The sequence below is a fragment of the Leuciscus leuciscus genome (genome assembly GCF_965113295.1).
Source record: "Leuciscus leuciscus genome assembly, chromosome: 6".
Taxonomy (NCBI): domain Eukaryota; kingdom Metazoa; phylum Chordata; class Actinopteri; order Cypriniformes; family Leuciscidae; genus Leuciscus; species Leuciscus leuciscus.
The window spans coordinates 24,901,294-25,189,651 of record NC_138730.1 but is presented as its reverse complement, the minus strand read 5'-3'; the positions used below and the strand labels follow the sequence as shown (position 1 = coordinate 25,189,651).

At 38.6% G+C, this 288,358-nt stretch overlaps 12 protein-coding genes and 2 long non-coding RNA genes across 32 annotated transcripts in view; 5 read left to right on the top strand and 9 right to left on the bottom strand.

Annotated features, from left to right (window-relative positions):
• The window catches only part of map4l (microtubule associated protein 4 like), a 38,735-nt gene extending 33,445 nt beyond the window's left edge, over nucleotides 1-5,290 (bottom strand). For all 9 annotated transcript variants that reach the window (XM_082172511.1, XM_082172512.1, XM_082172514.1 and 6 more), the window contains exon 1: nucleotides 5,191-5,290. The gene's annotated coding sequence lies outside the window, so the exon portion shown is untranslated. The remainder of the gene's footprint in view (nucleotides 1-5,190) is intronic.
• A 1,063-nt stretch (nucleotides 5,291-6,353) lies between these two features.
• kcnh2a (potassium voltage-gated channel, subfamily H (eag-related), member 2a) lies at nucleotides 6,354-62,567 on the bottom strand. 2 transcript variants are annotated; one of them, XM_082172509.1, is made up of 15 exons: nucleotides 62,416-62,567; nucleotides 61,593-61,823; nucleotides 50,972-51,139; nucleotides 49,463-49,897; nucleotides 49,049-49,257; nucleotides 14,368-14,790; nucleotides 13,698-14,094; nucleotides 12,998-13,197; nucleotides 12,606-12,858; nucleotides 11,731-11,924; nucleotides 11,511-11,631; nucleotides 11,175-11,432; nucleotides 8,110-8,305; nucleotides 7,823-8,015; nucleotides 6,354-7,721 (listed from the first exon to the last, which is right to left on the bottom strand). In XM_082172509.1, the coding sequence occupies exons 1-15, from the start codon at nucleotides 62,489-62,491 to the stop codon at nucleotides 7,320-7,322; spliced, it is 3,756 nt and encodes a 1,251-aa protein (XP_082028635.1). In that variant the 5' UTR covers nucleotides 62,492-62,567; the 3' UTR covers nucleotides 6,354-7,319. The 2 variants fall into 2 exon arrangements, with proteins under 2 accessions (XP_082028635.1, XP_082028636.1); XM_082172510.1 differs by having other exon boundaries at nucleotides 11,175-11,429.
• Nucleotides 62,568-72,251: 9,684 nt separating this feature from the next.
• On the top strand, nucleotides 72,252-100,585 carry slc12a7a (solute carrier family 12 member 7a). 4 transcript variants are annotated; one of them, XM_082174391.1, is made up of 26 exons: nucleotides 72,253-72,668; nucleotides 79,507-79,592; nucleotides 79,992-80,123; nucleotides 80,270-80,416; nucleotides 81,626-81,680; nucleotides 81,774-81,904; nucleotides 82,113-82,342; nucleotides 88,259-88,464; nucleotides 88,664-88,837; nucleotides 90,016-90,114; nucleotides 90,233-90,290; nucleotides 90,448-90,622; nucleotides 90,804-90,922; nucleotides 92,362-92,460; nucleotides 92,702-92,821; nucleotides 92,925-93,029; nucleotides 93,119-93,287; nucleotides 94,026-94,221; nucleotides 94,529-94,698; nucleotides 94,793-94,924; nucleotides 95,098-95,205; nucleotides 95,436-95,543; nucleotides 97,690-97,859; nucleotides 97,974-97,988; nucleotides 99,408-99,541; nucleotides 99,740-100,585. In XM_082174391.1, exons 1-26 carry the CDS (start codon nucleotides 72,545-72,547, stop codon nucleotides 99,829-99,831), a joined length of 3,354 nt encoding a protein of 1,117 aa, XP_082030517.1. In that variant the 5' UTR covers nucleotides 72,253-72,544; the 3' UTR covers nucleotides 99,832-100,585. The 4 variants fall into 4 exon arrangements, with proteins under 4 accessions (XP_082030518.1, XP_082030517.1, XP_082030520.1 ...); XM_082174393.1 differs by lacking the exon at nucleotides 72,253-72,668 and adding an exon at nucleotides 78,401-78,573; XM_082174392.1 differs by lacking the exon at nucleotides 97,974-97,988 and having other exon boundaries at nucleotides 72,252-72,668.
• Nucleotides 96,202-97,683, bottom strand: LOC309502134. The gene is made up of 2 exons (XR_014207171.1): nucleotides 96,833-97,683; nucleotides 96,202-96,391 (listed from the first exon to the last, which is right to left on the bottom strand). It is a non-coding gene; the product is annotated as an uncharacterized lncRNA (long non-coding RNA).
• A 9,138-nt stretch (nucleotides 100,586-109,723) lies between the features above and the next one.
• col15a1b (collagen, type XV, alpha 1b) lies at nucleotides 109,724-157,090 on the top strand. Of its 5 annotated transcripts, none has more exons than XM_082172505.1 (43): nucleotides 109,724-109,915; nucleotides 110,005-110,075; nucleotides 126,107-126,654; nucleotides 129,937-130,011; nucleotides 130,207-130,305; nucleotides 136,333-136,441; nucleotides 137,231-137,271; nucleotides 138,360-138,533; nucleotides 138,750-138,776; nucleotides 139,896-139,949; nucleotides 140,078-140,164; nucleotides 140,346-140,408; nucleotides 140,523-140,654; nucleotides 140,951-141,064; nucleotides 144,216-144,269; nucleotides 144,391-144,426; nucleotides 144,829-144,966; nucleotides 145,613-145,675; nucleotides 145,876-145,911; nucleotides 146,812-146,853; nucleotides 146,982-147,044; nucleotides 147,230-147,265; nucleotides 147,462-147,545; nucleotides 147,632-147,697; nucleotides 147,812-147,847; nucleotides 149,887-149,940; nucleotides 150,036-150,125; nucleotides 150,204-150,239; nucleotides 150,321-150,374; nucleotides 150,463-150,519; nucleotides 150,612-150,671; nucleotides 150,797-150,838; nucleotides 151,369-151,393; nucleotides 152,292-152,317; nucleotides 152,646-152,744; nucleotides 152,903-153,023; nucleotides 153,228-153,292; nucleotides 153,394-153,522; nucleotides 153,625-153,726; nucleotides 155,231-155,293; nucleotides 155,385-155,582; nucleotides 155,705-155,820; nucleotides 155,966-157,090. In XM_082172505.1, the coding sequence occupies exons 1-43, from the start codon at nucleotides 109,884-109,886 to the stop codon at nucleotides 156,180-156,182; spliced, it is 3,834 nt and encodes a 1,277-aa protein (XP_082028631.1). In that variant the 5' UTR covers nucleotides 109,724-109,883; the 3' UTR covers nucleotides 156,183-157,090. The 5 variants fall into 5 exon arrangements, with proteins under 5 accessions (XP_082028631.1, XP_082028630.1, XP_082028629.1 ...); XM_082172504.1 differs by having other exon boundaries at nucleotides 109,726-109,915; nucleotides 140,954-141,052; nucleotides 152,903-153,047; XM_082172503.1 differs by having other exon boundaries at nucleotides 109,726-109,915; nucleotides 140,951-141,052; nucleotides 152,903-153,047.
• A 1,550-nt stretch (nucleotides 157,091-158,640) lies between these two features.
• Nucleotides 158,641-202,354, top strand: tgfbr1a (transforming growth factor, beta receptor 1 a). Its single transcript, XM_082172525.1, has 9 exons — nucleotides 158,641-158,796; nucleotides 181,564-181,797; nucleotides 185,218-185,457; nucleotides 186,102-186,332; nucleotides 188,326-188,493; nucleotides 192,093-192,249; nucleotides 196,592-196,716; nucleotides 197,508-197,638; nucleotides 199,436-202,354. Exons 1-9 carry the CDS (start codon nucleotides 158,673-158,675, stop codon nucleotides 199,559-199,561), a joined length of 1,536 nt encoding a protein of 511 aa, XP_082028651.1. The 5' UTR covers nucleotides 158,641-158,672; the 3' UTR covers nucleotides 199,562-202,354.
• On the bottom strand, nucleotides 200,026-209,015 carry vopp1a (VOPP1 WW domain binding protein a). Its single transcript, XM_082172527.1, has 6 exons — nucleotides 208,427-209,015; nucleotides 207,754-207,812; nucleotides 206,705-206,782; nucleotides 206,340-206,437; nucleotides 203,919-206,271; nucleotides 200,026-203,739 (listed from the first exon to the last, which is right to left on the bottom strand). Exons 1-5 carry the CDS (start codon nucleotides 208,469-208,471, stop codon nucleotides 206,099-206,101), a joined length of 453 nt encoding a protein of 150 aa, XP_082028653.1. The 5' UTR covers nucleotides 208,472-209,015; the 3' UTR covers nucleotides 200,026-203,739; nucleotides 203,919-206,098.
• A 2,104-nt stretch (nucleotides 209,016-211,119) lies between these two features.
• Nucleotides 211,120-218,011, bottom strand: gorasp1a (golgi reassembly stacking protein 1a). Its single transcript, XM_082172526.1, has 9 exons — nucleotides 217,826-218,011; nucleotides 217,059-217,139; nucleotides 216,062-216,265; nucleotides 215,885-215,971; nucleotides 214,194-214,324; nucleotides 213,954-214,095; nucleotides 213,306-213,393; nucleotides 213,072-213,212; nucleotides 211,120-212,977 (listed from the first exon to the last, which is right to left on the bottom strand). The coding sequence occupies exons 1-9, from the start codon at nucleotides 217,886-217,888 to the stop codon at nucleotides 212,490-212,492; spliced, it is 1,425 nt and encodes a 474-aa protein (XP_082028652.1). The 5' UTR covers nucleotides 217,889-218,011; the 3' UTR covers nucleotides 211,120-212,489.
• A 1,491-nt stretch (nucleotides 218,012-219,502) lies between these two features.
• Nucleotides 219,503-225,895, bottom strand: csrnp1a (cysteine-serine-rich nuclear protein 1a). The gene is made up of 5 exons (XM_082172524.1): nucleotides 225,734-225,895; nucleotides 223,221-223,407; nucleotides 222,247-222,509; nucleotides 221,745-222,041; nucleotides 219,503-220,986 (listed from the first exon to the last, which is right to left on the bottom strand). The coding sequence occupies exons 1-5, from the start codon at nucleotides 225,776-225,778 to the stop codon at nucleotides 220,171-220,173; spliced, it is 1,608 nt and encodes a 535-aa protein (XP_082028650.1). The 5' UTR covers nucleotides 225,779-225,895; the 3' UTR covers nucleotides 219,503-220,170.
• A 9,735-nt stretch (nucleotides 225,896-235,630) lies between these two features.
• Nucleotides 235,631-258,369, top strand: xirp1 (xin actin binding repeat containing 1). The gene is made up of 9 exons (XM_082172501.1): nucleotides 235,631-235,785; nucleotides 236,521-236,642; nucleotides 236,728-236,782; nucleotides 236,865-237,194; nucleotides 246,769-246,853; nucleotides 252,131-252,291; nucleotides 252,518-252,574; nucleotides 253,327-257,796; nucleotides 258,230-258,369. Exons 2-9 carry the CDS (start codon nucleotides 236,521-236,523, stop codon nucleotides 258,230-258,232), a joined length of 5,283 nt encoding a protein of 1,760 aa, XP_082028627.1. The 5' UTR covers nucleotides 235,631-235,785; the 3' UTR covers nucleotides 258,233-258,369.
• On the bottom strand, nucleotides 252,703-253,325 carry LOC309500795. The gene is made up of 2 exons (XR_014206692.1): nucleotides 253,035-253,325; nucleotides 252,703-252,987 (listed from the first exon to the last, which is right to left on the bottom strand). It is a non-coding gene; the product is annotated as an uncharacterized lncRNA (long non-coding RNA).
• A 1,922-nt stretch (nucleotides 258,370-260,291) lies between the features above and the next one.
• LOC309500788 (uncharacterized protein) lies at nucleotides 260,292-264,779 on the top strand. Its single transcript, XM_082172520.1, has 2 exons — nucleotides 260,292-260,820; nucleotides 261,080-264,779. The coding sequence occupies exons 1-2, from the start codon at nucleotides 260,711-260,713 to the stop codon at nucleotides 264,189-264,191; spliced, it is 3,222 nt and encodes a 1,073-aa protein (XP_082028646.1). The 5' UTR covers nucleotides 260,292-260,710; the 3' UTR covers nucleotides 264,192-264,779.
• On the bottom strand, nucleotides 264,766-269,629 carry slc22a13a (solute carrier family 22 member 13a). Of its 3 annotated transcripts, XM_082172522.1 has the most exons (10): nucleotides 268,034-269,615; nucleotides 267,754-267,857; nucleotides 266,885-267,039; nucleotides 266,466-266,634; nucleotides 266,262-266,382; nucleotides 266,065-266,159; nucleotides 265,744-265,958; nucleotides 265,559-265,667; nucleotides 265,263-265,469; nucleotides 264,766-265,023 (listed from the first exon to the last, which is right to left on the bottom strand). In XM_082172522.1, the coding sequence occupies exons 1-10, from the start codon at nucleotides 268,406-268,408 to the stop codon at nucleotides 264,960-264,962; spliced, it is 1,614 nt and encodes a 537-aa protein (XP_082028648.1). In that variant the 5' UTR covers nucleotides 268,409-269,615; the 3' UTR covers nucleotides 264,766-264,959. The 3 variants fall into 3 exon arrangements, with proteins under 3 accessions (XP_082028648.1, XP_082028647.1, XP_082028649.1); XM_082172521.1 differs by having other exon boundaries at nucleotides 264,766-265,469; nucleotides 268,034-269,620; XM_082172523.1 differs by lacking the exon at nucleotides 264,766-265,023 and having other exon boundaries at nucleotides 265,272-265,465; nucleotides 268,034-269,629.
• A 630-nt stretch (nucleotides 269,630-270,259) lies between these two features.
• Nucleotides 270,260-283,619, bottom strand: oxsr1a (oxidative stress responsive kinase 1a). Its single transcript, XM_082171877.1, has 18 exons — nucleotides 283,362-283,619; nucleotides 282,446-282,558; nucleotides 279,450-279,558; nucleotides 279,192-279,333; nucleotides 279,025-279,080; nucleotides 278,648-278,757; nucleotides 278,447-278,548; nucleotides 277,567-277,700; nucleotides 277,416-277,464; nucleotides 276,818-276,883; nucleotides 276,592-276,714; nucleotides 276,453-276,491; nucleotides 276,257-276,370; nucleotides 276,062-276,132; nucleotides 273,818-273,870; nucleotides 273,630-273,698; nucleotides 273,466-273,530; nucleotides 270,260-273,366 (listed from the first exon to the last, which is right to left on the bottom strand). The coding sequence occupies exons 1-18, from the start codon at nucleotides 283,429-283,431 to the stop codon at nucleotides 273,292-273,294; spliced, it is 1,560 nt and encodes a 519-aa protein (XP_082028003.1). The 5' UTR covers nucleotides 283,432-283,619; the 3' UTR covers nucleotides 270,260-273,291.
• Between the last annotated feature and the right edge of the window lie 4,739 nt (nucleotides 283,620-288,358).

Here is a 288,358-nt window from a genome sequence, read left to right as displayed (position 1 = left end):
CACAGGTACATCCCTGCACTTTTACCGCTCTGACTCTGACACGGCCCTGTGTCCTGCTGTGATTCAGCAGTTTTTCTTTGCGCCTTGGATGATGTCACCAGCCCTGGCACAGAGTGGCATCTCACAGAGTGCCATCACTTTCTGTTTAGGAGAGACACTCTTGTTCACTTATTCATTCATTTGAGTCGAGAGTCCTGAACACTGTGAGTGGGTATAAATGTGTATGTTAAGCACAGTTGGGTCCAAAAGTCTGAGACTATTGAACATCTGTGATGCAATAATAAAAAATAAAAAAAAATGTTAATACATTTAATAAATAAAAATGAGGAAGAAATATGAAAGATTCTGCACTATTTTAGGTCACTGATCATGTGACTCTTTGTATAGACAGTCACATTCTCTTCTTCCACTGAAGTTCAAGTATCATGCTGGAGAACACAATCATCAGGTTTGACACAAATCAACGCAAACTCTGAATCAACATGCACCAATGCTAAATTTTTCTAAACGCCATAATAATTTGTTAACAAACAAGTATTCATTACTTCAATGAGCTCATTGTTTCTGCCTTAAATTATTACATTGTTTAAAATTAATCAATTTTTAGCTAACTGTGATTATATGTCCATTTCTGAAATACATAACTTAGTAACTTTAATAACAGATCACTCTAAATTGTAATGTAGACTCATGCATTTTCAGTAATGCTGCTTTAAAACGATGTGTATTGTGAAAGGCGCTATACAAATAAATGTGAACTGAACTGAACTGAACAACGGAAACCCAGCAAGCAATTTTGCGTTTAAAAGACGTCTAATAATCATCCAAACACAGCCCTGACGTCTAGGCTAAAAAAGAAAAAATGTTGGCTGTCAGTGAAAATTTAGACGTCTAACCATAGCCCAAGAATAGACGCACAGGCTCCGCATAGAACATGTCAAAGAAATTAAACCAAACAACTTGTAATCACTGTTGACGTTGCTTACATGATGGAATATCATACTAGCAAGTTATTTGGGCAAAACAACACGTAACCAAATTCAAGGTTATTTTGGCTAGAAGTGGGTTACTCATGGCCAGACTATATCGGGTGGGGTCTATACTTAAGCGAGATGGTGAAATGACAGCTATTTCTTGCTGGGAAGGAATAGGGCTACTGCACCCAAAAATACAAATTCTGTCATAATTTTTTCACCTTCATGTCGTTCCAGACCTGTATGACTTTCTTTCTTCTGTGGAACATAAAGAATATATTTGGAGAAATTTCTCTGGTTTTGTCCATAAAATAAGAGGGTCAATGGGTTTCAGTTGTCTTTGGTTCACAACGTTCTTCAAAATATCCTATTTTGTGCTCAACAGAAGAAAGAAATGCATACCTTTTTTGAACAAACTGCGGGAGAGTATACAGTAATGACGGATTTTTTTGGTGAAGTATAAAAAGAGAGAGAGAGACCAAATACTGAGACATCCTGAAATACATATGGATTTTTAAACTCAAATTGTTTGAGCAAAAATATGTTGAACCACAGAAATTCAACAGTGAACCAGGATACATCTCTTCAAATGTCACTCAATGGTCCAAAATCGAAACAGATTCTGACAGAAGCACACGCTGTCCTCGTGCGGTTTAAAGGAGAATGGCGAGCTCACAAGAGTTTTTAAGCAGAGACCGGGCTGCTATTTGGCAACCATTTGTGTTGCTGTGTAAACTCTGTATTCCAAACATTCCTGTATGAATGCACACAGAACGTGGGATGAGGGTCTGGCTCAATGTGTTCCATTGTGTGCCAAAGCCACTGAGCATGCGGCTACTTGCTGCCACTCATTGTGACTGGGTTTATGTATCTGCGGCACTACCAATCTCTGTCTATCTCTTATTCTGAGTAAAAATGAGGCATCCAAAAATAAAGCACCTTCAACTATCAAACTGATGTCAGTCAGACTGGAGTATCAGGTAACCTTAGTCTACTGGAGCCATCAACAATAATGATATATTTTTTCATTTTACTGAATGGTAAAGACAAAGTATGATCTTGTATATTTCTCACCCCAATACTGTAATCAGCTTACATCATCATCCTAAAATGGGGAGAGTGCTATTGGCATGCCCATGGTCACAGCATAACAACGGAGGGGGGGTGTCTGTGCGGATTAGAGTCAGAGGCCATCAGTGAGGGGAATGGGGATTATGTATGACGGGACGCAGGGCATCACAACAGGCCAGCAAGCCCTGACTTGGCACCCCAGAATCACGGCAGTCCAGAAACCGCATGCCATCTTACTGAGCTTCCCTTTCCCTGCGACATATGATGACACTGTGGGTTCACCCCAGTTCATTTACATTTTTTCATTTTACAGGTAAAGGTTTTATATGTTTTATGTTATATTTTATTTCATTCTCTTCTCAGTCGTATGAGAAAATATTTCTGAAGAGTTTAGACAAGAAGACAAGGTCAAACACATCATATGTAAAACAATGCAAAAGTGGGACATTTTTTGTTACATTCACGATGGATCACAGAAAAAAGCTTTGTATACACTTTTTTTTGCGATGACTGAGTGTAAATGTATCATGTATCAAAGAAGTTATATGAGATGATGATACACTTTTGAACAAGGTTAGCCACTGCATTTCACTGTTAAACAGTCAAACATTTTTACTGCACTGTGGAAATAGTTTTTAAAAAGCTTTATTGAAATGTTCATCTATAAATAGTGACAATTCTGTCAAACTAGGTCTGTATCCCTGCTGTAAAATTGCATCACATCTGTTTATGGTGCCCAAGCTGCTCTTTTTTTTTTGGACATGGTAGCTGGTTTGTTACCAGTTTAACATGGTCTACAAGCTCGAACCAGTTTTATCAAGGTCTATCAGCTTAGTCCTAACCTAGCTACAACTAAGCTATCATTCATTAAATATTATCCAGATTTTAAATTTTGCAGTTAAGGTATGATGATTAATGATCAAAATCCATTCAATATGGATTACAATATTGCAATGCACAATAGTTTAGAGTAAGTGATTTTATATTATTTGTAGAGGCTTATGTTTTATATTATTTGTAGAGGCTTATGTTCACCCAAAATTCTGTCAGTAATTACTCACCCTCATGTTGTTCCAACCCCGTAAGCGTTTGTTCATCTTCGGAACACAAATTAAGATATTTTTTGATGAAATCTGAGAGCTGGCTCACTGCTTCATAGGCTGCAAGGTAATTGATATCTGCCAGCCCAGAAAAGTTAGTAAAGACATTGTTAAAATAGTCCAAGTGACTACAGTGGCTCAACCTTAAGTTTATCAAGCGACAAGAATACTTTTTGTGCGCAAAAAACAACAAAAATAACGACTTTATTCAACTACTCATTTTCTTCTGTGTGGGCCTCTGAGTGAGTTCACGTAGTGTAACAGCGCAACGCTTCTGGGTTGTACGTCAGAACGTAGGCTCACTATCGGCCAGCATCACACGCATCCCACACATGACCAGCGTTGACCAATAGTGAGCCTACGTTCTGACGTACAACCCAGAAGCGCTGCGCTGTTACACTACGTCAACAGCTTAGGAGAATGACATGGAAGAGAACAGATGGTTGAATAAAGTCATTATTTTTGTTTGTTTTTTTGCACACAAAAAGTATTCTCGTCGCTCGATAAACTTAAGGTTGAGCCACTGTAGTCACTTGGACTATTTTAACGATGTCTTTACTAACTTTTCTGGGATGGCAGATATCAATTACCTTGCAGCCTATGAAGGAGTGAGCCAGCTCTCAGATTTTATCAAAAATATCTTAATTTGTGTTCCGAAGATGAACAAAAGTCTTACAGGGTTGGAACAACATGAGGGTGAGTAATTACTGACAGAATTTTCATTTTTGGGTTAACTAACCCTTTAAGAACAACATTCTCATTTACCAGTGGATTTTTCATGTGCTTCCTGGGATTATTTACATGATGAAGCATGATCACACCCACTATGAAAACATTTGCTGAATGACAACGACCGTTGCTGCATTAATCACCATTACATTTGATCATCTCCTGATATTTAAAAGCTAATTAATCTTTAAACATATCCGTCTCAGCTTACCTGCCACCACACTTTTACCGGCCTCACCCATACAAAAATAATTAAATACAACAGACAAGAATACAAACCCAAGAGGGACACCTCCTTGTCCTTCACACTTGGTTTAACTGAATAAACACTACTGTGACATTTGTTCATGACCTGTATGCAAAGCAAACAAAGCCAGTCACAGTGCAAAGAAGGAGAAATATATGCATTAACTGAATAAGGAATTATTAAGATTTAAGGGGGGTGTGGTCAAAGTGCTCCTCTGTCCCTCTATAATGCAACCATTCGGAATATCAAATGAGAAAACGTGCACATGAAAGCGTCATGTCTCATTACACAAATTAACCTGTCCCACAATGCCAGGTATCCATACATGACCCTCAATGCGTCAGTTTCGGATCGTGTGTTTAATCTCAATTGAATTTTACAGTATGACGCATGTCCATGAAGCATGTTGAAGAGATGCACTGCAGAGAGCCGAGCACGCGATGCACAGGCACTGAACGCGCTACATTGCCAGTACGGATGAGAACAATGCGATGAGACGCGACGAACTAGAACGCGCCCATTATAATCAAAGCCAGCTTCATTTATTAGAACTGACTCGTTTTGTTTTTTTTCCGCGTCGTTCGTTTGCAGTTTATATGGGGTGTAAAGCTTAAATCGTCCTTTATATGGAACCTTTCACGATTTCATCATTCCAAAATGTTCACATTGTTAAAGCAATATGTGGCACTGCTGAAGTTATGTAACTGTAGTAGCTTTTTATAGAGGTTTGCTGCGGAGGGCACCTGTCCAGAGCATCCTAACTGCGGCAGTGCCTAAACAAAGAAATCTCGGCAGGTCGACATATTTTTTAACGTTTGAAAACGAGAGAGCGATGAGTCATAGCCTCTCTGTCTTTGCATCGCATCATTATCTCGCGTGTGTATAACAATAACTAACGCCTGTCATTCAGGGACTGCGACTGTATCAAAATCTAAGCGTGCACGCCAATTCGTTGTCAATTTTTGTCTCCATTACGGTTAGCCTTTCTTAATGCACATATGCCTTGATTGTATTCCTATAGTGAAGCGGTAAAATGTGAGCACTAATCACAATGTCAAAGTGCACTTACCCGTTGTTGTTGTTGTTTTTAAAATTCAGTACTCTGTAGTGTTGGCCGATGTGCACTGTCAGATCCGCCCTCTCATACAGTGCGCCTCTGTGATCGCAGGCGACGCCCCGCCCCTTATTCTCTTTGACCAATCACAATTCAGGAAAATTGTATTCTATAGTCTAGCCAAAGCAGCACTATGCTGCTCTTGCATCCTGAGCATCCTCTCGTTTCTTACATGCGTAGTTTCCATGCAGGCCTTTATGGGAAGATTCATTTGAAAATCCCCTGAATGTAACTTCATACATGACACCCTTATAAAAATAGGCTGCGAAAAGAGCATAAAGTGTTGTGGAAGTAGGGGATTCCTCTATTGTGCTCTTTATCCGGTTCTGGAACACGATTAAGGAGCGCAGTTGAAGCGTTAATATAAAAAATATATAACAATGATAGGCTTAGTGCAGGCCCTTTTTTTAAGAGGGTGTTTCTCATTCGGCTGGTTTCCCATTACACTGAACCCGTGTTTCCTTTCAGGAGCTACACTTGAATAAACAGTTCAATGAATTGTCCTTTCTACTCTATCTAATAGAGTACTGGTCTTAAAGAAACATTGACAGGTTGAACTGTGTTTTTTGCATTATTGAATTAATGTATTTCTATATTTGCAGCTTTACAGGTTTAGGTGGGTCTTTTCCTGTGGGAAGCGGGAAGGGTTTGTCTACGTTTTGGCTGAAGTATATCCTATTATTTACACAAAGTTATTTGTGTTTGCTTATACTCAGTGTTATTTGATGCTGAAAAGATATTTCAAAGGACGGTTACACTTTCAGTTGAGAGCAAAACAACAAGTATGAGCAGAACGATTCACTTCATTTTTAGACACTCATCAACCTTCTGTTTTAATTAAGCAGTACAATGGAAATTGAGCAGAGCCTGAGCATGACGTGGACTTTCAATTTGCCCTCTAGCTCTATAGATTGAATCCACTGACATAAATATCAGAGCCTTGAAAATGGATTTCACTAGCTTTTGCTGGCAGCAGCATTGCAGAGGTGGTGACATTTGAAAAGAGAAAAGTGTCCTTTTTGACAACAGAGAAACAAGGAAAAGGATGATATTTTTCTTTCTTTCATTCAGTCAGATATGTTCTTTAGTAAACTTTTATAGACTTGTGAATTTTGTGAATTAATTTATTCAATGTGAATATGATTACAAGTTCATAGGAGGTCAAATGTGCACAATAATCAATTTATAGTAAGCTAACAATAAATATTCCTACTTAAGATTGCAATAAATTACATGTTATATTACATTTGAACATTCCAAGCTACACATACCACATTCCCTATAAATATCTTTCTAGCACATTTATATATGTCTTACTACTGGATGTGCTTGGCATAAACCAGCGGCAACTGATTATATATGTATTATATATGTGTATTACTAATTCTATTAGTGATATGGATTATATTCTAAATGGATTTTTCATTATAATCTGTCTAAATCACATTTTAACCCTTTGGCCAAACTGATGATTATATATTAAGAGTGATAAAATATTGTCATGGGAAAATCTGTGCAGTGGATATTTGAAAGAAATAAACACATGCTTTCATGTAAATTACTGGCAAGTTATTCAGCAGGATTCACCAGTGTTCCCTGGATTAACTCACTCAGAGGTATTTGAGCTACTAGAGATTAGCTTGGGGTTCTTCCACCTGAGATACATTTTCTAAATCATACTCTGATGGGCCTTTCCAGTGTATTGCTACAGTATGTCCAAGACCTTTTCTCCAAATAAACAAACAAACAATCCTCAATGCAACACAAAACCGCACTGTTAAAAAAAACTGATATGCAAATCATAATGCATATCATTACATTTACACCTCAAAATAACAAGTGAACACTTTCTTAAAAGACAACGTTTTCACTGAGAGGCTGGTAAAAACAATGAGTGTCGTTAGACCAGCTAACACAAATGTACCAAACTACAGGGACATAAATGATGCCTCTACAATAGACTTTCTGAGGTAATCAATATGAACCTGAAGTAGAAGATCTTCAAAACATCCTGCCATCACTGTGGTGGTCCGTCAGGTTGTATGAATTGTCTTCCACTGAGATGGTGCAAAGAAGTTTCACTCTTAACACCTAGGATCAGAGCCATGTCTTTTTTGGATTGAGGAATAATCCTCTACCTGATGTTGCGCTGGCAATGACAGGCGTCTTGAACACTCGGAGGACTCCAAATCTGACCTCGGACCAGCCTGTGGATGGTGAACAGTTCCAATAGGCTCTGCATCGATAAAACGATAACTACCTTGATCAGCCATGACTGTTTGTTGGCGATCGGTTTGTGCTGTGAGATAACCAGATGCGTTCCCTGCATTGTTGCTCATGGTACGTGGCCATCTCCCTGTATAAGCCCTAGAAGGAGTCTCAAAGGAGGTTTGTAAGGAACAGTCCAGGAGCTGGAGCTCCACTGCACCTGACAGACTTTCACTGGACTTTATGGGACTGCCAACAAAGTCGTGGGGATCAAGTATCTGGGAAAATCAAAGAGGATGAATTAATGATTGGAGTTTGTAGTGCCTATCATTAGATTCAATACAAATTGATGACTGTAATGTGAAAGTTTGTGAAATACCTCAGAGAGAATGGCTGGCGTTTCTGTCTCTAAAGGGTTGACAGGCTGGACCAGTTTCTGGCCTGGTTTGGGTGGATTTGGAGATGCTTCTATAGGGGATGTCACAGAGCTATAGGTTGGTGGAACCAGCACCATCTGCCTCTGAAGCAACTGCATTATGGCCCCAATGTCTGTTGACATACGCTTCTCCAATCTTTGAAAAAAACAAGACAACAAACACAGCTCAAAATATACCTATAATAAGTAAAGGACATCAAGATAACAGCAACCCTGTAGTTTGATCTCACCGCTGGAGTTGTCTATGCATCATTTCCAGTCTGTTCTCTACCTCAGTGCAATGACGATGGGTGACATTGTGCAGGACGGTATTGGAGGGAACCGAAGATGAGGGGAAAGACATGCTGTGGCTGGGTACTTCCTGGTACTGATGTCCAGGACTGTCCCCCCAAAAGCTGAAGGCGTTAGAAACCCCCGAAAGAGCTCCTAATTTAAATTAAGGGTAATGTCAAAATGATGCATTCACTGCAAGGGAAGATTTCACCCAAAAGTGAAAATTCAGACATTATTTATGTTGCTCCAAACCCATAAGACTTTCCTTCATTTCTGAAACAGAAAATGAAGATATTTTGAAGATTTCTGTCAGTCCACTGAATGTACATTCATGTATTCTGAAGAGACACAATCAATTTATGAACATATTTTATTTAGGCTTTGATTCAAATACAAACAACATACATATACAGCACATCAAATATGGCAAACAGAAGCTGAGCAATGAAGTTTGTTCTCACATGTTTGTTCTAAAGCACATTTGAGCTTCTTGTTTACAATATTCAATACGTTTTATGTGTGTTGTTTACAAGTAAATAAAAGCCTTCAAATCTATTCATTATAAGAAGCAATTCATAAAGTGCCTTGTGAAAGTATTCGTACCCATTCATTAATTTCACATTTTGTTATGTTGCAAGCCTTATGTTAAACCGCTTTAAATCACTTTTTCACTTTCAATCTACACTCCATACACCATAACAACAAAGCAAAAAAACTGATTTGTGATAACTGCAAATATATTAAAAATTAAAAACTTAAATAATACCATTGCATAAATATTCATACCCTTAACTCACTACTTAGTTGAAGTACCTTTGGCAAAGATTACAGCCTCAAGTCTTTTTTGGGTATGATGCACCAAGCTTTGCACATCTGCATTTGGGGATTTTCTTCCATTCTTCACCTCAGATCCTCTAAAGCTCTGTCAGGTTGGATGGGAACCATCATCAGTGGACAGAAATTTTCAGGTTTCTCCAGAGATGTTCGATTGGGTTCAAGCCCAGGCTTTGGCTGGGCCACTCAAGGACATTCAGAGTTGTCCATGAGCCACTCTTGCATTGTCTTAGCTGTATGGTTAAGGTCATTGTCCTGTTGGGAGGTGAACCTTCTGCCCAGTCTGAGGTTCTAAATGCTCCAGGGTAGGATTTCATTAAGGCAAACTCAACACTTCGCTGTGTTGAGCTTTCCTTCTACTCTGACGAGTCCCCCAGTGACTGCAGCTGAAAAACACCCTCACAGCATGATGTTTGCTACCACCAGACTAATCGTTTGGCATGGTATTGTGCAGGTGATAAGCAGTGCCTGGTTTCCTCCATACATGATGCTTGGAACTGAGGTTCATCAGACAAGAGAATTGAAGAGAATAAAGAAGTCCTTTAGGTGCTTTTTGGCAAATTCCAAGCGGGTTTATGCAATGTAATTATTGCCGTTTTTTTAATTTTAATACATTTATAAAGTTATCACAAATCTTTTTTATTTCTTTTTTTTTTTTGTAGATTGATGTGGAAAAACATAACAATACTTTAGCTAAGCACTGTACAGTATATGGATTAAACCACTTGATTCATATGAATTTCTTTTGCAATCTCTTTATGAATTTGTTGAACCATAGAATTTTTGGGTGAACGGACTTTCATTGGAGGAACAGAAATGACTCAGGGTTCATTAAAAACATCTTTATTTCTGTTTCGAAGATGAAGGAAAGTCTATTGGGTTCGGAAAAAAGTTTAGGTTAAGTAAATGATGACAGAATTTTCATTTTTCATCTGAACTAACCTTTTAAGGGAAAATTATTCCAATTATATTCAAATAAACATAAATGTTAGGATCTTTGTTATTTAACGTCTTTTTATGTCCACTTTTCTCACCTAGGCAAACTAATACATAATACTTATATAATCAGTCCCCCCAGAAAAACGCGGAGTTTTTTTGTGATTGTTGCGGGCAAAAATCCTTGATTATGCGGCACGTTTTCTTAAAAAATGCGATGGAATATGCGGGATAAAATGCAATTTTATGCGATGAAATTGCGGGAACTTGCAAAAATTGCGGAAACTTGCAAAAACTGCGGTTTGATGAAAAAGAGAAAAAAAAGTGATTCCCCCAACACCAATTACATTAATAGTGTAATAAATGTCTTCATTTTAGTTTGAATGAGAAAGAAGAGGTGTAAGCTATTCACCCTGCTTAGGGGGATGTGATCAAAGCCTGGAGTGGAGCAAAAGCATGTTCCTCTCTCCACTCTAAGCGTTCTGTTATCACTCCGCTCCTGATCCACTCCGGGTTTTCCAGTCCCGCTCACGGAAAAACTGCTCCGTGTTCACTCATTTTTAAGAAAGTTACAGAAAACAACTTCTACAAACAATTTTAATTTGCCAACAGTTAATAATAATTAATAAAAGTGCATGACGTGCAAATCAGATAACAATCAAGTGCAATATAAACATGTTTTGTCAGGGCATCACTCCCGAACCAGCATCAACACTCCATTTTCAACATCTGCTTACTCATTCACACCACAGACACGTCTTTTTGCCTTCTGTGTCTGACGTGATAACTTCTCCCCAGTTGTTCCATGAAAACCTGCAAAGCACGGCCTGCGGCGTAAGATATATACGACCGCGGGGTTTGCACAACTTTGCAGCTTTTCAATGATGTCGCGTAAATACGTCACTTCATAACGTTCCCATGGCAACAGGGGAAATGGCTGCGCTTGTGTGAAGTAAACGCAACATTTGTCAACTTTCTGCTAAGATATATGTGACTTTTTGCAACGAAAATGCGGGGATTATGAAATCATGCAAGCCCGCATATTTTGCACGCGGAAATCTGCAATTTATGCGGCGAAAGTGCGGCGTATTTAAAAAAATGCGTCCCCCGCATAAATATGCGGACTTTGGCTGATTATGCATGGAATCATGCGATCGCATAATCGCGTTTTTCTGGAGGGACTGTATAATACACCTCATGTAAATTCCACAGTAAGCCAGTAATAACAGGAAAGATATTATCAGAATCCTACCTGACAGCACGTTGAAAGAGTTACTGGTGTTGAGGTTCTTGTCCCTTTTAGCATTGCTTATGCTAGTGATATGGCTCTGAGAGCAGTCCACTATTGTAGTGGGCCGTCGAGTCTCTTCTTCTTCATCACTGCTGGACTGGGAAGCAAAGATATCCGGCTCCCGATGAGCGGCATGTCTGTCCTCATGCTGTTTGCTTGGATCCTGTGTTTGGAGAGTCATCCTATTGAGTTTGTCTTCTGTCCACTCTGTATCTGCTACTAAGAGAAATTGCAGTAGTTATTGAAATCCAAGAATGTGGAACAATCTATAAACTATCACACAGTGTTAGCTCTTACCTTGTGCGCTGGAGTTTCTTATGGAATGAAACAACAGCTTTGCTCTTCGTGTGTGATGGTCAAGACAGCCATGGTCAGAATCATCAGGGTCACTGCTCGTTGACCCGGCTTTAGTGTTAGTCTGTTGAGGAGATAACAAATTTTTAAAAGCACACTTATTCTGGCATGTACTATAATGTGTAAACCTATTATCAAGTTACAGAGACATGTGCGAGATTACGTCTCTCAAATTGAAAGTGATCTCCAGGTTGCTCCAGAAGTAATCTGAGAACTCTGGATACATGTCCAAGACTTCCAGTACATCATCTCTGTGGATTTTGTGCAGGTCACAGTACGTCAGTGCTCTCACATCAGAACTTGACTTTCCAGGACGTGCAAATAAGTTAATGGGCTCTCCGAATATGTCATTCTTGCCTGAGGATAAGCAAAGGGAAGCGATATTGACCATAAGCTTTAAAAGAACGCTCAAAATGTGACTAATAATGAATCTTCCCTCAGTTAACAAACACTAAACACTTTGAATTCATAAAAGCATACTACCACACAATTCTCAACATTTTTCCCATATGAACAGTAAGAGTAATATGCTAGTATGTGGTATGCTATTTCAAATTCAGCCTTAGAAAACAGAAACAAATATTTTGCATCAACAACAGATGGCGCTGCATGGCGTTAAAAGAAACATAACAGAAAAAATAGAAACGTCCACAAGGTGGAGCTACGCAACAACAGTTTTCCCCTTTGAATTCTCAGGATGAGTACTTGGACTTTGTCTCTGAGTAAAAGAAAAGAAAAAGAAAAGAAAAAATTACAATAAAAGAAAATAGTTTCACAATTTTATACATCTAAAAGTACTCTAAAGGTGGATAGAAAAAAAGATTGTGTCAATGTAATATAAAGTATATATTTTCCATACATTTATAATATTGTTATTAAATGGGTCTTTAAAGTTGAAAATACATATCTGTCTTTATATTTTAGGAAGGGGTTTCCCTGTCAAAAGGTTTTTTGGGTGTGGTCCATGGAATAAAAAATTTGGAATATGCATAATGATCACAATGTCATTTTTTTGTGACCCAAACTCTCTTCCTTTACCTAAAATAGCCACTACCACATCTCCCTTTAAGATCTCAATGGAGCCACGAGAAATGAAGTATAGCGCTGGAATCACATCGCCAGCATGGACCAAGGTGTCTCCTGGTGGGGCGTGTGTGGTCTTGAACTTCATAGCCAAAGCACGTAAGCAGCCTTTAGTGGAACCCTTGAAAGCTTTACAGTTCTGCAGCAATGTACGATTTAGATGCAAACAGATGTCTGCCTGTAAGCACTCTGGGAACCCCTTCAGCACCTGCAATGAGATAAAACAGGCTAATGTGATAAACGATACAGCGCCTGTCATGCATGTATGCAAGAATAAAGAGAGAGGGGAAAAAATAGAATATGCCCAGGTGTTCACAAGGCATTCTGTATGTGACTCTATGACTCACAGCATTCATGTCAATGCCGTTCGTGTAGGACCAAGCATGCTGAAAGTACTCCTCCAGTTTTTGCCTGAGTGGGTTGGGGATCTGGTGGAAACGGATAAATTCCCGAACCCGCAGCATCTGAGTGTGGTAACGTGCGGTGCCAGAGTACAGCCTCTGGATGATGGCTGACACATTTCCAAATATGCTAGCATACATCAGCGCTGTAAATAAAACAACAACAAAAAACATTTTATTTTAGAGCAAAGCATTTTATTCCCCTCAGATTAACCAAAGATAAATATTTATCCACTTAATCTTCAAAATTCCACCAAATTTCACAAGTCACTAAAGTATGATTAGTTGGGAAGTTTAATACAGTCATTGGTTCTTTATCAGTAGGGCCATGAAAATATTAGAATATTAATGATATTTTTTTTTACATTAATAAGTATAAGTATAAGTATATTATATTATATTATATTATATTATATTATATTATATTAATTATATTATATTATATTATATTATGTTAAATTATATTAGCATATTAGAATGATTTCTGAAGACTGGAAAAATTCAGCTTTGCTATCACAGGAACAAACTATATTTTAAAAATATATTAAAATAGAAAACATTTTGTTTTTGAGTTCTCAAAATAAATGATCCAGTCATAGCGGGTTAAAGCTGTAAATCATACTAACATTCAATAATAAAGACTAACCTCCAATAAGCATGACACAGATAGAAAAGATCTTCTCAGAATTGGTGTTTGGGGAGACGTTTCCAAAGCCCACGCTGGTGAGGCTACTGAAGGTGAAGTAGAGGGCAGTGACATATTTATCTTTAATCGAGGGTCCTGAGCCAGGTATCGACATATTATACGGCTTCCCCAGCTGATCACCCAAAGACTCAAGCCAGCCGATCCGAGAATGACTGTTCCTCTCCACGTTCCCAATAGCATACCAGATGCAGGCCAGCCAGTGGGCGATAAGCGCAAAGGTGCACATGAGGAGAAAAAGCACCGCAGCTCCATACTCAGAGTAGCGATCGAGTTTACGTGCCACACGCACCAATCGCAGCAGTCGAGCAGTCTTCAGTAGGCCAATCAGAGTCGTTGTCTGCCAATACATGAAAACAATCAAAAGGTAATGCCATGGTTGTTAGCATCTATGACAGAATATTAAAGTCACCAAAATCAAAATTTGCAGTATGCAGTATTTATTATAAATGGTTTAGAAATGGAAAAAACAAGTCCCACCCGACATTTTTTCTTGTTCGAGAAGCTGTTTCACTGTTGATATACTGCACGTCACAATAGGGAAGTAAAAGACTATCGCAACTTTCGTTTCATGCCAACTTTTAAAATCAAAATTACCCATAAGCTCACTCACCTCTTCTCCTGAACGATAAATGAGCAAGTCGAAGGGAATGGCAGCCACCATGTCAATGAGGAACCAGCCTTTAAAATAGTAGATGGCTATCCGTCCGGGTTGACTAACCACTTCGTCATTGCTGTTTACGTAGGTTGTGCGAAAGTTAATCACAATGTCTACTACGAACATGATATCCACAATGAGGTCCACCACGTTGAGTGGACTGCAGGAGTAACCGCAGCGTTGCATGGCGGCCTCTTCTTCGTCGCTGAGCAGAAACGAAGCCGAATAAGGTGTGAAGATTGCTGTATAGATGACCAGCAGCAAGATGACCCAGTCCCAGACTGCCTTGAAAGGGCTGTAGTGTAAGATGGTCCATTTGTGGATACGGGGAGCCTGCAGCTTATACTCAGGAAGGACATCTGCACCCAGAGACAGCACCTGAGGAGGAATATACTTCACAATGAGAAGTCTTTTCAGCTCCCTTTCGAAAATGAACTCACACTGCATCAGAACGCTATGGGGAACGCCTCCGCGTGAACCAGTGTCTGAAACACTTATCTAATCATGGTAATCCTATTGGCTGGCGACAGCCTATGATATCATCACTAGTGCGACCCGGAAGTATATAAGGGGAGCCTGGAGAACATGTCAACATCTTTTCGTCTTCAGGTACTGTTTTGTTTCTACGCTTCAACCTGAAACTTCAAAAAGGTAATCATGGCTTGTGAAAAACGCTTCAGGAAGAGTGTGCATCCGTATCTAAGATATTGATACTTGATGACACACAACTTGTGTGTTTATTGTTTGGGCTCAGAGCATGCACGATCAGTTCCTGAGGGATCTGCTTATGCCACTGTGAGTTTTTTCCCTTGAGAAAACTCCACTCTCGTCTGCTTTCTTCTCGGGGGGGAGACAGACATCTGTACCAGGCGATTCAGGTCCCGCTCGCACTGAGCCAGAGCAGAGACTGGAATCTGGGTTTTTTTCAGAGGGAGCTCGCTGAGGAGGTTGAGAGAGTTGTTAATCTCTCACGCCCTTCAGAGACTCGCAAGAGTGAGCTGCAGGATGAGTACGAGATGGCTGATGAGGGTGACGAGGATTTACAACCCAAACCTTCACAGCCACCCTGCACCGCGTATGTTAAGCTGTTGAGTGTTATGGAATGCGCTTCAATAAGGCTTCTGCTGTCATTGGAGCGCGTGAGGGAAGAGACCACTCGTGACAGACTTCACAAATGGTTTCTTTGCAGCCATAAAGCTCCAGCTCTCGTGAGCCTTCCATTCCTGCCGGATGGGCTACACAATGAGATCGGAAAGGCATGGAAGAACCCGTATTCAGCGCGCATTCATCGCCATCAGCGAACTACGCTGATGTTGAGGGGATGCGAGAACACGGGTATGTGTCGATGCCCCAATTGACGAGATGTTTCGCGAACTATCTCACGGCTGGAGAGGCATCGACACTAAGAATGTCCTGCCTATTAAGCCACTAAAATGTGACAGCACGCTTAAATGGCAGGGTATACGCGGTGGCGGGTCTGGCTGGTGATGACTTGCACACAATGACGGTTTTGATGCCAGGCTGATCTGCTGACCTATTATGAGTTATTCCTTCAATTTGGAACCCTCTGGCGTCAGAGGGTAGGTCTGGCGTCAGGTTTGGTAGTAAGTGCGCTCTTTCGTGCTCTTATGGTGATAGGCCTCCATTTTGTGAATGTCGTTTAGGCCATCGCTCTATGGGCAGCAGGTTGAGCTCTGTAGGTCTTCTCCCTTTACGTGAGTTTTTAGTAAGGATGAATGATAGGCCACGGTTCCCTGTTAGGAAGTATTAAGGGGGTGTTAAATATGGTTTTCATGGGATGGTGAAATTAGGGCCCTGAAGTTTTACTTTATATTTGTGTATATACTTTATATTTGTGTGTCTCAATTTTTGGCTTAGGCTTAGTAACTAGGAAATTGGTGTCGGTTTGCTAAGCATTCTCGCCTCGAACCTCTCAGTATCTGAGTGTAGGCTCCTTAGAGCTAGAACCCATCAGGATAATTTCCTCCTGTAAATCTAGTTGTAGTACTGGCCTCTTGTTACTACAAGAGTCGTCTAGCCAAGGCCCGCCCTTTACACTAGGTGTATAAATGCCAGAGGTGTTACAGGGTAGATAGCAGCATAGGTAGCAGGCTATCTTCAAAAAGCCTCCCATGCAGATATCTCATGGGCGTTGTCAGGCCTTTTATCTCTAGAAAGTAAGAAGCAGTATGCTCGGGCCTCCGCCCTTTAGAGCTGAGTATTGTAGCTAGTTTATCCAGCTAGGGCTTAAAATTGAAAAATGTTTTTTTCCACTGAGCCCCTTGAATAAAAAAATTCAAGTCATAAGGTTGAATGTCGTTGACCGCTTATTGTGGCTTCCATTTTCTTGGGTTTAGTAGAGAATGTAAAATATGTCTTGTAAAAATACAAGATAATAGGCCTCGACCCTGATACATTCCTCAGTGTCATGCTGATAGTACTCCCCTTGTTAGGGTCTTTATTTAGAGTACTTTGCTACCCATAGCCTGTATGATATCACCCTTCACCACCCAGGCTCAGGTATAGACAGATTAGTTACTCCCTCCCACTCGGGTTGGTTGAGTATGCTCCCTTAGAGCCGAAGCACTGCCTGGGCTGACGCCCGTGACATTCGGAGCTGTAGGCCTTACAATAGGCCTCCTCGATAGTCCAGTAGCATAAGATTGTACTCCCCTTGCTTTAAAGGGTCGATAGCACTTCTGCTGAGTACACTGCCTGTTGGCAATGTAAACCTTAGAGCTGGAGGCGCTCCCCTTATTAGGGTCCCTTTCAGAGTGCCCAGCCTCCACAGGGCTCTGAAGTACTGTGTAGATCCAGGATCGAGTAGAGTCACTCCCCTCGTTTGCAAGGGTTAGAAAGCGCTATGCTGAGTTCTACTCTCCGGGATGCCTGTCTCTATGATCCGGTCCGTGAGTTATTACTGCCACTTCCTGCAGTCCTCACTATCGGATGCCTCCACAAGTAAGGCAAGTAATACTAGAGACTCTGTTTAAAAAGCACTGCCCGGGCTGACGTCCGTGAAAGTCAATAATACGGTAGCGCAAGATTGTACTCCCCTTGCTTTAAAGGGTCGATAACACTTTTGCTGAGTACCCCACTTAGACCAGGTCAGCCTCCCAGGTGGCATGTCGGGTTGATATCATGTCCCCCTCAGAAAGTGACTGGACGGGACTCCTTTGGACCCCCTGCCTATATTCCCTTAGGAACCCCTTCCACGGAAGTTGTTGGTTCCAAAGCCTTTGAGCAGCCTTGGTAGGCCTTCACTGTATCGGAGGCCTCTTTGTGGCTTATAGCTTGGGCAGTGGCCGTAGGGAATACTGTCACTGACAGCTAAGTATGTGACCCGAACGGGGAGTGTTTTTGGCATTTCAGTGGAACTGCCGTCTTTTTGACGTTTTTATCACAGCCATAATTTGGCATGCACTCCCCTCAGCATGGCAGCGTGGGTAGATCGTTCCCCATAGCGTTCTGACGCAGTGTGAGTTCCCTTTCGAAAGGGAACGTCTAAAGGTTACAACTGTAACCTATGTTCCCTGAGAACAGGGAACGAGACACTGCGTCAGAACGCTATGGGGAACGCCTCCGCGTGAACCGGTGTCTGAAACGCTTATCTAATCACGGCAATTGATTGTGACATGAATTATGACTGAAGTCTCTGTCGAAGTGCTTTTCTCATGACATATTTCAGATTAAAGCACCAGCTGCTGCACATCTGCAGCAAAACCCCTTTTACAGTCACATTATGAACATGACTTTAATGGTGTCCTGCTCTCATTTTAAGTTTTTTTTTTTTTTAAACATGAATTATTTTATTCAGGGAGGAATTCAATTGACAATAAAGATTTACATTCTATTTTAAATAAAGGCTGTTCTTTCGAACTTTATATTCATCAGAGAATCCTAATCCAAATATTTGTGTTGAAATGTTTCTTGAGCATCAAATCAGCATATTATAATGATTTCTGAAGGATCATGTGGCACTGAAGACTGAAGTAATGATGCTGATAATTCAGCTTTGACATCACAGCAATCAAATATATTTTATAATATATTAAAATGGAAAACAGTTATTTTGAATTATAAAATATTTTACTGTCATGTGAATTAAACCATTTTGGTTTATAAACGCAAGGGTGGTTGTATAATCGCAAACGAAGATAATGGCAAAAAGGCAATATTTAATGAATCCACAGAATAATCCACAAGAACAGAGTAACGTACAACACATCCATAAACTGACAACACCGGACAACTAAACTCAAACAGAACTGAACATATATACACGTGATAATGAGTAGATTAATGATGCCCTTGACTGCCACACCACCGTCTGTGATGCACTGAGACAATCACTTGCATGAACTCGCATTAATGAACAGCTGAACATAATGAGTGACTGTGACAACAAATGATAAACTCAGGCAAAAGTCCAAAGTAACAGAACCGTGAAATTTACAATATTAATGTTTTTATTGTACTTTGGTCAAATAAAAATTTTTTTATCAAATTGGTGAGTATAAGAGACTTCTTTCAAAAACATAAAAAAAATCATACTGACCGAAACTTTTAAATGGTAATGTACAATTATATTAATAATTATTCATTTGAAGTAGATATAATATAATTATAAATCACAAATAATTGGTTGGTTCCAATTTATCCTTCGCTAAGATTTAAAAATGTTTCTGATAAATTCTACCTTAACGGCTGTTGCCATCAGCCATTTTCAAGTTTTTGCTGTCTCCACAGTTTTTATATTTCAATGCTGTATAATTGTAAAAAAATTAAAATACAAAAATAATACAAAAAATATTCAAAGAAAAACAGCATATAAATATTTATTTTATACCACTTTATGAGCACATATTCCTAGATGTTCTGTAAAGCTTCTCTGAGTTATCAACAACCTCAATTGTATGTTTCATAGACTAGACAGTTAAACCAAAACATGTTCAGTCCATTCTCCTCATTTAATTGTAGAAACCTTTTACAAAGCTCGCTGTAAGGCAGAAATATTATCATATGTTCCTGACAGGAACTGAGTGGGCTGTAACTCAGTGTGGGTGAAGTAATGAAGCCATGTTTAGTCTCTGAGATATCCACTGAGTACACATCACTGCAGGGAGAACATTAATGCTTCACACTTGTAAACACCCTCTAGGCAGCAAACTTCATCTCATTATTTTTTCTAGGCCCCTAAAGATGTGACCAATGTTTAGTCATTTGCTCAAAGCTCCGGTGAGTTTTTATTACTCTTACTTGTGTTTATTAGAATAATTAAGGCAGTAGATTACAAGAACACACAAATATTATTCACAACATAACTATATAAACCATTCTTTAGCTCAGGTATAATTTTTTTTTTTCATATGTACATTATGATTTATTAAATATAAATACAGGATCAAACAATTTCTTGTTTTAAGACAGCCTTGAACTTATTCTACCAAAGGCCAGTGATGCAGAATCATAATTAATTCATGTTAATCTTTCTCTTGCTCATTATGTACCATTAGAATGAAGAAACATATCCACAGAAGACTGAAAAGCAAGCGAGAGGGGGAAAAAAACATCTTCTAGACTTCATTTGTTTATGGAAATTAAAGTTAGGTAATTTTCATAATCAAAAAACTTCATTACACTGACACTTGTCCTCACAAATAACGCCTGCACTAAACAGCTAATCAAATCAAAATCTAAGTTAGCTTCCAGATTAATTATGTTTAATTCATGCATCTATTTTTATAACTAGGTTAAAAATCTATGAAAAGGCTGATGTAGTTTCCATCCATGACTTGCCTTAGCACTCATTCATTTGTGTGGAACAGCAAAACATAGTCAGACAATAAGTGACCTTCTAAACTACAATAATTCCACATAAAAAATCATTTTAGATTATTCTAGAATAAATTGTCCAAATATATATATATATATAGAAACCTTCTCAACCTTAACGTCTCTGGCCGCTCTTACCTCTCTGCTCTCTTGGCCAAGAATGGGACTTGTCTTGTCACAAAAGTGGAGGCTCAGGGAGCCTTGTTTGCAAGGCATGTGTATCTGAAATGAAGGCTGAGGCTGAACAGGAGAACAGGACTGGAAGACTGGAAGAGCTTGTTCAGTGGCTTCAGCACCAAGGTCAGAATCATGATCCAATAATCTTCTGACTGCCACTGCTCATGGCTCAAGTGGCAGAATCCATGACTCCTCTGTCTGCATGGGGAATGGTGAGCACAGAAGCTGCAGGATCCAGGACCTGTCCAACCCCCAATTCCCAATTCTCTCAGTTTATTTTCTGCTGTCTTCTGGATTTGTCCATTTAGTAGTAGTTCTCCGGGTTCTTGCAGTCCATCTACTCCTAAGTTTTGTGCTACTGCCCTACAACATTTAGCAAGAAAGTTTAAAAGTTCTGAGGTAAAGCCATTTTTAAAACTGAAAGACCTGTTTGTGCTATTGCTCTGATTCAGATGCAAAATAGCTGCCAGTCATTTAAGCATACATACAGAATGAGAAAGAGAGAGAGAGAGAGAGAGAGAGAGAGAGAGAGAGAGAGAGAGAGAGAGAGAGAGAGAGAGAGAGAGAGAGAGAGAGAGAGAGAGAGAGAGAGAGAGAGAGAGAGAGAGAGAGAGAGAGAGACCGACCACAGGAAGAGGGCACACCAAAATCTTGTGATTAAACCGATACTGGGACACATTTTCCCAGAATTCATTACATCCCAGTTAACAAACATTAGACATTCCTTTTAGTACAATAGTTCTCAATCTTTTCAATTTGAATACTGAATAGTTAAACACTATTTTGTGATTTTATATGATTTTAATTCTTGTTTTTCCCCCCCAATTAAAAATAATAGCTATTGAGGAGGGAAATATTTCAGTTTACATCTTTTTTTAGCATTTAAATGAAGTCTTTATAATGTTTTTAATATAATCAAATAATTTTTTAGTCATATTTGGTTGAGAACCACTAATTTAGAAGTATGTTTACATATATTTATACAGATCTTGGAAGATTTGTTATTGACTTACAAAAAAAGTGAACAAATATAAATGATTTGCTGGTGTTGAATGGCAATAGTGCAATGCTATAAGAAAAGTGTTTATTTTATGCAAAAAGGAAATACAAATTGTGGTTTCTTCTCTTTGAAAATCACTTGTTATATTTTTCTTCAAAGATCCTAATTGTATTTCATCTTTAGTAAAAGGCTTCAAAATGTTCTACCTTGATTTATTAATATCCAGAGTGAAGGAGGAGTTACTTTGAGACCTTTTCTGTCACTTCGGATAATAAATTACATCAAAATCCTTCTGTGTTCCTCACACAGATTGATTCACCCTCAGTGCAGATTAAGCAGCATCAACTCACATGAAATTACAAGGCTGCTGCTGGGTCTATATGCATTCATAAATGAGCAAACATAAGATTTCAAATCATGTTTATTCATCCATGTCTCCCAAAATTGGTGATAAACATTTTTGGGTCCTGTGGCATGGTCACACTGTCCTTGTGAATTAGCTGTGTGTGAGCTTGTTGGGGTGAAGGGGTGGGTGGGGACATGTCAGTCCAAGGCCAGTACCACAGCAGGGGTAGGAAAGAGAGAGGACATAAGGGTGAAGGAACCGGCCTTGGGACTGAAAATAGCCTTCTGGGATGGAACTGCATTGAAGCATACTCCAACAAACCATAAAACACTGTTACCCTGACTGGCTCCTTGTTCTCTGACTCACCAGACAATTTACAGATTTGATCTACAGCCAAGACATCTACTACCTTACAGAGCTCTGTACAGTAAAATCTATTTAAACATACTTTTAATTGATCAGATTAGAAGAGCCATGTTGGCAGGGAATCTGCGATCAATAAATAAATACAAAATTGTGGTTCTCAATCTTTCTGACTTCTTACATTGTTCACAAAAATATTCGAAGGCCGCCAAAAACCTGTTTTCTTTTAATTTGATTTACTGGATAAGGATTAAGAATAGGGATTTAATCAAATATAATGCACATGGCACTTTAGGACTTTTAAAATGTATGACTTTTACAGGTCTAGAAATCATACTACCTCATATGTCCAGGTTTTTCAAGTGTGAGTCCTGCCCTATGTACTTATTTTTTTTGTAAGGGTGGTTTTTCAAAGAAAAGAAAAGCAGCTGCTGAGGAATAATTTTAAATAAGAAATATTTTGATTGTAAGCTTTTTTAGCTTATTTGAAATCTTGTTTTTTCCTATTTTAAATCCTTTTGAGGCCCCCGGTGCCTGGTTGAGTACCAGTGATAGAAAGCATAGATTCCTATAAATTCTGAACATACAGCTTAAAGAAAACAAACAAAAAAATGATTATTTTGACATGCGGGACAACCTTTCACTTACATGAGATCACAGCAACAGCAAACCACAACGATCCCAACAATTTTTCGTTTAAGAAGCAGTGTCACTTGGATATTCGTTACAATATGGAAATTTCCATTTCATGCCGACTTCAAATTGTGAATGTATTCCATACATTTTGTTATACATTGTATAAATAATAATAAAAATGTGTATTTAGGATTGGAGAAATCAAATCAACCACCCTTTTAAAAAAAAATCGATATTGGTCAACAACTAATATGTACCACTAATATAAAGTACTGTATTGATCCTCATATTTAAAAAAACAAAAAAGCAAGAACTGGATCTCCTTTGCTCTGGTTGACAGAACATTCACCTATGCTATGTCCATCCCTTGTGTGTTGTTTCAGGCTTATACTGTACATGCTTCAAGGCAAAAACTTTCCTGATGTCCTACCTCGCACCAGCTGTCCACCAATGTCATGACATGGAGTCCTCACACAAAAGACCCCTCCATTAAAAGACTATTAACGAATCTCCCTCGAATCAGTTAACAATGCTTCTCAACTGCCTTCACACAGCAAACAGCCAACATCCAGCACCAGGGTGTCCTTATCTGCCTGTGAAGAAATGAATTCAGGTCCTGGAAACATCACAAGTAGAGAGTTCAGATGAAGGCTGTGAGAAATCTGTCAGTTGAAACATGGAAGTTAATCTCATGGGGAAGCAGTCAGAGAGGGTAACCATGGATCAAGGAAGCGCTACAGCCCATAGGGCACTGCCATTTGCAGCGAGTGATTGTCTCAGTGCCTCACAGACGGTGGTGTGGCAGTCAAGGGCATCCTTGTGTTGAGATGAATGTAGGGTGCTTGACCTGACTGCTGTGACTGTGGTGAGCAGGGCCCAGTTCTGACACCACAACACCAATCTTACATGCCGCCAACGAGAGGCTCTGGGCAGAGACAAATGACAGTATTTCCATCCTGTGCCAGTGTTCATGTCCAGTGGCATCACTTTCATCACATTACATACAAGAACAGGCGCATTCTACTGTAACAATTTAAAGGGATAGTTCACCCTAAAATTACTATTTTCATTTCTGGGTGGTCTCTTAAAATTGCACAATTTGAAAAGCAAAAATACAATCCGGATTTTTCTTTCTATAAATTTTCTGCAGCGAATATAAAAAGTTTCAAATTTGTAACAACCATAATTATGGGAAAACCCTGCTCTCGTGTGCACTGTCCCAGAACAACACCTGAAGTAAATCCTGAAATAATGCTAACACTGATAATACATTTAAATGCAATGCATCATAATTCATCCAGTCTTCAGTGTCACATGATTCCTTCAGAAATAATTCTAATACGCTTATTTGCTCCTCAAGAAACATTTCTTACTATTATCAGTTGTGCAGCTTAATTTTTTTTGTGGAAATCGTGATACTTTGTTCCGCAGGATTCTTTAATGAATAGAAATTTCAAAAGAACAGCATGTTTTTGAAAAAGAAATCTTTTGTAACATTATAAATGTCTTTACTCTCACTTTAGATCAATTTAATGTTTCCTGAATGAAAGTAATTAATTCTTAAAATACATTTTTTTACAGACCCCAAACTTTTGAACAGTACTGTTCAAAAGTATCAAATGCTAAAAACAAAGCATATAGGGAACTCACCTCCTGTGCGACAATACTAGAGATGCGAACAGCCCTCTTGACCCGCGAGTTTCTCCGCTCATTGCTCCCTTGCGCCCCCTCCTGAGGAATGCTGCCTCTGGCACTAAAGGACATGTTTCTACTTCATATAGATAGCTGCCTAGACTATCACTGTTCACCACTGTTCATCTCACCTCACCTACTGCTCACAGGAACAACCAACACTGTCATCCTCTGAGGTGGATCACTTCCGTCAGCGTGAAGGCTTCTCTTTCAGATGTATCTCTTCAGTGGCTTCCAATAAAAGCCTGATTGGTCTTTAAATTTCAGAGCAGTTCGCTCACTTTTTCCACGCTTCAAAGTTGTCCAGTCCAAATTCTGCTCAGCAATAAACATAACAATATGAGTAAACTGCTGATCTTAACATTGGTTTCTCACACAAAAATCCAAAAACGTAATACGATTCTGAACAGGAGCAGCACGGATCCATCGTCACGCTGTCAGTGCAGCTGTTCCACTTTTTCCACGCTTTGCCTTTTAAAGAGAGTAAACTGCCTGTGGTATCCCTCTCCATCCCTCCCTCTCTCGCTTTCAGAAACACTGTGTTTGTGTATGTTCCCCCCTCTCTCTCTCTCTCTCTCTCTCTCTCTCTCTTCTGTGGAAGTCCCACTCGAGAAGAGATGTAATTGCAGCTGGCTGACTGATCCACCTCCTCACTCTCAGTAGCCCAGCAGGGCTTGATGGATATCCTCCATTCTCCTGATAGATACAAACATGCTAAAAAAAAATGCAGTTTTTTTTCTCTCTCTGTGCCCAGCTCCCAGGCGTTTTACAGACCCTAACCTCTCACTCGCTTCTCTTATGATCATTTCACCCACATTAGTTTTAACCATAATTAAATTACATGTATAAAATGAAAGCCAAGCCAGTGTATGCGTTGAATAACCCCTTTCTGCCAAACGTGGGTCATTGCTCACACAATACACATTTCGACATTTGTATGATTATTCTCAATTAAAAGATAATACTTACTGTAATACCTACACTTACTAGCTTCAGTGTGTTAACATCAGGTATCGTGAACTAACAATGAACAACATTTTTACATTTTTAATCTAGGTTAATGATCATTTATAAATATACCATTGTTCATTGTTAATTTATGCTCCTACATAATGCATTAACTTTCGTTAATTTACACAACTTGAAGTGTTAAAAATGTGATTGATATACACTACTGTTCAAAAGTTTGGGGTCTGTAAGATTTTATAATGTTTTTGAAAGAAAGCCCTTATGCTAAGCAAGGCTGCATTTATTTGATCAAAAATACAGTAAAACAGTAATATTGCGAAACTCTCGGAGTGTTTGGCATGGTAATGGATGTGGCTGGATATGACTGATTGATTATATGTTTGGTCTTGGCAGAATAGATCTGTTACGCTGCTGCTGCTGCAGGTTATTGCTGCTGCTGCTGCAGAGCAAGCAAGGGACTTGCTACTGCCAATACATACACAACACGTGAGCAAGTAAGACATGCTGCTGCTGTACAATATAGCGTGCATGAATTACCAATAGCAGATCTATACAGGTGGAGCTGGGAGAGGTGGATGGTTTCTGAAAGCACGCTGCAACTGCTAGAGCAAATGCTGACCAAGTGGTTGAAGGTTGAGCAACGACCTCATTGGCTGCTGCTGATTGAGTGGACAACTCTCATGCCCCTCCCCTAGTGATGTATGTCTCGAGACCGGTCTTGGTCTCGAGACCACTTTTACGTGGTCTCGGTCTTATCACGGCCTTGACGGTCTTTGGTCTTGGTCTTGTCTTGGTCTCGGACTTCTCGGTCTTGTCTAGGTCTCGCTGTCTCAGACCGACATAGTGGTCGGGGAATTTAGTAATACAAAACTACAATATCCACGACGACACAACGTTCGATAATGCAACATTATTATCCGCAACGGAACGGATTGAAGCGCGCGTCCGAGTGAAAGTGCGGCATGTGCGCGAGCCACACCAGAAAACACTTTATCCGCGCCACTGATCGCGGCGGCAACGAGCACTTTGATCACTTGATTTAAAAAACACATATCAGTGACATGATGGGTTTTAACTTCATTCAGGAGATTTTGGGTAACTGCACAACTGACAGATGATTTTGAGCGCACCGCCAACGGCGTGTGTGTGTGTGTGTGTGTGTGTGTGTGTGTGTCACCATAGTGACAAAACGACCAACTTTCGGATCCTGCACTTAAGCCTATAATTTCGTTTTTAAAAATTGAATTATGTATTTAAAAGTTGCAGAATGGATTCACTTGGAGACTCCGAAATCGGCAGAGATAGGCATTAATTTGCTAATTTGTGACTTTGATATCTGTGTGTGTGTGTGTGTGTGTGTGTGTGTGTGTGTGTGTGTGTGTGTGTGTGTTGTTTGATTACAGTATTGTATTTAAGATGGTGTTAGACTAAACATTAGGCCTAATCCAAGTTTATAATTGTGTATCTTTCATTTGATGTTACGATTTCATCTACACATTAAGTATAATTTCAATTGGTTACATATTTCTCATTCTTTAGGCAGTTGTTGGAGGAGCAAGATGGTGTTGGAGGTGTTTGATGTTTTGTCAGATGAACCATCAGTACCAGTCATGTCAGTCCTCAACAGTACACAAAAGTTAAGGGAGTCTCAATCCTCTAATAGTGCAGTAACAGCCGTCATGCAATTGCTACACATAGTTGATCTCACCCAGTCTGCAAAAACATTTACAGTGAGCTCACAGTCACACACATGACATGGTCTGTCTCTGTATTGTTCTGCCTGTGTAGTTGAAGTTATACCATCTAATATGTATTGAATGTAAACTGCGGCTGAACCCACTAGGGACCCAGTGGAACCCACTAAGAACATGCTGCTGTTCTTGAATTCATACAAGTTGCTTAGCTTCAACATTAGTCTGTTTTTTTTCCCCTCCGGTCTCGACTTGGTCTCGGTCTTGGTCTCGACTTGGTCTTGGTCTTGGTCTTGACTTGGTCTGTCTTGGTCTTGGTCTTGGTCTTGTCTTGGTCTCGATACCCTCTGGTCTTGGTAGTGCCTTGGTCTCGGTTTAGGCGGTCTTGACTACAAGTCAACCCTCCCCCACTATCAACGAATACCCTCCCATCGAGATTGTGCTCGTCAGTGCGTGTGCACCAGATTTTCTGTGAACGCGCCCCGTCTCATCAGCATCGATCAACACCATGGAGTACTCGGAGGTATACTGCCCTGTCTAATCTACCCATAGATTGCAATTGCTCACGTCATTTATACTCTAAATGAGCTTATTTGATTTGTTAGTGTTTTGAAAGTGAGATACAAGTCTCGGATGAAGACTATGTCCCCGCGGATGTTTCTACACTCCAGTGGACGGACCAAGGTAATAGCCCGAGGTATGTGATTGTAACGTGCGCGAGGGGGGAGTGGGATCTGTGGCGTGTGAACAACCTGTGATTGACAGTCAGATCTCACACCCCCCTGCGCTGATTGGACCCGATGATCCGGGAGCGGTGGATTTTTGCAAAACAAATAACACGCTCCAGGTGGAGTTAGAAGCTCTGTTTTTTTTTCTAAAACCACCTTATTTATGTTGTTCTGTCGGATTATAGTGTCGATTTCACTGAATATGATCAAAATAAATTAGCCGACGGCAGCTTTAAGGACCTATCAGCGTCCTATAGTTATAGAGTCACAGCATTTTAGAGTTTCATGACAGAACTTTGTATTTACAATTTTTACAAGTTTTCTATTTCATTATATTTTAAAATGAAATATATTCCTGTGATGGAATACATTTTTTTTATTATTATTAATTTTGAAAACAGGTGTGCTGCTTAATGTTTTTTTGTAAAAATAAAATAAAAATGTCAGGATTCTTTGATGAAAAGAAAGTTAAAAAGAACAGCATTTATTTTTATTTATTTTTTATTTTTTTACATTAGTCAATTTAATGTGTCCTTGTTAAAACAAACATCTACACCCTGGTAAATACATCTCTGAATGTTTACAACTCTCATGCCCCTCCCCCACCATCAACGAATACCCTCACTTTTCTGGGGGGGCAAAGTAGGGAACCTAAAATTCTCGGGACAGCAGCATGTGTCTAAAATCTAATCTTAACCGTTCTATTTCATCAGAAACGATCTGTAAACAGGGCTTTAAGTGTAAAATACCGAGCTTGTCCTTTAAGTAATAATTAGAAGCATAATGCATTAATGTATTTATACAAAATGACCATTCAGAAACACATTAGTGGTGAAAAGAGGATAGCACTGCTAATAAAACAACTTAAGTCTCTAAAGTACACAAACTGAGATTGGAAGGTAGTTCAAATAAGATGATGTTGAGGCCTATATAATATATGTTTACTCTGTTTTTTTAATTATATGCCCCATTAGCTATATTTGATCACTCATTTATTATCTGTGTGAAGGTGTATTCAAGTGTACAGCCTGTTATAACCAATATTACACAGAGTCAAAAGCGCTGAAAATTAAATATCAGTGGATTTGTTTCTCTTTTCTTCCCAAAGTTCCTTACGGTCATTCGAAAAACACAATGTATTTGCTTTGACTCCAACAAATTTTGTTGCTCTGTATACTGAGGTCATTAGTATCAAGTACAGACAAAATTACATCTGAAAATCTCTATGATTTAAGTACACTTTAGAGTCAAGACAAATAAGGATAGTAGATCCTCCATGCTGTCTCATTAACTTACAACTCCAAATGGGCCGACTCCACAAAGAGCAAGTTAAAAAAAACGTACCCTCATTATAGAAAAGATTTATGGATGGCACGCATAAATAAATGTGAATATATTGGCCACTATGTGGCCCATGTCCAGAAGAGAAAGCATCATTACTAAAGAGATATTTTCATCTAATGCTTGATAAGCAAATAAACCAATAAAAAATGTAGTTACAAACACAAACATTGTTTCTTTAGTTTCTATAAAATTTGTCTTCAATGTCTTTAAAATTTGGGCTATTTGTCTTCAATAACATGTCTTCTTTCAGACTTGTGGTGAATTTTTTTTCCAAAATGCACATTTAGGTCTTTATTTTACTACACTTTTTCTATTTGCGTCTGTAGATTTATCCTAAATGCAACAAAAATTGGCGTTCTAAATCAACATGCTGCTCTGCTATCGCTGTCTGCACCCTGTCATCACACCGTTGGAAAGTTCTCTTTCTCCTGTACAATGTTGTCGGATCCATATATGGTCACTTCCTTTTTTATCAGCAACCAATCGTGAAAGTACAATGGGGCATTTAACTCTAAAGGCGAAATCTCATTGGCTGATGTCAATTTTAAAGGCCGTTTTCTCAAAATGTGTTTTTTCTCATACTCTGAGCCAGAAATCTCCACTCCAGGAGCACTTACATACCGGTACACCAAACATTCCAGTTGTATTCCTATCTATATTCTTAAGGTTTTTACAGAGGGGTTTGTTCATATATCATTCAGATTCAGATTTATACAACATTTTATACTTAAAAACGGGGCGAAAATGGATTTTGTATGGCTGTTGACAGTTTTTTTCTGATTAATGGAGTGATAAAAAGAGATATCCAAAATCCCCTCTGTAAAAACCTTTGACTCTAATGTGTCAACAAAATGAAACAAGAATTTTTAATCTGGCTTTATCCAATGTTCAGGTTTCTCTTCTGGAAATATATGCAAATTAGCGCATACTTATTGAGATACTACATCATTTGCATATTTAAACATAAATATTCTAAAAACTTGTAATACAAAAGATATTTGTCTTAATGTCAGTAATCAATTGGGGAAGTTTCATGCTGATACCTATTAGTAAATTTTCTTTTCCCCTATTCACCTGGGGTGTCTCCCCTTAAAGCAACACTATGTAACTTTTCAACCTTCATAATATATTTCCAAGATCCTTGTGATGGTACATCGACTTACAATAGGTTGAATGACACGTCTGCCATAGCCTGACAGGGTCTGTATCGCTTTTACTGGCACTATGTAACTTCGGTGTTCGGGTAGTAACCAGAGCACAAAAAGAACTACAAAATTCGACTGCTTTACGGCATACGTCACTTCCCCCACCACTTCGTCAAATTTGGACGTGAGAGGCCAACCAGCGGTTGTTTTCGGCTTTCGTGCGTATGTTTTTGTCATGGGGGTTGATTACACCTGGCCACTTAATGCATTTTCTCAGATCGGATAGCTATCCGATCGTGAAAAGTCCAGGTTTAAATGCCCTCCGAAACGCATTTGAGACGGATTTGAATCCGATCCCTCAAACCACTTCAGGAGGAGATCTGAGACGCATTCCAGATGAAACTGGACAAGTGTAAATGCATATGGTTTTTGAAACCACATATGTAAATTGTACTCCTCCCAAAAAAAAAAAAACAAAAAAAAAAAACAACGTGTGAGAGCGTGTTATAGGCTATATGTTATATCCAGATATGACGACGCGCTGGAACACGCATCACCGCAGATGAGCAACTGCATCAAGCCAACGTGCAAACTATCGCAAATAAAAGTGAAAGTAAGTCGCAGACGCTTAACACACAATCTTCATCATTAAAAGTAAAGAAACGAAATGATCTTACCAGGGCTGTTACTGCTCTCTCTTATTGCGGTCTTTGATTTTGAAATTTTAGCTGATGATCTATAAAATGCAGCTCATGTCTGTTGCTTTCGGTGACGTGCACTCCATTAAATCTGCATATAGCGCGAGAATTGAAGATCGAATTTAAATCTGTTTCGCAAAAATACATTTATGTGACCAGGTGTAAATGGAATCATTTTGATAAATCAGATAGCTATGCCTCACGAATTAGTTTGCCAGCTGAACTCAGGTGTTGTGAGGTGTATTTATCACGTAACGTTAGTCCTGAGGGATATCAGATGACGCTGTTGACGTTGATTCCTGCGATTATCATGAGAGCAGCTTTCAATATCTCACATAATTATCATAAATAAGCCTAACGTAGAGGTTGTAAATAGTGTAAACGAGCACAATGTGCAAACTATTATGATAAATTGCAATAATCATGTCTAATGACATCATAACGGCCAATGTTATGAAATAATGCGACGTACATTTAACTTAATTGATGTTATCTGGCATTTTGTAATGTTTACATTCCAATAAAACAACACAAATTAAATTATACAGTAGGCCTAGACTATAGACTATTTACTTGTGATTTAGCTGCAATCATGTAAAAACGTTATAATATAATATATTTACGACAGTGCAAGTATTCCACAGCGACTCTAGGGGTCGCTGTTTGACAAAAACACAATTTCTACTTAGTGTGGCTTTAATTTAACATATTAATCTACTACAATTATTAATTAAAAAAAACTATGTGATACTTTTTTTTAATTAATTATGCTTTCTTAGCTGAGCTCAACATAATTCCATTTTTTTTCTACCATTGAAGCAAGTACCATCAAAACATTTGTAATTTCTGCAGGCAGCCCCAGCTGTTTCTGCAAGTGTAGGCCTCAGATAACATGAACAAGATAAATGGGAGAGTAGCCATAAAAACCTCAGTGTTTAAACACATATGGGACATCATTTCACATGTTCGAACTGATTCAGGCCACACTGAAAAAAATAAATAAAGTCAGTAATGCATTTCTGACAGAAAACACTTTTATCTGTCTGGATTCCACAGCAGAATCTATAGTATCACACATGAACTAACTCTTACGAGTAACTGAAACAACACACAGTTTTCTGAGTAGCAAGTTGAAAGAGTTATAGGAGAGAAGTCCTCTCTTAAAACATATCAGAGCTAATAGTGTAACGCTGATCCGAAGAAGACGAAGATTAGGAAATAAATGGTTCTGTGAATTCCGGATGACCGCCAGAGGCAGTGCAAAGCACTGGAATTCACAGAACCACAGTTACATACGTAACTAGCGTTCTGTTTAATTCCTACTGACCGCCAGAGTCCCTCGTCACTCGGAATGCGAGTAAGGGTTGATGAGATTTATTACACGCCAACTTTATCATCTCGACAATCCACCTTTGTTTGGACAAAGGTGCATCCTTGCGTACCTCACCATAACAGACAAATAACTGATCTGTCTGTCTGAAAGAAGCTGTAGACTTAACATAGCACTTTAAAGCTCGTACAGGACACAGAAGATGAGACTTCCCCCCATCTGTATCTGAGTGATTGAAAGGCGGCTGAAAAGCAGCCAGAGACTGATTCACAAATTGTGGTAACAAAACTTTAGTGAGAAAGGCTGGATTAGGCCAAAGCATGACCCCAGAATCCTCTGGTAACCAGTGTAAACACAATTCACTCACTGACCAGTAGGGTTGGGTATTGGTTGGGTTTTATCCGATACCAGTACCTACTCGGTATTTTTCAAACGGTTCCGGTGCTTAAACGGTTCTTAAACCGGTACTTAAGAAAACGAAACTGCACACACTTTATCAAAAAAATTATATCTGTGTGTTTTCTGAATTTTTTTTTCTGATTTCTGATTAAATAAAAAATTGTGCTGATGTAGCCGAAAACACTTAAGTTAAGATAAAAATGTTGTCTTCTAATATTATTTATATATATTATATATCAATTATATTACATATTATATATTATAGACTTTTACAAAACAGAGAAATATCTGACACTGAGCAGAAATATTTAACACACAAAGTATAGCCTCATATAAATATACTTGATATAGGCTACTTCATACTTGATATGCAAGATTTGCAGTTAGTATTAAAATACTAGACTTACCCGAAGAGGAACACTGCAGCTGAACTTGAACTTTAGTCAAGAATGTCAGAGGTTTTGGGTTCTAATCCGCATTCGTAGTTTTTTTAAACCGATAATGCTCATCAGTGGTTGTATATCAAGCAGGGACACTTTGTGTGCATTATATGTTGTGATTTCACCAGAACGAATAGATATGAGGCGCCGTCTAGGGCTTAAATCGAACTTCATTCCCGCACACATAAAACGCTTGCATACACATATACTAAGTAGTCACACATGCATGTATACTGCTGAATGCTCCAACTATATGAAATGCACAACGTCACATCTAAAGTCGCTCACGCACACACACACACAAACCGCGCACATACTCATCTGAGACGCGAGCGCACACACACACACACACACACACACACACACACACATAAACTCACGCACATACTCATCTGAGACGCGAGCACACACACACACACACACACACACACACACACACAAACTCGCGCACATGCTCATCTGAGGCGCGAGCACACACACACACACACACACACACACACACACACACACACACACAAACTCGCGCACATACTCATCTGAGACGCGAGCACGCACACACAAACTCTCCAAGCACATAACGTTACTCATATAGACGGCGCCTCATAAATAGATCGATCTCTGCAACGTATTGAAGCGCGCGTCCGAGACGAGTGCGGTGTGCGTGAGCCACAAGAGAAAATAATTTTCAGCGCTAGATCGTCTCTTATTTAACAAACGAACGAAATGAATGCTCTGCTGGTTAACTGGAGATGTTTTGTTATTGGATCATTCGTGCCGCGAGATGTTTTATAGGGGGCGGTGAAAAAAGTCAGGCACCGAAATCAGGCACCGAAAGTTTCGTTCTTATTCGGTCTGGTTACTACCGTTTACGTCGGAACCGGTTCCCTATTGGAACCGGGTTTCGGTACCCAACCCTACTGACCAGGCATGAAGTTCACAAACACGTTTAGTGGAAGAAACGGCCAACAAAAAAGACAGTACAAAGGGACTCTAGAACAAGCTTTAAGTCCCACACAGGAAAAGGAGTAGAACGAACAGGCTTTAAACGCCTCGCTCCCTTCAGAAAACTACAAACAAGGTTATGAGACCCCAGGGAGCACCAGCAACCGGGTCATGATAAGCAGATATGGCAGCAACATAAACTTTTAAAGTGGAGGCCACCCTGTTGTCATCAAATAGATGCTGCAAGAAAGTCAATACTGCCAGCACAGTACAGTGAACTGGGTCAATTCCTCGATCCCCGCACCAAGAAGAAAATATCCTCCAACGAGCAGCATAAAGCTGTCGTGTTGAAGGAGCCCAAGCGTTGCCGATAGTGTTCACTACTGCTGGTTCACAATCCATTAACTGTGATCTGGGCCCAAGGGCCAAACCCAGATCTGAAGACGAGTTGGATCTGGGTGCCAAACACGGCCGTGCGTCTGAGAAAGAAGGTCCGGTCTGATGGAAAGCTGACATGGTTCGCCTTGTAACAGACTCAGAAGGAGAGGAAACCATAGCCTGGCTGGCCATTGAGGTGCCACTAAAAGCACCCTGTGCTTGTATAGGAATATACGGTGTAAGGTTTCCCACAGAAGTGGAAATGGAGGGAACGCATACAACAGGCAACTCGGCCACTCATGGGCTAATGCATCCTGTCCCAATGAGCTGGACGTCTCGGCTCTCGCGAACCACTAGCAGCAATGGAGATAGTCCTCACTGCAGAACACGAAATCCAGTGAGTTTTTCAAGGCGACCGTTATTTAGAACCTGTCACTTTATTGTTTCCATAGTGACGCGTCAAGCCCAAGGGGATCACGGATGTGGCGGCGGCTAACATGCCCGTTAGTTGAAGAAGGACACCATAAGGAAGTTTTGTCCCCTGACCGAAACAAGTCAATAACTGACAAATATTGTCTGTCCGCGCGTGAGACAATGTGGCAGACATTGTGATTGAATTGAGTGTTATTCCTATGAAGGTTATGGTCTGTTCTGGGACCAGATGACTCTTGTCGTTCACAGTAAGGCCCAACCTCTGGATATGCTCCAGCACAATCTTGGTGTTGTGTAACGCATGTCGTCTTTTTGGGGCACAAAGCAGCCAATTGTCTAAGTAGGGCAGAATCCTCATGCCCTTGGACCAAAGAGGAGACAGGGCCACACTCATGCATCTTGTAAAAACACAAGGAGCCAGAGATAGACCGAATGGTAGGACTCTGAACTGATAGGCTTGATTCTGAAAGCTGAATCTTAGGAACTTCCTGTGGTGGGGAGCAATGGGAACATGGAAGTAAGCGTCCTTCAAGTCTACACTCACAAACCAGTCTCCTTTCGTCACAGATCGAAGAACGTCAACTGTGCATAACATTCGGAAAGGAAGAGACTTTAAGAACACATTTAGGCGTCTCAGGTCCAGAACTGGACGAAAACCGCCATCTTTCTTTGGAACAAGGAAGTACGTGGCGTAAAACCCGTCCCTCTGACTGAGGGGAAGAACTTTTTCTATGGCTCCTTTCAGTAACAGTGAATTAATTTCTAAGGAAAGGGCCATTGAACTTGTTACATCCTTGTTACATGTATCCCCTGCTCAGTCGCCAGAACCCAGGGGTCGGACACTGAATTTCCCCAGTAATGTAGATGCTGCACAGTGAAACGACAGACCGCCGGCCCCATAGCTTCAGGGTTTTTGGCCTCTACCTTTAGGACCTGTGGCGCTGACGTGGTCTCCCCTGCTAGTGACGGTGAAAAGGGTGGCATCCTTGGACCTCCTCAGCCCCTCTATGTTGCTGTGGGGCCTGAAGCTGAGAAGTGTTCTGCTGTCGCACTCAATGCTCTGAGCCCGGATAGCTTGGGTGAGCCGGAACCAGTGGCATCCTAAAAGTCAGTTGTCGTGTGGCTTCTGACAACTTCATTCTTTTCTCCAATACCTCAGAAACATTGGGGCCAAAAAGATGTCCTGGTACAATTGGCAGTTCTCTCAGTGTCTTCCTACAATCTTCAGGTAACCTTGCCTGAGCAAGCCATACCTGGCGCCGGGCTGTTAGAAGGGTCGCTGAAAGTTTCCCAAGTTCCCGAGTCACATGACCCATAGTCAACAGAGCCGTCTGTAAGAACTGAGATGTAGAAGCGTCAACGAGCGCTGACACTAATGTGTTACTTACCGTCACGTGTCACTTTCACTTTTACTGCAGGCAAGTAGCAGCTGGCAGATAGTATTCTCTGCTCGAGTTATATAGGCTACCGACTTGTATGCCTTCTTCAAGAAAGTGTCAGTACGTCCACATTGTGCACTCAGCACATTTGCCTCTTAGAGCCTCATCTGGTGATACCACCAACGCTGCAACCGGCTGTTCAATTTCAGGCGCCCGTCCTACCCCAATGGAATCAACCTCAGCCATTGCGGCAAGAGTGAGGCCTGTCTTTGACCTCCTTCTAGGCACATTGGGACTGGTAAGTGCACTAGAGAATTCTGTCACAAAATCCTTACACGGTGGCATTGTGAACACATTACTATCAGCAGCTGATGAACTGAAGAACACATTGGTTTGAATGGGCTGGACAGGTGATTTGTCAAGACCAAAATGAGCCACCGCCATTTGAAGAACAGATAACACATCATCTGGAGAAGATGGGCCTGCGCCCGATGAATGTACTGACCCACCGCTTGAACCACCTGTAGCAGATAGGTTAGAAAAAACATTGTTTGGGAGGGTGGGTTGTATGGCAGGTTCCACCAATTCTTCATCAAGAAAATGAGAATTAGACGCGCTCATTGAGAGAGCGTCAAAATCTATAGCATATGGGGGTTGGAAATCAGTCTCATCCACTGGTGTGTTCTCAGTATGTGGGGCCGACACTGGGGGTTGTAGAGACTGAAGAAGACGTTTCATCTCCATAATTTCTGAAGAGAGAGAAGCTACAGTCTTCGATAACAAGTGTTCTGAACTGCCTTTGTGTGGTACAGATTTCTTCTTGCTCGGCGGAGCACCAGCAGCTGCTAACGCGTGGCGCTTTTGAGTGCTGTTGTGTCGCAACTCAGGTAAGCTGAACGAGACAGCGAGAAAACAAATGACCTATCAAAAGCGAGAAAGCGAAAGAGGCTGGGCACCAAATTTGCTGTGGTTTATATCCTCACGTCTCGGTCTGCGTCATGACGTGACTTTGTTGTTATATTCTTCTCGATTCTATCTAGCTGGCGCAGCGATTATCCACTAGTGCTTTGCACAGCCTCTGGTGGTCAGTAGGAATGAAACAGAACAGGATTTACTAAAGAACTCAGAATAGGCAGGCAATGAACAATCCAAATGATGAAAGACAGTGTGCTACGCATATAAAATACAGGAAAATAAGTGATACAAACAGAGGAACCGAGATAATGAACTAAATGATAAGCAGCTGTGATTATTAATCAGAGTCCATAGAAACTAATGACTGGCTGGAAACTAAAACAAAGGAGAACATGCAACTGAAAAAACAAACTAAAAGTCCATGAAAATGAAACTAAGATGAAAACAGTGTCCAAACAGAACAGAACTGTGACAAATAGCAACTAATCACCGGGTTTCCCCATAAAAATCTCACTACGCATTCCAAACAAGGTAATTAAAGCAGCGTGTAATCTTCAGCCATTGTCTACGTGGTTAGGACACTGGGAATGTCAAGTCCCTAAGATAGAAATAGAGTGTGCTGTAAATACGCTCCATTTCTGCTTTTCAATTTGATTATCTATGTATATACATGTTATATACACTTTCCTTTAAAGGGGACCTATAATGCCCCTTTTCACAAGATGTAATATAAGTCTCTGGTGTCCCCAGAATGTGTCTGTGAAGTTTCAGCTCAAAATACCTCACATATTATTTATTATAGCTTGTCAAATTTACCCTTATTTGGGTGTGAGCAAAAACACGCCATCTTTGTGTGTGTCCCTTTAAATGCAAATGAGCTGCTGCTCCCCACCCCCATTCCAGAAGAGAGTGGAGTCTTTACAGCGCATGCCTTGGATACTCTGGCAACAACAAAACTGGATGTCATGCAGCCAAAAAGTCAGAAATGGTCATTATCTGTGTTCAGCCTTATATGTTTGAACCGGAGTCGGACACTGATGGAGAGACTGAGGAAGAAGTTACAACTTTTAGAATGCAACTGGACGTTTCTAAAGGGTTAGTGGATACATTTATGTAGTTGTTGTGGAGTTAAGGTGACTCAACTCATCCCCTAGCATGTACCATCATGTTAATCTAAAAAATCTTTCAGAAACAACTTTTGTGCTAATCCAGCATTTAACTGCCCCTCCTTCATAAATGAAATTCAACCAGGGTGTCCTCAGTGGCTCAGATGCCGGGAGTCTATGGGGACTTATGTTCATTGGAACATCCAATAACAGAACATTTGTAATGTTTTCTGCCGCAGCCATTGTATATCTCCAGCTACTACACTGAGGAAACAGAAATAGCGGACTGTTGCGGCCCACTCAGTGCGGTATCTATGCTAATAGGGCAGATTGTCACTAGTCATGGGCGGGGCTTCCCCCAACTCTTGTAATCTGGAACCGCTCATTTGGAGAGAAGGTTTCACTGTTTTTTCATTCACTGTTTTTTCAGCATCTCTCTTCATGAGCACTGCAATAAGGCACTGTGTCAAGTTAAAAGTGGTTCAGAATCAGACTTTAAAATGTCTTTTTAAAACTGTTCAGTCCATTTTGCTTCCTCTAGTTGTTTTTAAATGCAAAAACGCATCCTGCGAAAAGCTCATAATGGGGAGCCATTTCAGTCACAACTTCACCTGAGGTGGCTCAGTGGCTTCATTAGCTATTTTCCATTTGCATGATCTCTGAATGAATCTCTATCAGCATCACTTCAGGATTAGCCATATGGTTAGTGGAGGCTAAGGAGATTGTAATGTCATCAGCACATTTTCAGTGAGTAGAAGGGATGAGAAATGTGTGCATGCGAAAGTGCACGCAAAGGACTGCAGGGCAATCTCTCATGATTTTTGTCTACGATCAAATACTGCTCGATCGGCACAGTAGCATTTCCATACTGCATAATTCATTAACTAAATAAACAGTTTTTGTCGTTCTACCCAACAATTCCACCCACCCACCCACACAAAAAATGAGAAATAATGAAGAGTTTCTGATGGAAAGAGAATAGGCTTGTTGTTTAGGGTAGTGGTTCCAGCAGGTCAGGTGAGAGCTCAGGCCTCCTATGAGTGTGCCATTGTGATTAATGAGCTAATGACACTTTAATTGGGTTGGAGCTCTGGAGAGAAGCACCAGAGGAGTGCCACTTCTACGATAGGACAGACAGAGGAAGAGGAAGGGGATGAGGTATCCCTCTATTTCCCTTCAGCATTACATTAATCAAAATAACACATAATTTCCTGTTAAGGATAGTCAGAAGTTCCCTTGGCAAAAATACAAGCAAATTCACAACTTCAGCACCTGCGAGTCACCTGTGCAAAACACAACTCTGTGAAAACACCTCCCTTACAAGAAACAAAAACACTGTGTCTGCACTGAAAAAAGCTTAATGAATCGGTTTTATTCAAGTAAAACATTTAAATAATTAATATAAATACACCGCAGTTCAAAAGTTTGGTTTTGGTAAGATTTAATGTTTTTTTTTTAAATGCTCCCCAATGTTGTATTTATTTGTCAAAAATACAGTAAAAAGCAGTAATATTGTAAAATATTATTACAATATACAATAACTGTTTTCTATTTTAATGTATTTTCAAATATTATTTATTCCTGTGATGGTGAAACTGAATTTTCAGCATTATTACGTCAGTGTTCAGTGTCACATGATCCTTCAGAAATCATTCTAATATGCTGATTTGTTGCTCAAGAAGCAGTTGTTATTATTATCAATATTGAAAACAGTTGTGCTGTTTAACATTTTTGTGGAAACCACCTTTTATAGGATTCTTTGATGAATAGAAAGTTCAAAGGAACAGCATTTATTTGAAATTGAAATCTTTTGCAACATTATAATGTAAATCTTTACTATCCCTTTTGATTAATTTAATGCATCCTTGCTGAATAAAAGTATTACTTTAAAAAGAAAAAATCTGATATGCAAGACTTATTTATTAGAATATACAAACTAAAAAGCTTGTGATAAAAATGTGATTGAAAAAAATTAAATACTAATATGAAAAACACTTTTTAAAATAATATTTAGATAATTATTTTTTTTTTTATTATAATTTTATAATGGGTGAATGAACTTCAATTAAATTAAATCTACTCCTAAATAGTGATAATACTGATTATGTCAACAGGGCACTGGTCTAAACAGAGACAAATGACTAAGCATCTCTGAACACACACTCACATGAGTGCTAATGGCTGCTCAGTTGAGGAGATATAGATCTTTCTGTCATGGGGCATCCAGATAACTCAGCTGAAAATGGAAGGACACCTCGCGGCATGTGCCATGTGACCCTTGGCATGACCTCATTCTCCCACTTTGCTCTGTTGTAATGCCCTTCAAAAGGGAATGCAGGGCAAGTGTCTGTTCAGCCAGCCGTGTGCAGCGGTCTATATGACTGACAAGGATGCTACATTAATACCAGGTATGAGATATTCCAGTGGAACAATTATAAAAGACAGTACGAGTGAACTGCATATATATGCATTATCAATTTTTTTTTATTTTTTTTATTTTTTTTTTTACATTGCTTTGGAGAATTCCCTGAGACCACAGTTTAAATTCTCTGTAACACTTTGCCTGAAGCATTTATATATAATGCATTAATTATGCCTTGTTAAGCACCTTATATGCTTTGTATGGTCTCATGAATAATTGTAACCACAGTAACCTCATAACATACCTTATGAAAGTATAATGCATTAAATCACATGGCAAACGGACATTTTCAGATGTAACAAGGAATCAGCAAATATTATAATGCATTTTAACATTGGCTACAATTATTTATGAAAACATAATGCATTATATTATGAATACCATTATAATGCATTATACAGAAAGGCTTTAAGTGTTACCAAAATCCTAAAAATTCACTGCTACATGCACATGTATTCCATAAAGCTGTTTCTACTGCCACCAACTGGATAGAAAAAAAACTGGTGATAGGCCTATATATATCAGTCAGACCAATTTATATCTGTATGTATGGGATAATCTGGGTTCTCTTACGAGAGGTTCTCTCGTATTGCGTAAGTTAGCTTACGCTACGGGAAAGTCATCTTTTCTCGAGATCTGAAGCCAAAAAATTATCCTTAATTTTTATAATTTTGTCAACGCAGTGCAGCAGCACGCAGACCTAGGGCAGGCTTACTAGCGTGCCCATTGGCTGCCCTGCGGCAACTGCTTGGCGCGCCTCATGCGTCACAGCCCGCGAAAGAGGGGGTGTGGCTTAGCGTATACAAGCGAGGCTCAGAGGCTGCTTCACTGATTTCTGTCTCTTCAGCGACGCTCTCCGCATCGCTGGACTCTGAGGAAGCCGCCGCCGTTGAAACAAGCGACCAGCACGCCGAGGATATCAGCCTGAGGAAGCCGGCCGTCTTCGCCGCCTTCAGCCTTCCCTGCCTGCTCCGCTATCCGGCGGATTATATCCTTCTTTGCTCTGTGTTGTGTGTGTTTGTGTGTTCGCCCCGCGACACACTGCATCTAAAAGAGCGCGAGGCGTTGTTGCAAATGCCTCGCTCCCCCTCCGAGGAGATGCCGATGTCGACCCTGCGGGCTCGACTCGCCTTGTTGGACCCTCCTCCTGCCCCCGGATGCAGTAGCTGAGCGCTCGCCGGAGCCCCTCCCGCGAGCCTCGCTATCTCCTTCTCCCCCCCCACCTCCCGACGCGCAGCGGCCGGCTTTCGCCCGCACTGCCGTCGCCTCAGGGGATGAAGCAGACAACGCTGCTATCATAGACAGCTGCTTACCCCCCCTCTGTCAAGCCGCGCAAACGGCGCCGCTCACAAGGGATGTCAGAAACGGACGGTCTCGGGCTATAGCTTCCTTTACGTTACAAGAAAGCTATTTCTCAGTCCCCTCCTAAGCTCAGGCGACTGGAAATACATATATTGCAGTAAACGAGCCTGTTTTTTATACACGCACGCCTGCAAACAAACGCTGACGCAAAACATAATGACGCTCGCTCCTTCCCGCGCTCTCCCTCTCTGTTCGAGCCGCGCAAACAGGCGCCGCTCACAAGGGATGTCAGAAGTGGACGGTCACGGGCTAGCTTCCTTTACGTTATAAGAAAGCTACCCCGCGTCTCGGTCGCGCGCGTCACTCACCTCCATGTCTTACACATTTCTCAGTCCCCTCCTAAGCTCAGGCGACTAGAAATATCAATATTGCAGTAAACGAGCCTGTTTTTAATACACGCACGCCTGCAAACAAACGATGTCACAGCACATGATGACATCTTCCCGCTCTCTCTCCCTTTGTTCGAGCCGCGCAACTGCGCCGTTCTCAAGGGATATCAGAGCGGACGTCACGAGCGACGCTCTGTCATATGCTCGCGCTAACAGAAAGCTTACGTGTGCCCCTGTGGCTCAGTGGCAGAACATTAGACTATCGCGCCAGACACCCGAGTTCGAATCCGGCCTTGGCGGCAGATACATTTATTTATTTTTTTTCTGTTTGCTTCTCCGAGCTCGCGGCCAGCTTTCTTACATACAGAAAGCGAACCCGCATTTCGCACCCTCCCGCTCACAAGGATGGTGCTTGAGTATTTATGAGCCATCAAAGCGCCCAGCTCTGTCAGTCCCCTTACAAGAGGCTACTGCAGCAGTTTACATCGCAGCCAACGAGCCAGTAACACAACTCGCTCGCCTGCACACAAACGCCGTTTTTAAGGCGGCCCAGATAAATCTCATAAAGAGTATAAATTCGGGATGTCCGGCTCACGCCGAAGGTGTCATAAGTGTAGAAAATGTGCCCACACCCTCGTGCTCACTGCTACACACACACACGGTTCCCCTGGTAACGCGCTCAGAGTGCACTCTCATAAAGCGGGCGCGCGCCGCTCGAGTGATAAGCGTAGAGAATGTGTCCACGACTCTGTGCCCACACCTACCCACTGCCCGCTCTGCCACACAGTTACCCCGGGTTGCAGACCCTCTAAAGCGCTCAAACACTGGCCGTGTGACAAATGTAAGCCCTGCGCCCGCTCACGAGTGCGCGCACTTACTAACAAACACGATACCCCTCATGCCGCTCTCGCGACACGGGTTTTTAACAGCGAAATGTGCCCCATCCATAAAGATCGAGCTGTCATACGCTGTACAGCCAGTCACTACTGTCTACCAGCCCCCGTGTTCAAGCACTGGCGGCGCGCGCGCCGCCCCATCTTCTCTGATACAGGTTCCCCATCTCGCGCAGTGCGGCGATCTGAACCCAGAGACCATTCGACCCCTAGCTATGCGTGCAGAAGCATGGGAAGCTATCCAGGGCATGTCAGAATGGGTGCTGAACACTATAGAACATGGCTATTCGCTTCAATTCGCTCGCCGTCCCCCGCGCTTTTTAGCACGGACGGAGACAAGAGTGAATTCAGAAGCAGCGCATCTGCTTTATGCAGAAAATAGCAAAGCTGCTGCACAAAGGGGCTATAGAACAGGTCCATCCTTCTCTGAGCGAGTCGGGCTTTACAGCCGTTGCTTCCTCGTACCCAAGAAGGACGGAGCGCTAAGACCTATTTTAGATCTGAGACATTTGAACAAAGCCCTCATGAGACGGCCGTTCAAAATTATCACAACCAGACAAATCCTCGCGCAAATTCGCCCAGGAGACTGGTTTATCTCTCTCGATCTGAAGGACGCGTACTTTCAGATCCAGATAACACCCCGTCACAGGCCATTCTTGAGATTCGCCTTCGACGGTCGGGTATATCAATACACAGTCCTGCCGTTTGGCCTGTCTTTGGCACCCCGTAGATTACGAAGTGCATGGACACGGCTCTCGCTCCCCTCAGAGGACGAGGAATGCGTATACTAAACTATCTGGACGACTGGCTTATTCTGGCGCAGTCAGAGACAGGGCTTGTGTCTCACAGAACAGTGCTTCTCAGCCACTTGGAAAACCTGGGTCTCTCGGTTAACTGGACCAAGAGCTCATTATCGCCCCGCCAGTCAATCTCCTTCTTGGGATAGAACTGGACTCGGTGGCTATGACGGCCAGATTATCGGAGCAGCGCGCGCGCCGCATCCGTCATCTCGCCGCATCCTTCCAGGTTGGCAGCCAGGCTCCGCTGAGGACATTCCAGCGAATCCTGGGGCATATGGCCTCAGCTGCAGCAGTGCGCATGCGCCCGCTTCAACGCTGGCTGAAAGCGCGCGTGCCTCACCGAGCCTGGGCGGCCGGCTGGCAGCCGAATGGTATCGCACGGGAGTGACGATGGAAGCGATCTCGCACCGGAAGGTTGTCTCGACAGACGCTTCCAACCAAGGTTGGGGAGCGCTCTTCGAAGGCAGACCGGTCTATGGCCGCTGGTCAGACCAGGAGAATCTCCTTCACATAAACTGTCTAGAGATGCTCGCGGTCGAGAAAGCGCTCAGGCACTTCCTCCCAGTCCTCCAAGGTCACCATGTTCTAGTCCGCACGGACAATACATCAGTAGTGGCCTACGTGAACCGCCAGGGCGGCGTCAGATCCAAAATGCTCTGCACCCTGGCGGAACGCCTCCTCGTGTGGGCTCAGCACTCACTGCGCTCGCTGAGAGCCGCGCATGTGCCTGGGCACCTGAACGAGGGTCCCGACAGACTGTCCAGGGACAATGTTCCCCCTGGGGAGTGGTCCTTGCATCCCCAAACAGTCCAGTCACTGTGGCGCCGTTTCGGCAAAGCGAAAGTCGACCTCTTTGCGTCAAAAGACAATGCTCACTGCCCAAAGTTCTTTACGAAGAACGAGGACGCGCTGGCCCAGACCTGGCCCAGCGGCCCACTATATGCCTTCCCGCCGGTCTCTCTGTTGCCACAAGTCATCAGGAGAATCAGGGAAGCGCGCCACACGGTGCTCCTCATAGCCCCGTACTGGGAGAACCAGACTTGGTTCCCGGAGCTAATACAGCTGGCAGACACAGTCCCCTGGCCGATTCCGGCGGGAAGAGACCTTCTCTCTCAAGGCCGCGCCTCGATCTGGCATCCCCATCCAGAGCGCTGGTCTCTGCATGCATGGAGACTCAACGGATACCCGTTGACCTGCCAGAAGGGGTTGTGAACACGATCACCCAGTCTAGAGCCCCCTCTACGAGGCGGTTCTACACGTCTAAATGGTCTGTGTTTTAAAAGTGGTGCACTGCCAAGGGGCTGGATCCACAAGCATGTGGGGTATCGCAGGTATTGGTTTTCCTTCAAGAGCTGCTGGACACGGGCAGGTCCCCTTCCACGCTCAAAGTCTATGTTGCGGCCATCTCAGCTTTTGCCGGTTCGGCGCTGGGCCGCGCATTAGGAAGGAACGAGTTCGTCACCCGCTTCCTTAGGGGAGCCAGGAGGATGAACCCCCCGCGACCCCCCTCGGTTCCTATGTGGGATCTTTCGCTGGTCCTAGAGGCCCTGAAAGCGCATCCCTTTGAACCCATAGAAACTGTGGATATGAAATACCTCACGCTCAAAACCGTTTTTCTGATAGCTCTGTCTTCAGTCAAACGTGTGGGAGACCTTCACGCGTTATCCGTTAACGCCGTGTGCCTCGAGTTCGGACCTAATGACTCGAAAGTCATTCTTAAACCGAGGCATGGTTACGTCCCCAAAATATTGGGCACTCCCTTCAGAGCACAGGTCATTTCTCTCTCAGCCCTGCCGCCTTCCGGCAGCGAGGTCGATGGTAATCTCCTCTGCCCGGTCAGAGCGCTGAGAAATTACGTCACACGCTCCGCCGCTATCAGGCGCTCGGAGCAGCTTGTCGTTTCGTTTGGTGGGCGCACCAAAGGTCTCGCCGCCTCGAAACACAGCCTGTCCAGTTGGATTGTGGACGCTATCGCAGCTGCTTATGCGTCTAAAAACCTGCAGTGCCCTCTGGCCATGCCTCACTCCACCAGAGGCATGGCCTCTTCGTGGGCTTGGTCCAGCGGAATTTCCATTCATGACATTTGTACGGTGGCGGGCTGGGCCTCCCCCTCGACATTTGTTAGGTTTTACAACCTGGAAGTTCCTGCCTTGCAGGCGAAAGTTTTATCAGTCTAAGTCACGCATAGGCCGGCCCACTGTCTGTGTGCGGGCTACTGCGGTTGATTTAGCTCTCCTGGTTGAGCTGCATTATACAAGGGTTTATCAGCTCAGACCGGCCGTGCCGCTCTGAGCGCCCTAGTGTGTGCTTATGTACTGCGCTAGCCATTCTATTGGCCGCCCGGTTCCCACTCATCGTGTTCCCCGGACTTCCCCTGGGACTCATTTAGTGGATGCTGGGCGCGCACGGCGTTGACAAGGGAGTTCCCGTAGCGTAAGCTAACTTACGCAATACGAGAGAACCTCTCGTAAGAGAACGTAATCGGTTACTAACGTAACCTCGGTTCTCTCTAGAAGAGGGAACGAGTATTGCGTAACCCGCCGTGCTCGCGCCACGAGCTCATTCGCTTCAGCGACAGAAACCAGTGAAGCAGCCTCTGAGCCTCGCTTGTATACGCTAAGCCACACCCCCTCTTTCGCGGGCTGTGACGCATGAGGCGCGCCAAGCGCGCTCATTGGACGTGACGTCACGTCTAAGGCTCAGCGATAGGCTGCTGCAGTTTCCGCAGGGCAGCCAATGGGCACGCTAGTAAGCCTGCCCTAGGTCTGCGTGCTGCTGCACTGCGTTGACAAAATTATAAAAATTAAGGATAATTTTTTGGCTTCAGATCTCGAGAAAAGATGACTTTCCCGTAGCGTAAGCTAACTTACGCAATACTCGTTCCCTCTTCTAGAGAGAACCGAGGTTACGTTAGTAACCGATTACGTTTGTTTCTGTGTTGGGTGGGTTCGTCACATGTTTTAGTTCTGTGTCCTAGGCTGTGTCCGAAATCGTCCCCTACACACTCATTCACTATTCCCTATATTAGTCCACTAATATAGTTCACTTGAGGGAGTGAATGAAAACGAGTGAGTTAATTCGGACACGGAGTGTGCCAGAAGTTTGTGCTTGCTGTTTAATAATTATTTGAAATTTATCAAACTGGCAGCTCCAGTAGTAAGATAAACAGGTTTATCTTGAACTCTGTCACAGTGCATTATGGGTATTTTCTCTTGCCGTTGAGCGTACATCGGTTGTACATTCGCTATTGCAGTTCATTGTGGGATTGAATGATAACATCCACTATGGTTTCAGACACCACTACAAATGGCTGTTCCCTCAAATAATGCCCTATTTAAGGGTATAAGGGGTGATTTCGGACACAGCCCTAGCTTTCAGTTCGTTTCTATGGTTTTTCATGCTTTGATTAATGTGTACCTGTTATTCATTTGGTTGATTGGTTTGTCTGTGTATTTAAGCTCTAGATTTCTTTCTGTCCGTTGTCTGTTCTCGTTGCGCTTTAATCGATTGTTCTGATTCCTAGTTTTCTAGTGTTCTGCGGGTTTTGTTTTATATAACTGCTGCATTTAGATCCGTTTCCTCCTCATTTGCAACCGAAAGCTGAAAGTAGCAGTTCTGCTTGATATATTATTGCTGTACTTTTGAACTTTCTGGTCATCAAAGAATCCTGAAAAAATGCATAACAGTTTCTACAAAAAAAATATTAAGAAGCACAAATGTTTTCAACAGTGATAGTTATCAGAAACATTTGGGCTACTGAGCACCTAATCAGCATATTAGAATGATTTTTGAAGTATCATGTAAAACTGAAGACTGGAGTATTGAATGCAGCTTTGTCATTGCAGGAAAAAATTACATTTTAAAATATATTAAAATGAAATAAGCAGTTATTTTAAATCATAATAATATTTCACAATATTATGGTTTTACTGTATTTTTGATTATATGAAATGCAGTCTTGGTGAGCATAAGGGTTTTCTTTCAAAAATATTATAGAATCTTACCGACCCCAGACTTTTAAACGGTAGTGTAGACAACAGCCATTGAAAACCCCAAAATATCTGGCTGCGTTTACACTTGGCATTAACATGCGATCACCGTGATCCGATCAAACAGATCGGATCATAAGCCAATCAGGACATGGTGCGTTTACACCTGTCCACATCAAGTGCCTTCTGTATCTGGATATTAGATTGGATCTCGTATTCCCAAAAAAAATAAAAAAAATAAAGGATGGCTCCGGTGCAAAGTCTACCTGAAATGGTGGGGTTCTGCAACTTTCAGGTGCGAAGGCAAACATTTTAGTACATTTGCGATGTACTTCGCACTCGACTGTATCGCAAAACCACACAGCTACGTGCAGCAATTCCTGGAGAGAGGAGGGGGAATAATGACAGTGGCTGGGTTTTGTGTGACGTCCACCTGTGACTGCAGACATGCTGTCTGGATTACGTTTACATTACACTGAGATCCGATCACAATGCGTCCTCGACTACCTCCGAACCTGGACACACTGATTGGATAACATTCCGATCAGAAGCGCGTTTACACTTGTCTTTTCAATGCGTATGTGGACAACATCCGGATACAGGTCGCATGTTAATGTCAAGTGTAAACGCAGCCTCAGTAAAACAGAAGTTAAAACAGCCTCAGTAAAATACTCAGAACAGAAGTTCATACCACAGAGAATTGTTGTGCTCTACATCTGATATTTTCAGGATTAAAGATCATTATTTAACATTCCTGCAAATTCCCTATTTTGTCATTGAGCAGTTTTAAAACATCACATTCTCAATGATTCTCAATAAAACATTCTTAATAAGTCACAATGCTTTTTGCTCACAATAGACTTCCATCCTGCAACCGTATGAGTGAAAAACCTCACCTGAGTGACCTTCTCTGTCACATTATGGGTCCGGTCTATTAGTTTGCAGGGGGCGATGATGTCAATCTCACTGGGCGGAACAGCAATTAAGGGGTCCGGCTTCATATCTAAGTTGTGTGATATCTGAGGACCCCGAACTGAGGTCCGGAGCCGAATGAGATCTGAGTCAGAAGTAGCATTCTGTAAGCTGGCTTTGCGGTGCATGGCGCCTAGAAGGAAAAAATTAACAAAGGTCTAAATAATCTCATCAACTAATGTTGCATGTATTTGTTTTCAATAAATACATGGCTCTCTGGAATACTAGTACAATGACTGTTATACTGTTAATTGGACTGTACATGTTGGACTGTCGGTGCTGCTATCTTATATCACTACATGGTCTTTGGCTAATTGGCCAATTGGTTTTATCATCACCTGTGCTACTAGGTCTGACGGGCAGCTTCCTGTCCCAGTTGAAGTCAGTGGTGGAGGGTGAGGGGCGCATGCCGCACAAGCTCTCACAGGAGCGGCTGTGGGCCATACTGCAGCTGGACGGACAGGCCTCTGAGGTGAGGTTGTGCAGACGCGGGGAGGACTGGGAGAAGCCCTGAGGCAGGGGAGGGGACACTTCTGATGGCCTTGGCTCACTTTCAGGCTCATTTTGAGCCTTATCTTCCCACAACAACAGCTGAGATCCCCCGAGTGCAGAGCGTTCAGGCAGGGAGAGCAGTTTGTCCAGGGCTACAGACTCATGGCCCATATGGGGCATCGGCTGCATGTAGCCTTTTTCAGAATCTTCATGCAGAGACTGTTTACTGCCACTCAGGGAGCGCAGCAGGGGCAAAGGCAGCCTGAGTCTGTGTCTTCTTGCTGAGGACATAGGAAGTTAAGTATTTGATCAGATCATCATTACATTGCATAATTCAAACACAATAATGGTAGCTCATGAATTGGGGTCCCATACTTGCTATAGCGATGCTGTAACCATCCTGCTGTCTAAATACATCTTCATTGATGGCCATTTAAAAATAGGTGTGTATTGTGTCACCATAAAATGTTTTGCAAGCAGCATATAAATATGCCATTATATTAGATATAGATGTTTTGCCAGAAAAAACATGAAATTATAATTTAAATGGATTATGACAATAGTCTAACAAGTCTACCAATAAATACCACCATTTAGTGATTGTGATAAAGTATATCTTAATCTTATCTTAATCTTAGTGGGTCTCTAAAGAAAAGCAGGAAACAACGTGTTCACAGGACAAGAAACTTGTTAACATAATTTACTCAACATATTCAGTAAGAGCCAGATAGGCAGACTACGGAAGCTTGTTTCTGCCACAGAATAAAAAATAACAAAGGTAATTGCAACTTTTTATCAATTTATTGCAGTTTACAACACGCAATTCTGACTTTATAACATGCAATTGCGAGTTTATTATGCAATTCGCAATTCTGAGAAAAAAGTGAGATAAAATGTTGCAATTATCTTTTCAAATGTTTTATTCAATGGTGGAAATGAAGATACAGTAGATAGATAGATAGATAGATAGATAGATCTATCTATCTGTTTTTTTATTACTCAAATATTCATGCATCTTCATAAGACTTATAATATTTATAATGCCTGTTTTTTATTGTTGTATTGTATTGGAAAAAAAAAAAAAAAAAAAAACTGTATTTTGGTTATCGGAGATGTAAACGTAAAGAAACAATTTCATTGATCATTAAAAAAATGATGATCATCTCGAATTTAAACTTACAATCCTTTAAGTTACAAGGAACTACTACTAAAGTGCATCACTTAATTGAACAATACAAAATATTCCTGAACATAATTGTCACACATTCTTTACAAACGTGAGGAAGCAACACCAAATCTGAAATTCAAATACAATATAATGTAATGAATTAAATCTGTCAGTCCGATCTGAGTACCTTTAGAGAGCCAGGAGATGGTGTGTTTGTGGTTGATGTCTCTGCCCGGTGAGCTGTCGATGGGTCTGTCCGGCTGACCTGCCAGCTCAAAGTTCAGGATGAACATGATGACTAAACCATCCTCATTCTTAACTGGAACCACATCCACAAGGCACGGCAAACACACACCTGCGTTGAGAGGGGGAAATCTGAACATTTGCAATAATGGCCACACATTCAGAGACTCATTCAGAAATTCTGGGGTCACTTGACATCAGTACAGAAAAATCTCTTCATATGTTTGTCACCACTAGAGGACAGCATACAACAATAGATTCCAAACACAGATGATTCAAACAGATGACAAGTATTTAAGTGGATTTATTATTTTTCACAACACGTTTACCACAAAAGCCATCACAATCTATGAGTGCGTAGAAGGTCTGTGTTAAGGTCTGTGATGACCAGCTTGGCAGAAGTCCTGAGCCCTGACTGTTCACTGTGGCAACTGATAGCCGTCCCACATTGGCACTGTGGTTCATGCTCTCTCACACTGCCAAACCAATCAGCCCCTCTCTGTGCCAGTCTGATGGGCCAGCATTGATAGCCAGGAGTGGTTCACAACAGAGATGAACTCAAGGGCAGGCAGGACAACAATGGAACCGGGAACATGGTGCCATCTCTCAGGGATTAAAGAGTGAAACACTTCTCTATTCCTCTGTAAATCATTTAATTCATACCAGCAGCATCTGCTACTGTAAAACACAGACACAGAGAGCATAACCATCTGCTGCTTAAGACCAGCATCTTCTGCGTCATAATCTTCACAGTGTATAAGATACCAGACCAATACAGGTAAGAACAAATGCTGATGTGTTATTATACAGGTTAAGTGCTCCATAAATACATTTTATATTGAAATGTCGCAAGATACAACATTGCAGGTGAAAAACAAAAGGGTGTGACCAGGTCAATGTGCCTAATTTGCAAGTTGAGATGCTCACACACATTCTCAAGATTAACTCGTGCTTTAATTTGCAAATGTCAAGGTATGTCTGTTGACATCCATGAAAAAAAAGACAAGCTTTCATTTGCAAACCTTACAAACTAAATCGGATTTTGGCTTTTTCAGTACCAAGGACAGAGGCTATTAGGACGAGGGAGGTTAATGCCACCAGAGGAAATTGTATTGTTTTCATAAGAACATAAGCACCATAGAAAACTGAAATTAATAATGGGATTTAGTGGCTCTAAAGCCTGACACACGCCCTCATCTTGCTCCTCCTCTCCACCACATCCTCTTGTCTGTCATGAGGATTCAGTTTTAGATGCACTGTATCATTTTCATTAGGGATGCACCGAATATTCGGCCACCGAACATTTTCGGCCGAAAATGGCCCAAAAGTGCATTTTCGGTTTTCGGCCGAAAGACTTTTATCACCGAAACAATACGGCCGAAATGTTGTGATGACGCAAACAGCAGATACCGCGACCAGCACGTGCTTGTCTGAAGCAACATATCTGCGGTGTGGACGTATTTCAATATATCCGAGAGTGACCCACGGACAGCGATTTTCAAAACACAGACATCCCAAGTCTTCCGGAAGTTCCGGGAGTCTCCCGCGTATTGATAGCGGCTCCCTGATGCCCGCAAATTAGTTTAAATCTCCCGGAATCGCGAATGAGCATGAGCGCGCATACGTAGCGCGCGCGCGGCAGAGAGAGGGAGCGAGAGACCTTAGTTGCGTGTACCAGAGTAGCCGTCATTTCTCAGAGGTGTGTGTGTTTACCTTAGCTGTTTATGGTTTTTGCAACTCACGTCCATGAGCATAGCTGCAGATATTATTATGGGCTATGGCAGTATTGGCCTAAATGCACTTTGTTTTTATGAGAGAACATTTAATTTTTAAACCTTTCTGCAGGCCAGTAGGCTTTTACATTATTATTTAATGTACACATGAGTGGGGTCAAGTTAAACATTTAATTTTATATACTTTGCAATGTGCTAAATAAATATTTGCATACAATTTTAATTGATTTATTATTTGAAACTTTTATATTAATTTATGCAATTGCAATGCCTTGATTTTAGTAAAGTTAGTACACAGTCATAGCCATAAATGCAATGGTACTAATAATTGGCATAATTTCTTTCGGTGTTTCGGTTTTCGGCCTTGGTTTCCTCTTTTTCGGTTTTCGGTTTCGGCCAAGAATTTTCATTTCGGTGCATCCCTAATTTTCATCCTGTGCTTTCAGCTAGATATTCCAGAAAACCAGCCATTACAATTAGAAAACCACATGGCCTTTTGGAAGTGGTGGTTATAGAGAGAAAAGAATAATTGATCAGTTTAAAATGCTTTTTGTGACCTTTCTATCACTAAGGTTCATCATTTGCAGATTAACAAGGCATTTAGGCCCAATCCCGATTCTATTTTATACCCCTTCGCCTACCCTTGCCCCTTGAAACAGAGTGTCAAGGCGTAGGGGTGAAAATATTTCCCTAAGAAATGGGACACCACTACTACACCGTTACATGTCATTATACATCGTCGCTAGCGCCTACGTCACAGGAGATGCGCCAATGTTTATTACAAACTTCCAAGATGCCGTCGTCAGCTGTAGTCTTGCGTGAGTTACAGCTATTTTTTGTATTTTTCTTCTGAAGTTTGCAGAAAATAACGAAGATGACGATATCTTCGACGCCTAAAAGCTGCGTTCACACCAAACGCGAATAGAGCGTCTGGCGCGAGTGATTTCAATGTTAAAAGACGCGTTTACACGCGTCTGGAGGTCTTGCGGCGCGAATGAGGCGTTTAGTGCGGCGCGGTGGACGCGAATTCGCCTCATTCACGCGTCCACTTCGCTTCAAACTTTTGCTTTTTACACGCGTCATATTGTTAACGAACTTTAACGATTTTTTTGCAACTGTTTCTTTGAAGAACATGACCGTAAATATGAACACAAGATTGAATGTGACAAAGAAAATGATTATTGGCAGTCATGTTGCCTCTGTAGCCGGTGTATGCAGGTACATTTCTCATACCCCTTCGTTTGAAGTGTGGTCCCGAAAAATCTTCCTTTCAAGGGCTATCTGGCCCTTCCCCTTACCCCTACCCCTACCCCTCCAACCAAAAGAGAATTGAGACAGCCCTACCCCTTCACGTGCACACGCAAAACAGAGGGGAAGGGGTAAGTGAAGGGGTAAGGGGTAGAATTGGGATTGGCCCTTAGTGTCCTGATAATGTTATGTTATTTTTTGTTTGTTGTTTTTTCATTCCATGTAGAGGCCTACATAGAATCTGTCACAGCCTTTAGTGAACCAACATATGACTCACTCACTGAACTACACGTTCCATGTCAATGAATCATTACTTTGTTTTCCATTAGGCCACTTTTACTTGCTGCAAAAGAAGAAAGCCAAGAAAGCAAAAATATATTCTATCTTTACCTGTATACATTACATCAATGTCACATCTATGCAAGTATTATCAAATTAGCTAGGAAACGTAATAAAAAAATACACATTGGCCAAGGGATTTATGCAACTTCATGAACGAGTTGCATATAAATTCTGCAGAAATTTGCAGAACTCTACAATCATAGATCTCATGCAACTTTTCTACTTGCATGTTGGACAACTATTTATTATTCTGAATACCTGCTGCAATAACATAAAGAAAGCGAGATGTAGCAGGCAGCTCTGTATCGCCAGTCCTTGTGCTTGCTTATCCTCTCGATTTACTCGTAGGATTTGAATATCATAATAAAACAAATTGCATGCAAATTTAGATAATAGCCTGAGGTTTAAGTTAAACTGCTGCCATATACATGATTCCTTTCAGAAAAACAGCAACTACAAGCCTGCCAAAGTATACTGGCAGCTCTGAAAATACCTCGGAATTTGACATGTGAAACTAATTTTGAACAGTTGGCACATCGAAGCAAACACAACGTAATCAATAAATCAAAGTGCCAAAAAAAAGCTTTAAATACAATGCTTTACAATAAAATAATAATAATAAAAAAAAAATATATTATTATTTTATTTTATTTCAATAGTTTATATATATATATATATATATATATACACACACATATACATATTTTATAACTAAACTGTACACAACACAAAAACAGAATTAGACTACAGTATGATATTACAACAACATATAGCTACAACGTATAATATTTGATCATTTTCACTTACAAAGCATTCAGAAAGTTTGACTAACTTTGATCCTATGGTTATATTAACTGCAAGATCAGGTTAGCAACAAGCAAACAAAAAAAAGTCAATAAAATCTATCAGCATCTTTTAAGTAAGAAACTCCAGACTCAGCTGAATGCTGAAGAGGGCTTTCTGATAGACTCTCCTATGAGAGCTCAGGGATGAAGAACGGACATTTAAATAATTAACTCCTAGAGATGGTTTCAGTCATTACTCTGTCTAATTATAGCAGAGGAGGCCATTACCAGAATATGAAGACTGATGAGCAGGGTCATCCTCTGTCTTATGCGTTGAACGGAGGTTTTCCATTGGACCTCTCCTTGTTACACTCATAAATGGGTCATGTTTTAGAATGTTTGATTATTCAGCAGTTCTGCGTTATTATAATAAATGTGGTTGTTACTGCTCATGTTATAATATTTAGATTATCTTTTATAAAGCGATGTTTCACATTTCATGCCTCCACACTAGGGTTTAACACATTTGCACATTTGGCTTAAACCTTGTCTACTGCACAACATACAACATTAGGCTTAAATTCAGATAAATAAAGTTTGGTACTACACCAGCAACACAACTATCTATAATGCTTAAGACTTTAAACTCATCATCGATTCCCATTTTCTCTGCAATTCCTTGCCACAGACACACTGGTCTCTGTCCATCATGGCCTCCTAATCATCCCCATATATATATACTAATTGGCTTCATCACTCTGTCTCCTCTCCACCAATAAGTTGGTGTGATGCTGCACATTGGTGGTGGTTGAGGAGATTACCCCTTCCATATGTATTCTCGCTTTAAGTGCAGAGAAAAGCGCTATATAAATGTAATGAATTATTATTATTAAGACGTGGTAGTTCAGCGCATCGGCTACATATTGTCATGTTGTAAATAAGGCAACATCTGTATTGCAAACCCCTCCACGTTTCTGTTGTTGTTTTTGCCGTATACCTACGAACACAACGTCATTGCCATAGAAACCAATGCAGATATTCTGGAAAACGAGCACCTGGGGACACAGAAATCTGATCTGAACAGTTGCGATACAGTGTGAACAGTCAATAATTTCGATTATTTGGATACACAAATATTCAGATTTGGACAGACAGTGTGATCATAGCCTGACATGCTCCAAAAAGGATAAAAAGCAAAGCATCATAAAAAAAGTGGTCCATATGACTTATGCAGCACTTTTTTAGAATGTTCTGAAGTCATATTTTTGTGTGTGTGTGAAGAACAGATGAAAATGTTGCCCTTGCTTGACATACATGCACCATTAGACCATTAGGTTTGATTAAGAAAAAGCAGCTTGGTTATTCTACTATAAATAACTCATCATGAAGGCATGCAACAAATAAATGACAGAATTTTCACTTTAGTGAAGTATTACTTGAAGTAAAAAGAATAATACCATTATTTTTTATCAAATATAAAAGAAAAAAATTTAAGCAAAGATTGAAATGGGGAGTTCTTATTAAAAGTCGCCCCCAGATCATTTACTGCAAGAGCACAAACTGCCCCAGGGGTCATTATTAAGGGATAATCTGCTATGCTTTATACAGTTCACAGTCATTTTCTTCACAGTTAAACCTCATAGGGCCAACACACTTTAAAAAGGGATTCACTAATTGAGTCGACTTTGGAATTGCTCTTTTGTGTTAAAGGATTACTTGTGCAACCACCATTAGTTCCACGCTCATGCTTTCAACGTCCTTCCCAAGAACTGTCTTCAGAGGCAAGGATCTTTGTGGCAACAAGAGTACCTTTACGGGAAAACGGACGTTTATGCACTGGGTAACAAAACTGTTATTTATGCTGATTAAACTAGTTTTATCCTTAGAAGGTTTTGAATATTTCCCCATGGCCTTTCGGTGTATTGCAGCTTTTCGCTGAAGCATCATTATCCTTCAAAGTTCCCTCGGAGGAGCTTTTCGTGTGTCCTTCCAGCAGGTAATTTGTGTAGAAACTTCCAGTAGTCCTCTCCAGACTGTAGGACGTTATTACTGACCATGACACCTTCATTACCTCACATTAGTTTGCAGTAATAAATGATCCTCTGGACTATAGCCATCTACACATTTATAACACGTCAACATCTTCTTGTATTTATGCTTTAGAGTATCTAAAAAATCTTAGTGCAAAGTCTTTCTGCTGATTAATTTTTAAGGTTTTTTTTTGACTCGCACACAAAACCACATCATAATTTATATTTAATGTTGAAGGCTATTGAAGAAGGCTGCTGAGAAAAGTTCTTTGTGTTTTATTTGCATGCAATATCTTTTGAAGTGCAGTATTTAGGTGGTTTTCCTGACTAATTAAAGGGGTCATGAACTGAGAATTAAAATTTTCCTTGATCTTTTGACAATTAAACGTTTGTTTTTGAGCACAAAAAGTATTCTCATCGCTTGATAAACTTAAGGTTGAGCCACTGTAGTCACTTGGACTATTTTAACGATGTCTTTACTAACTTTTCTGGGCTGGCAGATATCAATTAACTTGCAGCCTATGAAGGAGTGAGACAGCTCTCAGATTTCATCAAAAATATCTTAATTTGTGTTCCGAAGATGAACGAAAGTCTTACGGGGTTGGAACAACATGAGGGTGAGTGATTACTGACAGAATTTTCATTTTTGGGTGAACTAACCCTTTAAACCTTCAAACATGGCATCTGAACCCTAACAATAGTTTATATTTATATGGCTATTGACAGAGGCGAACCATGTGTATGTGTATTTTATATATGTTTTATATATAATATATATGATTTTTTGTTAATATATCATCATTACCTAAAGATATTATTATACAAAATTCAAAAAGTAGTCAAAACACAGAACATCTAACAGAACATAAGTTGTTTAATTTTTACAACATTATGTGCTTGTTTTTTTAATTAACGAAATGTCAATCTTCATCTTTATAACAGAAGATACAATACAACAATCTTCAAGATAGGCTACAATAAATCTTCAAATGTGTAACAGATTGTCACCTTAAAAACAGTCATTTGCGTGGTGGAACAAGCAAGAAATATATAGTTAGCATCTTAATTTAATCTTTGGTTTATCATTTTATTAGTTCATTAACTAATTGTTAACTCAACTGATTTGATGTAAAGAGCTGGATACTTATTACTAATTAAATAATGTAAACTATAGTAAATGTATTGATTAGAGTTGCCATAGACTAAAGATTTTTATAGTGACTAGTAGTCATTCATTTAAGCAATTATAGTCGACTAATCGCACGTTTATATTAATTTCTGCTTAAATACAGGGTGCATTGAGGAATATAGTATTCTGCACTCAAACGCATGCATAAATCTGGCAGTAAAAGCAGGCTAATGATAATAAATATGTCTTAAAAAATAACGGCATTTTAATTGTTTATTAATAAACTAGTGTTTTCTAAATCAGTGTCGGCTACAAACATATCTCCATACATCTCACCTGTAAAGTGGATTCGCCTTTAGAAAGAAATGCATCTTTCATACGGATTACATAATCAGACGGTTTTTGCTTTCGATTCGAATTTTTTCGTTTTAAAAGTGGACATTTCAAGCTTTATATAGATTTCTCATGTATGTGAGGCTAGTATACGCTGTGTTTCGGTTTATTTTTGAGACCATGAAAGCGCGCCCTGATTGTTTTATTTTATTTGACAAAAGCACAACGTTTTCTTGTTATTGTGAGTTTACACAAATAAAAGTAGTTGCGACTGATGTATTATTCTTTTCTGTATGGCCAGAAATTATGGAGTATTTTAAGTTGTTTCCACTGTTTATAGGAAAATGCAAGTAATTGCGCCTGCGCCTCCATGTCATGCGCTCCACACTCCGCACAAACACTTGTATATGCACCTAATAATAGCGAACATTTATCAATATTAACGTTAGAGCGAGTGGCCATGCCAGGCGGATAAGTCCTTTTCATGTTTAACAAATCAAATCATGCATTTTCTATATACTGCGAGTAAGCGCTGCTCCAGTTTGAAAAAGGCTGCTGAGGCAAGGCGGTAAAAGCATAACCAGCGTAACGAGAGAGGGGCCCCACTATGGGGGAATGCGGAGACGTTGCTGCGTCTTTATATTAACATTCCTGATTGTTTGAATGATCAGCCTTCGGGGGCCCCCTTAAAACGCGAGGCCCCAGGCAATTGCCTGGCTTGCCTGACCTATTGCAACGCCTCTGGGCTGGCTATTGATTCCAATACGCATACTGAACATGACGTCCAATCTTGGTAGGTGCAGGGTGATGGATTTTACATACAGGTTTATATACTGTTACAGTACCACAGACATGATTGTACACATATATATCCTAAAGTTTACTGTTACCAATGACATACTGTAATGAGATTTAGACGACAATGTAAGAAAGTCAGAAAACAGAGAGGTCTCATATTTCGGAACAACTAAATGTAGCCTGAGCACACCTGAGAAATGTAGAGTGGTTAGGTTGCAGGGTCACATTGGGAAGTATTTCTAACATCCAGATCAGTGGAAAAATACCCTGCTGGGACATTCTAAACCTTAGGATGGATTATGAATTATGTTAATCAGCTCTCAGTGGCGGCTGGTGCTAAAAAAAAATGTTTTGGGGGGGCGCAAACAAACTGAATTATTAATGCAGGACTGATAGGCTAATTGTTAAATAACCATTTAACAGTGATAATAATGTATCATTAGCCTACTGCTTAGCTAAAAATGGAAAATTCAGCATTTAAAGCATGCCATGAGTTATAGGGTTGGGCAATAGCCAATTGCCAAAGAAATCTGAATTTTTGGGCTAAATGGCAATGTATGGTATAATCTCAGCATTTACCTTTTTTTTTTTCTATAAAAAAAAAAAAAAAAAAACTGTATTTAAAAATATATATATATATTTCATATCATATAGTCTACCTTGCAGTCTATCTGAAAAAAAGGGGTCAAATCACATTACATTCTAACATTGCAACATTACAACCTAAAAACTAAATAATGTTTTTTAAAGAAGTAGTTAAATTTACTAAACTTAAAAAGAAAATAAATAAAAACAAAACTGATAACAAAAATACACTTGTAGGTTTGAAATTCTTTAGCACCAACAAATATTTTAGCTAAATATATTTATTTTAGTGTTAACATATATTTTAGGCAGAATTATTGCGCTCCTATTCTATTGCCCTCCGTCTGTCGCACCCGGCGCTCCTTCACGGAAGTTTAGCTTACAGAAGCTCGTCCACTCATGACAGCAAAATGGAAATATTTGCTTGACTTTCTAACATTAACAGATGGCGAATATGTCTGTGAAATGTAAGTTATGTACTGAGGAAATTATTGGATGTCACTTCAGCTTAAAGATTATTAATAGAGGTATATTTGTTTCCACCAATCGCTGCATAAGTGAAGTTTCCGTATGATGATGAAAGCACGTTAGTGCGAGCCCTCCCAGAACCCATAGAGAGTGCATTGCAGTCCCTGCAGTTCGAAAAAAAAAAATCTTTGTATTTTGTACTTTGGAAGTCTACGGGCACACTCTGGGCAATTCTCGGCCAGAGTGAAATCGCCCAAAAAGAGGCGGTACTCCACAGAACGTGACTTGACGCTGATTGGACTATATCCAGAGGCAGAACAACAGTGACTGCTAGCGTAACACACTTTGGTGGTGCGACGCCCAATCGCCCTAATGAAGAAACCGCCCCTGTCAGCTCTGTTAACATTTTAGCATATTCTCTAAAGTCATATAGGAGCATTTCTATATAGGAGGTCATGGATGTTGTAATGTTACTAACTTGTAAATCCCTACTGCATTGCCCTCTGTCCTGAGCACCACAAGAGGACACAATGTTGTGATGCCCTTATGCAACCATTATACATTTGGATAGAACTGGGAATTGATCTGGATAGTGAGAAATTGTCCTTTGCAATTATGTCTTCTATGTCTATTGTTCCTATTCTCAAACTCCCAGCTGTCCTGGAAATCAATACATCATCCAGAAATGATGTCTTTAAATAGGAGAGGACAGAAATAGAAATAATTAGAATAGCACTTTCAGTAAGTTGAGCATCTACAATAAAGGATGCTATACTCAAAGATCAATTTTCATGGGACACATCAAATGTCAGAAGGATTCAGCTAAATTAAATAATGTAATGTTCAGGGAATGAGTAGTAGTGGGTCCAACAAAACACTCTGAATGCAGGTTGCAATTCATAGACAAAACTATGAAACTAAATGAATGCAAGTGCATAAATTCGCTTTCTTATCAACTTGTGGTCAAAGGAACTTATTGCCTGTTGTCATAGCATGAAAGGCCTACTATATTCTAGCCATTTTTTGTTGCCATTTTTTAGTGTCACTGTAATGACTTCAACAAAATGAATGTTTAAATATGCAAATTAAAGAAACACCCCCCACATAAACGTACCATCTTTTCTGTATAGGCAGATCTCTACTTTCCTTTCTTCAGAGCCCAGTAAGGCTTTGGCCATCTGGGCCATCGCTGGTCGTCCAGTATGCGGCCCATACAGAAAACTGCACGTACACGGCTTTTGCATGACCTCTGCTCGTGTGTAGCCGCACATGCTGCAAAAGCCATCATTGCAGAAGATAATGGCACAGTTTTCAACTCGAGCATTGGCAATGATGAATTTGCGATCTGTTGAGGGACATTAAAAATAAGAGATTCATTAATCACATCCATGTAAAAAAAAAGAAGAAAAAAAAAGCCGCCATTCTGGATGAAAGGATGTCTGTTTTATCTTGACTTGCTGAAAGAGTGATATACTAGGCTATATGACATTTTGTTGTGGTTTAACTTGCAGTAAATGAACCAAATAAAAAAAAACTCACATATTTGAGACAAGAATGCTCAAAAGTTAATATATATAGGGCATATATATATATATACACACACACATATATACACATATATATACACTCACACACACACACACACACACACACACATATATATATATATATATATATGTGTGTGTGTGTGTGTGTGTGTGTATATATGTATAAATTACCTATTATATATATATATATAGAGAGAGAGAGAGAGAGAGAATCCTAAAAAGTTAACGTTTCAAAATATTAAACCTTTAACAATACAGCTATTCTGACACTTTTAAAAAAATCGTAATAATCTACAAATCCTAAAAACAATCATTTAAAAAATCATCGTCGTCAATCATCATCATTCAGTGCACTTTTGACAATAAATAAATAAACATGTCTTCACTTACTCTGCCCCTCGAATTTGCGAATGATGGTGTCCAGAAAGGTGTTCTGAGGCGCAACGTGTCCCCGTCGAACAGGCATTATGTCCTATTTCGGTGGGGCCAAAAAGTTCTGCAAGTTCTTCCTCAGCTTGTGCTTATCTATATAAGCGCGATATATCGACTCTACCGCCAGGTCTCATACATGCACACAAGCTTTTCGTGTACACCTCATCGACGTAAAAGCAACACGAGCGCGCGCCTCTTTGAAAGTCTCACAGTAATTTCGCATTGAATCTGTCAGTGCGCGAGTCCTCGCGCTCAGTAAATCATCTGTCTGTCCAATTACCTCACGTCACCTGCTTCCTTTTTTGCAAATTGATGCAAATCAACTTTCTGTCCCAGTTTCCCAATCACTTGCTCCTACGCGCTGTGAAACAGTTCCTCTGTTTGGGAGCGCTTACAAATAAAATTGACTAGTAGATAGTGAATATGGAGGCTGGAGAGGCAAGTGAGATGATGGATGGGGAGGGGGAAGGAGTCAAGGGTGTGGAGGACCGCATGATTCATTCATCCTGATGTTACCTTTTAGTGTGCCGATGTTCAGCGAGCACAAATCCGATTTAGAGTGTCATTCCGCGATTGTAAGTTAGACCAGGTTGAGAGCAAACTATAATACTCACAGACTGTCACAGTGGTAGCAGAATAGATATGAAAATGTTTTAGTACTGTGTTTGGCTAATATGGACAGTGACCTCTAGATGATTTTCATGTATTTGCAAATGACCTATAAAGTAGGTATAAATTCAACATAAAGATAATATGCTTGATATAGGCTTATGCTATAATATAGGCTTGTTTGTTTGGAACCAGTGTTTTAACTCGGGGTCCACAGACCCCTGGGGATCCAAGGAGTAGATTTAAAAAAGTTTTCTAAATGTACAAATGTATATTATGTGGATATAGAAAATGTGAATTTTAAAAGACACAATAGGCAGCTTGTATTGTCAATATTCAATATTCTAAAAATAACACTTTTTTTAGCATATTAACAATACTAGTATGAATATTCAAATATATGTATTATCTATTAGCATATTAACAAAAAAAATTAACCATCATTATTTGCTTTTGTTATTATTAAAAGTTATTAGATAGGCTAATGTAAAATATATCATTTTAATAGGTTTAGGCCAGGCTGTCTGACAATCTGGTTGGGGGTTCCTGTCATGTTTGGTTTTGGTATCACGTTTAAGTTTCATGTTTTTTATTTTGTATTGCCACAGTCATGTTTTCTGGTTCCTTGTCAAGTATTTCCTTTTCTACCAGAAAGACTCGGGAGAATAGATATTGTAATAATCATGCATTTATTAGTGACCCAGCAAGCAATATATGCAATAAAGTATTTGGCGTAGACCCCGTCCGTAACTCGCAATCCGAGGGTATGGATTCAGCATTTCCTGCCTGAAGATGAAGGCAGGGGCGCAGCTGACCCCCCGTGATGTATTGGAAGGGACCATCCTGCGGTGGTAGAGAAGATGGAGGGAAGAAGCCATCTTGTTGGTGGAGGGAAGAAACCATCTTGGTGGTGGTGGGGTGGATGGTGGTGAGTGAAAGCGTTCAGCATCTGCGAAGTACGTGTAAGTGTAAGTACGGGTCCTTTATACTTCTAGTATTAGAATGTAATTGGATAGATGAGAAGGTAACAATTGAGTCTTCCCGGCAGAACTTACGCTAAAGCTTTCATTTCCCTCATGTGATCATGTAATGTCAGGGGCGTAATTTGTGGGGGGGTTGGGGGGGAGATAACCCCCCCAATATTTAAATATATGCATTACAACCCTCCCAATATTTATACCATGATCACATGAAAAATATGCAGAATAATTTTTCAACCCCCCCAATGTTCAAACCAAATCTACGCCCTTGTGTAATGTGCTTCCTTTGTCTAATGTGTCATGTTCTGATTGGTTGTTTTGGTCATGTGTTTCATGGCAGCATTCACACGTACATCTACATTAATCCAGATATATTTGAAAACCTTGTTTTCATTTTTAAAAAGCTCTCCGTCCACACTAGTGTTTTTAGGCGTTTCCCAAAAGTTTCTCATCCACACTGAAACGTCGGAAAACGCTAAATTCACCTTACTGTGCATATGTAAAACCTCACAAAAGTCACTGTATGTTTGGTCTAAAATGTATTGCCGCAGGACAGCAAATGTGAGTACATTTTCTGTCATCTTTGCAGGACTGTGATATGAAGAGTGTGCAAAGTCACATATTTTAGCAACAATGTGAAAGTGAATAGCACATAAATGGCACAATACCAGTATAAACATGAATATCTATTGGTACAATATGTGTCACGTGACTAAATGTACGTCATCGTTTTCAAACACTCCAATGCGAAAACGGCGTTTTCAAATGTATCCACTTTGGAGAGCATTTTCAAAAATGTTCGTTTTCATTAATAAAAAGGCTGTCTCAGTGTGGACGGCAGGCCGAAACGGAGAGAAAAAGATGCGTTTTCAAGCGAAAACATATTAGTGTGGACAAGGCCTTAGGGTTTGTTCACACTTGGCATGTTGGTTTCAGGCTACGTTTGCACGTGGCCGGCTATTTTCATAAACGGACATTTCACCCACTCCGTTTTCAAAAATAACATCGTGCACTTTTCAGAAAAGTGTTCGTTTACACCAGGGTTTCTCAAACTCGGTCCTGAAGGGCCACTGTCCTGCACACCACAGTTTAGCTCCAACCCTGATCAAACACACTTAGCTGTGAGTTTCTAGGCTGTGTTCCAGTCCAAAGTTGTCATGCCCTTCACTTGCTAACTTCCCTCCGTCTCGTTCACTCGGATGTACGTCATTGCGAGTGCCCACTACTGGCGGAAACTGCAATGGGCTGAATTGGAACGTCCTAAGCCCTTGATCACTTGGAATCAGCTATGTAGTTGATTTATTATTTAAAAAAAAATTTCCTTTAAGAATTTGTTTCATGCAGCATCCAAATGTTATATGTGTGTTTGGGTTGTTTTAAATAAAATAAAATAAAATATATAATATATCATAGAGTTGTCTGTTGTGGTGGTGATTAAACGAGATATGTGGTGACGTCACAATCGTACTGCATTGTGGGACATATAGGTGCCTGAAGTGTACATATGAAGTAGACTCGCTCCCTCGGTCAAAATCGAGGGAACGAGGGTCTGTCCATCTAAACTTCCCTCGTCCACTTGACGAAGTGGAACGCACTTCAAAATGGCGGCAGGGATTCCCCGAGGGGAAGTGCTTAGGGAAGTTCGCAAGTGCGTGTCTAAAAGTGGACTGGAACGCAGTAGTAGTGATCCTGAAGACTTTGATTAGCTTGCTCAGGTGTGTTTGATCAGTGTTGGAGCTAAACTGTGCAGGACAGTGGCCCTTCAGGACCGAGTTTGAGAAACCCTGGTTTACACGAACCCGTGTATATATGCCGTCAAGGGCTTGCCAAACCTGTAGATGGCAGTGTAACGAGAAGCTCAAGCCCAGGTTAGCCAATCAGAATCCCAAAAATAGCAACAACAGCAACAAATCACTTCCTCTTTCTCTTTTGAACAAAGATTTAACCAAATGAAAATGTAAACATAGGTCGCACTTTTGACGCAGGTCGCAGGTGCAAGTTCTGTCGCATACTGTGACGTCGGCTGCCTAAAACAAAATTTTTCTCAGTTTACATGCAAACGTGCAAACAGAGTTTTCCAAAATCTCCACTCTGGCCGGAGTTTTTAGAAAGAATCGTTTTCAGAGGCGAATTCTCCGTTTGCGTGTAAACGAAGGGAAATGTCTCAGTTTTTCAAAATAACCCTGGTGTGATTGCTCTGTTAGTGCAGTTCTTTTGAATAAATGTGAAAGCTGCCGACCGAACTCTGTGGCCTGTTGCACGAAGCTATCTGAACATACTCTGAGTATCAGAGTAGCTTAAGAGTTGACAAATCCAGGTAAATCCAACCTGGTTTACATCAGGTTCAGCGGTCTCACAAACCTCGGTATAAACATTCTCTGTCAACTCAGGTTTGATCCAGTTTGCAGTTTGCTCATTAACTCTGAGCGCATGCACCTGAAAGTGTGACACGTGCGGCAAACAGCCAATCACACGGGGCATGGAGAGCTTGATTCACTTCACGGGGCAACTGAGCTTGTCAGTTTGATTCACTTCTCGCACAAGAGTAGCGCAATTTATTTCTCTTCTGAAGATTAAGAGATCATTTTAAAAATGATCATGAAATTAAAAGCGTTTACAAGGTAGGAATATACACTGCTGCTGCAGCGAAAGTTTGAGAAGGCAGTTGAAAGAAAATGTCTGACTATATCAATGCATGATGTGAATCAAAGAAATAGGCCTAATAATTATAGATTCACAAAGAGCTCAAATGAATACATGTTGTCTAACAGCACTATATATGAATACATTGCATTTATATTAATTTAAAAGCAAAGTTTAATATTACTTGTCAAATAATAGACTATAGTTATATGAATATTATATTAATTAAAAGTAATTAAAATTCATATAGTCTAATTAGCAAAAGATGAGCAATTGTGTCTATAAAGTTTTTCACTATAAGGTTGTGTTCGGGTCATTTTGACCCGGACAAGATTTTCTTTTTCCCGAAAATACTAGTTAATGTCATCCCTTTGGACTGAAACTTAGTGACTCCCTTCACAAAGGGTATAACTACTTCTCAAATGTTTTTTGAAAATGTTCATACTTTTTTAGGGAGGGTTTTGTCACCTTGTTACACTTGTTGTGTTCCCGGTCAAAAATGACAAAAAATTGCTTATAAATATCTCATTATACTATGTGTGTTGATACTAGATGTGTTTGATGACCTCTGACTGCTTCTGGGCGGCGGAGAACTGTTGGGCGTAGTAGCTCTCCACCGCGTTGCCGAAGAGGCCACCCTGGGAAATCGGGGAGTTCAGGAACCTACTCTTGACCGACTCCCTCATATCGGCCAGGGTGAGCCACAGGTGTCGCTCCTGGACCACGAGTGTGGACATCGCCCGGCCCAGGGAACGTGCGGTGACTTTCGTCGCCCGGGGGGCGAGGTCCGTCGCCGTATGCAGCTCTTTGAGCACCCCTGGGTCGGTACCACCCTCCTGCATGTCACTGAGCGCCTTGGCCTGGTGGACCTGGAGAAGCGCCATGGCATGCAGGGCAGAAACAGCTTCTACACATGCACTGTAAGCCTTACCGGTCAGACCGGAAGAGAACCTACATGCGCGGGAGGGGAGCGTGGGGTTACCCCGCCAGGTGGACGCAGTCTTGGGACACAACTGCATCGCCACGGATCGTTCCACTGGGGGGATGCCCTCGTATCCCTTCACAGCCCCGCCATCGAGAGTGGTGAGGGAGGAGGAGGGAGCTGATATGTGTCTGGCCGCCAGAGGGGCCGTCCGCGATCTCGTCACCTCATCATGCACCTCCGGAAAGAAAGGAACCGGGGCGGCGCGCTGAGAACTAGCACGGCCCGCCCCTAGATAGCAATCGTCGAGCCGCGAGGGTTCGGGACACGATGGAGGGTTCCACACGAGCCCGACACTCGCGGCCGCCTGGGCAAGCATAGCGGCCATTTCCGGGTCCGGTTCGAACAACGTTGCCACACCCAAAGGGGGCAACGTAGCCGGATCGTCATCCCCAGAAGATGGCCGCTCTCCCTCCGATGCAGCGATCGACAACTGGTCCTCTGGCGGAGCTCAGAAGGAAACAACTGGGGCCACACGAGATGGCCCAGCAGTCTCCTGCGGAGGCTCTAATGGCAGCAATGCAGAGGAGCGAGGAGCCCGTGGGGGTCTTTCACCCGGCGGGTCATTCCTCACTGTGATCCTCAGACCACCAATGGGATTAGCCGAAGTAGCCTTCTTTTGGAGTGAACCAGAAGAAGAACTAGATCGGGGAATCTCCAAAGGGACTCCCCCTCGTTTGAGGGTTCTCAGTCTTGGTCTTAGCATCGCGATGGTCATGTTCCCGCAGTGGGACTGATTCACAAACACTGCCTCAGCGTGAGCGAGGCCCAAACACGAGAGGCAGCGATCATGACCATCAACCGGTGGCAGATATTGACCACATCCAGAAACACACGGGTGAAACGTCATCCTGAAAAGGACGCGATCTTCACTCGTGTTGCTCTTTCAAAAAAAAACGAAACTGCAAGCCCGCTGTGAGCACTCAACCAGATACCAGCTGTGACAACAGCTCTTTGAAAGAGGAGATTGCGTGAAGTAACAGCCGTTACCCGGGAGACACTCGAAGTTCACTGAAGCGCCGTAACACCAACACAGAGAGGTCTCGAAACAGCAGATTTGTTGAGCTTGTAGAATCACTAACCCAAACGCTAATTTACTCAGAGGACACAACCGGTCGGCTCCGAAGCAGAAAGCGATTTGTGTATGCTCGCGCTTCCGCTTTATACCCGCACTGGCAGGCGGGGCGCGGAATGCAAATCCTGCATGCCAATGTTAATTGGCTCATTTTAGTTTAACTTGAAGGCAAATGGTCTCCCTAGCGTGATCCCAATTCGTTGGTAACTCCTACCGAAGTGACGTAGGAGTTACCGAACGAAAGGGAACAGAGCAATTTTTCTTCATATTTTATTTAATATTGTGAAAATTATTCATAAATAATGCTTTTTTACTCAAAAAATGAGATGCCTACTCTCAGATAAATGAGGCCTACGATTAATCAGATGCAAATAGAAATATAAAACCAGTCCTAACTGAAAGAGAACAAGTTGACAAAAAGATTGAATCCAATTTTGGGTGATAATATAGCATAACAAGTGATTTATAAGCAATTTTTTGTAGGCCGGGGAACACCACAAGTGTGACTATGTGCCATTTTGTACAAAATAAAAGTTTTCAAAACAAACTTCCTTGTGAAAAATTAAAGTAGACTAGTGTGATCAACAGTGCCAATTTTTTTCATATTTTATTTAATATTTCCAAAATTATTCAAAATTATTCAAAAATAATGCTTTTTTTTACAAAAAAAAATCTGATGCAAATAGAAATATAAAACCAGTCCTGATTGAAAGAGAACAAGTTGACAAAAAGATTGAATCCAATATTGGGTGATAATATAGCATAACAAGTGATTTATAAGCTATTTTTTTATAGGCCGGTCATTTTTGACCGGGAACAAAAAAAGTGTTATAGGGTTTTGAACACAACCTGAGGGTTAAGCGAGAGATACAGAGGGAGTGGCTTTATTGGATCAGACTGGTCCAGTTTGGGTTTGCGATCTCTAACCCAGAATAAAACCCGCTCCGGAGCAGATTAGCCGTGTAGCCTAAATTACCGTGACGATGAACATGGCTAAAAACCAATCAACATTCTTGAGCCTGAAAAACCATAGTTTGTTCCAAATAATCTCAAAGTTACCTGGGTAAACTGAAACCAAACCAGTTTTGTGCAACAGGCCATGGTTTGCACCAAACTTCCAATCGAACTCGGGTGCGGTTCGAATGAAATATAAACTCAACACGGACCAAGACATGTAAACGAAACAAAAATGGGATCGATGTGCCTATGCACATACAACGAGCGCATTTTGTCTCGCACACATCGTTAATAAAGATGTTTGGTAAGTTGCGTCACGAAAAACACGTAATAAAAGCCAACCAATCAGTAGGCTACTAAACATTGTTTGTTTTTTTTAAACCGCTAAGCAGACCAAATATTTTTTTGGTCCAGATCAAACGAACCAAACATGAGTGAACACAGCCGGATCCCCAGACTGTAAGCAAAACCACATGCAATACCACACTATTACCTGCCATTCATTTGCATACATGTAATGCTTTAACGGTTGGTGACATATCTGCGGAAAAACTCCTGAGATCTAATGCCAGTAATTAGCTAATGCCATGCCAGTGCATTGCCATTTCACTCACGTTGGATGCGTCATCGTCACATTTGCATAGGCCGTATTATTTGAATTCATGATTGGTTGACTGCCAAATTAAAATATTAAACAGAACGATAAACTAACATTATGAACTGGTTAAAGGTAATTTCAAATAAGCGTTTCTGTTCAGCACGATTCAACTTGATTTTCAGTGTTTGTTTAGAGCCAATCTTATCACAGTGAAGGTCAAGGTGTTTAACTATGTGCAATGTAGGCCTACAGCTTATAATACTCCATATAGGACAGAGACAGACTGAACTGAAAACTCCCGTTTATATTTTATTCAGTGTCTTTAAACAAAGCACATTCTAGTAGTTTATATGTTTACTTTATTCTTTTTACCAATCTGTTTTATTTCACCTTCATTGGAGTTGGTTCTGTAGGGTTTTTTTTGTTTGTTTGTTTGTTTTTTTGGAAACTTCTTCAAGAGCCCAAAAACTGTATCTGCTGCCACCTGCTGGTTGCACAGTCAATCACATAAACAGACAGGGTACTATAGTCTTTCAACCCACAGAGGGCAGCCTATGTAAGCATGAAAAAAACCCAGTTTTCACTGAAAAAGTATTATAGTCTGTTGCTAACAACAAAATATTTTCCATATCCATAGTTGTGATCATGTGCTGGACCCCACAGAACAAACTTAGTTTGTAGTCACAACAGGTTTCACCATAGCTGAATAGCTGCAATGCAGGTTGTTCCTGTCAATTCAGCAAAATTCCACTGTTGAGACCCTTATCAGCCACAAGCATACCGTGCCACACGACTGATAAATACACGCTGACAACACGTCCATCAGTCATGTGTCACGGTATGCTTGTGCACACACTCTTGAAACAGAAAACAGAACAAGTCATAGTCAAGGCATATTTTAAATAAATGCACACACACATACTTTCAGAAGAATCTGATTGATCGGCATTCAAATTTGTTGTGCAAAGGGATAGTGTCCACCCAAAAATTCATGCAGTTCTGAAATCCTGAAAAAATTCTGTCAGTAATTACTCACCCTCATGTTGTTCCAACCCCGTAAGACTTTCGTTCATCTTCGGAACACAAATGAAGATATTTTTGATGAAATCTGAGAGCTGTCTCACTCCTCCATAGGCTTCCATGGGATCGAAACTTGCAAACCCAGAAAGTTAGTAAAGACATCGTGAAAATAGTCCAAGTGACTACAGTGGCTCAACTTTAAGTTTATCAAGCGACGAGAATACTTTTTGTGCGCAAAAAACAACAACAAAAAAACAACTTTATTCAACTATTCATTTTCGTCTGTGTGGGCCTGAATGAATTCACGTAGTGTAACAGCGCAGCGCTTCTGTGTTCACACGCATCACACACATGACCAGCGTCGGCCAATAGTGAGCCTACGTTCTGACGTACAACACAGAAGCGCTGCGCTGTTACGTGAATTCATTCAGGCCCACACAGACGAAAATTAATAGTTGAATAAAGTCGTTATTTTGGGGGGGTTTTGCACGCAAAAAGTATTCTCGTCGCTTGATAAACTTAAGGTTGAACCACTGTAGTCACTTGGACTATTTTAACAAGGTCCTTAATAACTTTTCTGGGCCGGCAAGTTTTGATCCCATAGAAGCCTATGGAGGACTGAGCCAGCTCTCAGATTTCATCAAAAATATCTTCATTTGTGTTCTGAAGATGAACCAAAGCCTTACGGCGTTGGAACAACATGAGGGTGAGTAATTACTGACAGAATTTTCATTTTTGGGTGAACTATCCCTTTAACTCCTCTCCAGTCCAAATGGTTCTTGAGTGGAGTGATTGTTGCACGTTTCCTTTGAGGCTAGGAACGTCAGGAGGGGGTGGGGCAGGGAATTGGGCTGGGGTTGAGGAATGCCACATTGTGTTAAGCCTTTTGTTCCCATCACTTTGTGCAGTCTCAGATTACTCTGACACGGCAAACAATCACCTCCCTCCCAGCCTTCACGGGTACAATGAGAAGGGCAGTTAACACAAAACAGGAAACACCAGCTCAGAGCTATGTGGCAGGACAGAACGGCCCGTCGCCCAGAGGGAGGAGTTGTGTAATGCTCCTTATTTGGTGGAAAGAGATCACATGGGCTGACGCGTCTGAACAACAGTTGTAAAGAAGTCAGAGAACTTCGAACTCTGCCGAGCCCAGGAGACTTGGGGTGAGACAGAGAGAAAAAGACTCAAAAAACAAAACACAGAGCACATGGTGTGAGGAGAAAATGCCCACCAACTTTACAGTGGTGCCGGTGGAGGACACCCCATTATCAGATGCAGACTATGATGGAGAGATACTGAAAGAAGAGGACAAGGAGGAGCCAGATATGGTAGAAGAACCCTACTCAGGTGAGAGCTTTCTGGGGGGGAAAAAAATCCTGCCTAGACATGTGCAAACAGAAGAGCAGGACTTTTAAAGGCTTCCTGTTAAAGGCTTGGTTTTTTAAACACAAGTGTATTTGTAAATGCATCCTCAAAAGCAAATGAGAGTCTTGTTTGCTGACATGTGTTTGTGAAATCATATCCTCATGGAGTGTAAACAAGTGCCAGTTTCCTGTTGCCCCTTTTCCACTTTCCTGTTTCTCTCTTACTCTGACGTCTTTTCAGTGTTTATCTTTAGATAAATTGTAACACACTGTTCCACCACTTTTTTTGTGCATAACAAAAGAGACCTTAAAGCCATGTTGTACTACAATAGAGTATTCTTCTATTCTGGATATTCTGAACTTCTTTGTTTTGTGGATTACATTCAAAGTTAAAGAGATAGAAAGTTCTGTCATAATTTATTCACCCTCGTGTCGTTCCTCATGTTGGAGCACAAAAAAAAGATATTTTAAGAATGTTGGTAACCTAACCGTTTTGGTGAGAACTGACTTTGATTGTATGGACAAAAATAAATTAATAAATAACCTTGAGACATAGTGAAAATTATATTTTATGTTCCACAGAAGAAAGTGAGACGGGTTTGATGAGGGTGCAAATGATGACAGAATGTAAATCAGAGCTAAATGAGAGTCAGTTTATTCATAAGGTATTTTAAGTCGCATCCGGTTTCTCATTGTTGCGGTGTTGTATCATTATTTACATTAAAAGTTTTGGTCTGGTGCCAACAGCCCAGGTCAATGATCCTTTATATTCTGTTTTTGGCACACAATTGGAACAGGCGTAATCATCTTAAAGTTTATAGTTATCCATTTACATTCACATAAGAATTCCATAATCCAGATGTTTTCTTTTATGTGTGTACATAGGCGTGTAGCAGAGCTTGTGGCTCATCATTATGGAATTTGACCTCTTCCTTTAAATTGGCCTATTTAAAACATTCCATGACAAAAATAAGTTTAATTGCGCCATTCCCTTTTTGAAATGAAACGGAGCTTGGCGAAAATACTTCTCATGGTTGTGAAGGCGTTTTGTATAGATTGCGTTATCAGTTGATAAATCCCCTCATTAACCCTATAAAGCCTACTGTATACATTTTTTTTATCAAATATTTGACTTTATCATATCTTAGAAAAAAAGATTCAATGGGGTTCTAGACTCAGTGATAAAGAACCCTTTATGCCAAAAAAGGCTCTGTATAAGGAGCAAATGTCTTAAATGACCACATAATACTTTCATGTTTAATTTCCTCTAGTGATATAGTATGTTTACAAGCTGTTTAATTCATAAAATTGAATCAAAATAAAACATTTATTAAAACTAAATTATTTAATTAAAACTAAATCCATCAAATAATCTCATTATTAAAGGTTCTGTATATGAGGATTTCTTCTGGTGCAGTACATGAATTTTTAAGGCAATATCATCAACATGGACATAACATTGCTGAAAAACCTGTTGCACACAATCTTCTACATGCTCTGATTGAAAGTGCATATGTTTTTAACATGTAAAAGGCCTTTTAACACAATAGTAAAAATGTTCACCTTCAGGTCATTGTAGCGTGTATGTTCTGTTTCTGTTCAGTTTCTGGTTCTGTTTGCCGATGTTCTGGGTCATTAGTTCACTAGTTAGTCTCCTAGGTGGTTACTTGTTAAGCTGCACCAGTGCGTCGGCGCACTGAAGCATTTTTTTATTTATTTAGTTCAAAGTTACTATCAGATTAAATGTTTTACCTTGACAAACTATACATCATTAAAAAGATATAAGATTCAAGTTTCAGTATTTGACAACTATTGTATTCTGAGAAACTTATAGTGACAGTTATGTCTTAATTTGTGTCAGGAGTTATGAAATGAAAAAATGCGTTGATCCCTTTAATATGAATTATGACCGTCAGCTGGTCCATTCAGAAAAAAAAACTCCGTGCTGTTGTCATGACAGTGCTATACAAAACAACGTCCCTCGGGGCTTTTAGCTCAAAAAATGTGCAGACTTGGAGAAATATTGATATATTCTCATAGATTTACATCATATTTCTATAGACAGGAATACTATTTCTTGAATTTATACCCAAATGCGTCGATGTAATCATTATGAGCGCTTCTTACTGAGATGTGCTGTGTTTTCAATTCATACCAATAGCCTGAGGGCGCTATATGCACAAAAATACTCCATATATGGAACATGAAGAAGAGACATAATCATGTGACCTTCAAGGACCGGACGTCACTGATAGCAGCTACACACAAAGCTAACACAGAGATCGCTGTAATATGCAGATATAGACGTTTAGAAGACAATAAACATGATTGCAAATGATATTTGAGTGTTCTTCAAGCAATGCCAGGTATTTTTATAATAATAGATTATATTTATAATGTAATGCTAATCGATATAGACTTTATCATCGTGCATACTATAAATAATATATTTTCTTTCTGATTTTTTTTTTATCTGAAGCCAAATTAGATCACAGAAGATTATTTAAAACACTCGACTTGAGTTATGAAATAAGTTTGAAGCACAAACATAGTTTTAATCTCATAAATGGTCGTGTATTGATGGTGTGCTAAGCTAACATGCTAGCTAGCTCAGGTGCACCTGTCACCTAGAAGTTATTCTTTTATGGGTTTTTTTCTAAATAGTAATGCTTTTCTGAAATGTTTTAGTGCATTTGATAGAGTTTCAAATATAAATAAATTAGGACTGAAACCCTATGAATAGCCTGTGAATAGCCAGTCGTTAGTAACTATAATGCAGACAAAAGATATGCATATTTAGATCCATAACCAGGCTGGAGAGGTGTGTGAATGTGTACTGGGGAGACTGAGACTGAATGGGGCTCGTTTGCACCACAAAACAATAGAGACAATAGACTGAATAGATGACTTAGATGATGACTAAACATCAGTAGCATTTTTAGAGTCTAATCAAAATAAAATCATTTGACATGATCTTGAAAAACATTTAACTAAATACAGAGTTTTAGACTTATCATTTTCAGATTTTAAATATAACATGGTCACACATATGGCTTTAGCTGCAGTGCATTTCTAGATTGCTACAGGGCCAACTTCAATTTTATTTTCATGAAGATGTTTCATAAAAATAAATTTCTAATAACTTTACAAAACTTTGAAGCTATTTAAAAAAATTATTTTCATTATGACAATAATTAATTCTACATTTACAATAAACTACCAGGTGTCAGCTTTCAAATGAGATCATACTTGTGCTTTTAGTGCAAAGGGTTCATGAACTGTATGTGTTTCAGTTTGGGTATGTCATTTCTGGGGATTTTTCAAAAGTGGCGTTGCAGCTTAACAGGTTAATTAGTTCCCCGCACCGGTTCTGTTTTTGATTACCCAGTTTGTATAGAAGCCCTGAGTTCTCCTTAGTTCTTTGTCCTGCATGTGTCGTCTGTGAGTTAAGTGGTTGTGTTATTCTCCTGTCATTTCCTAAGTGTGATATTAAATACAGTTGTTATAGTATTTCCTACATCATGTGCTTCTTTATACCAGCCATACTGGACTGAAGCAACTTTTGAAGCAAGGTTTATGTGACTGTCCATTCAATATTTTTTAGAAACATCATGTTAAAATGTATGTATAAAAAATATGACACATAAGGCTTTTGAGGAACGTTCATTTGTACATTTCTCAATCATCATTGTATTGCAAAAATGATCATTGTATTTGCATTGTATTCTAAAAATAGTGCCAACTGATACTTACATTACAAGCAATCAGAATTTCATCTTACCTTTGGCAATAAAAATAACATCAGCACCAAATTGCACATTTTTGCTCAGTTTGGGCCTCTGAATAAAACTATTGTTTTTGTCCTCCTCGAGTGTGAGCATATTCTCACTGTATATACAATATGAACCATAAAAGCCTAATGTATCAAATGTGATACAAAACATAAAACCCACATGCAAACGTTTTTGTGTATTCCTTCTTAAGGTTCAATGAACCGTTCCATTAAAAAATATATATATATTCTGACTATTATTTCATATTTCAGACTTTGCAGGGTTAAAGATAGGATGGAATCAGTAAGATTATTTTTTAAAGAAATTGATACTTTAATTCAGCAAGGATTCATTAAATTGATCAAAAGTGACAGTATTCATGATGTTACAAAAATGCTGAAAGTATATCAAGATTTCCACAAAATTAAGCAGCACAACTATCAACGTTGATAATAATAAGAAATGTTTCTTAAACATGAAATCAGCATATCAGAATGATTTCTGAAGGTTTGTGTGACACTGAAGACTGCATAATTATGCTGAAAATTCAGCTTTGCTATTGCAGGAATAAAATACATTTATAATATATATATAAAAAAATAGAAAACGGTTATTTTAAATTATAACAATATTTCACAATATTACGGTTTTCACGGTATTGATCAAAATACATGCAGCCTTGTTAAGAAACATTTCAAAATCTTACCGACCCCAAACTGAATTGGCTGAATCTGTTATACGTTTCAATCCCAGTCTTGATAAATATATGAGCTTTTCCAAAACATCACAAATTAGTCCCTTTGGGATTTCATCATTCATATACAAAACAAGCTGCGCAGAGGATTATAAACACAACTTACAAGCCACACGGAAGGAATTCACAGGAAAAGGATATAAGCCTTGAAAGCCTTTGATGAACCTTCGCTGTTATTGTTCTGTTCTCACTGTGGAAAAAGATGTGAAAATAGAATACTGAAATTAAATACTGTTGGATATTTCCCAGTTGACTTTTTTTAAATCTGCTTTCTTAAACTAGGCTACTGAATATAAATATTTTATACAGCTTGTTTTTAATTAAATAGAGATCTTTAAATGCTCATCAATCAAATCTTTAAATGTTGAGACACTTGAGACTCTTCCTCTCATTCCACAAATGTTTCTGGAATAACACAAATGATATAGTAGGGCTGCACAATATATCGAAATGATCGAAATATCGCAAATGTATCGCGATATGCATATCGCAACGGCTTGCGACTGGGGTCATGAATGAAAGAAAGAGAAAATCACTCACTGCTCTTGGCTGAATAACTTTTGTAGCTTTAATAAGTATATTCAGTATATATTTAATTCATACAGTGAAAACTAAGCACTGTTTTATTTTTACATTTGATTATTCAGTTTCTGTTGTTAAATAAATCTAATGTAGGCCTATAGCCTGAAACCCTAAACCCCGTGGTTTACACTTATGTTAAAATAACACTACTTATGCTACAGTAAAACACTGCAGCAAAACAAAAATGAAACAAGTATGTAGGTTATATCATTTTAAATATACTTTAAAGTTAATTTAAGTTTATTTTACTCACTTTAAGCATTATCGTATCGCATATCGAAAATCGCATTAAATAATGAGTAATCATATCGCAAGTTAAGCTTATAGTTATAAGAATTGCGCTCAGTGCCACCAGTCAGTCTGCTATAAACCTCAAAAAAGGACAAAACAAACTGGAGGGCAGGGAGAGGATGATGTCTCCATACAGCATGTAGCCTACTAGAGCCAAAAAATGAGCAAAGAAGAGAGAGAGTGTGAGACAATCCGATACGAGAAGTACAAGACTTGGACAACTGCTGGAACACAGATCCCACTCAGACGGTCCAACCTCCTTCTAGCAGTGCATCGAAATTCAAATGAGATCAGCTGCGGTAGTAGTGCTGTTCAAAAGACAGCTTTGCATCAGAGGAGACTGTACGGATTTTTGCTGAGGCATAGTGTCTCCTGTTTTAATCAAACTACAGACTAGGTAAAAAGGTCACTAGTCCATCAAACACATTCACGCCTTTGTCTCCCTCTCAGCATGGATGGTGAATCAGAGTTGAAAGCAGAGACGATAGGTGAGTTTAAATCTCATTGATATGGATCATCAAAAGATCACTAAAATGGCACGAATAAGTTTAAAATTTTAAATCAACTTTGCATTAAGTGTTTTGTTGAGCGTTTGGAATTTTATATAGTGGAAAAACGTTTCAATCGATTTCATTTTTACAGCCACATTATGTTTCTTACCTTCAGGCAGAGGTATTCATATGTGCGGTAGACGTGTACAGCTCACAGATTTGCTGCTGCATGTGAGGGTTTAGGTTTAGATATAAACAAATTAAAATATATTAAAAGAGTTATGCGTGATCATACAGTTGTTAAACATATCAACTGCATCTAGTAAATTAAAGGTTTTAATTTTATTTCTTGACTAAAAACAGATAAGGAGATATGTGAAATATGCTAGTTTTGTAATGTTTTTTTCCAAGACAAGAATAAACATGTCTTGTCAAATACAGTTAACACTTTCGGTTTTATTGTTTTGTTTTTTGTACTTATAGGCCTACATTTCATGTCTTTTGCCCAGATTTTTGCTTTTGCAGTCTAAATGAGTGAGTCGAATTTAGTTGCTGAAAGTCAGAGCAAGTTTTTGGCCAGTTGGAGTTGACAGATTTCAGAGAAAATCACATAGTTCTATGATGGGCACAGAGTTGGGTTTTTTAAGCTTCAGAAACATGTCTGATATTTTTTGATTTTAGAACACTTATTGTTTTAATCTGTTATGCATCTAGAAGTGAGGAATGTGTTTATGTGAGTTTGGTGTTTTTTAGAACAACTTGAAAGTCTGGTAGTGTGATCCTCATATGATCGCCAGTTTTCAGCGAGTGCATTCTGCCTAATTTTAAAATCTCTTCATCGGTTATGCTAGTGTTATAGCATATTCTAGCCTTTACGCTGAAAATCAAACTCTCTCAAAACTAAAATATATGTTTCCTGTCATTTGCCAGGTGAGGATACTCCCAGGGAAACCAGCTCCTTAATCAGTACAGATCATGATGACAGCATCTATGGCAAGAATATGGCTCTTTATGAGGTAACAAACTGCTTGAAACCCATACACCTCTGTCACTGTTGGAGTACTTTATATTCAAATTAAATGCGACTTATGAGATTAATTTATATTTGAAGACTTCAGATGCAAAAGCCTCTAAGTGCCATCTGAAATTTTCTTCTAAAATTAGCATTTTTATCAAGCTCGTATATTTAGGTTCAGTAATTTCACTTTAATAACAATTAATAGGTAATTTGCATTGCCATTCAAGTGAAATAACTCCAGCATAAACATACCAGCTTGATAAAAAGGATCATTCTAGAAGAAAATATCAGATGGCACTTAGAGGCTTTTGCATCTGAAGTCTTCATTTTGTCATTAAGTTACAACACACTGCTGTATGTATTAAACTATTTAGCTCCTCCATGTCTTTACTCACAGGATGAGATGGACAGCACTCCAATGGTGTCATCCCTCCTCAACAAACTTGCCAACTACACCAACATAACCCAGGGGGTCATCGAGCATGAGGAGGCTGAGAGTCAGGATGGGATTCAGAGAGTCACCGTGAAGGTGAGTCTCCAACCAGACTCACACTGAGATGATTATAGGAGACTCAAACACACATTGAATTCAGCTTCAACAGACATTTTGCTAGAATTTCAGTTTGCCTACATGGCTTAATTTTTTTTTTGCTTTGTGTGTCAATCTGTTTGAAGGGCCCTCAGATGGGCACATTTATAGGAGTGTTCCTGCCCTGCATGCAGAACATTCTGGGTGTGATTCTGTTCCTGCGGCTCACGTGGATAGTGGGTACCGCGGGAATCTTGGAGGCCCTTGCTGTCATCTTTATGTGCTGTTCTTGTGTGAGTTTTTCCCATTGACAATTTAAAAGATCTTTTTTTGAACTCACTAACCTGGTTTACCTAGATCAGGGGTTTTCAAAGTTCAAAGTGTGGGGTGGACCTCCACAGGGGGGCGCGAGACGATGGCATGTCAGGGGAGGCGTGGAGGAGTAGGGCTATACAACCTGGCGATAAGTGTTAATTGATGGCTGTATGTAAATCTATCTACCCAGCGCAGGACTGCTTAAAGTTACTGGCACGTTAGATTTAAAAAGAAATGAATGAGAAAATAAATGAGCGGAACATGCTTAAGTTATTAAAAGCGCAAATAAACTGCGCAAGAGAACTGCATGAAGGCATTTCTTCAATCATTGCTTTAATGCCATTTTGTCTCACACACACACAAAAAAACGTGACATAGCCCAAAGTATGTCAACACTTCCTCCTCAAGTGAAGACACATCTTGATTCTATAGAACACACACATTCTACAGAACTACACTATGTGCTTCAAACATTGTGGCAATAGTTTCAGCATGACTCAAATCCAGATCTAGATTGATATGGCTAACAGGGTCTGGTGTGTGGAAGAATTTTACTGGCCTGCTCAAAGCCTGGTGTTGGGTTTTTAAAATTGAAGATTAACATGACAGTGATAAACTCAAGCTAATTTTATAAAATATAAATGATCACAAATTGATTTCATTTGCGTTTTTGTCTATGCCTGGTATCCTATAAAACGTAATTAATAATTAAGACTTAATTAAATAATTGCAACTCGTCTGCATTAAAGCTATACTATGTCACTTTTTTTATAAAAATGAACAAAATTGTATTAATGTGAGTGAAAAAATATACATCTTTAATCATGTATTTACCTAAATAAACTTTGATAAAACTATAATAATCTAATAATCTAACAATGTTCTTCTGCAAGATGAAGTTTTTTTTTTAACCACTAGAGTGAAAAGTTACATAGGATAGCAATAACATTAGACCCTGCTGAAAAATGTACTTACATTAACTTAACATTAGCCCTAAAATACTAAAACAAAAACTGAAACTAGAAAGCCCTGAAACAATTTAAACTGACGATGATAGTGAAACCTAACAACAATTAAACCAAATTGTGAGTAAAATAGAAAATAAAAACTAAACTAAAAAGTATAATTACCCTGCAAGCAAGCATATATAAGTTTTGTTTTACATCAGTCTTTTTCTTCATCCATAGACCATGCTGACTGCAATTTCAATGAGTGCCATTGCAACTAATGGTGTAGTGCCTGGTATGATTTCAATCTGTTATGTCACTCTTGTATATATTATTTTTATTTGCTCCATATTTGTTTCAAGTCAACTTGATTCTCTTCCCACTTTAGCTGGTGGCTCATACTACATGATCTCCAGAGCATTAGGTCCAGAGTTTGGAGGAGCAGTGGGTCTGTGTTTCTACCTGGGCACCACATTTGCAGGTTCTATGTACATATTAGGAACCATGGAAATTTTTTTGGTGAGTCAAAACTTATGCACCAACACTAACAATTTCTTGTGAGCAAATACAGTGCTCATTTGGCACCGCAGAAGAGTTTGTGTCAGCACTGAGCTAACTCGAGTCAGCAGATTTGATCAACTTACCCTTTCATTGCCCTAGTCACATAACCTCAAAAATCAGATTAACTTAAAAACTTTTCTCTCTTTCCTTTTATACCCTGCTACAGACATACATCATGCCCACTGCCAATGTGTTTAAAGAACAGGAGTCACATTGGATGCAAAATAACATGCGTATTTATGGCACATGCTGTTTAGCTATCATGACCCTGGTAGTGTTTGTTGGAGTGAAATATGTCAACAAACTGGCCTTGATCTTCCTGTCCTGTGTGGTGCTGTCAATTATGGCAATTTACGCAGGCGCCATCCAAAGCGCAATCAAGCCTCCCAATTTTCAGTGAGTAATGCAGTGATTTTTTTACATGGACATTTAAACACAATGGTGGAAAACGTTATGTTGTCTTCAAGTACAAATTATGTCTCACATTCAAGCCAGAAATATTACATAGAAATAGAAACAAAACTACATAGAAATAGTTTTTTTTTTTTATGTTGAACAATAAACCCAAATAACTACATCTAAAATCAAAATGATGAAAAATATCAATTTCTAGCATTTATGTTATCACAATAAGCAAACGGTGAAAGAAGACCATTTGCTATAGACTTGCTTTGCACACACTCTCTAAATATAAAGAGATTACATTTGATATTATCAAAATAGATTAGTGTTTCCATCCGGTCTCAAATCGGTAAACCCATATCAACGTCCCAACTTGGCAAATTGTGCATCATCGAATTCTGTAGTCTGGCTATCACCAGACCAAGCTCAATCTTTTAAGATTGAATATTGGTCTGGGTAGTCTGCTCTGTATTTTCTACTGCACAAGAGGCGTGATCAACAGGCATAGTTCAAATGACACTGTACGCAATTGGATAGTTCTTCAACCAATCAGACCAACGATCCGGGTGACGTACTTTGCAGAGCTACGCGAAATCTCCAGGCAGGAAATGTGTAAACAAACGTGTTGATCAGCGGTTTGCAGAAGCAGCAATGGAATCGAGTGATTTTTGCAGGTTATGCACAAAAAAACATGAAAGTTTGTGGTATTTACACCCACTCGAGCAATTCATTTGCTAAAAAGAAGCCATTGAGCATCGTCAAGAGGTTAAAAGGAATTGACAGAGCCGTAACGGCTCTGGAATTGGATTGGAATCAACCCGCCAATAGCGCGCCAGGTGGATAAGCCCGTTTGTGATTGGTTCCCCCAAATATGTAAAGGAAGCAGCAGAGATAAATTTACAGGTTACATACCAGCCTGAGGCTGAGCTGCAGGGCGAAATCAAATAGCCGGCAGACCAGGCTGGGTTTACCCAGTCTAAGAATTCTGAGTTTCCCGCTCATTAATATGACTTCGCTTCGTCATTATGTTCTTGGAACGCGCAATTTTAATATTTCCGACTCCCACTTGAAGTGCACATTAGTTGTTGATTGTAGGATTTCAGTCTTTGGTGTTGTTTACACAAGGAACGCGTTCTTCCTTTAAAACCCCGAGACACATGCCCGCAGCACAGCTGAATGGTAAATATGAACAGTCTCCAGAGGCGTTTTAGACGTATACGTTTGTCTAGCGTATATTTACATCGAAAATAAATAATAAAAGCTGCGCAGTGGAAAGCAAAATTGTTATGTTGTGTCCAGGGCCGGCGCGTGCACTTCTGCCGCTCTAGGCGAAAAACATTTGTGCCGCCCCTAGGGCTGGTCCGAATACCATTTTTGAGCTTCGAAGCTGCGGTAGTAATGAACATCGAATATTCAAAGCTTCGAGAGGGTGCTGAACATATTTTTCTCTCTAATAAAGGCAGGAATCTCTATGTGTCTATGTCCGTTTGCATTTTGATTATTTCGAGAACCGTTCATCCAATCGACTTCACAAGGGAGTGCAGTGTAGCATTTGGTGGTGCAATATAGATGGACACGCGAGACACGACACGTTCAGAATTAATAAACTTTTAGTAAACTACAGAACACCTCGAGCGGGAAGCGACGCACCTCAAGCGGGCAGGGCTTATACTTGATGCACGCTGCACTAGCAATATAAAACGCACACACACGTCTGTTAAATTAAGCAATACTTTAAGGTAGTCTATATTTTTCTGACTAAGGGACCGTTCGGTATTTATGGAAGGGGCCACCGGAGGAAAATAGGGGAGGGTCTATATAAAATAGGGGAGGGATTACTAAAACAAAATATGTTTTAGTAATTCTTCTATAAATTACACTGTGCAAACCAAAAGATATATACCCACCGGATGAATAAAGATCGGCCTCCACAGAACATAAAATATTATTTTTATTTTATTTTTCGTGTTCGCATTTATGTGAAAAAACCCCCCCAAAAAACAATGTTCGTGACAGTTCTCCATTACGGACATGACTGCTCTGAAAGCGACTTAAAAAAATTCACAGAGACCTCAAACAGAAAGCACAAAGCCTTTCTTTAAAGTGAATTTCGTTTTTTTATTAATTGTATCTTAATTTTAATCAATGTTTCATCTGGATTTAATAAATAAGAAGTAAATATAGTAGAAAATAGATAATCACGGAGGCGCGGGCGAGTGAACTGGACTCTTGTCTCATAAATGAACCGAAACTCAGCGTAAGGTATGCTACTTGCCTCACAGACCTGAGAAATATATAGAAAGCTTGAAATGTCTACTTTTAAACAGAACAATTAAAAAAACAGACTGCTTTCTGCTTATGAAATGTGCATTTCTCTCTGGCGCGTTCTGAGAAGATCGCGACGCATCGTCAACTTCATCTTTGTAGTCGACACAGAAAACACTTGTTTATTAATAAACAATTAAAATGTTTCCTTGCTATATTTGACATATTAATAATCATTACTTTTGCTGGTTCTTTGTGACAGCTTTTAGATGCTTTATTGGCAGCGCCACCCACATGTTCACCATCAGCACCGAAAACATGATTTTTTTCAAATCTAAAATCAAAAATCGTGATACGAACCGAATCGTAGGTTTGGTCTATCGTTACAGCCCTAGTAAGATGAGAAAGCAAGAGTTTATGGTTTAAAAAAAACAAACAAAAAAAACAACAATGGCTATCTGAACATCTTTGCCAAGCGCAAACCAGTACAGAAGTAGGCTAATCAATAAATTATCGGGGAGGGTCATGCCTTTTTTCACAAACATTTTGGAGGGTCATAGAAAAATGTATTGCTGGCGAAGGTCATGTCTTTTTTGACAACAGATCTCAAAACTCCTCCGGTGGCCCCTTAAATAAAAAACGAACAGTCCCTAACAAATTACTGACACAGTAAAGGGTAGATTTAAATTAAGAAAAACAAAATTTCAATAAAGAAAAACAAAATTTAAATAAAGAAAAAAACTAAATGTAAAATTTAAATAAAGAAAAAACGAAATTTAAATAAAGAAAAAAAAACATTTAAATAAAGAAAAAACAAAATTTCAAATTTAAATAAAGAAAAAACGACATTTAAATAAAGTAAAACGAAATTTAAATAAAGAAAAACGAAATTTACATAAAGAAAAACGAAATTTACATAAAGAAAAACGAAATTTACATAAAGAAAAACGAAATTAATTTAGATTGATAATAATGGGTAAAAAGGCTAATAGCCTATATTTTGTTTCTATTGTTATATTTTCCACAATGTCAAAGCAACGCAGCTTAACCCAAAACACAAGCTCAGGCATGCACTTCTGTCCATACAAACTCCGCTGTTCTGCGCTCTAGCCAGAGAACACTCCCGTTGCAGGAACACTTTAGGCCAAGAGGAAGCAAATATATACATATAGCCTACTATATGCGTAGGTGGATGTGATCGGGGATTTTGGCTGTGTAACATTTAAAGCCACTTAAATTAACGAAATGACTCAAATAAAGATTCGTTCATTTTTATGAACGAGATCGAACAAGAGAGTCAGTAAAATTATCCGAACTTCCCATCACTCAGTCATGAGTCATGACTCGTGAGAGCAGGGGGCGGGGCGGCGCAGCGGCAGCTCAGCAAATCATATAGCCTATTTTTGTGAATTGCTCATTCCCGATTGGTACACATTTTGCCGCCCTTACAAAAGTGCCGCTCTAGGCAATTGCCTAGTTCGCCTATATGGACGCGCCGGCCCTGGTTGTGTCCTAACCAAAAGTGACGCGAATAAGCGATAAGTGGACAAGCAATCTGTCCATCTCCACTGAGAGCGACGCAACGCAATCAATCACAAAACAGCCAATCAGAGCAGTTCTTGCCGTTTGTGCGCGCTCTCTTGCACAGGAGCCTCAGTGTATGGCAAGCCGTATTAGCTTAAATTGTACCCAACGTTACTCGTCGTAATTGCATTTTTACTAGTAAGAATTCAATTAGAGAGTTCTACAATTCAATTCTTACTAGTAGCAATTACAATTAGAGAGCTCTCTTATTCAATTATTACTAGTAAGAATTACAATTACAAAGCTTTCTAATTCAATTCTTACTAGTAACAATTCCAATAGGCGGATCTTTTGTGACGTCATTGTTTATGTTTGTCGCGTTGCATCATGGGAATCGTGTGGCAGGAAACACCGCTAGATACCTCTAGATACCTGTAATTTGATTGTTTTGCACGTTTGGAGGAGGATTTAGAGAAGAGGATGGTTCACTCTTGCTGTGTGGTCGAGTACGGCTCGTTGGGGGCCTGATAAAAAGTTTTTTCGAATTCCCTCCGAAAAGGATCGCGAAAAACGAAAGAAATGGTTGCGTGCAATTAGGCGATTGAACCTGGACGCTCCGAAGAAAGCCTGGATTCCTGCAGCTAACGTTACTGATCGAGTTTGTGAGGCTCATTTTGTTCATGGTAGGCCTAAGTCTTAGTGACTATGTATTTATAGAAGATTGAATAAAAAAATAAATAAAACTGAGTCAAATCAACCGAGTCATATGTTTTCGCGTTCTGATTCAGGTGTCCCAAACCGCGATCCACAGCACCCAGACTATGTTCCCCACATCAAAATGGGCTATTCTGGATCGCAAAACTTAAAAGCAAAAGAAAAGGCTGTTCTAACCTCTGCTTTTAGCACGATCACTGCTTTCTGTTTGGCAGAAAAGATCGGCCCAACTTTTCGAAAAAACAAAATAATCTTTTGAAAGCCTTTAATCTTTCATGAGTGAAGGGTCCAGGGGTTTCTATTAAATAAGAATAAATGTCTCCCCAGCAGATTGGTGGCCAAGACACGGGCGAGTCGGACCAACGTTTTTTGTCATCCCAGATCTCATATGGGCTTTGAATAACTTCGATTTTGTCACCAATACAAATTTTGAGCTTCTCTCCAAACCTCCTCCGGTCTTCAGATGTTAAAGTGCTTATATATTGTGGATTTCGCCCGCTAACTCTCTTGAAAATGCTCGTCGCGTCTTTACTGCCCGCAATACTGTTTGTTTTGTTGCCACACAACCACTCGCGCATGCGTACAAAGATGTCAACAAAGATCCTCCTATTAGAGAGCTCTACAAATGAATTTTTACTATAGTCATATGTCTCCACTGACTTCCATTCATTTTTAATTACGGAGCTCTACAATTGAATTGTTACTAGTAAGAATTCCAATTAGATAGCTCTCTATTTCAATTGTTACTACTAAGAATGCAATTGCAGAGCTCTCGAATTCAATTCTTACTAGTAACAATTCAGTTGTAGAGCTCCGTAATTAAAAATAAATGGAAGTCAATGGAGACATATGACTAGTAAAAATTAATTTGTAGAGCTCTCTAATTGGAATTGTTACTAGTAAGAATTGAATTAGAGAGCTCTGTAAATGTAATTCTTACTAGTAATAATTGAATTAGAGAGCTCTCTAATTGTAATTTTTACTAGTAATAACTGAATTAGAGAGCTCTCAAATTTACGCTGGGTACACAAACACTGGGTACAATTTAAGCTAAAACGGCTTGCCATATCAGTGGTGCTGTTGAAAAGTGTAAAAACAAAACTAAGAACACATACCTCGTATTCTCGTGACGTCCCTGAGGCTTGACTGGACTTCCACATTCATTCTCTCGACGTCCATGTTTGATGTTGGTATACACGATCGTCATTGAGGGCAGGGCTACCTGGCGTGACGTTACAACAAAAACCTAACCCAAAAAAACGAAATAAAAACTAGAAATGCCTATGCCTTAGTATTTGATTGAAATATGATGAAAGGGTTTACAATTTTAAGATAGCCTATATGAGATGTTATGGAGCATTTTTTATTACACAATTAATTTGCCCATGCTCTCTTGTGCATCAACAGAATCTGTCTACTAGGCAACCGCACCTTGAAACATTTTGACAAGTGTCTAAAGACGGAGGTAATCGACAACGTAACCAGCCCTACCAAACTGTGGAAGCATTTTTGCAAAGGTGACTTAGGAAATGCAACCTGTGATGAGTACTTCACCCTTAACAATTTGACAGAGATTCGGGCTGTTCCTGGCTTGCTCAGCGGGGCCATATCAGGTAAATTCTCAAATACAAATACACAGAAAACCATACACATCTTATTTTACTCAAACAAGTAGTTATACACCACCCCATTTAATGATAATAAAATTAAGCAAAGTCAGCTGATTTGTTTTATCAGATGATGCATTTTCTCAAACATAAGACAGTGGTAATCAAGTTTTATTTGCTAAGTATTACTGTTTCTCCTTCCTAGAAAACATGTGGGGACACTATGGACAATACATGGCGATAGTGGAGAAGAAGGAACAGAATTCAGAATGTGCTTCAGATAACAAGATGGACAAGGACATTTCAATGCCTTATGTCTTCAATGACATCGCCACCTTCTTTACCCTTCTGGTTGGAATCTACTTCCCCTCAGTTACAGGTATAGTTTACAACAACAAAAAAAGGAGAAATGTATTTAACGTAACGTAAATGTATTTTATTTACTCACCTTTACCACGTCATTCCAAGCCTTTATGACTTTCTTCTGTAGAAAGGCACATTTTTGTAGTACTGGCCATTTTCAGTATAATGCATGTGGACTATGATTTTCAATTTCCAAAAAGCCCCATAATAGTGGTGACCACAGATCTTTTCTATAAATCAGTTCAGTTGACCTGGTTCAACGAATTATACGGTCACATGGAGCATGGGAAAGTGACCAGAGGGCCTATGTGACTCAAAATTGTTTTGCTACACTTGGAAAAAAGAAAGTAATATGTGTTTGAATGATGAACTTTCATTTTGGGGTTATTTTTTATCTAATACATGTTTTTGTATAGGTAGAAATATCTTAAATGTGTAATCTTCATGTCTCAAAACATCTCTGGTTACAAATGTAACCTTGGTTCCCTGAGAAAGGGAACGAGACACTGCGTCCTGCGTGCTTCAGACACCAGTCATTCTGAGGCATTCCCCAGTAGCGTCTTAGGAGGCAGTGCGAGTTCCCATTTGAAAGGGAACACAGCTTTGTACTTGTGCTTTTTGGGGATTTTTAGTGTTTTTATACTCTATTGGCTGCAAATCACATTTACCTGCAGCTCAGAGTTGCCCTCAAAGTGTATGCAGGTGTTAAACATAACAAAGATCTTCACCGCTTACAAACGATAGGATGCATCTGTAGTTTTGGTTTCAAAGGATTGTGGGTAAATATCCAGTTCATCTAGCACTCTATCTGTTTCAAAATTAGAACTTTTCACAGAGTTAGAAACCATTCCAAATGATTCAGTATATGAGTGATCTATAAAGATTCAGACTGAATTGCAAACTTATTTCAAGATTCCTTGGCTGATCGTTTGAAAGGAAGTGATTCATTAGTTGGGCATCTCTGGCAGGAATTGCTGAAATATTGTCAAGGAATAAACGTGACTACTAACTGGCTACCTAAAATAAGTCAAATAGCTTTGCTACTTAAAATACTATGTGGAATAAAAACTATGTGGTTTAAAAACCCTACTGAAAAAATGTAGTTAAATTAATGGCTTCACCATTTGTGATTGTGGAAAAGGTGTTTTAAAAGTATTATGAAACATATAAAATGTTTTTCTCTGATTTTCACAGGAATCATGGCTGGATCGAACAGGTCTGGAGATCTTAGAGACCCTCAGAGGTCCATTCCCACTGGCACCATTCTGGCTATTATAACCACCTCCTTAATCTGTATCTTTTTGCTGCAAAAAAATAAAGCCTCTAGGGAAACCATTTTAAATGGTCCATTCTATAAACAATTTTATAATTTACTATTTAACAAGATTAACCCCTTAATTATTCTAAACAGACATTTCCTGTGTAGTGTTATTTGGAGCATGTATTGAAGGTGTGGTGTTGCGAGACAAGTAAGTGCTATTTGGTAATGATAATAATAATATGTAATAACAGTGGGTTACAAAAATGCTTTATAAATCCATTCAGATAAGACCTGCAGTCACAGTTTTCGCGTGTAATACATTCTTCTTGTTTTTTCATGTTTTTGCATGCTTGCTTTTGTAATAGGTATGGACGTTCAGTTAAGAACACTCTAGTTGTTTCAACACTAGCTTGGCCTTCTTCATGGGTGATTGTGATTGGCTCATTTTTCTCATGTTGTGGGGCGGGCCTACAGAGCCTCACTGGTGCTCCCAGGATCCTTCAGGCTATAGCTCGAGATGGCATCATGCCATTCTTACAGGTAACAACATGCCCTGGCTTTCCTTTTGTGATGTTGTATTAGTTGAACGCACCTTTACGTGTCTTGAGGCACAGGTGTTTGTTTGAAATGTTCTTGCTCAAGTGTGCAACACAGTTGAGAGAATAGTCTTCTTGACTATAATCTTGTGATGTAACTTACATGACCTATGTCTCACTGGCAGGTGTTTGGTCATAGTAAAGCTAATGGTGAGCCAACCTGGGCCTTACTCCTAACTGCAGCCATCTGTGAGATTGGGATCCTCATCGCTTCCCTAGATGATGTTGCTCCCATCCTGTCAATGTGAGTGTGTTCCTCTTGCTTTCACCTTTTACTTGTGATATAGCTAGGGTGGAATATTATATTATTGGCGGAATCTGTATGTGTGTTTGTGTTATTATAATTATAATTATTTTAAATTTGTACTGATTTTGGCTGGAAATTTTATATATTTTTGTTAAGTGTAAAAAAAGACTATAGTTATGTGTAGGGCTCGACAAGTACTGCCCGATGGCCCGGGGCCAGCGTAAAAGACAGTTCCGTCAACTGTCCCGATCGGGCCAGTGCTGTATCGTCACGAAAGTTTATCATTTGCATGTGTTTTTAAGTCTTGTAAGCCATTTTATATATTCAAACACAAGAAGGACACGAAAGAGAACTCAATTCGGTACTCGCTGTGTGAGAAGTTTTGTGCGCAACACACATCCAAAGCTCTTGCCCATGAAGCTGCCTCTCAGCACGTGAATACTGAATTGAGTTCTCTTTTATGTCTTTGTGCACTTGAATGGACATATTCACACAAAAATATGTCAACATGCCCATATTGGTGAGTATCCTCGTAACATTGTCGGTTATGTCTTAAGTGAACATAAACAGTTGAGAAGTAAAACGCATGTGTAACAGTATATTACAGTATATAACAGGATTAATCTATATTTAATTTATTCAGTGAAGACTGCTGTGTTATTTTACATTTGATTATTCAATTTCTCTACCTTAAAACTATTGTTAGACCTACCTGAAAAACCTGAAAAGCACTGTTTATCTCATTTGTATATTTGTTCTATTGTACTTATTTGTGCTGTTGGTCGTAATTTGATTATTACTTTATATAACTTTTTTTGTGGTAGTGCTAGTACATTTTTGGCAGGTCAAGTAAAAATTGTGACCACTGGCCCGACCAGGCCAGAAGAAAAAAATCCTTAGAGTTGAGCCATCACACAAATATCATTTTAGCTTTTAGGCAAATAGAAATTTGTGTCAAAATTATGTTTGATGACTCACCATTACTTTTAAGTGATTTTTATTTTAAAGTGTATCATTTAATATATTTTATAAATATTTATAATTTTTATGAATAATTATAAAAATGTGTGTCAGTGAAATTCTGTACAGTAATTGTGCCTGCACTCTAAATGTGGCCATTACATGCAGTTTTGCTACTCAGTTTGTGAATTTCGTGTTTTAGTATCATTGAGAAACGTTTTCATTTAAATTTTTGTCCACCATGTTATTCTTTTAATGTCTATATAGTTTATAGTTTTCATGAATTTTGATTTTAGTTTTGGTTGTTTTAGTACAAGTTATACAAAATGAAAATAAGAAATGTTTCCTTGGCAACTAGCTGAAATAAAATACGTGTTTTTAATTTAATTTCAGCTAATAGTTATTTTAATTCAAGTTTTTTATGGTTTTAGTTTTATCTTACTATAATAACCTTGGTTTCAATGTCTACTTTATAGGTTTTTCTTGATGTGTTACCTCTTTGTAAACCTGGCCTGTGCTGTCCAAACACTTCTACGCACCCCAAATTGGAGGCCAAGATTCAAGTTCTACCACTGGCAAGTCACACTTAATGATTTCCAAAGGAACAATGAACAGCTTTGTTAGAAGTGCACATTCTGTTTTCCTACATGCTAACAATGTCATGCTGTTACATGGACATGGGTTTTTCATTAACCAAATAGGTGTAGTGTAATGGTTATTAGCTCCATCTACATGTGAATTGAGGTATACTGGAGCAGTCAGAGTTAATGTTTGCTTGTATTAACTACCATTAAATGCACCATTGGATGTCTGCAGGTCCCTCTCTTTCCTTGGGATGAGCCTGAGTCTCTCCCTCATGTTTGTCTCATCTTGGTTCTATGCTTTGTTTGTCATACTGATTGCTGGATGCATCTACAAGTACATTGAATACAGAGGGTAAGCAAGTGTCCATCAGACTCACTGTTTTTTTTTAGGTTAAATGTTCTAAATTAACTCAAGAGATGATTGATGACTATGTCATTTCCCCAACACCCCTCAGGGCAGAGAAGGAATGGGGAGATGGGATTCGAGGATTGTCCCTTAACGCAGCTCGTTATGCCTTAATAAAACTGGAGGAGGCACCACCTCACACAAAGAACTGGAGGCAAGCATTCCCAGCACATCTCCAGTGCTTTATAAACATCCACAAACTTGAAAAAATCTAAGGCAAATATCATTTAACTCATATTCCAGACCTCAGCTGCTGGTGCTCCTAAAGTTGGACTCTGACTTGGGGGTAAAGCATCCACGTCTGCTTTCCTTTACCTCACAGCTGAAGGCTGGGAAAGGCCTGACTATCGTCTGCTCAGTGCTGGAGGGCACCTACATGGCTCGTGGGGCAGATGCTAAGCTCTCTGAACAGGTGAAGGCAGAAGCTTAAAGCCAAATCTCTGCATTTGACAACTATCCAGAGATGATTGTCAAATACAGAGATGATTCTGTCGTCCAATGAAGTGTGTAATTTCTGTACCACTATTGTCAGCAAATAGGGGAAAATAAAAGAATTCTTACATTCTTCTAATTTTCTGCATGTCAGGGCTTTCCTAGATAACTACATTTGTCCATTAAAAAATGCTGACAATATTATATGTTGTAAAAAAATTCACCAATTTACTATCACGTCAAAGATTAACACAGTTTATGGAACATTTTAATACTCAGTGCTGGTTACCAGAAGGTTGCTGTCTCAAACTCTGCAAGAAGCAAGCCATGACCATTGTGCCCTTGAGCAAGACATTTCGCCTAACCTAACCCACTGCAGATTGCACAAGAGTGAAAGTCCTTGTAATAAGTTTATGGCTTATGGTGACATTGCATGACAGTCACAAAAACAAATTCCCCTTTAGAATCCTGACCTTCAAGTCATTTTTAATCTACCTGTAGTCAATGTTGTCTTTATGTTAAACAAAGTTCTGGAGATTAGTAGTATAATTAAACTAGACATATGCTTATGCATATGCCTTTCTGACAGCATATGCTCTCAGTCAGCTCCCATTTTTGGTAGTCAGTACATTTTATTGAATTCACATTTTGTATTCAAATTTATTACACATTGAGTTTTATTAACATATATCCATGTTTTTGTTTTTGTACTTCACAGAATATCAAAGCAGCCATGGCAAAAGATAAAACTAAGGGTTTCTGTCATGTGGTGGTGTCCTCTAACCAGCGGGATGGTTTCTCTCACCTGATCCAGTCCGCAGGCCTGGGTGGCATGAAACATAATGCTGTGCTGGTGGCCTGGCCCGCCAACTGGAAACAGTCAGAGAGCTCCCTCTCCTGGAAGAACTTCATTGGTGTGCACTTGACATTTTCTGAAACTAAGCTGCTAGAAAGTCAGATAATCAGCTTAAGGCAATGAGGTCAGGGATTATTGATGATGATTATAAGAGTTGAGACGGTAGCTGAGCTTTATTATGAGCGAACTGTTGAAGGCTTTAGGTCTCAAAGTACCGAGAAAAAAAAAGCTATATAATAATTCCAGATCAGTTTGTGAAATATTATGTTGTTCACAATGGTGTGAAAACATTGCATGAAATATCAATCAGTTTGACAAAATAGTAAAAATTATTTAATTTTTTACTTTTTTACCCCCCCCAAAAGAAACCATCAGAGAGACAACAGCTGCCCACCAGGCCCTGTTAGTGGCGAAAAACATTGATACATTTCCCACAAACCAGGACCGGTTAGCTGAGGGTACCATTGATGTCTGGTGGATTGTCCATGATGGTGGTCTGCTCATGCTTCTTCCGTTCCTGCTCCGCCAGCACAAGGTAGAAGGCGACAGAATGTCTGATACAGCAGCGCTGCTCTTTTATTCAACTAGAGATTTCACACAGTGCCTTTCCCTGCCCTGAAATCATGTAGGTTTGGAGAAAGTGTAAGATGAGGATCTTCACAGTGGCTCAGATGGATGACAACAGCATCCAGATGAAGAAAGACCTGCAGACGTTCTTGTACCACCTGCGTCTTGAAGCAAAGGTGGAAGTTGTGGAAATGGTGGGATACAATTTTGACCCATTATCATGTTTTAATAAAGTTTTAATTATTATATTATATTATATTATATTATATTATATTATATTATATTATATTATATTATAATGATGGAATGTTTGCAAGATACTGGAATGGGTATGACTTCACTGGCCACTATGTCATTATCTCTGTAGCATGCAGGCGATATCTCGGCCTTCACCTATGAGAAGACCCTTGTGATGGAACAACGCTCTCAGATGCTGAAGCAGATGCAGCTTTCTAAGACGGAGCGGGAGAGAGAGGTAATATTTCTTTAGCAATCTGTTCTTTTGGCATTGTTGTCAGGTTATTATGGGACTATGCGGGGCATAAATCAGTATGGTTGCAGTCAATACACTTTACACAGAATCATACGTTTTAGATGCAGTTTTAAGGCATTACTTGCATTAGAGTAAGTTAGAGTACTGTTTTACATAAAGCCTCTTCATCCTACTTAACAATTTTGGATTGTTTGCTCTGTGGCGACTGCCAGATTCAAAGCATCTCAGATGAATCCCGGAATTCCATCAGGAGGAAGCCCTGCGGCCAGAAAACATCTCACAAGAATAAGTTACATGTGCCAACTGTAATTCTGGATGAGGTATAGCTCGGGGGTTTACCTCTTACTGATCACCTATTTTCACTCTCTGTCAAGGCTTCTACCATTAGATAACCATCCTGTATAACTCTGCTGAACTGCCCCATCCAAACCTCCTCTTTTCTACTGGGGCTGGTGCCTGAGCTCGAGCCGGTGCTTGACTATGGTTGGTACTTGCGCAGAAATTACTTGTGTTTCCACCGATTTGGGAGCTGTGGAATTTCTGCCCACTGACATCACAGGTTCTCTTGTTCGAGAGACTAGGATTTGTACATCAGGGTTTTTTTGTGTGTAAAAGCGCAGCTCTGTTCCAGATTGGGCAATGGCTCTGGCACCAGCCCCAGTTGAAAAGTGGTAAACCATTTACATTGTGAGACATGACAGAGCCACAGCTTTCATCAAGAGCTGCCTTTTGCAACTATAATTCTGCTATGGTTTTCACCTCATATGTTTGAAAATTCCTTATTATTTAGCAATAAGCAAAGCAGGGCAATGAAAATGACTGTGGCCCTGAAAATGTCAAGATTTTATTTGTTTACAGCATGTCTGCATGTCATTATAGAGCATGAGTTAAGAGAGTCTATCGTCTTCTGAATTTTGAGTGAAAACATGCAGCTCCACTAATTATACTGCTTTTTTATAAGATTGTTTATTTAATCGAACTACACTACCATTCAAAAGTTTGGGGTCGGATAGATATTTTAAAAGTTTTTGAAAGAAGTCGTTCTTCAACATTTATTTGATCAAAAATACAGTAAAACAGTAATATTGTAAAATATACTTACAATTTAAAATAACTGTTTTCTATTTGAACATATTTTAAAATGTGATTTATCCCTGTGATAGCAAAGCTGAATACGCTGATTTCACGCAGCCGTTATTTTGAAATCGAAAGCGAGGCTCCGGTGGGAAGAAAACCGGAAGTGTCGCCTTTAATCACAGGAGAGTCGTGAATGCGATGGCGTATTGTTGTGTTTAATGATGTTGTGTCAATTCTAAAAATGTACATACATTTCTTTCATACTTTAGACTATATACAGTGAAATTCATTTATAAAGAAAATATTTTTTTTATATATAATTCAGAATGTAAAAAAAGAAGCAGGAATGAACTATATATATATCCTATATTGAATAGTAACATCCAATAGTGTAAATCGCGGCAGCAGCTTCAGGTTGGTAATCCAAGGCATTGTTGTTTATCTTTACTTCCGGGGTTCTTCCCACCGGAGCCTCACTTTCGATTTCAAAATGGCGGCTGCGTGAAATCAGCGTATTGCCCGCAGCCAGTACTCTAGTCTTCAAATATGCTGATTTGCTGCTCAAGAAACATTTCTTGTTATTACAGTTGTGCTGCTTAATATTTTTGTGGAAACTGTGAACTTTTTTATTTATTCTTTGATTAATAGTAAGTTCAAAAGAACAGCATTTATTTGAAAGACTTTTAAATGTTTTTACTGTCATTTCTGATCAGTTAAATGCATCCTTGTCAAATAAAAGTATTAATTTCTTTCAAATAAATCATACTGACCCCAAAACTGTTGATTAGTTGTGTATACATTTATTTAATTGTATATTATGTACTGTAGAGCAGTGGTTCTCAACTCCAGTCCTCGGGACCCACTGCTCTGCACATTTTGTATGTCTCTCTTATCTGACACACTCAGTTCAGTTCATGGAGTCTCTCCTAATGAGCTAATGATCTGGTTCAGGTGTGTTAAATAAGGGAGACATACAAAATGTGCAGAGCAGTGGGTCCCGAGGACTGGAGTTGAGAACCACTGCTGTAGAGTGTTTGGTCTTGACTGTCAGTGACTCTTAGTCTGATTACTAATCCATAACTTGTGTTTGTGGGTATCGCAACCTTCCTGCAACACTCATTCCCCTGCTGAAAAGATCAGCACAACTGGTTTTAAATACTGATTGCTTATTGAGCAAAACTTACTTACTTTCAACCACCGTGATCTGCAACCAGCATAAACCAGCCTGGACTACCATGGAAATTCACACTGGCCCAAGCTGATCTTTTCAGCACAGTCTTTTAACAAAGTTTGTCTATCTTAGGTCCTGTCAACCTGCTTTCCAGCAGCATTTTCACCTAATGTTAATGCAGTTTATTGTTGTAAGCAGTGTGTGTCTTGCTCTTTCAGCCTCAGCTGATTCATGACAGGAACACTAAGTCACATGCCGTTCAGAACGACAAGCCCACGCCCACGTCCGACCGGGTCCACATGACCTGGACCAAAGAGAAGCTGATTAGTGAGCGCAACCGCCTTCGGGAGGCCAACATGACTGTGCGGGACATCTTCAATATGAAACCGTGAGTTCATAGATCAAGTCCATTTTTGCAGTTTATCTGAACGGTTTTTATCATGTTTCATAATTAAATGGTTTAGTTTTTTTCACACCAAGATATTTTGTTTTGTCCTTCCAGAGAGTGGGAGAATCTGTAAGTTCCTTTGACTCTTATGCAAGTGGTTGATGTACTTAAAGGGTCTGCATTAATTGTGTGGTCTGTGTTACTGTAGTAGATGTAAACAGGATGTGTTGCATGTGTGTCACACTAAACATGCAGCATGAGTTGGTGTGTGTCTCTGTGTGTGGCCTGCTTAAGTCAGTGTGAGTCATAGTCACGGCATGTGTCAGCATGAAGAATTGTGACAGAGATGTTTCTGTCTGCATGTGTGTCAACAATAACTTTGTGCTTACTAGAGATAACGTCTACAGTTTGTCAGCTATCATTGTGGTATTAATTCTTTTTAGTGCTAAGTCCATTTCATTTTATTAATGATAAGAATAACCCATTTTTATGTTTGTTTGTTTTTTTGTCATTGAGATGTTTTTGGTTATTAATTCATGTTTAATATTAACATGTAGATGGATTGTACATTTATTTTACATTTCACTCATTTAGGAGAAGATGGTTGTTTCATATATTCCTTTGCAAAAACTGGCCTTTGATAATTCTGAAGTCTAATACTTCTTCACATCTCTATCAATGAGGTTATCAATAATTCCTAGCACTGGATCCCCATCATATTTCAAACCATTTTTAAGGAAATACAACAAAATATACTCACTGATATCATTAACAAACAAGTATGAATTTCTGCTAAAGTAACTTTACCAATGAATTCTTCAGACATACTCCACTAACTACAAACATACACTAAAACTCTAAACTTTGGGGTCAGTAGGATTAATAGTACTATTTTTAAGATATTAATACTTTTATTCAACAAGGATGAATTGAATTGATAAAAAGTAACAACACTTTTATAATGTGGCAAAAAAATATATTTTTCAAATAAATGCTGTTCTTTTTAACTTTCGATTAATCAAAGAATCCTGAAGAATAAAATCACCAGCTTCCACAACAAATATTAAGCAGCACAACTATTGATAATAAGAAGAAATGTTTCTTGAGCAGCAAATCGGCATATTAGATTTATATCTGAAGGATCATGTGACACTGAAGTGGACCGCTTTGCCATCACAGGAATCAATAAAATGTTCAAATATACTAAAATAGAAAACAGTTATTTTAAATTGTAATAATATTTCACAATATTACGGTTTTCACTGTATTGTTGATCAAATAAATGTTGGTTTGGTGAACATAAGACACTTCTTATTTCTTCATAAGAAAATCTTACTGACCCTAAACTTTTGAATGATAGTGCTTGTAAAAATATTTAAATGACATACCAATATTTTCTTTCTTTCTTTTATTTATTTGCATTTTTAGTTGTTTTTGGTCTTTTCATATATAATGTACAATTTATATGCGATTTCTCATATTTATCAAAGTGTGAAGTCTTAAAAACTAAGTTTTGATGCTAAATGTGAATGACTGAACTTTTCACAGGGATCAGACTAATGTGAGAAGAATGCACACTGCAGTGAAACTGAATGAGGTTGTAGTTAACAAATCCCAGGGAGCCCAACTGGTGCTGCTGAACATGCCAGGACCACCCAAAAACCAGGGCGGGGATGAGAACTGTATCCTTTCATCAGCTGAAATGCAGACAGTGGCACATCTACTTAAAGGGGCTGTTATGTAGCTGAAGGGTAATGGAGAGAATCATGATAACATAGTCTCTCATTTTCTTTCAGACTGAGAGTTATTCTTTAAATGTCACCTTCATATACAGCAGAGCAGTTGCAGTTCTCCACACTTTTCCTTCACTCTGAGGTCAGACATGGAGTTCCTGGAGGTGCTCACAGAGGGATTGGAGCGGGTGCTGCTGGTCCGAGGTGGCGGCAGGGAGGTCATCACCATTTACTCGTAGCATCATGCAGGAACATACACTGAGGAGAGCATTTCTGTAAGGAGAAGCTGTCCAGAGCTGCGCAGATACTGTACAAATGGGCTCAAGACAGGAAGTCCCACTCCAGCTGCAGGCCAGCACAGCACATTTGAGGATTCTTCTCATTTCCTTCTCATTTAGCGTTGTCCACTTGTGATCAGATCGATGAAAACACATTTTAATACCAGGTGTAAACAGAGCCCTTGGATGTGGTCCATATTAATCATTTAAATAGAGACAGGCCAAAGACCTAGATTTATCCAATAAGACTTGAAGAGAGTGGCATCAGCTGTCTTATTGCTGAGATATGTAACTCTAAGGGACAGTGTTTGAATCATTAAAGTGTTTGTATTTGTAATTTTAAATGTGTTAAATATGTATTTTTTCATCTCATCGCATTCCTCTGCTGAGCTTTATGTAATGTGTGATGTTAGTTTGATATCAATGTTGCTCACAGTGCAGTAAAACTGATTTTATCATCAGCCAAACCTTAAATCTGTCAGTATTGAATATTTCATATTGAATATTTCACTTTTTTCCCCTAAAATGTTTGCTATTCTTTTCATGACACTGGCTATATTTGCAAATATGTATAATTTATATGAATGTTTTTTTTAACATATTTTATATTAAAAAGGCTTTCACAAGTGTCCGTCGTAAAGGTAAAGTTAATGTACTCTCTTAAATGATTACACTCCTTGTTGGAAAAAGTGTAAATACATTTAAAAAATGATGTTGGCTATGTGTTGCTGAATAATTTTTGTTAATGTTTTTTTTTATCAAGAAACATGGACCTTACAATCAACTCTTGCAGACAGGCCTGATGTACAATGCACACCCTCCTCTCCAGTAGAGGGGGATGAACACAAACCATTAAACATTCCCATTGTGATGCACTGTTTTGACAGTGACATCTCAGCTGTCAGTACAACTGAAATACTTGATGTTTTATATTTAGTTTTCTGTAGGTGCAGTCCTAGACACTGTATCAAAGATTTATTGTAACCACAAAATATTGTCTACACTTACCAAAGAATACTGACCATGGAAGAATATACTTTTAGGGAATAACTAATCCCTTTACCCTGTAAAACCGTAACTTCTTGCTTGACATGCTTCTTGTGTTTCACACGAGGCTCTATTTTCAGTTAATTCCCTTGGCAAGTTTTCTTGTCATGTGGTTTGAAATGACTAATTTCAACAGCTTGCAGGGATAGTGATAGTCCTAATGCACCCCAGTACAAAAAGACACAGTATCCCAAGCTATCCGTATATCTCACTGTGCCTTCATGTAGGGGTAGTTATATCTTTAACATGAACTTTACCAATAGAGCTTTCTACTTAATTCATGTGGTATTCAGCAAGAACATGCAAAATGTTCAAAATTTCAAAATAATTAAGTTAAATGGTGATAAGGTTACTCAATTAATACAATAAATTTTCACAACTTTTGTGCCATTAATTGATATTTTGAAAAGATTAAAAACATTCATCCAGAATTCCGCATCCACTTTTTCAGTCATATTCCACATACCATGTGCGCTCAACACAATGGGTTTTTCTGTTCACAGCACTAAAGGATACAAGTGTTTTAAGATGGTTCCTTGTGCCAAAGCCTCTCTAGCTTTTCATCTTCAACATTCAAAATGATTTAATGATCATGCCACATAGTTTTATCTATATCATATAATATTAATATTCTGCAACATAATTCATAATGTTAAAGAAAGAAAGAAAGAAAGAAAGAAAGAAAGAAAGAAAGAAAGAAAGAAAGAAAGAAAGAAAGAAAGAAAGAAAGAAAGAAAGGAAAAGAAAGAAAGGGGAATCTTAGCACATTTCCTGTGCCTTTCCCCTCGTTTCTTTGATCTTCTTGAGAATGTGCAAAGTTATTGTATAGGTGTCAAATGAATGTCACACTGAAGATCCTAGATTTGACCAGGGTCAACACACTAGCTGTGGCATGAATGTCTTTTTCTTCCTAGTCCACAAAGTCAGAACATAATAACAATCCGTCTCTTTCAAGCTAGGGTAAAATGTAGGTGGAGTAGTCTTAAAAATAAAAGATCTAAATAGAGCTAAAGAGTGTTTCACAACTGATGCCATAGGCATCACTTTGTCCCGTAATGAACTTTTTATTCTCTAGGGTTTTTTGTTTGTTTGTTTGTTTGTTTATTTTGCCTTAGTCCATTATACTTTTGAACAAGGTTCTATTACAACAAAGACCTCATAAGTACTCTAAAATTCTGTCTACTGAGATAAAAAAGGTTTAAATGCCTCATGAAATCATTAGCTTTTCTGATTTTAAATATATTTGCGCTAATCACCCGAACTGTAAAGGCCATGGCTGCATCCGAAATCACATACTTCCCTATATAGTAGAAAAACAGTATGTGACAAAAGTATGTCTGAATTCACAGTACTCATAAAAGAGTAGGCAAAAGGTACCCGGATGACCTACTTCCGGCGAGATTCTGAAGTGTGCATACGATGGACACTTTACTATCCCATGAGGCCACGGGAGAGGATTTGTGAATGGCAGTGAAGCGACATAAGTGACGCTGGTAGGTCACATGATAATGACAACATGGGAAATGTAGTATGTCCGGATTGCACTCATACTACACAGACACACTAATGCTATATATAAAACATACTTTTTTAGTTTTTTGCGGTTGTGAAGTAATTACTTATTCAAAATAAGTACTTAATCATGAGAGCCTATGCGATTTCGGACGCAGCCCATGTCACTAATCACTCGGACTAAGAAATGACTTCATCGAGAAACTGATGCCGCCACAAGAAGCGCTTCCCTATTGTGACGTACGTATATCCCAGTGAAACGGCTTCTCGAACAACTTTACAACAAAAAACATTTACATTCTTTGGTATGTTATATTCTTCAACAGCTCTGATTCAATCAGTGAACAACATTCCCCAATTCACTAGGATGTCTTGACTTAATTTCCATTTTATATTTTTTAATTAAGACCACTCTTTCAGATCAATCCACAGTAAGACACAAGGTCTCCTCTGTGATTATAGACTACATTTTGGGCTTGACTGCGGTAATAAATGGTGCATGCTGAAAAGCGTGAGGTCAGTATTTTGTGTAATTGACATCCTCACCATAGCTCGTGTTGCCCCACACAGCCCTCATGCAGCCAATACAGTCACATCCCACGAAATGAAATTCCTCTCGAGTCACACTGTCAGAGCTTCCAGCCCTGTGAATGCAGAGTCTGTTCCCTCTTCTGAACTTATGATATTATTTTGTTACTATAGCAGTAAACAGTGCAAGGTACACAACATCTCTTAATGTTCAGATACAATGCTGAAAAAAGAGAATCAGCTTAGAGGGCCAGAAGGGTTTGTGCTGGTTTGGCGCTGCTGATGGACTAGATTTGGTTCTCCAACAAAGCCTATCGCTAGTTGACCATGCTGCTCTTTATGCTAGTTAAGCTAGTTAAACAGCCTGGTGCACCATTGGGACATCCCAGTGTTTCTAAAGGCTTCCTAGTTACGCATCAGCAGAGCAGTTCTGGAGCATGAAAATAAAATGACTTGGTAACACTTTACAATAAGGTTCATTAATTAACATTAGTTAATGTTCAACCAAGGGAAAAAGGCTTCTGGGGGGGGGGGGGGGGGGGGCTTTGGCTCGAGGTCATGGTGCAAAGGACCCTAGGTTGATTTTACTCCGAACCATCCCTTTAACTAACAATGAGCAATACATTTGTTACTGTATTTATTATTCTTTGATAACATTACTTAATAAAAATACAGCTGTTCTTTGTTTGTTCGTGTTAGTTCACAGTGCATTAACTAATGTTTACAAGATTTTAATTAAGTATTAGTAAATTATGAAATGAACATTAACAAAGATGAATAAATGCTGTGTAAGTGCTGTTTCCATTAGAGTCCGTTAGTATGAATAGTAACTGACTTTACACTTCTGCTCAAAAGTTTGGGGTCGGTAAGATTTTTTAATGTTTTTGAAAGAAGTGTCTTATTCACCAAGGCTGCATTTACGTGATCAAATATACTGTAAATAAACATAAATATTGTGAAACATTTTTATAATTTAAAATAACTGTCATATTCCTGTAAAGTCAAAGCTGAATTTTTAGCATCATTACTCCAGTCTTCAGTGTCACATGATCCTTCAGAAATCATTCTAATATACTGATTTGGTGCTCAAGAAACATTTATTATTATTATCAATGTTGATAACAGTTGTACTGCTTTATATTTTTGTGGAAACCGTGATACATTTTTCATTTTTGGTAAATTGTATGCATCCTTGTAGAAAATCTATGACAAAAAATCTTACCGACCTTAAACTTTCGTGCGGTATTGTGTATCTAAAGAATAACAGACACCTCAAATAATGAGAGTCCAATTTAACATTATAATTAATCTTTTGTGTCTGTCAGATTTTGACAGAAATCATACTGTGTTCTTCATAAAAATAAAAAAACAGCCCTATAAAGGCACGAAATTATGTCTTATTAAACAAACATTTAGCGTTAAAGGTTAATAATTAGAATTTGTGAGGGTGTGTATGTGTGTGCTTGTTTATATGATTTATAAGGACACAAATATTATTTGTATAATGACATGGCTATTAGACTGGTATTACAATGTAAACGTGGTTTGTGAGGACATTTCCTGAGTCCTCAAACATACTAAATGTTTAATTAAACATGTCAAAATGTAGAAGTTTTTTTGTAATTGGTAGGTTGTGGTTTAATGTAGTAGGGGGACAGAATATACAGTTTGTACAGTATAAAAACCATTACACCTATGGAATGTCCTCATAATGATGCACCAACGTACATGTGTGTTAAGAGTATGAAAGTATATAATGTCAACACTGAATGCCTACCCCTGGTGTCCATTTATGAGATTTAAGTTTGAATTCATTTCTGAAGCTGATGAATTTAAATGAAAACCATGTCAAAGCTTTCAATAGCTAGTTAGTCACTAGAGACTTATGAGAACAAGGAAAGCATCCGTTTCCCATGTTTAGATGAGAGACACTGACTTTGAAGATGTGGAAGTTGATCAGAGAACATATCAACAAAAATATACAATCTATTGTTAGTCTCATCAAACATATTGAGTCATCAGGAGGCTGGGAAACACATCCATCAGTATTTGTTTGTAAACATTAACAAAAATGAGTTTTCTATAACAAATCCAGGAACTGACTGCTCTGAGACCAGACTTCCACATTTTGTTCCACTAATCTACATAACTTCGGAAAATAGAAATTTGGGTAAAAAGATATAATATTGTGGATTAACTGTTCCCCTCAATACTGATCTGATGACTGAAAGATTATGCTAAAATCTTGTTCTCACTCTCACAAGTATACTGGATGCTTTGGTGTTGCACATTAACATCTTTTGGTGAGCCTGCACAAGGTACTGGTATATGTTGCAAGACTTAAACTGAGTTAGTTCATCTAAACTTGGCGTCTGTGTACTAGTGCTGAGGTCATCTGACCTTGTCAACAACACATTACTGTATGTTTGAGTTCTGGCAGAGATTAACCTAGGTACAATTTACACACATTAATCAAACTGGTCATGGGTCACACATTTGTACAATATTTCTTCACAGATATCATTAGATGCATTATAAATTTAAGATCCCAAAGCTTATTAATTTTAATAAATTCAAAATGGCTGGGTTAACAAACCAAAGCACTAGGAAAATGTTGGACATACACATTCTAGGTTAAACCGTGTTGAAATTAAGAACTATAAAATAATGAATAATTGTTTATGCATTCAAGTTCTTGAAAGACAATACTCACAAAAAAAAAAAAAAAAGAAGCAAGTGAAACATGGATGGACTATTTTTCTTGTAAAACATTCCAATAATCTTAGTATACTATATTTACCATATTGTCTAAATGCAAAACACTGCTCTTTACAGTTTGTTGTCAGATGGTAAATCCTCCAGCTTCACAAAAAAAAAATATATATATATATATGGTGTTACAAAGAGAAAGTTCCAAAGATGAAGAAGAGTCAACTGGTTTTAATAAACTCAGTTAAATCCAGAAGGCTTAACAGAGTGCACATAACACAAACCACCACCAACACCTGAAGAGTAAAACAGAGCAACTTAAATACAGGGCAAATTATTCGTTATTATTCGTTACATTTATATAGCGCTTTTCTGGGTACTCAAAGCACTTCACATATGGAAGAGGGGAATCTCCTCAACCTCCACCAATGTGCAGCCTCCACTTGGATGATGCAGCCATATTGCGCCAGAACGCCCACCACACACCAGCTTATCGGTTGATAGGAGACAGTGATGAAGCTAATCAGTATGTATCGGGATGATTAGGAGGCCATGATGGACAGAGGCCAATGGGAAAATTTGGCCAGGATGCCGGGGTTTCACCCCTACTCTATTTCGAAGGACGACGAAACCCCGGCTGCGAAGATTGAACATGCCCGCTGACGCAGACCCAGAGCATGGCAGAGACGACAGCCCACTACGGAATCGAGGGTGGGAGGATCCAAGGTGTAGATGGGGCCGACGACGTCCGTGCGAAGACCGACAGAGAAGGCTGGTGGTTGCACGAACTGAAGCTTCACGTCGCAGAAAGGCGTTCCCGGGGAAGACAAAGGGCTGCAGGCATCCATCAGAGGTGGGGCTGGAAGACTGGAGGAGCTTTGCTGTAAGGGTGACAGAGTTGGTGGCCAGTTCCCAACAGGTCAACGAAACAGTGTCAGTGCCGTCTTGAAAAAGCGATGATTCAAAACACACAGAAAATACCGGGTGGGAGGCAGTACCTCCGTGTCAAAATCCATCAGCCAGTCCTCGTTGTCCAATTCCACTGATGTCCAGTGTTGGGGAAAGTTACTTTGAAAGTAATGCATTACTCCCTTAAAAGTAAATTGCGTTAGTTATTTAGAAAAGTAATGCTTTACGTTATTTATGCATTACTTTTTCCCACCTGGGCTGGGCTTGTTTTTTTTTTTATAACAAAAGGTTATATTTTTTGGCAAATGTAAAGACCCTTTCACCCTCAGGCGGAAGTAAATGCAAATTCACGCATGTACAGTAGAGGGTGCAGCTCAAGCAAACCTTTCAGCTTTGCTGCCATGGATAACGGAAGAATAGGATGCAGGAGAAGAAAAAAAAAAAGTTTAACACTCACTTTACCAATAAAAACAAAACAACCAGTCATTTAGTAAGTAAGTAATCTGATTACTATACAAGTTACTTGTAATGAGTTACCCCCAAAACTGTAAGTGTAACTGGCTCACACTCCTGGTCAGACTCACTCTGGGGCTGGGGTTCCGGGGCGATGGTCGGCGCTGTCCCTTCCTCTTCTGGCTCTGGCTCACTCATCACAGCGGGTGGTCGTTCTCCATCTGTGGGGCGCTCTCTGCGACAGAGGGTGGTGGTAGGCTGCGCTTTGGATCTGGCTGTGTCCTAGATCGTGGACAGATGCTCTCCAGACACCTGATGGTCGTTTGGATAGTGGTAGTTCACCCCTATCCAGAACAATGATTTCAGGGTCTCATCGTTGCAGAAATATTCCATGAAATCCAGTAAATTGTGGCTCACATGAGCCATGGCAGCAAACGTTGTTGCATATTCTATTATAAGGTTGGTTGTTCTGTTACACAGATAAAGGTCCAAAGATGAAGAGTCAATTGGTTCTAATACAATTGATTAAACAATTAAATAAACTCAGGTAAATCCAGAAGGTGTAACAGAGTGCATATAACACAAACAATAACCAACAACTGAAGAGTAGAACAGAGCAACTTAAATACAGGGCAAATAAGGGAACTAATGATTAACACCTGTGAAGATTAATGAATGTCCATGACAACAAATGAGAAGCGGGAAACTGAAACAAAGGAAGACAGGAACTACTGAATACAAACTAAAAGTCCATGAAAACGAAACTATAAGAACAAACATAACTGAATATGTATAACACAGGAATTGTTCATTCTCCGAGCATGAGTTCTCCAATTAGTGCTGGGTCATGTCAGGTCATCTGCATTCTCCAGGATATCAAAGGCTTTCCCACAAAACCATTATCATTTCAAGACTAATTGCAGGTTTTTGACAATAATCACCCATTAATTTATCACCTTAACAAAACGCTTTATCGTGTAGACTTTTGTGGGCTGAAATGTGAGAGCTTAACCGTACCGGGATGAGGACTCTTGTGATGATAACAGAAAGAGTGTGCTGGTGAAGAATAGGAAGGTCTCTTGTGGAGCAGGATCTTTTGTTCGGGACCAAGGACTTCCAAAGATGTTTTGTCTGACACCGGATCTGTGTCCCTGATTTCTTGCATTGCAGAGAGAGGTATGAGGTAGCTCTGCAAGTCTCTGAGGGGACAGTATGGGGTTTAAAATCCCCTGGTGAAAGTCAAAAAAAAAAAAAAGCTTTTGCTTCCCGGGTGGTCCTTCATGGACGTTATCTGCAGTTTTTTAAGTAGGTCTCTCAGCAGTTTGCTCATTATGGTACATGGATTCCCTGAGCATGTACTCTTGTCTTTAAAGCATACACCAGCCAGGGAATAAAGAGGAAATCATTTTAACTTTTGTTAAACTCTTGTTTGATAAATCAATAGATAGTTGTTCTTGCATGTTAATAGGAAATATTAACTATAGGCCAATAACTCCGAATATTAACTTTTGTAACTTACACATTTTGAAATGTGGAAGATGAATACAAAAATTAAGGCTTCTAAATTCAATCTGTCCCAAATGTCACATCTATCACAAGAATCTGCAGTCCTTAAACCCGGAAGTGAATTAGCATTTTCGAGCCAGGGAATTTCCAATGGGTTTTTGGAATAGCAGTTTTATTTGTGAGTAAAATAAATAAAACTCCATTTGTCATTGTTCGATTCTCATGGAATGCATGAACTGAAATAAGTTTATTTTAAGTTAAGTTGTTATAAGTATCTGCCAAATGCAATTAGGTCTATTGTTCATGTAAACATACACTACTGTTCAAACTGTTTTAGAAAGAAAGTAATACTTTTATTCAGCAAGGAGGATGCATTAAATCATTGGCCAAAAGGGACAGTAAAGGCCTACATCTATAATTTCTATTTCAAATAAATGTTATTTTGAACTTTCTATTCATAAAAGAATCCTAAAAAGTAGGCTACATATCACAGTAGACTATATATATAATATTAAGCAGCCCAACTGTTTTCAGCATTGACAATAATAATAAAAAAATCGTAAGCACAAAATCAGCATTGATTGATATCTGAAAGTGAAGGATCATGTGACACTGAAGACTGGAAGTGATAATGATGAAAATTCAGCTTTGCCTTTGCAGAAAATCTACAGACTCCAAACTTTTGAACGGTATAGTGTAAATATTGCCTATTACAACTAGGTCACAAGGAATTGCGTTTAACTACTAGACTGATTAGACAACATTAGCAACTTATTATCAGCTTAAAGGCCTAAAAAAAACTTTCTTTCCGGTTTGGCGTTGATATTGAACGTCATTTTTTGAACGGCGTTGAATTGTTTCCCTAAAATACTATTATTATTGTAGATATTTATTATAGATGTGAGCATTTCGTCGATAATCACCTCGTAGGCTCAATAAACTCCGTCTGACCAATTTTTCCTAAAAAAAACCCTACACATTTAATGTTTTCCTCAGCGGTGCCACATGAGAAAATTCGTGAGCAACACCGACGCGTGTTCTGACAGCCAAGGATGATTGGAAGAAAAGAAAAACATATTTGTAAAGGGATTGAACAGCCGAGCTGTTTATGGGGTCACTGCACTAAAACGGATTTGAAAGAGTGGAGACCGTCGCTTCTCGGAGAATTTTCGGGGTCGGATTTCAGCAGTCCGTAGCGCTGTATAGTGCGGAGACTGAGGCAGTCTTTGTTCAGCCAGTCTGAAGTGAGAGACTGGAGAGTCAGTCAGGAGGAGAGAGTGAGATAGAGAGAGAGAGAGTGGGTGACAACACTCTGGAAGTGTTGATATCCACGTTTTTGCGCTAATATTATGCTCATTCTTCTGAAGAAAATGAATCTTCGGTAAGTTGATGGGATGAAAATATAATTCATCATGCAAACAGATATGGATATGTACTGTATTTGCGTTTAACATCACTGCATTCGTTTAGCCTCCTGTCGTGGCTCGTTGGTGCGCATCTCGCCTTGAGTTGTCTCTCATCTGCGCTTCATGTGATGGAAGGTAGGTTAATGCTTTTAAATATATATATAAAAAAATAAATAATAATAATTTAAGTGCACATTTATCATGTAGGTCACAGCGTTGAACTTTTTCAGCATTTTGTCTGTAAAAAGTAAATAGCCTACAGTACAGTTATAGCTAAACTAAACTATTTCTACCTGATATGAGCCTTAAAATAACTTTGAATGATGTTGTACAATATATATTTTGGTTGATTTAGTCATATTAGATCATATTTGACTTAAATCAAACATGAAGTATATGTAGCCTACTTTTAGGTTTTTGACAAAGTTTTACAGTGTGTTAATGGAAAATCAGACTTTACAGAAAAACTGGCAAATCCAACACCTGTAGGCCTTTATGTGATGTAAAGAACATGGCAGAGTTGTTGACAGTTAAGATGATAACCGAGGTCACCATGCATACTTGATATGATTTATTTATTTTACCTATAATCTTTAATGATGATTTAGACTAGATAAAATCAAATGAAACTAGCCATGCTTAAGCTTTAATGAATGTGTGTGTGCGTGTGTTTTTGTGTGTATTTGTACAACTATCTTTGTGAGGACCGGTTTGAGTTTTGGACCATCGGAGTGAAGACAAAGAGAGTAAAGTGAGGACATTTTGGCTGGTGTGTGTGTGTGTGTCTGTGTGAGTGAGTGAGAGAGAAAGAGATGCTACATTAGTTAGTTCTTATGATCACTTGGCAAAATTCTAATCAGAAAATCCTAGCAGATCAATACATTTATTGAATTCCTGGACATGCATGTGATTTTAAATCTAGATAGATGTCTCTTTCAGGAATATTTTTACAGTGTTGTATTTGTATTTTAAAGCAAATGCTTCTGTTATTTTATTTGTGGTATGCAGGTTTTGTTCTCCAGGCCTAGACATTGTGATTACACAAATTTTTTTTTTTTTTTTTTTTTTTTGTACTGTAAATATTTAAGTTAAAAGAAACTTTGTATGTGTCTTATGGAAGCACTTGTACAGGTTATAGTGCATATTAGGCAGACAGATTGCACGTGCCCAGGGAACTAGACCAGAGGGGGGCCCAGACGAGCTAAGATGAGAAATCAGAGCTCCGCTAGCTAAACACGTACGCAACAAGAAATCGGAGCGCCGCACCACACCGCATCTCCCTACCCCATAACTTCAAAAAAATCATCGGAACGCCAGGGAGCCTTTAGACAGGTCCGTTACGACAGCATCATAATCTGTCCCAGCATATCGGTCCAGTGCCCCGCCAACCATTTAACAGCATATTTCGTATAGAGAACAAAGTGTGTCTGCTTGTCATCAGGTTTTATGTGGCCGCCTGTGGAAACCCGAATTAAGTGACATGCACATAGGTAAACATTGTGTTATCTGATGCCAGTTTCTGATAGCACCTATAGAACTGTTCGTAGAAGGCAGGTGACCTCTCTTTTATGGAGATATTTTTGCATATGCTTCCATCGCTGTCCAAAGCTTGGAATCACAGCCTACTTTTTTCAACACAATTATGTGCTCAGACATCTAGAGTGGCCAAAAATTGAGGGATAAACTATCAGAATAAAGTAAATCCTTCATATCCTCTCTGTGCAGGTTAGTTAAAGAGCTCACTGTCCTCAAAAGGCAATCATCCAAACAGCCATGTAACTTTAGATGCTCTCCACTGTCCTGAAGAACCTCATCAGTCTGATTTTTTTTATCTCTTATATCTCTGCTAGCATTTTTAAAATCCTTAGTAATTTTAAGTAATAAATGTCTAAACATTTTTTCAGCACTTTTTTAATAAGGTTTTACTTGTTAATGTTAGTTATTGCATTAAGTATCATGAATTCACAATACCATTTTTGAACAGCATTTATTAGTCCTGTTAATGTTATTGCTCATTGTTAGATCATATAACTTCTTTCAGACTGTGTGTAGTTTAAGTCCAACTGACAATGCGTGACGCAGAGTGAACGAATAACAAGCAACTTTTAATGAACAAGAAGATATATCAGAAGCTACACATTCAACACAACATTAATTCGAACTGAGGATTTAAATACACAAAGCAAGATCATTAACAGAACAGGGAGCAGGTGTGCACTCATCAGAAAACATGACGACTAATAAGGAACAGGCAAAACAGAGAGTACGCTTACATGTTTTTTAAATTAAAAATGGAAAAGGTTTTTTGTTTGTGTTTTTCACGTACAGACGACAACGTTGTCAAAAGGATGCCTGTTCACATGTTGTAAAAAAGTAAAATGCTGTATTATGCATGACAACGCATGATGTCACCGTTTTCACAAATTCACGTTTTTGTAGTTTACACGGAGACAATAACGGTATCCTTTTCAAAAACCTGCAGTTTAAAAAGTTTTCAAAAGTTTGTTTTCAGATCCCCAAATGCCATTGTTGTGTAAATGAATGGCTAACGCATAAAAAGTTTTCTGTTTTTAGTTAAAAATGGTGTCGTGTAAACGGCTCAAGAGACAAAGAAAACCATAACTAGAAACTAAACAAGACAATGAAACTAGACATGACCGTGACAACTTCATTACTTCAACTGATTGCAATATTCGCAATTGTAAAAAACAAAACAAACAAACAATTGTATTGGCTACTATTCAAAGTTTGGGGTCGTTAAGGTTTGTGATGTTTTTGAAAGAAGTCTCTTATGGTCACCAAGACGGCATTTATTTGATTAAAAAAAAACTGTAAGGACAGTAATATTGTGAAAAGTTATTATTTAAGATAGTTGTTTTCTATTTGAATGTATTTTAAAATATAATTTATTTCTGTGATGGCAAAGCTGTCCACTCCAGTCTTCAGCGTCACATGATCCTTCAGAAATCATTCTAATATGCTGATTTGATGCTCAAGAAACATTTCTTATCAATGTTGAAAACAGTTGTGCTGCTTAATATTTTTGTGGAAACCTTGATATGCATTTTTAGGATTTTTTGATAAATAGAAAGTTAAGAAGAACAGCATTTATTTGAATAGAAATAGTTTTTAACATTATAAATGTCTTGACTATCGCATTTGATCAGTTTAAGGAGTCCTTGCAAAATAAAAGTATTAATAAAAAATAAAAATAATAATAATCTTACTGTCCCCAAATTTTGTACTGTATAGTGTATGTAGAATTAAACATTAACAAGTTTAATAAATACTGTAAAAAAAAAGTTTTGTGTCACTTTTGTGTTAAATAATGTTAACATAGAAGTATTGCGATGGCAATATGTGGCTTTCAAGTATGGATGAAACAAAAATAGATTGTAAATTGCATTTGATGCTGCAAAAATTTTTTTTGCTCTTTCATATCATAGATTAAATCCTCAGATGAAAAGGACAAAAATTAATTAGAGAGAAAATTAGCAATTTTAAACCAGCAGCTGAACATCTGTTTAATATTTGTTGGAAGTAAGTGAACACTGAGAGAAAGAGAGTGTGAGATGCTCATTCTGTTCATTATTTTAGGAAGCTAATTGTAATTTCTCCTCCAATCTGGTTATATTTAATATTATTTATATGTTTAATTTTCTGGGTGCCTTTAATACACACACTAATCGAAAAATATTTAGTTCTTACTGGTTCAAAAACTTTTAATATTAAGTTTGTTATATCGTACATAGGTTGATCTCTCCCATTCACCTTATAATGAAGGTAAGGGTTAAAAGTATTAGTATAGTAGTGACAGAATATTTGTATAGAGTACATAATAATATAGAATATCTGTGTCATTTGTCTCGGATTGTCTAACTACTAACTTGGTTAAGAGAACATTCACTAACTTGTGGCCAAATACTTATCGTTTTCCTGTGATATCCCATGAAGATGAGTTGAGTTGTTTCATATTCTGTGTTTGTGGAATTTGAGCCAATAAAAGAAAGGCTTTTGAATATTGTGTTTTAAGATCCGCTTCAGCAGTGAAGCTGTCTGAGGAGAGATCAGACACTCTTTTTTTAGCCACTATTCCACTAGTAAAACGGCCTCTTGACATTTTCTCACTGGTCCACATATTCTTTTCAGCGTGACTTAAATTTCATACAGAGATTGTTGAAGTGAAGGCTGGTGCTGCTGCTGCAGTTTGATTCATTTCTGCACTGTGCATGTTATACATGGCTTTGTCCTCTACCTGATGTAGTCAGTTGTGTAAAGATAGTTATCTGTATGTTTTTACCCTGGCTTTGTTTTGGATTTGATGGCATCATTTATAGCATCATATTTGTTGGGGGTCGTCACTGTATTTCTGAATTCTTCACATTGAGAGGAAGGAACCCCCTGAAACCAGCATTAAGCATTAATCAAATTCACAACTCACAATACACACTCACAATTCTTTAGTGGAGAATCTTTGTTCTCTTTCCTGCTATGATAACACCTGCCGGGGAAGTCCTCTAAATATAGCATAGAATGTGTCATTTTTAGCCAAGTGATTAGAGAAATATAAAATATAATGCTTTTGTCTGTTTTGCACCGTTTTTAACCATGTGGTCATTGTAGTCTGTTGCTTATACTTGTCACACTTTGCTCTGTTGAGTTTAAATGGCCCTGTTCATGGATCTTTCTGGCCACAACACTGCAGGAGACGGATCACCTTAGAAGAGTTAATTGCATCTTTCCTTTGTTTCCTTCAAATGAGTCAAATACTGTAATTTGTAATAGATACAGATACTGTATACTGTAATACGCTGAAAAAGCATATTGACCTTAAAAGTGACATCATCATTTTACAAGGAAGTTCCGCTCTGCAGTTTTTCTGATATACAATACATCCATTTAGCCCTTACAGTGATATATTACACACATCGGAAAATACACAGCATGGAAAAAACACATCACCCCTCCAGCCCCCCACGCCATCAAACTCATCTTTCTTGAAATTTGCTTTTCTTACTTAGTATTTTTTGTCTTGTTTCCAGTCCAAATATCCAAATAATTCTTAAATCAAGATGCATTTACTAAAGTAGTAAAATGCCATAAGATATTTTGTCTTGTTTTCTGGGGAAATAAATAAAAATTAAGTGAGTTTTTGCTTAAAACAAGCAGAATTATCTGTCCATGGGGTAAGAAAAATAATCTTGTTTCTGTTTGAATTAGGATTCTTTTTCTTGCCCCATGGACATATAAGTTTGCTTGTTTTAAGCAAAAACTCACTTAATTTTGATTAATTCCCCCGGAAAACAAGACATAATATCTTATCTAATTTTACTTATCTAGTAAATGCATCTTGATTTACATTTTTTTTTGATATTTTGACTGGAAACCAGACAAAAATACTAAGTAAGAAAAGCACTTTTTGCAGTGCAGGGAAGTCTGGGTAAGGGTCAGACTGAGTTTGAGAATGGTCTGAATGGATAGCCGTTGCCCACTGTTGTGCTTTCTTCCTTGTCTACAGTGTGCTGGTTTACATAATTACCTAATTTCTACAGACACCGTATAATAATCCTGGAAATAAAGGTATGCATGTTAGTCTGAGTTTGCTATTGTGTTTGTATGAAATCACAATGCGGAGTAGAATCGTTATGACCAAATAAATAAATGATTTTACTTTATATAATAATAATGAGTCTAAAAAAAAGTGTGAAGAGACTCATTCGGCACGTGTGCCCTATCTAGTGGACCTTTTCAAAGAGATCAAGTAATTGGCTGCGTCCAAAATCACATACTCTCTTGCATAAAATAGGTATTTTTTAAAAAGTAGTAATTACTTCACGACCACTAAAAAAGTATGTTCTATATAGTATGAGTGTGTGTAATATGAATGTAATCTGGACATACTACATTCGCCATGTTGTCATTATCATGTGACCTACCAGCGTCATTTCACTGCCATTCATAATTCCTCTCCTGTGGCCTCATGGGATAGTAAAGTGTCCATCGTATGCACACTTTAGACTCTAATGTTAACTTAGCATTTTGATATTAACACCCTGTAATTAACATCCGTCTCGGTTGATCCAGTCACAAACCCCATTTCCCAGAATTAATTTCAACATGAAGCATCACATAAAATTGCTCCACTTCACATCTGTCCTCCCACAGAGGAACTTTCAAAGAAGAACGAAAGAAAGAATAATAAACCAAATATAGATCAAGACATTATGTCCATTCAGTATGAAAACATGGAAGCTGTTTATTTATGTAATATATTTTAAATCAGTGACCACCCCAAAAAAACTTTTGAGGGCCGCCTTTTCTCTCTCTGTGAATATTCTTTGCCTTGCTTTCCTTCTCCATGCAGGTTTGTAATTACTTTTGGGGAGCCTCCTCCTCTATTGTCAATCAACTGTGACCTCCAGGTGGGTGATTGAAAGATTTAGGTTGGACAGAACGTGGGGACCTGGACATTCCTATCATTCTCTGCCCAGGAGTTGAGCCTATCACTGACCATTAGGAACTCTGCATTACAAATAGCATGGTAAACTCCCTTAAAACAATACCTGCTGAGTGCAGACTTCACTGGTACTCAATCATAAGAGGGAGTTATAATGTATAAAATGTCCTGCTGTTGCCACATTCATGCTGAACTCCTGTTTATATTTGTATAACAAGGTGTAACTTTCTGATGCTACACCATCCATGTATGGCAAACAGTTAGTGGTTCAATGTTATTTGAAATGTTTCATAGTTTAATAAGGAAAGTTAAGCAGTAGGAATGGATTGGTCACTGTAAACACGCATAAAACTGAACATTTCCTGCTCTCAACAAGCTGTGCTTACTTGCATATGTACAACAAGAAAAAAGCGGGTGGGGACTGTTGCCGTAAAGGAAATATTACACAGAAGCAGCATTGAGTTTGAGCTTCTTTCTACTCTTATAGGTGTGTGAGGAGGTTATAATGACCTGAGTCAGAGTTAAGAACACTAGGCCACTGTCTGCTCGGACACAGTTCCTCCCTCCCACCCAGAAGCTCAATCTGATTGGTTAAAAAAAACGGACTTTCTGTGATGTCACGCTGTGCCTTATGTCATGGTATCAAAGAAAACACCCACAAATACATATTGCTGCAAGCTAAAGATTGGCTTGACTACCGAATTATTTGGCAAGATCTCACTTTAGTGAGGAGGTGCCCGTTTTGACGGTGTCCAAATATATGTGTACCTGGTAAAGGATTCATCTCATGGCACATTATTTAAGTGAAAGTTCTTTCTCTTAAATAAGTTCAGAGTAAAGGGCAGTGTTTACACTGGCTATGAGGAGGAATTTACTGTTACTGTTCTAGGTGGGTGGATGCATTAGCTACTTATTTCTGATTCAGTTCATGCTTGAATTTGCCTGTGTTATAAAACAGCTCAACTGAAGTAGCTTTTTTTTTATTATTATTATTTTTTAATGTATTTTAGTGTTTTTAGTATTTCTTTCATTTATTAAAGAATGAGTACAAAAGTACACTTTCAAAGCACTTTACAAACAGGAGTTTTTTGAGAGAACAAAAATTAAACCAAAGATAGATTTTTGGGGGATTTGGTTACTCTGTTAGGACACCTGTGTGAAACTGAGAGGAACTGACTTAATATATTCACCTTGAAACCAGTTGCTTATAAGTCATTGCAAAAAAGGCTCAGAAAGTGAAGTTAATTGCGAGAAAAGCTCATTTGTCATTTGTTTGCAGTTGTCACTTGGTATTTATATGCAATGACATTCAGACATTAAGTGTATAGGATATAAAGATATCCCTTTTAATACCTAATTCAGTACCTCACAAACAGCCAGTGCCCATTGATTGTTTCCCCAGGTTATAACTGTGCACTGTAAAAATAATAAAATAATAATAAAACATTTAAATAAATATATATAGATGCGTTAAATTTACAGTAAAGATATTTCAACAAAAATACATCAAATGAGAAATGTCACGGAGGGAATTGTGGTACAATAATTTCTTACAGTGTGTGGTTTCTACTCTTAAACAGTTGGAGATGAAGATGTAAACAACTAATCAGACAACAGGCCACAAAATACTGTCTGACATCAGTATGCTACTGCCCTTGAGTAACAGCCCATGGAGTCACTAAAAAACAGACAAGTGCAGATTTTACTGAAAAGCCTCTGGAGTGTGATTTTGATTTAATGTGGCTAAGCACTGTTTTTGTTCACCCACAAAGCCTCCTTCATTTTGCTAATTGATTACTGAAGCCCGACTACTGTCAGCTCCTGTTCTCTCACTAGTGCTGATGCTAATCCCTCAGTACTAAGACCCTAACATGCACTTACGACCAATCAGTCGACATGACGGACCACCACACTGATGCTTCAAAGTATGGAGTATGTGTGTTTCTACATCGAAATATGTTTTGATGTAAAATGAGTGACACATCTTTAGCATTGTTTATGTCTTCATACGATTTGCATTATTTATACATATCTGTGGGATTTCCTGACACATTTTGTGTCATTTCAGTAAGTCTGTTTGAGTTACTTGTTAGATCTTTAGTGGTGAGTTTCTGTAATTCACCACTAGGGAGAGCTGGATGATCACTGTTTGTGATCTTACAAGGTTTCTGACGCTTGCTAGTCAGTTTGATTGTTGAAAGGTTTCGTTCCATTCCATTTACAGAACCTTCACAATATGTGATATAATCTGTAGTGCCTGAATACCACAATAAGTGCTTTGCGAGGTTGAATTTTGCAGTAATTGGCTATTAGAATATATTTTCTCTGTATAAATACTGGCTTTTTCAGTAAGAGAAATGTGATGCAATTAAGGTGTCTAGGACTTAATTTGTGTCTAGCTCTTAATTCAGGCTCTGGCATTTAGAGGACGGTACTGTCTAATTGCTCTATTAGGCATAATGCCCTTGAGCGGAGGCCACGGCTGCTAATTGAGACTTTTCTATAGACAAGAAATTCACAGTATTGCACAGCTGATGGCTTTTGACAATAAACCAATTACTGAATGTTATTGGGGTACAGGAAAGGGTAGTGTGGTTGGTTGGATGGGAACATCATCTCTCCTGCTTAACCTTTGGGTCTCAAATAAAGGCTAATAGTTTGAGTTCCTTCATGTTCACATGATGGGACGCTATGGCAAGCTGACCCTCTGCCTTTCTTATTATTGACCTTTACACTCCAAAATCTCTTTTTTTTTCAGGGTACATTAAGAGTTATGCTTTCAAGCACCCAGAGTCAGGATTTGACACACAGCAGGGTGTATACTGGGATGAACAGGAATGTAGAGAGTAGAGACGCATCAGATTGGTAAATGTCATCGGATATATTTAGTGGATTTAAAGGTTGAAGGGCATTAAGGCAAGTAACTGTTATTAAAATCTGACTAGTTTATTTTTTTCAGCTCAGAGTTGTCCGCTCTTTAATGTTTTACTGTAAAAATAAAAGTCTTAAAGTCTCAATGCCCATTCACACCAAGAACGATAACCATAAAGATAACTATAACAATATATTAGCGTCCACACCATTGGACAATAGCGTTCTGTCTATTCTAAGCGCGTTCTGCAGTTTTGTCGTGTTACGCCTTAAATGCCTTAGCTCAGATTCTGATTGGCTGTCAATGTTTTATCATTCATCAGCTGAAAAAAAAAAAATCTGAAAGTGATTCCAATGATGTCGTTTCACTATATGCTTGTTATCATTATAGTTTTATAGTTTAAGTAGGAATGTCCCCATTGGGCCTTCAGGTCTACATGAAGATGAATCCATTTCTTCTCCCAACAACCCGATTGTAACCTTAACAATCTGCAACAATCTCAAGCACACACTGTCACTCTATGGATCAGAACAGACTCTCTTTGTCACTGTATTGATGTGCTGTGATCACTGAGCTGTGGAGACTTGGCTGATGAATTTGGCTCAATATTTCCATGCCCTGGTTTTTTCCTGTGCTTGCAGAATACAAACTCCTAGTTTTCCCATGTTCCTGGACATAGAGGCCTTCCAGAATATGACTGGCCTTCTGATAGCTGCCTGATGGCTAAAGTTTTTTTTAATCATTATTAGAAAATCTGACTTTTTCCGTGTTTAAGTGCTATAATCGGGTTCCTGTGCATCTACCAACCCAGAAAACGTGAAAAGTCACAACCCATTAACTTTGTTTTGATAAGCCTTTCTCTGCAAGCATGTAAAAATATCCATCATATTCCGCTCTCCTTCTTGTAGGAAGGGGATCTTTTTATTATTTTACCGCCCCTTAATCTGCACGTTTCCACTCACGGCGACGCCATTTGGTTTACAACAGTGTAACAGATCTAACGCAATGGCAAAAGTTCGAGCAAAACATGCAAACTGTTCTGTTGTTGGCTGCACAGACAAGCACAGAAGACTATTTAGAGTCCAGCCTCAGATGAGAAGAGAGCAGTGGATTAATTTTATTTTCAACGGAAATCCCACAGAAACAGATGAATCAATGGAACTCCACAACAACTACATAAATGTATCCTCTAACCATTCAGAAACGTCCAGGTGCAGTCTAAAAGTGGCAACCTCTTCCTGAGTCTCCCTGTAAGGCTGCACTCCGCTACTGGTTATTTCTGAGATTTTGTATGAGTGAGATTATTTGCGTGTTTTGTTATCGTATCCGAAGCGCATGTAAAGAATCGGCCGTCTTCTGAACAGATGCGGGGAGCAGCAGCTCATTTGCATTTAAAGAGACACACACAAAAATGGAGCGTTTTTGCTCACACCCAAAAAGGGGCAAATTTGTCGAGCTAAAATAATTTACCTGGGGGGTATTTTGAGCTGAAATTTCACAGACACATTCTGGGGACACCATTGATTTATATTACATCTTGTGAAAAGGGGCATAAGATGTCACCTTTAAATTGATAAAAAAAATGGCAATTAAGACATCTATAGTGTTAAAAACTATTTTTATATAAAAAAAATGCTGTTCTTTTAAACTTTTTATTCATCAAAGAATCCTGAAATAAATGTATTACAATTAAAAAATAATAATAATAATTAAGCACCACAACTGTTTTCTATGGAGCTCTGTCTGTATATTTTTATTTTTGCAAAGGTCCCTATAGGGCTCGTAGTTTTCAACATTGATAATAATAAATGTTTTATGAGCATTAAATCAGCATATTAGAATGATTTCTGAAGGATCATGTGACACTGAAGACTGGAGTAATGATGCTGAAAATTCAGCTTTCCCATCACAGGAATAAATTACATTTTAAATATATTCAAATAGAAAACAATTATTTTAAATTGACATTGTCACAATATTATTGTTTTACTGTATTTCTGATCAAATACATGCTGGCTTGGTGAGCATAAGAGACTTAAGTAAAAATTGTACTGACCCATGTCTTTAGTGTCTCAAGAAACATGTTTTCTTATCAATGTTGAAAACAATTTTTTAAAACATGATAGTTTTTCCAGGATTCTTTGATGAATAGAAAGCATTTATTAGAAATAGAAGTCTTTACTGTCACTTTTGATCAATTTAATGAATCCTTGCATTGCTGCTCTGTTTTATTACTTTCTTTACTTTCCTGAACTTTTACTAGAACTGAATCCTAGTGGCACTGAACATTCATCCAGCATGTCTTCTTATGGAAGTGTGCTGCTCCCTGTATTCAGTGTGACATTGCTTGCACTATATCTTTATAAGATGAAGAAAAACATTTAGCAAGCTTTAAAGCTCTCCATAGCTGCACACTGTTGTGAAATCCTCCATTTTTTGTAAGCAAACTTCATTGCCATGGGCTGAATGTTGTCAGAGGTGGTAATAGGTGGAGGGGGTTTAAGGAGGGGGCCGAGGTGGGGGTCAAAGGCTGTGCATTCTCCCTGTGTGTGTGTTCAACAATCCCATTATGATGGCGTAGAGAATCGGACATTTGGCTGCCCTGCTGAATACCAAAGTCTGCGTGGTGCACTGGGGTACCGAGGGGGTTCCTAGGGGGTACAGAGAGCAGTCGTGCGGGAGGAGCGACATAGCACGTTCTGGCTGTTTTGCAACAGCGGTCGACGCACGCTCATCTACCTCGCTCGGCCAAGCAGCATGGCGGTCCCGGTGCTGCCGCTGACCTGTCTGGTGCTCCTGAGCCTGGTCAGTGTCTCCTCTCAAATCCAGTGGTTCAGGTTTCGATGGGTCTCAGAGACGATCTCACCCACTCCTGCTGTCACCACACCTGCACCCATCACTATGGCACCAGAGGAGAGCATAGCCCTCCCAATCTCCCCTCCTCAGCCCACAGAGGGATCCGGCAAAGCCAGAGCTAAGAAAACTCTCAGAATGTGGAGTGGTGAGTGTCGGTGCGCTTTATAAAATGTTTGTAATTTTTACAGAAAAATACTGTAAAATGCTACGATAAAACCTGTTGATTGGTTAATTGTACATCAGCCTACCATATATGGTGAAAAACTTTACAGAGTTTATTGCATAATATTTAATTTATTTGTAAAATACTGTAAAATTTTTGTTTTTGCAAGTAAAAACAAAAAAAAATGTATGGTGAAAAACAGTAAAAGGACATTCCCAGAAGACCCTGCGTTTCGCAATATGATTGTATTTAAATAATTAATAATTTATTACTAAATAATTTGGTTTCTTCTTATTTTTGTTATCAGTAATGTATATTAGTATGTTTTGTGTACCATTTTATGTTGTTAAGTTAATGTTCGTTGCATTATTTTAGTGTTGTGTGTTACCCTGATGGTGTTTTATCTTTGGATGTGTGTGTTTAGTGGACAGGCCATTTACAGTGAACTCTGATTCATCTTGTGGCTTTCTGTATTGTTGTGGTTATCGGTACATTTTAAGGTAAAAAGGCAGATTTTGATAGTTCAAGTAGGTAGGTATATTAAAATGATATCACTTAATGAAATGTGTGGTTATAAATTGTCAAATATACAGGCATCCTGTAAGTTTAGAAACATTGTCACAGTATTTTTTCAGTGAATTTCTGGCAACCACAGCTGACAGTTTTTTACCGTAAATTTAACTAGATGTTTTTTTACTGTGTGGGAATGGGAGATGAAGGGAAGTGGTAAGTTGTGAAACATGTTAGTGAAAGGCCATTTTCAATGTTAACCCAAAGACTCAAAGATCCTCGTTGACTAAATGTAATTAGTTTTATTGAGGATTTCATCATATATTTTGTTATAAACCAACTGGAGAGATTTGCATACGCAAGGTGTTATTGTGTATCATTACTGTCTTGTTAGTTTAACTTATTCAAATGTAATTTGGATTTTACTGTGCAGTTGAATCATTACTGAGATAATGTTTCACCCATGAGGCTAACAGATAAGCCCAACTTTACTCTAAACTCCATCTCTAAAATGTTTCTAATTGTGCCACGCCGTTGTGTGAGAGAGATCCGCCTGGTGTTTGATGAGCTCGCTTTTCTCAAAGAATAACGCTAAATCCCTATCACATGATATTACAATAATAGGATTAGCAGCAGGAGGTTTTCTGAAAATTGGGGTCGCTGGTGGCGTCTGTTACAGGTCCACCTGCTGATTACAGGCATAGAGGAAGATTATGAAATTAACCCTGGGGTCCAGACGTGTTCCTTAATTAAGATCTCATTTATTCCTTAAGATTTGTGCATCTTAAGCACTGTCTGGGACTGTTCACTGTTCATATATCACTCCACTTGTCTCTGCACGTTCTGGGATATATCCAGCTGTAGAACCACTGTGCCAGCAGTTTCAGAACAGAAGCGCCAGACAAGCAGCCACAGAATAGAGTTGCACTATATACGCCGCTACCTATAGGCTACACATTGTTTATAAGATATGAGCTTTTTATGATACTTAGTGAATAATTTTATAGATTCTCATTTGCTTCATAAATCTACAACATTTTAAAAAAAAGATATATATATTTGATCAAATTAACGCAGAGGATCAGCGTCAAGAATCAGACCAATTTCCACGTGCATCATCAAATCTAACAATTTCACAACTCTTATATGAGCTCCGGCAGCCAGTGTGACTGATTACCTACGGCTGATATATGCATATATAAAGAGGATCCTCTCTCTGTTCTGAGTTCTGAAACTCTTTACTATCAGTCAGATAGAGCATTTGCTAGAAGCCCTGCAGCCCTGTAGAGCTGTTTATTTGCCATTGTACCTCATTATTATTGAAACAGCAGTTATTTCTTAATGTCAGTTTGAGGAGTCTTTAGCTTTGACAATGCCATAAACTAATGAGAATGTTTTACTGTCTATATAATGTGTTCATAATAATAATAATAATAATAATGTGAAACAGTAGACAAAGGATTTAGGATTTAGTCAAAGGATGTTGTCAAAATCGGTGTGAAAAGTCAAGAGCAGTGAGATATTTTCTCTTTTTCTTTTGTTGTTTGATTAACATTAAAATCACAGACGGCAGAAGGAATAATATGTTGCTGTCACTTTAAGACATATATATAATCCAATATATTGATACTGTACACATTCTCAACTGTTTACATTCATTTAAGACATAACCAATCATGTTTTGCTATGATACCTGCCAAGACGGTGATGTTGACATAATTTAGTGTGAATTTGTCTAAGTGCAAGAAGACGTACAAGAGAATTCAATTCAGTATGTCCGAATTAGCAATGAGTGGTTGTTTGTGCACAGAAGGCAAGGTGTGCTTTCTTGGTCTCATGTGCGCCTGTGCGCTATCAACACCCGGGTAATGATGCCGTAAATAATTAGTCATAATAGATGTACATTGCAAATGGCACTCACAATGGTCCTTTTTTATTGGACCATCTCTGTTGTAATGTATTGGGAAGCCAGTTCCCAGACAGGATATTTATGATTTATGCGGCAGCTCTATCAGCTCTCTATCTGTCTCCTTCGCTTGCCATGCTGAACTGTGTGCAACACACCAAAATGTGAGGAACTGTGATGTCAGCAACAGATTTACATACTAATAATTGATTGGACAGCAACTCTCATGTGAAACACATGCAGAGTTTATCCATTGTCAGAAACATACATTAGCAGAACTCTCTGTGCATTTGAGATTGCATACTGTTTGAGTAGGTACTTTGAATTTTAAATGTAAATGCAATTGAAATGTAAAAAAAAAAAATTCTAAATAGTAAGAATATGGCTAGTATGAATGAAATTCGGACGTACTAAATTCGCCATTTTGTTACTGTCACATGAGCTACCTGCGTCAGTTGCGTTGCTTCACTGCCATTCATAAATCCTCTCCCGTGGCCTTATGGGATAGTAAAGTGTCTAATGTGCGCTTCAGAATCTCGGCGGAAGTAGTAGGTCATTCGGGTAGTAGAACCATGGGTTGAGAATGGTGCGTTTTTTTTTTTTTTTTTGAGAACTGTTACACCCCTATTACAAAAACTTGCATGATTTTTCAATAAAAATTATGTATTTGAAAAACCATACAGTTTTTTTTATTGAAAATTCTCTCATTAAAACACTTCAATGCACTTCAGTTCAATGGAAACAGAATTTTTGAAGATTCATTTCCATGCTCTGTTTCATGCAATTACAATGAATGAGGGCTAAATCTTTAAAGCTTTAAAATCTTTTAAAAAATGAAGCAAAAGCAGCATATGAAAAATTTGTCAAAGCTTTTTATGCAACTCGTATGCCGCATTCATAAATCTTTTGAATCTATGCTTTTGAATCTAGTTTTAAAATTATTTTTAAGTTGTCAGTCATTGAACGTTAACATCTTCTCTAGTTCTCCTCGGTGTAATCATGGAGGATTAAATGTACTCACTAGTTGTACTTTCAATCTTTTCAATAATTCAGTTGATCATAAATATTAAAAAAATCAGTTCATGAGCTCAAATGTTTAACAGCTCACAGGAGGGTAAAAAATACCAGGAAAACAGAAAATACCTTCTCACAAAAAGAAGATTTTAAACAAGTTAAAAAATGTTGGGTGAACTTTTCCTTTAATAAACATGAAATATTGTTTAAAAAAACAATGGAATTTATATATGTGTGTTTAGGGCCTTCTAGTCTTCATTGTAACACTTTTTTTAGACTGTTTATTTATTAGGAGACATATTTTCAAAATTGTGAGAAGGAATATTATGACTGTGTATATTGTCCTTCATTTTAATCATTCCCCTTGTTACTGGGTGATTTCTTTCAGAGCGAGGTTCCAAGGGTCATCTAGTGCTCACTGAGCTAGTTGGCGTCCCTCTTCCTCCTTCTGTGTCCTTCATCACTGGCTACGAGGGTTTCCCTGCCTACAGTTTTGGGCCTAATGCTAATGTAGGTCGACTGACCCAGTCCTTTGTACCTGAGCCCTTCTTCATGGACTTTGCCATTATTGTCACCCTCAAGCCCTCCAGCTCTCGAGGAGGGGTCCTGTTTGCCATCACAGATCCCTCCCAGAAGATCGTACACCTGGGCTTGGCCCTGACGCCCGTGGAGGACAAGACCCAGAGGATTGTACTGTATTACAGCGAGCCAGGGTTTGCTGCCACCGTGGAGGTGGCTTCCTTTAAAGTGCCTGACATGACACAGCAGTGGAACCGCTTCACGCTGACTGTCGAGCATGAGGAAGTTCGGCTCTATATGGACTGTGAGCAGTTCCACAGCGCACCCCTGAAGAGAAGCCAGCAGCCCCTCAGCTTTAAGCCGGGCTCAGGCATCTTTGTGGCAAATGCGGGCAGTACTGGCCTGGAGAGATTTGTGGTATGTCACCATCTACATTTTCACAAAACTAAGAAATGTTATTTAGGAAATACTGTTTAAACACCTCACAAATCATAATTGATGATAAAAGATGAGCTGAAAGTCAAATTTGTAATTTTTATATTCATATTTACCTTGTTTTTTGCTTTTAAAGGGATAGTTCACTTTGAAATAAATTTTTGTTATGTTTTAGCTTACCTCAAGGGCATCCAAGATGTAGGTGTCTTTTTTTCCGCAGTAGTTTCAATTTTGATATTTTTAGGTCAAACCGTTCTTGTCTGTCAGTCATATAATGCAGGTCGATGGTCACTGTCTCAAAGAGCATGCACAGAGTCCAAATTAAAACAATTCCCCGTCGTCCAAATTAAACAATTCCCCATCGTAAGTACACATTGATGGCCTAAGACACGAAACGAGCGGTTTGTGTGAGAAAACGAACAGTATTTATATCGTTTTTACCGCTTATACACAGCCATGTCGAAGTGATCTGATCTGACGTGTACGCAGACTGGTGCATAGATATATACACAATAGATGTCGCCTTGTCTACGGCAGTTCATTGGAACGAATGTCTTTAAGGCGACATCTAGTGTATATATCTATGCACCAGTCTGCGTACACGTCAGATCAGATCACTTGGACGTGGCTGTGTATAAGAGGTAAAAACGATATAAATACTGTTCGTTTTCTCACACAAACCGCTCGTTCCGTGTCTTAGGCCATCAATGTGTACTTACGATGGGGAATTGTTTAATTTGGACGACGGGGAATTGTTTTAATTTGGACTCTGTGCATGCTCTTTGAGACAGTGACCATCGACCTGCATTATATGACTGACAGACAAGAACGGTTTGACCTAAAAATATCAAAATTGAAACTACTGCGGAAAAAAAGACACCTACATCTTGGATGCCCTTGAGGTAAGCTAAAACATACCAAAAATTAATTTCAAAGTGAACTATCCCTTTAAGTCTCGTACTTTATTGTGTTTTGATTTTGACTGGGGATATCATGTGCATATCATGTGCCTTTAGTAAATTGACTGGGGCACAATGACATTCACATTCACCTTGACAGTTTTTCATCTATCACTGATCCATGATCAAAAAGGTGCTCGAGATTATTCACAGCCACTTACAAACTTAAAAATAAAGGTTCTTTATCGGCATCAATAGTTCCATGAAGAACCTTTAGCATCCATGGAGCCTTTCCATTGCACAAAACGCTCAACATATTGGAGCCTTCAGAGGAAAAAGGTTCTTCTGATTATTAAAATGTTCTTAAGAAAAAATGGTTTGTGGCGAGCAGGGCAAGGCCGAGGGCCGTGAGAGATCGGCGCGAGGCTGGTGGCGTGATTCGTATCTCTCACGGCCCTCTGCCACGTCCTGCTCGCCACATGGTTATTTTAGGGACTTAGGGAACTTAGGGAAACCTAAAATGGTTCTTCAATGGCATCACTGCGAAAACCTCTTTTTGGAACTTTTATTATTAAAAGTGTAGAGCAACATGAGGGTGTATAGGCAGGCTGTATAGTAAGAACTGTTCAAAGAGGCAGTGTTCTGTCATTTGTTTGAGTGATGATGTTTAACTGTGATTATAATCTGAAATGGGATGGGGCATTTTAATTTATTGTTATCAGTTGATATTGGATTAATTGTGCATGCTCATTTTCCCTTTGCCATCATCTAACACTCAAAGTAGCAAATCTCAAATTGAATATCCATTTCTCATACTGTACATTATAATGTTGTGATGCCTAACTCAGATTTTAGTTTTAGTGTTTTATTTTGTATATTTAAACGAAATAGTACAGAATTTAAATATTATTTATCTATCTGTTTTCTAAGGAAGCCTATTTCCGCCACATTAAAAATACATGCTTTCATAAATCATTATTATGACATGAAAAGTTTAAATCATGTGTTAAAAAGTTGAAATGATTAAACAACAAAAGTCATTATGAAATAAAAATCATAATTATGACAAAAAGTTCAAAAATACCTAAAAATTCAACATTATGAGACAAAAAGTCATAATTATGACATAAAAACCTGTTTATGTCATAACTTGGATTTCTTTTAAGCTTTAAAAGTTGTTGTTTTTTTGCCCATTATCGCCCAGACTTTTAATATTGGTGCATACTGTATACCTGTTTGGAGCTTTCAGGAGAATCATTTAGTAATTTGATAATTTAATATTTTTGACTTGTTGGTATTGTTGATTGCATTTTTTTATTAAATTTTTTCAAAATATTTTTATAACACTTAACATAATAATGAAACATTTAAAAATATTACTTTACAAAATCATTAGTTGACTATAAATAAAAAAACATTCCCTAATTTATTCACATTCTAATTCTACCACACCGACCATATCAAACATGATTTCAAAAAGTTCTCAGAAGTTTTGTCCTCTGCCCCATATGATTTGAACTATTCCAGATGAGGAGCTTTTGTCCCATGAGTTGGTGTGTTATTGTGTTTAGGGGGGCTTGTTGGCATGGAGAAGACTTCGGGAAGGTAGAATCCTTTGTGTTGAATGGTATAATGCTATGGGCCTCCCTCGGGAAAAGAAGACCAAGACGAACAATGAAACTCTCACATACACTCCTACAGTTGCAGGCAGAAATGATGACACTTTTAAACATGGCTATACCCCAAAATGTCTCCGGTTCAAACTTCTAGAGAGTTGTAATTGCTGTTGTGCCCTCTTGGAAAATTACTTTTGTGGTTTGTCAGTTTTGTTGTTGAGCTTTTGTTATTTCACATTTCCTATCGGAAGTAATACTAATGAAAGTTATTGTGTTATCTGTAATGGCTATAATTGAATAAGTCATTGTCATTGTTTCATGGTTGTTTGGACCATGACATTTCATAATGCCTTTAATAATGAAAGTAGCTGATGGCCATCATAATTCTCTGCTGTATTTCAATGAATGTGCATGGCTAAAAGAACCCATTAAATCCTAATGAGTAAAGCAGGAGGTGCTTCATCTGAAAGCCTGCTGATAACTGTACAAAATTGATTACCTTCCCTTAAGCGCTGCTGGCACATCTCCAAGTGCTGTTAGAATGAAAATAAGAGAACAGATTTCATTCTGACAGGAGCTCTTACAGCTCCAGGCAGCGCTTACGTATGGACATGATTGCCGTGTGAGTAACCACTTGGCATTCTGCAAATGTACACAGCAATCTTTTACACAAGCAACTTGATTTTGTTTTAAATGGCTGAACAACTAACCCCCACATTTGTCTCTTTCTTTCTCTCCTGTTCTGTCAGGGCTCTATCCAGCAGCTGGTGATAAAACCGGACCCCAGGGCAGCAGAAGAGCAATGCGAGGAGGATGACCCCAGCGTGAGCGCATTTTCGTTACTCTCTGTCTCTTTATTCTTATTCATCTCAGAATGAAATTACACTTTCTTGGACCATTTTTAGACAGGCAAATTTCTAATAGTAGATTGAAAGGGGATGATTCTTGAGCTGGCACTCCCTCTTGTGGTGGAGTTGTTCGTGATGTGCACAGCAGACTCACTGCTGAATGTTTTGCAGGGGGACAGAAGTGGTGATGGTGATTATGATGATGAAGAAGAGCATGGGAGACGTAAAGAAACCTTTGGTCGGACAAATGAGAAAGAAGATAAAGAAAAGGTTCGACAGAAGCACCTCATTACACACATTACAACGTATTATCTATTAACCAGATTCAATTAAATATTAATTAATTAATTTCTAGATTTTTTTTTTTTTGAAAAACAAATAAATTATATTAATCCAATTACCTAGTTTTGTCATGAAAAAATGTGTTCCCATCACTAGCACTTACTGTGTACTTTCCCCCCCAAAAAATGTAGGTGTAATGTATTAAATCCATACTTTATCCTGCACCATAATACCATAAACAATGAATTGATTTGATTTGTTATTAGGCATTAATTTACCCTACTGTTAAAAAGTTTGGGGTCAGTAAGTTAAAAAGAGAGAAATTAATCATTTTATTCAGCAGGATGCATTTAAATTGATCACAAGTTACTGTGAATACATATTGTTGCAAAAAATTGATTTATTTCAAATTAAAGCTGTTTTTGAACTTTCTGTTCATCAAAGAATCCTGAAAAACAATTATCGCCTGTTTCACAATAATATTAAGCAGCACACAATGCCGGTCCGTAGACACCGGGACGAATACACTTCTGGGGGCCCTAAGCAAAATGTTGTAAGGGGTCCCCTGTCAATGCGTTCATAAAAGCCCACAAATGACCCCCAACCCCTTAATCTGTTCTTTCAGAGCAATTTCACTGTCAACAAAAAACAGTGAGTTGAAACAGTCTGTAATACCATTAAAAAAATTACAATCAATAGGACAAATACAATAGAAAAAAGGATACAAATTAAATAAACAAAATAAACATTCGGAGGAATAATTGTTGTATTTATTTATTTATTTTATTTTAATGTGTGTTTTTAGTCAATGTAATTATTTATTTGCACAAATTTTGCTTTATTTATCTTTGCCAAACAGGAAACAAAGAGGTTAATTCTCCCTCCAGGGGGTTAAGTTTTGTTACAATTTTCAGAGACATTAAAAGGGTTTAAATCTTCGGTTCTCTCCCAAATCATGAGAGAAAGAGAATAAGTATCCATCGGGGTTGAGCCAAAAGTGTTGCAGTTTTATTTTCTTTGCACACTTTGTAAAGTGTGCCATTCTTTCTAATGCTGAAGGGATAGTTCACCCAAAATAAAAAACTAAATAAAAAAAACTCATGTTGTTTCAAAATATATGTTATTGGCTTTCCATGTTTTATGAGGATTTTCCATAGACACTTTTATACTGTACAAACTGTTTTTTTTTTTTTTTTTTCTGTCCCCTAACTCTACCCCTAAACACAACCCTCACCGAAAACTTTCTGCATTTACATATTCGGTAACAGTTTATAATAACTGCAAATGTAACTGATGATCTTACTAATAAAATGTAGTGACTATAACTTATTTTAAATAAGTTTGTTGACCTTACTTAGTTTAACTAAGTAGCAACAACTTTTTAGCATGGAAAATTATTAAACTTAATAGATTGAATTATCCTCTACTTAAAATAATGAGTATTGTGAAATTTTCGAATGGTCAATACGCAGTTCTACATGTAGGTGGAGTCAATTCACAATGGATTCTGAGGGGTAGAAGCACATGGAAAGGTGAGTTGGTGCTTGTTTGTCAGTTTTTTTATTTCTGAATTGCCTAATATACATTAATGGATCGTGTAGAAGTCAGATTAAATGACTTAGCATTACATGGTGATTTTGTATGTGATGTTATTTTATTGAAATTGTTGGACTGTGCTAATCGAAATTAGCAGTCTAGCATTTGCAAGTCACTGATATTTGGCTGCATGTATTCAGTAAAGAAACTTTTTTTTTATGTTTTAGATGTTTTTATTGTGTGTACAATTTAGACTGAGGAACATTTTTATTCTGATTGTAGAGCTGTTGGATGTTTAGATGTGTTGAACAGGGATGTTATTTTATATTATTTCATTTTTGGGGATTTCTTTAGATTAAAATGTTTGAACACTACACAGTGATGCGTAGTTAAAAAATATATAAATCTTTATAGTAAGAATTTAGTAGGTTTATATTATTTTCTTAAATTGCAGAGCTTGTTTTGTGGAATGAGACATGTAGATTAATATTATTTTCTTAATTTGCAGGAATTTTTTTATGGAATGAGATATACAATGGAAATGTGAGTATTGTGGTTGTTTTTGTGGCAGTGTCGCTTAAAACATGGAAGCTGCACCAGAACTAGTCCAATTCCATGCCTTTACACAAACTGTTTGTGTTCCTTCAAGTTATTTAATGCATTAAAGATGAATTTAACAAGAAATCATTCCCAACATGTTGATGCAAACCAAACAATTATCCCTTTAACACATTAACCAAAAGCCCAATGTATATTTAACTTTTTTTTTCTTTCACAGATCAATGCAGAGTTTAATCGCATCACAATCAAAAGCCTCAAACAAGAATTCTTCTCAGCGCTTGATCAACATGCTGCTCGAAACAAAAAAAGTGGCAGTTGAAAAGAGACTTTCTGAGTTTCTTGCACAAATTAAATATATGGTAAGCTTGTCAATGCTTCTTTCTTACATTTCTGGTACTGTTTTAGCTCAGTTTTTCTCATTTCATTCTATGTTGTAACATATTTATCAGAGTGCTGACATCATTGAATTCTTTTGTTACTATATTTTTGAGCTAATTTAATATTCCATTTTAAACTTTTTTTTTTCAGAGCATCATCACTGCTATGTGCACAGTTCTTCATGGCCTTCCTCTCATTCTTGGAAAAGAAACCTTTTTTTATTTTATTTTTTTTACAAATGTTTAGAGGTAATTTTCTCTGTATATTTCATTAAAAACTTTGATTCCCCACACATACATTACATATAGGCATTCAATATGCTTCATTCAACTCTCTTAGATCAGACATGCAAACTCTGCATCTGTTTCATTTATTTTTATTATAATTATTTTCATTTATTATTAGTTCCAACATTTTGTCGAATGCAAGTTCTTAATTATTATACTGTTGTTATTTTTATTTATTTATTTATTTTTTGTCTGTTTCAGACAGTACTTAAACAACCATAATTAATCTCTGCTAGTTGTATGTAGACCCGATACTTTGTCATGTGTATTTTGGATATGGATTTTCATTTGTAATGTAACCAGAATTTTAATATTGCTGTTCCTGTTTTTATTAAGACTGTGATTGACACCCAAAACTTCTTTAATCAGGATTCTGACCGTGACAAGGGAAGACAGCCAGGATTCTCCCTCCACAAGCACTACCGGTATTTGGAGTCTTCTTGCACAGCATTATTCTAGACGGAGCCATAGTCATGGATGATCTTGAAAACTTTCCAGGTGCCATGTTGATTTATGCGCTAAATTCTGAGGTTTTCTTTCCCTTGGACACAAATCTCTAAAACCAAACCTACATTCACTTAGAAACCTTCTGTTGATGTAAGCGAAGGCTGTTTGGGATTGTGTTTAAGGTATTGTTCACCTAAAAATGTAAATTCTGTCATCAGTTTGTCACTCATGTTATTCCAAACCCATAAGACTTTGGTTAGTCTTTGACACACACGTTTAGATATTTTTAAAGAAAACCAGAGAGGTTTCTGACCCTCCATTAAAAGTCCAGGTAACCAAAACTTAAAAGATCCAAGAAGGTCATTAATATGTTAAAATCAAATGGATTAATTTTACAATGCCTTTTATAACCTTTTTGGATCTTTCAAGTTTTGTTTACCTGGACTTTCAATGGAGGGACAGAAATCTCCTAGATTTCTTAAAAAAATATCTTAATTTGTGTTTCAAAGTCTAACCAAAGTCTTATGGGTTTGGAACGTCATGAGGGAGAGTAAATGATTAAATAATTTACATTTTTGGGTGAACTAACCCTTAAAGCTTGTTGTTGCACTAAAGTCAACATTCTTTTTAATTAAAGTGTTAAATTGTCACCCGTCAACCTTAGGTGAATTTTTTTTTTTTTTTTTTTTTTTAAACAGCACCGTTTTACTTATTTCTGTTAAATATGTTTTAATTATTTATTATTTATTTATGTTATTAAGCAAACATTGATTTTTTTTTTTTTACAGGGTCAGCTATTCAGTTTCATGTCAAAAGATTGTCAGTATTATTTGTTTATTCATCAGTCATGATTTGTTGTAATGCATATTGTTACATTAATGAAAAATGTTTTGAATGTGGGGTGCCAGAATGGCATTGTTTGGTACATTTTAATGCCTGAAGAAAATGTATGAGTAATAAATAATGTTTTACCAAAGATCTGTTGCTTTTTGTCTTAACATATAATTTTTTTTTAGTTCAGTTTACTTGAAAACGTTAAGGCAAACGGTTTCCTAAGATTTTCCTAGTAATGTGAACACTAATAATAAATTAACACAACTAATGATTTTGAGTTAACAGTACTTGACCAACAAGTTTTCTTTACTAAATTAAATACATTTTGCCAACTAAAAATGAATACACTACTGTACTTAGAAATTTTAAGGCAGCAGTTTCCTCACTTTTTCTAAGTAAAGTCAACTTATTACATTTGACAGTTAATCATTAGTTAAGCATTAGTAAACCTTCATAGTTAATTCAGCATTTATAAAGCATTAATAGACATTAATAAGCAGTTTAGAAATACAGCTATAAATGCTTTGTTCTTGATTTATAAGCAATAATTGTATTTTCATACTTTATTAATAATCATTTCTAAATGAAGTTTTGCATTATTTACTAACCAGTTATTTATGAGTTGTCAGTGGTTCATAAGATCACTTAGAAAGTGCAAGTAAATTATTAATAAACTATTTAAATGTACATTCATACATCTTATTATTCAGACATAGTAGTTACTTAGTGTGTTACTAAATGCTTTATTACTGTAATTTATGGTTAATTCAGGTAGTTATAAAGCATTTAGTAGTGGTCAGTTTACTATTTAAGTGAGCTCATCTGAAGTGAGGACTATTTATGCCTCATTAAGCTTTTACAAAGGAGATGTAAAGGCTCAGTTATCTTCTAAACAGAAAAAGGAAACAAACAACACAGTGATACAGAACATAGAAACATTTAAGATGTATGAATGTACATTTAAGTAGTTTATTAATCATTTACTTACACTTTCTAAGTGATCTTATGAATCAACGACAACTCATAAATAACTGGTTTGTAAATAAAGCAATACTTCACTTAGTTATTAATATAAAGTTATTAATTGATCGTTAATAAAGTATGAAAATACAATTATTAAACACATTATATATATGCTTATAAACAAAGAATAAAGCATTTATAGTTGTATTTATAAACATCTTTTTAATGTCTATTAATGCTTTATAAATGATGAATTAACTGTTTATTAATGCTTAGCTAATGAGTAATAGTGTGCAGTTATTATAAAGTGTTACCTTACATTCTTTTGTTTTACATTTTACATTCAGAAAAACACAATTTAGTATGATTTATTAGCTGTTTTTCTGATAGGGACCAAAAAATATGTCCTCACAAGATCAAATAACACTATAAATTTTGTTCAATCCAAGTCTTCTGAAGCAATATGATTGCTTTAAATTCACATACTGTACATTCAAATATGGCACTCCAGAACAGATAATGGCAGGGGTAAAAGCTGACTTCAACAAGAGACATGAAAACCAGTGGCAAACCTGCTGTGATGTAATGCATTGCAATGCATGACGAGAGAATTAACCTGCTATTCCTTTTCGTTTTTAATCAATGAGTTTGACAGCATCTGGCAGAGACTTCTCTTACTGTTATTACGTTTTTTCAAGTTGGCTAGTGCCATGCTGGTGTTTCATAGCCAGTGTTTAGGGCTGGGATACTTGTTTGTTCAAACGATGGAAGACGGGGATCAGATGGGGTGGTAGGAGTGTTTAGAAACCTGCAATTCCAAGTGGTACCACTACTGATGAAAAAATTACACACTTGACCTTTAAATACTTTTATGAAATACAATTTTTTTTTTTTACCACACAAAAAAACTATAATCATTAAAAATAGATTCAGATGTGTAGTTTACATATATTATGGCCAGTTTATGTTGTAAGAGTGTATGTATCAGTTGGTGTATTATTGCATACAGATACATAGACCCACCTCTCCTGTGCAAGCCCCGCCCACTGTGTCACCTGAGGAGGAAGAGGGGGAGTTCTCAGGACATGTGACCCCTAAATACGAAGGGCTGCTTAGAGGTGAGAGTACACTCTTTAAATAAGATAAACAATTAGCTTTGTTTTGCCTCTTTTGCGAGTGTTCATATTGATTATTTTCTAGATATTAGTACACTACTGGTCAAAAGTTTTTTTTTTTTTTTTTTTATGTTTTTGAAAGAAGTCTCACCAAGACCGCATTTATTTATCAGTATAAACTACAATTCATTATGACATGATCCTTCTGATATGTTGATTTGGTTCTCAAGAAATATTTCTTATTATTATTAATACTGAAAACATTGTTTTTGCTGCTTAATATATGTGAGGAAACTGTTATACTTCATCATTCACAAATTTGGAGTAAGAAAGTTTATTAATTAATACTTTTATTCAGAAAGGACACTGAAGTGATTAAAAGTGACAGGAAATACATTTATAATGTTACAAAAGATTTATTTTTCAAATAAATGCTGTTCTTTTGAAATGTCTATTTATCAAAGAATTCTAAGTAATATGTATGGTTTCCGCAAAAATATTAAGCGGCTCAACTGTTTTATTGATAATAATAAGAAACGTTTCTCAAGAACCAAAAATATATTCCAATGATTTCTGAAGGATCATGTGACACTGAAGACTGGCGTAACGATGCTGAAAATTCAACTTTGCCATCACAGGATAATTTACTTTTTAAAATATATTTAAATAGACAGCCTTGGTGTGCATAAGAGACTTGTTTCATAAATATTACAAAATCTTTATTCCAAACTAATTAAATATTAAAATGGTCTCTATCTGATTATGTAAAATGCTTGTTATTAATTCTTTCAGGGACTTACCACACAGATGGAACGGGGGAGAGTACAGGGGATGTAAGTGATACACTTAAGGTTGTAATCAGGGTTTGAAATGAACACCCGCCAAATGCGGGTAAAAATCAACTGTGCCGGGTAACGCTGTCAAATCAGTAGCCAATTTGAAGTGTTACTTATTATGTTTACTCACTTTGCTGGGGAAGTACGTGTAAGCCAAATCTGCGCAGACTAACTCGTGGATCATCATGATATATTAAATACAGCGTATTGCGCAGAATCTGTGCATATCTGGCTTACTTAACCATGTAAACACTACGTAACAAATAACGGCACGCTTGTTCATTTGCATTGAAGCAATAGCAAAGATTACAAAGCATTTGGTTGACAGAAAAGACATGGGCTGAATTTGAAATCTCCCCCCCAAACCCTCAATCACTACTCCCTACGTTAGTTCACTAATACAATTCACTTGAAGAGGTGAATGAAAACGAGTGAGCGAATTCGGACAGCCATTGAGTGTTCATCGGTTATACACTCGTTATTGTGGTGCAATGTGGGAAAGAATGAGTGCACTCGATAATGTCCAGTATGGTTTCGGACACCACTACAAATGGCTGTCAGTCTTTTATGTATGTATTTTTTTATGTTCTTTGTACTGAAAATTTTCATTTCAAACCCTGGTTGTAATAGCAAAAAGGATATTTACTTTTGAATACAAGTAATGCTCTTAAAGGTGCTCTAAGTGATGTTGGGTGACCTCACTTCTTGTTGACGATCGAAGTATTGTCAAACAAAACGGAGGCTAGCTAGACCCTCCCTCCTCCTCATCCGCGCACTAACCCCCCAAACCCCAGCCCAAATCCTTCTTGTCGGTTATTGGCTGGAACAGTTTGTTATGTTTCGTGGTGCGGGTTAGCCCAGTTTGTTTTTCTTGCCATTTGTATAGCCTGGGGTGTCTACAGAGACCACGTTTTTTTACAGTGTGTTCAGGGGACAGGCAGCTAGCGGATGGTGAGGAGATGTTTGCTGTATGTGCCAAAAAAAAAAATTTGCCTAAAAAACGCGTGACATCGCTTAGAGCACCTTTAAAATTATGCAATAATCCTGCATGTTCAAGTACAGTGTTTCCTCTTGAAACGTCTCAGGGTTCAGGCCAGGGACAAAAAGGAGAGCGTGGAGCACCTGGACCTGCAGGCCCCCCCGGACCCCCTGGACCATCTCTTCCACCGAGACATTCAGGTCAGCCTGGACAGAGAGGCCCACAAGGACCAATGGGTCGACCAGGAGGACAAGGCAGAACAGGGAAAGATGGGCAACCTGTATGATTATTTCCTGTATTTTTTCCTCTATGATAATGAGACTTTATTGAATATGCACTGATTACACTTTTGCTACTTTTCTTTGTGAGACTAGGATATGATAATGATGTCTAAACTTTTATCTGTAAACATAGTATTATAAAACATTTCATATCCCAGTAGTGTACAGCAGATTGAGTGAGCTAACAGTTTATTAATCTCTTGCCTGTTTTACAGGGAAGCAAAGGTGAAGAAGGAAAACCAGTGAGTAACAATTTGCTTAGATACAGAGAGTATTAGACTGGTATGTACTGAATGTAGACATGAAGGACATCCATTCAGTCCAGTATGTTGAATTAATATATTGACATTATCGTGCACATTATTATTGTTAATTGAACAAATCCTTTCTGGTAGAACTCAATATATGAGAACTATTTGATTCTTTAGAAACATTAGAACAAAGAAAACTACCTTAGCATTGCTCTGAGATGACCAGTGTCACGATACAGTGTGTTGAATGAAGCGCACTACAGGAATAGTCCAAGGTAATAGTATTTAATGATCAAATTCAAACACAGGAGAACACAACTATGTAAAACATAGATGAAAACGAACAGTGATAAAAGGAGAACTCCGGGTTTAAATACATGGTACAAACGGGGTACAAAAATTTACTAAAGGAGGGGATGAACATGGACAGAGAGCATACATCTTACAACCAGATGACATTCAAATTGAGCACATGAATTCTCTTTTGGTCTTCTTAGCATTACAGAGAAGAAAAGTATCATTTGATTCCTACAATTTACAAACCAAATAAAATGAAAAAAAAGAGTAAAAATATTTCGTATTGAGTCCCTCGATAGTTTCATATCCTGTGATTTATACTCATATTTATTTAGTTTAAAACATTGTTTGCTTGCATAAATATTTACTAATTTGCAGAGTTTTAATCGAGAAAAAAAAAAAGAGAGAGAATTAAAGAGAGAATTTAATCCATCTTATTTTTAATGTTAGAGCAGGCGCTACCATTTTTAACTTGAATGTGCTTCCGGTGTCAGCTGCTTGATGTTGCTAACTGTTTTTTTATTATCATATTATTTTATTATCGTAATCATAAACACGCTGTTTTATAATGCTTTACTGCACTTTATTAGTCTTTAGTTAATGGCTAATAAATCAGAAGTCTCTTTATGTGGATATTTGCAATATATAGTGCTGACAGTATTTGTTCCTTTTAATAAAAAATAAAAAAAAAATGAATAAGAAGTCTTATACATTCACAGGAATTATTTCCACGTTGAAAAATAAAGTGGATAGAATGTAATGTGAAGTTTCATGGATTCATGTTTACATCTGTTTTCGCTTATCTTAATACAGGGACCACCAGGACTTCCAGGATTACCTGGAGAATCTGGAGTTAAAGGAGAAAAGGTGAGGGATAATGCAGTTGAGTTGCCTCCCAAACATGTGATTATCCAAAATGTAGAAAGCACTTCCTGCTATGCCCTGTTGTGTTTCTTAAGCTTGAAAATAAAATCCTGTATTTCTATCTTTTTTAGGGTGATCCTGGGATGGGTCAACCTGGATTGCCTGGTCCACCAGGGCTTCCCGGACAACCAGGGCCATCCAACCCAATTAAAGTTTCAGTGAGTACATTGAACAAAATGTGTGGTGGTATTTCTTCATATTGGGGGAAAAACTGAATTTGTTGCTAAAGCATGCATATTTCAAAACAACATCTTTGGCTACTTTAAATCTGATGTACATAATTCTGTGCACATACTGTGATTCTTGTTTATTAAAATGTATAAAAATTTTTACTGACAGTATGGATTTGATGCTCTCGGCTCTGGATTTGGAGATGTTGACATTGATTCCGAACGTCTTAGAGTGAGTAAAATCTGACCATGTTTTGAAGACATTGTTACATAATGTATTTAATGGCAATTAACAGTAAGGATTGTCAATGTTTATCCATCTCTCTATGATTATGTCATATTCTAGGGTCCACCTGGGCCTCCAGGCCCTCCTGGGAAACCTGGCCCACCTGGTCCCAACAGGGGGTTTGGGGGTTTGGTCCCTGGACCTCCAGGTGCCTCTGGCAAGGATGGCAGAGATGGGCAACCTGGACTTCCTGTGAGTTTTTTCTCTCTTTGTTTAAATCAGCTGCTGAAGAAAGTCTCAGTTTACATTTTGTTAGAATTCATATCCCATCTACGTACTTATGTTGTGCCTGTCATCTCAAGTTACCTCTGATGGTTAATGCACTCAGACAACTTAAAATGAAGCTACGTAAAATAGTAATTCAGGCCAGCAGATAAATAATTCATTCCCCATCAAGCACTTCTCAAGACCTAGAGCTGCTTAATGATGGTTGAACCACAGTCCTTAGCTGATTTATGTTGTCTTCTTTCCTTCTCTCGATAACCCAGCAGTTTGAGGACTGGTTTAGTGGGTCTGGCACTGACTCTGGGTTTGACTCAGGGTTTGGCTCGGGTTTTGGTAAAGGACAGGCAGTGCCCTGGTTCGTTCAGGTCTCTGAACTAGTAGGTTGGAAAAGGCAGCATTTTCTCTCCAACAATTTCTGCTTTTCCTCATTTGCCTAAATGCAATCTGAGATTTGGATTAGGTTACAGTGTTGTATTTATGCATGTATTTTCTCCGTTACCCAGGCAAAAACTCACCATGGCTTTCCGTCACATGTTAACCTTTTTATATCTTCCAATTCTGTCTTTATTTCTCACAATTGACCTTTCGCCGAGCCCCGCCCCCCTTAGTTACTGTTGCTACGTCCGACAAACAAATGGTCAAACACGAGCAGCGCGACAGATTGCCATGACGGAAAGAGGTATACCCGTGCGTGTCAGTGACCATTTTTGGAGCAATACCTCCACGATATCCTCCAGATCGAGGCAAAAGGGGTTACAGAGTGCAGTGGAGGGATATATTCAAAATATAAAAATACGCAATGAAGGAGACACGACTACTATCTACGTCTCTATCGAGGCTAATGCTTACCGGTGTTCACACATCAGGAGGGGCCGGCGAAAGGTCAGTTGTAATTTTATATCTCGCAATTGACCTTTCGCCGGCCCCTCCCCCAAAACGGCCATTGTCCAATCACACATCATAGCAACCGTTACTATGTGAGCAGGTCCGACAAACATTATCAAGATGGTGAAGCGTGCGCCCATGGCGTTTGTAAATCGGACACTAGATACCCCGAGAGATTGTCTGGAGGAGTTGTGTTCTTTCCATTCCCAAAGCCGAAAACACAAACAGTGTGGACGGCCCCACTCCCAGTTAAATGTGTTTAACATTACGAAGCATAAATACGTCTGCTGGCTGTGGTATCGATGGCTAACGTTACTTAATTATTATTTTATTTTTTTCTGATCTGAAAAACTATCCTATCTGTAACTCAAAAAAAACATAATATTGTCTGAACCGCGATTTTTATGATCCGTTGCCCCACTAATAAATATTATGGTCTCAACCGCGATTTTTGTGATCCGTTGCCCCCCTAATAAATATTATGGTAAGTGCATTTTGAAAGACAATCAAGGAAAGTTATTTAGATGCAAATTAAGGCTATGTCTGGTTAAACAGTTATTGTGTGATTTCGTTTATTGTGCTTTGTCAACTTGAAGCATGAATTTGAGAAAGAAAATCATTTTTGGAAGAAAATGCACCACATACATACTTTTGTCAATTATATAAGTTATAGCTAAAGGATTGTAAAAGCTTTCAGTTCTCCCTGCCTAATTGTAGTTGAAAAGTCAAATTAAGCTTGATTAATGATAGTGACTGATCAAATAAACTACAGCATCGGGAATATAACTCCCATGTGTTTTGCAGCATTTAAAATTTCAGTCATTGTGTTATGCGAAAAAACACACATACGAAATTATTGCTGACAGCACTTTTATTTTCAGAGAGTTTTTTCTTTCACACAAAAACACAACAGTAAGTGTCTTTCAATGCTTTTAAACACTTGATTCCTCGTTCTTTGTCATATCACAAATGATGTGTGAACACCGGTAAGCATTAGCCTCGATAGAGACGTAGATAGTAGTCGTGTCTTCTTCATTGCGTATTTTTATATTTTGAATATATCCCTCCACTGCACTCTGTAACCCCTTTTGCCTCGATCTGGAGGATATCGCGGAGGTATTGCTCCAAAAATGGTCACTGACACGCACGGGTATACCTCTTTCCGTCATGGCAATCTGTCGCGCTGGTCGTGTTTGACCATTTGTTTGTCGGACGTAGCAACAGTAACTAAGGGGGGCGGGGCTCGGCGAAAGGTCAATTCTGAGTAGATTTTTTTTGTTTTGTTTTTTGCAATTCCAATGATCTAACTTGCAAATTTGAGTTTTTTTCACAGAATTGTGAGATGATATAAACTAGATCTTAAATTGCAATTAAAAAAGGTAATTGCGACTTTTTATCTCACAGTGGCAAAAAATGTTCTTCTATCTAACTAAGTTATAATGTATGAATTGTGAGATATAAACTCAAAATTGTGAGAAAAAAATTCAGAATTGTTAGAAAATAATCACAATTAATAAAGGTAATTGCAACTTTTTTTCTCACAATTGTGAGTTTATATAAAAAATGTCAGAATTGTGAGATAATATATAAATGTCACAATTATCTGTTTTATTTTTTATTCTGTGGCGGAGACAAGCTCATAGCTGTTAGATGTTCTAGAAGTTGTCAGATATATTTATCAGGGGTTTTAGTTTATGTGGTCCATGCAAGGTTGCATTTCAAGACAGCTTGAAACTGTGCTGCCTTTTTCTGAATGTTGGAGAAAATCTGTCTTTTTAATTTTGAACTGCTTGTACTAACAGCAATGGCAACTTAAAACATTATGTTGAAACAACGTAATCAAATTTGTCATATAAAGACACAATTAAATTCAAATCACATTTATTTGTATAGCGCTTTTCACAATACACATTGTTTCAAAGCAGCTTTATAGAAAATGCATTACAATTTAGAGTGATCTGTTATCAGAGGTAACTGTTGAAATTATATATTTCAGAAATGTGCATACAAAATGATATACACAGTTACCTAAAAATGTATTCATTTAAACAATGTAATAATTAAAGGCAGAAACAATGAGCTCATTGAAGTAATGAATACTTGTATCCAACAAAAAAAGTATACTATATTTAATTCGTACTTGCTGCAAATTTTTTTTAATGCAGTGTATGTGTATAGACCAGGGGTCCGTTCATGGATTACACAGTTATCTGGATTTTACTGTTGATGATTTGATATGATCCAGGATTGTTAGGTTCTTCGAAGCTCATCCCAGAGTTGCTGTCATAGCAACAGGTCCGTAATTTCATGTAAATGCTCTTGACTCTTAAGAAACTTTATTAATGCGAATACAAAATCGAATACGAAAGGTACGAAAAACGGACCCCAGGGGTGTCAAAGACGCTCCTGGAAAGCCACTGTCCTGCAGAGTTGTTCTTGCCTCAACACACCTGCCTGAAAGTTTCCAGTATGCCTTGTGAGATGTTCAGGTGAGTCTAATTGGGGTTAGAGCTAAACTTTGCTGGACAGTGGCCCTCCAGGAGCAGGACTGGACATCCCATGTATAGATACTGACTTTTATAATGTTTTATTGATGTTAAGTCATGTCATAAGCTGGCGATTTGATCTGTTTCACCTTTAAAGGGTGTTCCTGGTCAGAAGGGCTTAAATGGACAACAGGGTCTGAAAGGAGCAAAGGTATGAAAATGACCCAATCTTGAAGAAAGAACTCACTCAATGTCATATAAAACTGAAAATAAAAATAAAAATCCAGAAAAGTTCCAGTTTGAGCTCTACACTTCATGACTTTCTTTCATAGGGTGAACAAGGAATAAGAGGGCCCCCTGGACTTAAGGTATAATGTTTATGATATACAATATATGATTCATAAAGGTATGGTCACATTTACCGCTGTTCAGGCAATGTTTCATGGATGAAATCCAGTAATTTTATTTGGAATCCACGTGATTGGGAATTCCACATGAGGGCGAAAGATTTCCCCATGCAGATAGGTTCAAGTTGGTCATGCAGGTTCGCTGCGTTGATCAGCAGAAGCTGTTTGGTTTTAAATTGACTTCTGTGTGAGCTGTGCTTCATACATTGCTACACTATTGACCATAGCCAATGGACCTTTTTTTTGCTTGTGAAATTTTGCCAAAATGTGACTGAACCTTAAGACTGCATATAATTGAAACAACCATTATGATTCATTTTATTTCTCATTGTATTGTTTGTTTCATTCCTACTTTTCCTAAAGGGTGAAAAGGGTGACTCTGGCCTGAGAGGTCCACCTGGCCCTAATGGACATATGGGGCCGATGGGTGTACCTGGACCACCTGGCCCTCCTGGCCCACCAGGGCCCTCGAGCAACAATTTAATGGTGGATACTTTGAAGGTATGAAAATCTACTAGCAATTAATTTAACAATAGATATCCCAGAAGTCCTTTTTGGTCTTTTAGAGGCAGATTTGTGATTAACCACCTTTTTGGAATTTCACATTCTAAATTCAGGACATCACAGTCAACAACAGACTACTGTTTTGAAATGATCCTGTTGAAATACTTTGATATTCATTCATATTCATTATTGTGATAAGAGTACAGAGATAATCAGATCTTCAAATGTTTCTTTTATAAATACTGGTCAAGAGACTTAGCCTCAGTGGGTTATGTGCTCAGTGCATGATTTAGTGGAAAACAAACATGTCGCAGGCCAGAGTCTAAAGCATAAAAGCTTTCAATAGCTACATTCACGTGACATGAACAGGATAATTCAAGGGTCACATCTGGTCGAATTTTTCCTTCATTTTTAAAATTTTTGTTTTAGCATTTTAGTTTAAAATGTGAATGAATCCCTTAAAAGAGAGCTGTATTGCTTTTAACATAATAGCAGTTATTTGAGGTTGAAATTCTTCAAACGTCACTTTTCACGGCCAGAACACCATTTAGTCAATTCAAAACCTTAATTATTAATTTTGAGGCTTTTGGGTTGGCCTGGCTTTTATAGTCAGTCTAAGTATAGGAAGTGTTTTTTCTGACAGGATTTGGAGGGTTCTGGGGAAAGCGGATTGTTTCTCGGTGCCGGAATTTCAAAAGACTATCAAGTGAGTGTACAAAACCATTACAACTATTATGACCTTCTCAAATGCTATTCACATATTAAGGTCTTTCATCAACCTTGGATGCATCATCGCATGCCACATTTTCCTTGTGCACTCAAAAGCTATTTGTTGAATGGACCTATTCTGAGTTTTTTTTTTTTCATATTTCTCCTTTTTTCTCCTCTCCTCTCCTACAATTTAAGGGGCCTCCTGGTTTTCCTGGCCCACCAGGATCTCAGGTCTTTTTATCTTTAGAAATATTAAATATGAATTATATATATATATATATATATATATAGTGCTATGCATAAGTTTAGACACCCATGCTAAAGTTGACTAAAAATAGGAATAAAAAATCATCTTTTGGAAATTGAACTTAATGCCTTAATTAAAAAATTTTGGAAAAATCCAATTTTCTTTGTGAATGAATTATGTATCGTAAATAAGTAAATGTTCTTCCTTAAAATACAGAGTGCATAAGTCTGGACACCCTTATGTTAAATTCCCATAGAGGCAGGCAGATTTTTATTTTTAAAGGCCAGTTACTTCATGGATCCAGGATACTATACATCCTGATAAAGTTCCCTTGGCTTTTGGAATTGAAATAGCCCCACATCATCACATAGCCTTCACCATACCTAGAGACTGGCATGGTTTTATTTCAGTTAGCCTAATAGCTGGTTTGATTTGCAATGAGAGATGATCTTATGGAAAGTACTCCATGCCAATCTCTAGGTATGGTGAAGGCTATGTGATGATGTGGGGCTATTTTAATTCCAAAGGCCAAGGGAACTTTATCAGGATGCATAGTATCCTGGATCCATGAAGTAACTGGCCTTTAAAAATAAAAATCTGCCTGCCTCTATGGGAATTTAACATAGGGGTGTCCAGACTTATGCACCCTGTATTTTAAGGAAGAACATTTATTTATTTACGATACATCATTCATTCACAAAGAAAATTGGTGTCCTTAAAGGTTGGATTTTTCCTAATTTTTTTCATTAAGGCATTAAGTTCAATTTCCAAAAGATGATTTTTTATTCCTCTTTTTAGTCAACTTTAGCATGGGTGTCTAAACTTATGCATAGCACTGTATATATATATAGTATTAATATTCATATCCTGTGTTCTCCCTGTAGGGACTTCCTGGAGCTGACGGAGCCCCCGGTTTGTCTGTAAAGGTCTGTCAAACTCCACTATAGTCACTACATACAGTATAAACACTATAAATACCTCAAAATCAAATGAGTTTGATTCATTTCACAATGTCATGAGTGTGTTTCCCGACCCCTGTCTCTTCTCTATCCAGGGTGAACCTGGGTCCCCTGGACCTGATGGAAAACCCGGATTAGCTGGTTTACCAGGAGCCAGGGTCAGTTCTCTGTTTCTTGCATTCTTGTAGTACTCTGAAAAAATAATAATATAATAATTTACTAAATAAGTATTGTAGCAGTGATAAGTGATCGGTTAGTTTATACATAGTGAGCAAATGATACAAATGGCACAATATAATGTGTAATGTTTTTTGCTGTTGTTTTTGCCCCTTGCTGTAAACAGGGGCCAAAGGGAGACAAAGGCAGTCCAGGAGAGAAGGTATTAAATTGTTTATCTGAGAATATTTTGAGCAGTTATGTGACATGATGATGTGACCTTTGGCCCACATTATTCACACCAGATATTGAATAATACATGATGATATTCACCCCAAGCCAAGTGCACACTGTGGGATTTTTGCAGTCTGAGAAGAAATTCAGTTTGTGTGTAATTTGCTGTATTAATTGTTACTCAGGGTGAGCAAGGTCGTGATGGGCTGAGCATCACAGGGCCTCCTGGCCCCCCTGGCCCTCCTGGACCAATCATTAACTTCAAGGATGTAAGTACTGTATGAAGTGTGATTACATGCTTTGCTACAATATTATGTCAGAGTTCCTAAAAAAATAATGATTTCCCCCCCTCTAGCTCGTTTTTAATGATACAGCAGCCAAATTAAACCTCACAAAGATCCAAGGATCGCCAGGCCCTATGGTACGTAAAGCAGCTCACTGTTTCCCCATCAAATGCTTTTTAAGATGCAGCATGTTTAACTCATGTTCGCTAATGTTTTTTCGCTTGCGTCTGTGTGTGTGGTGCATGTTGCAGGGCCCTGAAGGCTTGCCTGGCAGAGCAGGATTCCCTGTAAGAATGTCCTTCATCTTTCTTAATACTATTTTAAGATGATATACTGTGGCGATAAAAGGATGCAACTAAGGGTGTGTTCACACTTGTTGTTCAGTTCTCTTGGTTCTTTTGTTCAGACCAAAAAAGAAAATTATACATTTGGTCCTGGTTTGCTTAGTGTTCACACTTTAGTGACATATATTTTGCGATGGAACTTACCAACATCCAAAACAAATGCTGTGTGCAGGGCTAAATGCACTCTTTGTATGTTCAAACATGATGGTATTCAGCTGAGAACTTACAAAGAGCTTAGAAAATTTCTAAAGGAGTCAAAACAGCGATAGGAATTTCTTCTTTACACACAAGCAAAGATCTGCTGCAAGAAAACGCGATTCCGACGCCTTTACCGAACTGTAATGGGCAATAGAGTGCTTGAGCATTCTGCCCTTTTTAGGGTCACATCTTGTGACATCACATCCTGTTTTTGGTTCGTTTAGATGTCTTTGGTCCGTGTTGCATTCATATTTCAGTATTTCAGAACTGCACCAGAGTTTGTTTGTAAGCGGACCGAGACCCATCTTTTCAGTGGGAACGCATGTTTGGTGCACACCAAATTTCGGATGGCAGCGTTCACACTTCTGCACTAACAGATCAATCGCACCAGAGTTTTAATTGAACCAAACCTGCCAAATGTGAACACCCTTGAGCAACAGATCCCATGGGTTAATCCATCTCAACTGGTCCAATGGAGTTTGCTTGACCATTATTTTATTTTAAATACAGATGCTGTGGTTAAACCAAGTAAAATTAAATACAAAATAAAAACATGGGGGTTTTGCAGTACAGGAAGTTGTATAATCATTTTTAAAAAAAGGTCAAGCAACCAACTTTACTTGAGATGGATTGATCCGTCATCATAGTGCATGTATTTACCAGTTTCAGTCTTATCATATGATATATCTGTGTTTGATTTTGCCAGTTTACCCCATTTTCCTAAAATGGTCATAATTTGGTGGTTGTGACATTTTTCTCACCTTAAAATTGTGTGGTACAAACCACTACTAAAGGAAGATTCTGGTTTCAATAAAAGTACAATTTAAAAAAGAAAGAAAGAAGAAAAAAAAGAAATGAAGGTTACATAGAGGCACTTACAATAAAAGGAAATGGGGACAGTTTTTGGACTATTAAAAAGCAAAAAGCTTTTTTTTTTTTATTAAAAAATAATTAAATTATTATTATTATTATTTTATAGCAAATCTTCTGTTCAGACTTATGTATAAAGTATTCATTCTGTTGTAACGTGTGCTGAGAGACGAGGCAGAGAGAGAAGCATACACGACTTTAATAGCAAAAGGCAAGACCATCAATAATCCAAACCAGAAAACTATGAAAATAGTCCACATGAAAAGACAGGAACATCCAGGAACTCCTGACCCAAAACACAAAGACGATCCAACAATGACTAGCAAAACACAACTGAAAAGCAAAAGCTTAAATACACAGAGAAATAAGTGATAATTAAAAACAGGTGTAACTAATGATGGTAACTATAGAAACTACCAAGTAAACAAGGAGAAACTGAAACCAAACACTGGTAGGGAGTACAGAAACAATGAGAACAGAGAATACATTTCAAAATAAATGTCCATACAAAACAAAAGACACAGAACCGGGATCGTGACATCTGTATTATTTGAGTTTTAAATGTTTAAATCTTCATTTTTAAGGGTTTACAGTGTTACGTTGTAATGGTAATGAAAACTGGATATAACTTAACACACTAAAATTGTTATAATGCATATCTTTTATGTCTTTTGGCGATACTATTGAAACAGTGAGTATTTTCATGTTTACAAATTGGCCCCATTTACTTCCATTGGAAGTTCCTCACTGTAACTTATATTTGTTGCTGCTTTTACAGAATAGGAGAAACATGTCTAAATAATTTTTTGTGGTAATCAAAATGATGTGTGCTTACTCTGGTTTTTGGGGTTATAAACTTTTAAATAAAACATTATACTGGTGGAAATAACTTGCATGAATGTTGTCATGCTCAGGGCCCAAGGGGACCAAAAGGTGAAATTGGGTTTCCTGGACCTCTAGGACTGAAGGTATGGGTTTAAAATGTGATTAGAAGTGACCTGCTGTACCATAATGAAGCACAAACTCAATTAAACTACCATCAATGTATTGTATTGTCTGAAAGGGAGAAAAGGGGGAGCCAGGCATATCTATAGCTGCTGATGGCTCACTAATAACAGGCATGAGAGGACCCAGAGGACCGAAAGGAATCAAGGTTGAAACTATTTACTTTTGACCTTGATCTTTTTGTTGTTCCTCAGTGGTCTGACAATGATGTCATTGTACTTTGCAGGGAGATATCGGTCCCATTGGACAGCCTGGGATTGTGGTGAGATGCATCTCTCACACCAAACTAAAAGCATTATATATATATATATACTACTAAGAATATATATGTTTTTATCTTTAGGGGCCGATTGGACCAACGGGACTAAAAGGAGGATATGGAATTCCTGGTCGACCAGTTAGTTTTATTCATTTTTATCTGTTTATTTATAGTTTTACATTTCATAAATGCTTATTTCTACTCACTCCCTAAAAATTTATTTTAGGGTCGGCCTGGAGTAGTTGGAAGGAAAGGGGACAAGGGAGATGCTAGTGGTCCCCCTGTAAGTTACTTCTTTTTTTCTTTTCTTTTTCTGCTACCATTATGTTTACATTTTTTTATCTAATTATTTATAACAACTTACCTGTATTCAAGGGTCCACCTGGTCCACCTGGATCTCCAGGGCCACCAGGACGAGTGATTGGCCTCAATGGAGTAAGTTTGATCCTCTTAGCAGATTTGCAGAATATCAAAATTAAATTGAGCACCACAGTGTGGTTTATCCTAAAATGTGCAATTTTCACAAAAGTTATGAAATGATTATGCTCTGAATCTTGAAGACAGTTTTCCCAGTTCCTCCTAGACCACACTGCAAAATACCAGTAAGTTAATGAGTGAAATTCTCCAATCGGTGGTTTGGCTTTGGGTGTGGCGCATGTCATTCTGGCTCGGCTCCTCCCCCTAATACACTAGCCCTGCCTACTTTGCTCTCTAAGGTGCATGGGCCTTCAAAACAGTAACAGGCTTAATTTACAAAACAGATTTTATTTTATTCAAGGTCAATTATTTTATTTTTTTTACTGAATTATGCCTGCCTTATGCTGTCATTTACAAATTCAGGAATGTCTCTCTATGGTCCTTTAACCCAGTATCTCATCTCATCTCATCTGATGTGCTCTCCTAAGCTCACCAAAGCATGTTGCATGAGCTCTAACATTTGTTGGGCTCAGCAGTGATTCCATGGTATTGTAGGATCTGGTGTGCTGTGTACATTTTAAAATGTCACACTAACACAACTGTTCACTCCTGAATATGCTGACATTAGCTGGCATGGGTTCATATTCATTTTATTATTTATCATTTCATAATCATTTCTATTCTGTCCAAAATTGTCAAAATGTTTGTCTTATAGGTCAACAACAACAATTCACAACAAGGTATGTGTAGCAGATCTTATATGTAGCAGCTTTTTCAAAAATGTGTTTTTAATAGTTAATGAATAAATAACTTTTGAGGTTAAAATGTTAAATATCAAAATTTCTCTGTTTGTAATGAATTTCTTGAATAAATGTCTCATTTACAGCAGATAGTAGGCCTATAGATAGCAGTTATGATATTTGCAGCTTTAAAGCAAAATATTGTATAAAGTGGTACAACTATACGTGACGGGATTTGACTGGAGTGCCGAACTGTAGAGATTGTACATAATCCACATCGATATCCACATGATCAGATGCTTTCTTTACTGCTGTTTTCTCACCGCTGTCATTTCTGTTGTTTGTTTTGTTATTGAGTGGAAAGCACACAGCAAATATTTACATGTTCATCTAAACTCTTAGCAGTTCACTAATGGTATACCAGTGCAAAGGTATTTCAAACTTCTTTTTACCCCTAAGCAAAGAACGAAAAATATCTTAAATAAATCTTTGCTTATAAATGTATAAATCTCAGTTTCTCCACACTCCCTTTCAATTTCTTCTCCTTCTTTGTTCTTAACTTGGATGTTTAGTCTGCATTTATGTATAAGGTTCACAACTTCATTAAATCAATATTTTTTAACTCCATAACCTGCTTAGACCTATTGAATATTTCACAGGTTCTTGAACCAGCATATCACAAAGGGCATTCTGCATTGAGCGAGTGGCCCTGAGCGTACCAAGTGAGCGGAGTGCAGTCTTCAGAAAGGCGCTCCCCGCTCTGCTCACATGGGCTACTCTGTATAGCACACATTAATTGGCAGACAGTCCAATGACTAGACATTAACCATTTTTGACTACTGTATATAGTAGTCAACTCTATCTGTTGAATTGATCTTTATGTTTTCTTTCTTTACAGGGCCTATGTTTCCTCAGGATTATGTGGTAAGTACTTGTTCAATATCTCACATATCCCATGAAAAATATGTTTTTTTTAGCATTTGCATATAGAAGCACACTAAATACTTAAAATGGGCAAACTTTTGCACACAAAATGTGTAAGGTAGGTCAGGAGTTTTCAAACCGGGGGCCAGGGATGCCCAAGGGGCCTCAAGAGCGTTGCGGTAAAATTCAGAGAAAAAAAAAAAAAAATATATATATATATATAACATTTAAAAATTCAAGTAGTAAGAAAAACGTTTTTGAAAAAGTTCTTTTTTCTTGTTTTTTTGAGTATGTATGATTTTTGTGATTTTGAGTATGTGTCTCTAAGGGTGCTAAAGGTGAGAATGGCTACAAAGGACAAAAAGGAGAGAAAGGGGATCCAGGTTTGCCTGGCCCTCCAGGGATCCCTGGAAGAGCAGGCCTTGTGGTAAGTCTACAATAACTAATCAATTCAAAACAAATACTAAAAAATAAATCTCACTATTCAACTAGGTCTCTAATTGAAAAAAAACCATGAACTAAGTCTGTCCTTTTTTAATAAGATAAAGATTAAGCCCTAATTTGACACGCGTTTTTGCATTTCAGGGACCTAAAGGGGACTCTATTGTTGGCCCTCCTGGGGTCACTGGTGCCCCAGGCCTGCCAGGACTGCCTGGTTATGGAAGTTCAGGACCACCTGGGCCACCAGGACCACCTGGGCCAGCAGGTACCCCATCGGTATATGGCTCAGGTGACAACAAATATCTATCATGACTTCAAATAGTGAACTTTTCCAAACTTTTTAGACGATTAGCTTGAGCGCATTCTTAAACAGATTTCTCTCCAAAGTTATTTTGAGTGACTTTATCGAGGCAAATAACTTTTTATCTACAACTTAGGCATCAAACTTCTGCTTTACTTTCTTTCTCAGCTGCGAGTCTCCCTGGACCTCCAGGTCCTCCAGGGCCGCCCGGCGCTTCTGGCCATGGAAACCCTGTAAGTCAGATGGCACAGAACTCAGTTGTAGGGGAGCAAGCTCATAAAGAATAAAATGTGCCTTGGTTTTTTTATTGTGACTGCTTACTTTGCCTTTCCAGGTGAGGACATACAAAAACATTCAGACCATGATAAGAGAGACCAGTCAAGCTGCAGAAGGGACACTGGGATTTGTTATAGACAAGAGTGAACTGTACATCAGGGTACAAGGGGGCTGGAAGAAAGTTGAGGTATTTACTTATGTTCACATTTTCCTTCAAAACAAACGTAAATAGAGTTAGATGTCTTGTCTTCTTATTCTAATGTTTTCTGATGTGAAACTGTGTTTTTAGCTAGGAGAGCTTATCCCAGTTCCCCAAGACAGTTCCTCATCTGCTTTGTCACAAGGCCTGAGCAGACCCAGCGACCGCAGTGTACCCAGACTTCACAGCCAGGTGCGTCATACATTTGCAGTTGTCTAGGGATGCACAGATATTAAAATTGTGTGCAATTCTAATAAACTGATATTTTTTCTGAAAAAATTCTATGCTGTTTTGTCTAAATAAATAAAAATTACAATCAATGATTTTAAATGTTACAGGTGAATTTAGGCATCACAATATTATTATGTAGTTTGAAAAATGAATATTCATTTTGAGATCAGTGTTATTTATTTATCAGTATCTATATACTATAGTACTATGGTATTTATTAATATTTTTCATTTAAATATATTTTCAGTTATTTAAATTTTTGTTTAAGTTTTAGTGATCTTTGTCATGTGATTTTTTTTATTATTATTATTTATTATTATTTAAAAATATTTCTATTTAGCTCAAATTTTTTATTTCAATTTTAGTTTAAGTTTACATTTTTCATGTAATGTTTATATTGTATTTTATTTAAACTTTTTTTCAGTTACCAAAAGCTATTTTAATAGTTTTTAATTTTAGTTACCACTATTTGAGATATGCTAAAGATTACATTCAACAATGTTATTAAAGGGATAGTTCACTTTGAAATTAATTTTTGGTATGTTTTAGCTTACCTCAAGGGCATCCAAGATGTAGGTGTCTTTTTTTCCGCAGTAGTTTCAATTTTGATATTTTTAGGTCAAACCGTTCTTGTCTGTCAGTCATATAATGCAGGTCGATGGTCACATGTCCAAGTGATCTGATCTGACGTGTACGCAGACTGGTGCATAGATATATACACACTAGATGTCGCCTTGTCTACGGCAGTTCATTGGAACGAATGTCTTTAAGGCGACATCTAGTGTATATATCTATGCACCAGTCTGCGTACACGTCAGATCAGATCACTTGGACATGGCTGCGTATAAGAGGTAAAAACGATATAAATACTGTTCGTTTTCTCACACAAACCGCTCGTTTCGTGTCTTAGGCCATCAATGTGTACTTACGATGGGGAAATGTTTAATTTGGACGATGGGGAATTGTTTTAATTTGGACTCTGTGCATGCTCTTTGAGACAGTGACCATAGACCTGCATTATATGACTGACAGACAAGAACGGTTTGACCTAAAAATATCAAAATTGAAACTACTGCGGAAAAAAAGACACCTACATCTTGGATGCCCTTGAGGTAAGCTAAAACATACCAAAAATTAATTTCAAAGTGAACTATCCCTTTAAATTAACTTTTGAAAGCTCAAAATAAGAGATTGTTAGATTATGGTAAAGGTAAACTAAATGTAAAAATAGGGGAAATTAAAGGCTGAAAAATTAAATATCCAATATCGTATAGTTAAATAATAAAATACCTAACATCCGACGAAAACAGATGGCCTTAGTATGGCGTTAGGACCATTGTTTGTCTACTACCATTTATTAGATCTAGAGAAATGTTAAAATATTCTGGAATCAAATGTTCATTTCAGTAATAATGGTATATACTGTACCTTAGTGTCTGATGTGAACATCTAATGTTATTTGCAGGAGTTAAAGAGCTTCCTGCCAGACTACAATGTTCTTCCACACACTGCACACTCGATGCCCTCGGTAAGGATTGCTTAAACCTTGTTGCATGTTTTAATGTTTGATGTGAAATGGTGTGCACTTTGACATGACCTCTGACCTTTGAACTTCTCAGTTGCACCTGGTGGCACTCAATGCCCCATTTTCAGGAGACATGCACGGAATCCGAGGGGCAGATTATCAGTGTTACCAGCAAGCCCGTGCCAGGGGCCTGACATCAACTTACAGAGCTTTCCTCTCCTCTCACCTACAAGACCTCTCCACCATCGTCAAGAAAGGGGACCGCTTCAACTTGCCAGTGGTGAACCTCAAAGTATGTAAAGGAGCATATTTGCACGATAGATTGCAATCAAGATTTTTTTATCAATGTGTTCTTATATGTAGTTTGCCTAAGTTTAGCCTGTCTAAATTAAGCTTCTTGTGCATCCTCTCTAGGGAGAAGTGCTATTCGGCAGCTGGATGGCTATGTTCTCCGGCAACGGGGCTGTTTTTGATCCACTTACTCCGATTTACTCCTTCGATGGACGAAATGTCATGACAGATCAGGCTTGGTAAACAGCTTTTTCCTTTTGAATTTTTTAGACATGTGAACTGAATCCTAACAGTTTGAATAATGCTAATAAAAATACAATCTAAATTAATATTATTTCATATATTATGAACAAACATAAATGAATAAATTGTATATGTTACTAGGCCTCAGAAACTGGTGTGGCACGGCTCGAGTACGGTGGGCATCCGAATGACAACTAACTACTGTGAGGCATGGCGGACGGGTGACATGGCGGTGACCGGACAGGCATCTCTTCTGCAGACCGGCAGATTGCTCGGACAGCACACGCGTAGCTGCTCAAACCACTTCATTGTGCTTTGCATTGAGAACAGTTACATCCAGGACCCTGGAAGGAATTAGAAAGCTGACCATTTTAAAGTAAAGTAATGCAGATGTAGGGAGCAGCAGGAGCTGGCCTGCTAGGGGAAATATCCAATCTACTCTATTTTTAGAGAGAGAGTTCCTGTGAGAAGTGACAAGCCAGGGAAAATGGCACTGCAATCATGTTTCAGTACTTCTCTGAGCATGATGTAAATATGTATAAATCACCCACTGAAATTGTTCAATCGACGACCCACGACATTTATTCAACTATTAGAATACCAAAGAATACCTCAGCCAGACATCGAGCAAGTGTAGATCCATTGTTTGAATTCACTGCATTACTGTGTGTCTTCTCAGATGGTCTTAGTCCCTCCCTTACAATGACTAATACAGAGTTCTGTGCGTGTAATATTAACTACAAATTTAAAACCATAAACATAGATACACACAAGATAATTTTTTTTAATCAGATTAAATACCAATATTTAGATATCAGTGTTTGGATATAATCAAACCACAGAGTTTTGGAAGTTGTTTAAATGCACTGTAATAATAATTTCTAATAATAATATCTTTGTTTTGTTTTTTTGTTTAGAGGTTTTTTTCACACCCATGAAGCTACTTTCTGTGAACTTGCATCTAAACTAGTATTTAATGGCAATATGTCTAATGTATAATGTAAAAGCACATAGAACTAAAACCCAGTGCCAAGTACATACTTAAATAGGCATTAATTTCAAAAGTTGACAGTGGCCACAACCACGTTATAAGTCTTCACTGTGTTTAATCTTTCTATGACATTTAGAAAGACAAACTAGAAAATAAATGACATTGTTTATCTTCTAGAAGTCAGATATGAGTATGAAACCATCATAGAGAGAGCCCTCCCCCTTTGTTTTTTCATATTTCAATGGTGCTGAGTGAATAAATGTTTTGTTTTATAAGTCTGTTGTTTCTCTAAGTTGTGGCAGGTTTAGAAACAATACACAGACATTGTACGAGGAAAATAAAGATATGATGAATCTGATGTCTCGTCAAGGGCAAATGTGACTATGTACACTCCCGTTCAAATGTTTGGGGTCTGAAATTTTCAGAATCATTACTCCTGTCTTCCGTGTCACATCGGATCATTCTAATATGCTGAATATTTTATAAGTGGAAACATGCATTTCTTCAGGATTCTTTGGTGAATAAAAAGTTCAGAAGAACAGCATTTTTTTCTACTGCCACGTTTGATCAATTAATGCATCCTTGCTGAATAAAAGTATTAATTTATTTTATGAAAAATATTACAGACCCCAAACTTTTGAACAGTAGTGTATATCAGGTCACAAGGGGGCAGAGTGGAGACAAAAAGCAGGAAGTAATCATCAAAAAAGCACATAGTTTGATTCACTGTATGTGTATAATATGACTTTAATATGATTTTGCGCTAAGCTTGGCACACATAATATTTTAGTTACTCTTTGCAAAGCTGAACCTTGCTGATGCCAAGTTTTCTCTAAAATGTATCTAAAATGTTTTAGCTGAGTCTTAATAACCAATCATCATTGGCCTCATTCTATTGCATTCCATCATGTCATTGCCTGTTTTGTATGTCCGCCAAAGAGACTAGTTTACTGAGCAGTCAGACAAATAGAAATGCTCTGTCAGCCTGATTTAAATGGTTCAGTTCTACCAACAGGAAGAGGAGTTTGCTATAGAGCACTAACCACAGATAATAGCTGCTCTTCAATCTCTGCCTTCAGGCTGTCTGTCTGCCCTGGCTTTTCATTCTCAGGACATATAGTTATGTCATTTCTGGCCACATACAGCCTCATTTCGTTCACAGTAATGATTAAAAATCTTTCTCTTTCTTATGTCTTTACACTGCTCCACCAAAGATGCATCCGAAGCAGCATAAGTATCACAAAAAGGTGCATTTAAAGTGTTTAAACTGTTTAATTCTGCATAGAGGCATCATATACATTTGCATGTTATGGCATTAATGATGTAAATGTATTATTTATTTTATTACATAATAATTATATGTATTATATAGCCTACTAATATAGAAATAATGTTATATATGTATATGTTATATATATATATATATAATTGCATTGTTATTACTTATTAGACTATTTAATACATTATAATAGAATGGGAGACCAGTATATACTAAATATAAACCAGCTAAGGCCAGCAAACCATCTTCGGTTGCTAAAAGATGTTCTTTCAGTGTGTTATCTTATTTTTATGTTAAAAAGAGGGAGAGAAAGAAAGAAAAATGACATGATTATCTGATTACGGTTAGATTGACTTAAGTATTTTGAATCCCTGATCATGAAAGCTGCACGCGGGATGATCAGATCATTTTTGTAACAACATTCACAGGACATGTTCGCAGTAGTTTTGAGATACAGCTGAACTCCCCGGCTAAACTGAGGCAGGGTAACGACGAGTGATCAATGTGGGCGGAGCATATTCATCCGTGCTGACCAATCAGAGCGCTCCCTTTCTCAAAGCAGAGACTCGACTACTTGAATGTGTGAGGAAAAAACTGACCAGTCTTTAAGAATGGTCTATACCACGATGGACGCGGGAACGTTACTTTGCCGCTCATTGCTGCTGGCTGTACTTGTATTCTCGGTGACCCAAGAGGCGCGAGGTAAGTGCGTGGGGCTGCAACACTTCTTAGTTTCCCCTCGTCTACATTTCTCAAGTTTTATCCGCGCGCGTTTCTTTTTTTCACAATACTACCTAGGGGTGTTCAAATATGGCGCAGATCTTAGAAAGCCGCGCTGGCATGAACGTTTATTGTTTTTTCTGTGCCGTGACATCAGTTTGCGAGAGTGTGCGTTTTTCGGACGGGGAGATGGAGTGACTCGCGCATGCAATCGGAGCACCGCGCGAGGTTTGGATATCGCGACCCAGTATTTATTTACCATACTTCAAAGCTCCTGTTAATTTATAACAACCTCTAGATCAAATGTTGAGTCATCTGAAACTGTTGACAAGATTTGCTTTCATGAGCGAGATGAACAGCAGTTTACTTTCAGTCTGTTTCTATTTCACGCCTGTTCCGCATGTGTTTTGTGATGATGGACATTTTTTTCTTTCATTTGACGACATTTAAAAACTCTATCGTAAAATGCCAGATTCCTTCTTGGTTTTAGGACATATCCTAGACCGATATACCCGCACGAGTGACATCGAATGCTTCATGTCTAGGCATCTAAGTTATGTGGAGATTGTGGACTGACAGAAACCCTGTTTTACATGTTTACGTGAGTTGTAATAACAGATCGGACTATTTCTGTACGTTACAAAATATCATAGGCTATTCTTAACAGATGGCGCACAGAATACCAGCTGATATTTTCCATCCATTATTTTTAGTTAAGTAAATTTAATATGACTGAACGTCAATGGATGCAACAGTTTGTTTGTTCCGAGGCGTTTTCTCGTGTCCCACAACAACACACGCGAGGATACAAATGACACTTACGTTTCAAACCTTTCACGAATGCTTTTGTGTAGAACACATGCCATTCAAATGTTTTTGTGTGTTTTTTTATGTGTATTTATTATTATAACATGACGAGGCTAGTTTGTATTCAGACTGTTCGATTAAATGCTCTGCGTTCCTTCACGCAAACAAATGCCTTTTACTTCAACCTGTTGTTTTTCATTCATTCAAAGCATGAAGGAGTTTTAACTAAAGCAAATTCAACATAAAACATATTTTATTCCTGCATCCAACATTAACAAGGGATATGATAAGATAGGGATTAACCTAACAGAAGAAGAAGGGAGGAAAATGGGAGATGGGTATACAAGCAATGATGAAAACATGTTAACAAATAATGTCAAACATGGTATTCTAGGTGTTTTGATTTCTTATTCATAGACGTTGAGATTGTAATTATGTGTGCATTTACATTTATGAAAGTAAATGTAAAACTTCCCAAAACGCATAAAGGTTCAATTGTTCTTGTGTTACCTGTGCGATGCATGCATGTAACTGAGATGTCCTCTATTCACATACTGTGATAGGCAGAGAGGAAACATCCTATATTTACTCCAGCTCTCCCTTCCTCTCCCATCACTGAGCTTCCTCTGACACAAAGATTTATTGTTAATAATACAGTCTCTTCCTGAAATATCAGAAGGAAAATAGTTTCAGTTTGTGTTTGCGGAGTTGTGTGAACGGTGGTTTTAAATTACAGGTAGTGTTTGTCTTTTGTCTGAATCTTTTACCTGCTTCCATTCATGTAGATTTTTTTTCTTGTGCAGATTCGCAAAAACAGATTGAAAGTCAAAAGAGAAGAAATGGATCTTCTTACGTGGCAGTATCACCTGGCCCGATATATGGCAAAATTTGAGCTTGATCTATAGAAATTGGTGTACAATATTTTAAACATAATAATAGGGATGTAAATGCTCAGAATTTAAGTTCATCTTTAAAAACGCACATAATTCAATAACCCATATTAAATGTAATATTTAGCAAATCTCAGAATGAATATCTATTTTTCAATAGTTCTGTGCATTATGTTGTGCTGCCTAAACTGTAGCATTTTATTTGGTTGATTTTAGTATTTAGGCTAGTGTTTTATTTAACACCAATTTCCACAAAATAGTATATAGGCTAATTTTAATATCAGCCATTTGTTAGTTATTGACCACAACATGAAAATATCAGCCAAACTTTTAATATTGTTAGTACGCTTTTGTACTTATAAAATGCCAAATGCATATATTTTGGCCTCCCCTTTGTAAGCTGTGGGCCTACATCTGTTTTAGAGGTTGACCACAGTAGTTTTTACTGATAATGATAAGGTTGGACCGCACTGCCAGATAACGATTAACCAACTGATAGTTTTTTACTGAATGACAACAAAATACTCCAAAGGGCTTTTCAAACTTGAAATAGTTAACCTGGGTCATTCTAAACCCCGGCAAAACCAATCAATCGGTCGACTTCTAATCTGTACGATAAAAATTAAAATATACTAAAGTTTTTGTCTACTTGTTTTTGTGTCTTGTGTAATTGTAAAGCATAAAGTACTTGCCGTACAACATCATGCATCTCTAAAGATTTGTCTTTGTGAGAGACCTAGTTTTGAAAGCTTCCTCTGGAAGATTGCGTTCTAACAGCGCTACAAGGATGGGGTTTGATTCCTCAAACCACATTCGAAGGTAGTCCAAAACACATGGGACCACATTGCTGTTCTGTTGCATCTCAATTATATTTGAGAGCAACAGTGAGTATTATTATAATTTTTTTCTATTTTCATCTGCTTAAGCATTCAGATATACACTGATGTAATAAGTCATGAATTCCCCTTAATGAAATCCAATCACAAGTGTTCAAAGAAGATGCATCTGAGACTCAGCATGTGTAAACAATAATGTCTTTTGGCTGGCCAGATCAAATCACCCAGTGGGCCCCATGTATAAAGATTTCATTTAAAGGTATGCATATGCACAAGTGGCAGATTTTGCATATACTTACAAATGTTTTCAGATTTATAAAAATATACATATGCCATAACTTGCACAAAAATAGTAGCCTACACTTTATAAATCCCAGCTGGAGATTATACATACATGCACAAGCTTTATTTTTTACTCTGAATTCATCGAAATGACCCTATATGGAGCTTACGACACCTCTTTCACATCTTTATTATGCATAATCTCATCTGCATATAATTTTCATATGCAAATTGCCACCCAGACACATGATACTGGTACTAAAAATTGTTATTTATATTAATTTTGTTTTAAATATATTTTATATTTTTTTTTCCAGTAAATTATCTGAATATCCTTTTAAAAGGAGGCAAAATTGTATAATATATTAAGACTTGTTTTCAGAGAATGTATCTTGATTAGTTCTATTATTCTCACACCACTAGCAGATTGTTTTAACTTTATTGTAAATTATTTCTTGCAGTATTAAAAACAAGTCTTTTTAGACTTTTAAGCTTTTGAATTTTTACAAATGAAATGTGCACATTCTGCACAACATACTGTTTCCTTCGTATTTGACTTTACAGGGGTTAACATTGCAAACAGGGTTCAGTGGGACACTCCCCCTATTTTTACCCATTTTTCTGTGCATTCCTGTGTGGTTCTGCTCATTCCACCCCATAGCACACCTGTGTGGGACAGAACCGTACACAGACATCAGATGAATCCAGGCCGCCATTCACAAACTAATGGTCCGTTTGACTACCAGATGTGTCTGGCAGTGGCAGTTTCATTATACAGTCTGATAAAAAACAATTATTTTCAACCTTCATTCTGACCCTCTGTCAGGAATGATCCATTTTTAAGGGGCGGCTCATTGATTGGCTAACATCAGTGCATAGGAAACTATCAACGCCCACTCGCTATTGCACGTCAGTAAGTGTAGTGAAATAATTTACTTAAGGTTTGTGATGCAGGCGCTGTCCGATCCAATAAACCCCTTTCACACAGAGCGTTGATCCCAGAAAATTGCCATAAAATTGCTACAGTGTCTTCTGTGTGAACAGAAACACATCACGGGATTGATCCCGGGATAAATCCCAGGCTGCGGACCTAATAACATTGCCGGGATCAGTCCCGGAGCACGCCGAAGGCAGGACCAATGCCGAAAGGGGTGTGTCGTAGTGATGACGCTGAAGCTGAGATAGTTCGTCAGCTTAGTGGAACGGTACGCAATGCGATGCTAGTTTATGATCGAATCAGAAAAAAAATGCACAAGTGTGGTTTGAGAGAGAGAGAAATCGCAGAACATAAGCAAACTTTGACGCTGTGGAGAGTCGAGACATTACACGTCACATCCTGATTTCATGTGTCTTTATGGGATCTTTACGGGATGTGTGAGAACGCACGCACAGATTCCAGAAAATCACTGGCAGTGTGAATGAACCAAAATCAAACGATCCCGGGACAAATTTCAGGACACTTTATCAGTGTATTTTCCAGGATCTCTGTGTAAAAAGGGGCTACAGTTGGGTGCTTCATCTTTCAACAAATGTTTCTTTGCGAACTCTCCATTACACTGCGCCTCGCTGACAAAACGTCTCGGGTTACGACTGTAACCCTCGTTCCCTGAGAAGGGAACGAGACGCTGCGTCGAAATCGACACATTGGGGAACGCCTTCAGCGTGACGCGTCTGAAGCCTGTATGGAACTAGTCCAATCTTGATTGGTGTTGCGTGATGACGTCACCCGTGACGTCGCTAGTGACGGTGAGCGGAAGCTATAAAAAGGACACCGGAACATAACAGCGTCAGCTTTCAATTGGTCGAAGCAAGTCGTTCTCAGGAGCGCGAAAAGTGTGGCCGAGGGACGCAGCGTCTCGTTCCCTTCTCAGGGAACGAGGGTTACAGTCGTAACCCGAGACGTTCCCTTTCGAGGGAACTCGCGCTGCGTCGAAATCGACACATTGGGGAACGAAATGCCCACTGCGCCACACTGAGAGAATACGCCCTAGTATGAAGCAATCTGGCATACTCAAGATGAGAGAACCCGTGAACCCGGTGTAGAGGGCAGATCCAAACTGTAGTGTTTTATAAAAGTGTGAGGGGAAGCCCAGCCTGCAGCATCACAGACCTCTTGGAGGGAAACTCCTGCTAGCAGAGCCTTAGAGGAAGCCACTCCTCTAGTGGAGTGGGCTTTTAACGCTAGAGGTGAAGACAAACCGCGCACCTCGTAAGCTGAAGAAATTGTTTCCACTATCCATCTGCTAATAGTTTGTTTTGAAGCAGGTGACCCCTTCTTTGGGGACCCAAAGCACACAAGTAGTTGATCCGATTTCCTCCATCCCGAAGTCCTTTGAACATAGATTTCCAGGGCTCGGATCGGGCATAGTAGATGTAATTTAGCTTGCTCATCCGACACATGCGGTGGAGGATGAAAGGCCCTAGAGAATTATAGACCGTGCCACACTTGACGGCACCTTAGGCACATAGCCAGGTCTAGGGTGAAGAATGGCCATTACTCTGCCGGGAGCGAACTCGAGGCAGGAAGGAGCGACAGATAGAGCCTGCAGGTCCCCGACTCTCTTTAGGGATGTGATGGCGAGCAGGAACGCTACTTTAACCGACATAAATTTCTCAGTCACCTCATCCAAAGGTTCGAAGGGTGCCAGGGATAACCCCTCAAGAACTACTGCCAGGTCCCACGTGGGGACCCTGGACTGGATGACAGGCCTCATCCTCCTAACTCCACGAAGGAAACGTACTATAAGTGGGTGTCTCCCCAAAGTGCCCACCCCTAAAGGCGTGTGGAAGGCAGCTAAGGCCGCCACATAGACCTTAAGCGTGGACGGGGAGAGCCCGTCAGAGAAGCGACTCTGGAGGAACTCCAGCACTGAAGCCACCGGGCAGTTAACTGGGTCCACTTGATGTTCTCTGCACCATAAAGTGAATACATTCCATTTCAACGCATACAGTTTCCTCGTGGAGGGGGCTCTAGAGTTTAAAATGGTCTCGACAACCTCAGTTGAGAGACCGACATTTAAGAGTTGGTCCCCCTCAGGGGCCAGACCCACAGCTTCCATAGCTCTGGTTGAGGGTGGAATATTGTGCCCTCGGCCTGAGACAGAAGGTCCCTCCTGATCGGAATTTGCCACGGAGGACCTGCTAGGAGAACCATAATGTCCGAAAACCACACCCGGGCCGGCCAGTACGGGGCTACTAGGAGTAGGCTGATCCCGTACCGCCGGACTCTCTCTAGAACCCCTGGGAGCAGAGCGATCGGGGGAAAAGCGTACAGACGTAGCCTCGGCCACGTCTGCACCATGGCATCCAGTCCCAGAGGAGCTGGATGCGTGAGGGAGTACCAGAGCGGACAGTGGGTGTTCTCTTGAGAGGCAAACAGGTCCACTTCCGCCTGACCAAACTCCCTCCATATTAACCCCACCACCTCGGGGTGGAGTCTCCATTGCCCGGGCCTCAGCCCCTGCCTCGACAGGATGTCTGCCCCCACATTGCTGTCCCCAGGGATAAACATTGCTCTGAGTGAAAGAAGTTTTCCCTGGGCCCATAGGAGAACCTGATGCGCCAGTCTGCACAGAGGGCGCGATCTCAGGCCCCCCTGTCGATTTATATATGAAACCACCAACGTATTGTCTGTTCGCACTAGAACATGATGGCCTCTGAGGTCCGGAAGGAAATGTCTGAGGACCAGACACACTGCCATCATCTCCAAGCAATTGATGTGCCAAGAAAGATGATGGTCCTTCCAAGTACCCCTGGTGTAGCGGCCTTCCATAACCGCACCCCAGCCTGTGAGGGAAGCATCCGTGGTTAGAATCTTTCTCTGACACGGTGCCCCCAACACAGGGCCTAGGGACAGGAACCCTGGTTTCTTCCACATGACCAAAGAACGAAGGCATCTGCGCGTTACTTTGATCGTGCGAAAAGGGTTGCCCCTCGGGGAAAACCCTCTGATCCTGAGCCACCACTGCAGGGCCCTCATGTACAGCAGGCCAAAAGGAATCACGTTGGACGCTGCTGCCATAAGGCCCAGCACCCTCTGAAAGTGTTTGACAGTGATGGCCTGGCCTAGCTTGAGACTCGTTACTGTGTTCAAGATGGTATCTACCCGAGCGGGAGACAACTGTGCCCGCATCGAGATAGAATCCCACACTACCCCCAGGAAAGTGGTCCTCTGTAGAGGAATTAAGGAACTCTTCTTGACATTGAGTCTTAAACCTAAGCACCTTAGATGGTTCAGAACAACATCTCGATGTTGAACCGCCATCTCTACCGACTGTGCCAAAATGAGCCAGTCGTCGATATAATTGAGGATGCGAATGCCTTGAAGACTCAGAGGAGCAAGGGCCGCATCCATGCATTTTGTGAAGGTGCGAGGAGACAGTGCTAGGCCGAATGGAAGAACCCTGTACTGATACGCCTTTCCCCCGAAAGCGAATCTTAGGAACTTCCTGTGTTGGGGAAGGATGGAAATATGGAAGTAAGCATCTTTCAGATCTATTGTGACAAACCAGTCCTCGGACCTGATCTGACTCACGATAAGATGTATGGTCAACATTTTGAACCTGTATCTCCTCAGAGACCGGTTCAATACCCTTAGATCTATTATAGGTCGTAACCCCCCATCCTTTTTGGGAACTATGAAGTACCGACTGTAGAACCCGGCTTCCCTTTCCTGAGGAGGAACCTGCTCTATGGCTTCCTTTGCTAAGAGGGACTGAACCTCTTGCTCCATAACCTGACCCTGCTGTGGACTGACCAGTGTGTGAACCACCCCACTGAATCTTGGCGGACGATATTCGAACTGAATTCTGTACCCCTTTTCCACTGTGCGCAGGACCCACTGAGATATATTTCGAAGACCCTTCCAGGTGTCTAGATAATCTACTAGGGGGATCAGTCTCTCGAGACTGACCTCTGGTGTTGTAATTGAAATATCGGTGGCCTGAAGCACTTGATTGGCAGGAACTAACCGACTTAATTTTATTGCAGGCCTCGTGAGAGGGAACGCAATCGACAGGGCCGCAACGTTTTCGGGCAGACACTGCGATTTGCGTTCGTCAAAAACCGATGTGTCCCGAAGCGCACGTAGCGGCGGGAAGCACACATCGATTTCCTGAGGGCTCCGTGGAGGAGCTTGATGTTGTTGCTCGATCACAGGGGGGACCACCCTCAGAGGCCTGCGCAACGCGTCAGGGCCCCTTAGCCGAAGCCTTCCTCGCCTGATTGACAGTCCTCAGATCTGTCCTAGGTCCAGACGACTTCGGCTGAGAGTGTTGCCCTCGGCCCCAGGTCTTTTTCGGGGGGGCACGAGAAGCAACACTCTCCTTCTGCTGCTGCAGGTGTGAGGAGCTGGCGGCTGCCTCATGGGACTGCCCCCTGGCAGCAGACCCATGAGACTTGGAACGACGGCGGGGGATAAGGTGTTTCAGTGCGGCTGACTGTCGTTTCGTCTCCTGAAACCTCTCGACGACAGTGTTGACTGCGTCGCCGAAGAGACCAGAAGATGAAATCGGGGCATCAAGGAGGAAAGCCCTGTCCTTCTCCCCGATGCCCGACAGATTCAGCCACAGGTGTCTCTCCGTGGCTACCAGTGCTGCCATAGAGCGGCCAATGGCGCGGGCCGTCTCTTTGGTAGCATGGAGAGACAGGTCGACCGCTCGACGCATTTCCCGAATGTCGTCGAACGCGACCTCCCCGCTGTCGTCCACCTCTTTGAGGAGGTCGGCCTGGTACGCCTGCAGAAGCCCCATAGTGTGCAGGCATGCACCAGCCCGACCTGCCGCCATATATGCTTTCCCAACAAGCGCCGAAGTGGTACGGCAGGGCTTGGAGGGAAGCGCCGGAGCTCTCAGGGACGATGCAGCATCGGGCGAGAGATGAGATGCAAAATTCTCTTCAACCCGAGGCATCGTCCCATAGCCCTTCTCTTTCGACCCCATTATACTAGAATATATATGCACATTGGGGCTGGAGAGTCGAGAAGAGAAGGGCTTATTCCACGATCTCGACACCTCGGTGTGGAGATCGGGAAAAAACGGGAGATTCCGGCGCGAAGGTTGTGGCCGGGCTTGCAGGAAGCGCTCATCAAGCATACTTTTTTTCGTCGCTTCCTGCTTATCTGGGGGCCATTCGATATTTAATTTACCCACAGCCCGGGTCACAAATTCCAGCAACTCCTCAAAGGCAGGGGAATGTGTTGATGGAGCTTCACATTCTCCTGCCTCGATGTTCAAACTATCTGACCCCTCAGAGCCAGACAGTTCGAACATCGGGTCCTCTTCGCGGGCGGAAGAAGCCGCTGGGCGGGCTTCCACCTCGCGAGCGGGACCGCGAGAACTGGCCGATGAATGTTGGGAAAGGGCCGAGGCCGTCTCAACATTATCAGCCAGATCCTTTTGCGATCCCCATGAATGCAAGCGTCTGTCGTGCTGCCTCGACAGACGTGGGACCTGATCCATGGGGAGCGCGTGCCTGGCCTGATTCATCGAACAGACCGAGGCGGGAGCGGAGCGTTCTAAGGGGCATTAGATCACAGTTTGCACAGACAGCGCCCTCGAGCGCTGCCCGTGCATTAGTGGTGGGAGAAAAAAATCGATCCATCGATGCATCGCGATTCTCTCTCCAACGATTCTGGATCGATTCTGAGAATTTCAGAATCGATTCTGAGCTTAGTTTTTTACCAGATGTGCGATGACGCTGAGTTTGCTTTAGAAACACCCGTCTTCTGCTTGCTAACCACTCCTCACACACGCACACAACTCGAACCTTCCGTAAAATAATCTTTCATAAAGTTCGGAAAGGTTGAAGCGAATTACAAGGACATTCACAGGCTTCATTGCACAGGATGCACTGTGAGAGACGCGCGCTTGTTTTGATGTTACACTTAAAGTGTGCTGTCTCGCCCGTCTGTATTTTCCTTACAAATGCTCTACGAAGTCATCATTTATGTGGTTTGGAATGCAGTGGACTTATATATTTAAAATATGAATCTCACTAACAGAAGGCTGCTTTCAATTTTAAATGCTGACGCACGCTTTGTTTGTGTACGAGACTGCTCGCGCAAGCGGCTGTGCGACTCTGTGTAAGTGGTTTAATATACTTGTGCAAAATGAACGTAAACACAGCCAGTTATGTCTTAAGGGATTAAACGGACAGGACAAACCACATTACTTCTTATATTTCAAAAGAGATCCGAGCGTGAATGCAGCTTAATAGATCTCCCGCAGTCTATGTCATAGTAAAATACAAAAGTACGATGAAGAAAAATCACTCACAGTTCTTGAATGGAAAATGTTCAGATAATCTTAAATACTGAAAGCACTCTTTGTTTGTTGTTTGCCATGTTTCTTTGCTCCTCTTTATTATTTGCTACTTGCTTGTATGGTTTGAAGTTATATAAGTTTAAAATTCTTAAAATACAACTGTTTTAATGATTTTTTTTAATTTGTAATTATTTTTTAAAAAGTACTTAATTACTTATGTAAACTAATGAATTAATAAGGGGGGAAAAGTAGATAAAGAATCGATCTGGAATCGGATCGTGACCTCCAGAATCGGAATCGGATCGGATCGTGAGGTGACTAAAGATTCCCACCTCTACCGTGCATGCTCCACTCCAAGACAAACAACACAGAGCACGTGTGTGTCACCCTCGCACAAATAACGCGGGCAAGGGGACGCACACTGTCTGAACTGCTTCTCTTTCTCCATCACTATACCTTTACCGAACAAACAACACCAAATAAGACACACAGTCACATATAACGCTTGCTGAAGAACAGAAAGCTGACGCTGTTATGTTCCGGTGTCCTTTTTATAGCTTCCGCTCACCGTCACATGCGACGTCACGGATGACGTCATCACGCAACACCAATCAAGATTGGACTAGTTCCATACAGGCTTCAGAAGCGTCACGCTGAAGGCGTTCCCCAATGTGTCGATTTCGACGCAGCGCGAGTTCCCTCGAAAGGGAACAAAATGCTCCGAACAAACATATAATCCTTCAGCGTGATCCGGGATGCCATTAAATTACAATAGACCTATGTTTTAAATAAAATAGTTTCTCATCATGGCTTCGAAAACGGTCAGGGATTACTGGAATCACTCGATAAAGTAGATGAAAGTACAGTTAAGTGCAAGATGTGTAATGCCAATCTATCATATACAAAACATTATAATGAGAACACTATAGAATGTTGTGAATTCTTTGTAATTGAATTTCAGCGCATTGTTACGGGAAGAGTGCATTCACAACGGGAGTTTCTGGCTAGCATGTAGGCCTAACTTGTTCAAGTTCACTTAATTTTGCATCCTTTTAGTGCAGATACAAGTTGTAATGGTATGTTTATGTTGTCCATCTAAGACATCTGATTAATCTCATATGTGTGTCATATAGAACGGGCTTCAGTTTACCTTTTAATTCACTCTTCAGCTTCACTTTATGCAGCTATTTTTCAAAAACATTGCGTTATTGAAAATCTAGCAGTTCTTCTAGTCATATTTTCATAACAGTGTCTCAATTAAAAATATTTTCATTATCGCCATGACTGATACTGAGTACTCGAGTACTCATTTTTGAGATCTATCAGTACTCGAAATGAAAAATTTACAAAGATGCCCATCCATACTCATATGTGAATTGGGTATTCATCTGGTATTGACCAAATAGTCTATCATGGAATGTGCGCTAAAATTTCACTAATTTATAATTCATAATTTGTGTAATCCTACTGATCATGGCAATGCAGTTTGTGATGTTAATAGCTGAGCGAAAAATGCCAGTGTTAGGACAGTTATAATGTTATAACAGGTTTTAATTGGGCTGAAGATGTTTGCTCTGACAGAAAGCCTCACAAAAAAATGTGGAACAGCAGCACATATACTGATATTTTCTGAGACTCTTTTCTTAGATTGGAACATTTCTGAGTCAACTCAACTTGTGTCCTCCTTACTCTGTAAAATATGACCATGATTTCCTTTAAAAAAATACAAATAAAATTAAGACACTCCCTCTAGGGTAGAAATTCTTGAGCTAAAAACACACCCCAGTTAACATCAAATCCAGTGATTAATGAGTAACCTCCATGGACACTGTCACTGATGGACCGATATGAACCTTTGCTAAGAAAAATCTATAGAGAGCGGAGGTGGTTTGTGGTTAACAGAGAGATTCGTGCATGCCTGAGCATATTCTCTCATGTAGAAATAGCAGCGGAGGGTCAACATGAATGTTTACGGAGCAGGTTATTGACTTGCACCATGCTTCAGACAACAGCAAATAAACTGAAATTGAATTCTCAGAAAGCCTTTCATTCAACAAATTAAAAGCCAATGATTGTTCTTCCATTCAGTCAGCAAATATGCCTTTTCAGACTGAGGTTACACTGGTTGAAAAGATAGTCATTGGTGGGCCAGAATTGGGGTAGGATCAATTCTAGACTTCAAAGTAGTGTTTTGTTTATTTCCCTCGACATTGTTTTGGTCATATGGTTAAGGATCGAGTGTCAGTTTGTTGTAGTAATCTGGATTAAGTTGGTGGCGTTGGGCTGCTGTCTTTCTGACTGTGACTCACAGCAGGCGACTGATTTGGCCCCGTAATGTTCTCCAAACTTGGCAGCTTAGGAGGTCTGACTCCTTCCTCCAGACAAGCTGAATGTGCGAATGACTAAGGAGGATATGTGTTCTCTGATACAACATAACACAATTTAATGTCTTTTCCGCCCCTTGAAGTATTTTTATTATCTCTGTCACAATATTAGCAGAACATATGTCAGAGTTGGAAGTTTGAATAATAAAAACTTTACTTGCGCGCCCTGCTGAAAAAAAAGACATGCTGAAACTATAGCCTGACCAGCTGAAAAGTGTATGAAACCCTTCCAAAACCAGGCAATAGAGCAGCCTGTCCAGGCTGGGAGATCAAATTAAACCAGGAAACCATCATAGGCTGGTTCAAGATGTTTTTCAGCAGTATAATAATAATACCTCACTTCAGAAAACCCAGACCATGCGTCAAAGCGATTGAACACTCCCAAACACTAGAGTTTAACAGTTTGAGGTCAGTAAGATTTTTAATGTTTTTGAAACGAGTGCTTTCTTTTCACCAAGACTGCATTTATTTGATCAGAAATACAGTAAAACAGTAATATGGTGAAATATTAAAATAACTGTTTTCTGTTTTAATATATTTTAAAATGTAGTGTATTCCTACAGCTGATTTTTTTTGTAAGTTGCTAAATAAGAACAATTTCTAATTATTATCAATGTTGAAAACAGCTGTGCTATTTCAGGGGAACAGGTTTCTTTTCAAGATTCTTTGAAAGCTCAAAGGATCAGAGTTTATTTGAAATAAAAATCTTTTGTAACATTATAAATGTCTTTACTTGCACTTTTGATCAATTAACGCATCCCTCCTGAGTAAAAGTATATATATATATGTTTTAAATCCAACTAATCCCAGACAGTAGTGTATGAGAATAAGTGTTTGTCAGGTGAGGTTCCTTTATCTTGGTTATGTGGAGACTGTCTGTGTAGTGACTAGTGAGGCAAACCAATTGGAGTGGAAAAGGGAAATGAAATGCTGTACAAAAAGTTGATGCAAAATCCAAAACGTTTTTTTGGAAGGTGCTAAAATATTTACAGCGCAGGAGAAAACAAAAATAAATAAAAACTGTACAAAAAGAAAACAAAACAGCAACAATGTGCTAATTTTGCCTAAACCAAATGTTCTTCTTCTTCTTCTTCATATGTTTTTATTGGTGGTTGGATTCCTTTCAGCCAGCAAACCTATTTATAGGCTGAAGCCCCACCTACAGGGCATACCAGCAACTGGAGCAAACAGCAAACTAAAAAGTTTATAACGATCAAATTAAATAATATAAACACCCAACACAACACTTAAACCTTCCAAACCTTCATTAACAGAGAAAGAGTTTAACAACAAATTAAATGGCAAAAACAACTGTTTCTAAATCCTCCCCCCCTCTGACATCACACCAAAAAGGTAGCTTCCACAGGAAGTGATGTGGCTGTTTAACCAGATTATGGGTTTGGTTGTACAGAGTATGAACTGGGAAGTTTAACTGCAATAAGATTAGTGGGGAAAGTAAAGGTATTTCTGATAAAAGGTGTTCTGGAATTCTGTTCTTTAAAAAAAAATAATGACAAACTTTAAGAAAAACTCTGAAGAGTTGAAAACTATTAACAAAACACAGCAGAAACAAACTTTAGACTGAACAAAACAAAACCTCCATAACACCTTCCTGATGTGTATACAGATGCACAGTACCAGTGAAATGGGTGTATGTTTGTTAGTCCAAGTTTATAGAGTCAGCAGGTTAACCTGTGACAGTCTGATTCAGATCTGCATGTCTGTGTTGTGTTTTGTTTTGTTTTGTTTACCATCTTATATATTTCCTGTGCTATTAAAAGAATGTGATTTTTCCTTTCCAGTCACCCGGCATGGAAACCTGCTTTAATTTAGTGTTTAGTACTAATGGAAATGCCAGCACACTCAGTTATTAGTCATTACATTGGCATGGCTGTCTGGACACGCCCACTTCTTCTTTTTCTAGCCTGATGCATTTTCAATCCTATCGCAGTAAGTGAGAGAATGCCCAGCCATAACATGAGCTCTTTATCTTGTTTAGTCTACATTTGAACAAACATCATCATTCATCCAATGTTAACCCTTGTGTTGTGTTCAAAACCCATAACACTTGTGATGTTCCCGTTCAAAAATGACTGGCTTATAAAAACCCTAACCCTAGCTTATAAATCACTTGTTATGCTATATTATCACCCAATATTAGATGAATTATTTTTGGCAACTTGTTTTCTTTCAATTAGGACTAGTTTTATATTTATATTTGCATCTGATTAATCGTAGGCCTCATTTATCTGAAAGTAGGCTTCTCATTTTTTATTTTTTTGTAAAAAATATATTATTTTTGAATAATTTTGGAAATATTAAATAAAATATCAAAACAATTTGCACTGGTGATTACACTAGTCTACCTAAATGTTTCACTAAGAAGTTTGTTTTGAAAAACTTTTATTTTGTAAAAAAAAAAATGGCACAGAGTCACACTTGTGAAAACAAGAAAAGTTTAAAGAAAACAAGTTGACAAAAAGATTGAATCCAATATTGGGTGATAATATAATGAGCGATTTATAAGCTATTTTTTGTAAGCCGTTATTGTCAAAAAACAATAACTGGAAATTTGCAAAAAACATTTAAGAAGCAGTTATATCCTTTGTGAACAAAGTCACTAAGTTTTAGTCCAATGCAATAACATTTAGCCTACTAGTAATTTCGGGAAAAATAAAATCTTCTGGTCAAAATGACCCAAACGCAACATGAGGGTTAAATGAAAAAACACCTTGAATAAAGACAATTTAAAAGCGAGAGTGAAAATATAGGGCATATAAGATATTACAATGTGCCCTTTTTTTAAAACAAACAAAAATGTTAATACATGACATACCTGCATTAATATTTTACCATGTTTTATAAGCATTGCTGCAGTGGTGAGGTGAGGTGAATATTATTAGAGTGATTAATAGGATTTTTAAAGGTAACTGAATGCAATGGGTTTAGCATGTGCTGCTACAGTTGCTAAGCGACAAAAGTCATTGATTCTTTTTTTTCTTTCTTTTTTTCGTTGCATTGTAAGTATGGAGATGGACAAAAAAAAAACAAAAAAAAAAAACAATTGTGTCATGGGCTTTCCATCAGAAAACAGATTAACAATGTAAACCTAAACCAATCCTTTAGTTAGCTAGGTTGTTTGCTGAAAAGAATTCACCATTTGTTTTGTTCTTTAGGTGCGTGTTATTTAAAATTGAATCAATAATACATAATGTGTTGTATAAAGGTGCCTACCAATTCCTATCCATTAACTAATGCAGAAAACTGCAGAGGCCTCCATAGTGTATTATGGCAATTATTAATGGCAGCTTTTGATTAAACCTTTTGAAATCGGTTAGTCAGAATCTCTCAACTGAACTTACAGCTTCATTTAGATGAGTGACTGTGACAGCCCACTGCATATATTGCATACATAATGACCCCAGTGAGTGCAGAGTGAGACTTTGTTCGACTTTTCTGCTCCTTTTCTCTTTTCTCAGGGAATCACTTAATTGGAACATTGTGTGATGTAAAATCTCTCACCTATAATCAATTAATGTAGAAGTTGGCAACATGACAGGGTTTTTTTCCAGTCGGGCCAACAAAACTGTTCAAAGGAGGTGATTTAAATTTGTATTTTTAAAAAGGTAAAATGGTACATACTTGTGAAATTCTTGAGTGTCAGAGTGATGTCCGATATACAAATGATTATTAAATTTTTTCTGGGTCATATTCACAAAAGTCCAGTTACAAAAAAATCCTTATTTGTTACTTGAAAATGAAATTAACATGAACTTAAATAAAATCAAATATAAAAAATGTATTTTTTTTTTTTTTTTTTTTTTTTTTACAAATTATAAAGACATTTACAAACATTAAATAATACAAATTGGCAAAAAAAATATTCAAATGAAAATGGAAAATATTAATAAAAGTGATACTAAAATAACAACTTTTAACTTTATCAAACATTTAAAATGACTTTTCTTGAGAATGTTTGTATGACTTGCTGGTGATAAAAAGGCAATGCAGCTGTTTCTCTGTTTGATGCATTATCTTCTCAGAACGTAAAGTTCAAGTCTTAAAAGAAATATCTTAATAGAACTAGCCTATTTAATTATTAATTATTCTGACTGTTTGAGTTAGGACTCTTCTCATATTAAAATGAATAGTGTTAACATTAACATGCATAGTTATAATTGTATTGAGGGAAATAATATCACAATAGTTAACGTTTTGTCTCCCAGCCCTAATTTTATTTACTTACATGGAGTTATTAAACATTTCTTCTGTGGAATACAAAAGGAGATATTTTGAAGAATATCCTCTTCCCAATAATGAAAGTGAAAAAAGGACAAAAGCTCCAAAAGGACAAATGCATTAATGACTCATGCGCTAAATACGATAGATTTGTGTGAGGAACAGACTTAAATTTAAGTAAGTATTAGAGATGCACTGAAATTTTGGCTACCGATAATTTCCAGCCGAAACAACAATTTTTGGTTTCGGGTTGAAATTGTTTTGAAGGGCCGAAATCATTGACCGAAACATTGACATTAAATTAGCGCTTCTCCAATGCTGTATTTTGACTGTTCAGAGTCTAATTCGTGCACACAAAGTGGATAAACTGCAAGTTAATGTCAGCTGTGTGGACTCTAGGGCCGGGGTGACAATATCAATTCCTCGATTTTAAATCTCAAGATTGAAATAAAAATTCACTAAACATTACCTGCCATCCAATAATCGCAATAAGATTTGTGCTTTTCTACTTTTAATATGAAACAGTTTTACAGACTTTATCACGAAATTCAATGAATAAATGTCATTTTGGCACTCTTTAATACGGCGTGACAGATCACTCGCAGTAGACACATCAGTTCAAGCGGCAGCACGGATCAAGCGCACATTATAGCACTAAATAAACTTCAGAACAGTATGTTGAAAGATTTAGAATGACTTAGTGAAATGTATAATGACTCATGTATCCTAATCCCTATCACATCAATCTGAGGATTTTTTCAGTTTATGTAAAATTCATGAAATTCATTTAAAAGTCTTATATTAATACAGTTATACAAAACGGTTTGCATCACTACTAAATATCTTGACGTATTGTATGATTCATGAATTAATCTTTCTTTTGAGTCTTTTCTGCAACGGTTTAACAGCAAAAGGAAGATTGTCAGAGAATAACAACTTAAACGTTTCTGTGTTCATTCCGCAAAGCTATGGAAGTCATGAGCTATATGAACCACATTTATGATATTTTGATGGTTGTTTTGTGTCCTTTTTGAAGTTTGAAAGCTACAGTTCTGATTTGTTGCAGTGAAATGCAAAAGAGCAACCAGCACATTATTCGAAATATCTCCTTTTGTGTTCCACAGAAGAAAGTCGTAGAGGTTTAAAAGTAATAAGTTAAATAATGACGGAATTTGTTGGGTTTTTTTTGCCTCTTTTAAATGCCAGTCATTTTACCACATGCATCCTCCTTACAGTGAATTTCTCATAGTGGTAAATGAAGTGCTGTTGTGAAGCTTTGTCTCTTTTTCCATTTCATGAAATGTTGGTCCAATTAAGTATGATTTATTTAATTATTTTCTTCCTGCTGTTTTTCTTTCTAAACAGGCTATTATCTACATCATGAGTCTATGACTGAATCTATGATTATTTCCTGTGGCATGTTAGCAAGCAAAAGAGAATCACTTACCCAATAAAAAATGTGCACTGTAATTAAGCCAAAAATAGAGGTTTATAAGCAATACAGAAAACAAGTGCAGGACACTCCCAAAAACATTGAGAACACAACATTCTCAAAAGTGATCTTTGTCATTTACAGGTAGACATTATAAAATATAATATCTTACAAGGGCTAATTACTATGAGTTAATGTAACATGAGTGTCAGGGTTATTTTTTTTTTTTTTATCTGTTTCCCTGTTTCCCTCATGTCTGAGTTTCACTTTTTTTCAGTTTCCATGGTTAACATTATTAGTTCATTGGTTTCAGCTGTGTCATTTATTAGCTTGTTTCAGTTTGTTATTTAAGCCTCACCCTTGCCTTCACTCTTTGTCCAGTCTCTGTTATGTTGAGATGTGTTTGCTTGCTTTCTGAGTAAGAATTAAACGTACTAGTGTTTTCTGAGTCTTCAGCTTCCCTGCATGCATCGTTACAATGAGTATTTAATAGAAGTAATTTCAACATCCTGCTGGTGCTCCAGAGACCACGTTTATCATAATGCTGAGCGTCATATCAAATACACCAAAGAAGAATGTTCATTCTACATTCTTGATAAAACCACAACAGAAGTCAAAGATGGCACTAGATGTTTATACGGTATGCACAGCCTGTGCGAAAAACGTAACCATTTTGAACTGCATTTATACTAAGCGATAATTGTTTTTATTCAACCCTTCTGCTGCTTTTCAACTGAATCTTTATTACTCTGAGTTAAGGAACTTGTCAGTTATTTCAGAGGTGTGAAAAAATTGCATCAGGAGATAGGAAGGTGTGTAAGGGCAGGGATGTAAGGGCAGGGATGGATGTGATTTTTAAATGAAATCTGTATTGTTAGTTCTCTGCATAACTTGTGACTACCTAACATCCTAAAAGTAAAGTTAGGGGATAAATCACCCACAAATGAAAATTCTCTCATTTACTCACCCTCAAGTCCAAGCAACATTGGACCCAATTGACTTTCACTGTCAGGACAAAAAACAGACATTTTTTCCACAGAAGAAAGTCATAGGTTTGGAATCATTGACTGAATTATCTCTTTAATAGAGCAGTATCTAGGTGCATTCACTTAGATCTTAACCATACGCTACCATTCTTTAATAATTTTGAAAGAGGTATCTTGTGCTCACAAAGGCTGCATTTATTTTCAATTTCAAGTAACTGTTTTCTTTTTTCTTTTTTTTTATGTAAGGCCGTGAGGGTGAGTAAATGATGACATAATTTTCATTTTTGGGTGAACTATACCTTTAATGTTTTTTTTATTAATATGGAACTCAGTGGCGGCTGGTGAATTATATTTTAGGGGGGGCTAAACCAAACCCCTGTAGGGGGGTCTGGGGGCATCCTTCCCCAGAAGATTTTTTTTTGGATTTTCACATACAAACGAAGCATTCTGGTGCATTCTGACAAAATATAAAATAATAAAGACAAAATAGAACATTTTCCTACAAAGACGAATGGGGCCGGGGAACTAAGTTTTAACTTAATTTATTTGCATTGTAGAATTCAGCAAGATTAAAAGTGCAAATACATCAATAGAAATTGGGAATTTATACACAAGTTAACATTCTCTCTCTGTGTCTGTATGCGTGTTTGTGAGAGAGAGAGAGAGAGAGAGAGAGAGAGAGAGAGAGAGAGAGAGAGAGAGAGAGAGAGAGAGAGAGAAAATCTATTGTGTTGGTAACTTCACTCATAAAGCTATCTACAGTCAAGTATGCAAATACAGTCAAATACAATAAAATACCAATATAATAGGCTATGGGCAACCTTTTATGTGTGGTTGTTCAAGACACACTGAAGGCATGATGCCACCATAGGTTTGCAGAGAACTACATACAATATGCACACTGAAGGCATGATGCCACCATAGGTTTGCAGAGAACTATATACAATATGCACACTGAAGGCATGATGCCACCATAGGTTTGCAGAGAACTACATACAATATGCACACTGAAGGCATGATGCCACCATAGGTTTGCAAAGAACTACATACAATATGCACACTGAAGGCATGATGCCACCATAGGTAGCAAGTGACTCACTTGATCGAAGATATCCCCCTCGCTCTCTTTGCTCAGTTACGTATGACGCAGTTACGTATGACGCAAGCGCGTAAGTGCGAGTCCCATATCCTCATTGAAAATGCATTGAAGGCTCATTTTCCGAAAAAAAAAAGTTTTAACATGAGAGTCAATGGGAGAATGCTTGGGCGATTTTCCACGTCAATGAATTCGCCCAGAGAGGCGGGAGTCGCGGGCGCGACCATTTGAAACGTGACTTGAATCTGACGAATCTGATTGGACAATGACAGATAATATGTCTAGAACACAGAAAACTACGTTTGCTGTGATAGAATTTGTAAAAAAAAAAATCCTCTTTCTCCCAGTTGGTAGTGCGTCGCCCAAATCGCCCCTATACACCATCCGCCCCTGATGGAAATATTAAATACTTTTTTAAATGAAATGATACTCTAAATTCGAAACTAAAACTGCCAGTAGGTGGCGGTAAATTTCTAAATTAGTAAGTCGTTAAATCATTAAGTCATTCATTCAAACGGCTGATTCATTCAGGAATTAAGTAAATGTCTCTCTTTATGAATGGACCATTGAATCATTGCCTAACCTGATTGATTCAATCAAAACTTTGATTCAGAAACTAAGCACTGCTATGTGTTGCTCCGAGATGCACAACAGTTCTGCTCTGGCTTTACAGGTAATATTTTCAATAGCAAAATTGAGCAAAAGCAGACAATATTGTGTCTAAACTATAATATTATTAACTTATTTATTGTACAACTGTATAAAATGAATATCAAATTTGCACTCGTGCTATTTGGGACACAAACAGCACTCGTGTGATACTGCTTAATCATGATATAAATATCATGAAACAAAAACTCATACAGGGGCACTTTTGCACTGATATCTTGAAGTTTTGGAGCATTCTAGGCTAAATCACACAGCGAGTTGTTGCTTTCTCCGAATATGCATCTCTCAGCTTATTTCATTTCCGAGTTGTCTTGTAACATGTATGCTCTGTTTAAGTTTAGTTTCATTGTGTGTTGGATCTGTTTTCCCTGTTCCTGTTTGCCAGTGTGCCCTCTGCCCTAGTTTCGTAGTGTGTGGCAGTTTGTTACCTTACTTACTGATTATGTTTACCTGTTGTTCATTTAGTTACCTCATTACATTACCTTATTATCTTATGTATTTAAGCCCTTAGTTTCCTCATTGTTCCGTGTCGTCTTAATGTAGAGTGTAGATGTACACGCCAGGCAGAAACCTTTCGCTTTCTAGTTTGAAGCCTGGGGCTGCTTGAGGTTTGGCCGCTGCAGGTTTGTGTCCTTGCATCTCCACAGCACTAGGCTTCAGACTTCGACTGGTATGGATAAGCCCAACTGGGAGCTATGCTGTCAGTCTCCTCTTCCTATGTAATCTGGTCAACAGGACATGTGCTGTAATTCCAACCACACTTGCGACATCGATAATCATGTACGAGAATTGAGGACTCCTCAAAGAAAACGTTTTTAAAAGAGACTACAAAACTACATCCCACATCAAAATTTAATTGCAAGATGATCTTTTCACAAATTGTCATGAGTGCACTGCTTACTATAAAAGAGACGCATCATTCTTATACATTCTTATAGCTGTTGTTTAAGCCGAGGCGATTTGTTTGTCAGCATTTTGTTTCCACAGCACATTAACAAAACATTTTAATAGCACTAATAAAAATACAATTACAAATTATTATTAATACGTTTTAAAAAAATTATATAGGCCTAATGACAGTCTTAAGGTCCGAACACAGCACAAATCAGTCATTGATAAAAAATCAAAAGCAGTTTCAAACACAGACTTAAAAAAAAAAAACGTTAACAAAAAATTGCTGCTTCTCATACCTGGGCTACCATCATTAATGTATGGTCCACAGGAGAAATATTAAGCCAGTGAATTAACATTTGATATACCGTTGCCAGCTTATGTTGAGGCAAATTCATCTCTCGTCGTGTCTAAGAGAATGCGGCGTTAGTACAGCGACAGAAGCCGAAAGCTCTTAAGTTTTTGATTTCACTTTCAGGGAATAATTGACTGTGGTTTGAGACTCCTTCACCAGCGTAACTCTTGTGCAAAGTTTGCAAATTGCATGTGTGATATGATACTGATATCCACGAGCTCGCCTTCTGGGTGAAATATTTATGCGACGTGACATTTTTCCATCCTTTTTCCACGCTGACTCCATCTTTGCTCGCAAAATGATTGAAAAGATTATCATTCTCCACGATTTAAAAATAAATAAAATTAATGATCAAAACTGTAAACTACTGTTGATCTCACAAGCTGACGATATGACTATGGAGCATATCACCCAACACTAATCTGCTTAGGACACTTCCTGTACTGTTTAACAAGCTGACTATCTTGTTAAACAGACTAAGCTGACTAATTTAATACTGTTAAGCTGCTTTGATACAATCTGTATTGTGAAAAGCGCTATACAAATAAACTTGACTTGACTTGACTTGACTATCTAAGTGTATCCTCACCTGGAGTCTCTTTCTCTCTCTTCTCAATCAGGATTGCTGTGTTTTTGTGAGCGATGTGTGAATCGGACATGTAACACAACCGGCCTGTGTTATGCGGTCGTCACAAAGTCTGCCGGACAGATCGTAATACAGGAGGGTCAGTGCATTCATCAAGATCTACTTTACCCACCAGACAGGCCTTTCCAGTGCGCCTCTTCCAACAACGGCCGACATCCGTACTGCTGCGACACTTACATGTGCAACAAGAACCCAAAAGTCAGCCCAGGTAAGAGGATAATGTGATCATGATGACTTTTGAGTGGGCTTTCAAGACTTTGTGACTCTATAACGTCAATATGTCATAAAAGTGTCACAATACCCAAGTTCATATTTGGATTGGGGTTATTTTGTCTGGCACAATAAATGATTTTAAAATGACTTTCCATGTTGAATTTGCATAGTTTTTTTAGTGCGGCATCCAAATCCTTTGTTCCACATGACTCTACATCAGCTTAATTAAATAATCTTTTGTTTTGACCTTGAGCTTACAGACGTATGGCCCATTGTGTCAATTATTTCCATGTCGCTGTTGTATATAAAAGATGCATAGTGTCCTGAAGTAGTCTGAAAACCTTGGGAGTGCACACTGGCTAATACGTCACAGATAGGAACATTTAGGAATGAATATATAGTTCGTGCTCTCATTTACAATGAAGCTAGGGACCACAAGTGCTTGGTCCTTCAAAGCTGGCTTTGTTGCTTAATTTTTTCATTAGTTTGAACCATATGTTTAGATTAAAAGAAATTGTGATGTGAGACTTTGATGTAGCCTACAGTTACAGTAATGTACCAGAGCTAACAAACTCAGCGAACTCATTTAGGCCTAACTCAGTGTTTTTCATTATTTTGCTTTTGCACAGACCTGCTCCTGAGCTCCCTTATTACTCTTAATCATTTTAGCTGTCTCCATTTTAGATGTTTACTAGGGGCTGCACAGTTGTGAAAAACTTGTGAATTTCCCTTATTGTCATCACAGTTATTAATTCTGAATAGTAGGGATTCACAATATGTCAGCACAATAAATTTTTTTTATATTATTTATGGTTATATTGGATATTTATCAGTCAATATTTTACATTTTGTTGGAGGAAAAATAGTACTAAAGCTTGATTAATGTTTGTTAATGTTGTTTTAATGTTACTGAAACTCCTCATGAGCATTTATTATGAGCTCTTATTTTATAGCCGGTTACAAAAGTAATATTTATTACATTTATCTTCTATACTGTAAATAAATTCACTTAAAGGGCACCTTATGCACAATCCATTTTTACATGGTGTTTGGACATAAATGTGTGTTGCCAGTGTGTGAACACAATCACCCTACAATGATAAAAATCCACCCACTCCTTTTTTTAAATCCCCATTAAACCAAAGCAGACTCATTAGGCATGCCTTTTTGATTCTCTGAGTAGTGTGACATCATACTGCACAGGCCCCGCCCATAGCCGCTGACTGACAGTCCTGCATTACCATAGTTTCCACCCTCAGCGAGTTGTACGCTATCCGCCATTTTCTCCGCGCTGGAGCAGCTGTAGCGATCCTGGTGTTCTGTTGTTGGATGTAAGATTGAACAAGAGTCTTCATTTTCTCCCAACATCTGGGCCACTGAGGACGCAGTGGATTAGTTTTACTTTTGAAGGTAATGTGCCCCAAAATATACCTAAATTCGTTTTATGTCTGCGCAAATCATTTCCCTCCAGACTGCTTTGTGAACGAGGGGAAATACAAGGCAGGCTTTGCTAAAAAGTTGCTACTCAAGGATGGATCAGTACCAACTATCCAGCTTATAACGTTAGTCTCCGGTGCTATTCGAGTCAAGGCAGTAATGAAAGGTAGAGGGTGCACTTTATTACAGTTAGGAGTTGTTTTACGGATATAACTGTTAACCAGTTTATTGAGCACCCCCTGAAAAGGCATAAAGTCTGTTTATATTTTTTTACTGTTAGTTTTAACGAGTGTTTATGGATAAGACTCTTATGCACACTTCTTGTACAGTTTTATTCAGCTCTTATGGTGATTTTCTGGGGTGAAAACGGACACTTCATCTTTTGTGTGATGTACAATAAACGTCATAAAACTCATTAGTAAAGTTTTGGCCATCATTCAGACGAGGTCTACTCTGCTACAACAGGCTTGTAGTGGAAAAGCAAGGTGACAACATAAGTTATAACTAATTCAACTAAACCATACCTGTTCTATCTCCATGCACAGCATATATTCTCTGGCTCTGTAGGCATCACTGTCCAACTCCGGTTCGAACTGAACACCGCTAGTACAGTTTCTGACATTTTATTGCGTGAGATTGTCCTGTTTTTTTTGCTGGTGTGCCGGAGAATGAGCTCTTGAAGCTCCGCCCTCTTCTTGAAAGGGGGCTGGCAGCAGCGGCTAATTTGCATTTAAAGGGACACACACAAAAATGGCTCGTTTTTGCTCACTCCCAAAAGTGGCAACATGCTATAAAAAATTATCTGTGGGGTATTTTGACTCATACACAATCTGGGGTCATCAGAGACTTATTTTACATCTTGTAAAAAGTAGCATAATAGGTGCCCTTTAAATTAAGCATACAACTTTGTTTAGTGTAGTGTTTAAATTTTTTTAATAGTTTTTTATTTGTATTTTTCCGATCTGATCCATGCCGTATCGCAAATGGCGATTATTTAATTTGTTTTATGCTAGTGCATGCCAGCAGAATTGCCTGAGATTGGTCTTTTAGACCACATATCCAAAAAATTCCCTTGCAATAGAAATGGCCTTGATGAAAATAGTGCACTTCTCTAAATGTATTTAAGTCACAAATCAATCAAAACAAGCTGTTAGTATAAATTGATTCAGCCACTTTTCCCTACGGGAGCTCAAAACATTCTTACAAAGGACAAATAACACAGAGGAAATATCACGTATAATACAACATACAACAATAATAGCCGTCAACACAGTTTGGATTTCACATGCTTTGCTTTTAAATGTTAATATTAAAGAGTTTCAATAGTTTGACCAAAATGTCTGGTGTTAGTTCAGATTAATATGCAGAGGAGCAGCGACTGACATTAGTGTTTTTTGGATGAACATCACAGACAGGACAAAACGTGCTGGAAATTGATTGTCGGATAGCCACTCTCTTAAAACTTTTAGTCTTTTAGACTTGTAATTCAAAAGAATGACTTTCAATGTCTCACTATTCTATGGTGCTTATTGAAAAATGAAGAAAGGCTATTTTTTCTCAATGTCATCCGCATTTGCCAGAAAATAGTTTCAGCATGATGACCAAGGCTCTACTGTGAATACTGCCTTTTATTACTTGTGTTGTATTAGTGTTTACAGCAGTGGTTCTCAACACTTGACTCTAAAGCCCCCTTTTGTCTGAGACAATATTCAAAAGTCCTCCTATCCAATTTGATATATACCTTGTAAGTTGATGGTACTTCTGTTGTAATAAAAACAAAATTATGATCTGATCTGTTTAATGTTGTACATGTTTATTTTTAGTGGGTTTTTTTCTGAATTGAATTCATATTATGCTGATATAAATTTAAATCCTTTTTAAGACCGATTGGGGGGCCCTGGAAGTTTGCTGAGGTCCACCTGATTGGGAACCACTGGTTTACAGCCTAAAACATGTGCTTTGCTGCTTCCTCTTTCAGAGTTGCCTGATACTGAACCCCAGTCTCTGAGTCCTGTAGCCTTGGCCGCAGTGATTGCCGTCCCCATCTGCGTGCTGAGCTTCATGCTGGTGCTTCTCTTCTACATGTACCATAATCGCTCCATCATCCACCATCGTGTGCCAAGTGAGGAAGACCCCACTATGAACCACCCATTCCTCGCTAACGGCACCACGCTAAAGGACCTCATTTATGACATGACCACTTCTGGATCAGGCTCAGGTAATTTTACATACTATTATTATCACATTATTGTTTGCCTTTCTTCTTTATATGAATCCAGCTGTACCGTTTTTTTAATGCCACTTAATATGCAAAGATTAAATTAAAATCATTACATTCCCCTTCATTTTTATGTATTTACAGGATGTTTTTCCTGTATTGCCCATTAAAAGCCCCAAAGTACGCTCAAGCCAATGTCATTTCCTTAACTTTGTTTTCAAAGCCCCTTGGGAGCAATTGAGGATGTGTAAATTGACAGTTTAATGCTTTCCGTGAGTTATGAGCCTCACGCCAAGCTGGTAGGCTTGTAGGCTTTATCTTTAGTCTAGGATTTTAGTCCAGAAGCTGCACTAGCTGGTTTTGTTGACAGTGTCTCAGATAGAATATTTGTTTTTAGCGCCTGCATGACTATGAAATCATGACACACTTCCTCAAGGGTTCAAGGTTTGACTTGTTTGCATGGCTCTATTATCTCCTGCTGGCAGATTCCGTAACTACACTGTTTTGAGGGCAAAGAGCATCTTTCTCCATTGACATTAGACGTTGTTGTGTGTTCTGACAAAATGTTTTTTTTTATAATTTGTAAGCTTGTATTTGACTTTTTAAAATATTTTTCCCTGACTGCTTTTTCTTGTCTTCTATAGGTTTACCACTGCTAGTGCAAAGGACCATCGCCAGAACCATCATTCTCCAGGAGAGCATAGGGAAGGGGCGATTTGGAGAGGTGTGGAGGGGCCGCTGGCGTGGAGAAGAGGTGGCAGTGAAGATCTTCTCCTCCAGAGAGGAGCGCTCTTGGTTCCGTGAGGCGGAGATTTACCAGACTGTCATGCTTCGTCACGAGAACATCCTGGGCTTTATTGCTGCAGACAACAAAGGTCATACAACACTGAAAGCACTTCAGTTGCATTAAGTTTTATTGTACTGTACATTATTTGCTCTCTAGCAAAAGTGTGTTTACAGGGATTAAAGTTCTCCGTCTCTATGACGGATTTCCGTCAATTGCAGGGTTCCAGTCTGTCCTTAATGTCTTAAATTCACTTTTCATAATTTTAAGGCCGTAAATAGGCTTTCATTTCTCAAATAGTGTAATAAATTTCTTAATTTTAGTTTGAATAGGTCTTAAATTAAGGAAAGACGAGATGTATTCACCCTGCTGAGGGGGATGTGATCAAAGCCTGGAGTGGAGCAAAGCACGTTCCTCTCTCCACTCTAAGCATTCTGTAATCACTTCGCTCATGGTCCACTCCGGGTTTTCAATTACCGCTGACGGAAAGACTGCTCCGTGTTCACCGCATACTGATTTTCTTCATCTTGCACCCGTTTCACACATACTCCGTGTGCAGTGTGAAAGCTCTAACCTGTTTACATGGGTACGGAAAAAAATACGCACTGCAAACGGAGTATGTGTGAAACGGGCGTTAGTTTTGGAGAAGTGCATGTCAGGCTGCTAGAGCTGAGCGCTGAGGTAGAACTATATTTCAGTTACCATGGACACACTTATAATGCAGGAAGGCTCCGATGTATCGGAGATCGATAAAAGTGTAAAAAATAAATGGAGATGGGCTTGGCTTAGCGAAATGGGGGAGAATGGCAAGCCTTTTAGTTCGTGGGCTAAACAAAATCAAACAGCCAGGTAACGTTACGTGTCTTTGCACAGTATGTCACAGCCACAGACTTCAATATGGCAATAATGGCAAAAAAAGTGCTAGCTCGCCATCAATCAGAATCTAGTCACAATGCTGCCGTTCGTGCTCTACAGTACACATGCTCCCTGCCTGGTTTTCATAGATTAAAATAGTTTTTAAAATAGGCAAACTGGCAATATTAAAGCGGTTTAAAACGTCTCCCCTTAAAACGCTATTGGTCTCGACTATTTAAAAAGTGAAAGGAATATGACTTGGCCTAAAAAAAAATTTCAGTCAGAAGAATTTTTTTCACTTTAATCCCTGTGTTTAGGAAGGTAGTACTTCACATTTCTGTTTGTGGTGTTATTGGTCAATTCTATTATATTTACTGTGGTTTACAGTCAGGGATCTCAAAGGATATCAGGGAATTTTAAAAGTTTGATTTCCAGGCCCGAAGAAATATATTGGAATCCCAAAAACTCATGGGAAAATTTCTGTACCAAATAGATGATTTTTTTCCCTATTATTATTATTATTATTATTATTATTATTTTAGGTTATTTTTTAAGGAATTTTCTAGTTGTGCTCTGCTCGAAAATATTTTATCAACTAGATATTACTCTGTGAATTTCAATGTAGACTAAAACTTTTGATGGAATCTGGCTTGTCCCATAGATGGTCTGCTTGCGCGCTTTAACCCCGCGCACGAGCAGATCCGTTTGCTCTCTGGAGACACGTTCAGTTTTTCCGCTCGCAAATTCCGCCATATAAGTAGCAATCCGCCATGGCGCGAGCGCAACTGGCTTTTAAAGGGAAGGGAAGATCAGACTCAGTTTTTTTTGCACGTTACACCCAAAACACACCCATTACTCATTAATAGAATAGGGACAACCCTTTTAGACCATGCGCTGGGCACGCCGACCATTTTTTCGGTCGTTAATATTAAAAACTTTAATGTTAGGTGCGATTAATCACAATTAATTATGGAAAAATTTGCTATTTAATTTGTTCATTTTATTTAATCGATTGACCACACTAATTATATAATTTGCATGTATCAGACATCAGCTGCTCTACTATGTAGATTTTGCCATTGGATTCGTCCATGAAAAATATGCAGTAATGATCCACTGAAACCACTCAACCAACATTCAAAAATGTATGAAGTGTTTTGAGCTGCCAGATATTGATGTATTTTGAAGTTTAAAGCATTGAGGGGTTCTGCTTTCTCTATTCATCTCAGATAACGGCACGTGGACTCAGCTGTGGCTGGTTTCTGATTACCATGAGCACGGCTCCTTGTTTGACTACCTGAACAGGTACACGGTCACAGTGGAGGGCATGATCAAGCTGTCTCTCTCCGCTGCCAGCGGTCTCGCTCATCTGCATATGGAGATTGTGGGCACTCAGGGTAAGTCACAATACAGAAGTCACTTTTCTTTTATCCTTTCTGAAGCACAGACATTTTTACATGAACATGCAAACATTTTCATATAAATATGCTGCTTTAGGCTGTCCACTTTGTTTCCTTGAATAAAATTTGTGATATTTTATATAAAGTAATATAATGTGACACGACAGGAACAGAAACAAAGTGTATGAGTGAGCGTGTGTTCATACTTGTAGTTCGGTTCTTTTGGTCTGGACCAAAAAAGAAAATGATACATTTAGTCCTGGTTCGCTTAAGCGTTAAATGTTTGAATTGTAACAAAAAAATATTACCAAAATGTTTTTTACCTGTTGAGAATTCATGAAGAACTTAAAGGGCCCTATTTTAACGATCTGAAACGCAAGTGTCAAGCACAAAGCGCAAGTAACTTTGTGGGCGGGTCTCGGCGCTGTTGCTATTTTCCCGGCGGGATTAAATGCCTCTTACGCCAGGCGCAAATCTAAAAGGGGTTGGTCTGAAGTAGCTTCATTATTCATAGGTGTGGTTTGGGCGTAATGTGAAATAAACCAATCAGAGCGACATCTCACATTCCCTTTAAGAGCAGGCGCGCTTGTTTTAAAGCGGATTCCTATTATAACGGCGGATTTGCCAGGCGCGCGCCAGGAGCGGTTCACAGCCGAGGAGAGCAACGTTCTCGTCAGGGACATTGGGGATGGAGAAACACACCCAAATTAACTTCGGTTAAACAGGCGTATGATAATTTGGGTAAATGTGTAAGCTAGATGTATGCTTTTATAATAAATTGTCTGTCTATCTATCTATCTATCTATCTATCTATCTATCGTAATAATGTATGATTTGCAAAAATGAAAACTGCTGCTTCTGTGTAGATGAGAATCAAAGTGCGCGTTGTGCACACGCTACATTGATTATGGCCAAGCATGCGCCCTTAAAATAGCATATGAATAACATGCGCAACGCGCCACTGACTTTAAACAATTTTTTCCTGGTTAGTGGCGCAATTGTTTTCTAAACCTGCAAAATAGCATGAAGGAACGTTTGCGCCGGAACACGCCTCCTCTTTGCGCTGAACCGCGAGAGGCTGTATTAACATTAAGTGACATGGCATCTGACGCACAGAAGCCAATGGCATATGTCACTATGCGTATTGGCACATCAGGTCTTCATTGGCATGTGCCAGTGGATAGTGGTATGTGTCACTGACATTATTGGCATGTGCCAGTGGTGGATAGTGGCATGTGTCACTGACATCGCAACACACACTGACATCGCAACACACACTGACATGACACCTGACTGACACCGAGTCGCGGAATATGTCACCGTGTTGCGACACCTCCAGTTGTGACTGACAGATTAATCGAACACCTGTAGCCTACTGACGTAATTGTGGCACAAAATCCTAAATAAATAGCCTAATTTTGTGATATTTAAAATATCAATTAAACGAATTAAAGTGCATTAATATTTTTTCAAACGTGTTATTTGTGTCACGTCTGTATTTGATTGGCATGTGCCACTGAATGTTGTGTAATACCAGTGCTACTTTATGTTGTTTATCTCGCAAAGTCACAAACTGCCCATTCTAGGAAAGACACGAAACAAATCTATCATGGGTCACTACGAATAACGTATTAACAGTCGCGTCCGTTACTGTAAACCTTTATTTTTGCATGATGCTCGCAGACGCACGCCAGTAGGTGTCAGAATAAGTGAGTGTTGGTGCGCACCAGGGTCCAGATGGCAGCGGTTACACTTATTCAAATGAACCGTATTAAAGCCCAAAGTACACTTCGTTTTTTAAAGGTATGTTAAGGTCCGCATACAGTGTGCGTGATGCAAATTTCATCACCAGAATAGAACGCATGCTGCCTGATTTTTGTCAGGGGTGTGATTCTTTCGGATAAATCCGGAAAACCGGCTTTTCCGGCCTGAAAATGATGCTCTCGTAAATCATGCAAATCCGCTTTTTTTTTTCGGGTCGCGCATAAAGCACGATTCGGGTATATGACAGCTCATCGCTGTCAACGTTTTTTGTGCCTCTGATTCATGTGTTCATGTCACTCCGCAAGTAGTCCATTCATTTGTTACGATGGAACTTCATTCAAAGCAGTCGCATAGACTGTGCGAACTGTGCAACCGCACAGGGCCTCGCGCCAATAGGGGGCCTCGCAATCCTGCTGGGTTTTTTTTCTTCTTTTTTTTCACCACTTTTTAAAACATCTCGCGGCACGAATGTAACAATTCTACAAATAAATAAAACATATCCAGTTAACTGGCAGAGCATTCATTTCGTTCGTTTTCTTTTTTTTTAATAAGAGAAGATCTAGCGCTGAAATGTGTTTTTTAAATCAAGTGATCAAAGTGCTCGTTGCCGCTGCGATCAGTGGCGCGGATACAGTGTTTTCTCATGTGGCTTGCGCACACGCCGCACTGTCTTCATTTGGATGCGCGCTTCAATCTGTTGTGGATACTCTAACATAATGCACACAAATGTGTCCCTGCTTGATATACAACCACTGATTAACATAATCGGTTTTGATGAGAAAAAAAAATAACGTTATGCGAGAAAAATAAAACCATATGAGAGCGGATTCGAACCTACAACCTCTGACACGCTAGGTGAAACTGGACCATTAAGATACACGTTGGTTAAGTAGGCGGATTCTCGATGAAAATTCTCGAGCTGACTTGATGTAAAGCCATTCGTGGTTGCACAGTTGATTTTTTTTTTTTTTTTTGAAATACATAGCAAAAAGTCATAGCTGAGACTATGTGCATGATTATGCTGTATTATTCTACTTGATAAAAACGTATTGCAGCAAGATTATACGTGCAAAAGAATTAGAACAGCTACGTCCGTGTGACTGTAATTCATGCACAATTGAGCATTCACATCAAAGAGCAGGGCCTCGCATTTCAAGTTCGCACAGGGCCTCGCACCCCACCAGCGACGGCACTGACCACACATACTTTGTATGCGCAGATCGATCACACATGTGCATTGAATTTGTTTAGCACTAATAATGTGTTCCACAAGGTGACCCGGGCCATTGTTTCAGAGTAGAAAACAAAACTAAAGAGACATAACAACAAAATACCAGAGACTGCAACAGCAACAGATGTCCGCATTGACAAGCACTTGTGTGAGGGGTTTACGAGATAGCCGCAAAGACATTTCTATCGGTCATCATTTTTCTGGAGAAAAATAGTGCAGACACTGGACAAAGATGAAAGTTTCAAGAGTGCATGGTTCGACCACCTGCGTTCGTGCACGCTATCAAATGGAGTTTACTTTGAAAAGCTACGTGTATGCGTACTGTACGCATAAAAAACTATACTTTGTATAAAAAAAGTATACTTTGGGCTTAACAAAGTGGTTGCACCAGAGTTCATTTTAATCGAAACAAACCTGCAAAGTGTGAACACACCCTAAATGTCCTGCCGTTGAAGAAAAAGACTCAATTTAATGGAAAAGATATGATTTATTGCTTGCTCCTGTTGGTTTAGATAAAGTGTTAGACATTTTTCTTTATTAATCAGAGGAGTACTGATTTGAAGCATGTGTCTTGCTGTACTATGTCTTGTCCAATCCTCAGGTAAGCCCGCCATTGCCCATCGTGATCTGAAATCCAAAAATATTTTAGTGAAGAAGAATGGTTCCTGCTGCATCGCTGACCTTGGATTGGCTGTGCGCCACGACTCAGCCACAGACACAATTGACATTGCACCCAACCACAGAGTGGGCACTAAAAGGTCAGTAATTCATCATTCTGCACCATTCACAGCGACGTATGTCTTGATCCAGTTAACAAACTCGCGCTCTACCACAGTGTTTGCATGAGCTGAGGGCTTTGTGTGCCTGTGAATATTAGTGTTGTGAAACAGTCAATGATTCAAGCTTATGCAAGAGTGAAATGTGAGTGGTTTTATTAGATAGCACTTTGCAGCTGTTTGTTGCAAATCAGTGACGTTGTCAATTTCACACCTACTTTTGTGTCTACTCTGTATTGTCCTGTGAAGTAGAGGGTAAAAATAATAGTAATACTTTTATTTTGTAATTATTTCTTGGGGGAAAAAACAAAACTGCTTTGTTGTATCATTTGAGACGCAACTAGAGATAAAGTAGTGCAGTAAGAGATTGTGCATGTGTAAATTACCCGCGTCTGTGCATTGTCTCTCTACTAATAGTGAAGCTGCAAGATTAATTACTTCAAAAACAGCGATGTTACCATCTCATTGCAGAGAAATTTAATGTTATAAAGCTAATGTATTAATATAAGTCATAGGAGAGCGTTGACAACAAGTTTCTGTGGTCTTGAATGTTTCTGCATTACTTGGTTTTATTGCACTCCTTCCAGTCAATCAGAATATTCAGACCATGGTATAAGAATTAATAATTTGTGATAGCTGCCGTATCAGTATCAGGAGCCAATGAGTTCGCTGCTCAACCTTCAAATACTTGGGTAGCATTTTCCTTAGCAGTGCAGCGCACTTTCAGAAACCCTCCACCTTCCCCAGCTCTACCTGTATTGATCTGCTGTGGGTAATTCATGTACGCCATATTGTACAGCAGCAGCATGTCTTACTTGCTCAAAGCAGCGTGTCGTGTATGTATTGGCTGTAGCAAGTCCCATACTAGCTCTGCAGCAGAAACCAATCTATTTCGTGAAGACCATACATACAAACATTGTCATACCCATCACCATGCCAATCACTCTGAGAGTTGTCGTGACAGAACTCGGATATATGCCACAGTAGAGAAGAAAAAAATTATGCAACTTCCATTTTAGGCCATCTTTAAACATTTCTTAAAAATTGTATTGAAGTTTTTTTAATACCATATGAAACCAGCATGAATAATAAGAGTACATTTCTAAGAATTCAGCATTGTTCTAAACAAATATTTTTATAAATACAATTTATTTTCCTTCATTAAAAAAAGAGACTCTTGTTTGTTGTTGACCCATCACTGTCATGCAGGCTTCTTTTGACATACTCTGTTGGGAGTGGGACCTCACTCCTCGGGCACCCTCACAGTTCTGAAGTCTTGAGTTGACTCAGAGGACACTCAGAGGGTGAGATGTGTGTTGTGAAGGACAATGCTGCAGGGACGCCACTCGCCCTGTTGTCATCGCAGGAGTGTGTCACATCTAATCTACAGCGAGAGGCTCTCAGCGGTGCGCCCATTCGCTTCTGTGCCCCCTGGACACCATTTGCACACACACTTCCCTAGACTACTCCCGGGTGTAACAGGCTGTGACACCCGCTCACTGACACTCAAGTATTCCAGTATACAGTATATCGTCTCCTGCTGTGATCATAACTGAATGTGACTTTTGAATGTCAAGGTGCTTCCTCACAGCCTTCTTATCCCCCTTGCGTTCACTTGAGTGATGTTGTCTCGGTTTCTAAAGGAAAACCATGTTTTAGGCCACTATGCAACCCACAAGACAGCTGCACCTTTAAAGCTCCATCTTTAACACATGACAGAGCAATCCTACCTCAGCAACTGTTGCTGTCTGCCATATTATTGGAATTAGTGTTTTATATAGAATTTTGCTAGCCTAGAAATCTAGACGCACCTTAGCGGCAGAAAAATGTATTTTGCAGCCAGGGTAGTCTAGCAACTCTCCGTTGACTTTCGGAGCTGTAAAACCTAAATTGGGTCAGGCCAATCACATCGTGTATAGAGTAGGCGGGGCGGGCTTAACATAATGACGACAGAGTTGCGACGGTCTTTCGAATCGGCTTTGGCCGCGACTCTGGAGGACTTGGAGTTCTTTTTTCTTTGAGAAAAGGGCAAAGAAACGTGCTTTTAAGTCATTCTTAAAAAAGGAAGATGTGTTCGTAGTTTTGCCGGCCAGATTCAAAAGTTGAATCTATCGACTAACGTTCGCTCAGCTGTTGGGAAAACGCTCTGGTTGGTTGAAGCGCTGTCCTATTGCGTGCAGAGGGAATTTGAAAGACAGCCGTTTATCCCGCTCCCTCGGATTGAGCCGTGTCTATGGTGAGTTGCCAGACCTAACATCTTGATGTAGGTCTGGCTTGCCAGGCTAGAATTTTGCATAAATGACAAAAAAATAGTCACATTTTTGCAGACCAAAATGGTTAAATTTCCTGCGGATTTTCTCAAAAAATGTTGGTGATATTTGCAGCATTGTTGATTTTCAGCGAAAACCCACCAATAATCATTGTTGATATTTAGGGCCCGAGCACCAATGGTGTGAGGACACTCTTTGAATTGCTCTGTTTATGTATTAAAGGTGACATATCATGAAAATCTGACTTTTTCCGTGTTTAAGTGCTATAATCGGGTCCCTGTGCATCTATCAACCCTGAAAACGTGAAAAGTAACAACATAGTAACTTTGTTTTGGTAAGCCTTTCTCTGCAAGCATGTAAAAAAATAAGCCAATCATATTTCGCTCTTATTATAATATTACCGCCCCCTAATCTGCACGTTTCCACTCACGGCGACGCCATTTGGTTTACAACAGTGTAACAGTTCTAATCCTGGAGGGACTGATGTATAACATCATAAGTGCCTATATTTGTTCAAATGTAAATTACTGTTTATAACCTAATGTTAATTTATTTACATATTTGGATAAGTTGGGAACATTTCTGCTCACACTAAAAAATATTCTCTCGTAATTGCTTTAAAATAGTATCTCTATTCATTTGACTGCAATTTCCTTGATTCTGATTCTCATTTTCTACAGCTTTTAAAGGGATACTTCAGGATTTAGCATTAAGCTTTGTATTAGTAGAAAACCTGTAGTATTTTCGAATTACCGTGCTTTCCACCCTCATATCCCCCTGAGATGAGAGATTTATGTATTTTTTGTCTGGAAAAAATCCTCTGATGACGCAAAAATCGTCATTTTGCGTCATCGGTGGATTTTCTGGCCAGAGGCTAAAGACTACAGCCAGTAGTAGGGGCTGTCCCACATGTTCTCAACCCGCCCGTAGGAGGTGGGATCTCACTCACAGAATGTACACATAGTTTCAGCCGTCTTTCTTTGGAAGCTAAGCTAGCTGGCTCTTGTTCTGTGGAGAAAGCTGAGTAGTAGGAGAAAGCTGAGTAGTAGGAGAAAGCTGAGTAGTAGGGGTTACCATCCTCTTTTTCCCGGACATGTCCGGCCGGTGAGATCGTCCACGTCCAAAATGTCCGGGATTCGGCTTTTGCTTTCTGCAGTTGCCATTCATTGTGTACATGCACACCTTTTGTTTCAATCTAACTGAATTCATTCCGATTGGTGAAACTGAATTCATTCCGAATTCCGATTGGTGAATCTGAATGTAGTGTTTACATGAACGCTAAACAAGTGATCAGTTGATGTGCGTTTTAACATTGCTAAGAAAATTCCCGCTCCTCCATGAGAGATAGGAGACCGGTGTATCTCAGTAATGACGCCACCGGCCTCACGCTGTTCTCCCGCGCCCCTCAGCCTCGTCCTGCTCGCCACAGTAAACATAATGAATGGAGACTGTAGAACGCAAAAGCCGAATCCCGGACATTTTGGACGATCTCGATATCCCGGGCAAACTCGTCACGGAGACTCACTAGTAGCCTAACCTTGTTGTTTTCAACTGCGCTCTCTAACCAGGAGGCGTGGCTTGGGAGTGGCCTCGTAGAGCAGCGAAGCAAGTGCATTCTGGGAGTTGTTGTCTTTCATCCACATAAGTCAAAAATACATTTTTGAATACAATACAAGCTCCAAATTCAAAAATGTCTTCACATTTCTTCTACATAAATGACCTATTTTAAATACACATTCATCTTTCCAGAGGTGAAGTATCCCTTTAATCCTGTAGTACTTATGCCCATGCAAGAATAATTGCGAAAATGTTTGGCTATTTCATCAGCACATTTTACTGTAAATCTGGCTCTTAGCAGGAAAAAGTCCCATTCATTCTTGTGGAATGTTCTTTTACTGCTGTGAAAAGGAAAATTAAATTACATCCGAAGCTTGTCAAAATGAACAGCCATAACCAAGGAGGATGAAATGGATGTTTAGATGTGGACAGAGATGTGTGAGGTTGTGTGAATAATGTTACGCTGAGGGACGTCTGTTGACATGTCATGTTTACAGGTATATGGCCCCTGAGGTGCTGGATGACTCCATTAACATGAAGCACTTTGAGTCTTTTAAAAGGGCAGACATCTATGCCTTGGGTCTGGTGTTCTGGGAGATTGCTCGCAGATGTTCAATTGGAGGTAGGACACTGTGATGATATTTATTTTCTGTCCTTCCGTTGCATGATGATAATAATAGCATTGTTATGGGTAACATTTACATATATCTTTATATATGTATATTGCAAAAATACAACTTGTTTAGTGAATTATAGTGGGGCCTGAAGTCTGAGACCACTATTTAAAATTCTTTTCTTTAATGTTTTTATTTTAAAACAGCACATTGGGAAGTATATTATCTGATTATATTATAATTAATACATATGTCCCACTTTATATTAGGTGTCCTTAACTACTATAATACATATGTCCCACTTTATATTAGGTGTCCTTAACTACTATGTACTAAAATTTAAAATAATTATTTGATACAATGCACTTTTTGTGTACATACATGTTTTTACATTGTATTATATATTTTTAAAATACCTGTATGTAATTACAGCTGTAATTAATTTCTGTAATTGCATCTATAATTACACTGTTGACCCTTCCCTTACACCTTAACCCACCCTTAAACCTTCCCATACCACCAAACCTGTTCCTAACCTTACCTGTATCCCACCGCAATAGCCGCAAAAGTTTTTTATAATACAATTGTACTTATTTTTTTATGTAAGTACATAGTAGTTTAAGACACCTAATATAAAGTGTGACCAATATATTGTAATGTATTATAATTAATCCCATATTGGATTCAGACTGTTGGAGCCCACTTACAATATTCTACATACAATAATCTTAGAAAAAATAACCTCTTATGGTAACAAGTCATTAAATATGTGCTCTTGTGGGCTAAATTCTCCACTCAGGCATCCATGAGGACTACCAGCTCCCCTACTATGACCTTGTACCATCTGATCCGTCAGTAGAGGATATGAAGCGTGTAGTATGTGACCAAAAGCTTCGTGCCAACATCCCTAACAGGTGGCAGAGCTGCGAGGTGAGCATTCCTTCAGGTTTTAAAAAAAATGTATAGATGACTTTGTTTTGTAGATAATGCATTCATCCAAAACTGCCCATTTTAATCTTGTTGATCTCCTTTAGATTGCTTTTCCTCTTTCATTTCTTCAATCATTTGTTCTATGCCATCAGCATAAGTGGAGGCACCACTCTTTCCTCACTCTATCTTGATGTGCTTTTTACTGCTGTGAAAGGGAAGATTCAATTGCATTCAATTTGCAATCCTAAAAAGCCTCTAATCTAACTATCCGTCTGCACAGCTATCACAGCTTGCCGATGTAAAAGACACATTTGATTACTGTGCTCCCCAATATTAAATGGCTGCTCTCTGATTTTCACACTTTGTAAATGGTTATTTGTGGGAAAGCAGATGCAGAGAACAAGCTTATTAGATCAGGCCTGAACTGACATGCTGTCAGTCTGGCAACCAGTCTGGACACTGGTTTTGGTTGAAAATCTGATGACATTCAATCACACCATCTCGGACTACCTAAGTGGAAATATTGGTTTAATTGGTTTAATTCAGCCATATATGTTTGAACCAGAAACTGATTTAGAAGAAGAGGAGGAGGAACAAATTATACAGGCTCATCTACAAGTCGATGTATGAGAATGGTAATGGGTTTTATGTATCGCTCTCTACAGCGTTGGACACACAGCGGTAATTGATATGATTAGCATTTGGCTTGACTATATGTTATCAAACATCTAATAATGTTATGCTAATGTTAAACAAACTATGTTCCCGTTCGCCATCTCAGAGTCAGACAGCTGCTTTCTAAAAATCAGCATCCTTAGAAACTCTTTGAACATCATGGTAAGTCAGTGGAGAAAAGCCCCGTCCCACATGACACCCTAACCTTCGATTCTGATGTGACCCAAAGAACCTGCACATCTCACTCTCTCAGAGAACTGATCCACGTAAATTACTTTCACAAAGTTTGTCTGTTTCAAAAGCATAGCGAATTCATAGCGAGTTCCAAAAAAAATTAACTTTTTTCCTGTATGCACGGGTATGATTAAATAAAGAGCTGTCTAGACTATGCTGTTTAATGAAAAGGACGAGAGAAGGCCACAGCAGGCGAGACGCTTCATGCTCTCTGCTTTAAAGGTCCTACAATGAAAACATATCAATCCCAACTGTTGTTAAATGGTGAGTTTTCAGAAGCAGCTAAATGCTATGAGTTTTTTCATGTCTTAGCTTTACATTGATTTCTTTATATGACCTTTCTTAATGCATGAATGCATTCATGAATGTAGGCCATGAAAATGACGAGGGAGTCATTAATTACTTAAATAGGAGCCAAATTGCCTTTTTAGCTGACAAATTAAAGAATTTCTTGATAAAGATGGTTGTCAAAAGCGCTTTGGTTGATATAGTTAATAACTTCTTTCACTTAATAGTTATTTTTTTCTAGTTTTATTTATTTAACTCCGTTCTGTGAAGGGAGTTCGTTGTAATGTCTTTGAATGATTGAGTCTGATTCAAACCTCTAACTCATGAGCGAGCGAAGTTTTGTGTGGCTGACTCCCAGTATCGGACATGTGCAGGAACTCCAACAAGATGATATCTGACTCATATGGACGTGCACAAAGATTTCCTGACTGTAACCAATGGCAAATAGTTTTTAACTGATTGGCAACCACAGAAATATGTTGCCTGAAAAGCTCAGAGTTGTGCTTGTATGCAAGAGAGTGAGGATGCAGAAGAAAGGTAATGGAAGTGTGTAGCCTAGCAATTATATCTGTGATAGCATCTATGCCCTCCTGCCCGCAGGCCCTGCGTGTGATGGCAAAGATCATGAGGGAATGCTGGTACGCCAACGGTGGGGCTCGCCTCACTGCGCTGCGCGTAAAGAAGTCGCTATCCCAGCTGAGTCAACAAGAGGGTATCAAGATATAGAGCAACAACTCATCATCTTTACACTGCCTATCCACTCCCTCCACTCATCTAGAGGGGTGAGCGAGGGTGCTACATCCTCTGTGGAGGTTTACTTCAATCAGGGATATTGAGGAACCAGAAGCAATTGGTGCTGTTCCCTGTTATCCATGAAAAGATATCTCAAAACCATCTCAAACAACCTTAACCAGGAGTCAGTCACCCATGCTTCAACTGGTGAGTCACCAAACTAACAACAGACAGCCATTCGGTGTCATTGATGTGCTTTGCTGAACTTGAGCCTTTATAGACTTATTTCTATATATAGCCTGTTGTCTATAGATGTACATATGTGACTGGACTTGCTTGTGTTTATTTGTATGCTCGTATATTGACAGATATACGTACACAGAACCACACACTATGTATATGTAGTCCGTGCTGTTTTTTGTTTTGTTTTTTGGTCCCAGAAAGTGCCATTGCTCTGAATCAGTTGTGTTTACCATATTTGGTAAAAAAGGATCTTTGTAGGTATCGAGTACTGCGTCTATTTACAGTGGACATCGGATTCACCACAAGCACTTGTTTGCAAACAGCTCAGCAGTTAAAGGATCATATTCTGCTGTAACATTGACTCAAAAGTCTCGCCTGAGTATGCAGAAGTGGTTGAATGTGACTTCACCGACATACTCGCTTTCCAGACAGAGCAAGCGAGAGCAGCGCATTCAGCACAATTATACTGCATATTAGAAGCAGCCTGTGGTGTTGCCTAAAGGGACCAGTCCTTAAAGAACCCAGGCACAAAACTGGGTTAGTCATTAAAGCCATTTGTACAAAGGCCAGCCCAGCTACAGCACATCCGCGTTATGTAAAAAGAATGTGTACGTTTTTTTTTATGCACATTTGAAAAGACGGTACTGTTGTGATGAAGATCCAATTATACATTTCTGTAGTCCAATTTACTGTTTCCATTCATGCTCCTTGAAGCATTAAGAGAATATTGACACTATTGTATTTTTCTCTGTGCATATAGTCTGTTCATGTTCATCGGGTTGAGTTATCCAGTCTTAGTAGTTTTGCTGTAAGCACTGTTTTAATGGAGACACCATTTTGATTGTTTTAAATAGTGTGACCTCACACATACAGTTGAGCAACAGTCATTGAGCTGCAGTGTATCTCGTGGATGTATCGTGTAACTCTGCGTCTGTATCAAGTTAAGCAATAAGTGCTCCTTTGATTATTGATTATTTTATTTCATAGCCGGAGAGTAAGAATGCTGTGAGTCAATGAATGTGCTTTGTCTCTTATAAAACTCTCTGTGATCTCGAAACTTTTTGTCTAGACAGTTTAGAGTAATCTGTCTTTATTTGGAAATTCAAATATAAAACATAAGGATCTTTGGGAATGTCCTTCAGTTACGTCAGGTGGAAATCTCAAATTCTCTGCGCCAAAGACACTGAAAGATTAAGTGAAAATTGCCATCAGTTACTCACCCTTGTGACATTTCAAACCCATAAGGCTTTTGTGCATCTTCAAAAACACAAATGAAGATACTTTTAATGTGATTTAATGAACATGAGAAATTTCTGTCCCTCCTTTTAAAGTCCATGTAATTAAAACGTTGACACTTCAAAGTTTACAAAAGGATCATTAAAAAAAATCCATATGAATTGAGCTGTTATCATATAAAGTCTGTTCAGAAGAAATGAATCAAACCGCTCAATTTATGTGGATTTGTTTACAATGTATTTATGAACATTCTGAAGCATTAAAGTTATGGTACAATAGACTTCCAATGGAAAAAGGAATTTTATTCCATTAAAATGATCTTCATTTGTATTTTGAAGATGAGCAAAAGTCATACAGGTTTGGAAGAACATGAGGGTAAGTAATTAATGACAGAATTTTCATTTCTCTCATCACTCTCCTGACTCTGGCATTTCCTTAATGAATGAATGAATTGCACAAAAGGGTGGGAAATGATGTAGGATACAGCCAGGAACGCGTTCGCTGTGATATGCAATCTCACTGTGTTCTCCAGTGCATGATGCAATACAAGTGCCTCGATTTTATAAAGATTTGTTCTGCTCTCTGTGAAGTCACAAACAATTAGTTTCCATAAGCCCCCAAATGTAACAGGACTCTGTATTTGTAACTATTTGCTGATATTTGAAGGTCATACCTCTGTCCTTCTCTGTTCATTCCAAGGTCTTTGTTTATGTGCAGACAAATGTTGCTATTCAACTCTATAGAAGTCATTCCAGAAGCCTTTTTATATTGAGTGCCTACTCGACTACAGTTGGTGTAAATGTAATTAGTTTGGGTCACATTGAAGCATCTTACTAGAACCAGAAACATTATTTTGAAAAACACTACTGTGCAAAACTCAAACATGATTCATGTCAAAGCATATTACCTCTTTGGACCAATGTGATCATTTACCTCAGTGTATATAAAGGTTTATTCATTTAGATGTGACATTGATTTGTACAAACTGCTTGCATTGAAAAAAGTCTGTTTTATTTGTTTCTCTCTGTTTAAATTGTCAGTGCTTTTATTCTAGTTCTCTCCTTAATATTTGAAACACAAATGCAAGGCTTTTGAGTCTTGTTTGCTTCTTCAGTGTCATATTGTCATTCAGAGTAGTGTTCACAGGTCAGATTGACAATTTGTCAGTCGCACTGAGATGAATCGCTGTATTTGGATGAGAATATGAATGCTCAAAGAATTGTTATGGATATGTCTTCTTTTCTGTCTGTTAAACTTGTAAATTTGGAATACATGTTAATAAATAGGTACTTACTTTACCTGAAAAAAGAGTTTGGTGTTGTTTGTAATGAAAGCCGGCAACACATCGTCTTCTCGATGTTCTCGTATGAATGTCTGTTTTATTTCTCTGTTGCAGCACTGAACATCTCAGAGAACGTGAAGAATTGTCTTTGGATGCCAATTTTGAATTTTGTCAGTTTTTCTTCTCCTCCGATTGTTCAGAATCGTGTGAACCACTAAGATTTCTCCACTAATATACCGCTGAGGAAAAGCATTCATACACAACCGCTCAAACCCGATTGCGGTCAGTAAGATTTTACTTTTATTAATACATTATTCTGCAAGGGTGCATTAAAGTGTTACAAAAAAAAAAATCTTTTGAACTTTCTATTCATCAAATAATCCTGAAAAAATGCATTAAGATGTCCACAAAAATATTAAGCAGCTCAACTGTTACCAGCATTGATAATGAGAAATGTTTCTTGAGCAGCACCGTGGAAAAACATTTGTACGGGAGTATATCTAACAGTTACATACACTGAAGCACTTGGGCCTGATTCCTGTAAAGCTGAGGTAACTGTCTAGTTTACTTTTCAGGTGTTGCGCTTGTCTAAGGGTTCCTCTGGTGCACTGGATGTCTATCAGCTTATTTGTTTGTCTTTCACAACACGTCAAAGTCCATCTGCTGCTTCCACCTCTACACAACACAACAGTCAGGGATGCGGAGAGCAGAACAAATGTCTCGCATGTAAAAAGAAACAGCATATCTGAAAAGCTGACTCGAGAAGAAACTTGACCATTAAAAAAATATACGCTACACTGTAAACATCTAGTCAAGTTCATTTAATCCCGGCGGACTCTATTTAACCGTGTGCGGGTCTATGATGCTGCCTCATGTTCCACAAACTGAGGATTTGCTTACATTTGTGTCCTGATTTTTGTCTATATAGCCAACATATTTTTTTTCCCCTTTTCTTTGCAAACAACTATTACAATTTAAAGTCAATAAATGAAAGAAATGAATTGCAGAGACAAGCAGGTAAACAAGAACAGGAAAATGCATTTGTCACATTTTTTAAACATTTCCTTTTCAACCCTTTCCTTTGTTGTTCCATCTAGAACATTTGTTGATGTATAATAGCCTACATTTCACGCACCGTCTGTTTTCAGAGCTCTTCATATTGTGTGCTTTGAAAGTGAAGAGAATAAACTCATCCACATTCTGCACTGTGGACTCAGTTGTGCTCAAACTTTTATGAAGTATGCTTTATAAATAAGTGAGGAGATGAAGGTCAAACTAAGGTTGTCCTCACAGGAAACTCGAAGCACGTTTCATTCATCCTTTTTCCGTTACTGCCATACACCTGAGTACACAACCTAAATGCTGTACCTTGAATCTGCATGAAACGGAATTTAGGGAAGTCTTTTCTTCCCTATTGTGATACACTGTAAAAAAAAATTGCTGCGATTATTTATCACAACTTAAAATCCAACATTGTTTCAACTTTAAAAAGTATGTGTTCATGCTTGACTTAAAATATTAAGTTTAGTTAACTTGGATATTTAAGTTATCTCAACAAATCTTAAGTTGTTATAACTAAATCGCAGCCACATTTTTTACAGTGTATATATATATAGGCCTATCTGAGAAAAAGAAAAAATGTAGAGCGGAACTTGATTTGATCCATCTGGAATTGATTGGATGGTTGTGGTTTGCCATTGCTGTGATGTCATGTGAGTGACAGGTTGTGCCGCCCTCGCGCCAATAAACAACATCAGAAAAGAGAAGAGACATCGCTGCAAGTTATTTTAATTAAAGATGACAAGGCACTTGAATAAAAAAAAAAGTAATGTGCACAGATAAATCATTTATATTAGATGAGTGATTCTATTATTGGAGATACGTTTCGAATTTAAAAAAGTTAAGGAAAAAAACTGTTCACTAACAGAAATTATTTCGAGTATCTTATTGGAAACATTCAATTGTAATAATTAAGTGCTTGCCAAACACAAGTTACTTCCTTTTTAGTTTTGTTTGTCAACTCTGTTACTGTCAATTCTGTTACATACTGTCAATAGTTACTCTACCTTAGTAACAGAGTTTGACTGTAACAGAATTGACCATTTTAAACTTTTAAGCCAAAAACTCCACTTGCTAGCATAAATGCTAAGAGCACATGGCACTGATGAAATCATGATTAAAAGACTTCTAAACAAACCACTGTGTGATCAGTGAATTCTGTTTTCCTTTTGATATTGCGGTAACAATGTTGATGTTTTACAAAATTACTCTTGGTATAAGAGCGTTTTAGATTAAAATACCTGCAATAATGGAATCACCCAGATACTGCAAAATTCCATGCAATAAAATAAATTTCTTTTTTTCCTTTACTTTAAAGCAACCCCTGTCCTTGACCTGTCCCCAACCAGACCACAGAAAGAAGTACTCTATTTGGAAAATGAATTCAATGGAAATTTTCCATTCCATATTGCAGGAACAAATGAGATGGGCTGGTTTCAGTCATTAACTGCATTCTCGAGGCCTTTGCATTCAAGTAATTATAGAATTATTGTTCGCTGTGGAATAGAACACCTCAAATCGTGAAGTCTAGACTTAAAGTCTCATAAGGACAGATCTGCCACTGCTGCCTCCCCTCAGAAGAGACTGCTTCAGGATATACAGTTTCATCACGAATGAGAAGAATGATTTCTTGAGAGTGAATGAACGTGGCCCTGAATCAAACTGTCAGATCTAATCAAACACAAGCTCAGATGTGATCATACAGAACACTGTTCTTTGCCATTGTTTTTTCTTTGTCCTTTTGTTTCAGCTTAAATGTCCTCAGGTGCATTTTTGTAAGATTTCCCTGAGGTTCAAAAATGAGCCCACTCAGCTCTGTGGGGCAGTATTTAGGTTACCACAGCGAGATCTGTCTTCTTCACCAGTTTATTACGGTGCAGACAGACACGAGGGGTTTCAATGCCTTGAAGAGAATGAAAATTCTTATTACGTCCTTTTCCAAACAAGGCCAATTTGATTGAATGTTTCATATATCATTATTCTGAGGAAGATGTCGCATATATCATCATTCTGGGGAATAAATGATGACATGAGAAATAAACTGATGTTGGCTTGTGTTCCTTTTCCCTCAATCGGTAAGTACTAGTAAAGAGCAAGAAGAAACTGGAGATTACTTTGCAGCGCCACCTTGTGGTGGTAATGAAGGATTACTAATGTAACGTAAGCATAAAAAATCTTGTATATTTATGTATGAATGTACTTGTATAAAATAATAAAATATCACAAACAAAAAAACTATAAAATATTAATAAAGTAATAATTATAATACATAATACATATTTTTAAATGTATACATTTATTTAGTAAATATAATTAATAAAGCAAAGATATAACCGTTTTAAAAGAAGAAATCAAAAAATTGATTTCAGTCAATAACATTTTCATAGCCAAGGGTTTAATATCCGCTATGTGTGAAGAATTAAAAAGTTTGATACTTTTGAGCACTCTAAAATTTAAAATTTAGAATTTTTTAACAACTACGTAAATTGATAAAGCATAAGCAGTTTTTTGAGGCTGTTGTTATATAGATCTTCTTGTTATATAGAGGCATTTCAGTGTCTCTATATTTTTGTACTCTTGCATCAGTTCCAGTTTGTAAGTTTGTTTCCTCCAGTCATGCCTGAGTTGTTGAGCTTCTTCTATTTTAAGATTGAGTAAGAAAAAGTCACAGATGATCTATAGTGTTGTTCCTCAGGACTGTGTTGTTCTGTTTATTTCTTCTGCGAGTCCTGCATGGCCTGATCATAGGGAGGAGGAGGCTGGCTGTACGGCAGGGCTGAATACACTGCAGTCATGTGACTGGGGTGGGTCTGCACTGGGTAGACAGTGGAAATGACTGCAGTCTCTGAGTCTCCATAACTGTGAAAGCCAGTCTGACGCAGTCCTGCCAACACACACAGCGGATCAAACCATGAACGGTGTTTGCAGGACAAGGGCATACAGAGAGATTACCTGGTGACATGATGGGGTATCTGGTGAAGGCCACGTTAAAATCAGGTTCCCCAGGTGGAGGGTAAGGGTGGACACGTCTGCGAATGAAGTACCCAGTACTGCAGCAGCACAAAATGCCAATTATCAGCAACAGCCTAAGGACCAATCAAAAGCAGCCCATAAAATCACATGAACTGTTCCGTTCCGGGATGGTAGTGGATATCATCCCACAATCGAGAAGATCCCTGGTTCTCTGCTACTTTTACATAGGACAAGCGGTTTGGAAAATGGATGGATGTTCCAATAAACCATCTGACCCAAGTTTTTTGAGCCACATTTTGAATGCAATTTCCCCCCTAAAAAAAACTCTTGTAGAAATAACTCACCAGAAAAACCATATTCTCTGAGCAGAAAGGGCTCGAACACAGCATTGTGTGCCACAGCAGTCCTCATATGTCTTGCATCTAAAGACAGACACATAATTCTTCCTCAGTCCTTACTGTGGCTCTTCAATAAGGCTTCAAGTTCATGCTAAAATATGTATGATTGGCTATATGTTCATATAAACTACCATTCAAAAGTTTGGGGTCAGCCAAGGATGCATTAAACTGTTTACAAGTGACAGTAACGACATTTACAATGTTACAAAATATTTCTAATTCAAATTAATGCTGTTCTTTTGAGCTTTGCATTAATCAAAGAATCCTGAATAAAATGTATCATGGTTTCCACAAGAAAATTAAGCACCTCAACTGTTTTCAACATTGATAATAATAAGAAATGTTTCTTAAGCACCAAATCAGTATATTAGAATGATTTCTGAAGGATCATGTGACACTGAAGACTGGAGTAATGATGCTGAAAATTCAGCTTAGCCATCACAGGCATGAATTACATTTAATATAAATATATATAAACCATAAACTTTTGAACGGGTGTGTGTGTGTGTGTGTGTGTGCGTGCGTGCGTGCGTGCGTGCGTGTGTGTGTGTGTGTAAAGACTTGATGATGAATGTGCTGTTTTGAACTGAGTGTAAAGAAGGAGCATGAAGTACTTTGCTGCGGCTGCAGGAGAATTCATCTGCGTTTGGTGTGAAGACTGAACTGTTTGTACCTCACCTCCTGTGGCGCATGTCAGTGGCTGGGTATACGGGAGCACTTGTGATAAATTACGCTTATTGAAACTAGTAAAGGGGGTGGGGGGTTTCTGAGCTGAGGAATTCTCTTTTATTCAATGTGCATCTGAATTAATCCTTTAACCCATTAATCCTTTCTTAAAGAAGAAAGGGGTGAGGTTAGTAAAGATTAAGGTAGTATGGGTCCTGCTTCTTGTTTCTGTCCTTAAAACCACAACTGCCCATTTTAACACAGACACACACACACACATACATATATATATATATATATAGCCTATATATATAATCTACTACACTTACATGAAGTATACTGGATAATCTCCTTCAAAGTACCAACAGTCCTTTTTTTCAGCAAGTGTCTGCAAAACATTTTGTATAGTTTTAAAAGTAACGTCACGTATGTGCAAGACTGATTTACTCTAAACTGGTTCAATATTCATGGTAAACATGCAAGCTGCAACTAACAAAATTATTCTGAAAAGAGGAAACAATATCAACAGTGTTTGAAATCAGACCATTTCAGACATACCTTTGTGTTGGCTCTACTATCATTTTGTCTTGTTTGCAAAATACGTAAACTAGGCTACTGGCCCATTTGACCTGACATCACCCTATTTATAAAACCAACACAAAATGAACCACCAAAATAGCTAATAAAAAATAAATGACTATGACAGTTTCAACCTCGGGAACATAATTTTGTTGTCCTATTTTAACATTATGGTCATTTTTTTTGTGACAGTTGTGGACTGCATCTAATAAACTACAAAGAGCTTCTTGTGTGAGTCCTGGACAAGAACAATAAACAATGTTTTGTGCTAGATGGACAGTGTGTCTGTGTGTGGAATTGTAAAGATTGTGTCACTGACGGAGCAAGAGATGCACGACAAGAATCAAAGTCTAGTTCAATACTCTTTACTCAAAACTCTTTTGAAAATAAAATAATAAAAAATAATGAAAGGCCGTTACTCACCTCAGCAAATAAAAGTGTGAAGAAGAGGCCGCATAACTGTCGCATTCTGAATTCAGGCCTCACAGCGCGAGATCAGTCTTACCTAAAGACCGTTTCAAGATGCTCGTGGTTTGATGGTGGGTTGTTGATCCACATGTCCTGGGATGGAACATTATTAGACCCTCATGCAACGCTCGTGCAGTGGCATCGCAGTTCCCCATTATACAGTGAGGAGGATGAGAAGGATGACATCACATGACTTTACATCACAAAGACACGCTTGTGCAGCTCTCCTTTACAAATTGAATCACTATTTTCACAAGTAACCTAAACTAAACTTCTTAATGATTACACTTTTAAGAGCTAATAGTTCTTTCAACTGTTAGTATTGTTTCTTTAGGGATCGAATTACCTTTTTCACAACCAATGTTGTGTTTAAACTAAAAGCCATTTAAATATGACTTATCCCAAATGGTTGACCAGTAAGCACGAACTTTAGTCAATTTTAGTACATTTATGATTATTATCTACATTAGCTAATGTATTATGAAAAATGAAAATTCTGTCATAATTTACTCACCTTTCAAGTGAGTTCAAACGTGTATGACGTTCTTTCTTCAATGGAACATAACATTTATTTTGAGAAATGACTGGGGTCATTTTTTGTTGTTGTTGTTGTTGTTGTTGTTTGTCCGTCCATACAAAGGAAATCAATCCAAAACTATTTGGTTACCATATTCTTCAAAATATAATATTTTGTGTTCTGCAGAAGAAAGAACGTCGTGCAGGTTTGGAACGACATGACGGTGAGAGAATGTTAATTTTGGGGGTGAACTATATCGGGCGCCGTTTGTAAAGTGTCTCATGCTGAAAATAACAGCAACATTTTGTCACATTTAGCTTCAAACAATGTTGTATTTAACTGGTATGAATTTTTGACGGTCACTTTTTACCACATTTACAACAATATTTGTCAACTTAGAGATATTTTAAATAGTTCAATCTAAATATTAAATGTTACACCTAAATGTTAAATCTAAATGTTGAATCTAAATGTTAAATCTAAATCTAAATGTTAAATCTAAATATTAAATCTAAATGTTAAATCTAAATCTAAATGTTAAATCTAAATGTTGAATCTAAATCTAAATGTTAAATCTAAATCTAAATCTAAATGTTGAATCTAAATGTTTCGAGTGAAACTAAATATTTAACTAATATGCAAAATCAAAATGCCGGTAACCGGAAGTGCCAAAATAAAAGCTCGAGGAGGTCAGTGTGCGTTTATAGCATGGTTTAGTGTCAAATAACGAATAAAAACCATCTCATCCGAGGAAATGGACTCTTGGACATGGATTATCGTGATGATAATAACTACCTAAAATTTTAAACACATTTGGAGAAACTGTATTTGAAGAGTAGGCTAGTGTCACTTTGACTGAATGTCATGTCATCACTCTCATCACGAAACTCTACAGTTTCTCCAAACGTGTTTATTATTTTAGGTAGTTATTATCATTATATTATCGTTATTATTATAAGATGGTTTTTATTCGTTATTTGACACTATAAACCATGCTATAAACACACACTCGAGCTTTTATTTTGGCACTTCCGGTTACCGGCATTTTGAATTTGCATATTAGTTAAATATTTAGTTTCACCCGAAACATTTAGATTCAACATTTAGATTTAAATTTAGATTTAGATTTAACATTTAGATTTAGATTTAACATTTAGATTTAGATTTAGATTTAGATTTAACATTTAGATTTAGATTTAACATTTAGATTTAGATTTAATATTTAGATTTAACATTTAGATTTAGATTTAACGTTTAGATTTAACATTTAGATTTAGATTTAACATTTAGATTTAACATTTTGATTTAGATTTAGATTTAACATTTAGATTTAGCATTTAGGTGTAACATTTAATATTTAGATTTAACTATTTAAAATATCTCTAAGTTGACAAATATTGTTGTAAATGTGGTAAAAAGTGACCGTCAAAAATTCATACCAGTTTTTTAAACATTGTTTGAAGCTAAATGTGACAAAATGTTGCTGTTATTTTCAGCATGAGACACTTTACAAACGGCGCCCCATAAACTATCCCTTTAATCGTTACCTTCAATAACCTGGGTCATAACAGATTATATGGAATCTGGATTACAAAATCAATTTCCATTTAAAAATACTCGTAATCAGAGTAGTTTATTACACATATTATTCACACAATGGCAGTAAATCAATCATAATTTATTGATTCTCATACTACTTTTTCATATTAAAAATTTCCTTTCTAAAAAAGCATGTTTGCTTTATACATTTATGCATGCTTTATACTTGCTTATATACATTCAGAAAGTCTTCTATTTTTGTGAAATTGCCCCAGTTTTGGGAAATATTGAATGCCCTTCATGCTATTGATAAAAAAGAATGGAATATATTTTCTTTCTCTTTGTATTTTTATATCAGTATGGTACAATATTATCCTATTCAATTCAATGTGGTAAACGAGTTAGGTCAAAAGTAATCAAAAAGTAGTCGTTTAGGTTTATATTACCTAAAATGTGTAATGTAATGGATTACGTTACGAACTACAATTTTTGTAATGAAATTTGGAATCCGTAACAGACTACAATTTGTAACTGATCGATCCAGCACTGTCAAAAACCTACAACTCAAATACAAAATCACCACTAAAAACAATTTATCATTTGGATCTTTTATTGCAGTGTATGGTTCCAGTGTTTTTCACTGATATTTTCCCAGAAACGCGAAGAATACAGTTTGTGTAGGTACAGTAGTGTTTACTTAATCTTCTCTCAAGCATCAGTAGCATTACTATACAAAAATATACATTTGTGTTCACACTCTAGAAGAACAGATATTCTTTCGAGTCAAAATAGTCAAACAACGTTCTCTCTTCACCCTTGAGAAGTACCATGATAGCGTCAATGCTAAGAGATGTCTTTGCATTGAAAAATTACTTTGAGAAATCCCTTTGTCTGTATAGACACATATAAAGTCTTTGTTCATAGCTGAAACTTTAAGAAATTACAACAATGAATTTAAGATGAACAAAGGGTATAATTTAGATCTCCCTATCATCAAACAGAAATATTAAAGTCCTGGCCTATGTATGACACTATTCTTAAATGTGGCAGTGATGATTACACTCAATCATAATACCACAGAAATTCTATTGGCATTTATACAATAACTGTATTTGCATAGATCAATAAATGACCAGTCACAAGTAAACTGAAATAGTCCCAAAAAAAAGTGAAAAGCACATTCTACTGTTGCAACATTCCTCTAGTGTTGATTCAAGGGTTTCAAAGTATAAATAAAACATTACTCTATCCAAGTAGCAAACATTTCAATTAAATATTGGTTGAAAAGTTTCTAAAAATCACATCCAAATCATTTCAAAATTCATAATTAGCAAAACTAAACAAATACAAAACCCTTGTCCAGTATTAAAAATGTGTACTTAGGCTAACAAACATTCCCACAACACGAAAAAAACTAAAACAAAAACAAGAAAAACTAAAAACCAAACAGGTTGCAGAGCTTCTAAAAGTTTAAATGTAACAACGTAGCCAAAATATTGCAATGCATTTTCTAGACGAAATGAGTCTATTTTAAGATCCTTTGTGTATATTCTGACATTAGCTCTATATAATCTAGACTGTGTTCATTTTTAACTCAACAATCTACGAGTGTTTTTGTAGTAGCTAAATAAATACTACAAATATTTAAAAGAAAAGGTCGCTTTTGGTTGCTACTTTGTGAATTTTAATCAAGCTGAATAAAACGGTTTCAACGTAGTAACATAAAACATTATCTTCTAAATTAAGATCTACACGATTTAAAACACTGACCTACAGCCTAAAATCAACATGACTACTAGCACGCAAAAAATAAAAAGGAAAAGTAATCTGGACACAACCCTTAAAAAAAACACACACAATATACCATTTCCAAGTCCAGGACCATTGAAGCCATTGAAAAACACGCACCCAATGATTGTTGAGCAATTGCGTAAACAAGATACAAGGTACTTGATAGTGACACTACTGAAGATCAGCTTCATCTTTGACATCTGCACTATGTGAATCAAAAGACATCAGGTCAGAAGAAATGGCCTCTGCTTTGCCCTCAGACAAGCTGCTCTTCAGAAACTGTGGCTCATCAGAAAAACCCTGATTGACATCATCAGGTTCTGAGGGGAGAAATGAGGACTCATTGGTTTGCATGGGATATTCTGCAGGCAAAGCAGATGACTCGAGATGAAGGGCGGCGGGATCAATGAGCAGGGAAGAGATGTCTATAGGAGGCACGGAAGATTCGAGAGATGGGATTGAAGAATTCATCAAAGATGCCATGTCTGTTGGCATGCTATGATCAAGAGGTAGATTTGGGAGAAGAGGGTGTGAGACAGAAAGGGGAGGAGAAACATCTGAAGGTGGTGTAATAGAAGAACTGAAATCCGCAGCAGGATATTCCTCTGTCATTTTCTCTTCAGGGTCACGACAAGGAAACTCTCGGTCTTGAAGCTCCTCTGCAAAAAGAGACACGTTTTTGCTCATTTTACAACCTAGACTTGTTCTCACCGACTGAATTCTGTTCACCTAAAATTAGCAAAGCTGCCTCACCAACACCCGATACGTCAATGTCCTCTCGGACAGCTAGGGATGTATTTGTCATGTCAATGGAAGAAGTGGATAGGTCCAGTCGATCTGCCATGTCTGACACTTCTGAATTCATCATGGCCACTTCTGACTGATCCGAGAAACCTGGAAGAACCATTGCTTTGATGCATTAGAATGTCTTTTCATGATTCTTGTTCTACAAAAGAGTTAGATGAAGCACATATTTTGATGCCTTACCAGGATCCATGACTCTCTGAATGGGAGGTGGCAGTGGGGTTTCAAGATCCAAGCCACTCATTGACTGACCAGACGCCATTAAGGACACCTGAGAAAATTCGTTTCAGTTACACTGTTGTAAGTATATCACCAAAAAAACAAATGTGAAGCAAATATGTGAATGTTGTTCAACCAATTTGTGCACATTCACAAACAATTTAAAGGGATGTTTCACCCAAAAATAAATTTGTTTGGCAAATTATGTTGCAATGGTATTATTATAATTATTATAATATAATGATGTATGCTCACAAAGTCTGGCCAAATTGTGCTTCCTACAAACAAGCCTGGAATTTGTTTTAAATTGCAATTACAATTTTTAATAGAAATATCACAATTAGATTTTTTTTCTCCAAATCCTGCAGCCCTACTTGCTTCTGTAAGATATTTTGAAAAATGTCTGTGTTGAAAGTCAATGGGGTCTAATTATGTTTTGGACCCCATTTACTTTCATTGTATGGACAAATCAAAATATCTTGTTTTGTGTTCCACATTAGAAAGAAAGAAAAAAGTTTTGAATCAACATGTAGGTAAGTAAATAACAGCAGAATTCTGAGTGAACTATCCCTTTAAATAATATGACCATACTACAGTCTTGTGAAAAACTACCTCTGTGAATCCGTTTGTAGGAGATTCTTGCTCTGGCGTCCCTGCCACAGGAGAAGCTTTTGGACTGATATTTTCAGATTTTGGGCCGTCAGGTTGTGCTGGGATTCGGTGCAGGTAGCCATATCCAATGCCACAGCCAAGACTACAAAGGGGTAAGCAGTTATCTGAATTATTTCCTCATAATAATGGCTTGGTCAAGAATTCATTGCAGTATTATATCCTCGGTAACAGGGTTATTACCTGCCTTCTCCCCCCCAGGCACCATTTGGTGTGACAACCACCTCCCTGCATTTATTGGTTTCTGTATTGTAGACCAGCAACTTCAATGGTTTTCCCTCATGGGCTTCAATTAGGGAGAAGAAATCCTCTGACTGTTGGGAAATCAAAACATTGCTTGATTGTAAAAACCTTGCATTTTCATTAAGTAAAACTAATAAATGTAGTGGTCACATTATGAAATAAATGTTTTTCTCTAATGCATGTTGGCCAATATCTTTGGTACCCCTAGAAATTCTAATGAGTAAAATATCTCTGAAGTATATTCCCCTTCATAATTAAAATTGTTTAGCACACCAGGGTGACTAGGAACATGAAATTATTCAGCCATGACTTCCTGTTTCACAGTAGTATAAATAGAAGCAAACACTAAGGCCAAATTCACTTAATCATCCATCCAATCAGTAAAACCAAAGAATATAGTTCTGATGTGCAGATTGTACGAAAATAGCTAAAGCATTGAAAAATCCCATTTCAAGGGCAATAATTACAAAGTTCCAATCAACTAAAGATGTTACGAATCTGCCTGCAAGAGGACGTGTGTCTATATAGTCTCAATGCACAGTGAGGTCTTTCAAAGTTTGAGTGGCCAAAGACTCTCCAAGGATCACAGATGGAGAACTGAAGAAATTAGTTGAGTCAAACAGCACCTATAATCACCATATTGTTCAGGAGGGTTTCAAGAAAAATCCTCTACTCTCACCCTAAAACAACCTCCAGCATAATTCAGTTGTCAGACACTACTGGAGCTTTAAACGGGAAATTAAAAGAAGAGCTTTTTGGCAGATTAAATATACTGGATTTTTAATGTTGTGGGCCTATTTTTCTGCTGGAGGCCCTGGACATCTTTTTCACACACATGGCATCATGGATTCTATCAAATACCAACAGATAAAAAATTAAACCTAGAAATCTTATAATGGGCCATTGGCCATGACCTGAACCTTATTCAAATCTTATGAGTAAAGTGTATCAACATGGACTTGGGAATTTGACGGATCTGGAGAGATTCTGTATGGAGGAATGGTCTCTGATCTCTTGTCAGGTGTTCTCTAAACTCATCAGGCATTATAGAAGACAACTCAGAGCTGTTATCTTAGCAAAAGAATGTTGCAAAAAGCATTGAATAAAAGGGTGCCATTAATTGTGGTCAATGTGTATTAGAGGAAAACATTAAAGGTCAAAAGGATTAACAAAGCCAATTTATTTTAACAGGCTTCTTTGTTCATATTTACCAAGGGTGCCAATAATTATGACCAGGACTGCATATCAGGTTTTTACAATCTACTGCATGTTTGCTAAAAACTCTAAAACTATAGAGTTGAACAATTTTCAAAAGTGTTACCTATGTAAAAAGGGTAAACCAGCAGAATCTAATAAAATATGCTTCAGGGATAAAGGGTTTTGACAGAAAGAACACGTTGGTGGATCTTCTCTAAATGTTAAAAACTTGTGTCATCCTGGAATGGCCTATTCCACAACGGGTATAAACAATCTGGTCCCATCGGTTTAAAACTTAATAGCAACTTCTCCCAACAATCAGGCTGATTTCATGGAGTTTGTTCATAGTATATAGATCCCAGTAACTTCCATAGATCCCAATAACACGCAGAGAAATAACAATCAAGCTTTCATGATAATAATTCACGTCTTACATCTTGCAGAACCTGGTCAGCTCCAACAATGAAGTCTGAATGCTCCTGGAGTCCAGCCAGTGCTGCTGGTGAATTTGGCTCCACATCCTAAAACCAGAGGTTGCAAAATACTTACACAAAAAGCCAAATTATTTAAAGAAATGCATGGATTACCTATTAAACGCAAAGATAACTTACGAGAACATGCCAGACATTTTCATTGGCTCCTTGAAAGCTACAGAATCGGACACTGGCTCCCAGAAGTCCTTGGCCACCCCACATGTTGCTGGGAACCACCTCCAATTCCCGGATCCTCATGGTCTTTGTACTATACACTTCCATCTTTACTGGTTTCTCCACATTAGCCTTGAGGAGGTCCTTGAGCAAATCATTCTCCTGATTCTGTTCAGACAGAATATAACCCATTATAATCCAAGTAAGAGTGACTACATTTACAGTACATGAAAATAATTATTTTCTGGTTAAGTCTTTATTCCAACTAAGACATGCACTTTTATTTTCTCTTGAGGATATACTGGAGATGAAGCGTATATTGTAAATAAGATGTTTACATGATTTAAAAACATGATATGCCATAGCTGTCTTATACAGTCTTAGTCTGTATTGTCCCCATGGGGAAATTTTGTTTCAGTGGGTTTTTTTTTTATACACATGGCGTTCACACACAAACAATCAATTTACACAAACATAAAATCACATCCATCACCTAATACAAATTCACTTGACTCGTCAGCAACACTGAGACCTGCTCAGTTTACGTCCAAAAGAGATTTCTAGAATATTGGCTTCATGTTATGTCAGTTTTAAGTTAACTCACTTATTGATGCATGCACAATAACAATACGAACAACATATTCCAATATTCCAGAACATGTTCGTGCATTAGAATGATTGTCATGTCACTGACTACTGAAAACCTTGAGAGTCATTTGTTAGTTATTACTTATAAGACATTTCGAACTGGTTACAAGAAAAATGCATAATCAAAATATGAAAACATTACAATATTAATTTGAACATTCTTGTGCACGTAAACCTAATCAAATGCACCGATTACTCAATTATGGGATCATTTGTTGGTTAATACTTGTGTGACATTGTCTTAAATCTGTGACAAATTTTTTCCCCTAAATGACAATAAATAACCAATTGAGCTTTACAAATACAAACTTACCAGACGATTATTGCCAATGGATATGATGAAATCAAAAAAGGGATCCAAACCAGCTTTCTCTGCCGGTGAGTCCTCTTGAATCTGTAAAGGAATTGGAGTAACGTTAAATCACTTCAGAGCACAACTTCTATTCAGATCTATGGAGTCTTTGAATTTCAAAAGCATTCATTGACGTTGTTCGCATTATTGTGCACTGGAAAGTTTAATAACATCCACCGAATAGTATGCAATCTGAAATAATGAATATCTGTGAAAATATGTTACGTGTTTATATAAATATTACGTAATGCCCCTCTCCCCCTGTGGATTCAATGACGTGGCGGCTACGCTTAAATATTCCTAAATCCAAAGCTCTTGGATCACTGACCACGACACTGATACTAAAACACATGCAAACTATGTTTACAGACTGAAGACATAACGTGTGACCACAATGTAAGATATCGCAAATGTTATACAAGAAGATGTTTTCGGAGATGTCATATAACGTTAGCACAACACAACCTGCAGTTACCTGACAGTTGCCACTTTGCAAGCACTTTTCAAACCTTGAACAGGCTTTCCTAGTTGTTAATACCGTGTATCTGACACAGTTGTTTATTTATCAGATAATTAAAAAAATATCTGAATGCACACACTCTGTTTTCTCTCAATTCATATCTGTCAAAGGCTAAAGCAATGCGGACATGATAACTTCATCACAGGATAGCTAGCATGAAAAGCTGCTCGCTGTCATACGCAAAGTCAGCTAAATTTAAGCAATTTACCCCATGAACGTGAAATCCTTCTGTTCCCCCCTCAGGTGCACCACTGCTCTGTGTTAAACCCATTGCTCTAGAGGGTTTCGATGTTTTGCAATGTTATGTTTAGCTCTCTGAACAAACGACCCAGACAGAGATTACTCATCCAGTCGTGGCCATGTTCTCCATCTAGCCAGGCGAGAGCAATCGAACAATGATGCCAGCGATCAAAGGATTTTTCTAGCTCGGAACCTTTACAGTCATTGCTCGGAACTCACGTTCTCTTTTTTTAATACTTGCCAGCTAAAACATTCTCAAAACTAAAGCTAACCCCAATCCTCAAAAGTATTCACTAAATGTGATCTCATTTGGAAACTCATTTGGAAACCTTTCCCACCCAGCACCAGACATCAAGACGTTGTTTTTTGGGCAAAATCAAGTCGGCCCGTCATAGTCTTCATTTAGCCCAAAAATAGACGTTGAAAATTGGGCTTTGTTTGGTCCGTCTGATTTGGTCCAAATTTAGCCCAAAAATAAGTGTTGAAAATTAGGCTTTGTTTGGTCCGTCTGATTTCGGCAGGAGCAGTAAACAGGGACAGTCACCGCCAAACATGAGGATGTGTACAGCTGCCCCATAATGTGTGTGAAGTATTAGCTCAAAATACCCCACAGATATTTTTATAGCATGTTAAAATTGTCACTTTTTTAAGGTGAGCAAAAACGCACCGTTTTTGTGTCTGTCCCTTTAAATGCAAATGAGCTGCTGCTCCCAGCACAGGGGGCGGAGTTTCAACCGCTTGAGTCATTTTACCTCACACAGACATGCACTGAAAATTTCAGAAAAACGTTTAGCCTTTTAAGTTCAAACCAGAGTCAGACAATGATGGAGAGACTCAAGAAGTGACAACATATAGAATGCAACAGGACATTTCTGAATGGTTGATGAATTTAGGTAGCTTATGTGTAGTTATCTTCTAGTCACTGATTAGCATATTCTTTGATAATCTATAAATCATGTTCCCGGGGGCGGGGTTTATGTAAATGTTAGGGTTAGTGATGTCACTAACCTGGGAGGAATGTTTGTTGTAGTCCTTAAAAAGCTATTTCTTTCAAAGAAAATATCTCCCTTTGCTTTGAACTTTAAGCGTTGTTACTTTGCAGATGTTGTGTTTATGCTCAAACAGCAACATTACACACTAACTAAAGTTAGAAAAGTGAAATCATAATCAACCACTTTATCTTAACCTTCTTAACCTGTCTGTTTGACAGTTCAGCTTTGTTCTTGCTGTAGCCTATTTTATTGATTATTTTGTCTTTCAGTCTTTCATTTCTTTTTAGACATCTTGGGGACACATCTTTTGTTTACTGAGGCCCTCTTGTGGGGAGAGAACAACCGTAGAAAGCCTAAATGCCAATAATGTAACGAGCATTTGTGTGAAACCCCTTCCAACCCCAAATTTGTGTCAGTTTATGAAAAAAAAACATATACATAACTAATAGGTAATAGGTTAAGAGTACTGGAAGTTGCTTAATAATGCCTTGATTTAATAGATTTTATTATCTTTCACAATCTTGTGTATTATCAAAGATTACCAGAATTTTTTCCAGTCTCATTTTCTTTCATGTAAATCAGTATTTCTCTTTGGTTTTGGCAAATAAATTTGATTAAGATGAGTTATTCCATAGAAAAGAAAAATAGACACATTTTGAAATGTCCAAAAACATTCATTTAAGTAAACACAGAGTAGGCATGAATTTCTTTATATATTACAAGTCATTCTTTTAAATGAAAAATACTAAGGCAAGCTGGTCCTTGAAATGAAAGACCTATACATGAAATATGAATATGGCATTTTGATGTTTATAACAGCTAACTCATTTGAAACACTAACAAATGCATTTACCGTGCTACACAAAACAAAACTTTGATTCACATACATTGATCACTTAAAGCAAAACACATTCGAGAAATAAATATGAATAGACTTTTATAGGTAAACATTTAACAGTAAAACTTTCCTTACTGCAATGGGATTCATTTGAGACCTTATAAAAAGGTAATTAAGCCATTAGTTTATGAAGTGTAAATATAAAATCTGACCTGAAGTTAACGTACAAACTCTCCAAGACTTTTGGCAACAAAGTATCCTCTTGCAATTGACTTATAACTCATGATACTTCACACAGATTTTAACTGAGTGGTTTTAACTGTATTGACACTATAGTCATGAATGGTATATTCAGACTATATTATGATCATAAAATATATTTCTAAGGAATATCCTTAAATTCAGAAATTATTTACACTTCATCTCAGAGTAAATGAGATTGAATCATACGTCTTTAAAACATCAGGGCTTCTCTGATCCCTATTAAGAAATTCCTACAAGAGACTCCAGAAGACTGACTCCTGAGTCCTCAATTTGAGCGGGACTGAGACAACGGGGGAACTGGAGGTGTGAGATGTAGTCCATATGACTGCACTCTTGATTGTGGCTTGGACGGTCACCGTACTCATGAAGAGTGTCAAAAAAGACCAGGTCAGAGTCTGAGGAAAGACTGAGGTCCATGTAACAGTTCACGGTGTGATCCGGAGATGCAGATGGTGTATTGGGAATGTCGAAGGTGTCGTTTACACATTCCATGGTGGCCTGATTGGCATTTTCATCCAGATACTCCAATTGAGATGTACTGATTCTGCTTTCCTTTGTGGATGTGCCACCAGCAGCTTCTGTGGACCAATCATACTCTTTAACATACGGACATCCCTCCCCATCTGAATCAGAAAAACTGAGAATGTGAGTGAGTCCAGTGTCATCCCCATTCAGTGTGGGTCGCTCAGAGGAAGGCCTTGCGTCTGTCTCAGAGTCTAGACTCAGAGAAGAAGAGCAGGAGTATTCAGTCATGTCAGTGCTCCAGCTGTTGTCTCCCTGCCTGCAGAGCTCTGAGCTCAGGTGGAATGAGGGAGAGTCTTTTTCTACCGGAAATGTAATGGCTCTGTTCCTCACCAATGATGGTTGCTCTGTGGCGATCACTCTGTTGTCATTGAGCAGCCTCTTTTCCAGCTCCAGCTTCATGTGTGTGTGGATATAGTGGCTCCGTACACGACTGGAGTTAAACTCGATTCGGCCTGCAGGATTCCCACAGCATTCCTTTGAACATCCACAAGGAAAGTTGGAGCGATCCATCTGTTAACAGATTATATATTTATAATAATTATATTAAATTATATATATATAAAAACAATACGGCAGCATAACTACTTGCTGTCCATGAAGAAACATCATGGATGAGATTCAATATTTCAATGAGATTAGATGGAGGGTTTTTCAGATTTTTCTGAATGTCAGATTTTTTATAGTTTTTTTTAAAGAAATTAATACTTTTATTCAGCAAGGATGTATTAAATTTATCAAAAGTGATAGTAAATACATTTATAATGTTACAAAAGATTTCTATGTAAAATAAAAGCTGATCTTTAGAACTTTCTATTCATCAAAAAATCCTTAAAAAAAATGTATAATGGTTTCCAGCATATTAGAATGATTTCTGTAGGATCATCTGACACTGAAGACTGGAGTAATGATGCTGAAAATTCAGTTTCATTGTATTTTTGATCAAATAAATGCAACCTTGTTAAGTATAAGAGACTTCTCTCAAAAACATTTTAAAAATCTTACCGACCCCCAAACTTTTGAAGACCAAATTATCTGAGCAATGCTATCCAAGTTCATTGTATAGCTCTATTGTCTTACTGTATGTCAAAAATGGTCTCATTTAGGTCTATTTTTCATCTGAGACAAAATTTATACCTAAATGAAATAGCTGAGAGCTCCAATAAATCTCCTGAGCAATGAAAAATCATTTGAGCAACAAAATGTCAATAAAACAAAGGCGCTATCATTAATGAAAAAAATAAAACAATAATTTATTAATTTATTATTACTTGGCACTTGATGCCAGCCTGGCTGCAGGCGCAGGTCTCCGGCTCACAGAAGCCCTGGCAGTGGCATCCACAGTCTTCCCTCCACCGCCGCAGCTCCTGCAGCTGCCTCTTCTCCTCCCGGTCGATTCGCACAACTCCTGCTGCTCTCAATAACGCACGTCTGCGTTTGGAAGAGTAAGGACGGAGGGATCCCATATCCTTGAGCTCTGTACTACTGAGATCCTCATCTTCATCTGGGACGTCATTCACTGTCAAGCTGGCTGCTTCTGTCACTGTGAGAGTTCCACTGCTGATCAGCTATAATAAAAAAAAGAGAAGATAACGTATAAAGACAACCTAAAAAGAACTTCATGAGTTCACACTGTATGTATATATATATATATATATATATATATAGGCCTCCTCTTGTGCTGATTGGTAGATTATCTGAACATGTTCCCCCCGAACTTTGTTAAAAAAACATAATATATTGTTTCTGGATATTGGAAAGTAACCGACTCACCTTCTGCCTCAAGGCCTCCAGCCTCTCCTCTTGGTGTCGCTTGCGGAGTCTCTCCATTCGCAAGCGCTGCTGCTCCTCCGCGTGCTCCGCCAGGGTGAACTGCTGACGGGCAGCGTGCCGTCTAACCATGCCCAGTGTGCAGCCACCATGGCTGGGCACGCTGCTGAACCCTTGACAGCGCTGGAAGAGGAACACTGTAACCAGGCCAAACCGAACACTGCCTTTGGATTGAGCATCTTTTGTCTTCTTCAGGATGGATGAAACTGAAAGTAAAGAAACAAAATGTGTTCATTATTAATTATCTTATGGTGGCTGTGACTGTTGCAGATGCCACTAGAGGGCAGATCTGTCAACAAGTAAACTGAACTCAACAATGAGACTATAAGGAAAGTGATCAGATCATTTTACACATGCAGTTCTAAAAGGAATAACTTTCTTCAAAACTGCAATGTTTAAATCGTCATTCTTTATTTGCAATGCCAGTTTCACTCTCTGAACGAGGATAATGGGATGAGGTCGTGCGTCAGATGTGTTTGCACTGTAGCAGCCCTTAGTAAATCAGCTTTATTTGCAGCACTTTACTTGCAGTTTTCACTGTGAATCAACAATGAAAAACAGTGATCCAGGCATGTCCAGGCACACAGACAGACAACATAATCTCACAGTACTACCTGCAAAGGAAAACACTTACAGATATGCTCTTTCCCGGTCAGGATGGTGAAACTGATTATGGCTTGATATTTAGTGTGTTTACTTTGAGGTTTGTGGGTTTAAAATGACTTAGGATGACTGTGCACAAAATATTTTGATAAACAATGTTACAACTGTCTGTTTCTCTTCTTATCTAGTACGCTGCACAATAATGCTGAGGTCAGATAACAAGACACCACCTTATGTTTAAATACACTGGAGGTGACAACTGTTCGTTTACAATATATGATTTTAAAAAAGCACAGTTACTATGCATGACTCACTTGGTATGTGATGGCTTGAAGAGAAAGAGCCAAAAGGCCCAAAGTCCACACTGTCATTTTGGGGGCTGTCTTCATCAGAGTCCCATTCAGAGTGTGATGAGGGGGATGAGGAAGAGTAAATGGCATCCTCGTCTGGGAAACCATATTTTCTCTTTAAACCCCCACGCTGCAATGTAGCCATGGCAATCTGTCAAATTAAATTGGAGAAATTAAAGCATAATATTATATATAAATTCATAGGTCATAAAATGATGTCACATTTTTTGGTGTATATCAAGTCTGAAAATAGAATTTGGGGATGTTTGATAACTATTAGCATACAAATCCTAACCAGCAGCAACTGGACACCTCTCTCTTGTTCAGGCCGGTTCCAAAGATTCACATCTTCACTCTAAACGCAAGCCCGTTTAGCAGGTTTCCCAATATGAAAAAACTTGACATGAACCACTACAACATCACAAGCACAGCTTTCTCCGGAAAACTATCATTGTTTTTAATCGTATTATGCAAAGCGAATGCAAGCACATAAGTGTGCATTATGCAAGCAATGATAAGTCTGGAGGGAATCAATAGTTCCTTCAATCTCGCTCTGGAGTCATTAACATTCCTCAGATGTTTGGAGTACTTCAAGAACAAAATGTTAAGACATTCAGCTCAGCTAAACTGCATGACCAAATTTGTAAACCAATACTGGTTTTTATTGCAGAATCCCACAAACATATGATAGCAATTGCCAAGCTCCATTTCAAAGCTTATGAATGCACTTACAAGTACACGCTTTGTGCAAAAAGAGACAAAAGAGGAAACATAACACAAATCGCACATCTACTGAAGTTTTTCTGCTTGAGTGGGTGTGCAATGGAAAAAAAGCATACGCACAGAGAACTCTGTGTACCTCGAATAACAGAACAACACTACCTCACACCGCAGGACGGAGCAATCTGCATCGCAGATCACCTGGTTCTTGTTCCAAGTGCATCCAGTCAAGCCCAACCCACACAAATGGCTCCTATGCCAAGAACAGTATGTGCCCCTGTGTATCCTGGACAACCTTAACTTTCTCTCACACCTCTTTCACACAGGTCTGGCTTTCTTTGGACAGTGTTATGTAAACACCTGCACTGTAATCCCAGATGCAACAAAGTCAACTATGTAAAAGGTTATAACTGCATGAGATAAATGACACTTTGTGTTGCACATAATTGTCGAAGTGATTTTTGTTCCATAAAGTATGTGTGCAAGACTTTCATATTTAATTGTTGCATAGCAAATTATAGGCTACCTACAGAAATGCAGCATCAACTGGTGTGGTTACGCATGATTTACTGCTCTGTGCAGCGGTGAATAAAGTGATAAAACTCTTAAAAGTGTGCAGACACCAAGTCCATTCATTTATGCATCTTTGGTGAACAGTAGGTGGTGCGGGTGTGTGTGTTTATGTAGTGTAGGAGTAAGACAGGAGGGCAGCTGATTACAAGAACATATTGGCCTAAAGTACAATAACAAACAAAAGCCACAACTTTTCACTGAAAGCCAAACAGAATCTATAATTTCTTGGACAGGCAGTGTTGACTACAACTATGCAAATGAACATGTGAATGTTAGAATGTCTCCCTACATGTAAACAGAAGGAGGAGGTGGAGTTTGTAGTCTGTGAAAGGGGAAAGTAGTAGACAGCTGTCAGGTGGAAAAATAGGTTACAGCAAACCAAAACAACCAGACGTTTTCTCAACTTTACCGTGCAGAAAACTGAGAAGACTTAAAAGCAAAATGTATTTGTAAAGCAGGGTGAATACAAGTAAAGTGGGACGGTTTCTGATCATTTGTCATGGGTGCTGTTTTGGCTGCAACTGTGTCCTTCGAAGTAAACATTAAGTTTACCCTAAACTAGTATAGTTCTATACTAGTTTAAGGTAAACTTAATGTTGTTGTTTTTACAGGCTAATGGAGGAACACACACATATTGATAGATTATTAAGCTAAAGTGTCATACCTTAAGCTAAAGTAGTCAAACCCTCTCTAACTTCTTTTCTCTTAAGTTATACACGAGGATATGACTTTAATATAACCCATGTTGCGCCTAATTGCACTAAATGATGTTCAAACATCATAGATATTCAAAAATGTATTATTTTTCTAATGTACAAAACAGCTTCGTTCCACTTTCGACATTTTCTGCACAAAGTTAAATAGAAAAATGAAAGTCTAAGCAAAGCGGCAGTTTAAATACCTAGAGTTAATATAATATGCAGCTTTTTTTTTTTCGCACACGAGCACTTTAATTCTACAGCTGGTGAACTTCCGTAGCGGACTTTCTCGCGGTCATGCTTTATTTATTCAGGAATGTAAATGACCACATCAAAACGCGATAACAATAAAATATACGGTAGCAGTTATTGAATCGCGTAGCAGACAAATTGAAGCCTACTATTGAGTTCACATTTTATGCTAAATATTGTTTCACGCGCTGCGAGAGATCTACACAGGCACCTTGAACAAAAACAAACACTCACCCAGTAATTATGTATCTGTGTATCATGAGTGGAAGAGACAACCATACGAGCCTTGAAAACGATCCCCTTTCTTAGTCCTCGATGCACTTACAGAACAGTGAGATCAGCTGTTGGTGAGTTTGTGTTCGTCAGTGGAAAACTCCCCCCACACTGCCTGACGTAAACAGTAACATGAGGACAAAAACAGCACTCATTACGCTCAGCGCGTGCACGCAGACACACTGGTGGGCAACGAACAGTCATACTCGATGGAACTGGCAAAACAAACTTGTCAATGACGAAAAACTGCAGAAGCCGACGCCAATTCTGCTGCCCATCACACGAGGATGTACTGGATGTCCTTAATTTGGTTTGTGTGAAACACATAACTCACACAGGGCCAAAAAAAGGCTTCTAAGATATATTGTGCAATATCAAATGTTTTAGATGAGTTCTTACTTAGAGCATAAAATCATTTTGTCAAGACTGGTTTTGAACACTTTAAAATTGAGGAAGTCAATGTTTTGTGTCGTGTTCTAAGTTAATGGACATTGAGCAATTAGGCTTATTTTGGGAACCAACCTTTTGTGAAAAGAATATGACAGTTCATATAATGTAATGACATGAAGGTTTCTGTTTAATGGTTTCCTTAAATCCATATAAGGAAAAGTACATAATTTTTTTAAAAGAAAGTATCGATTTATTTTTAGAAAAGTAGCGATTCACTTTAAGAAAAGTAGTGATTTACTTTAAGAAAAGTAGCGATTTTTGTGTGAAAAGTAGCGATTCACTTTAAGAAAAGTAGTGATTCTTTTTGAGGAAAGTACTGATTCTTTTTGATAAAGTAGTGATTCACTTAAAGAAAAGTTGCAATTATTTTTATGAAAAGTAGCTATTCATTTTAAGAAAAGAAGCGATTAATTTTAAGAAAAGTATTGATTCACTTTAAAGAAAGTAGCAATTAACTTTAAGAAAAGTAGCTTTTTTATGAAAAGTAGCGACTCTTTTTGAAAAAGTGTCGATTCACTTTAAGAAAAGTATTGATTCATTTAAGTAGCGATTCTTTTTATGAAAAGTAGCGATTCTTTTTATGAAAAGTAGCGATTCTTTTTATGAAAAGTAGCGACTCATTTTAAGAAAAGTAGCGATTCTTTTTGAGGAAAGTAGCGATTCACTTTAAGAAAAGTAGCGATTCTTTTTATGAAAAGTATCGATTCACTTTAAGAAAAGTAGCGATTCTTTTTGGAAAATTTGCGATTCATTTTAATGAAAGTTGCTATACACTATAAGTATCGATTCACTTCAAGAAAAGTATTGATTCACTTAAAGAAAAGTAGCGATTCTTTTTGAGGAAAGTAGCGATTCACTTTAAGAAAAGTATCGATTCTTTTTAAGAAAGTACCGATTCATTTTAGGAAAAGAATCAATTCGTTTTAGAAAAGTAACGATTATTTTTTAATAAACTAATCGATTCATTTCTGATGGATGTAGTTATTAGTTTTGAATATACGCATGTATAAAATGGTAATATTGTTACACTATAAGGGGTAAGTTGTCAAAATGAAACCTGCCACATTAGCTTTTTTTTCCAGCAGAATTTAAACAGTGAAACAATTCCAAAACAATTAGTGAAACAGCGAAAAAAGGCAAAATACAACATATCAAACCACTGTTCTGACCAAGAAATATTGTAATTTACAAATATAAATTGATCACATTTTAAATGTGACAACTTGCCCCAGACTGACATTTACAAGAAATTGCCTTAATGCCACAGAAAACACATGTTACAGTTACTGAGCTATGTCTTTTTTGCTAGCCCCGTTCTCTCTTATATTTATTTAGCCTGATGCTTTCTGCAAATGGATTAATGGATCTTCTCTATTATTTTCTCAAGTCTGTGCTGATGAAGAAAAGAATGGCAGTACAGGGATCAGACAAAAGGCAGAGCAGAAAAAACATAAAGACTGCTGCTCCAGCCACTCAGCCAATCACTAGAGAAACACTCCCTGGATACCAAAGAGCCTCTCCATGGCAATGACACTGTGAAACATCCATCACAGGAGACTCAGGCATCATGGATTCAGAGCCAGATGGTAACATCTCTCTGCCTCACTCTCACTCTTTCTTTCTTTCTTTCTCTCCTGCTCGCACACACATAACACTGACTGTATCACCTCAATGATTTCCCATCTGTTTGGTAGTGAAACCACAGGGCACATATCACCCATCAACCCCCCTTTCTTAGCTGGTGGTAAGACAGACGTACAATAGAACCACAGACGCTTAGAAAGCAGGTTAAAACATGTCGACAATACACTAGGGAATGAGCTTTCAAACTTAACACATTCATATGATGGGGTTCAATGTTTTGTATGTAATATATTGTGGTTATTATTAAAGGATTAGTTCACCCCAAAATGAAAATTTCCTAATAATTTACTCACCCCAATGCCATCCAAGATATCCATGTCTTTCTTTCCTCAGTGGGAGAGAAATTATGTTTTTTGAGGAAAACATTTCTGGATTTTTCTTCTAACAATGGACTTCATTGGTTACCATCGTTTTTAAGTCCAAATCAATGCAGTTTCAAAAGTATTTGAAGTGTTTAAACGGGCTGTACGCCATCACAGCTGAAGAAGAGGTTGTTATCTAGCGAAACGATAGGTCATTTTCAAAAACATTTTATAATTTATAGACTTTTTACCTTCAATAGTTCGGATTGAGCTGATTAACAAACGGACAGGGAACTACGTCATCACGTTGAAAGGTCACGCCGGCGCCGGCAGAAGTACCGCCCCACTGTTTACAATGCGACCGTACGTAGGAGGATAGTTCAAATAGTATTGTTTGCTATTATATATATAGTAATAGTATTCAGCGAATATGAATATGAATATGAATAGTATATGAATAACATTCTGATGAATATGAATAGTAGTTCAAATAGTATTGCCGGCGCCGGCGTGACCTTTCAACGTGATGACGTAGTTCCCTGTCCGTTTGTTGATCAGCTCAATCCGAACTATTGAAGGTAAAAAGTCTATCAATTATTTTTTTTTTAAATGAAAATGACCTATCGTTTCGCTAGATAACAAACAATGAAGTCCATTGTTAGAAGAAAAATCCAGAAATGTTTTCCTCAAAAAACATAATTTCTCTCCCACTGAGGAAAGAAAGACAGACATGGATATCTTGGATGGCATTGGGGTGATTAAATTATTAGGAAAATTTTAATTTTGGGGTGAACTAATCCTTTAACTATTCTGAGAATTACCATAAAACAACAGTATTGAGAGACTGACCACAAGTTGAGAATGTGATTTATGCTAAAAGCTGTGTTTCTGCCCAACCTATTTTAGTGCGTACCACAGACATCGCACACCATAAGCAAATCAATTCAAAGCATGGACCATATACTCTGTAGTATGCAGAGTTAACGTGGAGAGAAGGCAATAGGTTATTAGCTCACAAACTGTACATCTGAGCATAATACACTGGAAAAAATAAGAGTAGAATTTTATGATTTCTCGCTCCAATGAGATATTAGTATTTATCCTCAGCTAATAGTCAATACATCATCAGTCCTTCTGACATTGTCCTTCCACCGTACCAATACCTTTTCCCCCTGTGTTGCGGCAAACCGCCCGCTGTCACGCCTCTCGTCACACGGGAATGAGCGCCAGGTGAAGCTGGTTTCAGTCAGAGTGGCACGCTCCTTGGGCTTTGAAACAGTGTTCTCACTGCTCATTTCATTGTGTACTGTGAACGGCGTGGACACAGTGGAAACGTTGGGTCAAAGACTTTGATCTAAACTGCACGGGATCGTTTTGCATCTGAAGAGACTGCCGGTTTTTCACTGCCAATTGTTTTAAGATGCACAGGTCCCACATTTGAAAGGGGTTCCTTACTTCTGAACTGAACACTGGGTTCCACACTTCTGAATTGAACACTGGGTTCCACTCACAAGAATGAGACTAAAGTTGCCTTTTCTCAATTTATTGCAGAATTTCAGTAGATGAAAAACCTTTAAAACCTCACACAACAAACCAGTGTAAATATTGATCAAAACCCTTAAAGGAAGCGTATGTAAGAAATGTATTTCAATTAATCATAAAATGGCCCTGATATGTCACTAGACATTAAGAAATCATGTTCATTTCAAATACTTATATCACTGACAACAGTAGTCCGGCCAGGATATTGTCATTTAAAAGTGAAGTTGCAGCCCTCAACTGATGTTGATGTTGTCATGTTGTGTTTTGGCCTGATGCTCCACCCTCCACCTATCTACTAATCACGAAGTCAGTAGTGTTTCGGCATCCGGATTGCCAACTCTGCTCTAGTTACCACAGCTACAGCTACAAACGTGTCGGATAAAAAATGTCTAACGTTACGAAACCTAAAAGACCTCGTTATGAATCCGAAATACGTCGTGACAAAGTCAGAAAAAAAAACGTACTGTGTAGGACTCGTCACTTGCCATTGGAAGCTCCTTGTAGCAGCCTACGTTCCTGCTGGATCCTGCAGCCTAACTGGCAACCTCGAGTCAGGGGGAAGGGGGAAGGGGGAGGGGGGAGGGAGGAGGGGGAGGGATACACCGCTCTACAGTAATTTGAAAGTGATTGCAGTACCAGTTTTGGCCACAATCTTACATACGGTTCCTTTAACCCTTGTGTGGTGTTCAGAACCCTAAAACCCCCGGGATCTTCCCGGTCAAAAATGACCGGACTATAAAAAATAGCTTATAAATCTCTCATTATACTATATTTTCACCCAATATTGGATTCAATCTTTTTGCCAACTTGTTCTCTTTCAATTAGGACTGGTTTTATATTTCTATTTGCATCTAATTAATCGTAGGCCTCATTTATTTGACAGTAGGGATCTCATTTTTTGAGTAAAAAAAACATTATTTTTGAATAATTTTGGAAATATTAAATAAAATCTGAAGAAAATTGGCACTGTTTATCACACTAGTCTACTTTAATTTTTCACTAGGAATTTTGTTTTGAAAAACTTTTATTTTGTACAAAATGGCACATTGTCACACTTGTGGTCTTCCCGGTCAAAAATGACCGGCCTACAAAAAATTGCTTATAAATCACTTGTTATGCAATATTATCACCCAATTTTGGATTCAATCTTTTTGTCAACTTGTTTTCTTTCAATTAGGACTGGTTTTATATTTCTATTTGCATCTGATTAATCGTAGGCCTCATTTATTTGACAGTAGGCATCTAATTTTTTGAGTAAAAAAAACATTATTTTTGAATAATTTTGGAAATATTAAATAAAATCTGAAGAAAATTGGCACTGTTGATCACACTAGTCTACTTTAATATTTCACCAGGAATTTTGTTTTGAAAAACTTTTATTTTGTACAAAATGGCACATTGTCACACTTGTGGTCTTCCCGGTCAAAAATGACCGGCCTACACAAAATAGCTTATAAATCACTTGTTATGTTGTATTATCACCCAATATTGGATTCAATCTTTTTGTCAACTTGTTCTCTTTCAATTAGGGCTGGTTTTATATTTCTATTTGCATCTGATTAACCGTAGGCCTCATTTATTTGAGAGTAGGCATCTCATTTTTTGAGTAAAAAAAACATTATTTTTGAATAATTTTGGAAATATTAAATAAAATCTGAAGAAAATTGGCACTGTGCCAAAAATGTCTAACGTTACGAAACCTAAAAGACCTCGTTATGAATCCGAAATACGTCGTGACAAAGTCAGAAAAAAAAACGTACTGTGTAGGACTCGTCATTTGCCATTGGAAGCTCCTTGTAGCAGCCTACGTTCCTGCTGGATCCTGCAGCCTAACTGGCAACCTCGAGTCAGGGGGAAGGGGGAGGGGGGAAGGGGGAGGGGGGAGGGAGGAGGGGGAGGGATACACCGCTCTACAGTAATTTGAAAGTGATTGCAGTACCAGTTTTGGCCACAATCTTACATACGGTTCCTTTAAGTAAACAGGGAGTGGACACATATAGGTTAGTTGTCACAACGAGCGAGAAAGTTTGACATGGAGCACAATCACTCTTGAACCTTCAGAGAATCACCCATTTATAAAAAATCCTGGACATAGAAGAGTCTGCTGGCAAAAATAGAACACGACAGAGCTCATAATAAAACGAGAATCAACATTTACTTGGCTTTTCGGAGATGGCGAGAGAACTGGGGGATTTGAAATGTTGTAAAAGTGACGCGGAGATGGTGTTTTTAATACTCAACGGGTAAGGTATTTTATTGAACAGATAAATTGCCATATGTAGCTCTCTAACAGAGTTCATTGTAAAGCATTGTGGCAAGCAAGACGAGGCCGAGGGCCGAGAGAGAATGGTGTGAGGCCGGTGGCGTGATTACTAAAGAGCTTCACCTGCACGCCGCACCAGCCTCCTATCTCACGGAGGAGCAACAGAAACAAAAAAGGGCGAGCGACGACAGTGAAGGAGGAGAGAGGACCAGGCCTGGACTTTATGTTGTGTTTTGTTCATGTTTTATTATTTGTGTGTGGCTGTCGTCCGTGAGGGGCTGCTCCTTCACTGTCGTCACTCGCCCTTTTATGTTTCTGTAACATTTCTGTGACATAAAAATTACATAAAAGCAGATTCATTCATTCATTCAGCGCTGTTGTTGCTGCGGTGTGTCACGTGACAAGCAATGACGCGTCACCATGGAAACCATAAAGTGACATGTTCTAAATATAAAATAATTTTATCTCGGAAAACAATATTTCGTGTGTGTTTCATAGTCAATATTTCATAGTCAGTGGACTACATTATTTATACCACAAAATACTCTACTGTACATTATCTAAAAAATAGTGTATTATTGCATATCAAACTAGTTAATGCTCAATAATACACCATTTATTTAGCAAATTTTTTCTGTGATTTATTTAGCAATTTATCCTTCAAAATAAAATTTAGATTCTATTATTGAGTTGATTCGCAATTCATTTTGTGATAAAAAAAAAATTGTTTTCTTTACATGAATTAAAAAAAAATCTTAATTCTTAAATTAAAGTCTCTTCTAAAACAATTTTATCAAGTTATCATCACTGGAATAATTTTCCTGTTATATACTCATTCATATATTTCAAACTATCTGTCACAAACTCATTTTTTCCACTGTATTCAAACTGTCATTTTTTTTTTTTTTGTGAATCTCAATCTATCCCCCCTTCACCGAGGCAATCGACTGTTGTGTAATAGTTAACCTACATTTCCCCCTCTCTCTCAGGTTGCTGCCACTAGCACTTGTGGCCCACTTTCTGTCAAGAAGTGGCCTACATACAAGGAGATTCTGACAAACTTTACAAAGCTGTCGGCACAAAAAGCTCTGGCCTAATTTCTCACCCTTCACTGAATTCAGTCCAATACAGCCACATCTACTCCGCTGATCTCTGCTGTCATGGTGGTAGTCTATGAGAAGTACAATACAGTGCTTTTGTACTTCATAAAATTATTAAGCATGTAATACTGAGTTGCACATTTTCATAGCTATTATTTGTTTATGACTTGAGGCAATGGAGAGTTAAAGACTCTAATCAAATGACTGATAAATACATGTTGGATCTAGATCCAGGTTTAAATACAAAATGCAAATCTAAGATGCAAATCTAATGGCAGTGCCTTTGTGTTTGGCCATTTCAGCAGCAACAGCTATGGATCTGAGTTGTACTGGTGTATATCTATCCATCTGAATAGACAGGCTGAACTCTTCAAGACTCTTTGTTTGCCCTTTTACTTGTGTTGCCATGACAATGTGGTGCACCAGGTGTGTCCTACTCAATCTGCAACTCTACAGGGTATGGAAAAGGATATGGAAGGCAAGCTTACATTGCTTTGTATTTGATCTTTTTTAACTATGCATTTACATTGTCAGTTCATGCTTTAGAGAAACCAAAAGGCGTGAGTAATAAAATTATATGTTCCCTTCAAGTATCAGTAGTCACTTGCATTAATTCTTGTGGTAAATTAAAAGTTGAATTTGTCCTCCTCTGTTGCTCTGACCTACACACACACACACACACACACACACACACATTGGGTTTTCATGTTTTATGGGGACTAGACATAATAATTGTTATAATGTACAATATTTATATTCTATCTCCCAATACTAACCCCTAAACCTACCCATCACAGAAAACTTTCTGGATTTTTACATTTTCAAAAAACATCACTTAGTTTGATTTATAAGCTGTTTTCCTTATGGGGTCCAAAAATCTCCCCACAAGGACAAGGATATTGCCATCTTTGTAAGGGACTTTTTTTTTTTTTTAAGCAAAAAAAAAAAAACGTTATGCTTTACAAGACACACATACATTACAAACACACAAACAAACATAATCTATTCATTTGTAATACAAATGCCCTTAATTTTGTCCTTATAAAACAACTGGTTTATCCTGGTTTTAATGATTAATAGTGAGTCATAAAAGCACCAAAAGAGAGATGACCCAGTACATAAAGACATTGGCTATTAGCAATGTTATCTTCCCCTACATAATTCACTGTATAAAAATGTGATGTATTAACACATTCATCCTCTTACGTTGCTTTGACGTCACCACAGGAACAGTGACTATCTGAAGTGAAATGATGTGTGACTAAGCAGGGCTGAATGACGACTGAGGATGTTTATTCTACATGTAAATTAAAAGAATAACAAAGCAAAATATGGATTGCAAAATGTGGATATGAGTTATTGTAAAGAAAAGGGAAGAGGAATCTCATTATGAAGTTCAGCATTAGAAAGATCAAAATTACACATGATAGGCTTCGCAAAAAAACAATGCGTCTCAATTTAGAAAGAGTAGGCTGATTAAAAAAATGAATCTCCTCAGCTGTTGTTACAGTCATTACTTCATTAAGAGCAGCCCATGTCAAGTTTAACAGTCAGTAACGCACTGTAGTTATGTGTTATGTTTACCCAAACCTTTTTGAAGCATGATATATCAGCCCTGAATTTTCCTTCAAAACTTTCATTTTGTGTTCCACAAAAATAAATAAATAGGCTATATAATATTAAGCAGTATTATTATTAAGCGACATAAATGCTCTCAACCCTAACAACACTCAGACTGTCGACATTGCATGTAAAAGCAGTGTATCCATTAATATGTGTAATGACATCATGTCCCTAATGATACAGTAACATAATAAATATAAATTCGTGGTAACGAGATGGCCATCTAGTGGTGAAGAAACGACATTGAATATGGTTTCCCTGGCCTGTTCACTATAATGAACAAGAAAGAAGTCATGAGGAAAGCAGAAAGACTTTTGGAGAGATACATAAAGGGAGAAAGTATTAGTCTTATGTAGGCCTATAGTGTTTTTAACGACACGAGTACAGGTTGCATTATATTTCTCATTAGCAATGCCACAGAACCCCATGATTTAATGTTCACTATCTAATAGAAAACGTGCATGAGTTTGAATTGCTGTTTTCGCACAGAAGATGTCGCATATAATAGAATTCTGCTGTACTGTTCTGTTTTTGGAATTTAGGATCTCAAATTCCCAATGTTATGACTACTCTTCACTGCATGACAGAAAGTGCTAAACAATGTTAGGCATTCATTAGTTCATGCAGCGTCTATGAATAGCAAGATGATCCTCAGTGAGTAGATGCTAACCTTTACATTCCTCAAGCGTTTTGTCTAGACTAACATCTTACAGCAGACTAACAGCTGACAAACATAACTTGAAACCCTTTTGTTGATGAGGAAATGACCTCAAAGTTGAAGATGAATATGCTAACATGGAAGGAAGCATTTGTTATAGCCTACAACCATTTAATCTTAAATGCCCTATTGAATTATAGATAATATCATCAATACTCTGAGTCTAAATGCATTGTTTAAAGACCTTATTTTACCTTTTATTCAACCCTTGTTGGATGGGAAGGATGGGATGGGAAATAAGTGATCCGACAGTTTTCAGGCTGTAAATGAGGGACTTTGGCCTGTGACAGGAGTGTCTTGTGAGTGATGCTCCAGTTCACACTGCACAGCAGAACAGAAGGAAAGGAGGAGCGCAAGACTGATCGCTTAAGGTAACTCTCTAGCTAAAGATGGATTGAGATGATAATTTGTACATCTTTATTTTTTTTTATGGGGAACTTATGGGGTACTTAAAGTCATACATGCATGCTTACTCAAATTTAGGCTAGTGACCATTTAGTCATAAATGGACTGAAGTAACTGTGTAGTGTTTATGTGTACTGATTCTGATTGATATTCCCTGACATATCATCTATTCACTTTCATTTTATTCATGTGTGCACGATTATATGAAAGCTCTCCACTTTTTGCTATTTGCACATATTATGTGCAAATTGCACAATACAGCAAATCTTTCAATGTGTAATTTAACAAAGCATATGAATGATAAACATTAACTGAGTCAGATGAGAAAAGGGCTGACAAGCAGGTGGATCATGTGACCAGAGTCATTTACTCACTGTTTTACTGGTTAGACTGGATTAACAAGTGTTTTATATTGTGTGTGTGTTAAAAGATGTTTAGGGCCCTAGCACCGATGGTGTGAGGACCCTCTTGGAATTGCTCCGTTTATTATTACATTTGTTTGTGTTGTATTGATATATTTATCTATCAGGAATGTTTGAATCAAATAACGAATTTCGTTTTAAAAATCCTTTTACCTTCCTTATTACTTTAACCTACTGTCTGTGATTTTTAAAATGCATATCATGAGGCACTTTAACAAAAACATGATAGAAAAAATATTTTGTCTTTGATTTATTTACGGATGTGTTTCCACCACTAAGATGAGCTTTACTTTGAGAAGAAGTCAGTCCCTCAGGAGCCTTTCTGGAGGTCATAGTTCATGGCCTACATCAGCGTCGCTGTTTTGGGACAGAAAGACACCTGTGTCTCAGCTTGTTCAAAGGTACGACCATAATCCATCTATTTGCTTTTACTGTACCGACTCTTTTCTGTGAAGTTTATGGCTGAAACCTGACTGTTTTCTCTAGGTATGAAAGCTGTGTGGAGCTCACAGATGTTGGCAGACAAGAGGCCTGGTCTAAGGTATAACCACTTTGATTTATCGTGTATTAAGCAATACTTTCAATGAAATCCAGCTTACATGGATGATCTCTGTATCCCACAGTCATCTAGCCTGAGAAGATCAAACCATGAAGAGAGTAAAGTTGAAAGTCTCTGGAGGAGATATGAGTCCCTCAGTGGGGTAAATTCCACTTTGTCCAGAAGTATTTCAATGGACATGTTGCCCCAGCCTGACCAGGTGGGCACTAACTCTCTGAGGGTCCTGTTTGAGTCAAAGAACGCCCTGCGACAGGACTACGCCAGCAGCCCTCGTCTCAACGTCACACCACAGGCCAAAAGCAGCCCAGTGAGTCACATTACCTCACCGGGGAGGGAGAAAGGTTATTCTGGTACTACTACTGTCACCAATGCCAAAAAAGACAAGGCTCATCAGGTGTGTAACAGTCACGTCATGTTTTATTTCTGTTTGTGTTTGTACAACATGGACAGACATGACTCAGGAAAGGAGCATGTGCTTTTCACCCAATGTTGTCACTAAATGATGTGTTCAACCTTGCTTTAAATATTGATAAACCCTCCAGTTTGACTGAGATGAGCAAGAAAATTGTCCATTACGTATACATAATACAACAAATATAATTTTGGACTTTATATATATATATATTTTTATACAATTTTTTAAAATAATATAGACACATACAATAACGTCAATGAACAGACAAACGAACCCAAAGCGCTGAGAGATGAACAACTACATATAAAAAAGGTTCATCTCTACCTGCATAGATTATTCAGAAACATGACAGAAAAAGGATAAGAAATAAAGCAGAGTAAAACGTACTCGGTTACTAACGTAACCTCGGTTCTCTCTAGAAGAGGGAACGAGTACTGCGTAAGATATCTTACGCTAGGGGAAAATCCTTTTTCCGCGAGATATTGAAGCCAAAAATTATCCTTAATTTTGTAATAATGCAAAACGCGTTGCGGCAGCATGCAGACATAGGCGAGACAGCTCGCGCACCTATTGGCTGCTCTGCGGCAACTGCAGCAGCCTATCGAGCGAGGCCTGGCGTGACGCCAGACCCAATCAGGGCACTTCGCGCCCGCTGCGTCACGTCCCGCCGAAATGGGCGTGGTCTAGGCCTATAAATACCGCTCGCAGGCAGCTATTATCTGGTTTTTCATCATCGAAGCAACCAGAGCGTGTGCATGCACGGCAAGATACGCAGTACTCGTTCCCTCTTCTAGAGAGAACCGAGGTTACGTTAGTAACCGAGTACGTTCTCTTACGAGAGGTCTCTCGTACTGCGTAAGATATCTTACGCTAGGGGACCCAATGCAAAACGCCGTGCATGCTGAGATCTGACACCAAAGACCCAAGGGCGAAAGCCCGGGGTACATATAGTGCACAATCACTCAGGGAACTCACAGGGAGTCCGGGAAGAGGGAGGGGCGAAGCCGCACTCTTCCACATATGGCAGCGTCGCTGAGACGCGAATTTCATCATACAGACAGGGCGGGGTATGGCCTGAACTGATGGGGGAATGTGGGTCTTACACAGTTTGCCCAGGCACATCTCGTGCTGCTACTTTTTTACTGTCGAACATTGAGCTGTGCTCAGTAGACGCAGCATTCTGAGCTGATCGCATCAGGTCAGACAATACTGGTAAACTTAGACCGACAGCAGCCTGGCCTGCAGGGCGGGAACCTCTAGGTTATAAAACCTTATAAATGTAGACGGGGAGGCCCAGCCTGCCGCCATACAAATATCTTGCAAGGCAATCCCACTTGACCAGGCCCACGAAGAGGCCATGCCTCTCGTGGAGTGCGCTCTGACACCCAACGGGCACTGCATGCCCTTGGAGGCGTATGCCAGCGCTATAGCATCAACTATCCATCTGGATAGGCTCTGTTTCGACGCGGCTAGTCCCTTAGAACGTCCGCTAAATGAAACAAAGAGCTGCTCCGTCTGTCTGAAACCAGACGAGCGAGACACATAAGCTCGTAATGCCCTGACTGGGCAAAGGAGGCTCGCGTCTCTTTCCTCATCAGGGACCGGTAGGGCTGACAGGGAGATAACCTGCGCCCTAAACGGTGTGTTGAGGGATTTCGGAACATAACCGTGCTTAGGTTTGAGTATAACTTTTGAGTCATTAGGCCCAAACTCCATGCACGCCGCGCTCACAGAGAGCGCGTGCAGATCCCCTATGCGCTTCACCGAAGCGAGAGCCAGCAAAAACACCGTATTGAAAGACAGGTGTTTCAAATCGATTGACTGTAAAGGCTCAAATGGCGCACCTTTCATGGCTTCCAGAACCGTAGAAAGGTCCCATACGGGGACTGAGGGAGGTCTGGGAGGATTCAGTCTCTTAGCCCCTCTAAGGAAGCGGATGACTAAATCGTTCCTTCCTATTGACTGACCAAGCGTTGTTTCTGAGAACGCTGCTATAGCCGCCACATAAACTTTGAGCGTGGAGGGGGCCCTGCCCCCATCCAACAGCTCTTGTAGGAAGGAAAGCACCTCCGCCACACCACAGTCTGTGGGTGACACACCACGGGCTGTGCACCAGCCCGAAAACACTGACCATTTCAAGGAATAGAGTCGTCTCGTAGACGGAGCTCTAGCCTGCGTGATCGTGTTTAATACTCCTTCAGGGAGTCCAACATGTACCCGTTGATGGCCCAGACATGAAGGGACCATAGTTCCGGGTGAGGATGCCAGATCGAACCGTGGGCCTGTGAGAGGAGGTCTCTCCTCACTGGTACTGGCCACGGGGCAGTACTCGCTAACTGCATCACGACTGGGAACCAAGGTTGGTTTTTCCAGAACGGTGCCACCAGCAGAACTGAGCATCCTTCTTCCCTGATCCGTTCTATCACCTGAGGCAGGAGAGAGACGGGGGGAAAAGCATAGAGCGGGCGGCGGGGCCACACATGGGCCAGCGCGCTCCTGCTCTTGGAGAAAAATTCCTGACAGTGAGCGTTTTCTTGAGACGCAAACAGGTCTACTTCCGCTCTGCCGAATTTCTTCCACAGCAGTTGGACTGTCTGTGGGTGTAGAGACCACTCGCCTGCCGGAACATTGTTCCTGGACAGTCTGTCCGGTCCTATATTCAGGAGCCCTGGCACGTGCGCTGCTCTGAGCGAGCGCAGGTTGCACTGAGCCCATACCAGGAGGCGTTCTGCCAGCCTGTACAGGTTCTTGGACCTGAGGCCGCCCTGGCGATTTATGTAGGACACCACAGACATGTTGTCCGAACGGACCAAGACGTGGCGTCCTTTTATCTGGGGACAAAAACGCGTCCGAGGGCATTTCGAGGCAGTTTATGTGCAGGAGCTTCTCCCGTTCCGACCACTGGCCGAAGAACGGTCTGCCCTCGAGCAGCGCTCCCCATCCCGAGGTGGACGCGTCCGTGGACACCACTTTCACCCTCGAGGAAGTCCCCAGGCTTACACCTGATTGGTACCAGTCGTTCGCTCTCCAAGGTTTCAGAGCTGTGACGCACTTCTGATTGACCCTGAGGCGAAGCGAACCGGATGCCCACGCTCTGCGTGGGACTCGCGCTTTCAGCCAAAACTGCAGCGGGCGCATGCGGAGCAGGCCCAGCTGGAGCACTGACGATGCTGAGGCCATGAGACCTAGCATCTTCTGAAATTTCTTGAGCGGGACAGACACGCCGCAGCGAAACGCGTTCGCTGTGCGTTGAATGTCTACCGCGCGCTGTGGCGATAGTCGCGCTATCATGGACAGTGAGTTCTGTGCCCAGGAAAGATATCTTCTGACTGGGTAACAGAGAGCTCTTCGCCCAATTGACACTGAGACCCAAATCCTCGAGGTGATCGAGTAAAATGGTCGTGTGTTCTATGAGCACTGCGCGAGATTGCGCTAGAATCAGCCAATCGTCCAAATAGTTCAGCACTCGCATGCCTCTCATTCTGAGGGGTGCGAGCGCCGCGTCCATGCACTTCGTAAATGTACGGGGTGCCAGGGACAAACCGAATGGCAGGACTGTGTACTGATATGCCTGGCCCTCGAAGGCGAATCTCAAATATCGCCTGTGACGTGACGCTATCTGTATTTGAAAATATGCGTCTTTCAGATCTATTGACACAAACCAATCTCCTTGGCGAATCTGCACAAGGATTTGTCTGGTCGTGAGCATCCTGAACTGTCGCTTCACAAGCACTTTGTTCAGTTGCCTTAGATCTAGTATGGGTCTGAGACCCCCGTCTTTTTTCGGTACCAGGAAGTATCTGCTGTATAGCCCTCCTTCGCTCTGAACTTGAGAGAGAGGCTCTATGGCCCCTTTGCTCAATAGTTTCGCCACTTCGGCTCGAAGTAAATGTGCTACTTCTGTTTTTACCGTGGTCTCGACGCGCGCCACATAGCGGCGAGGGCGTCGGCGAAACTGCAGCGAATAGCCTCTTTTTATAATGTTCAGCACCCACTTCGAAACCCCGGGCAGCTTTGCCCATGCGTCTGCATGGATAGCTAGGGGTTGAATACGAAGCGCGCTCCGCTCGCTCAGCGATGGAGAAGCTTCGGCGTGCTGCAACACAAGCATCGCGCTCGTGACATTTGAGGCATGGGGCGCACTGATAACAGCGGGCAGATTGCCCGCGCTCGACTCCTCTGCGGTGGTCAGCCGCGAGGGGGAGGGCTGGGCGGTTCCCGTGGGAACTGTCATGTCTATGTGTGGATGTGGGCGCGGGACAGCGGGCACATTTATCACACCGAAAGCATCGTTCGCTTGCGTGAAGCGAGTGCACGTTGGTTTCGTTTTTACAGAAACCGTGAGACATGCATAACGCGGTGTTAGTGGGCACTGGGTAGTGGGCACATTCACCATGTTTGAAGCGCAACCGATCTGAGTCGGTTTTATGTGCGCGAGCCCTGTGTGACAGGCTGTGCTTGTGTGTAGGGATGGGCACTGGGCAGTGGGCATTCTTACTACACATGAAACACCATCGGCCGTGGCCGGGACACCAGAAAATACACTCTTTTGGGGATTTATCTGGGTAGCCGTGAAAACGGCATTTGTGTGCAGGCAAGCGGGTGACAGAACCGACTTGTTGGCTGCAGAAAACACTGGAACAGTCACATTTGCTGGAACTGGACGAGCGAATAGCTTTGGTGTGAGTCTGGCCGCAGCGGGACTTAAACACCGTCGTTTTCCTAGCTGTGCTAGGACGACTTCGGGGCCTCGGGCTTCACCGTAATCCTAGGTCGCGAGCCACGTACAGCGGGGCGGCGACCGGATGAGCGGGAGCGCGGTCTCGCGGGGACAAAAACGCGTCCGAGGGCATTTCGAGGCAGTTTATGTGCAGGAGCTTCTCCCGTTCCGACCACTGGCCGAAGAACGGTCTGCCCTCGAGCAGCGCTCCCCATCCCGAGGTGGACGCGTCCGTGGACACCACTTTCACCCTCGAGGAAGTCCCCAGGCTTACACCTGATTGGTACCAGTCGTTCGCTCTCCAAGGTTTCAGAGCTGTGACGCACTTCTGATTGACCCTGAGGCGAAGCGAACCGGATGCCCACGCTCTGCGTGGGACTCGCGCTTTCAGCCAAAACTGCAGCGGGCGCATGCGGAGCAGGCCCAGCTGGAGCACTGACGATGCTGAGGCCATGAGACCTAGCATCTTCTGAAATTTCTTGAGCGGGACAGACACGCCGCAGCGAAACGCGTTCGCTGTGCGTTGAATGTCTACCGCGCGCTGTGGCGATAGTCGCGCTATCATGGACAGTGAGTTCTGTGCCCAGGAAAGATATCTTCTGACTGGGTAACAGAGAGCTCTTCGCCCAATTGACACTGAGACCCAAATCCTCGAGGTGATCGAGTAAAATGGTCGTGTGTTCTATGAGCACTGCGCGAGATTGCGCTAGAATCAGCCAATCGTCCAAATAGTTCAGCACTCGCATGCCTCTCATTCTGAGGGGTGCGAGCGCCGCGTCCATGCACTTCGTAAATGTACGGGGTGCCAGGGACAAACCGAATGGCAGGACTGTGTACTGATATGCCTGGCCCTCGAAGGCGAATCTCAAATATCGCCTGTGACGTGACGCTATCTGTATTTGAAAATATGCGTCTTTCAGATCTATTGACACAAACCAATCTCCTTGGCGAATCTGCACAAGGATTTGTCTGGTCGTGAGCATCCTGAACTGTCGCTTCACAAGCACTTTGTTCAGTTGCCTTAGATCTAGTATGGGTCTGAGACCCCCGTCTTTTTTCGGTACCAGGAAGTATCTGCTGTATAGCCCTCCTTCGCTCTGAACTTGAGAGAGAGGCTCTATGGCCCCTTTGCTCAATAGTTTCGCCACTTCGGCTCGAAGTAAATGTGCTACTTCTGTTTTTACCGTGGTCTCGACGCGCGCCACATAGCGGCGAGGGCGTCGGCGAAACTGCAGCGAATAGCCTCTTTTTATAATGTTCAGCACCCACTTCGAAACCCCGGGCAGCTTTGCCCATGCGTCTGCATGGATAGCTAGGGGTTGAATACGAAGCGCGCTCCGCTCGCTCAGCGATGGAGAAGCTTCGGCGTGCTGCAACACAAGCATCGCGCTCGTGACATTTGAGGCATGGGGCGCACTGATAACAGCGGGCAGATTGCCCGCGCTCGACTCCTCTGCGGTGGTCAGCCGCGAGGGGGAGGGCTGGGCGGTTCCCGTGGGAACTGTCATGTCTATGTGTGGATGTGGGCGCGGGACAGCGGGCACATTTATCACACCGAAAGCATCGTTCGCTTGCGTGAAGCGAGTGCACGTTGGTTTCGTTTTTACAGAAACCGTGAGACATGCATAACGCGGTGTTAGTGGGCACTGGGTAGTGGGCACATTCACCATGTTTGAAGCGCAACCGATCTGAGTCGGTTTTATGTGCGCGAGCCCTGTGTGACAGGCTGTGCTTGTGTGTAGGGATGGGCACTGGGCAGTGGGCATTCTTACTACACATGAAACACCATCGGCCGTGGCCGGGACACCAGAAAATACACTCTTTTGGGGATTTATCTGGGTAGCCGTGAAAACGGCATTTGTGTGCAGGCAAGCGGGTGACAGAACCGACTTGTTGGCTGCAGAAAACACTGGAACAGTCACATTTGCTGGAACTGGACGAGCGAATAGCTTTGGTGTGAGTCTGGCCGCAGCGGGACTTAAACACCGTCGTTTTCCTAGCTGTGCTAGGACGACTTCGGGGCCTCGGGCTTCACCGTAATCCTAGGTCGCGAGCCACGTACAGCGGGGCGGCGACCGGATGAGCGGGAGCGCGGTCTCGCGCTTCGGGCCTGGCGGCGCTGTGAAGTGGAGGCAGTGGACGGTGGCTGTGGCTGTGAGCTCTGAGCAGACGGTTTCGCACGGCCTGCTGCAGAGCTGGAGCGCTTCGGGAGGAAGTGCTTCATAGCCTGTGACGCTTTCTGTACCTCTGCGAATCTCTCCGCGAAATCCTTGACGGAGGTCCAGCAGAGGGCGGGCATAAGTGGGCCGCTATCGCCTCTTCGACCGGCGGCAGCGAAAGGTATCCTTTGTTCTTGGCATCGTCAACAGCGGAGAATGCCAAAGAAACAGCAGGACGCACTCTAGCCGAATAGGGGGCGTTCCAGGACTTGGCGACTTCTTCGTGTAACTCAGGAAGAAAAGGCGCCGGTCTGGACGCAGGCGAAGCGCGCTCCCCAGGCAGGAAAAATCCATCCAGCCGGTTGTGAGCGGGCTGCTCAGGCGAAGACCACTCGAGGCCGCGGCCTGTGCGAGTACTCGCATGAGCTCCGTCTCGATGGACGCTCTCTTGCCTGACGACGTGCGGGCAGGGGGCGCGGGGTCCTCAGAGCCCGCCCAATCCTCACTGCCTGACGCCAGGATAGAGCAGGAATCATCCTCTCCCAGCAGGGCTTCCTCATCCACGATGTCAACGGAAGCGGCGGCAGACGGCGGCCGCTGTCCGTCAGGAAGCGAGGCTGACGAAGCCGGGGAAGCAAGCGGGCGAACCGGCGAGCTTTGGCGGCTGAGGGAGGGTTCCGGGGCCCGCTGGGCACGGCGCTTTTTACGGCGCGACGCCGCGGCGGGCGGGGGAGCAGTCTCGGTGAAGAAGGCTAGGCGAGTCCTCAGAGTCGCCATTGCCATCAGCTCGCAGTGAGGGCAGCCGCCGTCAGCGAGCGCGAGAACTGCATGTTCCTCACCCAGGCAGGAAACGCAAACCACGTGGCGGTCCCCGTCGCTGAGTGTGGCTCTGCACGAGCCGCAGGAAGGCATCTTTAAAAAGACGCTAGCTCTTTTAGAATGTGTGTCGCGGCGGCGACACACACACACAAAAGTACAGTGTAATAAGGAAAGGATATAAGCGCCGGAAAGCGCAGCAGGAAGGCAGGAAGGCGGCGCGGCCAGCGACTTCAGTGACTCGTCCCGCTGCAGGTGCTCTCTCTCAGACGGCGCGGCTTCTTCTCCGGCTCCAGCGATGCGCGTGCCTCGCTTGAAGGATGAAAAATCAGATAATAGCTGCCTGCGAGCGGTATTTATAGGCCTAGACCACGCCCATTTCGGCGGGACGTGACGCAGTGGGCGCGAAGTGCCCTGATTGGGTCTGGCGTCACGCCAGGCCTCGCTCGATAGGCTGCTGCAGTTGCCGCAGAGCAGCCAATAGGCGCGCGAGCTGTCTCGCCTATGTCTGCATGCTGCCGCAACGCGTTTTGCATTATTACAAAATTAAGGATAATTTTTGGCTTCAATATCTCGCGGAAAAAGGATTTTCCCCTAGCGTAAGATATCTTACGCAGTATGAGAGACCTCTCGTAAGAGAACCCATAGTGCTCTTGAAACAGGTGGTCAGAGTTTCTGTAGAAAAGAATGCACAGGTTTCCATAGTCTCCCAAATTTGTCCGACTTGTGATTGAGATCACAGGTTCATTTCTCCAAGGGAAAAAAGGCTGATAACTGAGATATACACATGGTAACCGTGGTAACCGTGGGAACCTGGGGTGCATTTGGACTTTTTAGATTCATGGTTATTATAGTTAACTAAAACTACAATGAATAAAACATTTTTATTAATTGAAATAAAGCAAAAATAAAATGAAATATAAATATTAGAGAAAAAACTTAAAGAAAATTATAAACTAACTGAAATAAGTTAAAGCACTACAATTACTAACATGGAAACAAATCCAAAACTGAAATAAAAATGTATACAGAGCCCCTATAGTACGGAGCTACGGAGACCCCAAAGTGACATGGTGGTGGGAAAAAAATATGAGATGGGAGGAAAAATAATAAGTGCTTTTGCGTTCCCTCAAGAAACGTTGTGTTCATTCGCAAAACGAGCTAACACACAGTTTCTCGGCGGAAACAAAAGTTTTGCAAGGGAACGCAAAGTTTCTCGGGGGAATGCAGTATTGACATTTATTTTTCCTCCATCTCATATTTTCCTCCTTCACTCATATTTTTTTTTCCACCACCATGTCCCTTTATGTGCTCCGTAATTTAAAGGTAAACAGTAGCCCAATATAAAAAAAAGATAAAAAATTACAATAGCACATACTGTAACTAAATTACAAAAAATTTAACTAAACCGTAAATATAAAAATAAAATATAATTCAAAATAGTAATATAATATAAAACTATAATAATATATAACGCGGTTTAGAGTCAATTCAATATGAATTCACACATTTTTAAATGAACTAAAACACAAACAATACATAATAATTAATACTTGAATTAATACTTTGAACACCTTGAAGTAAATAATATTATTTATTTAAAATCTCAAAAAGATTTAATGATAAAGAAAATATAGGTATATATAAATCAAACAAATGAGCAGTTTTTTCAATTCAAATGAGGAAAAAACTGTCCACTTTCAATCCATTCAACACATTTTTAAATAAAATAAGATAAAACAATAAATAATTATACCTTAATATTATTAATAATATTATCATAAATAATTTGTTATCTTAAAAATCTCTTAAAAAAAACAAAAACATGTTTAAAATATGCCCTTGCTTCCCTTGATAGAAAGAAAAACCCTTTGAGACAATGAGAAGGAGAACAGTCAGTGGAGTTCCTGGATATGTCACCCGATCCTCCACTGGGCTGAATGGTGAGTTGATCAACACATTATAACAAAACCTAATTATTTGTACAACTAGTGTTAAATGAGTGAGCATAATCACCAGTTATTTCATTCCTCTTAACTTCTTAACTGTTAGTCAGCTATGTTAGTCAGTAACTATGAGGTCAAAGGTCACTTGAACTTTGTACCCTATGTGAGACAAAACCTTGGCATCTAAAGTGTTCCTACACAAGCATGTGGGGCCATCTGAAGTTCCTGTAGAGAAGGAATCTGCCGGCTGTGTCTGTGTGTTAAAAATATTCCTCAGATAATCCTAACAGAATAGCTTCGACTTACTCACATGCACAAAATCCTGCCTGCAAATAGTGAGTCCTATTTCACAAGTTTTCAATGAGGGTTGACAGCAGGATTGAATGCGTAAGCTTGTGTTCAGTGCATTCAAGAGACAAAACATACTGCTTAAAATGGCAGTTATGACACTGACCCAATCCACTGACCTTACATTCATCACGCTTCACACGAGTGACACTTTGGACTGATTCAGTGTTTTTGGGTTATAGTTGTTTGGAAGGGTTTTGAGAGACCCTTCAGTGTCTGTGCTGTGCCCACCAATGGTGTTTTAGGTTATACAGTGGCCTCAAAGGTTTGTGAAATAATTAAGCCACTTTTAACAATGTAAGAATGTCATTGTATTAGATAGCAAAAATCATATTAATAAATAAAACAAATATTAATATAATATTTATTACACAAAGATAAATATATAGTTGTAATTATTTACATTTAAATATATAAAAATCATATCTTAATTTTTTTTTTTTTTTTTTTTTAGTTGCTCAAGCAACTGCTTTTCACAAAAATAAGTATAGTTGAACTTTGTCAAATGTTAGTAAAACATATTAATGTTAATGTGATGAACTGACTTCATACAGACACTACAGTCAAGTATGGGTTAAGCGTCCAAAATATTTTCAGAGCTGCTTTACACAATCTTTTGTGTCAAAATACACCCCAAGTTTGTTAATAGTCTTACCCGCAATGCTTCTTCACGGGTGTGTACAACAGAGAGCATATTAAAGCTTAGTTGTGTAGCTTAAACTGAACAGTGTCAGCATATAGCCTCAAATTTACCACAGGTTGTTTCAACCATTTATAAGTATTAATACTCACAAGTACGTTTACGGCATTAGTCAGTGCCTTAATTATTTTGAGATGTATTAGCAAGCTCTGTAAAGTTCATCAAACGTCACTGGACATAACGTTCTTATTAGCGGTGTTCGGTTTTAGAATTTGAATATAAACAGCTAAAAATAGAGACTCTTTCTGAACAATCAGCCAAAAAGCCACTGAAATGTATTCACGTAAAATGTATTTCAGTACTTCTCAAACATCCTTTGGCACTAGGAAGCAAATGTAGGCTAATGTGGGAATTGTGCTCAAGGGGTTTCCCTGTACCCCAGTCACTTCCAGAACCACTGATTGACTCAGGCGTGTGGAATACCGCCCATGCTGCTTCCAAAATAGCAGGCTGGCCTCATCACGCTCTGAAGTGAGCAGTGATAAAAATCAGCTGTCACCCCTTAGAGAGGGACAGAGTGAGACAGGACTACTGCTACAGACAGCATCAGAGTCAGACCAACACAAGTCATCACCTGCGGAAATACACAAGACTGAGGCTTTAAAGACAGCAAAGACCTGCTATCTGGAACCGGCAATTCACTCTGTGAGTACAGGAATCAGTGTGGACAGGGATTATAGAAATTAAAATATTATAGTATAAACATAATATAGCATATTAAAGGGATAAAATAGCATACATTTAAATCAATTTGGTTTGTGAATTTTTCCTTTATTTTAGAAGAACATTGTGATTGATTGTCATGTCTATGACTCAAAGTAATGCCTTCAAAATTCATTTCAAAATGATCCAATTATGTTGAACGACATGTCTTCAGATGTAATGATAATTACCTAAAATGTATAATAATTAACCCAGAGTAAAGAAAATGAGAACAGTTACGTAATTTATACTGTTCAATTTAACCTGAATTCTAACAACAAGCCTGTTAAAGTAACATTTTGAACTACACACACACACACACACACACACACACACACACACACACACACACACACACACACACACACACACACACACACACACACACACACACACACACACACACAGCTGTTTAAAAGTTTGGGGTCTTGTGTTCACCAAGGCTGCATTTATTTGATCAAAAATACAGTCATATTGTGAAATATTATTACAATTTAAAATAAATTTTTTTTGTTTTAATATATTTTATAATGTAATTTATTCCTGTCATACAAAGCTGAATTTTCAGCATTATTACTTCTGTCTTCAGTGTCACATGATCCTTCAGAAATCATTCTAATATGCTGATTTGATGCTCATGAAACATTTATTATTATAATCAATGTGAAAACAGTTGAGCTGCTTCATATTTTTGTGGAAACGTATACTTTTTTTCAGAATTATTTGATGAATAGAAAGTTAAAAAGAATATAATTTATATAGTAGTAACAAAAAGTGATGTCCGGATGGGATATTCAGGTTTTTTTTATGACACTACAAGTTCAATTAAACAATCATAATATGAGGTCAATATTTTATATATGAAGGAAAAACAAAGGGTGGGGTTATTTTACTATGAAAAAAAAATGCATAAACAAAAAGCTACGTACATACAAAATAATCAGTTATTAATATTTCGTTGGTTCTCTCATGTTTTTGTAAGTGTTCATAATTTCTTTGTAGCACAATTTGGCGTTAATCATTGCGTTCATTCATTACGTTATCACCACAAATAAAAAAAATGGACACAAAGCACAACTACGCAATATGATTACAAAATCGTTAACACATTTTTAATCATATTTAAATAAAGTGTGAAGATTTTTCCCAGGCCGGACATCACTATTAGCCACTAACAATATAAAAGTCTTTACCGTCACTTTTGATCAATATAATTCATCCTTGCTGAATAAAAGTATAAAAAATATATATATATATTACCAACCCTAAACATTTGAACGGAAGTGTATACAACACCTGAAATCCCCTTGTTGAATATGCAGTGGCTAATATCGTGACAGACAGAAGTGCCAGCTAAATATGCCATGGTCGAACCTGCACTATTTTAAGCAGTGCTTTTAAGTTGTTGTGTTTTTAACAAGACCTTTGAGCGCTCACAGGAAACCAAGGAAGGCAGCTGACAAGAATAAATACCAAGCGCATATCACAATAATTTGGACAGCTGTCAGCAGCACAAAAGCACTCACATTCTAGGACACTAATAGCTGTGCCCTCCATGAATGGGGGCTGGTCTCTGTCAAACTTTCATTCAGCTGATATGATGTCAGCTGAATGAAAGTTCTTTGAAATACATATCTAAGATATCAAATTAATTGTATCACAGATGTAAATAAATGTTTAGATCATTTGACCCAAATTAAATCATTATACAAGGAAGCAGGCAGAGATGGGCACTGTTTACAACTCCACAGAGGCCTTTGATCATGTCCATATCTATACATTACAATTCCTTAACTACACCTTTTATGTCTGATTAGGCTTAAAGGAAATGCAAGCAGGCACTTTTATCACATGACAGCGTCACAAAGATCAAGCCAAACACAGTGCAGTTTACACAGTATTCTCATTTAAACCCTTAGTAAAAATGTTACGTGTAGCTGCTGCTGCTTTATAAAATGAAACATTTGTAATCTTAGTAATTTGACAAGATGCTCCAGTTCTGTTCTTTACAAATCGGAGAGCACAATATTTAGACTCACTCTCCTAAACGGTTAACGTCTAGCTAGACCTCAGTATTGTATGGCCCTGTTATTCTCTGTGCTCATCCAGCTATGCAAACGTTTTAAGCCCAGACTCGTGAGTGGCGCCAGTGATGGGCCCTGTCCTTTTGTCCCATGAGAGCTTACAGAGTGAAAAACAGAGGTATGCTCGAATATAATCATTAGTTACAGCTGACAGACCTGTGCTGCCTCTAGTGCTCCTGACCTCAGAGGGAAGGCTTTTGTTTAGATCATGCCTACTGCAGCTTTACAATAATCTAATGTGCCAAGTCTTCTTTTGCTGCTCCAAACCGTAATTACATCACACATCGTCAAGAATAATAAGTGATACACTGTAATTCAGCATTCAGAAACAATAAGACTTCTCTCAGTTCACATCAAGCAAACAGGTTTTTATTGTTTGCTAAGAATTAACAAACAAACAAACTTTAGGTATTAGCTAAATAACCAATTTCTTTCATATTCTGAATCTGATCATTTGCTTTCTAGATATACAGTACTATTATTTGGTGACCATTTTAAAACCATGCTAGCAAAATATAATTCCCAATGTAAAAAGGCTAAGATAGAAACATGAATCAGGGAAGCTTTGTCACAGTGTTTTGTCCCCTGAGAATGAGAAACGTTAAAAAGGGTCACAATTCAGCTGACACCGTGGTTGTTCCTTTTTGACATTTTACAATGGTGTGCAGGGCACTGTTTTTGTTTAGTTAGATGTCATGCTAAGAAATACAATCAAATTGTAACAGTACATCTGAGAACAGACAACTGCCTAACAAGTGTAATTTTTAAAAATGCATACATTTTTTTTTTTTTTTTTTTTTTGCAATTAGACACACTTACACATATAGCCTACTATGTGTGGAGCTGAATAGTTTCCATAGGTCCTTGAGGTATAATAATAACCCACAGATAAAAGCATACCAACAGCAGCTCCAGTCTATTTATACACACCACTATCAGAGCCATTAGATGGCCAAGGAACTGGGTCAGGTCAGTCTTGTTTTATTTCTAGCCTACTTCTGGATTATTATTCAAAATTTTATGCTTATGATCACAAAATTAGATAAAAAATGCATTAGTAGCATGCAACAGATATTTTTGCTTCTGGTAGTTTCTGTCACATTTAGTTTGCATACAGACCTCACAAACAGCTGTTATTAAAATGTTTAACACACATTCAAAATTTAAAATAATCTACAAAATGCAGTTAATATATAATGCATGCTAATAAATAAATAATGAACAAATAAAGCAAATGTTTCCAAAATTTCCATTCACCAGGGAATACCAAAACAAAGTCATCTACTATCAAAAGTAAAAAAATTCAAAAGCAAAAAATGATAAACCATAAATCAAAAACATACACCATAATCAATAAACTAACAATTAAAAATATATATTTATTTAAATAACTTCTGACTGTAGTTTTGTGTAACTATATTTGTGTCTTGTGTGAATTAGATGAGAGGAGACATTTCAAAAAAGACCAGAGACAATCTGCCTCCTATCAAGAGCACAAACAGAAGTACACCTCCTCTCCTATCCAGAGCGTGAAAGATAGATCTGCCCTTTACCTCTCAAAGGTAGCAGCTGCAGACTCCTCAGGATCCATCAAACAGCAAGTGAGTGCTCATTGCATCTGTCATATCACTCACAGCACACAGGCATCTGTAAGGTCAAGTTCTCAGACTGAATCACTCGCATGCACACAATGCTGTAAAGTCTGTGGCCAGTGTTTTCCTCAGTCACTGAATAAGTATTGTGTTGTGAAAAACAGCTTCATGCAAATCAAATCTTAAGTTTTCTATGAAAAATGAGTAGGAATAATTAATCATGCTTCTTTCTCAGGGCAGTGTGGTCCAAGAACACCTGATCTCAAGCGGAAAGAAGAAACAACAAAGCAAGGTATGAACAATAGTTTTTGCTGACTTTCTAAGTCTGCTGTGTGACTAATGACTAATGCTAATAGGTGCTGTGTGACTAATTTAGAAACAAATATAATAAAGATACTCTTTTTATAAAGACAGTCTTAGTATATAAAAAAACTGCTTTATTACCATGTTTCCAAACAAACAGGGTAATACATTAACATTATTAAAATATCCATAATTAAATCAGATTCACAAACATGGTAAGTAATGTGGTAAAGATGTAGTCTTGTTAATGACAGGGTTTGTGATACAGTGAAAGTAAAGTAGACATAGGAGGTAAAATCACATAACCATATTGACAATTTGTAGTGTTTTATGTTTGAAATTCCTCAAACATAAAAATCCCAATAAACTTTATGATATTTCTGCATGTAGTTGGCATTAAAGCTGGATTTTGGTTACAATGAATAATTCTCTAGAAATATTCTTGTTACTATTCTCTCAAGTTTTTTCCCCTAAAATGTGTGGAAATGTGAAACTTCATTTGCTATGGAGCATTCATTTTGTACTAACAAGGCTGAAAACCATGAATGAAGTCAAACCTCACATGAATAGGTGTGCAGTGAACTATTCCCTACTAAACACAGAAAAAGGTAAAGTATGGCTTTTAAGCTTAAAAATACTAACTTTTAACTATGTTTTTAATTAAGAGTTTACTATTGACAATTTATTTCATTGCATTGTGGAGAGTAACTTGAGCCTTCATACTTCTTCTTTGCATCCAAGATGGCAGAAGTAGCCAAACAGATAAAAGTGACCGATGCAGCCAGTGGAGGTGACGATTTCCCTCCCCCTCCACCTCCTCTACCAAGACCTCAGGTTCTGGAGTCACTTCAAAAGGACCTAAGCCAAAACCTACTCCCCGTACCACCTCCAAAAGAAACCTTCTCAGAGTTCTACCAGCAACGGCAAAAAAACGAACTGAAGCGTATTTTTAAACACATTCATCCTGAAATGAAGATGAATCTTGATGATGTTGTAGATGATGAACTAATGGATGCAATAAATCCCCAATCAGTAGATGCAGCATATCAGGGGGAAGTCCAATCCATGCGCTGGATATTTGAGAACTGGACTCTTGACAATATTGGAGACCCACATGAAACAAAAAAATTACTTGATGAAGAAAATTTTCAAGGTGGGGATGTGAGGAGCAAATCCTCACTGTTTGAGCATTCAGTGTTTGATGGTCAATGCACAACAGCTGATGAGAGACCAGGTGTAGTCAAAGGAGATGTTCGCACAGCCACCTGGTTGTTTGAGACACAGCCTCTAGACTCAATCAGTAAGTCAAAGATGGAGGATGAGGAAATAGTGGAGGTCGTACTGAAGGAACCCGTTCAGAAGGGAGACGTGAGAGGTGCACGTCTCCTGTTTGAATCCAAACCATTGAATGCTTTAGGCCGCTGTTGCTCTGTTGAAGACCAACACTTCCTAATGCTCAAATCAGAACTCCATGAGAATAAAGGAGATGTGAAAAAAACCGTCAAACTCTTTCAAGCAGATCCCTGTTGTGCGCTTAGGGATAGCAGTGGCAAAATCCATGAAATCAAATCAATCTGTAGAGAAGAAATCCAAAGCAGCGACTTTAAAACAGCACGTTGGCTTTTTGAAACTCAACCCTTAGACCATATTAATAAAGGAGCTGGTGTGCTGATAATTCGGGGGATCTCACTTGAGGAAGCCCAGAAAGGTGGTGTTGATCAGAAGAAATGGATGTTTGAGACGCAACCACTTGATGCAATTCATGAAGGTCTTGTGGAAGAACAAAAGTTCAAAGGAACAGTGGAGGACATCTCTGGGGAAGCAGATGTTCATAAACTAAAGCAGCCTCAGTCATCTCTTAAAGGAGAGTCTGTGGGTGAAGTTTCAGAGAAGGAGGCAATTGTTGGAGGAAATGTAGGATCCACCCTATGGCTTTTTGAAACTCAGCCCATGGACACTCTGAAAGACAGCTATGAGGTAGGACATCTCCAGAAAGTTATGGTGTCAAGTGATGAAAAAGGAGAAGTTAAAGACAAAAAGCTGCAGTTTGAGAAATTCAGTGTTGGTAAAACAACAGGCGATAGTGAAAACAAAGTTCAAAATGATGAGAAAGGAGATGTGAAGACTTTCAAGGACCTTTTTGAAACATTACCTCTTAGTCATATCTCTGTGAAAGCAGAGAGTCAAATCCATGACATTACAGCCGGGGATGTCAAAGGCAACCGTTCACTGTTTGAAATCACACCATTGTATGCAATTAAAGACTGTGCTGGAAATTTCCATGAGGTTACGACTGTCAGTAGAGAAGAATGCATCAAAGGAAATGTACAGAATTACAAATGGATGTTTGAGACAAGACCCTTAGACCAATTTGAAGAATCTAGCGGACAAGTAGAGCTCATCAAGGGCATTACAAGGCAAGAGGACCTGACAGGTGACGTGAGGACAGCTAAATGGATGTTTGAAACACAACCTTTGGATTGCATAAATTTAAAGAGTGAGAAAGAATCAAACTCAACAGTACCAACAGAAGAATTTCAAAAGGGTAATGTGAAGACGTGCAAATGGCTGTTTGAGACACAACCAATGGACATTTTGTATGAGAAATCAGAAAAGAACCAGGATGTAGAACCAGTACCAAAAGCCGATGTGAAGTCACACACTTGGCTTTTTGAAACACAGCCATTGGATAACATTAAAGACAAGGAGGACTTCAGTTTGAAATTGTGCAGTACTGTGCAGGAAGACATAAAAAGTGATGTGAATGTGAAGACAGTGAAACACCTGTTTGAAACAGAGACTTTGGACAGAATAACAAAGCAAACTGATTCTGGTCAAAATGTAAGATATGTCAGTCAGGTGGATGTCCAGTCTGGAGATGTCTCTAGTGTCAAGGAAATCTTTGAATCCAAGTCACTTCATGAAATAGGAAGTGAATGCATCAAAGTGTCTGAGGAGAAGAAAAACGAAATTCAGTCAGGATCGGTCCACAAATTCACTTGGCTGTTTGAGAATCAGCCTATAAGCAACATTAATGAGAAAGAGGACAGAATAACTCACAGTGTCAGTGATGTTGAGGGTGGTGATGTTGGAAGCAAGAAGTTTATTTTCGAAACTTTTTCTCTGGACAAAATCCAGGATAAAGACGAACTACTCGAACACCAGTCAATGAGTGTTGAGAAGCCCACGAACAGTAGCGGTAATGTGAAATCCAGCACAATGCTTTTCGAATCACAGCCGTTATATGCTATAAGAGACAAGGACGGACAGTTTCATGAAGTTACCACTGTAAAGAAGGAGGAGGTGATGAGAGGAGATGTCAGGGGCGCAAGGTGGATGTTTGAAACCAAGCCACTGGATACTATTCAAGCAGACAAAGAAATTTACATCATCCGTGCAGTTACACAAGAGGATGTGTGCAAGGGGGATGTGAAATCAGCACGCTGGAAGTTTGAGACTCAGCCTCTTGACTCCTTCGAAGGACGAGAAGGGCCCTCAGTGAGGGTTGTTGAAGATATAAGCAATGGGAACAGTGTGCAACAAAGCAAGCAACTTTTTGAGACTGAGCAAGCTGCCCAAAAAAAGTATGTGCGAATGGTGAGCGTTACAGACGTTCAACAAGGTGATGTACGTACCTCAACCTGGCTGTTTGAGAACCAACCTTTTGATACTCTTAAAGGTGAGCCGGATGAGCAGAATGCCTTGACAACTGTACATCGAGAGGATAATGCAAAGGGAGATGTGAAACGCTGCACTTGGTTATTTGAATCACAGCCGTTGGATAAAATAAAGATCGATGAATCAACTGATTCATCAAAGGAAGAGTTTGTTTCATCAAAGGAAGAAATCCCCAAGGCAGATGTCAAAAGCACAACATGGTTATTCGAGACCACACCGCTGGACAAAATCACTGTAGAGAGTGTGACAGACACACTCTATCGCCTTTGCCATTATTCATTCATTCATTCAAGTGGAATCATCATCCAGGCAAATGATTATAAGTACGTAAACATGGCAAAATATCAAATTGTGAACAATGAGGAGACCAAAGTTCAAAAGGAGGAAGTTGTTGAGGGAAACATCAGGAAAATAATGCTGCAGTTACTGTTCAAACCGAACCTGAAACCTAAAGTTGTTCTACTTAAAGAGGATGAACAAGGCAAGATGCACAGCACAGTGCTTGAAATCCCATTTCAACAGCCTGGATGTGCAACTAACCCTGAGGCAGAGTGCAAGACCCAAGAAGCAGTTAAAATTATTGAGAGCTTGTTGGTTCAACAAAAAACAATCAAGACAGGCTTGGTGATGCAAGAATCGGAAGGTGGGCAGCCAGAGATGACTGTGTATTCCCTCCACTTTCAAAGCAGCCTGACTGAGTCACACGACATCGCACGAGGAGATGTCAAGTCCACTATTGGCAACCTCCTTGCCACAGTCCACAGCCAGCAGACTAAACCATCTTGCAGACTGGAACAAAATGAAAGGGGGAATGTTGGTCTGTATCGAAGCTGCATTGAAAAGGGTGACCTTAAGAGTCTACAGCGAGATCTTTCTGAGGAGGAACCAGCAGCCTCCAGTATAGACCAAATTGAAATTGTTCAAGGTGATGTAAAGGAAGCAAAGCGACACCTAAATCAACAAAGAGACCAAGCTGAAAGAACAATCTTGGATGTTGTACCAGGAGATGTTAAGAATGTAAAAAAGGTTTTCTCAGAGGTCTGCACAGACCTGGATGTTGGAAACTGCATGTCAAGGGAGGAGATCATCAGAGGTGATATTTTGTCGGCCATGCAGCAACTTGATGAGGCAGTCAAGCAGCCAGTCATGATCCAGAAAGAGGAAATTGTTTCTGGGGACATTAAGGCAACGCTTGAATCCTTGGAGCGGGCAAAACAACAAAGCTTGCACATGGAGCGTGAGGTCATCAAACCAGGCACCATTTATGATCTGAATATAGAGGTAGAAGAATTGTGCTCAGAAGAAAATGAAAGGAAATTAATTAAGGAGGAAATCATTTCAGGGGATATTAAGGCTGCCAAAAGGTCCCTGGAGAGAGCAAAGAACCAAAGCATGAGAGTAGAACGAGAACATGTCGCTCCTGGAAAGCTGTGTAATCTAAATGAATCATCTCAGTCTCAAAGCAACACAACAGTGGAGCAGTCTACAACATCCTCCTTGAGTAACCAGCGGATTACAACAACATTTCGAAAGGTTAGTGACATAGAGAATGATCAGGGATCCACCGAAATAGTGTGTTGTCAGAATGAAGTGGGAGGGAGAAAAAATATAATAGATATTAGTATAAATGGCTCAACAGTGCTAGATAACACTCTTCAGGTTTCAGAGTTAGAGCCAGATATTGTTAAAGGTGATGTGAAGGCTGCTATACAGTCTTTAAGAAGTGCTGCAGTAGAGCAAAGAAATGTAGACAGAGAGCAAGTTGTTGGAGGTAATATGCAAGAGACACTCCAGTCTCTCGAGAGATCTAGCATAAATATTTCTAAAGGAGATTACAAGGCAGCAATGTTATATAGACAATCTGGACAGACACAAAGCAAGATGACAAATGACTCAGGGACTAAATGCAAGCAGAGTTTTGATAATTTACCTTCATCTGACACTCAATTGTCTTCTTCGGTTTCAGTGACAGGAAGTGAGCATCTGATCATCTCGGCACTGAATTCAGAATCTGTTAACTCCAGCATGGACAATTCAAAGCTCTCTTGCACTTTTGCAGAAAAAGATGATAATCCACCACCCATCCCTCCAAAAACTGGCCATCAGGTTAAAAATCAGAAGCCAGTTATTCCACCAAAGCCATTGCACATCACCACCAGCTCCGAACACATTGCAGAAAAAACACAAATTTTTCCAAGCTCACCTGATTGTCTAATTAATAAGCAGACTCCAACAATCCCACCCAAAGTGATTGCCAACAAGAAAACGTTTTCGCATAAAAAAGAAACCGCAGAAACTTCAAACAAAGTTAATGGCAGGCAATGCAACATTCATGAACCAGTTCAAAGGACAAACTTGACAGACCCTGTGGGATTTCAGAAGATGCAGTACACTGAGCAATGGGTTCAAAATTCCCACATGCAACATATGGACACTCCATCAGACAGCGAAACTCATGATGAAGGTTCCTTTGCTTCTGATAGAATAGGAATGGAGAAAAATGTGATTCAGAGGATAAATGCTGCAGAAGAGATCAGGATGTGTATGCAGAGTTATTCAAAGGACAATAATGAACTAAACAATGGGTTTAAGATTGCACTTCAGAATTTTGGGGAAAAGAAAACAACTATGGACACAACCCCAACTTTCTCAAAGAAAATTAAAGTTGTGCAAAACAAAACCATACAGGAACAGGCTAAAACTTTAAAAGAGAAAACAAATAAAGTTGAGTTACACTTCGCCTGCAAAGACACCCCTTCAACACCTGAAAAACATGAAGTTCCTTCAAAGTACGATCAAACCATTAAAGAGCACAATGATTCTGAGAACAAAGTTGTTTTGAGAGAAAAGAAAGCAAGGAGAGAGACAGAAGATGAGCGCCACCAGAGGCTCTCCGTCCACAAAGACGAGATCATGAGGGGCAACGTAAAAGCAGCCATGGAGATATTTGAAAACCTTATGAGACGAGAAGAGCTTAAGATCATTTTGTCAAAAGTTCAAGAAATAGAGGGGGAGACCTGTGAGGTGGATGTTAAATCTCTGAAGACTTTGTTTGAGAATGTGCCTGCTTGGATTACTAATCCAATAAAAAATATTAAATGCAGACATTTTCCAAGAGCTGGCACAGAGACAGAAGGCTTAAGAGATGATGTAGAGAGCATATCCTCGGTTGAGGCCGCATTTGAGGACCTAGAGAAAGCAAGCATGGACATCATCAATTTGAAAGAACAAACATTAGCTAAACTCTTGGACATAGAGGAGGCAATAAAAAAAGCTCTGTACTCTGTCTCAAATTTAAAGTCAGAGGCAGACATTGCAGGGTTGTCAGGTCTGTTTAGTGAATCCTTAAATGTTGATAATGTCTCTCCAAGTACTAAAAACATTAGGAAAATTAGCATTGTGTCCAGCAAAGCAAAACCTGTGCAACCTAAACAAGCACAGAGCAGTGATAACAGGGGTCTGCCCAAAGAAGCACCACATGTACATCAAGTTCAAATGGGAAAAACAAGCTCAAACATCCCCTCCTCTCCTTCATTTATTTCCATTCATTCTGCTGCAAGAAAACCCGTGGAGTCACCCACGTCACCACAGCCTCTCTCAGACAAATCAAAAGCAAATGACCAACCTAATGCAGTTAGCTCCATCACACAGTCCTCCCCTGAGAAAATCTCAGTCAGCCACGTTTGTAGCCCTCCAAGTCCTAGAAGGAAAGTCAGCGTTCTTGAAGTACAGCGAGTTCCTGAGGTTGCAAGTGGAATCATTGGCACTAAAACTGTCAGTGAGAAATATGAAGAGATAGATTGCTTTGGGAATACTTACTTTTCCTCCAAAAGATCTACATTTGTAACCAGGCAGTCAGAGACAGAATTATCTTCTTCATATGATGTAGTTTCCAATCCAGGCAGGTATGAAGGAATGACTTCACCTGTTTTGCAAAGGTCTGGCCAGACCTTCTCCTCAAATTCTCTGTGTAAAAGCAAAGACAGGAAAGTGTTTGTAACTTTCGGCCATCCCAACACAGAAAAACATTAGCCAAGCTGCCCATTCTTTTTGTAATAATATTTTGTCATTTTTATTAGCATATTTCTATTTAAAATACATATATTAGATTTATTGATCCTTTTTATGTGTAAAATAAATGGTTTTATTGTGGTGCTTTATTTAAGAGAAAGTTTTTTGTACTGTTGCAATTAAGTGTTAATGTTAAATATTTATGTTTGTTTCAAAAACTGTATATCATATAAAATAAAATACTTACAAAGCAGTATTTGTTATGATTTTCTTAACAGTTAGACTAAACTCTCTGTCTATTGTATCTTTAAAATGGCATTATATAACAATTCTGACTTTTTTCCGTAGGTAGATCTTCATCCTGTGTATTTCATACATAACTCATATTGCATGTATGTCTATATTGTTGTCATAGTTCCTGTCACCTGCTAAAGAGATGTGCTCTGCATGCCTGATGCCAGTTTACCCAATGGAGAAAATGGTGGCAGATAAACTAATTCTACATAATAACTGTTTCTGCTGCAAACACTGTAATAAAAAGCTAAGGTGAGAGAAATTTAGAAATCAGTTTCCAAGACATGGTTACAAAATAATCATTAGTGTAATACTGGAACCTGTGATTCATAATGAGAAATACATGTGCTATTAAAATATCTAATAAAATACAATCTATTTGATATACTTTATATTGGATATTTAATTGATTTTATCCAATCAAAAATGATAACACTTGATTCCCTGGGAATGTTTTCACAGTATATACTTTAACAATGAATATTCATGGGTGTACTATTATTTATTACAGCATTCACAATTACTCTGCTCTTTATGGAGAGTTCTACTGCACATACCATTACCAACAGTTGTTTAAGAAAAAGGGCAACTATGATGAGGGTTTTGGTCACAGACAACACAAAGACCTCTGGCTTGCTAAAACAGAGGAACCTAAACCTAAGTTCAGCTCAGCACGTAAAACAGAGCCTACATGTGTTGATGGTCCTCTGGGGTCATTTACAGGAGCTTCATCTCCACAGCAAAGACACAGAGATGCTCAATTCAAAAGTCCTGACTCCAAGAACAAGCTTACAGTTAGCTGGCCACCGGAAAGCAAGTGGACCAGACAACACCCAGTTTCACAAAGTACTTCCTTTGCTTCAAGAAGGACAACAGACTGGTCAAATGTAGACCATTCTTCAGCCAGAAGCTCCAGAAATGCTCTTGAAAAGAAAAGGTTTAATTCTGGGCTGGATGAAATGGACAAATCAGTTCAGCTGTCACCTCGGGGTTATGAGAAGACAAACACATACTTATCTCCCTACACAATTAAAGGTGAGGTTAAAACACCACATTCAGAGCCTGTTTATACACCTCATCCAGGAGGTTCAAAAACATTACAGAAGACTGCAGATACATCTGCCCAATCTGGAACACAAAGCAAAGCTTCAAAAGGAGGGACAGTGACAAGTAAAGACTTTAATTCTGTTACCTCAAGACCAGATTCTGTGAGAGAACCCAGTTTGGCTGAAGATGGGAGAGTTTATAGCCCAACGAAAATAAAAAAGTCTGTCCGGTTTGCTTCGAGTTTAAATACAGATGGGGAAAATAACACAGAGTTCAGCAACGAGGAAGTTGAAAGCTCTACTGGGGCCTTTGTTGAACCTGCAGTTGTCAATGGTGATGGTATGACAGCAAAGAGAGATATGACAACTTTAAAATCAGGAATAGAAATAGAGGAATCACCCGAGAAATGTTTAATTGATACAATGCACAACCTATATGGCAGTGATTCTGTCAAACATCCCAAAGCTTCGGGCGGACAAATGCAGGATCCTTTTCTTCAGACTACAGTAATAGAAGAAAACATCTCATCTGTACAAAGAAATTTAGATGATTCAACAAAGGCAGATGAGGCAATTATAAGCAAGATGAAAACAATTCCAAATCTCAAAGAACTGCAGGTAAAAGACATCACTGCATGTGGTACAGAAACATTCAAACCAAATAGTGAATTGTGTGATTTGGAGCATGTTGCAGAGATGATTAATGAGGATGTTACTGAGACTAAAGCCAATGTTACAACCTCCGAAGAGCAAGAAGCCATGGACATAATTAAAGATGAATCTAAAGACCTTGATATGTTGAATTTGCCTCCAAAATCTGATAAAAGCAACACAAAGGTTGGTGACAAAAAGGCCACGGATAAAGGGAATAAAGGGTCTTGGTCTAAAGGTAAAAGCCCTCTTTCCAAACTCTTCACATCTGGCCCAAATAAGAAAGAGAGTAAAAGTGAGCCAAAAACAGAAAGCAAAAGAACCGATATCAAACCAAGAAATTTACTGAGCAGACTCTTTTCGGCCACTGAAACAGAGTCAGAAATAAAGAAAACACCAGAAATCAAAACATGTGAGGAGTCAGAGAAAATCGTAGGGACAGAAGATGGAGTGAACACTGCATTGGTTCAGGATACTTTTTCTGTATCTCTTCCTCTGACAGAGACCACCTCTCAAAATAAACCTCAAGAGACCATTAAACCAACACAAAACTCACTAAGTGATGCTCCAGAAGAATTAAATCCAACCGAGAGCTGTCAAAATCCCATCTTATTGTCTAATAATGGCTCCGCTGATGAGACAGTGCCATCAATAGACTTTGATCAAACTGAACAACTCAAGCCTGCTTCTGGTGGTTTAGGGGAGATTGAAAGCAATGAGGCTCTTATTTCCTCACAAGAACACATTCATTTAGATCTCACCTCTCCAGACTCTTTAAAACCATCAGGTCTTGAGGAGAGCCTCAACTCCTTTTTGCCTCAGAATGAAGACACATCTGGTTTTCTTGATACATCTGATGCATTCACATCTCAAGTTACAAGCACTAGCACAGATGACATGGCTTTTTTAGATTCAAATACACTTGATTATACAAACAGTGGCACATTAACGGACATTGAGAATTTTGAAACACCATCAATTGATATAGGGAGCTCTTTTATTGAAGGACAGCCATTTGGAGAAAAAATACAAGGAGAAAGAGGAGATTCAATTCAAAACCCTTCTGTGAATTTGAATGAAGATACTCTAGATATTTTTGGTTCATCAGATTCAAACATTGAGGTAAACTCATTTGGAAACACCCTGACTGAAATCCACAAAAATGAAGCCAGTGTTTCCTCAGGAATGACTGATGATCCCTTTGGTATGGGCAATTTATCAGTACAAGAAATGGATATCTTTGGAGGAGACAATATGGTCACTGTCTCTGATCAAATGTCCACAAATAATTTATTTGATATTATGACAAACAGCAAGTCTCAAAGTCAAAACCCTTTTGAGGGAATTACAGATGGTCAACTGGGACCAAATGGAGTTTTTGACTTGATAAGTTCTGAAGATGACCCATCAACACAGAAAAGGTCTGAACCTGAACAGGGAATTCTAATTCAAAGTGAGGTTAATAATGTTTTCGAAAGTAAAGGCAATCCGTCAACCTCTAATGTGTTTGATCAAAACCTTTCCGGCCAAGAGCTAATTGAGTCATCTCAAACAGAGGCTTTTGATTTCTTCAGCTCTGAGCAAGATCCACCCAGAGCAGCATTCAGTCCTATAAGTGCCGATCCATTTCCAAATGACATCTTTGCAAGTGCTATTAACGGCCCAAGCACAAATACATTCAGTGTGGAAACAATGCAAATAACTGCAAACCCATTTGACGATTTCACCGGGTTAGAGAGTGATGGTGAGGCTGCAGAGACACAAGCAAGCAACTTATTTCCAGATGACATATTCTCATCTATTCCTGCCATGTCTTTAGAACCAGCACAGGACACTTCCACCCTGATAGATCCAACAAACACTGACACAAATGGTGTGCAGCCACAAAAGCTCGAAAATGATTGGATGTCTGACCTTTTGGGGTAGAGTCGTTGCCACCGTTCAGAAAAAATATACAAATATTTTAATTAAATAAGTTGATTTGATCAATCAAAATATTGATTTGCCTTTGCTGGACTATTCTGTATAATTCACAAACTTCATTACTAACATGTGATTGATTGATTGATTGATTGATTGATTAATTAATCAATGTGTATTTAAGTTAAAGTATTGTATGTGGTGTTACTTTTTTTATTTCTAAAATAATGAATGTGTATTAATTTTACGTGTCAATATCTAATGTGGGGTAACTTTAAAAGTTTTTAGATACAAAAAATTTTGAAGTATTTGACAATTACTGAATTGTGATTCTACAAAAGTTGTTCAGTTAAATCAGAATCAGATTACTTTTACTATATTAAGCAACCTGTTTTTCTATGACTATAGTTCTCTGACAGGGGGAAAAAGAAATTGATTTATTAGGCAAAGTTCACTACAATAATCCCTGTAGTCATCATATAATCCATATATATTTGTGCACAAAAAGTTAATGTTGATCATGAAACAATGTAATAACTGTGTTCTTCAAAGACTAACTGGTCATAATAAATAATAAAACAACAATTCACATGAGGTTTATTGCATATTGTTATTTTACAGTACATACAGTGCTAACAGAACACTACTTTTCATAATGCTGAATGGCAAATAAACTGCAGAAATTGTAATAAAAATCGAACTGTTATTTCTACATATCATTACATTTGTAAACAGAACAAAAGAAATTCCACCATCTTGCAAGAAGTTAAGAGGTTATAACTTGGTTGCTTGGATGTCTTCACAATCCCTAGTTGCAGGATTAGATAATTTTGGTCTCCTTTGGGGAAATAGAGTTGAAATAGTGTTGAAATAGTGTTATTTTTTCCCTTGGCAAAAACATAACAAAAACCTTAAAAGTATTTTAAAACAATATGTAACTTAATGTGTAACTTGGATTTTAAAGAGAAAATAAACAGATTTTAAGACATGTGAGAATTGCAAAAGCAGTTTAATCCGCAGAACTTCACTATATAAACTATTTTTACTAGTTGCATGAAAACTTCAATGTACATGTACCTCTTGCCCTCTGCCTCCTCTGTGGAATCAGGCAGCTCAGTTCTTCTGGTCTCGGGCAGCAGGAAGGCCATTATCCCACTTGCTAGTGCCAGGCTGCCAATCACCAAAGTAGGGATAGTGAAGTGGTAGATCTCCAGCAGGTTCACCACAGGAGACAACATACTTGCGGCTCGTGAAGCTGTGGAGCCCAGCCCCGTGGCCGTCTGACTGGAAATCAACAAGCTGATTATAATAAAACTGCATTAAAACAACACTCTCATTAATACCTGTAGAAAATGACACATGATCATGCCTACCGAATGGCGGTGGGGAACAGTTCTTGAAAATAAACGTTGCAAATACTGCCTGCTCCGTTCATGAGAAATCTTCCACATGTGGCAAGAGCAGCGATGGCGACGTAATTACCTTAAGTAGAGAATCACATGGTTAAGTGCTGATTCTTTGTATGCTATATAGAGTGTTACTATGGAAAACATTTTACTTTGTGGAACTGCAAGAGTCAGGAGACAGAGAACCCCTCCCACTATAAGGGCACCCATTAGAGACACCTTCCTTCCAGCTGCTTCCAATGACCACATGCAGAAGAAGTGGACAGGAATCTCAGAGAGGCCGAATATGAGTTGATTGAGAAAAATATCAAGGCCGAACTTCCCCACATTCAGAGAGAGGCTGTAGTACGCTAGATTTACAGCACACCTGAGTATCAACAGCAGAGGACCGTTCATGTTTAAATATTAATACAAGAAAACACATTTCAAGCAAAAAAAAGGTCAAAATATTAATTCCACAAGAATCGACTCACCAAGCGAAGGTAATGGTTAAGAAATATTTCCTGAGCACACGGGAAGCAAAAAGCATTTTTATACCTCCTTTTTCAATAGGTTTTTCTTTTAGGACCTAACACATCAAATGACAAAAAGATGTTATCCATATTGTGTTATTTAGGAGAGATGCTCTGTACTTTGGCTTGACATGTTCATTTGTAAAATATATCTCAACCTTCTCCAGTAATGAGTCAGGAACTGTACGTTTGTTGATCGCTGCTGCCTTCTGAATGAGTTCTTTCGCATCGGTAGTTTTTCCGCGGTGAAGAAGCCATCTGGCAGACTCTGGAATAAACCTAATTTGGTGTGCACATCTAATTATTTCATTCGCTCACAAATTCATCCAAATGTAAAGAAACATATACATGAACATATATACCATATGTAGACAACTACAAATCCAAGTGGGCCAGACATTATAAATTGATCCATCCTCCAGTCCCTGACAAAATACACAACGGCAAGAAACATGACCTGCCCCAAAGCGGCCAGGACTTGACTCAGGCATGCAGCATAGGATCTCTGAGCGACTCCAATCCACTCGGTGGCTACAGTGAGGATGAAAACATTGTGATAAACACATAAGCAATTAGGTAAACACGGCAATTCTGTGTTACAGTCGCATAGCCAATATATTCTTACACAAGACCCATCAACTGGTTTGTTGTTGACACATAAATAAAGTCTAAAAATGTTCTGTTTCTTCTAGAAAGAGCCATCGGATGTGTTACATTAATTATTCAGTCCGCTGATAGCTAACATAATGCAAAGGTTGAAAACATCAATATTGTCTCATACCGAGGATAATGCTGTTGATCCGAAATCCTCCGAGGGCAACACCAACAATGAACTGGGATGTGAGGTACACATAAAAGTTTGGAGAGAGACCAGTCACGACTGTGAAGATAAGCATGAGCACCATAGGTATCTGTGTAGCTCGCTTGCGACCAAACCTTGAGTTCAAAAAAGAAAGAGGGGGAAAAAAGCCACACAAAAAAATTCACTGAAAATGAACAATGACATCATGCATGAATGGAAATGTTAGCTGAAGGCCGAATATGTTATGCCACTTTATTTAGCATGTCTTTAGATGGCGTAGCTTCAGAAATGTATGCATCATATGATTTAATATATAAAAAAATTATACATTACACATTTTTATTGTATAAAATGTTTATATTTATTTGCACATTACATAATATTTACACACATTATTTTTTTACATATTTTAATATAATTAAGAAGACATAACACTTAATTTAACATAAAACATTAGAAATATATATATCTAGGCATATAAATCTAGGCAATTTAAAGTAAAAGTAAATTTAGGTAAATACTTTCTGAAGGCTGTAAACTTCATTTATATGAATTGCAAGTTTAATGTGGGGAGGGGGGACATCCAGGTATTACTTTATTTTACAGTGTATTTTATATAGCAATAATAAAAAATAATTTAGCTAAATTACAAGCAACTAACCTTAAACAGAATGCTATTTTAACCATAACACTACAATAAGTACACATTGTTAATTAAAATTACTCAGTACTTATTTGGGTAATAAGTCCTACACATTAACAAGGACACCTTAAAATTAAGTGTATCGATTCTGTATTTAATCTAAAGAGTTTGTCCAAATTATTAACTGTACATTTTTAACACTTACGATTCTGAAAAAGGCCCAAAAAGTACAGCTCCAACTAGTACTCCAGCGAAGAATATTGTCTGTGCTCCCCGAAAGATATTTGTATTTTCACAAACAAGATCAAACTGCAAAACACCACAAAAATATCAGGCTTTCTCCATGTAAACAGCATATTGTTTTCTAAATCAGTCATTTAAAAACATAGTAGTTAAATTACATTGTGGTGTGACCACAGTGAGCACATGAAGTTCATAACATCCATGTTTTCAAATATACGGGTGACAAAACCCAAGTTACTTACATCAGTAACAATGGTTGCATCATAAATAGTATCATTGTGCACCCATCCATCAGTGCAAGTGGTGGTTTCGTTTAGGCCATATTCCCGTATAGCAGACAGATCCCAATCCATAGGCACATACATCTGACAGGGATCGAAAGAGCCATCCGGGAGCCTAGGCAGGGTCAAGTTAAGCTGCTCTTCCTTCGTCAGATTGGGACCGACCCGAAGGATCCAGTCAGTGTTGCAATGGTGGTTCGTGTCTGCATGGTTGAAGACAAGGCTGGATAACTGAAAAGGCAAAATGAGGTTTGGAAAGCACAAAGCAAACAAGAGAAGCTTTTGGAAAAGCCCGAAGTCTCCTATAGATTCTAAAATCTCCCCAAAATCAGCCATGGTGGTCCAGAAGAGGAACAACCGAAGAAAGCTTAAGTAACAAGTTATAGTAGAAAAAGCTAATTAATGTTTAACTGCATAATCATGTGAGTGAATATATCACAGAAAGTCGTATATAGAGAGCAATGGTCATATTATTGATGTGAAAGTGTAACAGGTCAACATTCAAAGATGTTTTGACACTGTTGATGCGACAAATAGATGGACAGATTGTCAGACAGACATTGTATGTGTGTGTGTGTGTGTGTGTGTGTGTGTGTATATATATATACAGTACAGGTCCAAAGTTTGGAAACATTACTATTTTTAATGTTTTTGAAAGAAGTTTCTTCTGCTCATCAAGCCTGCATTTGTTTTATCAAAAATACAGATTTTTTTTTTAATATTGTGATATATTATTACAATTTAAAATAATTGGTTTTCAATTTATTATACTTTAAATTATCCTCTATTTCTGTGATGCAAAGTTGAATTTTCAGGATCATTACTCCAGTCTATCACATGATTCTTTAGATATCATTCTAATATGATGATTCATTATCAAAGTTGGAAACAGTTCTGCTGCTTAATATTTTTTCATAACCTGTGATACTTTTTTAGGTTACTTTGATGAATAAAAAAAGAAGCAAATGTTTTAAAAATAGAAATCGTTTGTAACAACAATATACACTATGGGTCAGTAATTTTTTTCTTTCTTTTTTTGAAATAAATCAATACTTTTATTCAGCAAGGATGTGTTAAATTGATAAAAAGTGATAGTAAAGAAGATTTATATTATTAGAAAATATATTTTTATTTTGAATAAATGCAGTTCTTTTTAACCTTTTAATCATCAAATATATTAGGCAGCAGAACTGTTTCCAACACTCATATAAATCAGAATTTTAGAATGATTTCTAAAGGATCATGTGATAGACTGGATGTCACATGTGACACTGAAGACTGGAGTAATGATGCTGAAAATTCAGCTTTGCATCACAGGAATAAATAATTGTTTTAAGTATATTCAAATAGAAAACTATTATTTTAAGTTGTAATAATATTTCACAATATTACTGTATTTTTTCTGTATTTTTGGTCAAATAAACGCAGCCTTGATACGCATTAGAGACTTCTTTCAAAAATATAAAAAAAACTTAATGTTTCCAAACTTTTGACTTGTACTGTATGTGTGTGTGTATATATATATATATGTATGTATGCATGTGTGTGTATATATATATATGCATGTGTGTGTGTGTGTGTGTGTATATATATATATATATATATATATATATATATATGTGTGTGTATGTGTATATATATATATATATATATATGTGTGTGTATGTGTATATATATATATATGTGTGTGTATGTGTATATATATATATATGTGTGTGTATGTGTATATATATATATATATATGCATATGTGTGTATATATATGCATGTATATGTATGTATATTTGTATGTGTGTATGTGTATATACATATATACACACACACAAGCTATATTCAGTAGATCAAGAATCGCTTTAGAATCAGATTGATTCCCAGAATATTCTCGCCCTGTGTGTGCACATACATAGACAGATAAGACAGATGGATATATAGTAAGACAGTGAAACACACCAAGTTAACATATTTGTGTCAAATCTTTTAACGTTTTCGAAACAGACCGAAGCCAACTTTAGTAGTACTTTGGTTCTAAAGTGAAAAAAAAAATGTGTGCTGACAGTATCTGTAATGTGTAACTCAGCCATATAACACAAGCAATAAACTGGATAAGTGCCTTCATCATGAAGCACTTTAATGTCATTGCGCAATTCATATTAATAGCATTTAGACAAGTCTGCAGGGGGGCAAAAAATCATAATTTCATTCTTTATTGATTATTATTAAAAATAATTGGGTACACATGCACTGAAAATCCCAAAAGGTGAAATACTATACAGTGTTCTACCATTGTCCTTCACACACCATATTGAGAATGACAGTAATACCTCCATTGCTTTTGTGACAGTTCATTCCTTACAGTTCAATGAGAAAAGCATGAAAAACAAATCGAAAAGACACACATTTCTTTTAAACTGGAAACACTTAAATATTCCACTAAAATGTAGCCAATCCCTCTTTGAAAGTCCTGCATACATGTGTTTGGTGTGAAAATACAGCATCTCTCCAGACTGAGCAGAATGGTGGAATGATAATAGACAACATAGCTCAGCTCAACACAGAAACATCACCACAGAGAAAAAATATGAGCATGGAGAGAACAAGATCTGATGTGTCAATCTCAAGACAAATCAGCTTATTTAATTATCTTTAAGAATTCATACAAATGAGAAAAAAAGAATATGCTTTCAATTTTCAAATTACTTCCAATGCATTCCAGAAAAAGGCCAACCACTTTGTGCACACATGAAAATAAATACTACTTCTCATATCACCATCACCAAAGTGAGAAAGAAAATGAGACAAGGACGTGTCTTAAAGAAAAATGGTCGAGGCTTTAGAGAATCATTAAAGGGCAGCATTTTTGACAGTCAAAGAAATTAAATCATTGCGTTCGGGCTTTGACTTGATTCTACTTAAGGTATCTGAGATGGCTTTACAAAAAAAGAATCACAATGATTACAGTAAGGTGGCATGCCATTGTAATGAGTTGTTAACCATTTAAAACATACACACAAAACTCACATACCACAAACACTCTTTTTAAGAATCCCACCAACCTGTCCAACAATAACAACCAAACAAAGACGCCAAGGCAGAAACCGAAATGCGGAAAAACAAAAATAGCCCCTGACTTGACAAAGTAGAACTCAGTACAATTTTTTTTTAACTACTCTCAAGTCATGCTAATGTCATCTTTTAGAGGACATTTTCAGAAATGAAATCCTTTGAGGGAAGTGTCTTACGACTGCAAACACAGAGAAGCCAACAACGAACATAAGACAAACCACCGCATCGAGTCCATAGAAAGGCCAACTGTGAACAATATGTATACTGTTTATATTATATATATATACACAACACCAATTTGATTATTTACTTCTTTTTTTTTTATCAAGTACTAAAGATGCCCCACCCACATTCATTGTTGTATTCACACTAAATACTTAAAAATAATAATAATAATAATAATAATAGATCAACAGTCATTTGCACATACACACATGTAAGAAAGTGACAAAAGAATCACTGACCATGTCTAAAATTAATCGGTTTTGAAACCACCTTAAAATGAACTGTTTGTTGGAAGCCAAGGAGAGAAATTAACTGGAATAATTAGAAAATTACGGTAAATGGGGTGGAGTGTAGAACCTCAGTACAAATAATAATTATAATAATAAAAGTTCAGAAAAAGGTATAAAAAAAATGTTTTTAAAAGAGAATAAAATACCAGTTGCATGTGAACACATTTTCTGCCTATATATACATGGAATCAGACATCAGTCTACAGAGACAAATGATATAAGCGAGTGTAATGGACTTAAATATTTACAGACACACAAATACAGGCCCACAAATTCTATTGCCAATATCACTTAGACTGCATTAATGTCACTTTTCTTTAGTTAGTTGCTGGTCAGCCCCAGGCTTCACTGGTCTTCACTTCATCAACAGTGCTTGCAAGGCCAGCAATGTATTGAAAGTCATTTTCTATACACATTACAGCAATTCAGTTCCATGTAGACTCCATTCTGACTTTGCATTTAGATTTATATATAGTTTATAGCTTCAGAAATGTAAAATTTAGTTCAAAATCTCTGATTGAATGGTAGAATATTGAACATTTTTAATGCCATCGATGAATTGATTTCACCCAAAACGTTAATGTTATTAATTTGCTGCCTTGCAAGCACTTGTATATCCTTCAAAATTTGTATAATCTAGTTCTGTAACACTATCCAAACAGCTGCCACTATACTTAGTAGATATGCATGTATGAAACTTGTAACATTACGCTCAATCCACAAAATTACATATACCCTTTTCTAATATAAAGCCAAATGCACAATTTAAATTGTTTTCTGAAAGAACAGCATATTAGGAAATGGATCAATTTGATGAAAAAACACTCAAATTCTACTTTTTTTTTTTGTGTAAAGCTCATTCTCTCATCTCTCTTGCACCTTGTTTTCATGGAGAGCCCATTCAGCAAAGTTAAATGAGCGCAAAATGACCAGCATATCTTAAGTCAAAAATCATTCATGCAGTCCGGCATTAGCCCATGCAAAACGATGGGAATGTATCCCGATAGTGAGAGAACAGCTGAAATGTGTAACTGTGAGGTGCAGTGCACAGGTGTAACAGTGAAGCATCATGTCCGAGTGACGTGGCTCCCATGTTTACTGGTTAAAGTGTAAAACCGTACAATGTCTATCGCTCCCAAATGACGGACCACATTGCAGATTGGTGTACTGAACAGCTGACTTTATAGGCGGTCCAACATGCACCCTTAAATGCTTTCGAAATGACAATCCTGCCCTAAAGCCTCCATTGAGGTACACAGCTGCATGCACACACAGTCAATTATTCATTTCACAGATGAGATCCACAGCTACTGTCTACCTACAGTTGTAAATTCAGTAGTACTATCGAAAGTAAGGCATTCTTCTTTTGACATCTACCAGTATTAGGAGTTGGTTCAGATTGTGCAAATGTTTTAAGCAACAAAGAAAACAAAACATAGATGAATACTGTAAACATCTGAGGTGCGCTCCTGTGAAGAACTTGGATGCAGTCCTACTCAACATTTGTTAATCCTATGTGGTGTCAGATTCCTTCTGTCTCTTTGGCAGTAGTGGTTTCTTTAGGCCAATGAAAGCATTTACAATGCACTGTTGTGCAAACAAGTCTGTTTTTTTTTCTTCTGGTTGCTGGTAATACTATGTTTTAACTTATACTCAGCTGAGCAAATCCCATGAGTTTAACGTCATCTGGAATTTCAGAGCTGTCCACTCCCGATGCCTAAATGGGAGAAAGATAAACACAGTGGCAAATATAAAACAACTCCGATGAGTAAAGCAAGCAGAACAGACCACAGCACCAAATTATAGAGTAGCTTACCAGCTTGAAAGTGACATTTTTGTTGGTTTGTGGATCATCAACGATTTTCTGCAAATTCGCAGCAACTAAAAAAATTTATTAAAAAAAATACAAAAGTTAAAAACACTTCTTATTTTCAACATTTGTATTTTTAGTGTCAAGCAGCAATTTTAACTCAAACTCACCAATAACTAAATCTCTTCCATCCACTAGTCCTGCAGACACAAGCTCTTGAGACACTCCATCAGCTGTGTCTGGATAGAGAGGAATTCAATTTGACACATTTCACTAGCTTTTTTTGATCAAGATTACAATTTGTCAATATATGTGAAATTAGAGATTAGGAGGAAGCAGATCAGTAAACGTCACAAACCTCTCCCCGGCATGAACTCAAATCTGATATCGTTTAGCTCTTTCTTTGTATTCCTGTTGCAAAACAAAATGCAAAAACTCAGGTTAACTAGTTAAAGAAGGCATTTTGATTTCATTTTAGAATTGTAAAGCACAAGTATTTTATTTACTATTGAAGTATTTATTCATATTTTGAACTCAGGGTTCCTACACATTGTCCATTTCAAAATTTCCAAACCTTTCAAAATTTTCAGACCATATTTAACATAAATGGCTTTTACAGTGAAGGGTGTGGATTTTGGAATAAATTGCTGCTTCAATAGATATGTAATGAGTGATTATAATTATGGTATTAAGCAATATTTTTCCTTAAATGAGTTGAATGACTTCAAGGCTTGTGAGATTTTACTTTGTTATAGAAGTTACCAGTGTGATTAGTGAAATTATCTTTTCATGTATTCTCTAATGTCTGTATTTGATATCTGCATGCAGTAACAGTGCTTGCTCATTTAGCCTCGCTTCCAGAAATGAAATATGGAAAGGTGTTTTGTTTTGTTAAGAAATGTCTTCAACATGCGTCAATACATTCATCTGTTTTTCTAGGGTACTCTGACAGCAATGAACACAGGGGTCACTGAAGTCTATAGTTTAAGGGACCATTTCTTTGTTAAAGCTTTACTATACTGCGTTATACTAAAGAGTCCTCTCCTTGAGAGAAAGAATGCATTATCTTGATGTTTTGAGACGACTCTACTGTTTATAGTTAGAGCCTGGCCAAATCCAACCTTGGAAAAGCTGTGTGTCGGTGTGTGTGTTAGTCTTTTTGGTTACAGGTTAAGGAACCACTGGCATTATTGGAGATTGACTGAGTTGTTGTTCGGGACAGGCTGGCGCCCAGCAACCCAAATCTGAGACCTGGAAGGTCACGACGTGCCTAACTTCAGGGTCCGAGTGTCAGCTGCCAAATCGATGGAGATATGCTTCAGTCTATCTGAATATGTGTGGAAAAGTACTATGTTTATCTATTTCTTAGCCAATGAGAATCATCTAACCTGAAGCAAGGACAAATCTTAGAGCTTGGTGTACGGTATAACTGCTGTGATCTTTGTAACTGTAAGTGGGGCGACCACAAACTCCTTGTGAGTCTTGAAGCTGACTTCTGCTGATGAAACTGCAAACTATCTTCAGTAAATCTTTTCTTTAATTTATTATAATTCTGACTCCGGGTCTTCATTCATCATATATTTGGTTCTGGGTCTTTGACTGTAAAACCCCTTACAACAGCATTATTTTCAGGATTATATTTGGTATATAAAACAGTCATCTCGAAATATTTTTTTTCCATTGGTTTTCTCAAAGTGATAAAATGTGCTTGTATGATACGAAACCTTAAATGCTTTGAAACCTCACCTCTGACACATCGGTTTGATACTGTAAATGTGATTTGATGTTGCATGATCACCAAACAGTAAAGTACAGTCTGATTCAGAAACCATTTGCTCCTTCATCAGTTGCTGGTTGGAGTAGCACAAGCACATTTGTTCAAATGAGACTCGCTTATTGTAAAGACAAATAGTTTTGCATAATGAAAATGTGTGCTTTGAATTCATTTAATTGTGTTGGACAATCACTAAACTTTGGACATGAAAACACTCTGCTTGTATGATACATTTATTTTTAGAAATACTTAATTTTATATTTTTAGAAAACTGAATAGGAGCATTAGTCTGGAAACACAAATATTTTTCCATACATCCAGACCTGGAAATTACTATTTTTATATTTTCCATTTTTTTTTTTTATCTTAAGTTTTAGTAATTTTTTTAGTACCAATTCAACTTTATTTCAGTTATTTGCCAAAGCAACATTTCTATGATTTGTTTAAAGTTCTTAAAGCTATAATTATTCATATAATATTTATTTTTTATATTATTTCAGTTTTATTTCAATTAACAAAAAATATTTGTGATAGTTTAACTTAACACTGCAAGGCACTTGCCTTAAACTCAGCACCAACGCTCTAAAAACCTTTCTATTTCTGAGTAATATTTTTATTGTCATTTAAAAAAACATTATAGCAATTATAGCAGTTTCATCCAAATATCTTACTATAAAGTTACTGGGATAACTGCTTGTATTTTTATATGATGTAAAAAGAATGAGTGTGCCAACACAACCCTGCGGAACAACTGTCCTCAAACGGTATGGTTACCTCTAACCTGCTGATCCATTGATAGTCATCATAGTCACTATAATGTTCAAATACCTTAATCTTAGGACCAGGCTGATGGGGATTTTGGCTGAGTCCTGCCCTGTCATAGTAGGTGCACCAACAGCCTGTAGGGATACAATTTCAGTATCTTAAAAAATTCGAACTAAATTATAAACCAAGAGCACTTGTTAGGTCAAGCTTACTGCTGATACTATTGTCACAGAAGGAACTTAATACAGTAGAGCTCACCTGGGAGCCTGAAGAGGACACTGATATTGTGGCAGTGTCATCTGCAACACGTAGCACTTCAGACTGTCCTGCAGCGACTGGCTGCAGGAAGCTTAATGGATCCGCTGGAAAGATCTTTGAAAGAAGCAGAAACAAGATTTTCATGAGAATGGTTCTGGAGTAATTCAGAAAGTAAGAAGCAGAAGTGAACTCTCACCTCTGCATTTTGCACAGCCTCCTCCTTTACTCTGGGTGACTAAGAAAAGACAATTCAAAGATTTAAAACATGCTTTATCCAAATCCACAGACTAGATTAAAACAGCCATTAGGTAATGGTGTAGCAGACAAGCATCTACCCGTAAAGCGGCCACTGCTGCCTTCCCTTCCTCACTCTCCATATCCAGCTCATCATCACTCCATTCCCACTCTCCATCCTCAGTCTTATGGAGCCGACCGCTGGAACCCGGAACCCTCCGCACCTATTCACACATAAATTCACATGCACAATCCTGCTTAAAGCACAACTTCTATTCTCAATTCATTATTTATACATCATATTCGGTCAGTAAATTTGTCACCCACCTTCCTTGATCTCTCTCCTATTGTTGGCGCCCTATCCAGCAATTTTTCATTCAAGTATTCGTTGTTCTGTGAAGGAATTGTGGGGGAAATTTGTTATAAATATAACCATTATTATTATTATTATTATAAATAATTTTAGATGCTTAATTTGCTAAAAACTGAACTCAAGGTCCACTATTGTAATAAAAGACATTTGAGACAATCCGCAGAGACAGCATCCTCTGTGGGTCGTAATGCAGCACTGCAGTGCCGTACAAGCCGCCCTGTTTACTGCCACTGAGCCGCTAGGAAAGAAAGTCTGCTGAGGCAGCACTGTATTTGTTACAATATGGCATGTATCCCGCGGGCAGGAAATGGCCTATAGAAACTCTAATCCTGAGTATTTGTTACAGTAAACCAGCCATGCTGGACCAGTGATTTGAGAACGTTCAGGCAACAATGACTGTAGCCAATCTAAATAATAACTGACACGCTGGAAGCAGCAATTACGCAAAATGGAATACACATTTGCGAACTTAGATTACCAGTATGGGAATGTAAAATGTAACTACTCTAGTCATTCTCTGTAAATTTGCAACTTTGGTATACAGTATCTTACCTTGGCTTTTGTGAAGAACTTGTGTTTTAAAAGTTCAGCAGCTGTAGGCCTGTTGAAGAAAGCTGAATTTTAATAATACGACCAAAAACTCAAGTTTTTCTGACCATAATCGAACACAGAATTTTTGAACTTTGGGAAATAAGGGCACTACCGTTTTTCTGGATCCTTCTGGAGGCACAAGGAGATCATCTTCCGAAAGGATTTACCATATTTTTTAACCATTTCTTTATCTGTAACTCCAGTCTCTAGACACGGAGGGTCATTCTGCAGAGTTAACATGAGAACCTAAACCAAAAAAGGTGGGAAAGAAATCAAGGCAGACCAAGACAAATCATTACTGTGGAAAAAGTATAGACAAAAACATTAAGCAACCATAGGCTGAATGACTTGAATGATTGATGCTATAGAGTAGTGCAGAGATGATGTTTTACTGTAGGCCACTGATAAGTTAGCATTACCCTGGTTTCCTGACAAAAATGTGTATCTTACAAGTTGTTCATCAAGCTAATCTTCACAAATTAATTTTGAAGCCTAAATACAATTGTCAGAACTAAAAAGCTAAAGTAGACTACAACATGACTAGCATGCCTTTAAAGTCATCACCACAAAGCTTACAACTCTTTCAAATTTTAAATCTACACGTTGGAAAGTTTGATATACAATAGTTTGTAAGATGAGTTAACACAAGACTATAAAAGTATAATAGTGAGTTTTCCTGCTCAGCGTGAGAACGCTTAACGTCCTTCAATAGTCCCATTTAGCCACTTGTTAGCAACCACATTTTTCAAGACATAAAAGCTTTAAAAAAACAGTGAGAGGATATTACTGATGTATTTTGTCATAAAATAAAACATGAAAATACTTCGAACCAACCTTATTTCAGGCATTTAAGCAAAAACTTGTTCAAAAAAACCACTGACTTCAGGATGATTGAACTGGAAGTCTAAAATGCCGACTCATTTCTGCAGCACTCTATTGGCAGGTTTCATAGCAGATTCTCCATCAACTGAACACACACACTTGCTGCTCACCTTCATTGGAGGATATTTGTGATATGGAGCAGCCCCGGTAGCCAACTCAATAGCTGTGATCCCGAAACTCCAGATATCAGCTTTGAAATCATAACCCCTAACCTGCGAGGGAGCAAACACATTTTAATTCTCTCATTACAAAGCCATTCAGTTTCCAAAATATATGAAAGGCAAAGTAGGAACAGCTGGGACAACACTAACCTGCTCCATCACCTCAGGGGCCATCCAGCATGGAGTTCCTACAAATGTCTTCCTCACTTTGTTTCTAGTCATGTCTCCACCAGTTGCTAAAAAGGCACTGACACCAAAGTCTTCACAGACAACAAAAAGACAACAAAACTATCAATCATCTGATCCAAGATCACTGAATTATGTTATTTCAGGCCAAGCACCACCTCTGATCAAATCTGAAAATCCACCTTTTTTCTGTTTGTTTAATGAAACAAATAAACCACTTTTTCCCTCCAAGTATAACATTCCACATAGAGTAAATAAACAATATGAAGGCAATCTAACAGCATATTCAAATAAGAATAATAAAATAAAAAAAAAATTATGTATTGAGAGTGAAACTCCACCTGCAATTTGAACAGAGCCGTCCTCTCCTAAAAGAATATTTCCAGCCTTCACATCTCTGTACAGAGAGAAATGTAGATCAGTGTGCTGCTTGATGACTCAACAAAATTAAGAATGGAAAGCACACGTAAACGTAATTATATAACCAAACCATGGCATATACATTTACCTGTGAATCTGACCATTTTTGTGCAGATAATCGAGACCTTCTAGCACCTCTTTTAGTATGGTGGCAATGCTGGACTCATCCATGACACCCGATCTGTGCTCCCCTTTAGAAATGATGTACTTAATAAAATCCAGAACTGAGCCTGAAAACAGACGCAAGTGGAAGGATACTGTATTATGCAGTACTTTATTTTTTTTAAAGACCAATTAATAACTTACTTTGTTCAAGACACTGCATTTAAACAATTAACTAACTCACCACCACTGAGCAACTTCATGACCAGCCAAAGCTCATCCTTGACCACAAAGGAGGTGTAATAAGACACAATATTTGGGTGATGGCACTGGCTCATTGCCTGGATCTCTTTCTAAAAAAATAAAAGGAGAAAAAAAAAAAAATGTTAGGAAGCAGAACTCTTTAAATCTATATATAATGGTAAGTATCTGCAAACAAAATGTCCCATTGCTCCCGACTGCTCAACTACAACCTCAACTTACTTCAAGGTCATTGATGAGTTTTATGCAACAGAACTTAAAGGAAAAAAAAAAGAACCCAGACATTGGGTAAATAGTCCCGTCTCATAGGACATTCAAACTCTGATCATTTAATCACAAACCAGAAAAGTCTTTCCTTCTGTCTGTGCCAGTTTAATCCTCCTCTGATTGACAGACATGTGGTAGCCTTGCAAATGACCCGGGTTACATCATGAGCGTGACCCTGAATCATTAACCGAGGTGAACAGAACAGACCCTGAAGCAGATGTACGTTGCATAATTTTTCTAAAACTGACAGTCATTTGTGCTTGCAGACAACAAAATTGTGTTAGTATTAGTATTTAGTATTTTTGTGGAATTATTTGTCTCAACCTATCCCATCTATTTTTGTTAAAAGATTATTTACATAATGCAAAGATTCTGTGTACTCGGGAATATTCATTTAAAAAATATAATATAGGATATACATTTTATATAAATATAAATATTTATAAGGGCTGTCACGATTCCTCGATTAAATTCGAGTACTCAATTTAAAAAATCCTCAATTGCAATTAGGGCTGCAACGATTCATCGAGTTACTCGATTTACTCGATTACAAAAATTCCTCGAGGCAAAAACTCTGCCTCGAAGCCTCGTTAAAATCCTATGATGCGCACTATACGCGCAGGGATCTGATTTCACACGGACCGTTGTTCAGTGTTCAGGAAGCACACCATAGCGCGTGATACATTTTGAATTTAGTTGGCGCGATGGCGGAGAGTAAAGATGTCCATAAACGGCAGAGAATGTCTAAAGTTTGGGATCGCTTCCTTCCAGCGTCGCTGAAACAAGGTAACGATTCTGTCCCTCGCATTTTTTTTGACCCAGCGCCAATATTTCCGCCCGTGCCTAAGCCTATACATTGATGTTCACTGATTTTAATCCCATACTGTATTTGTAGTGATGATGTCGTGATGCGGTTTGACTAGATATGATGTTTAGCTTTGATGTTTTTAAGTAGTAAACGTATTCACATTCAATTGCAAGAGAGTATAGCCTAAAAAAAGAACCGCTTCACACACACACACACACACCCTCGTCTCTCACACGCGCCAGTCAGACCAATTGCGGCAATGCATATGCTTAAACTTTTGTGTAGCCACGCAACAATAATTTCAGCATGCATTCACTGTATACACCGGGACGTGATGGAGGAACAACAAATATTGTATTGCAGTCTTTGCGAGACCTTGTTTGTAGTCTATGTCACGTCTGCCAAATAGTTACAGACAACAACAAAAAATGAAACTCCCCAGCCTCCAATCCACTCGTAGCCTACTTTAGGGGAAGATATAATCAGCTACCAAAGTAATTGAGCATAGAACATTTTCAATTAACAAAAATATATAATACTACAAAACGTGATAATATACTTAAACTAGCCTAAGTGAAAAACAAAATGCTGTTCTTTTTCTATTTAACAAAATGCATATTTGCAATAAAACATTCCCCTTTTCAAAGCTACACTTATTTTTTTTTATTATAAATTGTATTCATTGTGTGCCTGTTGGGCTTGATTATTTTATATTCATTTCATTTATTTTTGTTCTCCAGTGGGTAATTTGCCGAAGTTGCAATCCTTTTTTTGTAATGTTGTATTAAGAAGACAAAACTAAGGCCAAATGGCCTTTACTATTTAAGTTTGTATTGATAGTTTTACATGTTATACATGTTTTACAGTAAGTTGACTTAACTGTCTTGTTATATAATTGTTGGCACTGGCACTTATAAACACTATGGGTCAAGATTGCAATAAATAGGCTTAGTTTTGGAGCCAAATGTTGGAGTTGGAATAAATACCTCATTTTCGTTATGCATTATTTGTTCTGGTTGTTTAAAAACACACAAATTTTTTTTATCCGATTACTCGATTAATCGATCGATTAAGTGCAAGATTAATCGATTACAAAAATAATCGATAGCTGCAGCCCTAATTGCAATTTACCCGTGTCGAGTAACCAGCAAAATACTGGAAGTGGCGCATTCTACGGACAAGAATCCATGAATCACCTTATCAGACAGTTTTCTATGGCTGCACGATGTATTAAAACCATTTAAAAACCATAGCATAGTGCTATTGTGAATTCACAAAAGCATATAGTATATGCCCCACGGGTTTAATATGCGCTTTATTTACATGTGTGTATATTGCGTGCCTCTCAGAGAGGCTCTGTTCACTGTAAATGCTGCTCCACATGAACTGATAACATTTACATGTGTGAAGTGTCTCAAACTCCATCTCTGCATATGCTGTGAGTTTGAGTTGCTTATAACGTTTGTCTGGGAACATAATGTGCGGCATTTGTGAGGTAAATAATTTATAAACCTACTCCAAAACAACAGAATACATCATTATGTTTCTAAATATGCAAACTGTTCATTGCGATTTCAAAATAAAAGTTAAACCCTTGCTCTGAGTTTGCATGTTTTGATGTCCACATATTCTTTTTCAAGAAATTACAGTGGGCTGTAGCATTTCTATCATAAAGTGGCCAAATATATATTTGTACACATACACGTACAGTATATTTTTATCTGATAACTTGAAAACCTAACATGCTGTAATAGTGGGAAAGATTGATTTTAGTCCAATGCAAATTATGCTTCTAAAGTGAGCGAGACAACTAAACTACCATCCATAAATAACCAGTTTAAACTGAGACTTCATCCTAATCAAACACTGTTTGTCTTATTTTATGAGCAGTAAGCAGACATTACCAGGAGCTCATCCATGCTGGTCTGGCATTTCTCAAGATTGATGCGTTTAATGGCCACCTTCTCCTTCCTGGGTTTGCAATATGCCGCCTGGACCACAGCTGTTGCTCCACTCCCTATATAACAGCAAAAAGATAGCAAATAGTGATATAACCAAAAGACTTAAACAATGCATATAAAATAACATTAACGAAATGTTAAAGATGACAGATGGTCATAGTCTCCTCACTCCATAAATGAAATTAGCTATTGAAACCTTTTTATTAACCAATATAATGGGGTGTTTATTAAATTGTGCCCCTGATGCCAATTCAAACAGATGATGTAAAAAATGAACTGGTGTTGATGTCTTCATTTCAGAATATTCTAAACTTCTATTTAAACAATTCATTTTCATATGTCTTTATCCTTCTGCTTAATGACAACTTCCTCTGCTAAAGGGGGCCTGAAAACGTCCCAGGACAAGAAAAACAGCTCTTGTTATGTGATCAGAAGTTAACTAACGCTAGTTAAAGTGTTCCCATAATACGTAAAACTTTCATTTAGAAAACATGAACGTTATATGAATCAGTTTGCCACCAAACTAGCCAGCAAGCAAGTTGTCAATTGTAACGCTTCTTTAACCACCAAGCACCCCATATGTCATATCATATAACACGTTGAAATCCTCGAATTAATCAGTAAATCAGCCATTGTCCGCAAGCATTACAATCCGCTGGCATGTCGGGTGGCTAGCTAGCATGGCTAACGTTAACACAGACGGAACATCTTCCAGGCGCGATGACTCAATTACTGATGGAGATCTGAAATAACACATAGCTGCTACCATCCGGGCCCAAGAGATCTTAACACACGTCTTACTCTCCTTTATTCTACCATTCATGTGATCTAGATGCTGATGTGTGATGGGTTAGCTCACCGATCACCTCCTGTAGCTCATAGTCATCCTTGTCGATAGACCAAGGTTGAGAGTTCGGGTCCTCGGACATGACTGCAGTCAGATCCCGTCAGCCGCTCGCGACACTGTACGGCTGAAAGCGATAGAAAACGGACGATTAGGAATTTATACTCGATGTACTTATGTTGATCTTGCCGACCGCTCTCAGTCTCTGCAGCCAAACTTTACCAACAGAGACGGTGGTGACCCCGCCTTAGGCGGAAAAAGCTCTTCCTCGTGTCAAAATCTTGGAGGCGACCAAAATTATGCCACGTTACGCCACCTAACGGTCATGACGCAGAGTCACCGCGGAGAACAGAAAATGACTTGTTCTACTGTTGAATTTTACATGAAATACATTAAGCTTTCTTGTATGTAACAATTTTTTACTTTACTGCACTGTAAACATTTTCGTCATTTTAATAGGAAAATAATGATACAGAAAAAAGAAAAAAGAAATATAACGTTATATTTTTTTATATTTTTTCTTTTATATATATATATATATATATATATATATATATATAGTAGCCTATACTTTGTTAGTTTTTCTTACTATACTTTAATATTAGAATTAAAAGAAACAAATAGCCTTATAATTACATATAAAATAGGTTTACATTATATTTAACAATTAAGGCAATATGCAATATATATTTTTAATTTCTAAAAAGTATGAATCGGCTTATTTATTGGGGAAAACGTCCTCCCAACAAACTCTGCGTGAATCATCATATTTGATTAGTTTATATTTATTATTAAGTTCACTTGTTCTATTTTTGTTTTGAGTTACAATTTATGTTACTTTGTAATGTATTATTTGTTTATGCATGCATGCATGTGCGTTACGGTTAGCCTAACGAGCAGTGAACATGGTTTGAAGCCACTTTGAAGCGCAGCTACACTGCCACCTACTGGACTTATATACATTAAAATATTTTTCTGTTTATTTCTATTGATGAATGAACAAATTAATAAATTAATAAATTATCAACTTCCTGGGGGAACTATCTGAGATTTTAAATGCTCCACTGAAGAGTATAAGACATTATTTGTTAATTTATTTTTATTTATTAATGTTATTATTATTATTCTATCTGCACCATATATTATTTAATGCATTTATATATTTTTTGTTTTATATTTTGTTATATACAGTACTGTGCAAAAGTCTTGATTTGATCTCACCATCATTGAGTCCGTCTGTGATTACATGAAGAAACAGAAAAAACTGAGACAAACTAAATCCAGAAGAACTGCGGGAACGTCTCCAAGATGCTTGAAGAAACCTTCCTGCAAAGCTACAGTACTGTGAAAAGTACTGGCACTTGTGTTAAAATGCTGTAAAGTGAGAATGCTTTCTAAATAAAATCATAAATTGAATATTAACATGCCTAAGACTTTTGCACGGTACTGTATATAATACAGTAATATATAATGCTTGTAAACCCATTCGTTTTTCTCCTCTAATAATATTTAGTGACGGTTTGGCCAGCAGGGGTCTTGTACTTGTGCATAGCTGCTGGAAAACCACCCATGTGTCACAGTCAATATGTAATATATGAAATATTTAATAACTCAAATGGGTTGAATAGTAATAACAGAGACTATTAGGAAATGTGATGTGCCATCATGTATAGTGACAACGTTACTGCGATTGGTTAATCAGTGTTCAGTGTTCCCAACATTCAGACTCCAAAAGACAATTTTAGAAGGAAATCATAACTATTAATTGATTGTTGTGTAAATACAGTTGTATTTATTGTTTATAATTTTTAATTTACATACCTGACTATGATGTGCATTGTGAAATTTACAATACGTTTGACTATGAATATGTTAAAGCTAACTTAAAGGGTTAGTTCACCCAAAAATGAAAATTACCCCATGATTTACTCACCATCATGTCATCCTAGGTGTATATGACATTCTTCTTTCGAACGAATACAATCAGAGCTATATAAAAAAAAAGTCCTGGCTCTTCCAAGCTTTACAATGGCAGTGAATGGCCGTCTCTGCATTCGGCCATTCACTGCCATTATAAAGCTTGGAAGAGCCAGGACTTTTTTTTATATAGCTCTGATTGTATTCGTCTGAAAGAAGAGATGACTTTGGACCAGTAAATCATGGGGTAATTTTCTTTTTCATGTGAACTATCCCTTTAAGCATTCTTAATAATAACCCATGTATTCAAGAGACAAAATGGCTATTTTTGGGGGCTTTCCAGGTTAATTTAAACTGTTACACCCACATTTGAAATAGTCAGTATAGGGGAAGACCTATACTTTCTCAAGCAAGAGACTATACTGGAAATCAACATGTTTAAGTGTCTAAATTAAAAAAATTCAATATGCAAGCTGTAGACAGTGGAAATGCCAGCTCCAGGAATAGGTCCAACATTATGGACATCCATATCCATACAGTAGCATTACCAAAAAGAGACCAACAATGCCTGAAGACTTTCAAATGCTGCAGACAGGATAGTAAGACTTTGCATGAAGAAGAAATGCAAAGTTGGATGCACCTGCCTAATAATCAAATGTCCACAAGTGACCATATGTAATTTTCAAGATTAAAAATCTTCTTTTATTTGTGGCACAGCAGCTTGTGATTAAAGGAAGCAGAACAACAGATAATTTATGTGACTTTATGTGAAAACTATACTAAATAAAAACGCATAAAGATATTCAATAGCATCCCCATGCTTCTGTCAGCTGCAAAGTGCCTAATGGTGCAAACTTCCTTTAAATGTTTGCAGAGTCTGAACCTTTGGCTGTGCTAAATGGAAATGTAAAACAGGAAGTATAACTAAGTTTGACTTTCAATATCATAACTTATAGCTAAACCTATCAGCTCATTAAAGGGATGGTTCACCTAAAAATCAAAACTGTGTCATCATTTATTCACTCTCAAGTTGTTCCAAACCTGTATGAATTTCTTTCTTCTGCTGAACACAAAAGAAGATATTTTTAAGAATATGGGTAAACAAACAATTGATGGGCCCCATTGACTTCCATTGTAAGGGGAAAAAAACACTATGGAATGGGGCCCATTAACTGTTTGGCTATTGACATTCTCCAAAATAACTTATTTTGTGTTCAGCAGAAGAAAGAAATGCATACAGGTTTAGAACAACTTGAGGGTGATTAAATGAGGACACAATTTTCATTTTTGGGTGAACTATCCCTTTAAGAAGTCAAATATAATACATGTCCAGCAACACTGACATGGAAACAAAACACAATCTTTTTGCTTATGTTCTCAGTGTAAGCATGTAAAGAAGTTATGAATATGTGCTCTGTACTGCTTTCCAGCACATCACTTACAAATACTACTTTACAGATAGACTCAAATATTAGTAGGAATCAATGTTTTTGGAATAGACCTGGCTGTATAGAGATGTATTGTCAAGAAACGAAAGTAATTTCACTTTAACAATGTTACACACATAGCATACTTCAACCACACCCTGTCTAAATGAATGAAACATTGGACTGCATCAAAAGATTGATGGTCTGATGACTCAGGTGGACCTAATCATTGTTCTAACCATTGCAAGCACTCGGAGACTTCTTAGTGGAAAAAGTTTATTTTTAAAACAAACGTTTCTTCAAATCTGATTGGCTGAGCTGTGTTCAAAGCCTTTGTAAAATATCCTGACGACCTCTTTCCGCTAGTATTGTGTCTCTGTGTCTGTGTGTTGTTTGACAACCATTCTGCTAAACATAGCCTAGCTCAGGGATGGGCAACTTCGGTCCTGGAGGGCCACTGTCCTACAGAGTTGAGCTCCAACCCTGAAAAAATCACCTGCCTGTAATTTTCTAGTAATCCTGAGGACCTTGATTAGCTTGTTCGGGTGTGTTTGATTAGGGTTGAAGCTAAACTCTCTAGGACAGTGGCCCTCCACGACCGAAGTCGCCCATCCCTGGCCTAGCTGAAGAACTACATTGCTTGGTGGATGAATTATTATTTGTTACCAATAAATTATTTGTTGCAGCATGTTTATTTTATGAAACCTATGTAGAAACTGTTTTTTAAATGCAATAATCCCTGTGAAGTCTGGTCTAACGACACTCCTTATCTGTTCCAAAATCACTGCAAACCATGGCTTCTGACTGCTTAATTTGTGTCTAAGGTGCTAGTTGCCACAAGGATTACATCTCAATAACTAGGTTAAGGTTTCAAAAGTCCTATTAAATGTGTGTTTCTATGGTTGTGTATGTTGGTTTCAAACACCTTATTCAAAACCATCTTAAAATAATTGTTTTTGTCTCCCAAAAAAATTCCAGTATCTTCATATTTTTGCAATTGGGTCATTCCATGCCAAATAAAACCACATTTCAGAAACTTTCCCAGCTCAAATTTTTTATTTTGTTCTGGGTTTTTTCCGAAGAAAGACAAACATAAATAATGAAGAAAGCCAAAATAATAAATGTCATGGATTAATATTTATTGAGTTTTGTCGAAGGGGGTCAAACTTAAAATTTTCACCTGAGATTTAGAGCCAAATTATAGAAGGTTAAAAATGACTTTTGAAAGATGGCAGCATCAATATTTTATTTGTACACAGAGATAGGTCTATTAGTCTTTAGCAATCTTTGTTGCCACGATGACAGTTAAAAAATGGGAAAAGGCCGTTTCAAGTTTACCTGTAACTCAAGTCTTAAGGATATCTTAATGTCCTTTTAGATTTTGTTTTTTAACCCTTAAACAGGCAAGAGTAGAAAATGATAAGCAAAAAATTATTTCATGTAATTTTTTATATCATCTGGACTTAAGTAAAACATATCCAAAAGAATTTTCGAAATATTTGATATATTTTGGATTTTATGAGTTGTGACTCCCAGGTCACGTTGCCTGATTAGGGTATAAAAAAAGGACCAAGTCATTAATCTGTTAACTGTTACTGGCACACTTGCCACTGCATTTTTAAAACAAATATATCCTATACTTCTTCTGATCTAATGTTGACAAATTAT

Coding starts and splice junctions, on each gene's coding strand:
- kcnh2a (XM_082172509.1), bottom strand. CDS start 62,491: ATGCCTGTTCGACGGGGACACGTTGCGCCTCAGAACACCTTTCTGGAC. Junction 49,898..50,971: donor CATCTCCTGGCTCTCTAAAG/GTACTCAGATCG, acceptor CTATGTCCTCAG/CAAGAAGACACAGACTCAGG. Junction 8,016..8,109: donor ATGCATAGACAACTCCAGCG/GTGAGATCAAAC, acceptor TTTTTTTCAAAG/ATTGGAGAAGCGTATGTCAA.
- slc12a7a (XM_082174391.1), top strand. CDS start 72,545: ATGCCCACCAACTTTACAGTGGTGCCGGTGGAGGACACCCCATTATCA. Junction 72,669..79,506: donor GGTAGAAGAACCCTACTCAG/GTGAGAGCTTTC, acceptor GTCATTTGCCAG/GTGAGGATACTCCCAGGGAA. Junction 95,544..97,689: donor CAACTGTAATTCTGGATGAG/GTATAGCTCGGG, acceptor TTGCTCTTTCAG/CCTCAGCTGATTCATGACAG.
- col15a1b (XM_082172502.1), top strand. CDS start 109,884: ATGCTCATTCTTCTGAAGAAAATGAATCTTCG. Junction 145,912..146,811: donor CTGGCCCACCAGGATCTCAG/GTCTTTTTATCT, acceptor TTCTCCCTGTAG/GGACTTCCTGGAGCTGACGG. Junction 150,839..151,368: donor GACCACACTGCAAAATACCA/GTAAGTTAATGA, acceptor TTTGTCTTATAG/GTCAACAACAACAATTCACA.
- tgfbr1a (XM_082172525.1), top strand. CDS start 158,673: ATGTGTGAGGAAAAAACTGACCAGTCTTTAAGAATGGTCTATACCACG. Junction 158,797..181,563: donor GGTGACCCAAGAGGCGCGAG/GTAAGTGCGTGG, acceptor CTTCTCAATCAG/GATTGCTGTGTTTTTGTGAG. Junction 197,639..199,435: donor ACAGGTGGCAGAGCTGCGAG/GTGAGCATTCCT, acceptor TCCTGCCCGCAG/GCCCTGCGTGTGATGGCAAA.
- vopp1a (XM_082172527.1), bottom strand. CDS start 208,471: ATGCGACAGTTATGCGGCCTCTTCTTCACACTTTTATTTGCTGAG. Junction 207,813..208,426: donor TCACACTTTTATTTGCTGAG/GTGAGTAACGGC, acceptor AATGTTTTGCAG/ACACTTGCTGAAAAAAAGGA. Junction 206,272..206,339: donor ATACCCCATCATGTCACCAG/GTAATCTCTCTG, acceptor GTGTGTTGGCAG/GACTGCGTCAGACTGGCTTT.
- gorasp1a (XM_082172526.1), bottom strand. CDS start 217,888: ATGGGTTTAACACAGAGCAGTGGTGCACCTGAGGGGGGAACAGAAGGA. Junction 216,266..217,058: donor CCATTGGCAATAATCGTCTG/GTAAGTTTGTAT, acceptor CTGTCTGAACAG/AATCAGGAGAATGATTTGCT. Junction 215,972..216,061: donor AAAATGTCTGGCATGTTCTC/GTAAGTTATCTT, acceptor CTCTGGTTTTAG/GATGTGGAGCCAAATTCACC.
- csrnp1a (XM_082172524.1), bottom strand. CDS start 225,778: ATGGTTGTCTCTTCCACTCATGATACACAGATACATAATTACTGG. Junction 223,408..225,733: donor CACAGATACATAATTACTGG/GTGAGTGTTTGT, acceptor TTAATTTGACAG/ATTGCCATGGCTACATTGCA. Junction 222,510..223,220: donor TTCAAGCCATCACATACCAA/GTGAGTCATGCA, acceptor CTTTACTTTCAG/TTTCATCCATCCTGAAGAAG.
- xirp1 (XM_082172501.1), top strand. CDS start 236,521: ATGAGCTTTACTTTGAGAAGAAGTCAGTCCCTCAGGAGCCTTTCTGGA. Junction 236,643..236,727: donor GTGTCTCAGCTTGTTCAAAG/GTACGACCATAA, acceptor TGTTTTCTCTAG/GTATGAAAGCTGTGTGGAGC. Junction 252,292..252,517: donor CAGGATCCATCAAACAGCAA/GTGAGTGCTCAT, acceptor CTTCTTTCTCAG/GGCAGTGTGGTCCAAGAACA.
- LOC309500788 (XM_082172520.1), top strand. CDS start 260,711: ATGTGCTCTGCATGCCTGATGCCAGTTTACCCAATGGAGAAAATGGTG. Junction 260,821..261,079: donor CACTGTAATAAAAAGCTAAG/GTGAGAGAAATT, acceptor TATTTATTACAG/CATTCACAATTACTCTGCTC.
- slc22a13a (XM_082172521.1), bottom strand. CDS start 268,408: ATGGCTGATTTTGGGGAGATTTTAGAATCTATAGGAGACTTCGGGCTT. Junction 267,858..268,033: donor ATGCAACCATTGTTACTGAT/GTAAGTAACTTG, acceptor GGTGTTTTGCAG/TTTGATCTTGTTTGTGAAAA. Junction 266,160..266,261: donor CTGACTCATTACTGGAGAAG/GTTGAGATATAT, acceptor TTGATGTGTTAG/GTCCTAAAAGAAAAACCTAT.
- oxsr1a (XM_082171877.1), bottom strand. CDS start 283,431: ATGTCCGAGGACCCGAACTCTCAACCTTGGTCTATCGACAAGGATGAC. Junction 276,884..277,415: donor AGTTCTTCACAAAAGCCAAG/GTAAGATACTGT, acceptor ATTCCTTCACAG/AACAACGAATACTTGAATGA. Junction 276,492..276,591: donor CAGCAGTGGCCGCTTTACGG/GTAGATGCTTGT, acceptor GTCTTTTCTTAG/TCACCCAGAGTAAAGGAGGA.